Source organism: Centruroides vittatus, unplaced genomic scaffold, assembly GCF_030686945.1.
Source record: "Centruroides vittatus isolate TY-2023 unplaced genomic scaffold, ASM3068694v2 contig_519, whole genome shotgun sequence".
Lineage (NCBI taxonomy): Eukaryota > Metazoa > Arthropoda > Arachnida > Scorpiones > Buthidae > Centruroides > Centruroides vittatus.
In genome coordinates this window covers 1,806-290,163 of record NW_027122304.1, presented here as the reverse complement: position 1 = coordinate 290,163, position 288,358 = coordinate 1,806, and the positions used below count along the sequence as shown (strand labels likewise).

General features: G+C 31.8%; 8 protein-coding genes and 1 long non-coding RNA gene across 15 annotated transcripts; 5 read left to right on the top strand and 4 right to left on the bottom strand.

Annotated features, from left to right (window-relative positions):
• Positions 1-63,648: 63,648 nt before the first annotated feature.
• On the bottom strand, positions 63,649-119,699 carry LOC136978385 (zinc finger protein DPF3-like). 2 transcript variants are annotated; one of them, XM_067274087.1, is made up of 9 exons: positions 119,588-119,699; positions 102,870-103,156; positions 84,753-84,961; positions 84,609-84,678; positions 84,226-84,543; positions 79,082-79,207; positions 78,500-78,612; positions 69,266-69,347; positions 63,649-67,307 (listed from the first exon to the last, which is right to left on the bottom strand). In XM_067274087.1, the coding sequence occupies exons 1-9, from the start codon at positions 119,638-119,640 to the stop codon at positions 67,261-67,263; spliced, it is 1,305 nt and encodes a 434-aa protein (XP_067130188.1). In that variant the 5' UTR covers positions 119,641-119,699; the 3' UTR covers positions 63,649-67,260. The 2 variants fall into 2 exon arrangements, with proteins under 2 accessions (XP_067130188.1, XP_067130189.1); XM_067274088.1 differs by lacking the exon at positions 69,266-69,347.
• Positions 119,700-121,523: 1,824 nt separating this feature from the next.
• Polr2I (RNA polymerase II subunit RpII15) lies at positions 121,524-125,575 on the top strand. Of its 2 annotated transcripts, none has more exons than XM_067274083.1 (6): positions 121,524-121,553; positions 122,894-122,962; positions 123,031-123,085; positions 124,909-124,982; positions 125,049-125,175; positions 125,255-125,575. In XM_067274083.1, exons 2-6 carry the CDS (start codon positions 122,898-122,900, stop codon positions 125,315-125,317), a joined length of 384 nt encoding a protein of 127 aa, XP_067130184.1. In that variant the 5' UTR covers positions 121,524-121,553; positions 122,894-122,897; the 3' UTR covers positions 125,318-125,575. The 2 variants fall into 2 exon arrangements, with proteins under 2 accessions (XP_067130184.1, XP_067130185.1); XM_067274084.1 differs by lacking the exon at positions 121,524-121,553 and adding an exon at positions 121,714-121,737.
• LOC136978381 (ribosome-binding protein 1-like) lies at positions 125,449-143,948 on the bottom strand. Of its 4 annotated transcripts, none has more exons than XM_067274078.1 (20): positions 143,791-143,948; positions 138,703-139,395; positions 137,094-137,218; positions 136,551-136,826; positions 136,043-136,137; positions 135,553-135,958; positions 135,120-135,338; positions 135,001-135,053; positions 134,785-134,896; positions 133,087-133,461; positions 132,928-133,017; positions 132,664-132,855; positions 132,504-132,596; positions 132,351-132,431; positions 132,197-132,271; positions 131,645-131,728; positions 128,712-128,813; positions 128,478-128,642; positions 128,364-128,411; positions 125,449-125,778 (listed from the first exon to the last, which is right to left on the bottom strand). In XM_067274078.1, the coding sequence occupies exons 2-20, from the start codon at positions 139,352-139,354 to the stop codon at positions 125,758-125,760; spliced, it is 3,264 nt and encodes a 1,087-aa protein (XP_067130179.1). In that variant the 5' UTR covers positions 139,355-139,395; positions 143,791-143,948; the 3' UTR covers positions 125,449-125,757. The 4 variants fall into 4 exon arrangements, with proteins under 4 accessions (XP_067130179.1, XP_067130181.1, XP_067130180.1 ...); XM_067274080.1 differs by having other exon boundaries at positions 132,260-132,271; XM_067274079.1 differs by lacking the exon at positions 143,791-143,948 and adding an exon at positions 143,444-143,623.
• A 12,923-nt stretch (positions 143,949-156,871) lies between these two features.
• Positions 156,872-187,479, bottom strand: LOC136978384 (kinesin light chain-like). Its single transcript, XM_067274086.1, is given in 14 exon segments — positions 156,872-158,056; positions 166,983-167,150; positions 167,215-167,323; positions 167,398-167,515; positions 169,467-169,566; positions 169,658-169,732; positions 169,734-169,832; positions 169,908-170,009; positions 170,083-170,170; positions 170,247-170,475; positions 171,099-171,195; positions 171,265-171,489; positions 183,631-183,874; positions 187,339-187,479. Coding segments are annotated over 14 exon segments (1,905 nt in total). The 5' UTR covers positions 187,458-187,479; the 3' UTR covers positions 156,872-157,924.
• A 12,656-nt stretch (positions 187,480-200,135) lies between these two features.
• Positions 200,136-201,222, top strand: LOC136978376 (uncharacterized). Its single transcript, XM_067274074.1, has 2 exons — positions 200,136-200,214; positions 200,294-201,222. The coding sequence occupies exons 1-2, from the start codon at positions 200,154-200,156 to the stop codon at positions 200,878-200,880; spliced, it is 648 nt and encodes a 215-aa protein (XP_067130175.1). The 5' UTR covers positions 200,136-200,153; the 3' UTR covers positions 200,881-201,222.
• Positions 201,223-203,284: 2,062 nt separating this feature from the next.
• LOC136978375 (uncharacterized) lies at positions 203,285-204,921 on the top strand. Its single transcript, XR_010881213.1, has 2 exons — positions 203,285-203,466; positions 204,146-204,921. It is a non-coding gene; the product is annotated as an uncharacterized lncRNA (long non-coding RNA).
• A 5,852-nt stretch (positions 204,922-210,773) lies between these two features.
• LOC136978374 (uncharacterized) lies at positions 210,774-213,499 on the top strand. Its single transcript, XM_067274073.1, has 3 exons — positions 210,774-210,959; positions 212,502-212,688; positions 212,769-213,499. Exons 1-3 carry the CDS (start codon positions 210,810-210,812, stop codon positions 213,422-213,424), a joined length of 993 nt encoding a protein of 330 aa, XP_067130174.1. The 5' UTR covers positions 210,774-210,809; the 3' UTR covers positions 213,425-213,499.
• A 21,391-nt stretch (positions 213,500-234,890) lies between these two features.
• LOC136978372 (uncharacterized) lies at positions 234,891-236,658 on the top strand. Of its 2 annotated transcripts, none has more exons than XM_067274072.1 (5): positions 234,891-235,053; positions 235,118-235,416; positions 235,481-235,615; positions 236,117-236,342; positions 236,410-236,658. In XM_067274072.1, exons 1-5 carry the CDS (start codon positions 235,011-235,013, stop codon positions 236,517-236,519), a joined length of 813 nt encoding a protein of 270 aa, XP_067130173.1. In that variant the 5' UTR covers positions 234,891-235,010; the 3' UTR covers positions 236,520-236,658. The 2 variants fall into 2 exon arrangements, with proteins under 2 accessions (XP_067130173.1, XP_067130172.1); XM_067274071.1 differs by having other exon boundaries at positions 236,407-236,658.
• A 5,288-nt stretch (positions 236,659-241,946) lies between these two features.
• Positions 241,947-249,808, bottom strand: LOC136978370 (patched domain-containing protein 3-like). The gene is made up of 4 exons (XM_067274069.1): positions 249,730-249,808; positions 245,287-246,333; positions 244,894-245,208; positions 241,947-242,842 (listed from the first exon to the last, which is right to left on the bottom strand). Exons 1-4 carry the CDS (start codon positions 249,806-249,808, stop codon positions 241,947-241,949), a joined length of 2,337 nt encoding a protein of 778 aa, XP_067130170.1.
• Between the last annotated feature and the right edge of the window lie 38,550 nt (positions 249,809-288,358).

The following is a 288,358-nucleotide window of genomic DNA, read 5'->3' as shown; positions in this document are numbered from 1 at the left end:
GAGCCCAATAGAAAAATAGGAGCAAGTTTCTTGTAGAAAGTCCCATAAGCCACATGTAGCAAATTTGTTTGAGTCGGCGTGCCATATAAGCATATTTGTCTAAAAATATTTACTCATAGAAAAGTTTTTAATTTTGAATAAATATATTTACATAAATGAAACGAAAATATTTTACTTAGAATAATTATAATAAATGTGAAGAAGTTGATTGAAAAAAGATGTTCAACTGATAGACCGAAAGGCTGATTGAAAAAGACGGGTGAGAAATTAAAACCGTATCATAAATTAAGTGCCAGATGATGTCGCATGAAGTGCCACTTTAAGCACTCGTGCCATAGATACCTGCTGAAGGCAGATTCCATGTATTATGCGTTATTTTACACCATCTGTGCATTTCAACGAACGAGATAATGATGAAAGAGTAATAAAACCATAAGCTTTTTATTTAGTTACGCATCTAAATTATATAAGTGTAGATAATGCAGAATTGTCCCTATTTTTTGTGGAAAGTTTTGACGAAATTGTGCAATTGTGTTTTTGCTACTATTCTGCAATATTTTTATGCTAATAATATGCCATTTTTATTTAAGGATGCACAAATGCAGTATTCATCAATAAAATCATACAGAGAATCGTGCATCAAAATTTTGTTGATGCACATTTAACATTACTAAAGTTGTGTTAACTTTGAATCGAAGATTAAAGTTTCAAACTTTGATTATTAGATGAGATGTAATCCGAATATAGAATAATTCGCTGAATTCACTTCGTCAATATCAAACTTCTCTAATAATTCTTTTGTATATTAACGTAAATCAAATTGCCATATTTTAATTTATGATAGCCGCTTCATTAGAAATGTTTTAAAATTTCTATTGCTAATAACTAGGGCAGTAGTTCTTAAAGTGGGTGTCGCGGCACCTTAGGGTGCCGCAAGTACGCTACAAGGGTGCCGCGAAATTTTTATATAATTAAATTAAAATTACTTAAAACAATGGAATTAAAGTATTAAATTAAATAAATAAGTAAAACAATTATAAAAATTGAATATTGGGTTTTTCTACTAATCTTGTTACGTCGCCACGTGTCTCAGTGACTCGGTAATTCCCGATACGTAAATACTAGAAAAAAAGGAACTAGTTACTAGTTGTCTGTTCTTCTGTTCCTGCAGCGAGTAGAAGTGCAATATAAATGCGTTGAATGCAGTAAGTAGCTGTTTTTATTATTGTTATATGTTCAGACAATAACGAAAAAGCATCATATGAAAGTATTTTTCTTCTTTACAACAAGAAAAAATAAATTATTAAAGGTATCTGGTGATAAAATGAGCTTTCAATTTTTTATGATTTATTAGTGCTAATTGATTCCTTAGTTTTGCTACTAGTAGTGGCGTGCCGTCATTGGAAGCGATGGAAGCGCCGATTCCACCTTCCAATGACCTTCCCTTGTATTTTATAAAATATAAATTTTCATATTTTAACGTACTTTGCATTAATTAAAATTAATATTTTATTATAACCGCATTACGTATCTTTTACAAATTTCTATACTACATGTGAAAAAACGATAAGATTGCTATTGTATATTCGAATAATTCGGTGGCAGAAGGAGTGCCGAAACCGGGTCAGTTTCCAATCTGCCAGATTATATAGGCATTAGCACATGCGGTTTACAGAGCACCAACCTCACCCGGTATAGCTGGTAGAAGCAACACACGCATAAAGCATCTAATTTTATATCCCGGACCGGTTCTGAGCTGTTAGCTGCCTGCCTGCTAGATGTTCGACCGCCCTCGCCCGATTATGTGAATCGTGAGTAGACTAGATCAACGGTGGGCAACCCCCGGCCCGCGGGCCAGCTACGGCTGGCAAAAAGTTTCTATCCGGCCCGCGAGATCTTTAATAAATTATTGAATTGGAAAAATAACTAATTAATAGTTATTTTTCCAATTCTTTGTAATTTTCGAAAACGATAAGAGAAATAAATGTAGTAATTAACTTTTTATTTATTTATTTCATATTTGCAAACTAAAAACATTACAAGTCACAAGAAGGCGTCAATTAACCAGTACGGCCCGCGGAAAAAACGTAAAATTTATTCTAGCCCATGTTATAAAAAAGGTTGCCCACCCTAGACTAGATTTATAACTTAACCCAACCGATAGGAATTTACTGGTATGTTTTTATGATAGTTCTGTATAGTTGACAGGAGTTTTAAAAAACCCATTAAAATATTTGATATATTTATTCCGCGTTTATTCCGCTCTCTCATCGTATATTACTTACGGATTTCAATGTTAAACCGGTGATATTACAATTTAGTATGTCCCATCTGTAAGGGGACGCAGAAAAAACGTGTACAATTCTAGTACAGTGTTAAAAAATTAGCTGTTACTTTGGCAGCATCATTTACAACCAAATTTAATGAATGAGACGTACAATGGTACAAAAAAAGCTTTAGAATTTATTTTCCTTAAATTTACGATTTATGTATCGGTTGTCATAAAAAATTTTTTCCACTTCTTTTCCAAGACTACAGATATTCAAGTACAAAGTAACCGGTTTCGACTTATTTCTATTTAAAAAGCAGTTAAAGAATTAAGCAATTAGGGAATTAGAAACATAAATAAAACCCCGATGAAAGAGCCAAAATTTTACTTAAACAGAAGCTTAACGGAACCAATCTCTTGCCGAGTACAGTGGAGTCTGATCTCTTCGTAATATTAGATGTAATAAAGACAGAAATTTTTCCAGTTCAATGAGAGTGACCGAAAAGTTGTAAATTTTGGAAATTTCCGTGAACACTTGGTCTTAAAACGAATTACTTAGAAAACGAACGACGGACAATCTGTTAAGTTTAACACATTTAGATTTATACAGCTATGGTGAGAAACGTTTAAAATCTACAACAACCCTGTGGCGTCCTTTGAAGATATACTAGTGATGCGACAAAAGAGGCATTTGACATTGACCGGTATCGGCACCCTCGGGATTTGGCACGCACACACCTACCTGGACCGTCTCCGATTCCATTCATTAGCCACTCGTAGGGAGCTATTTCACGTAGTGGATTGTTTTAAGATGTAAAAAGTATGGAATATTTTGTTATTTTTATGTACGTTTTTCACAAAGTTATATTTAATTATAAGTTTCATTAAAAGTATATTCGTACAATTGAAGAATTTTTTGTACTAGGTATGTATATTCATCACACATTTTATTTTACCAAGTAAGTTTTTATTTTATAATTTTAATTTTAGCCCTTATATCGTGGCTAGTGATTCAAAAATTTATTTTAAAAAAGTTTTGGCTCGAGACCATATAATGAAAAAGAAAACATTATTAAAAGAGAAAGACCGATGCCTAAATTAAATATAAATACGTCAACAAAAAATTTCGACATTTTGACGATAAACTTTATGACGAATGGCGATTCTTTCGTAAAATTGAAGCAATTTGGAAATCAAAGCGGAATAGAATTTAACATTGGTAGACAATATAAAATAAATATTGAAAATTATAACAAGATAATTACGATTAATAGATATATCTAAATTAATAGATGTTATATGTTTTTTCTCAAAGCAAGAATTGGTATTTAGAGGGCATAGGAATTTATTGAATGTAATAACGGAGGTAATTATATTGAACTTTCTTATTTATTAAGTACGTCGGATAATCTATTAAAAATACATTTAAAGAAGTATACGGTTTTTACTGGCTTATCGAACAAACGAATACGAACGGGCCCTGACGCGCAATTAATTGATTGCCCCTGCAAGTCGGCTTCTTACAGAAACACAGCTTCCCTATCATCAAATGGCACGGCACGCCACTGGCTACCAGTAACCACTTCTTGATCATTAGAATCTTCACGTTTTTTTTTAATGAAAAAATTATTCATGATATTGAACGACATAATTAACTTCAATATTTTATTATAAAATTACAAGTTAAAATAGTACCCTTTGTTTTGAATGTTTTTGTGTTGTTTGGAAATAAACTTACTTACTCTAAAAAACTTTTATTTTTTTCAAACACTTTTCATCCTTCATATCTTTACTAACCGTAAATAAGCAAAAATAAATAAATAAATAAATAGAATAAATAATAATAATAGGGGTGCCGTAAATTTTGATTAATAATTTCAGTGTGCCACCATACAAAAAAGTTTGAGAAACACTGAACTAGGGTAACGCATTAATGCATTATTGATAACTCAGCAAATACCTGCTGTTATAATTGAATTTACATAAGAAATGTTAATAAGACTGGACATAGTCTGCTATAAATCATAGCATCTTATAGCAGTTTTTGGAATTTCTTCAATATAGTATATAAAAAAATATATTATAAAATTTTAGATTCGGCTTGTCATAGAAAACATATAATAAAATAGAATAATTATTTGTAAAATCTAACATTCAAATATATATATATATATTACTTGATGCTGCAGAGAAACAAGTTACGAACAGTTGACAAATTTGATTTAACAATTTGAAAGAAAATACTGAGTTATTTTATAGAAAAAACCGGATGAATCCATGATCATTAATCGTGGATTTAAGCTTCATCAGAGAAAGAGCTTCTACACATTTCGGAATTTACTGCTTACATGGCACATGAAAATATGTGCCGATTTCTCATGAAAGTTCGTCCGTGGAAATCGCGCGTGTGTAGAATTGCCTTACATATTGATTTCATTTAAATGATTAGACTAGAAATTAATAGTACTGAAGCAAAACACAGTTTACTTGAAACTAGTCTTACTATATTTGGTAAAGAAATTTTTTCGAATCATACTAATATTTATTATGATCATTATCGTCAAGTCATTGCTTTGGGTTTTCAAATTTTACGAAATAAAACTGCTAATAAAAATAAAAATTTTAAAAACCACTTCACAAATTCTATGTTAAAGTGGTTTTCAACTATAGCAGTTCCATTATTAATATATTAAATTTCTACTTTCACTTGTTTTATAAAATCCATAAGTACTTATTTCATCAATCAATAAGCATTACCATTATTCATATTGACAGTTGCAGACAACGAATGATATCCACACATTAAGTAGATTAACATTACGATAATTCATGAAAATGAAATGTCAATTTTCAGCATATTTCTATTGTTAGGCATATCCAATTTATTATATGGGATATCAGAGCACACTCCAGCACTCAGACTGAATTCTGTTAAACAGATTTAACTAAGATATTACTGGGACATCAAGAAGATTTTCTGTCTTCCTTCATCAACAATTACTAGCATCGTATAATTATATTTAATATTCAAAATGAGCTCGAGTCCACGAAAAGTTTGCTTAAACTGTTATGTAAAACCAATACTGAACTTTGCATTAATATTCGGTTTAGAATTTGTAATTCCTTGCAATTGCGAAAAAAAGAATCCAGTTTCCGATATTCGAAAAGTATTGAAAAGATTGTATTTTAATATTATCGAGTTTTTCATGTGGATTCAATTTCTGATGATTACGTGGGAAAATGTGCCGTTTCTAAAACAAACTGCTCTTTGCACTGGAATGTATTCATTAGTAAAAAATTCGTTGAATATAGTGAAAATTGTTATTTTAATCATTGCATTTGTTGTAGCTTCAACAATTAGTTTCATAAAACGCAATAAAATGACTTTACATATTCTGTTGAAAAATGATATTTTTGAAAGTATAATGGCACACAAAGCAGTTAACGTCATTTCTCTCTTGCAATCATTCGGTTTTATTATCATAATCTCTTGCGCAACAATACATAATACTGTCATTTTATATCCGTTATGGCACAATGCAAGACATTATGAATACGAGGCGTTATTCTGCAGCATCAAGAATGCGATATGGATCAATTATATAATTGGAAGTATCGCTTTTATACTACTGTTATATGGGGTATTAATACCTGTGGTGATATTAGAATTCCAACATCTGTCAAAAGAATTGATGTCACTAAGAAGAAAAGAATTCAATCTGGAAGAAAAATTAGAAGATATAATGAATCATCACGAAGAATTGTGGAATTTTATTTCACAAATCAACAATGAAATGAATATTGTGTTTGTCGTTATATACGGTGGTTTAGTATTCGGAACCAGTTTCTGCTATTACATGTACCTGTTTATAGGTATGAATAAAATACTTGAATTCTTCATCTTCTGTTTTATTGTCATGTCGACATATCTCTGTCTTCTTTCTTGTTTACTTGTAAGCGGTTTGGCATTTTCGGTGAGTAAAAGTATAAACTCAATTTAAAATCGAATTTTAAATGATAAACCGTATATGGTCCATTTTAGATGGAAAACACCTTTCAAGATATTCGACAATTTTCGGTTTCCAATTTGCCTCTACAGTCGAAACTGAAAGTAAGTCTATATAATTTCACATAACTGTATATTATACCTTTCATAATATACTTTCCTTAAACAGAAATATTCGACATTTATATATTTCAGATCTTAAATTTCATGAAGCGATTTGGGAAAGTGGCATTGAGAGTAACAATCGGCGGACTTATTTGTGTTAATAAGAGATTTCCAATTAGAGTATTTTCTTTGTTTCATCTGTAGATTTAGAAAGTTTATGACAATCAGCAATCGTTTACGAATAATTTTAATGTTTTTTCAGATGGCGAAGTCATTGCGCTCTGTATACTTCGGATTGCTGAAGCTGAGAGACGTTTCTCACCATTCGAAACAATGTAATGAAGTGTCAATTCAAAATTTTACTGAAATTTTGTAACCGATAACACGTTGTATTGGTCAATGTAGCATTATCACATCTGAAGGAATTGCATAAAGTAATATTCTGATGCCGAAATGTATTTTTCATTCTTTCTATAGAATGTTTCATCACGTTTAATTATTATTAATATTATAGTGCTCTACAATATGTTTTTGTGAAAACTTAACTTTCTTGTCGCAAAAAGGTAATGCCTCTTTCTAAAACAGCCTTTACTTGAAAAAAAAGTACAAAAGATTCTTGAAGTGTAAAATTTCTGTCTTTAATGTAATAAAAATTACATAATTTATCTTCATGTAAGACTTTAAAATGGTCAAATGAAAAAACTTTTAAAACAGCGTCATCGGTAAACTAAAAATTATAGCTGTATATCTGCAGAAAAATTGAATTTTTAAATTGTTTGCTTTGACCAGTTGTAATTTATGACTAGAAATTTAACTGAAACTGAATTCTACATTAATAATAGTGAAGATATGGTCTAGAGACTTTCTATTTAATTTTTCTCCAATAATTTGCACTTAGGTAAAACAAAGTAGCAGTTTATAAAACCGTTTTATATAAATTGCGTATTTTATTGTGTTAGAAAAGAATCTATAGTGTTTTCAAATTCTGCTCATTAAACAAATAGTTTCGCGTCTGTAATCGCATTAAAATTTCTGTGGAAACATTAAACCAGAAGACACATTTGTTCTCCATTCTTCTCCAACCCGGCCTTTCTCATAATGGACATGGGGAAAAATGGCACTCAAAATACTTTCAGTATGAAAATAGTTTAAAATAATTAAAGACAAACTTTAAATATAGTTTGTTGTAATTATACATTCGTGGAAATTGCAATTGTATTAGTACTTTTCCTTCGTGAAGTTGTAAGAAAATGAATTCGACGTAACGAAATTTGTAACATAACGAATTTAATACAATAAATAAAATATTTTAAAAAGTTGTTTTGTAATATGCATTAATTATTCGAATGTTGCTGCATTACTGAAACTTTTTTATAAATGTTTATGTCAATAAAATGAATTTATGTTTAATTTACTTTATAATTCGTGTAATTTTTACATTACTTGGAAACAGATGAATTTCAAACATTAAGAAGTTAGAATCACACATTGGATTTCAAATTTAATTCGTTCCTAAACGTTGCCCGAAAGTCAATTTGTTCTAAAATCGAAACAAATTTTCTCTTAAGAATGAACAGAAAATGGATTAGTTTGTTCCCTACCCTCAGAACAAAACCTGTTTATACCTTTTCTAGATTTATTTCATTATTAAAAATGCCTACAAATGAAATATGATATTATCTTTATCTATTTTATATTCTATATACATTGAAAGTAAAATGTTACGTCACTGCCAACTAAAACCGAAACCGAAATATACAAACAAGTGCTGTAAATAAACTCAACTCTAATCATGAGCCTTTATCAGGATTTTTCCATTATGGTTTCTACCAGGACGCAGTCAGAACGCCTGCTGGAGAGCGATGAGCCTGACGTATCACGTCCTGTCTTTTGCCTCCCAGAACACTCCACAATTCATCAACCCATTCGCTCACGAGAAAATTTTTGGGATACTTCGTTTGTCTGAATTGGATCTTATCTGATTTCCCAGAGCGGGAAAATTCCTCTTCTAGTTTTCGCATGTGTTGGATACTTTTAACAGAAGTTCTTTGGATAGTCAGCTCTGTGATTTTCACTTTTATTTGATTCCGCTTTTTGTGTTCATTAGTTAGTATTAGTGTTCTAGAATCGATTGGCACTTTGACTTTCAATTTTGATTCGGTGATTCTCGTTTTACGAGTGTTTATATTTCGTTAAATTTAACTAATTTTAGTCTCTGCAGTTTGGCTAAGACACTTTTGCGTTTTGCTTCAAATTTAATTCAAGATATCTTGCTCTCTGCTTGTAGAATTAGTATTTGTTGATGTAGACTAGTTTCTTTAGCGAATTAATCTTGGTTTTGCGTTCAAGGCATTAGTAGCTTAGGAGTTTCTTAGCTTAAAATTAAGTTAGATAATTAGTCTTTTATTTTCGTAATTAAGTTAAGTGTTAGTTATTTTCTGTAATTTTTGTCTTAATTGCTAATTTCATTGTAAACAGTTTTATTCTAATTCATGTTTGGAAAAATTGAAGATACCGCATTGCAGTATTATCAATTGTTGCTGACGTGACAGAACCTGTGCAATACTGTTCAAACATTTTGTTATTCGGAATTATTCATTAAAATATTATTAAAAATAAATGCTTCGCTAACCAGGAGAGAACCAGACGTTCGATTCTCCGATTTGAATGAAACCTGGCTTTCACGTAGCCTTAATTAAACACACAGCTCTTCTCCAAGCAATAGGACTCACTTCTGAAACGTGCCTCTAAAAATTGAGTGTTTAGCTTATAAGTCTTTGGATGTTTCATATTTCTGAGCGGCGACAATCGAGTAGATAAAACGCTAGGCATTGGACCTACGTGACGTATGTTCGAATCTGTGCAGTTTTCCTTTATGTGTAACAAAATTATTTTATTATTTTGCCGCATCACTAGCATTATTATTACTGTTATCATTTTTCACATCGGAAACGTTTCACATTTTCTGTTTATCAACAATCAGCCTGTATAAATTTAAATTTTTAAAGTCGTTAAATAAATTTTTTATTTTTTAACGTTTACTTTCACGTATTTTAGTTACAATATGAAATATGTGAAAATAAACGAATAAACTTCAGATTACTGTGAAATCACGTTACGCGTTGTCTTTGTGGATGAAAAGCGTATAGATGAAAATCTGACTTTTGGGTGACACATGTGCAGAGGATTTCACTAAAAGATTTTTTTCGTCTTAGCGATGAGAAATTCACTGAAAATCCAGCTACTAATTTGGTAACACTACATTAACCACAAATGAATATATGAGAGAGCAATATCATCCGTCCGTGTTTCATTTCTTAATGTCGAGAACGGAGTTAGATACAGGAAATCAAAGAACAGCTATGGAAACCTTAAGAGCAGGAGGTTCCGATTATCTGTATACAAACTTCTCATGCATACAGGAAGTCACGTTATTTGAATTTAAAACTTTTCGAGGAACTAATACAAGTTAAATAGACAAACTAATAATGAAACAAATCTCTTAAAGTTTCATTAATACCAGCTTTTTTTATTCCGTTTTTTTTCTTTACAATTGATATATTCCATTTGTTTTAGAACTAAGAATAATCTTTGTTTTTAGTATTTTATTAAGTATACCGATTCCATTGTTTTTAATTATTAAATTGAGATGACCTATTGTTAAAGTAAAATTGTGATATACAGAGTCAAGACAATTCAGTACAAATTTGAGGTGGAGAGCATATATTTTAAATTAAATAAATTAAAAATATGATAAAAATTACAGCCCAGCATTCTAACGATGTCACAGTATATAACTGCTCGTTTGTCTTTAAAAATATTTATGCGTAAAAATGTTTTAGATTTCGAATATTCATCAATAAAATTAGACATGGAGTAATTTTGTTAATGCACATTTACCAGATCAATAGACAATTTAGTCGATAGAGTATAATTCGTTTTGTGAATTACCATAAATCTTACTCTAAAATATCAATATTTTATTGCTTAAAAGCCGCTCCATTAGAAATCTTTTCATGTCATTTATTTCTATTTAATAAGGTAATGCATTATAATTGTTAAAGCAAATTACTGCAATTGCATTCTATCATGTTATATAATATAAGTAAATTTACATAAGAAATGGTAATAAGACTGGAGACAGTCTGCTTCCTTTGCCAATCTTTGGCACTGTTTTAAATTGTATATCAAAAAATATATTATAATTTTAGATTCGGCTTGTCATTCAAACGTTTAATGAAATAGAGTAATTATTCATAATATTAAACAGTGAAATTTTAGTATTGTTTATATTAATGAACAACAGCTAACAGAATGTAGACAGCAGTTGATGAATTAGCACTAACGATTCGAAAGAAAATATTAAGTTATTTTATAAAAAGCAACTGTGAAAAAGTCGATAAATCCATGAACGTTAATTATGTCTTTAATCCTCGTCAACGTTAACAGCACGTAGACGTTTCTACATTAATTTCTTATGTGTTACTCCGAAATATGGCCAGTTTTTCATGAAAGTTCGTTTTTGGAAATCTCACGTATCACGTTTCCTTAATTTTCAATCCAAGCAAAAATTAAAACTAACCTCAGTTCTTTATATTTAATAGAGTAATTTTTTTCGAATATTACTAAGAAATACTATATCAAAATAATAAAGTCATGGGTTCAAGCTTTCAAATTTTATGAAAAAAAATCTGCTAATGGGAATGAGAAATTTTATTTGTATGTTCTATGTTAAGGTTGCTCTTGGAAGCTTCATTATTAATATCTCATAAATTTCTATTTTCACTTGCATTATATAACTCATAATTACTTATTTTATCAACAAACATCCATTACAATTATTCAGGTTAATATTTGCAAGTAACTTTTCATTAAAATAATTCACGGAAATGAAATTCAAATTCACGTCACATTTTCCTTTCTTCGTACTCACTCCAGCACTTCGTGAATTCTGTTGAATAGGCTGCACTGCGTTATTGCTCAGACGTCAATAAGTTTTGCTACGTTTCATCATCGACAATCAGTAGAATCAAATAATAATTTTCAGTGTTGGATATGACGTCGAATTAACAAGACGTTTGCTTAAATTGCTATGTGAAACCAGTACTAAACTTTGCATTAATATTCGGTTTGGAACCTGCAATTCCTTGCAATTGCGAAAGAATGAAACCAGTTTCCAATATTCAAAACGTATTGAAAAGTATAATGGTACACAAAGCAGTTAACGTTATTTCTCTTCTGTTATCATTTAGTCTCATTATCGTGATCTCTTGTATAACAATACTTACTAGTGTTGTTTAGTATCCACTGTGTCTCTAAAGTGGAAACTAAAAGTAAGTTTTTTGTTATTTCGTATAATTTTATATTATACTATTCGTTATATACTATTTTTGTACAGAAATGTATAATATTTGTATATTTCAGCTTTTGAATTTCATTAAACCATTTGGGAAAGTGGCGTTGATAATTTCTATAGGGCGTCTGTACTTCATTAATAAGAGGTTTCCATTCAGAGTATGGTATTTGTTTTATGTATTTTTTTCTATTTAGAAAGTTTATGACAATCAGCAGTATCTTTCAAAAAATGCTAATTTCTTTTTAGACGGCGAAGTCATTGTACTCTGTACTCTCTGGATTGCTGAAGCTGAGATGTTTCTCATCATTCAAAACAATGTAACAAAATGTCTATTATAAATTATACTGACATTTAACTATCGAAAACACATTATGTAATTTTCTACAGCATTATTATATCTGAAGCAATGGTCTAATGTTGCCATAACATATGTTTCGTTTCTTGATGAATGTTGCCACACGTTTAAATGTTATTAAAATATAATGCCCTACAATGTCATTTTGTGAAGACTTGATTTGAGGGTCGCAAAAAACGTGATGCCTCTCATAATATCTATATTATAATTTCTGTAAATGTCGATGACAATAAAATTAAATTTATCTTCTTTCAAATTTTCATTTAGTTTTTCTATTTATTAAAAAAAAAAATTAAATAACTGAAAATTAATATATTTGAAAACGTTACATGACCATTTTTCTTTTTAGTTTTATAAATTGTAAATTTTTAAAACAAGTTTAAAATGTTAAAGGTGGATAAAAGACTTTTATTGTTTAATACGTAATATATAATGAAATAAAAAATTTTACCATTATAAATAGAAAAAAATCACAGGGTGTTTAAAGAATAAATACGAGTCATATGTATAATCAAAACTTGAATAACGCTTCAGAAACTGAATAGTTATTTTCCGAAATACGAATTTCTAAAAAGTCAAGTTTATTGTTAGTTTTTTATTTCTTAAATTCTTTTTAAATTTTGTTACATATGTCATAACAAAGCTCAAATTTTCAAGTTAAATTTTTATGCCAGAAACAATTCTTTCATTACTAATAGAATTTACAAACACTATTGTATGTATTGTATAATTGACGATTCGCCGATTTAAAAAAAAAAATCTGATTCCGCTTCATTTAAAAAGTTAAACTAAATGTAGTATTCTTTCAGATGATATTTATTGATTAATGTTTAAATCAGTGACAGAAGAATTAAGGTTTACGTGAGAAAAGGCTGCATTGTATCATGTATTCAGCGGCATGGTTGATCTGAGCAAATCTTTTTACTTCACATACTTACTTAAATTATCCAGTAAATTAAATTCTGTTGTTGTTTCTATAAGGCAACGCGACGTTTGTCATATCGCCATATTTAGGTGTTATAAAAGTGAAGAAAACACAGAAAATTCCACGATGCCAGCCGGTTGGCAAAGCGCGAACTCTACCCGTAAGTGTTTTTGCCTCTCAACCACTAAGGGGCGTAAATTTTGACATTATAATTTCGTATGGAGTTATTGCGTCGATTCAAGCATTAAATTGTGAGATATCAACCTAGGTTCGTACAGTTAAAGATGTGACTATTCACTTTCCATCACATAAACATTTACCACAAGAAAAATCGTTGAATGGTTTATCAAAGTCATTAAGGAAATGCATTTTGTTAGTAGGTTCATGGTTTGCAATACGTTCATGATGTTTTGTCGGCCAAAAATTCTATAAACAGGCAAAGAAAATTAAATTTATTACATATCAATCAAGATACGACGAAATTTATGATACAGTAAAAGCTGGATATAACGAACCACTATCACTGGAAAGAAGTAGTACGTTATTGCGATTACCCGTTATTACGGACTCGTCCGTTATATCGAGAAATCCGTTACTAAGCAGTCAAATCGCGTTAGAACGGATTTCGATAACTAATTCAGAGAGAATATCTGCGATTAACGAATGTTTTCTCCAGGTCAATGTATTCTTACGTCGTTACAGCGAATCTGTTACCGAGAGTATAAGGGGATTCTACTATACACGGTAATATAATATCGACCTGTGTTCTGTATATTGATATTGAGGACAAAAGTCAATTACATAGTGGAGGTAATTTCAGTTGTAAAGATTTTAAACCAGATTTTTATTAAACTTGTAAAAATAATACAGGCCTATCTGTGCATCAGTAAATCAAAAATATAAATAGGCTATAAATCCTTTCGTTTTTTATGATCCATGGGTTTACTTTACACAACCGATCTAAGACTTGTCCTTCATAGTTAAACGAAACAAAAACTAGACGTTATTTGAAATTGAAGGTCAAGACATTATTAATTAAAAATCAATTTTACATTATGGTATTTCTGTATTTATTTTTTGCAAATGAAGTAAATAAAACCGCGATTAAAAAGTCGGTGATAACAAAACGACAGTGGTCTGCTTGACCTGAAAAATATTTCGTAGTAGTGGGAGTTCGTTACCACAAATGCATTTTCATAAATTGTCCTATAATTTAGATCGGACCGACACCAGCCATCCGAAATAACGCGGAACCGTTATATCGAAGTTCGTACTATCGAACGTTTACTGTACAAGACAAAGGAAAAGTAATAAAACAATCGGAACGAAATAGCAGAAAAATTAATTTACTTGAATTTAACATAAAATAAAACTCTTTATTTCATTTTATATTGTTATGAGTCTGTTTCTATGAGAGATCGATTTTCTCTGAATTTATTTTTTACTTAAAAATCAAAAACTAAAATGATTAAAATAATATTACTTATTAGCATAAAAAATGTTTCCAGAGCGACTATGTCTTTGAAAGTATTTTGTAATTGTTTTTTAAAAGAGATACGCAAAAAAATATTTGATGCAAACGCTTAATTAATTTAATATTTCATCTATAAACATGAGATAACACTTTCCAAAAACATGGTATAAAATTTGTAATCATAAGGTTTTAAAAAAAAATGGTTATGTAATGCCTTTAGATGAATTAATTTTAGATTATTTTACATTTTTAATAATTACACAAATTAAAAAAATAAACTAAAGAACAAGAATGTAGTTTTATTGGCATGAACGTTTACAGAAGTTTTTATCAATGCATCACATTTAATTGATTAATCTGGGTTACAAATAAACAATGGTAACTATTTTATTAATTATATTACATCCTTTAATAAAGAATTATCCACGCTGATAAAATTGTTCATTACTGCACAACCGTTTCACGGAAACACATGTCAATAATCACCTCATGACCAATGCTATTGTGGAGTTCATCTACTGAAGAAACCAGAATTTATTCCTAGCAGTCGGAAAACCCTAAGAAGTTTATAAACAAGCAAGAGAATCAGGCAAGATGTGAAAAAACGATTAAGTGAATTTGGTTTGAATCTGAGTCGAGTTATTTTAGGCTTTAGCGCACACGGGGATTTAATTATTATTATTAAATTTAGTCGAAAAAGAAGAAGAAAATGCTGAAGAAAGTGTTAAAGATTGAGATGAATATAAAACAGTTTTTGATTCTACTCAAGCGTTGATGACAATATTTCACCTATTCATCAATAGGATTTTGGTGATTAAATTTCAAAAGAGAGAAAAATTTGCAAGATATTTAAAAAAATGATAACTAGAAATGATTATGCAACAAGAATTTATTACAGAAAATTTAATAAAAGAACTAAAACTTATTCTCAAAACACGTATAGGGTGAAACAGCACTTATGCAATAATTTCTAGGTTCATAGAACTAAAAATTGCATTTCAAATGCCTTGAGAATTTGTGAAATTGCTTAAGTGATGTTTGAGAACAAATGGAAATCTTTAGATTTTATAAAACTATCATTGTTCAGTGGTTTTATCTTTTCGGCTACAGGTAGGAACCAGATATCTCCATGAAGCGGCTACAAGCAAAAATAAAAATTGCAAATGTTTCTTTGTCCCATAATGGAATAAATCAAAAAAACGAAATTGCATGAAACAAATGGAAAGCAGTCACAAAGTTGGGAAATTTTTATCAGTTTACTAACAATTAAAGCAACAAACGGGCAAACAAAAAGACCCGTTTCTTCTGCTGTCTACTTTCTTTCAGAAATCTCTGATTGACCATTGCAAAAAATATTAAAGGCTCTGTGGTTTTTCCTCTAACGCTAAAGATAAAGAATAAATGTTTTTTCAAACTCATAGCTATTTTTTCTTTGCTAAAATATTATACGTGTCTTTACTCTTAACGACCTTTATAACTGAAAAATGTAACAAAACAATTTTTCCAATTGGTAGGAATCAAAAATTATTGCTAGCGGTGATAAGTAGTTTTGTTCACTGGTTGCCGTTTTAAGTAAGTAACATTTCATTCGAAGAGTGTAAATTCCTTGATATTGCTTGAAAATACAAAGCGTAATTTTTAATGTAGTTTGATAGTGTATAATGTTTAAACGTTTTTACAAAAACGTCAAAACATTATAAACTGTCAAACTATAAAACTTGTGAAATTATCTTCTGTTGCTGAAATGATTAAACGTTTAAGAAACACAAAATTATTTCATGGAACTGACTGATACTGAATCATGCTATCTCAAGCTGTCTTGAATGATGAAATTTCAGTGTAATTTTCAACCGACATTTCACTACAATTCTTTGAATAGTGCGAGACGTCCCTAAGCTTCAAAAATCCGGAGTATACAGAGTTCAATGACTTGGCCATCTGCAATTATAAATAAAGTTGTTTAAAAAATATTGGTGATTAATCATTCTAAATAGTATATAAAACAAACAAACAATAAGCCATACTCTATACGGAAACTTCTTATTAACGTAGAAAAATCCACCTATTGATAATCTCAACGCCACTTTGCCAAATCGCTTCATGAAGTTCAAGATCTGAAAAATAGAAATACTCACCAATTTTGTATAAAGTACTCATTCATTAATAGAATATCATACAATTATATAAATTACCAAAAGACTTACTTTTAATTTCGACTGTAGAGGCAAATTGCATGCCGAAAATTTCCGAATCTCTTGAAAAGTATTTTCCATCTAAAAAACATTAAGTGTAATGTTTATAATTGAAATCTTAACTTAAATTGTGTTTTTATTTGTACTCACCGTAAATGCCAGGCAACTTAGAAGAAAACAACAAACAAAACAGAGCAATGTTGATAGGATAGTTAGTCCGAAAATAATGTATTCGAGTACCTTATTCATTTCTATAAACAGGTACATGTAATAACAGAAACTGGTTCCTGATACAAGACCTCCGTATACAGTGACACTCGGGAAACTGATTTTGTGGTTGAATTGCGATAAAAAAGTCCACAATTCTTCGTAGTGATTCATGAAATCTTTTAGTTTTACTCCAAGACTCAGTTCTCTTGTTGTTAGCGATGCCAATTCTTCTGATAGATTTTGAAATTCTAATATTGACACGACTATATATACCGCATATAAAAGTAGACCAAAAGCGATTACTCCAATTAAACAACTGATCCATAATTGGTATCTGATGCTGCAGAATAACGCTTCGTATTCGAAATGTCTTGTTTGGTGCCATAACGGATATAAAACGAAAACATTTAGTAATGACATGCAACAGATCAAGAACACGACAATGAATGATACTACTAAAGAAGTCAGGTTAACTGCTTTATGGACCCACGCGTTTTGGAAAATATGACTTCTCAATTGAAGGTGTAAACAAGTTTTGTTGCGTTTGACAAAACTAATTGCTAAAGCGCCAATAAGTGCTATAATTAATGTTACAAACTTGACCACTATCAACGAATTTTTGGCTGAGTAATAAGAACCAATGCAAATAGCGGTTCGATTTACAAGCGGTACATTTTGCCACGTTCTCAAGAAAAATTGAAACCATGCCCCAAACTCGATAACGCCAAAATACCATCTTTTCAGTACTTTCCGAACAGTGGAAATCGGTTTTCTGCTTTGGCAACTGCAAGGAATTTCAGGTTCCAAACCGAAGAGCAGTGCACAATTTAGTATTGGTTGAATAAAACAGTTAAAGCAGACTTTTCGTAAATTCGCCATTGTTTTTAGTATTGAATGTATATATCCCTACTAATTGCTTATTAGAAAACATTGCTAAACTACTTCACTTCTCTCTAATATCGTTGTACAACTTATTGAATGCAACTCGTGTCGTATTGTGTTCTATTCAATCACAATGCACAAACGATTAAATTAAAACGCCACTAATTGGGATTTATGAAGGAATATATAGCTTATGTCAATGAATAATTGTGTAAATACAATTTTAATTAAAATCCTGGTAATGCTTTTGATTGGAAAATATAATTAAAAAGAATTAATGATTGTGTACTATACACGTAATTATTCGTTACGTAATGTAAGTGAGAGAAGACATTTATGAGATATTAAAAATGAGTCTGATATAAATCAAAAATGCTTTAAACTGAGAAATGAAAGTGAAATTTCGCTTTCGTAATTTTATTTAAATATCACGAAATTTGAATGTTTTCTTCTCGTGATTACACAGAATTAATAATAAAAAACACCACAAAACTTAGGCGATACGTCACTTTTCTGAACGACCTTCTTTCGAAAACTGATTCATATGAAAATGTTAAACACGTGTATGACACCTGGAATGGGTAAATTTTTCGGATAAATAATGTAAAATCTGGTAAGACACATATAGATTTTATAAGGCATAAAAGTTTCTTAACTATGCGTTCTACAATAAATAAGTACATAATATATAATTCATATACAGCCAAGTATTATATTTAAATAAAAGCGAATAAAATTAAATAAAAACTTCAGGTAACAAATAACTGACACTTGTCTATTTTGGGCATATATCTAGCACTTCTGGAGAGCTCTTTAATTCTTGAGGGTGAGTTTTCTATATTATCTAACATTTAATTTAATCAACGTTTTGCGCTTTTTTAACTCTGTTTTTACACTTATTATACTCTGTTTCATACCGCTAATTTCGTGCATTGGACATCAAGTCCAATCGGGTTTACTTATCTCGATTTTTCATTTGATTATACGATAACCAAAGTGCTTTTTCTTGGAAACCTAACTTTGAATTTGATCCAATATCTTGCTTTGATCAATAATTATCTTTAAGTCTTTTGAAAAAGTACAATATGGAATGTTAAGTTTTTTTATTGCTTGGTAGTAATTTAGACGATTATTATGTACTGTTTCAACTGGATGAACTAAGTTTTGTTCGGTTCATTTTCTTCCATTGACACCAGTTTCCATTTTGTATTGAATAGGCGACTAAAATTAACATGCAATTATTTATTGTGATATCGTTACAATATCAGGTTGCAATTTGTAATAATATTTTTAATTTATTTAATTTAAAACATATGCTCTCCAGTTCAAATTAGTTGTATAATAACTTTTCAGTTATAGCCGTACAAATTGTTGGCCGTCTCTATTAGGTGTTATGTATTTAATCTAATTAATTTTAAAAAGATATAATCTTCAAAACCACACTGAGCTTAAGAAAAGTTGAATGGTTCTCACAGTTCTCACTTATATTTTTTAATAATTTATACAGGGACCACTTGCATTCTTTTATAGTTTTCAGATGATTTTGTTTTACTTCTCGCCTGTATTATTTTATACTTCCCACGCCTTCCATGTTTTTAAATTTGCATTTCCCACTTTTCTTCTTTATATTTAAAATATTTAGCAAAGGGATGCTTAATTTTTGTGGCAACATTTGCTGGCTCCATCTGTCAACATATTTTAATGAAAATTTTTTTTATATTTTTACCTTATAAAATGGCAAAAAGCTTTATTTTAACGGTAGCGATAGATTATAGCTTTATTTTTTTATACTCTTATTATTTTTACAGTGCACTTGTTTTACTTCATCATTCTATTTTATTACATTAACGGTTTTACAGTATACAATGTCACGGTTTTAAATTTTACAGTTTTAACTGTATACTTTTTATGTATATTGTTCGCCTTACAACATACGCCTTACACAAACTTTTTACATCTATGTTTAACAGTTTGTTCTTGTAAATTATTTTCATTTTAACTATTGTTTTAGCAAATAACTGTTAATCAATAATCATCATCCATATTTTTATCGTCGCAATTTCTGTACTTCTCATAATCATGTAAGTTTAAAATCTTTTACATTTTTGTAACATTGCAAAGATTTTATGCTAACTTGTATGCATTATTCCCTAAACAGTTATATCACATAGAGTAGAAAAGGGATTAAATGTCCGAAATGCGTACTTAAGGGAAAAAATGTAATTTTCTAAGGTTGTCCTCTTTCTATTGTTGGTGTAATAAATCTAGCGGAAAAGAAAAGACGTCATAGAGCTCGTATAATTGAACCACATCATTAATACTTTTTTCAGCATTTTCTTCTTCTTTCTCTGTTACATTTTCTGTTTTCTCTGGAAGTTTTTTTAATTACATAAAAAACGCTCACACTTAGGGAAACTCCATGCACAAGATATAATTGATAAAAGAACGTTTTATTTACCAAATTTAATAGTAATAACTGAATCTCCGTGTGCGCTAAAGCCCAAAATAACTCGATTCAGATTTAAACCAAATTCACTGAATCGTTTTTTCACATCTTGCGTGATTTTGTCGCTAGTTACTGAACTTTGAATATTCACTAATCCAAGGGTTGAAAAGTGCGGCTCTTCGCATAGATGTTTACGGCTCTTCGGACATAAACTCCAATTTCACCTCATCTCAAGCAGCCTTAAAACTCCAGTTTATGAGATAGAGCCGCCAAACAAACTTCGACTCGTACGGCATACTTTCTACCACTCTTTAGCCGCGTTGATCAATATGAATCGCATGCGAGTGGTAGCATTTGAAGCATATCTACTTATATAACCCAGCGTCCGTCCGTCCGTCCGACGTCTGTCCATGTAACATTATGCCAAAAAGGCCATTAGAGTCCGTCATGGTCCGTCCGTCAAAGGCCATTAGAGGCGAGCGTCATGTGTCGTATTTCGCACATTTAAATTAACAATATAAATTATTATTTACATTAACAGTATAAATTATTATTATCCATTTGGTCAATAGCCAATAACAATATAAATAATTCAGTATATTTGTAATAGGAATTTATTATTGTCACGGAATGACTGTAACGCTCCCTAGGGAGCATCTTTCAACACAGTTGGTCAGCGATCGTTCAAGCATTTAAGCCTCGATGCGGCTCTCTGGTACTTTTGTTATCCCGTTTCCATGCCAATTTGGCTCTTCTCACTTGACAAACTGCCGACCCTTGCACTAATTAATAAACTTGCCATAAAATCTGCCAGACCCGAAATGTGGCGTCCGATGGTGAGAAACGCTCCGATGTATTAAACGGAGGACCAACAAAAAATTCTTAGGTTTTCCGACTGCTAGGAATAAATTATGGGTTCTTCAGGTCGGTAGATGAACTCATCAACAGCAACGGTCATGAGGTTATCATCATATGTTATCCTGCGACAGATTTGCTTACGGATAATTCAACTGTCGTTTCACGTTGCTCACGCCTCGTAAATAACTGAAGCAAGCGTATTATGTGGATCAAAAAATACTCGATTGTGGAATGTAAAAACTGGAGCCTAGGAAAGAATGGCAACGATACAATCGCAGGAAACCGTAGATATGTGTTGCCGAACGTCATCAAAAGATAGTTGTTTGTACTAGTGTTTCTCGTTTCCCGGCCTTTTGCTTGTACCGGGATTCCGAGATGAAAGTGAACTGTTTCCCGGGATAGAATTAGTTATTTTTGAAATATACAAAATATTTTTAAATCAAATAATATAATTATTTTTTACTTTTTAAATTAATTTAATACGTTCTGCAACCTCCAAAATCATATTAATAATGCTATGTACGATATATATTAAAAATTACCTTTGAATTATGTAGAAATTTTCACAAATAGAAAAAATTTATTGAAGTTTGTTGGAAACTGCTTACACAAAATGCCTTTGAATTGAGTTGAAAATTAAAAAAAAAACAAACTTAGATCAAACTTCTAACTTAAAAAGTAATTTTCTTTTCTAAATAAAACATAATACAAAATATTATTGTAAGTTTTTATAATAAGATTTTTAAAAGCAAACATGGTCAATACTCCAATCACTCGATCTGGTTCTTATTTATCTAATGAAAAGCCTTCACCAAGAATGCCCTTTCCGACTCAATTCAAATGGGTGGAATCGTCTTTAATGCATTCAATGTTATGTGTATTTTCACCTGTAGTCTGGAAGATTTCTAGTTCATTTTCGAATTGTAGTACTACTTTTTCTCTCTAGTATTCTTGATTTGTCTGCCACGGCTGCTTTAATAGAAACATCAAGCTTATAACCCGATAATTCGGCAGTTCGTTTGCCTTTAATAATCAGGTTTATGAAGAAAAACTTCATACTTGCAGACTTCGTACTCGTTTGTATCCTTGCCCAATTTGGACAACCTGGCGTTACGCAGTTATTGAAGCTGCTGGGCATGGTTAAAAATTAAGACAAGATAAGCACAATTATTCCAGATATTACAGGTTCTGACAAGTAAAGAATTTTCAGAGTCCTGCCACAAATAAACTACGTATTGATTATTCTTTATTATTAATGTTTAACTGATCGGCAAAGTTACCATTGAAGCTCTTCGTGCTTCTGATACAGTCAGCGGATCATCTCTTTTGATGTCCGTCTGGAGCGTCCAGAACCCGCTTGCGTACACGTTTGTCCTCACCTAGTTATTGTCCTCGACATCATCTCACGTTCAGGTCAGAACGATCAGGTGATGAGAAATTTGGCAATACGGCCGTCATGCTTCTCTCAGCTCAATGACGCGATCTTCAACTGCAAGATATGTGTGGGTACCGAGGAGGGACGACTAGGTCAGACCTCTGTCTAATTTCGGCTAACAAGTCGGAGGGACTTGCCCATGAGTCAGAGATGGCTTATTTGTCGGTAGGGATCCCGTAGGGATCCCCCTACTTTTTATTCCGGTCGAGTGCAGGAGGGAAGGTGGAGTAGTGGTAAGGCGATAAGCGAATATTCGAGCAAACAAGACACCATTTAACAGGATAACAACGATTTAATGGAAAACAAAATATACGTTATAAACATCTGACATAAAAGGGGTGACATATATAAAGCTATATATCCCTACCACGCGAGGAGAGAGAGAGAGAGCTCACATAAATGGGTTCCATACCTCTTGGACAATCAGTAATTCAAATATGCTGTTCGTCACGATGATCGAATATTCCTTTTTAGGGAAGATTCGGTGGCACTTGAGGCACAAAAGTCAAATATATTCCGTAGGCACAAAGGGTAAGATCGCGACTCGATCTAAATCGGTGATTGACTCCCCAGAGGGGAGGAAGGAAACATCTTATATAGCTTTTTGCTGGGAAAGTTGGTCACGTGCATGTGCTTAGGCCATAGGTGTTCGCGGGAGTGGAAACAATACGGCGAAGTCGGGCGCTAACTATAAAGTTAAGTTGCAAGATGATCTGTACTCAGCGTAAGAACAATGGATAGTTGACAGTTATACGGCCGGGAACGCATATTTTCTCGTCCAGGACCATTTTTAGGCAGGATGTTTGTAATAGGAAGATTTTCGATTCAATATAGAGAACAATTTTATTATAAGTCGTATTATATTCGGATTATATCCGGATATAAGAAAAGGGTAATTATTAATTCGGATATAATTTATTAAAACTTTACATCAAAGGGGATTTCCAGATCTCACAATATGCGTAATCTTTGACTGCGTCAAATAGTTACATCTGGTATTTGGAAACCGTCAAACAACAGACACACTGAAAATTCCGAGCACAGTTTGGATGTGTCTTTTAATAACGTATACAGTTGCAATTTTAAGACATTCTAGCGGCTTGTCTGAAGTACAATCGAACCGGAACTGTGATTATTGATATGTCTTTCCGTGAAACAGCTGTACCGAGTTGTGCAGTAATGAATAATTCTATTAGCGTGGGTAATTCTTTGTTAAAGGGTGTAATATAATTAATATAATAGTTAACGTTGTTTATTTGTAACCTAGATTAATCAATTAAATGTGGTGCATTGATAAAAACTTCTGTAAACGTTCTTAAAATAAAACTACATTCTTGTTTTTTAGTTTATTTTTTTAAATTTGCGTAATTATTAAAAACGTAAAATAATCTAAAATTAATTCATCTAAAGGCATTACATAACCATTTCTTTTTAGAACTTTATGATTACAAAATTTTGTACGATGTTCCTGAAAAACGAAAGTATCATCTCATGTGTAATCTCAATCATCACAGATATATTTGAATTATTAAATTAATTAAGCGTTTACATCAAATATTTTTTTTGTGTATTTCTTAAGTTTGAAAATTGTTTTTCAAAACTACTTTCAAGTCGTTCAGCTTCTTGTGTAGCTAATAAACAATATTATTTTAATAATTTTAGTTCTGGATTTTGAAATGAAATATAAATTGACAGAAAATCGATCGCTCATAGAAACAGATTCATAACACTACGAAAAAATTAAATGTTTCATTTTATGCTAAATTTAAGTCAATTATCTTTTTTTCTATTCGATTCCGACTGTTTTATTACTTTTCCTTTGTCTTGTACAGTAAACGCTCGATAGTACTCGTTTTTTTCGAATGGCAAATGTCGGTCCGGCGAAAATTACAAAAAAAAAAAATTATAAAGCGTTGATAAGGATTAAACAGCTAATTAATGTTCATGGATTTATTGACTTTTTCACAGTTGCTTTTTATAAAATAACTTAATATTTTCTTTCGAATCGTTAGTGCAAATTCATCAACTGCTGTCTACATTCTGTTAGCTGTTGTTCATTAATATAAACAACACTAAAATTTCACTGTTTAATATTATGAATAATTACTCTATTTCACTAAACGTTTGAATGACAAGCCGAATTTAAAATTATAATATATTTTTCGATATACTACTTTAAAACAGTGCCAAAAATTGGCAAAGGAAACAGACTGTCTCCAGTCTTATTACCATTTCTTATGTAAATTTACTTATATTATATAACATGACAGAATGCAATTGCAGTAATTTGCTTTAATAATTATAATGCATTACCTTATTAATTAGAAATAAATGATAAGAGAAATTTCTAATGGAGCGGCTATTAAGCAATGAAATTTTGAAATTTTACAGTAAGATTTGTGGTAATTCACAAAACAAATTATGGTGTATCGACTAAGTTGACTATTAATCTAGTAAATGAGCGTTAATAAAATTAGCCCATGTCTAATTTTATTGATGAATATTTCTGGATGTTTAAAGAAGAATAATTATTTATTATCATAAAAATCTCTCATCAAAGTAGAAAAAAACGATTAAAAATAGCCCAATTTTTTCAAAACTTTCTAGAAGCAATAGTAGGCAATTCTTTTTTTTATCTAAATTTATATAATTCTCTTGGGGTACTAAATGTTTTCATTACTCTTACACTTATACCGCACCGTTCGAAGTCGATTGATGAAATAAGGTAACGCAAAGTATAGGGGCGGAAACCTATGACAAAGTATTACGTCTCTGGACGTAATACTTTGGGGACATAAATGCATATTACAATTTTGATTTGTTACTAGTTGTTTTCAATCGCCCTTTCGATTTACCAGTTGATCATCCTTTTCTTCAGCAACGTCCTTACGTTTACTCTAATTACTCTAAGTAATTACTCTAAGTAGTCCCTACTGTACGTGCAGCGTTATCTAATCCCATCAATTCACTCTAATCAATGCGATATGTGTGGAAGAGTGATACAAACATTTTGTAATGCAATTGGATTTTTTGTAGAAACTTTTGGTTTAAATTCGGCTATTTTCAGGTGTTTCCCTCTATTTCCTGCGAAGTTTTTATAATAATGAATAGTTACCCTTCTTTAAATATGCAGAATTATTCATCAATAACATTAGACAGAAAAATTTTGTTCACGCACATTTACCAGATCGATAGTTAATATAGTCAACTTAGCGTACAGAAGAATTTACTAATAATTCGTTTTGTGAATTACCATAAATCTTACTTCAAAATCACAATATTTTAGTGTTTAATAGCGGCGAATTTCGAAATTTCTGATAAGTTTTATCGCTACTTAATAAGATAATGTATTAGTGAATTGTAATTTTTAGAGCAAATTACTGCGTTTGCATTTTACTATGTTATATAATAATTATAACGTAAGAAATGATAAAAAGGTTGGATACAGTCTGCTTCTTTTGGCCATTTTTGGCAAAGAAATACTTTCTGCTATTTATTAATGGCAGCTTTATTATTAATATCTCATAAATTTCTACTTTCACTTAAATTATATAACATGCAATTGCTTGTTTCATCAACAAGCAACCATTAACATAATTCATATTAACATTTGCCAACAACGAATGATAAACACATTACGTAGCTTTTCATTAGGATAATTCTCATTTCTTTGCATTATGAATATAAGTCTAAATATCAGAGTTCACTCCAGCCTCCGACATTTGCGAAGACATTATGAATTCTGTTCACTGAACTGACCAGAAACATTAAACATTTTATTGGTTTCCTCTCTTTCATCATGAATAGTTACTAGCAAAATAATATTATATTTAGTTTTGAAAATGAGCTCGAATTCTCGAGAAGTTTGCTTAAACTGTTATATAAAACCAATACTAAACTTTCTATTAATCTTCGCTTTGCAACCCGAAATCCCATGCAAATGTCAAAGAAGGAAAAAACCAGTTTCCAGCATTAAAAAATTATTGAAAACTTGGTATTTTAGTATTATCGAGTTTGTAGCATGGATTCAATTTTTCATGATAATGTGGCAAATGATGCCGATTCTAAAGCAATCCGCTCCTTGCATAGGAGCTTATTCAGCAGTGAAAAACTCACAGATGATGCTTAACTTTTGTACATTAATTTTTACATTTGTTGTTGCTTCAACAATTACATTTATCAAATGGAACAAAATTTCTTTTCAGATTTCACTGAGAAATGAGATCTTTCAAAATATAATGGCACATAAGGCAGTCAACATCATTTGTTTACTAGTATCATTCATCGCTATTATCGTCATGTCTTGCGAGACAATGCATAGCAGTGTCGTTATATATCCATTATGGCAGAAAGCTAGACATTTTGAATACGAAGCGTTATTCTGCAGCATCAAGTTTGCAATATGGGTCAATTATACAATTGGAGGTATCGCTTATGTTCTACTATTATGTGCTGCAATCATAGTCGTGTCGATATTAGAATTTCAACACCTGTCAAAAGAGTTAGTGTTACTAAAAAGAAGAAGATTGAATCTGGAATTAGAACTGAAAAATTTCATAAATCATCACGAAGATTTATGGAATTTTATTTCACAATTCAACGATAAAATGAATTCTGTGCTTGTCATTATATACGGAAGTCTTGTATCAGGAACCAGTTTCTGTTATTACATGTACCTGTTTATAGAAGCGGATAAAGTCACGAAAAATATAATTTTTGGATTTATTATTTTGTCAACATTCCTTTGTCTTGTTTGTTGTTTACTTTTCAGCTGTTTGGCATTTTCGGTGAGTATAAATAAAAACATAATTTACAAATATATTTCAATTGTAAGCATTGTATTTGCTGTTTTTCAGATGGAGAACACTTTTCAAGATATTCGGCAATTTTCGGCATGCAATTTGCCACTACAGTCGAAACTGAAAGTAAGAAATTTTCACAATTGACATAATTCTGTATTAATGAAAATCTACTATTTGAAAAAAGAAATGTTTAATATTTTTATATTTTAGATCTTAAATTTCATGAAACGATTTGGGAAAGTGGCATTGAGACTTTCAATAGGTGGTCTTTTCTTCGTTAATAAGAGGTTTCCCTTCAGAGTATGTTTTTTGTTTTACATAATTATGTAGATCTAGGATGCATTTCTAGTAAACAATATGTCATGATCAACGTTAATATCTTTGCAGATGGCGAAGTCCTTGCACTCTGTATACTCCGGATTGCTGAAGCTAAGAGATGTTTCGCATCAATCAGAAAAATGTAATGAAGTATCAATTGGAAACTACACTGAAATATAATTTCCTAGCTTGCACTTTCTAGTTTAAATAGTACTTGAAATGCGTTAGATAATGTTTTACTAATGAAGTGACGATTCGACTGATTTGTCACTTTACACAGACCACATGTTGAGAAATTAGCTTGTACAGAAATGAGACAATGAAAGAAAGTTACTATAGATATTGAGGTTTGGAATTTATATCATTACGTAACTGCTTTAATTTGCACGAATTTAAGAATCGAAATAGAAAAGGAAAAGATTTGAGTTTTAAACTTGGAATGTTTACAGTCACGGTAATTTGTGAGTCGCAGATATCGCCAAACTTGTGGACTGTACACGAACGACAGCGTGTAATATGCAGAGAGTGACACCATACACAAACTCAATCGAGTCAGATCCGACGCATAGTTTTCTATTAAATCATGAAATATTATATCATCGGGTTGCAGAATAATATCTCTGAACAAAATAATTTCGGACATTGTTATTTATGATGTATAACAGCTGATGACTCGTACGATTTGTACTTATGTAAGCGAAAAACAAGATATTCTGGGGTTGTAATCACTCACTGTGAATAATTGACAACTGAAAAACGATTGAAGGCTCGTTTGAAGGCTCTCACTATCTATTGCGTCTTGTAGATGAAATAGTCAGGATATGACGTAGATATCGCGAATCAATTTCGTCATTATGCAATGTTGCAATGGTAGAGGTAGGTTGCGGCTTTTTCATGGTGTAGGTATTTAGCTTTCACATTTTAGGATCACTGACATCAATAAAATACTCTTTAATGGGTACACTAAATGTTGCATATTTCTGGTTTGCACTTGTGTAGCGCAAACAGCTTTTTAAAGAACATCCCAAAAACATTCAATGGAGAAAGGCCCTTGAAATGAAGTTTTAGTCCGTTTACCGCTCAGAGAGTACAAAAAGGCCAGAGACTGATATCTTCAGAAGGATGTCTGTGCTGATTAATACGTGTCCCGGAGGGGCCTCATAGGAAAATCTAGTCCCTTGTGAGGGCTGATAATTTTACGTGTAGTTGTTATGTTTTAGATTTTATTCTGCATGTTATGTTTTACGTAGTACTTAATATTTACCAGTTTTTATACTTGAACAAGAAGAATAATAGTTGTATAGGAATTTTCCAGATTGCGTGTTATAACCGAACCAAAACCTAACCTGTATTCTGGATTAATTAAAGCTACTGAGGAAGAAAGAGCAGCAGTGAGTAATCTAATGATAACAAGGACCAGCAATTTTAACTAGTAATTTTAAGGGGAAGAAGTAAACACTCTATTGGAGTAGGAGACTACTGTCTTTAAGGAGAGCTGACTCCCATTTGGGCGAAAAGGCGGAGGAACCCGGAAAAACTCCAGTCAGCCAGCTGGGAAAAGGCTAACACGGTGATTTTAATGAATGGTTGTAATAACATGGTGCTGGAGATTGCTACGAAATGAGAGAGTAGGGAGTAGAAAAGGGAAAAAACATGCTGGAAGACATGTTATTCCCTTTTCTACTCCCTACTCACTCATAAAAACATGTTCTTTAAAACAAACATTATTACCGGAGTGCCATCTCACAGACCCCACACTTCTATTTTATAATAATTAATTTGTCACACGCAACAAAAACTACGATTACAACTTCAATTTCTGCATTTTAATACTATCTAACAATAGAAAATACTTGTGGATTAAAAAGAATGTGTTTTTTACATTCATTATAATGATCTGATTGGTAATGCCTTAGTATACTATTAGAATGATTTGTAATTTATCATGTACTTATGCTTCTCTCGTCTACTTAAGTCTCATAGATTTCTTTTGTCACATACTTAATAGAAAAAATTAATAAATTATTTTAATTGTACAGTTTTTTAATCTTTTAATTACTTAACCGTTACATAACAGAATCGAATCTACGGCAATGGATTAAATATGTAATCCCCAATGTTTTTACAGTTTGAGATACGAGACTCTAATAACTCTTGTGCTTTTTATTGAAAATTTTTGAAATCCTGCACCTTGGTTTGCATATATCAGAGAAATGTTTTTGAAATTTTCAGAAAAATCGAACCATTTTTTCTAAAGGTATTGCCTTATTCTCCAAATATCTTCTGAAACAATTTGAAGTCTTAAAAGTAATGGTAACAAATAATAGGAACGAAAACAAAAAAAAAATTTAAGAGAATCCAACAACACCGTTGCCAGCTTTCTTTATGTATACTGTACTGTTTGTTTTTCAAATTTCATATTGGTATGCACGAAGAAACCGTTTGCTTTTGGACATTTCCAAAATGTTGAACCTCCAGATCAAGTTATTTTTAAACTTTATCTGGACCGAAGTTTGTATGACTAATGCTTAGAGTCTGGAATCGATACTAAACTATACATTAAGCAAAAATATTGTAGTAGTATATAGATTCTGCATCATTTATATATATCGCCATCTTTTGGCAAAAATAATAAATATATTATATATTATTTAAACTTTTTTCACAGCGAGACAGATAACTGAGAGAATGACGAGCGCGGGTCGCATAACCATTTTGTTCAATACAAAAACCGAATACACAAAAATAAAGGCAACAGTAAAGTTCGGATCGTGTCTTCCGATTTCCGATCTGTCAAAAAGAACACCTTACGACTCCTTGAACTCAGTTTAAGTACGTCTAATTGAAGACTACAAATATAATACACAGCAACATCTCTTCCTTGCTTCTAACAACACAGTCTTAGGCTAGACTTGTTTCTCTTCGTACCAACGGTATATCTAATTTTTAGATCCATTCGCTGATCAATCTAGAGCTTAGCTAAGCTGACCTCCCTACCGGGTCCATCTCTGTTGGCATACCTATTTCGACTTGTCAAGAATGACTCCCCAACCGACCCTTTCCAGAAAACGTGTCCCTAACGAGTGAAAACTCGGCTTAGGTTGTCACTACCCGATAGGTGTTCTTGACAGCAACTACATATTTATATATAATATACACAAAGAATAAAGATAACTTTTTGGTAAATAACTATGTTTGTTATCAAAGAAGACGACATTAGCAATAAGATATGGAACTTAAAAATGTCTATAAAAAATATTTGTTAAATGATTATCCGCGACAGCTTATACGAAAATGGCAACATGATTATATGAATACTAGATATAATGTTAAGGTTAAAAAAATAGATAAAGTGTTCATCGATATACCATACATTAAAAATTTGTATGAAAAATATAAATGTTTATTATATAATTATCCAATAGAACTAATTGGTAAACAATGTAATCGATTTGATAAATTTATTTATTTAATTAATAAAGGAAGCACTATAATAACAGAGAATCCATTGGAAAGCACTGGTGTGGTCTACAAACTACAACGCACATGTCCAGACAGAAAAATTTATGTCGGTGAAACGGGTAGAAAACTTGGTGTACGATTGAAGGAGCATGAGGCGGTGGTACGTCTTAAAAGAACAGAATCTCCATGGTACCAGCTTTGTAATAATAACACGTGTACTATTGACCGTAATAATATAAAGATTATTTATAAAATAGATAATGTATTTGTAAGACGATTTGTAGAACATTATTGTATCTGTAGTTATGCAAATATAATTAATTTGAATACAGGTGTAAGCACTGATGCAGGTTGGGATGTATTTGTTAAATGTAAAAGCACGAACACTGTTGAACAAAGTAAGCACTGAAGAGGCTAATTGTAGCGTAATGCATATAGGAAACCGTTTAATAAAAAAGGTATTGTTGTCTTGAGTTTTTCTGCTTGTGTTTCAACTGCTTCGAAGTCGGAGAAAACTGAGTATTTTAACTCGTTGTTTTAAACATTTTAATTTTCATTTCTAATAACCGATCCCATTGTTTTATTCATTTTAACTTAAAAAGTATATTTATACAATTGTAGGTGTGGCTGAGTGCAGCATTCTGGGTGTAAGACTTTGTGCGGAAGGTGACGGACAGATGTCCTCCACATGCAACACGTTCATTACGTAACAGACTGACAAGGGGCGAAAGCCCGAAACGCGTTTCTGTAAAGTTTATGAAATAAATATGGATGAATTTTGCCAAGTGTCTTTAAATTCACCAAGTTGTGACATCAAACAAAACAAGAAATAGAACACAGGGTTTCAACAAAACTAATATTCCCTATGTAATTTACATATGTAACGTTTCGTGTTGAAACGGTTTAAAGTGAGATATTTCGGTACATCTACTGAACAGTAAAAAGAAAACGTTATTATTCAAGTTATTTTTAACTGTAACAAAAAACAAAAATTCGTAATTATTTAACGTAGCAAAGTCATCGACAGAATTAACTGCTAACAGTGACTGCCCCTGTTATAACACTATGAGTATCCTAATGGCTAAACGAATAAACAAATAAATGTATTAAGTCTTAGCACTAAAATTATATGTACAGTAGAGTACATGTGCGGTCATTTCTAGTTAACTTATATAATAATACTTTAATAAAATTTTTTTTCTAAAATACAAAATATTTTTCTTTAGAAAAGCCGTATACTCGGCCAACACAGGATAAGCTAGGCCGGATGGCCGAGCGGTCAAGGTGGCAGCCTACCGCTCTGGGGGACCGGGATCGAATCCGAACGGGTCGAAAAATCCCCAGGAATTTTTCGGGGGTGGTCCGTTCGGATATGTCGGGCCCCGTCCCTCACCACCCGGTCGCCCCATTGTGGGCCTGGCCGAACCCATAATGGGCCTACTAAAAGAGGCCCTCTTAGTGCCCACAGGGCGGAAAGAGTTAGGAAAAAAAACACAGGATAAGCATGAAAAGTAATTTCTAATCGATTTAATTCACAATTTTTTTATTTTCGGACAAGTCATATTTCTTAACAAAGATAAGACATAACTGTTAATATCTTGTAGAGACTGTCGATCCTTCAACCATTCGCGGTTTCGAAGCAATCAAACAGTTGTAATTAATTCTCCACAAAATATGTTTTGCCACAATTATATGTGTTAATTGCATTAATAAGCAAAAAATTTAAAAACAATTCTACTGCTGTTTTTAAAAGTATCCAATTAAACTAAATATCCAAAGTAAGAGTATATATAAATCTACAAATACGAGTACAGTAGAGCGTTGTTTATCCGAATCAATTGGGGACTGGGGTTGTTCGGATAACCGATTATGTACGAAAAAATATATTAACCTATCTGATGTTAAAATTTTTCTCCCTGTTGCGTGTCGCTTCGTGTTGAATTTTCGTCAATTTTAAGCCTAACGAAAATTTTTATAATAATAATCGAGGCTATTGTATCGTTAAAAATGATTTTATTTATTAATATATTTATATTTAACAAATAATATATGAAAAATATAAAAACAAAAAAATTATACTTTAGAAGTTAATCTAGAATCAAAAACGTTCGAGTCAGCACGACACAGTTCGATTGGAAAGCTTTCGGTTGAACAGCTTTCGGATAAACGACGTGGATAAAATGTGGATTACAATGAGAGTCTTCTTGAGTATTTCAGAAGAATTGTACTTGATAAAGAGGAGTGATTATAACTTAAAACATAAACTGAAAGGCCTGATTTGTAAACATGCGGCTCTGTGGGATGTTGTTGAACAATTGAACAGTAAAATGAATTACCCATTTGTAGAATTCTACTTTACTGTTACATCAGGAACAAGTTTTTCTTATTACATGATTCTATTCTTGCATATGAATGACAAATTTCGATATTTGATTTTAGGAATAGCCTACAGTTATAGCTACATTGACGGCCGGATGGCCGAGCGGTCAAGGTGGCAGCCTACCGCTCTGGGGGACCCGGGATTGAATCCGAACGGGTTGAATAATCCCCAGGAATTTTTCGGGTGGTGGTCCGTTCGGATATGTCGGGCCCCGTCCCTCACCACCCGGTCGCCCCATTGTGGGCCTGGCCGAACCCATAATGTGCCTTCTAAAAGAGGCCCTCTTAGTGCCCACAGGGCGGAAAGAGTTAAAAGAAAAAAAAAGTTATAGCTACAGTTGCCTGTATATTGTATGGTTTTCTGCTGTGCTCATTTACTTTTTTCGTAAGTTTTGAAATATAAATTTAAAGTTTTCATTTAATAAAGTTAGATAAAGTTTTTTACAAGATTAATTTTTATGGTACACGTTTTTGTGTTTGGGATGCATGTCGAATACGCATGAACGTCCATCCCAACTTAGGACAAGTACGTTAAACCGTCATTATTTATATTTAATTTGGTTTGGGACTCGGTGAAATATAACGCTGGGCAACGCCATTACACTTTTCTCATGTATCATTGAAATTACTAAAAATGCAGTGGAACTACACTGATTAAGAGGTTGGGATGTCACAATGAAAAGTTATCCAGTTCAGATTCCATTATTAGAACAAATTCGAAACGCACTATTTTAATCAAACTTTTGAAAATCATACCTGCTGTATTTAGTACCAAAATTTGTTTTACAATCCTAAACAAATCCTTTATGTTAAAACCAAGCCAATACCAGGCCAATACTTATTGTCCAAGTCTGAAAACTCAAATATTAAAATTGCGGTTATGCGGCATTTTCTTCATTAGGATTGAAAAACTTTATCTATGTTACTGAAATTAAACAGTAAATTTAGTGATATAAGAAGTTCGTTAAATTTTAAAGTATTGTTAACATAACAGATGCAGAATTCCTTTTCTTGACATTCGAAGATTTGCCACTGCAAATCTACAGCTCGAACTTAATTTAAACGTAAGTAAATCTTTGCTATATTCCACGAAGTTAAATACAAATAATAATTTTTCTCTTTTCTTTCACAGGGTTACGCATTCCACGGAGAGCGACTGTAATTACGAATGTTTGGTATCTCACAAATCGAAACTAGAATTTACGTTAAGGATATTCGGAATGTAATCCTTCAGTTAACAGTTTGGGAGAAGAGCAGAAAGTAGAGGGATAACGAAGAATCTGAAGGGCACAGAATAGCAGCAATCAGAAAAATGCACACAAATACATTAAACTGAACAGTTGAAGAAAGGACGACGACTTACTGGAATCGGTCGTTCCTGATCATATTCAAAGCAGCAAATACCTGAGAGGTGATTAACACTCGCAGGAAAGATGTCACTGTCGACTCTGAGAAATCGTAAGTTGACGCTTTCTCAGGTCAAAAAGTTGACACACACCAACTTTTGATGATATTTCTTTTCTTTTTCGATTATCACTGATTTAAATCATGCTGTCTCATAAGAGCACTGAGGTCTCGGTGGACTCTGTTATTTCGATGCATTGGTAAAATCGGTGTGCAAAAAAAATGGTAACTTTGATAGAGAAAAACTTCAGAAAAGCACTTCTTCCTTTGTTGGTGAAACTTTTTATGTGAATGGCGAATCAGCAACAAACGGGTCCGAAATTTCGACAAAAAAATCGACATCAAAAGGAGAAAAGACTCATCGCATGTATTGGGCTAGTGTACCATGACAGACAATTTGAAGAATTTAGTAGTTTGGGCAAAATGCGAGATTATCGTTAACACAGTTCGTCCCAATGCTGCTGCATACAAAATTAAAGACCTCGTTCATAAATGGCTACTGGGACAGGTTGCACTTGATTTTGAGTGAAGATTAGGCATTCCGTCATCTCCTGTTTGGCGTATCCTTCGTGGCATCTTGAATTTTTGTTAGTACAAATTGCAATTACTGCATTAGCTGTTTTCGGTAGATAATGCGCTGAGGGAGACATTTGCCACTTGGGCTTTATCAGACATCGCACACGATCCACGGTGGTTGTGTAGTGTATTTTGGACAAATAAAGAACACTTTTCATTGCATGGGAAAGTAAAAGTTTATTGCTGCATACTGTCAATTGTTAATCCACATGCTTTGGTATTATTTAGTTCTAACAATTATTCTAATTTTTTGTAAAATATAAATAAATACTTTACTAGTAAAGTAGTTGATTAGAATGATTGCTTTAAACTTTGAGCGTTACAGCATATAAATAAGTATTATACAGTCGAATCTGTAAAGGACCCTAGATAGACCAGCACTGTAGGTTTACTGGTGAACCTGCAGTGGATCAGATAACCGCCCCAGTCATCTGATCTAACCACTGCAGGAGCTATTTGATCTTCTTTCTTTTTTAATACAAGTACATTTTATGTACTGACATGGCTAAATGTATGTCGTAAATATTTAGTCATCGTAGAATACAGGTACAACTATGCTACATATAACATTTCTTACATTCCCAAAAAGCAGCTTACTTTTCGAACAATTGAGACTAAATTTGAAATTGAAGATAAAGCGAAAATTTTGTTTAAAAATTCTAAAATAAAAATAAAGAAACAAATTCATTTAAAAAAATAATGTAAAGTTGGAGATAATTTAAAAAAGTGATCAAATTATCTTATCAAATTTTTAAAATTATCTCCAACTTTACATTATCTTGGGTTAAAGTCGAATATTGTAAATATTGAAATTGTGATAATACTACGATAAAATATTGCTTTATATTTATTTCGTGCCAATAGAGGAACAAACAATAAGTAAAATGTTAAAAACTTTTAACAAAAGATGATGCCGATTATATTTGGTATTTTTTTAACGTTTATTCTGCTTTACATTCTGTTGAAAAAGTCAGAACGATTCGGTAAACTGTTGTTTGTAATTATTTACGAAGTTTTAATCAAATATGTTATGGAAAAAACTTTCAGTAAGATCAGAAAATGTTGTTTACGAAATTTAAAATTAGAAGTATCTAATGACATTCAACGTTCGCGTGAAGGTCGACTGAGGATTTTGGAAATAGGACCGGGTGGTGGAAGAAACTTTGAATATTTTCCCGAGAAGACTTCATTAATTTGTGTGGAACCGAACGAATTTTACCGAACATTTCTTCAGAATAACATAACGAAATATCCGAATATCCATTTACAAGGTTTGTACTGTTCTGAAGTAGAAGACATGAAAGAAATAAAAGACCAAAGTATCGATGTAGTCGTAGGGTCGTATGTACTTTGCTCGGTGCAAGACGTAGAAAAGTCTTTGAGTGAGATCAAAAGGGTCCTAACTAAAGTAAGTACTTGAGTTTATAATTTAAAATCTTGATAAAATAACCGAGTCGTGCGTTTATTTTTATTTTAGGGAGGGAAATATTATTATATGGAACACGTTTTAGATCCGAAGCCACGGGTTTACTTCTTTCAAAAATTATTGGAACCTTTCTGGAGTCTAATATTTCACCACTGTAAACTTACTCGACGTACAGGAAATTACATCAGGAATGCTGGTTTTAGTCAAGTTGTAGAAGACAGTATAAGAGTGCCCATCTTTTCGTATGTAGTTCAGTATAATATATACGGTATTGCTGTAAAATAATCGTGTTACCTTTTTTACATGTATTATTGCTATATACATGTAGCATGCTTTGTCTAATATTTTAATTAAAGGTATAAAAAATATTTTTATTTCTCTAATAGGAGAAAAGGTTAAAAAAAACTATTGCTACTATTAATGACTGTAAATATTTTAGTTTAATTGATTTCGGACTGTACTCCGGATATCAAGACAATCGAGCAAATGTATTCGGTTATTCGAATTGGGTCCAAGGAGAAATATTCCGAATATTTAGCCAAAAAACATTTTATCGAGTTTCTTCCTGTGAAATTAACTCATTGCTTCTGGTTTACTAAATTACTATTACAATACCAGGAATCGTTAGCGTAAAAATTAAAAATGTCCGTGGATAGGGATAATACAGCAAATATGATAGGTGTCCACTCTGGTCACCATAAACGATTTTTCAATCAAAATCCTACACCTTTTTTGTTCTCGCTCGTGTCGTTCTTTGAACCTTGTTGTCAGTGATGCAGCGGCAACTTCTGGAGAATTCGTTAATTAATTAATTGATAATTTTTCTCTCTGACGCAAAAAGTGTCTGTATATATTGAGAGGTTGTGGCCGAAGTTTTCATCTCTGAAACGTGAACGTCGAACGATGAGCGCCGCTATCCTGTAAGCCTAGAAGTTTGACAACGGAGTTTGGAATCGCGCGACGTTCCAAACGCCATTGTCAAACGTTTAAAATTTGCGTGTAGTGTTATTATTTAGTCCGAAGTGTTATCTAGGATTAACATAGCATCAAAATTATTAAAAAGCTCAAATAAAGTCTCACCGAAATGCACAGATGTTTTAAAATTACATTCACAAAAATATTTTAATCAAAAATTTTTCAAATGTTTTTACGTCATTAAGAATGCTTTTAATCCGTTTGGGGTCGTTCCTACTGGTAAACGATCTTACTGAAGCTTAAAATTGATTAAAAAGAGAAGGTGCTCAGAAGTCGATTCACATAATGTTTCGTTTTTAATATATTCTTTAAAAGTTTATTTATTGCGTATTTGTATTTATGTGAATGCAGGAATAAACTTGGCAACAATTTTTAAGGCGCCGGCCCTGTTGTGGGGCATTTGTTTACTTTCTAAAATTTCCCTTTTGCTTTTCCTCTACTAAAATGTTCGTTCAATATTCTACCCACCTGGACTATGTGTCAGTCTTGAAGTATTCTCGGTAATATGAGAGATAAGATTCACAGCAGCATGGCACTTTACGTTTCACGATAACACTGTTTCATCATAAGATATGAAAACGGATCAACGATGAGGATGAATTGTTAGTACTGTACATTTTGATTTCTGGAATCCAAATAATGTACTTTCTGCCATATTTTCCTTAGTGTGAAACCTTGTATGGACATGACCTGGCATGAAAACATGCAGCGATATAACTAATTCTTTTATTACATTGCCTCGATTGCTGTGTTTTCCACTATCAATTTCGGTGTCGTTTCTTCACAAAATGTTGGCGTATTCCACGCAGTCTTGCTACGCCAATGCCACTTAAATTGACAAACACATCACAACGCTTGTGTTCTAGTCCAGGAATTTGTAACTAATATAAAAAGGCTTCCTGCAGTGCTAAAGATGGCAAAATGATTATGTCTGCATTCAGGCTTAATACCTAGACAAAACTAAAATAATATACATAATGATGAGTGCGCCCCTTTCCGTAACTTTTTCGACTGAAGGAGAAAAAAAGAATAATTTTCAGTGAAACAAAAAATTTGGACAAAAATTGATATCTCGGAAACAAATGGACAGAACTCGATGAAATTTGATAGGTAAGTCGAGAAAAATATACAAATGACGACGATACTCGTATTTTGTCCAAATGACGCGTATGTCTTCAGTTTTCTAATAAAGTGTGAATTGGAATAGAGAGAAGGTGTTCTAATTCCAGTATAATAGACGGCCGGATGGCCGAGCGGTCAAGATGGCAGCCCACCGCTCTGGGGGACCCGGGATCGAATCCGAACGGGTCGAAAATCCCCACGAATTTTTCGGGGGTGGTCCGTTCGGATATGTCGGGCCCTGTCCCTCACCACCCGGTCGCCCCATTGTGGGCCTGGCCGAACCCATAATGGGCCTTCTAAAAGAGGCCCTCTTAGTGCCCACAGGGCGGAAAGAGTTAAAAAAAAATTTCCAGTATAATAAGGTTCTCTTTGTTAAGCCGTTCGTTCTTTCACGTACTTGACGGCGTGCCTCTCTCGAGCCTGACAATATAATTCTATAAAGTAATTGAGTTAATGTTGATTTTGAAATAAATTTGAAGAAAAATATTGTAATGTATGCACGTTTGAATGTATTTTAAATTAACTTTAAAAGAAAATATTCAGAAGATACCTCATTAATGTTGCAAATGTTAATTACTTTGCTGTCGTTCGCGTAAAGTCCACAAGTTCGGCGATATCTGCGACTCACAAATCACCGTGACTGTAATCATGCCAAGTTTAAAACTTGCTTAAATCTTCTTTTCCATTTCGATTCCTAAATTCGTGTAAATTAAAGCAGTTACCCAATGATACAACACACGATCGCAATTACCTACAGTAACTTTTCTTCATTTGTGTCATTTCCGCACAAGTTAATTTCTCAACGTGTGGTCGGTGTAAAGTGGTCAATCAGTTGAATCGTCAATTCAACAGGGTATTGCAAAAATTTCGGAGATACGTCAATTTCACAAATACTTATTACATTGAACGTTTTGGTGTACTATTGAAAACATTTCAAAAAACACTCCTGGATGATATGATGTTTCAATGTGTGAAAAAATCCAGTAAAAAGAAAAACGCTTGATTAATAAAACATTATCTAACGCATTTCACGTGGTACTTAAACTAAATGTGCGAGTTAAGGAATTATATTTCAGTGTAATTTCCAATTGATACTTCATTACATTTTTCTGACTGATCAGAAACATCTCTCAGCTTCAGCAATCCGGAGTATACAGAGTGCAAGGACTTCGCCATCTGCAAAGATATTAACGTTGTTCATCACATATTGTTTACTAGAAAAGCATCCTAGATCTATATAAATATGTAAAACAAAAACCATACTCTAAAGAGAAACCTCTTATTAACGAAAACAAGACCACCTATTGAAAGTCTCAATGCCACTTTCCCAAATCGTTTCATGAAATTTAATGTCTGTTGTTTGCATACATTGATGTAAATTATTGTAATGACTGCTTGTTGATGAAATAAGCACTTATGCATTAAATAATGCAAGTGAAAGTAAAAATTTATGAGATATTAATAATAAAGCTGGCATGAATAAAAAGCAACTTTAACATCGAATTTGTAATGTTTTGACATAAAAATCAAAATTAAATTTTACATTCCCATTGGCAGTTTCATTTCATGAAACGTAAAAGCTCAAATCTACGACTTGTTTAAAATCATGCCGTAATACTTGTTAGTATCGTTCGGAAGAACTTACTTTACTATAATATAAACCATATTGACCAAGTTGACATATTGATTATTGTGTTGGTAATTGAGCGTGAACAAAATTTTCTCACGTCTAATTTTGTTGGTGAATATTTCTGTATATTTTAAAAAGAGTAGTTCTTATTAGCATAAACATCTCTCAGGAAATGTAAATGGAAACACTTAAAAATAGCCGCATTTGAAAACAAATTTTTACAAATAATAGTGGACAATTCTGCATTATCTACACTTATATAACACAATTGCATTTCAAAATGTTTGTGTTACTCTTTCACTCATATCGCAGAGATAAGAGTGGATCGATGAGATTAGATAACGCAGCACATACAATAGGGAATCTGCCTAGGGGTGCGTTCTTTAATAGCGGTCGTTCCGCGTCGCCGCTACTACGGAAGTGCGCTGCTGTTTGTAGGCATTTAGGAACGACGGTGAAAGAAAGAAAGATGGCGGCGCCCGCACTATCGATAGTATGGTGATGGAGGAATCTATAATTCTAAAATATGAGCTTTTAAAGGCAAAAGAAGGATCCCAATTGTAAAATTTAACCATAAAATGGATTATGGATTATTGTTGAAAGAGCATTCAAAATAGCCACGAAAAAAATTAGAATGCCGGCTACCATTCGAAAAAAATTCGAAAAGACACTTACTTCACCGCGTGCACTAACTTGCGCTTTCACAACTTCTAAATTTTCATTCATAAAACCACATAATGGACTCCGATACGAAACTATCTGAGCCATGGAGGACGCCATTTTGCTTTCCACCGTAAATTACTGCTACAAACGGCCGTTTTTGCCGTTCGACGGCGCGCACTCCCACCGGAATTTAGGAACGCGTTCCGCAGGAATTTTTAAACGGATGTCACTCTCGCGGAGTTACGCGGAAGAATAAAAGAACGCACGCAGGAGCACATACATATAGAGAACTTGCGTGAACGTCATCTTACGTGATCAAATCGTCATCGCTCCGCCTCTGTGCCTGCTGTGTTCGTGGAAGTGTAAATAGTTTGACTCGCGTTGAACGTTTATCATATTTAGAAAATGGCAAAACATGCATTTTACGTTTCTGGCTGTTTTATATACATCAGAGGAAAAGTATTGAAACATTTTTACATTTTTGGACTCGGGACCTTGAAACGTCGAGAAGCGTAAAAAAAAAGACCAAAATTCGAAGTTTTATCTGTATGTATGGATGTGTGTGTATGTGTCTGTGTGTAGTAGGTACGATTTCGTTTACTCGATTTAAAGCTTAATGATTTCTATGTCTTTTGCTGAAAATTTCTGAAATTTTTCAGGGAGAATTGTATATTAGAAGAATTGATGCAATTAAATTTTGGTAGTTAAAAGTCGAAGGGATCGTGAAACATGATAGCTCGAGTAGGGTCGAACTTAATGAAGATTTTACTTGTTACTAACATTTCCAATTTTTTTTTTTCTTTTTTATAAAATTCATTTCTACCTCCAAATTAAGCCTTTTGCCACTTTATAACTAAAAATGTAAATAATTTTTTATAACAAAATTTCATAAGTAATATGCCACACACAAATTTGTTTATGTTCAATAATAATAAAATATTTATTTTTTAATTAAGATCTCATAAAAGCCGGAAAGTTACTCAACTCGTTGCTGGATTTTTTACTGTCATTTAACAACTCTTACTACTCAAGACGCCCACTGGTACAGAAGTAAAATTCTATTGTATAGTGGAGTTCATCCGTGCGAAGATGACTCCAATTCGTTTTCAGAGGGTCGTAGTTCAAGGCCGAAGATAAAATATGGTGACACTGTCTCAACCCAATTTTTAACTCAACCACATAAAAGCGTACAAATCACTTAAAGCTCAATTTTGTAACAAGTGGCTGGGCTGATCCAAAGATTTTGGCAAGGACTTCTTCAGGACATACCTTTCCTAGCAAGAGTAATTTAAGTGTATTAAAACAAATTACGACACTTGTTCGTTGTACTGACTAAAAATGTACGTTTTATGATAGTTTTATTGACCATTGCATAACATCACTTTCAAGTGCTGTGTGGTAATTCTTTTTTATTGTCGAATTTGTTTTATTCAGTTTAAAAATTTACATATTTTGTATCTCTTCGTTAGGTGAACCACTCATAGTTTACGCTTCCTCCATTTACAGTTTGGTTACCCTGTCATGTATCAGGTGAGATTATAAAAACGGAAACGTCACAAACATGACGCCGAGCAAAGCGCACATACTTTGCTCTGTGCCATGCAACACACATCCGGGACGCCAATACGTCACATGCAAATTTCCCATATGTAGTTTTGGACACTGGAAAAAATCCCAGAAAACTCAGAGCCTTTGGAGGGAACCCACAACCGGTGTTTAGAGGATTTATCTACTCAACCACTCGTGGGCTCCATGTGTGCTCCATACACCTACTTGTCTGGCAGAAAAAGTAAAGATTGTACGTAATTACGATTTTTCTCACTTTCGAAATACTAATCGTGATACTTCGCAAAACCATTCGGTGAAACCATTCCAACTCATTTGAACCATTTTTCGTACCATTTTCACCAATCTTCGTATTTTTCTACTGCTTGAACAGTCTGCCGATCACGTTTAATAGCCCAAAATAGTGTATCGCAGGACACATACTCGCAACCACCAGCGGAAAGATAATGCTCAATTTTTCAAAAATAAAATTTGGTTAATGTTACCTATGGTTCCAATTAGGCGGTTCGTCTGATTCCAGCAAGGAAACAGAGGGGATGCACGTTCTAACCTAACCTATTCTAATAATTTTGTTGGTAATAATTATGGTAATTTATTAGAATAGGTTAGGTTAGGTTAGAACGTGTGTCCCCACTGTTTCCCTTCTTCTATTTGCTGGAATCAGAGACGAGCCGCCATCTTAGAACCATAGGTAACATTAATTGAAAAGGTTAATGTAAAACAACATAATTCTGGTTTTGGCACCATCATTGATTAAATACAAAGTATTTAAGAATTTGTCGGAACTTGTGTTCAAAATACCGAGTCGAACAAGTGAGAACAGAATTTGCCAACTCTTTGTTTCATGTCGTATGTGGCTAACATTCTTCCTTGTTTTTCACTTCTTATACAGAAATAGTACAGCCAAATTTCCTTATTTAAAAGTTTTCATCTACAGGATTAGGCGGAAGGAGAATGTTTAAAGCTGAAACTCAACTCGACTCAAACATTCAACGTTCACTACTACTCAAACTTCTGTTAACATAAAACTGTATTGTTTTTTGCTTGTGAAGCCTTTGCTTGCTTTCTAAAACATGTCTCAAGTATCCTTTTTCTCTGCTGAAATTTTCGTGCAATGTTCTGCACAGACCCTATTGTATGTGTCAGTCTTGGGGTTCTCGGTAATATGCAAGAATAACTTCACAGAAAAATGGCAACCTATCTTTCATATTAACATAATCATGAGGTATGAACATGGATTAACAATGAGGCCAAACTCGTGGTACATTTTTATAATACTTTTGAATTTAAATATTGAACTTTCTGCCATGTTTTCCGTAGTGTAAAATCGTATATGGATATAATCAGATATGAGAACAGATAGCAGTGTAACCAGTTCTTTTGTTATTGCATTGCTTAAGATTCTATGATCACTTTCCGGTTTCACTCCAGCAAATTAGTATTTTATGCACTCTTCTATACCAATGCCAGGTAATCTGGCGAACACCTCACAACACTTGTGTTCTTGACGAGGAATTTGAAAGAGGCTTCGTATATTGCTGAAAAAGGCAAAATGATTACGTTCACATTTATGGCTAATCATTATACCTATATAGTAAGGTAGGCCTAGACGCAAGCCTACTTTTATAATTCGATAACTACGGTATCTTACAGCCTACCTTGTAATGTAAGTGTTAATCATATTTTATAAATATTTACGTTGTTTTAATTAATAATAACAATGCACGCATTCTCAGTGCCGTAACTAGGCAGGTGCAACAGGTGCACCCACACAGGGTCCACTTGGAAGAGGGGCCCAAAATGCATTGTATTTATTTTATTATTTTTCCAAATCTAATTGATTAAGGGGTCTAAATGCAAATTCTTGCACAGGGCATAGGAATGGCTAGTTACGGCACTGCGCACTCTTATATAATACAGAAATTTTGGTCAGCACTACGTACATTTATTTTCGTAGATAGTTTTTCTGAGTGTTTCTAGATGGCGTTGAGTGCAAATGAAATTACACGTATACGTTGTAATATTTACTGTCAGCCACTTTTTAATTAAATTTATTCTAGTTTACAAAATATATTACAAGATGGCGTATTATTTAACTTATGTAGGAAGTTATTTCAATAGTTTCCATACAAGTATAGAGGATAATTTGCCTGTAAAATTTTTATGAATTACGCATTTAAACTTTATATATATATTTGAACTATTAAAAATATTGTTTACGTAATTATATGTTAATTATTAAATTTAACTAATGCAAGTTGTATAAAAGCCAATATTTATACCATTTTATGTAGGAGAAAGTTGGGCAATGATACTCAGTATTCGGAGTTTTTTTTCTTCTTTTTTTGAGGTGATTTCTTAGAAAATTTTACTTTGGACTCACAAACATACTACAAAGCAGGTTCCTTAGTAAAAGGACAAAGTTAACACTATATGAGACGCTAATTAAACCTGCGAATCTGTATGAATGTGAAACGTGGCCAATGACAAAGCAGGAGGAACTACAACTACAGAGATTTGAATAAAAAATACTAAGGAGAATCTTCAGACCTATAAAAGACCATGATAAATAATGGGATCGTGATCAAGGGAGAACCAATATGAAGGAGATGAACAAACCAGGAGCTGCAGACAACCTACGACGCTCATAATCACACAGGCGATTAAAGCCAGAAGATTGCAGTGGAGAGGCCATGTCGTGAGGCTACCTACAATGGCAACAGCATCACGGGAGCTCCATTATGTGGAGAAAGGGAACAGGCCAAGAGGTCGTGCCAGAAAAAGATGAATAGATGATGGCAGAGGCAGAGGCGGGCTATGGACCGAACGAGATGGAGGAGGATTGTGACTGCGGCTAGGACCCTGCGGCTTATCAAGCTTACCAAGGCCCTGCGGCTAAAGGCCGGCCAAGGCCCATAATGTCAGATGAAGAAGAAGAACAACTGCGGATTACTACATCTTTATTTTAAATTGTAGTTTTAATCATTATGTATATAAACGACATATATTTATCTTCCTACTGCTGCTTTTTGTTCTATATGTAATATACTGTTAGGCTAACGAAAAAGCATCAGAATACAATATGGCGATGTAAGTTAATGACCCTCACGTAAGCTACTTTAATTTACGCTCAACAACCAGTGCCTTTAGGTTATATTTCCTTTAGGTTTCTTCTATTTCAAACAATAACAAATGGTGGAAATCGAGAAGACGTAATAAAAAATTCACAAACTGTAAACAGCTACTCCCGAAAATCACAAACTAGAGGCATTAGAAAACGGAAATCCAAGAAGACCAGACAAAAATACAAAAATTGATCACACAAACTGCAGAGATGTAGAAACAACAAATAATTATAAATGTGACTATTGTCGTATGTAAATCTTTGAGTGAAATTATGAGTGCCAATGCCTAATCATTGAGCGGTAATGCCCGACCATGTCGGGTATTCCCGCTGGATGGATAGCATTGGAAATTGATTAATAAAACTTTTTAAATAGCAAAGTAAATAAAACCAAATTGTAAAGAACACTTCAAACTTATATTTTACTAATAACGTTTTGATGTTTGTATAAATTTGAGTATGTTATTTTGGTTTTCTCTTAGGAGCTGGCCCTTATCCTACCTTCCTTAAACTTAGATTATTAACATGGTAACGTCTTTAAGTTGCAGATGTCAAAAATGGCATCGTAAAATGTTATTTTAATATAAGAAATCACGCATTAGAAAATTAAATATATTATATTATTCGGTCAATAAAGTAAAATTAACACAATTTTCCCACCGTATGACTTATGACCAGATTTTACATCAATTTATGTATCGGTCTCTTGATAATTACGCTCCCAATCACGGAAATTTTTTTAAATTTCATAATACTTTCCTAATTTTTTTTCAAATTACATGTGCCATATGGAAAAATTACAACTGACATGCAAAAATAAACAAATGATTTGCCTCAAATTTTAAACTCTTCCTTATCCGAGTACAAAATTAAACAACAATTCCATCATGGCATTTCCTAAAGAGCCCGAACTGAGCACTCCAAATGTTCTTACTTATTCTCATCGCCCTATCTACTAGAACACGCGCAAAAACCTTTCGTCACTCTTAGATTTATCCCTCTACAATTCTTACTGCCTGCACTGTCACCTTTCCTTTTATACAGCGCAACAATCGTAGTATCTGTCTAATCATTCGACACTCAACCTTTCTCCCAGCATAGACAAAAAAGGTTCGCCAGACATACCATCAACACATCATTAAATTTTAACATATCAACCTCATACACCAATCACATCCACAGTTTTTCAAATTTTTAGCTTGTCAATAGTTATTCTCATAAATTTGAAATGAACAAATAAATATTAATAAGTAACGATACTCGGAAAACTTTTTTTCATTTATTTCTGAAAAATCTTCACAGATAAAACACTTATTATTTTTTGAATAGTTCTGGCCCACCAGTGGCCATGTGGATGAAACAACCAAACACAGGTCGAGGGTTCTGCCTCGCCAACGGAGTGTAGAAGTGGAGTTTTTCGGGTTATTTTCACGTTTGTAACACCTAAATAGGTATAGTTTCCCATAAAAGTCGTCCCAAGAGGCATCCCCTCGGCAGATCAGGTTATGAAAACCAAATAAACGAAAACATAAATCATTCACGGATTTAAGTTATCCAAATATTACAATTTAATCACTTTCTATTTCGATCATTTTACATTTACTTTTCTTCACATTACTTTCACTTTTCATCAGAAAAAACGTTTCAAAGAATCTCGAAAATTTAGTAAATAGTACAAAGGAGCAGCATTGAGCTTTGCTCTTCGTGCAGTGCTTCTATAAAGAAGACAACCTTTGAACTTTGATCTCACTGCCTTTCCTAGTACTTCATGGCAATTTATGGCTCTCTGTAGACTGATCACGTGACCCTAAATAAACCCATCAATACTTACAAACAGGAAATGGTAAACCAAAAGGGCTTTCTAATAGAAGAATAGAAAACACATGTAACAAAACGTAGAGGAGGAAAACGTGACTCTTCGTCACGGCTGTTACTGACTAATCTTTACTTACTAGCAGCTGTTGTAAATCAAATAAAAGAACGATATGAATGTATTCGTTAAAAGTGACGAATCGGTACGTGCGTGTTTAAGGATTACCACAATATACAAAAGAATTGTATACAGGAAATACCTCTCTCTAAGACTGAGAAATTACCTGAATGAAATATATAGAATTTATCCTTCTTTCTCTGTGAATACTTAAAATTTCCAACAGTCAACAAGTTTGATGGCCATTTAAGGGATAATTACGATAACTACGATATTGAAACAACGGAGGAAAAAAATCTAACTCAATTTTTAAATTTGAGAAGAATGCAATCATCAGAAATACCATATAAATGAATATATCTATAAAGGTGGGATTAATAAACGATCAAAATTAGCACAAAGATCAACGCAGAGGTTTGCTAGTGTGGCTATCACTAGTGTTAAACGCATTGCCAAAGTTTCAAACCCTAAACAGATATTACTTAAAACACTATTACAACGATTTCTTTAGAAAATTACTTGAAAACTTCAGCCAAAATCAGTTGAACACGGCTCAAATTTAGGAACTGCAAATTGCAGTATCTATCAATTAATTTGGATACATGCCGCTGTTTGTATATTTAAATAAAAACTTGCAAATTCTTTAAAATATCCAGAAACAAACAAAATAATATTTGAAAAAATTGCATACCCGTTGTAATAACACCCCACAAATAAAGCAAGAGGTGTTCAATTATAGGCGGAATTTAAGAAGGGGAAATTTGCAGATTCTGTTAAGCAACGAAATAACCTGCTGTTATTGTTAGAAATAAAATGAATGTCGAAACAATTCGAACGATTGTTTCTACTTTCTTTCTGCGAGTCATTATGACGACAAAACAAATATTTCATATTATTCTGAAAAAATTTCAATATGTACTCATTTAATTAAGAATTTACCTTCAGGAGTTACATAATATGAAGTAATTAATTGTAATAATAGTTTCGATACTACACAATTAGGAATTTAGCAAATTAAAAATGATTATATTTCCAGAATTAATTGAACTTCAACCGCTATTACTATAATACAGTAAATAGCTGATTAGACTTCATTAGTAATAATAAAAATGGCATCCTTATACTAAAAGGGGCCTACATTTTTCGTTCATTAAGTCTGAATTTCATAACAATTGATGAAATCTTTAAAATTCTATTAAGTTGTGTACGTCACAGTAACTTAAAGAACCCTTTTGTGGGCATCTTTCCAATAGATTGGATTGCAATGTGCGATTGGACGATCGGCTAAGGGAGTCTTTAAGAGGAACTTTGAGGTAAACTGGTTCCTAAGTGTTGGAAGCAGGAAGAAACTCCGGAAAAGTCCACGTGATCAGCCCGTTGGTAGGGCACTAACCAGCTACCAATGTTTTATCCATTCGGCTACTGGTGGGCTAGATCTTTCAAATGAGTTTTAGATGTATGTTTCTATGTTCTTCTGTAAGAATTTCAACAGAACATAAAAACAAACCACTAAACATATTCAAATCATTTTCTCACCAACGAATGTAACTTCGTTAACAATCTTATATATAGGATATTTCAAAATTGTACGGATCAACTCAATGGGATGCTTCTTCATATTCTGAAACACCCATATACTGTAATTCTTTTATGACACTTTAACAGTAATTGTCACTATATTCTATTCTCTTGCATCAATTAAAGGATTATATTACCTATTTACAGATTTGGAAATTGGATTTTTAACCATTTCTAAGTGTAACTAAGTTATTACAATGCCTCTATGTTTGCGTTATTGCAAAATTGTCCATTATATTGTTACTATTTAGATGTTCGATCTTCCTAATTTCATAAAAATAAAACAAAGATGAAGAGCGAGAACACAATCCTTATAAAATTCATTGACATTGAACTTTCCATTGAACCATAACCATTAAAAAAACAAGTCAATAACCTCTACATTAATTATATTCTCATTTTATGAGCGGTTTAAGTGTTAAGCATAAATAATTTTCAGTAGGATTAAAGAAAACTGTAGTCAGGTTACTTTTAATCCAGTCTGATTTCATTCTGAAGTGTTGAAGTCACTTTGCAAAGAGGGGTCTTTCAGTGTTTCGCATCACATAAATTGATTTTATAGAAAGATGATTGGATTCCGAATTTGTTTTAATATTAATTACGTTCAACACACCGTAATTTCATGGCAAAGTGATAATTTTTTAAATTTTAAAGCATCTCATGATAAAATCATACACAAAACCTACGTTCTGGTAAACAGGAACGTTCGAAGAACAATAGTATCAATAGTAAAGTAAAGCGGAAAAACCAACCTTTCAACTTGTTCCTCGATTGCAGGAAATTGTAAAATCATTTTTTAAAATTTATCCTGTAATATAAAGGAGTACAGGAAAGTCACTGTTCCGCTTTGCAAAATATTCAAAAATCATCTAAAAATTGAAAAAATATATAATAAAATGCATATAAAATGAACGAAAAATGATAGTTAATGGTTTAAATTTGAAAACAGCCAAAAAAACTATCCGAAATAGAAGCTGGAGAACCCCGAAAAAGCGCCATATAAAGGTTTGGAGATCCATCGAAATGTTACTTCGTAAAAAAAGGGATTTAGGATCTGAAATAAGGTGTAGAGAATGAATTTTAAAGTACAGTAAAACCCCCACTTTGCCACCACCAATTCGAGCAAAAGTGGCATTTTAGAGGAATTTCACTGTACTTTTAACACATAAATTGGTATTTCAATTTTGTTGAGTTTCTTACTTTGTAAGGATTTCTTTAAAAAATATGAAGGTTTAGACCCATAAGATCCGAATAAACCTATATAATGTGAGTGTTTAGATCTATAAGGACCGGATAAACCTCTATGATATACGTGTTTAGACCCGTAAGAATGTTTAAACTTCTACATAGAGATGAAAACAAAAATAATTAGTTAAATCTTTTTACTCTAGTTAATGAATTTAGGGAAATTCCCTACAAACCGAAAGAAGCACTGCTACAATTTTCTTTGATTTCCTTAGCCACATAACCTACATTTAAATGTAAGAAACACAACTAAAAATATAAGAAATTAAACAAGCAATTTGCTAAATTTCAAAATTCTACCCCTCTGTAATGCTACTAAACCTTAAAAAATAACATTAAGGTCAAAGGTTAATCAACTCTGTCTATTGGTATAAAAAACTATTGTGTTGATAAATCCACAGATGACCATGAGCAATTAGATCATGGAGAATTTTAGAAATTTCAAAAAAAATCAGTTAAAGAAATTCTACTGATTTTTCCTTGACCCCTGAAGTGTATTACCGCTCGAACCATCACTGATTTAGGCAATTTTTTCATTTTTCTTCTAAAAAATCACCCAAAAATTAGGCATAAAATCGTCATTAGCAGCTAGGAAATGCTTTTTATCAATCGAATTTCTTTGATTTTTTTTTTTGAATTTTCTAAAAATACCAGAGAAAAGTCGGTTGGTAAGGGCACTTCCTCGTTCTAAATACTCGACAAGAGCCACGTGTTCAATTAATTAAAACAGTATCGCAGGAAGTTATAAACTAGGATTTATCATCCCACGCGAATGTATAATATATACGTTATGCAACTATATGAAATAATCTATAAAAGAAATCTATTTTTAATACACATAGTCACTATCAGCAGTTGTTTGGTTACTACAAACAGACAAACTGATTAACGATAGTTAAGTGTGACTCACTTAAAATCGAATTGGTATTGACTACTTATCTAAAAACACATGATTAAACGGATGAATGACCCACGCAAATTATGAAATTTTTTAGAAATTTCGAGGTAGGGGTGAGGATTTTTACATTTTGCACGTGGTTAATGATGTAAATAATCAACTTCAGAGGTGTCCCCTCTAAAAAAAAGCCATCGTATTGTTATAAAACACGGCTTTTACGGTGTGTTTTTTGAACATGATACACGCAATTCTATACTTTATGTGGGCGCTTCCATGCACATACACACACAGTGTGTGTGTAACATTGTTGTGTGTTAAACGTCCCTTAAAATTCCAAAAAAAAAAAAAACTTCAAAAACACATTCGTCTGTGTATTTTTGTGTGTTTCAGTTGCTTAATTACTGCTAGTGTTTATATCCATAAAATTTTAATTGCAAATTCGACCTTCTCGTAATCATACCTCACACAAGACCCTCATTTGTGACGTATTCTCTTCACTTTCCGTCATAACAAACTTCTTCGTTACGTTCAGCAGACCGGACAGTTCTAATTGAGCAGAACGTGCTACAACGTAACACAAATTATGACGTCAACACGCTATACTTCTGTAGAGGGCATTTAGGAGAAGAATGCCCAATTGGTGGCAAGCAACTACGCAAGCAAGCCAATGGCAGACCTTGTTTTATACGAAAGTAAGTACGTCATACACTCGTTTACTTAGTTGCTAGCATGGACGCAGCCATTGTGATATATCTACGATAATTATTACGCATTCAAATATTGTTTAATAAGCTGCGTATGTGAGACAGACCCACGAACGTACGTTTTAATTTATTAAAAAAAAAAAAAAATTGAATAGCGTATTTGAGTTCGCATTTATGTGGCTCAAACTCGCTTCTAATACCAAAAAGTAGTGTAAATTAAACGCTTAGAACTCAAGTTTTTTATGTTCTAATGTGTTTTTTGAAGATTCTGCTGCGATTTTCTTACCTTGGGTGTACAAAACAGCACGATTTCCGGTGCTACAACTGCTCCTACTTCTCATTTTCTTGAGAAGTTGATTTAATGTTTCAAAAAACACTAACTTTAACCAATGCTGCGAGCAAATTTCCAACATATCTCATTAAAAAAAAAAATCCTATTTTACAATATAAAATATCGAAATTGGCTTGTATTTCCTTTTATATAATATCTAAAACTATCAAACCGTGCAAACTTCCTTCAGGAAATTCCATCTAAAAAGTCTTTCCTAAAGGAAATTTCACTTAAATTTTGATATTAGAATTCTTAAAAAATTCGATTTTAGCAGCAATTTTTTTTTAGAATTTTACTATCAGCCGTTGTATTACTACAGTAAATCAGTTGTTAACACTAGTAACTCGTCGTTTACGTCAATAACGGCTATTATTTTTGTAAATTTTCCTCCAAAATTAACTAATTAAACATACCAGCATGACCAAGCGTAAGAGGAGTCATGCAAGGTCGTGATGGTACTGTACGTTTAAACAGTGGAACTGACGCAACGACACACGGACGTGCTCTTGTTTTTTCTACAGACGTATTTATTTTATCTTGTGAATTTAGAAATTTACAGCTGAATAAGCACAGGGGTGACGTATACGTCTCATGTAGTGAGGTGAGTTGGTGTTAATTCTATCAGATTTTACGCCACTTGGTGAAATTTTGGAGTGAAATTCGTGCATTTTCTCATCTAAATTTGTGTACTTTTACACAAGTTTTTGCAGTTTTTACAATTTAATCCTCATTTTAGATAAATTTAACCAAATAAATCATTAAATTATTTGTATTTTTACTATAACACTGTATTTCATTGTATGTTTGAGTGTTTTTTTTAAATCGTTTTTACTGGAAATCTAGTGCTTTTTATGCTCAAAATATCAAATTTAATTGTAAAAAACACAACAAAAATCTCAATTATTAGGTCCTAAAACAAAAATAACACACAAAATTCCCAAACAATGACAAAAATAGGACTTAGAAGCAACCCAAATTTGTATAGTTTACACAATAAAAATTTATTTGAATTATATTTAAACACCAAAAAAAATCTCGTGTTTATAAGAATTTGTAAATTATTTACTTAAAAATTCTTATAAAATTTTGCAAGGACTTTCGTAAAGTCCTTGTAACATATTAATTAATGTTTAATTACAGTTTAAAGATCCGGACCTTGCTTGATATCTGGTAATATTTATATAAAAAGTCTTTTTTTCAAAAATATTTATTATTTTAATCTATAAAAAACTAAATTTTAGGCATTTTTCTTTCATAAAATTCACTAAATTTGTCTTTAAAGAGAGAACAAACACCTTAAAATGAGGGAGAAAAAACGAAAGTGGATCAGGAACATCGACTTTCTAAGAAAAAAACTCAAGAAAAATCACTTAATTCTGGAATTTCTCGCCCACAAATTCCTGAAAATACAATCCTACAGGAAATGACAAAAAATTATTTTAAAAAATCGCATTTAAATTAATAACATCTTTCTAAAAAACAAATTAAATTCACGCCTAAAACTACGTGACACGTGAATCAGCATCGTTGTGAAATGGACGATTATTTCAAAATTTGAAAAAACCGTTCCGTTGCTCCGATTGGTTGGCGATTTTCAAATTCGTATTCTTCTTCGCGTGATTGGTCGATTCGAATTTAAATACGAGAACCACGTGGTTTAGGAGGGAATTTTTATCTAAAAAGTTCTAATGAAGTGAATGCGATTTTAATAAATTGAAAGTAGGGAAATTCGTATTATTATTTTTTTAAGTTACGGTGTACAGTTTGCGTCACGATATTACGTAGAATTACGTAACAATTCTTACTACGATAGTACACGTGGTGTAATATTGTTACGTGCGTTATATAACAGCAGATACGTTGTGTGATGTATCGATGATCATTTAAATTCGAATTTTTAAATTTCTTAATAAATTTTAGAGGAGGGAAGCAAGAGTATTGTGTTGCTATGTTATAATACACATTTATGTGTTACGCGAGCGACAGGTAGGCTATACGCTGCAATCAATTGTTTGTTTTTTGAAGGTTATTAATACAATATATCAAGGATATCTTCTTTTGTTTCATAATACAAGGTTAACGATAACGATATCTAACTTTAAACACGTCACAAAAGCTCGATATTTCGGCATCTAACACCTAAGTAACGATATCTTAACAGTATTTAGTTGTTAGATATGAGAAAAATCCCGGCACGTGGCGTCTAAATACACTACTAAAGAAATGTCACACAAGAATAACGCGTGTTGGGTGATTAAATTAGTGAATAGGAGTTAAAATTTACTCAAAAAACATAGATTTATTATATTAATAAATAAAAAAACTAGTACAAAAATAACTTATAGTGCAACAATAAAGCTATTCACCAACATAATACTGCCTCGGTTCATAAATTAGTAGTTTGATGAAGGAACTAGGGGAGTGATTTGCTGTGTTTTTTCCTCGGTGTTTAGCTCGGTACGAACGTAAGGAAGCTGTGACACCATTCCTTGATTCCGTCTTCTTCACGACAACACTTGTTATACACCGAATGATTTTTGGTAAACTTGGCACACCTCTCGCAGAGATCACGTACTTCCAAGTATTGTTTTCCCTTACACTTGTCCATCTTCTTCTTGGGTGCAGACTTAAGATCCGCGATGGGAGAACACGTGAAAATCTCGAGGAATAACACAACTAAGAGGAGATACAGCGTAATGCGTGTCATCTGGAATGAGAAAACACAAGGTTAGTTGTTATAGATTAGGAGGATTTATCAGAGTAAGTTGCGTGTCGTAACACTCACCTTCTATCGTTGTAGCGTGTTGAAGTGTCTGTGTTTGAGACTGGTAGGTTGGTCGTATTTAAGTCGTTTACTACGTGTGACGTCAATTTGCCGCTAGGCAGTCTCATTCACGAGAAAGGGTATACGAAAAATCCCGCACAATTGAAGTAATTGTAGGGATTTTTTTTAGGTCAATTGTCGTTTAAAAGGGTGAAGAGGTGGCGGATCGCGTTTCTAATTGTTCTAGGAACGATCGTTTGTGTATTTTTCACGTTTAAATTACCTGCGAGATTTTTTAAAGGGAAAATCGGGGTGATAATTTGCATATTCGAGCGACCATTTCGTGACATATTCACGCATTTTTATTAAGTTTTCGCGAAATTTTTCGGTATTTTCGTGATGTGTCTTTGTGTTTCTATTGAGTAATTGTTAAAATTAATAACTGAACGCTCTTTTTTTTTTAGTTAATTTTCTTAGAAAATCCAGCCATGTTGCAAAATTATTTGCTAAGATAGTAAACATTTGTTCTTATCTTTGTTATCAGACACCTAAAACTCTTCTCAGCTCTATTTGTTTAATGAGTAATTTTTAAGATTAGTTTTCCTTCGGTAGAAACGGGGCAAACATTCGAACTGAAAGTGTTTTAAGGTTCGTTTGCGCATTAAAAACGCATACTTCACCCATTTCTGATATTGTTTATCAATCCCGAACTTATTTTTTCTAAGAGAAATCACATTAAACAGCCATGAACACAGAGAATAGACAAACAAGAAAGGGGGACACGGCCGAGACACCAAAAGTGATTAAGGTCAAAGACATGTTAAAAATCTGTTTATGCTTCATGCAAAAGCCTATTGCAGATCTGAAACATCACACACTCCATTTAAACAGTGGATTTATCAACATTGTAAATGGATTTTTAATGTGTTTTCTGGTCCAGGTGGGTTAACAACACCCTCAAAATTAACACCCTAATGTTTTCGTGGTATTTTTTTTTTTTTAATTTTGATGATATTCAGCTTGAAGTTTGGAGTGTGCTTAACCCGATCTGAACATTTGAGAACACATTAATACACGAATATTTGGATGGTTGTAAACATTATAATAATCATGTACAAGCATGATGAGCGAGCTTGAATCACTCTAAAATTCATGTTCTTAATCTATTCAAACCTATATTTTCTGTTACTTTCCTTCCTTATTTAAGTGTTCATTTGGGGTTACGGACACACACAATACGATCTGCGATGCGCCTCGAGTCGAAACCATGCGTTGTAGATAATAATAAACATTAAATAACACCCAAATATGCAGATAAAGTGTAGTTCCAGCGCTTACACTCAACACCAAGAACGCTTATTACTCATGAAACTCATTTATCATCCCTTCTTTAGTCATCCTGTCTTGAACTTGGCTGAGTATTTTCGAATATTGAAACAACAGCGAGGGAGAAATCGGGTGACGTAACAGGCGCCAGTAGTATAACTTCCTACAATTAATAAACGATTCGATCATTATTAAAGTTCGATCAGGAACGAACAAAAATAGAGGAAGGGGATCGATTTCGTCATCAAATAACTCAATAAATCCACCCAATTTTGCTAGATTGGGATGGAATTATCAAGTTACGAATGTAGGTTAGACGAAAATTATGCCAGATATTATTTAATACGAGTCGTAACGACCTTAATATGTATACAATCGTCTGCACGAATGCTTAATCTAGCTTAGAAACACAAGAAAAAGGGATAGAATGTGTTACGTATCAACAAAAGAACTTTCGAAGTTTGAAGTTTAATGAACTTCTCGACTTTTAAAGTGAGAGAATTCCGAAATCTGGTGCAATTCCTGGTATATTTAAAGTAATTACAATCGTTTCTGGAAGTTGAGAGACCAGGAAGTGTGTTGCAGGTGTTCTGAAACTGTTATAGATCCAGTTTTCATCATTTGGGGCCTAAAAAATGAAAGTAATTTGCGTAGGGAAAGCATTTTTAACGGATAAATACCATCATTTGCATTTGTTTGACCTCAACAAACCCAGTTTAGATGGAGATTTAAACTTCAAACTAACCCCGAAATCATCATTTTGGACCCCAAATTGTCATGTAAGTGGGTTTGTTTGACCTAAGGTCACATGGTGATTTGGGGGTCAAACTACCTGTATTTTCGTAAATTAAGAATGTTTAACTGCTTCTATACCCTGAATTTTGTACTCTTGCTGTGTTAAAAATTCGTTAACGTACCACATTAGTGAACTGTTGTATTGTCTTTTTCAATATTTTATGGAGCCACTAGACAATTTGTTTACGTCACTGCACGCGTATTTAACTACAATACGTCGCACAAATACGCAAATGTGCATTGTGACGTTGGTAAAACGCTTACAAGTCGATAAATCAAGACGGCGATCGAGCAAAACTTAAATTAGTCACACCTTACTTGAGTTACAAAGTTCATAAATTACATAAGAGAAACGTCCACCCCATCGAAAAATGCTAAATTATGAAACGTCAAAACTGATTCAACTACGGAGAAACGTTTGTAAACCGCCATATTTTAACAAAAAAAAAAAAAAAAAAAAAAGCCTTAATTAACGTCTGAATTCCAAAATTCGCCTTCAAAATTGTGACGCAATACCTACAAACACAAGAACTGTGACGATTGCTATAACTCTTGTTCCAGATATAAGGAATGTACACACACACACTCGGAGGGGTTGAAAGTAGTTGTAATGACGTTTGTCCAATAGCGTTCTTTATTCTAATCGGTCATTTTATACTAAACGTCCTTGTTCTCGTACATTAATTAGTAGTAAGCGATCCCTCATTAGGATTATCTCATTGAGATCGGTTTAGATATTTCTGAATAAAAAAATATCAGGATAAACATAAACTCTAATTATTCCGCTAATAAGTTTTATCTAGGAATTGAAATTCCTTATTATACTATTGACTATCGTTGCTTATTTTGTAATCTATTCTGCCTACTCCTGCGAGGGATTTCACCTGTATCGTCATGAAAGAAATTCTAACCTATTTCTCGGCGGTCACGTAAGAAATTTCACTCCTGTCCGTCTTCGCTTATATATTTTATCTTTACTCTTCCCCATCATATAAAATATTTTGCCCCCAATTATTCCCATTTACGGAGGAAAGTTTTTCTCTGCGCCCATATAAACAAAAACGTTTACTTCGAACCTTCCCATTCTTATAATAAACTTTATCCTTACTGTTCCCGACACAATGTACAGTGAAACCTGTTAATGTGGCCACTGACGGATCCAGCACAAAGTGGTCGCCTTAACAGGTTTCACTGTATTTCATATTTACTCATCATTTCCCCTTAAATAAAGCAACATACTCATCCAGCTAACACACTCCATGCCTCTCAACATCTCATCCTCACTCTATCCCATTCATCTCCACTCACACAAGAAATTTCGCCCCCCCATTTCTCCCCCACTTACGTCCGGCCATTTCATTCCCTACTCTCCTCGCTTCTATAACGTTTGCTCCCTCTTTTTCCCTAACAAATCCACCGCGTATCAGTATTTTCACTCTATCTTCACCGAAAATCTTCACACTTGCCGAAGAATTTCCAAAAAATTCCAGTAAATTAAACATGGTTAGAGGAAGAGGAGAAGGATAAACGATAAGAAGAAAGACACATGCACCTTTGTTATTCTTCTATATAAGGGGATCGAGTAACAGACTGACGTCACGTAACGTTATGCAAATGATTGTAGTAACAGCGAGCGCTTTTCGTGGAACTAATTAATGCAAAAAGAAAAAAAAAATACAATCCGAAAAAGTAAAATATCTTATCAAAACGCCCGATTAAAATGGATTTGCTTCCATTTTTCTGGATTGAAAACTCAAAATAATCTAAATGGTAATTTTTCTTCCAGTTTTTAGACGTAATTTTATGTTTTTAAGTGTATTTTTGGTACAATAAATGCTGCTTAAGTTACCTGTTTGAAGGTCAAAACAATTTATCTTTGTTAAAAGCGCGATCCTAATCTATGCCAGTTGTATTGGTAATTTTACCTTTAGAAAATTTAAACATGACAGAAATATAACAGAAAAAAAAAACAGCAGAAAAGTCTAAAAAATACAACAAAACATGGCCAAAAACTGACAAAAATATCGTCTAAAACTACCAAAAATAAATCCAAAATTATGGCAAAAATCGTTTAAAAAAATAGTGGAAAATTATCATCTAGTAATCAACAAAATACAACTTAAAAAGGGGGACGAAATCATCTAAAAAAACACAGAAGTACATCCAAAAAATCGTAAAAAATTTAAAAATAATACACAAAATTATAATCTAAAAAAGGCAAAAAAAAAATTTCGGAAATAAGTGGTAAAACATCACAGAAAATTTGACAAAAATACAATAAAAAATGAAAAAAAACAGGAAATTATCTCATCATCCAAACATGAATAGTAACTTCTCCACCCTCAAGGTGTAGTGTTGAGAGGAATTCCAGGTGTGTATAATAATTATTCTAATAAATGCTATGTTTAGGCGTAGTTCTTAAACCATTAGTTAAATTAAAACATTATTTTGAACAATTAAGTTATAAAAATTCATTACCTTTACTTAAATATGCATTTGGCATTCCAGGATCATTTAGTACCTCAAATTCATCATAGGATACAGATCATCAACTTCATTTATTAACTTCAGCCTATCATTCCAGGATGAATGTATACCCTATTTTGTGTATCTTAGGATCATTGTAGGATATCATAAGATATAGATCCACCTATCCATTAATCTAGGATAATAGTAAATTTTGATGAAAATGATAAAGAACTCTATGACCTATGAAGCTCAATAGCTCATAGTTTAATAGAACCCAAAGGGCATCATAAAATGGCTTTCAACCTGGTTTTTGCAGTATTCGGGATGTTGCAACAAGCTTCTAGTGATGTTGTGAGTTTTCCTAATATTTAAATTTTTAAAATATTGGCTAAGTTACTAAAAGTTAAATGTGCCGCACACACCAAAGTTAATAGGGTAGAGCATTGGCTTCGACAAAAGAATGGAAAATTGCCGAGTGGTGCAAGAACCGTTGTCGTCTGCCGAATGGCCGTCGTTTGGAATGGAATCTTATGCTGTTTAGCCAGAGAAGAGAACATTTTTAAACATTGCATATCTGTTACATTAAATTACTAAATATACAAAATATTTTCGCACACATCTAAGATGATATTTCTAGGATAAGAAGTGAATGAAGTCCACAATTCATATGTAAACTGCCTTAGGCGAGCCATGGGTTGAATAACTTTGAAACCATTACTCTAGAGAGTGACCTATGGTATATGGTGACACAGATGAATGCAACTTTCTCAAGTTATTTCTAAACATTTAGGTTTCTCAATTCATAAACTGATCTCAAATGGTTCAAAGTCCCCATTCATTAATAAGTGATGTGCAATCATCCAAGGAAATAATCCAAGCATTACTTAGTCTTTGGACCCATTGTCAATAACCAATTATATGAGAATGTAACAAATTGCATCAGTTGCATCAATCCTATTTATGCAACCAAATTTAACTTGAAACGATTTTTATGTTACTATTAATAAAATTTTTATATAAGATGACCTAAAAATCAGTGACCTTTAGTAAAGACTAATTGACAAGCACCCGAAACATGCAAAATAGTTACTTGACTTACGGGGTATTCTGTAATGTTCTTGTATGTCTATTCACATTTTAAGCCCTTTTTTTTAAGTTAGAAGTAAAATTTTAATAATTAGATACCAAAATGTGAAGAGATTTCACGTAAAATTATCGTAATTACATTTTTATGTCATTACTTTCACAGTCAAGAAATAATATGTCAATAACAAGGACGTGGCTTGATCTTTAATTAAGTAAAATTACCAAGAATTGAATTAATGTTATCAAGAGTAGAATTAAATTTTTTTTTACATTCGTCTTTAACTTATTAATGTAACAGAATTTAAATGTTAATTTATAAGACAATGTTTTTAATTTAACATATATTATCTTGGTAGATGTTTAGTATATTATAGACACAACCCATATGTAAATAGACACCCTAAATGTCGGCAAATGAATGAGACAATATGAAAATACACATTACCATATTGGAGAAGGGTCTTCTTCCAATATTCTCCAGTGGCTGGCCAATGGACAAAACATCCACTCTGTCCACTGACGACAGAACTCTTTGTCATACTGCCACAAAAACCCAGAATTAGCTTGCAATACAAGGTATCTGCAAGCTTTCTCGGGCCGGGTGCGACACGAATCCCATTGAACACTCTGGAACCTGCTGGATTGTGCAGGATGATGACATTTACAAAAGCCTGCTTTCCACGGAGAACTTTTGGATTATTTGTATGCCAAGTGGGCCAACATAGAAGAATTCATTAATTCTGTGCCCAACTGGGTTAAAACTTTGTGGTTTTAATATGCATAGGTGGCATTTGTATCACATGGATACTGTGAAATAAAAGAAAGTATCTAAAAATAAGGGTGTCTATTTACTAATGAGTATAAATATATTTATATACAGAAGTTACTAAAGTGTGTAATCAATTTTTCTTGTACAGTAGAACACCAATTACCAAAACTCATCTGGATTAATTGAAATTTTATATAAATTCTATTTCTGCAGTTAATTCTACAACAGTACAAATTTAAGATCAGAATTGGGTAACTGCCGATGACAGGTTCAAAGGTTTAGAGGTACGAAGCTCAGTATTGTATTTGGGTTTTGTTGTTGTAAATTGCTCTAAGTCTCATCAAAGAAAGCAGAGCAATGATATTGGATTAGGTGCTGCCATATACTTGGACTGAATAATTTGTAAATTTTGTTTAACCAAATAGTTACGCCAATAAGAAACTCATTATCCGATGTCTATAAAATGCAAATGATTTCATTAGAAATCATATAGAGTTAGTTTCTAAAAGATAAATTGCAGATATCTGATACTATAATGCACAGTATCTGCAAAAAATTGCTTTGGTAGTAAAAGTTTTCAACTTAATGGTTTTTATGCATTTGGAATACTGTTATAATTGTAGCAAAATATACAGGCAAGTAAAAAAAGTTCCTGAAATTGTAGTATAACACTGCAATGGTTAAGACATACAAAATGCTTACCTATCTAATTACCTTCAAAGTAAAACCCTTAGGCAAATACACACTTGCCCCATTGATCCTGCAATTGCTGATCAATTGACACTATCAGGAGACTTCTGGAATATTTCGAGAGTTCAGCCATTGCATTCGATTTGTTGCCCTCCATGGTTGCAAAATGCAGTTTGGAGGAAACAATGCAACAAGTGTTGGGGAGAGTGGTTACTGCATCATGATAATTCACTGAGTCACTTGTTGTGTAGCAATTCCTCATTAACAAGACTTTCTGTCATTGACCAACAGTGGCGTAGCGTGGGTGTCAGCCGCCCGGGCAGAGGAAAATTTCGCCGCCCCTTTATTTAGGTATTTTTACAAGATATTATTATTTATTGTGAAATTTTGCCGCCCCCTAAAAGTGCCGCCCGGCGCGGGCCGCCCCTGCTACGCTACGCCACTGTTGACCAAACACCTTACTCACTGACTCTTGCTCCAAGTGACTTTTGATTGTTCCCTATACTGAAAATGGGTCTTGAGGAACATGTTTTGTAACTGTGGAGGACATCAGATCAAATCTGAAGGCTGAACTCCCAAATATTCCAAAAGAAGTCCTCTGATGGTGTTTCCAACAATGGCAGAAACAATGAGGAAAGTGTATGCACAGAAGGGTCCTACTTTGAACATGATTAGGTATATATGCCTTTCTGACTACCCATGTATAGCAAGCGTATAATGCTGAAATAATTGATATAAACAGAAATTAACAAGCTTGCAAACTGATAAAAACAAAAGCATTTATCAGTCTGCAAATTATGTAACTTCCTAGCTGAAAGCTACTGCAGCATGCTTTCTGGTTGGGAAACAAGCAGACCTGAGTCATAAAGTGGGCTTACAAAATACTCTGCAAGTGCCATTTTTGAAATAATTTATCCATGCTAATTACATTCGTTAACAAATAACAAGCCCATCAGCCTGCAGGTTATTTAGCTCTCTCACCAGAAAGTTAATTAGCCAATTCAATTCATCTGCTTGGGAAGGAAACTTATCAAGTGTTACACAAGTGCCTACTTTCAAACAGTTCCATTGTATTTTTGATTAATAATAAACACAATATACCATTATGAGGCTAATACAGGTAACATTTTATTTGTACTACAAATCACATTTTGATTACAACCAAAAACAGCATTTCTCTTAATGAATTGTCACAACAAATGGTATTACTAGCTAGAGCACATACTGATAATGGACTAACAGAGCATTGAGCAAATGTCTTGTACTTTTTTATTTATATATATATATATTTCTTTTATTTTTTTTTATAAATTAGCATGTATTGTACATGCCACACAAGAAGAGACAGATTTTCTTAAATTTCTTTGGTGCAAGATGCTAAACTATTCTATCAACATCCAAAATTTTGTTTTCTTTTTATTTACTTTTGTACAATTTATCAACTTTTTTGTTTTTTAATTAATCTTGTCGTCGTTAGCCTCTTTTGTCAAATTTTGAACGATCAAATCCAACAAAATAACAATATTCTATCACACAAACAGAGGAAGATTTTGTGATTCTGTGACAAACGAAATCATCATCTCGACAGACGATCGACCAAACGATCGATTCCTTAAAAAGAAAGAGGGGAAAAGAATCGGACGACCCGATCCGTTAACGATCCCTAACAAAAATAACATAAAACCAGGCCTTTTAGTCCCGCCGGAAGGTCATCTTCCGACACCTCTCTCGCATAAAAACCTTTTCAACAATAAAAACATTTTGGTAGACTGAAAAATTCGTAAAAAAAACCCTTAAAACTCACACGAATTTACGTAACATGACTTAAAAATGCTCAAAAATACAAACCTCCAACTTCATTATCGAACAATTCCTCTTCGTTCCGACAAACAACAACATGCAACAATAATTAATTGGAAGATTAAAAGTCGCAAAGGAAATTCGGAAAGATATACGATATATATATATAAATTTGCCAAGCGGGAAGAGGACTTTGGAAATATAACGAAAAAGCAAAATGCCTCTTCTTGTGTAAGTAGAAATAGCTAGAAATTCTGACTAGTTATAATACTTTTTCTTTATATAGTATACAGAAGAATGTTATGTTTCCGGTGGTCTTAGTCACCTCAAGCAATGATCAAACGTATATAAATGGTCATATGTCATGGTGAGCGCAACGGGTGGACCGAAAAGCCACCCTAAAAAACCAACCCTGAGTTAAAGAATCAGTCATGAGCAACTATACTTTTTTAAAAACTCTAATAATTGAAGAAATAAATAAGATTGGCCCTGCAGCATAAAATACTTAATGAGGTAGCGCCAAACTACATGCAAAAAATATCTTTTTTTTAAATATATATATAATAACACAGTCAACCGTTAATCGGAAATAGAAAGCAAAATGCAAAGATCCAATTCAGGACTAGAGCAATGGCGATAATATGAGGAGAAGTCAGTAATTAGGCTATAGATGGATGCTTACTGGCAAATAAGCAAGAAAAGAATAAAAAGCATTTGTTTTGCAATAAAATCCATATAAATACAAAGCGCTTGTACAACATTCTACTGGTTACCGAAAGCCCACTGTATAAAAATCAATTAATTGCTGTTGCAACCATTGCTCTACGTGCTCCTGAACTCTTCACTGGTTGGAAAATGCCCATCACTCAAGTGTTCTTTTAAAGTCTGAAATATGATAATCGCTCAATATCATAGCCAGAGCGTACAATAACCATTTTAGAACATGTGATGGAGTGATTCCGACAGTAATCAAGAGATTTTCAGACATTACACAGTATTAGAATATCCTGAATATCCAGAGATTGCTCAAAAAATAGGTTCTGTATTAAAAAATCTCTTGCTTATTTCTCGACAAGTATAAGTTTGTAACATAATTACTGACTTCCCCTCGCGAACATCTCTTCCATTTTGCACCAAGCGAAAAATTAATTAATAAAGAATAATTACAAAATAAATTTTGCAAATAACCACACAAACCCACCGACTCACTCGCTCCTTCTTCTGCCTCGATATTTAAAATGATATCTTAGGCACTTGCAATCTTTTTATTATTATTAAATTCAAAGGAAATTCTCAATAAAATTATGTAATAAAAATGGCTATAGGACAATACTAATACAATTACTAATACTAAAAGTTGCAAATGCAACTTGTCCTGAACAATATTATTCAAAAATTTGACAGTATTTTTTTTTATATCTCAGACCTGAGAGAAGTGAAGACTACTGTGATATAACTTTTTTTTTCGTATTAATATCATGCATATTGTATAAGCACCACACAGTACACAACCTAATCTTTATCACCATATCCATCTCCGCGTGCATCTTGTGATTGAAACACTTTATCACTAGAGAAACGAGCTACATCTCTTGATGCGGAAAGGTCCTAGGCATATACGTGTGCCGAAGAATGAGAAAAAACAGGGTCGAATGATATTTTATAATGTGCACAATGCCCAACGTGCTTATCACAACCATAGTTTTGAGAAAAAGATTTTGAAGATATGTTAATAAAATAAAATCCAATCGAATATTTGAATTTTCAAATCAAAATCGTCGGAATGGAGACATTTAAACACGATCTTAGAACTTTTTCTTTGTATTAATGATGAATGAATACGTTCACAGACACACTTCACCCTGAATTCTGAAGGCAAGGAAGATCTTAAGAATATATCAGAAAAGTAGATGATACTTGAGTTTAAAAATGTAAATTTTTTTCCATTATAGACACATGATAGCGTGCATGATTTTCATTCATTCTGCTTTTCAATTAGTCAAAAGCACTCATTACATCAAGAATATACACCAATTTTGGCTACCCTGTTTATCCTCTAACAAATTTGAAATGCAAACGAAATGGGGAAGCAACCTTTGCCCGTCTTTTGCGTAAAACTATTAAATCCTACCTTAATAAAAATCTCGGGAATATCAAAATCGTGTTATTTAAATACTTCCAAATGCTATCTAAAATTTTTTACACAAGTAAAATAATTAAAATACACAAACAAGCTACCAAAAAACTCGATGGCCCCGTAATGGAACACCAGGAACAGCAGTGACCGACATCACTAGGATATAATTCTTGTGCCGGTTTATGGTGTAGGAACATCGACGTACGGCTACGCACAAAATATTCCAAAATTTTAAATATTAAAATACATAATATTCAAAATTTCTCTTTTTCTTTTATGAATAGCCAGTGTTGAAGACTAGATTCGAAACGCAAAAATGAAAATATATATCTTGGACTGTTATTTTACTGAGGTAACATTTGATAATAAAGAATGACATGTGTTTGGATACTTGAATAATCCCCCTAAACGTGTACGAATGCAGCCCATGGGCTACAATTGGCAGCATTGTATAGCAAAGGTCCCTGCAATCCAGAAATTAGAACGGCCAAAATCCGTCCACAACGAAAACGGAGCTTCGTAACCGGAAACGGTTGCCAAAATTAAATTCCGAAACGTACCAAATTTATATAAAAGAAAAAACAAAATGACGTCGGCTTACTTTTTGTACCGTATTCTACACAGAAATCTTCCGAGACATATATATATATATATGCATATATTCAACTAAGAACCAATAACGGAAAAATATTTAAATGAGGTATATCGATTACAAGAGAAACAGGCAGTTTCATATCAGTTGTAACAGTGTCAAAATTGGGTTAGAGGAAATTTCCTGTCACTTTCGACCATATTCTTCAATACAGAGATGACAGCTCCAAGATCCTATTCAAAATAGAAAAAAAAGATTTTATAATAATTATAGACATTTTCAATAAATTTTATGAAATTTTATGTTAGCAAACTGAATGATTAACAAAGTTTTGTGAAGACTTAGACTTAAAAGATTATAAAATTCACATGTACAACTATGAAATGCCTAATTTGCAGGAGTTGTATGATTTGAATCATACAACTCCTGCAAATTAGGCAGACATATGCTTAATTTTATACTGTTAAGATCACTGTTGCACTCCATCTTCATATCCAGATATGTATACATAATTTAGAATATCATACAGCATTTTTTTATGTATGTATTTGGCATGTTCAGAACGGATGTCCTGATCAAAGACCCCATAAAAACTGTGGCCCTCTTAACTACAATGTTGTATTGGTGTGATTTCAGATAAGTGAAGTATAGTTTAAGTATCTACACTTTACTTCCACATATTCACCATACCTATTGATGCATTTATCCTAATGCCATTTGAGGCATACAGCTATACAGTTATACAGTGCATCTACTGTATACAGCTGAAGCATACAGTTATACAGTGCATCCACTGTATAACTGTATGCCTCAGTATCAAACCAAACCTCTGACCTAACCTATTGACACCTTAAACTAAACCTCACACCAAATAACTCTCACTTGGACATCTGAAAAAACACATTTAAGGGAAGTGGTGTCTATTAAACAACAAAGCAGCCAAAATTGTTTGAATGTTGTTTGCAACCAGAGTTTGAAGTGCAATGTATATCTTCTCGCTCGTTCTTGTGAGAAAGTGAAAAACATCCTTCCAACTGTGTGTACGTGTGCTTCAATAATATATACACAAAACTAACATCTGCATTCCCCCTTTTAAATTTTCTTAAGTACCAAAGCACTCCCTCGTCAGAAAAAATTTTGCTGTTGACAAGAGAAGTACTTAAAAAGGGTTTCTTCAAAATGCCTTCATTATTTAAACATGAAAAACATGGAAACTTAATTCATTTAATTTCTGTTAAGCAAGGGTAAAATTGTATATCTGTATGTACTGCTCCAACAAAAAATACTTGGCAGTTACCGCACAGAAAACCTTACATTGCCGCATTCTTATGATTTTGTTAAAAGTTTAAGTGTGTTTTCAGTACCAAACATCAACTAAACAGGAATATTGGCTCTTTGCAATTGCAGATTTAGTAGAGAGTAAACCACCGCATTCTAAATTCAATCATTTGAGCCTCGTTTATATATATTCAAACTTTTACACTCTGAAGCAAAATTTCATAAATATAAATGTTATACAGCTTTTCTTAAGCTAGTTTCCTAGAAATGTAACAAAATCCAGAATACTAATGGATAAATTTACATTATACTAAAGTTTTAATGTTTTCAAAGCATTGTTAGATACTTTTGAATCAAAAACTGAGTCAAAAAACCTTTAACCAAACTTATTTTGAACTAGAATCGACAGCAATGCACTAAATTCTACAGAAACTAGTACAAGAAAGTTTGAATAAAGATTATTTGGTTTTGGTCCTTCAATTTTTGAATCAAAGTCCCCGACGGCAAAACATTGGTGCCAGTATACACAGCAGCACGCCGAACCTGCAATGTCGGCCGCTTAAACACTTACACCAAAAGGCTACTTTCGGACAATCGATAGATTTCTTCATCCCCACTCAAGTACGATTAGCGTAAATGCTCGAGCAGCTGACGATGCGGGTTTGTACGCAATGCCGCTTATACTTGTCTAAAACCCTTCGGAAACATTAAACCTTTAATAAAATACAACTTATCCGTTGTATTTCTGTCCGCTTAACATTTAAATTAACCAGTGCCGTGCTCCGTAATCACTCAGTTTGCTAATTATGTTTAAAAAAAACTTGTACCCAATCTAACAATAAAAAACAGATCATGTAAATACTGAATTAACAGTAGCTATTAAATATTTTTTTTGATTCAAATTCGATCTCACCTTCAGGCGGTTCAGATAACGGCGGATTTAGACAATACATGTGATAACCACGATCACAGTCATCGCAGAAAAGTAGCTGATCCTAAAAACACGTGGATTTAAAAGAATTACCATGAAATTATTTGAAACAGAAAACTAAAAAAAAAAAAATTAACATAAAAAATAAAGAACAGAATTATTAAGAGATATGGAGCTGAACATTAATTCTACTTTGCCAAATTAACTTAAAAAAGAATTAATTTTATATTTGTATACATTTTTTATTTATTTAAATTTTTCGATATTGCCACTCGCTTGCCGACTAACTCTATTATTTTTGTCTTTTAATTTAAAAAAAATAACATTTCTGTTAATTCAGTGCTTTGCTGTTTAATTCAATCTTTACAAGACCGTTAAGAAAATATATTTAGTTCTTATTAACGCATGGGAGATAATCCAAAACGGAATTTTGGCTCCGAGTGCATTAAATTTGATCCGTCTTGTTCTTTAAACTATGTATAATATGGTATGTAACTGTCCTATAAGATGATGTGTTCTCATTTTATTAGAAGGAATAAACTTGAATAGCAACAAATGCAATGTAATGTAGATGAAATTAACGATTTGCTACAAAATATATAAAATTCCACAATAAAAACAGATTATTACCCTGTAAAATACAATAAAAACTATATTAAATATGTCACATTTTAAATTTTACGACAGGACACTGGCAGTTGTCAATGTCCTGTTGTAAAATATGCACATACAATAAACAGGAGTAGAATGTAATGATTTAAATTCTTGTTTCTTTGTTTACACACGTTAATTTTCAAATAAAATATTTATATTATTCATTTTTATCATTTAAACACAAATTAGACATTAAAAATAGACTTTGGTCATTATGCATTAAAACAGCAAATAATACTTTAACCATATGCTTCTGTTAACCTTGAAATTATAAAATAACAAGACTTAATCAAAACACTCAGTTAAATCATAAAGTTTCATTTTACTTTTTATGCCCAAGGTTAGTTTACTTTGGACATAAAAAATTTGGGTAAAAACATGCAAATTTACATGTTTAATAATATCTTAAATATATCAACATTGTAACTGTACTCAGAACTTCATTACCTTCTTCTTAGTTACGTTTCTAACATTCTGTCCTATACATTATACTAACTTACAAATAATTATGTAGCCACTATAGCGTAAGGGTCAGTTTAAACTCCAGAGGCAGCACGGCGCTAAGATGGCAGAGTTCGTGAAGTTCTGTAGCATTCGCCAACCTCCACTCTGCTAGACACTGAACAAAACGCACAGACTTCTGGTCTAGTGACACATTTGATGACAATATCACACTGCACAGACTTAATCGTCAGTCAGAGTTTGACAATAAACTGTATGATCAACCCCAATGACAGGACCAAACACTGCCACTAGACTATAAACTAGCCTTTAATGTATTTTACAAGAATACTTTTAAGCTCAGAATTGTTGCTAAAAACTGTAAATGTACTTATATAATCGTACAATTGTAATTTTGCATTCTCCCTTGGATTTTAATATTTTAAAGTCAAATAGTTAGATAAATATAATTCGTTTGTCTCATATACAACTATTAACTGTAATTTATTTATTGGACTTTTCTTCTTTTAATATATTAAAAAGGAATGTAATGAATGATCATTAAGTTGTATTAACTTCAGGCATTAAACATTGAAGATGGTTCAAGTTACTATATTATTTGTTGGAATGAGTACAGGTACGCACTGGTCAACAATCCGATGACACCAAGTCATCCAGTGACAGCAACTGAATAATTAAGGGGTGTAAAATTTATTCCTTAAGTTTGATTAATAAATTTTCATTTTTTATTTCCTGGGTCAGTTAAAATCGAATAAATACATATTCATAAGTATGAAGGCCAAGTTACACAAAGGGTGTAAACAGCCAACCGACAACCATCACACGTGGCTAAACACACCCATATATGTGCAACTGTACTGTGGAGAATCAGAAAAATTAAATTTTTACAGCCACAAACATGAGGTGGGCCAGTCGGCTTAAAGCATTATCTGACACATACAATATGTGTAATGGTACATGCATTTTAAAATATGGTAGTTCATGGTCTATGCTCCATTAATTGGAAGTGTATATCAAAAATATTAAAAATTTGGAATGGTTAACAGACAAATTATTATGAAAAAGACTAAAAGAAGTGCTTACAAATACTTCCTGAGCAATTACGTTTAAATTACTTTAAAATAAATTACAGGAATTTATTTTCAACAAACTTCACCAGATACATAGATAGAATCTTTTCAAATGTACATGCTTGCAAGCTTTGATAGTTACTTTTGGACAGTGGATGGAGAAGTTCCAATATACATGAGTATGCTTAGTGTAAATGGTTAAGCCTTTGACAATGCAGGTTTGTGCTGCTTATGCTTCATGTAAATCCTGCTTGACGTTCAACAGGTTTCTTCTTGTAGGCTGCTATTACATATTTCAGTTTTTATCTTCCCCGCAGCTAAACTTTAGCTAGAACCATCATAACAATCATTTACATAAATGTTCCAGTGTACGCTTAATGATTGGTAAATAAAAATTCCATCCTCCGGCAGCATCCTATGAGAAAAAGCCTGTTGAAATTTGGTACACTTTTGTCATCAAGGAGCTATTTCCTCACAAATTTACACTTATGCTCTGACAATTTATCTTCTCTATTGTTGTAGAGAAGGTATTTCAGAGCTCTCAATCCATTGGTTGGTCCCATAATATTTAATAATAGTCTGCCCAACCTTTCCACACGAAAGGTCGTGGCACACTTCATTATTAAACTATTGCCTTAGAATTATCTATTACATTTAAAATTGTTAGTAAATATAAATAACACATCACATTCAAAAATGTATATCTGGTATTAAGGAACAAGATAGCTGAATAATATTATGCACTATCCTATGGCGTTCTGTAAATTACATACTGCAGATATGGATGAGTGAAAATGTAGGTAATGGGTATGATGCTTTAGAAGAGTCGGGTGTGTTTACTAGAACATTACATAATGCTAGAGTCATGTTGCATAACCAATCATACTGTTAATGTCACTGTTTTGTATATTATATGTGTAATTCATAAAATAATATAATGTTCAGTACTGCATGCTATGCATGACTCATTAGTACAATTAAGGTAGATGATTGAGGATCTATGTTACATAATTTTGGAGGTAGATACATGCAACAACATTAGAGAGGTGAGACGATAGTTGGAAAGTATAAAAATAGGTTATGTAATTACAACAAAGTGTTCCATTTTTTGTCAATACACTTCTTATAGGGATTTCCACATGGAAATCAGCAGTTCATTATGGAAATGAATACATTTAAACCTTTATTCTGAGCTCTATAATCAATAGTCTTAGAAACTGGACAAATTCATGCACCTAGATTTGCTGCTGGACATACAAACATGTCAATAATTAAGTAAATTTTCCATTACGACCATAAGAAATGTCATCAAATCCATTTAATATTGTGCAGTTAAAACTGTATTCTAATTAATGGATTTAATCTCAATTTACAATACTGAGTCTTTGGGAAAGGAAGTACCTCATTTTCTCACTGTTTATCAGAAACCAATTAGACATCAGTGAAAATTGTGGCATTCAGCACTAGTTGAAATCTTGACTATCCACCACACTGGAATAAATAAATATCTACTTGCCTTAACCTAATAACCAGTGTGTTAATGTTCTATACTTACAAACGTTTTTTGATGCCCCTTCTAGGCTCTTCCTCGGGCATCTACATATAATTTCCGGCATACTGGCTGTTAAAATTCGAACACTATTTGAACAGTGTTTTCAGTGTATTCTATTAATGGCCAGCTTGCAGGAAGTTGTATGTAGATGCCTGAGGAAGAGCCTGGAAGGGGTGTCAAAAACGTTTGCAAGTATACAACATTAACACTGGTTATTAGGTTAAGGCAAGTAGATATCTAGCCTGAAATCAGTTTTTAACTATTTCGGCACAGGAAGGGCTCATAATCCTATCATCCTATGAAAAATTACAATTTTTAACCCCTAGTGTTCTCATTCAAATGTCATTTCCTTTATTGTATACACTTTAAATACTCAGAATAATAATAAAAAACAGACATTTTATTTCAAGTTACTTGCTAAACTCGTAATGGGCTTGCTAAAAAGACCCTCTTAGTGCCCACAGGTCAGAAACGCCTTAATTTCATAAATTGCCATTCAATAGCAATACACATTTCAGGATCATTTATCCCTTTAGTATATGGAATTTTACATTGTTCCTATTTTGACAAGACATCTTAAAAAACTGACAGGAGCAATGTAAAATTCCCTACTGAAGAAAGGTAAATGATACAGAAACTCATCTACAGCTATTAAACGAATATCTGTTTTAATATTTAAATATTAGATGTCCACTATTAATTAGTAAGTATCATTTAATCTATTCAAGTGGTTCTTAATCTTTTCCGCCAACCACTATTTACATTTTTAAAGTACACTCTTACACTCCTATAGAAAACTTAAATTTTCTATTTAAAGGGTTAAGAATCATCCCATTTTCTTGTTTACCTTAGCTTAATTTTAGATACAGCTAAAGTGATTACAAAAGAGAATTTATCTATGCCCACTCATCAAAAAAAAAAAATACGTAATTACACATTTAAATTTGATATTAATTCATTTTATTTCAGATTTTTAATGTTTTTCTCACCTTTATTCATCAAAAATTGAGTCAATATTCTTGCAGAAGTGTTGTGCTCTGAGTTAAGCATCATCGATTTACTTTACTGTTAAACAGGGAGAGGTTATTGCTTGCCACAGGCATTATATACATAAATATTAATGTTAAATGAAACCTTTGTATGTTACTAAACAAGTGAATTTGTCTCGATGATATTGAACAGTGTTTCCTTCCATTATATAAATTATACACATGTAAAATCATGTTACTCTTTAAGGAAGATGTTTCAAAGTTATAATCGTGTGAACATTTTTATATTATGTAATGTAGTGTAATCATCAATAAAGACTACTTTAACATTACCGTTATAAAATCAACACAATTAACAGCGTAATGTACCAATATCGTCTATCGTAAACAAAGAATACTTTGCGGTATTCTTCATCAATGATTTAAATATGTAAAATTCCCATATATTTTGTTGATAAATATACAGAAGATTAGCTCAGAAGACAAAATTTTCGGCAAATTCACAATTTTGGATTATCTTCTATACCATATTACTGTTTCGAGGCATTTTTAATACGTAAAAAATTAATTTGTAATTATAAATATTAATATATAAAATTATGACCGTTCACTTTCTTTTTCTTTTTAAATTATTGAAGTTGGAAAAATTAAGAATAAAATGATTAAATATTGAAATTTTTATAATTAATAAATATATAGACTTAATTTTATGATTAAATAAAGTATACTCCTGATAATTCATGGATAAAAAAAATATATATAAATGTATTAATTAATAGAAATCATTTGGAAACAGTAATTATATGTAAAAAGAAATTTTTATTTATAATATTCAATACATGTTTATAAAAGAAATTTTTTTTTACCATATCAACTATAAAATATGTACACACATTTCAAATATATACAATACGCGATCAAACAAATCGTATAACTAATATAATACAGAAGACATCCAACAAGTTTATCCTTCAAGCCAGCATTTATATTTAACGAAGACTGATTCAATTTGATTATGAAGGAAACATTTAACGTTACATTAAAAATTTCTACGAAAGTAACAAGAATTTTAAGATAAATGAGAGAAGGGGAAAAATGTTTGTACTCAATTCTACATAATCGCCTTTGTACTAAATCTAGATTTTGTAAAGTGGTCGTTGTTTCGACCGAACTGGGCAGTGATTAAAATGCTTTGTGTTGCCGTATTGTAAATGTTACACGATGGATATTGCCTCTTTACATGTTTATCAATGAAGAAATTCAACTAGCGAATTAAATCTCAAAAAATGCAATATACTTTTACCTTATTAAGAAGTTTCAATTATTTGTCATTGACGTTTGTCTCCATATTGTGTGATTTCTAGAATAAAAAATAAACCCAGGATCTTCCAAAATGAATGCTACCATTTTAAATTACTACAATTATGTTAATTATTATGCAAGAAGTATGCAATATACACAATGATAGACTAACCATCAGAGTTTCACCTCCCATTCACATTTGAACATTTTGTCTTCTACTACCTCTAAGAAGCACTGTAAATAATAATAGTGACTACACAAGAAGGCATTTTACGTTCTGTGGTTTGCAAAGTGGGAATTGCTCATTGTCATGCAACCTGAGAAATGTGCAGGCGTCTTAGAATTGTAGCTACCGTGGGAGGAATGACAATGGATATGCTGTAGCAAGCATAGGAAGAACTTGAATATCATTCGGATGCATGCCGTGTGTTGCAACATGCATGCATTGAGAAATTGTAATGGGCAGATGTGAAACTTACAGTTTTCAAATATTTTAATGTACAATATGAGTTGTTGGGTAATAATTAATGTAATTATAATTTAAATGGTAGCAATACTTTTGAAAAATCTTGCAAACACAGCTTAATTTGTTAATATTCTATCAACCAAAGATCATTTATGGCCTGTTTCAGACCATCTTCAGTGTAGTGTTTTCAATTTTGTGAACTAATAATTATTATTATTTAAAGAGTAATGTGTTAAAACGTCTAGATTATCATAGATGTAATTAAATTAATTTAGAGCCAACTTTGTAAATGAAAGTAATTAACTGAGAACATTTGAAGCTGAAGCATCTAAACTTCAAGGATATTAGCATCAAATAAATAAGATTTCTTAATAAGTTAGAGGAATTATTTACTCTTGAAGAGTCGTGGAATGTCAGGAAAAATCTTGAATATAATTGCGTAAATCCTGAATTTCATTATTAAAGATTGCAAAGTCCCAATTCTCCAATTACTTTCTAAAGAAAAAATTTCCTTATTTTAAAGGAAAGTATTTAATTTCATAACACTTGTAAGAGGTGATAAAAATAATATAAACTGCAATAATATAAATTTAACCATTTGCATAAAACAATTTACTACTGTTTATATTATACAGCAGAGCATAATTAGATAGAAATTAGCATATTTGTAACAGAACCTAACAGCTTAATAACAAGTTAGAGCATTACTTGGAATGAAGTAATATGCTTTTTAAGCACTTTTCTCAATAAAGTATTTGCTTTAACATATTTTACATGTTATTTGCATTTACCAAAGATTATCTTTCACTTGTAATAACTAATTATTTACCAAACTGAATTAAAATGGAACTAGCAACAGTAGTTACTTGACCAAAGTAATCAATGCGCCTGTAATGGTGAGTAAAGTGTAAAAAATGCTAACATCCTTGACCCCATGTAAACTGTGTGCCGGAAAATAGCAAATTTACAGGATCGAGAGCATTAGTATTCTTAAACTTCACCCAGTGTTACAGGAGTAATGATTAATTTGGCAATGCTTAATAAATCTGTGCTTCATACTTTAAAAATGTGAAACAAATTGAATAATGCAATGATCGCCCTCCGTAAGTTCCAACAATTCGACCCAAAACATCTTAAATGACAACAATTTGATTTTTTAAATTTCAAAATACACATTAAAACTGTCAAAGAGCAACAGAAGAATTTCTTCAAAAAGATTGAAAAATTCATAAAAATTAAATTAATTATTTCAATTACTATCACCAAAGTTTAATGAATCAACGAACTGAAGTTATATCCTCTGAAACATAATATGTTAACTATTTAAATATTTACATAACAAATATAATTATGTCATTATAACAATGGATGAGAGAAGTTTTAATAATGCAAGACTTCAATTGATGAACTTTTACTTAAATATAGTAAAAAAAGATACCATTTTTAATACCAAACTTCATATTTTTGCGACAAAATCAATACTAAAATCATATTAGTAGAGTCACAATATTATATGATAAATCTGTTATGTGAAATTCATGGCTGTGCTGCCATTATGAAACTCTAATGTGATGAAAAACGTTTAAACTAAACTTGACCAGGGAAAAGATAAGAAGAAACTAGTTTGCATATTATTATTTTAGTATCTAGTGTGCTGGAGATTATGGTGTGTAGTTACTCGACAGGTGTAATCCTGTACATCTAAGGAAAATGCATGTGGACTGCTGGATCCAATTTTTAATTGTAATCCACATCCAGAAAAGGCTGCTTATGATAGTCATTCTGTGATTCTCTGTGATTCTCTAATCTTTTGTAAATAGCACATAGAATTATAAAGAATATAAGTAGTGATATGATAATTTACAGTGGAAAGCTTCCAATTTGATCAATTAATGTCTCCAAAAGTTAAGATGACTCATTAATTCTACTATATTTTCTAAATATTTTAAAGAATGATAGAGTGCAGTAGCATAGAACAGTTTAGTGCAATTGCTCAAAGGAAGAAGAAAAAGGGTAATTCAATAAATCTGAAAATCAGATAAAGAAACCAATTTCTTCATTACACGAAAGCGGAAAATAGACTCAGAAGGCACCTGACAGGCGTTCTGGTTTGATTAAATGCAACAATTAAATCTGCATACATTTCAGTAGCATAAACAAACAACCCAGTCATTTAGACAAGTAGTCAGCAAGTTCTTGGAATGTTACTTACATAAAAAGTATTCAAGACTTCTAATTTATATATCTATCCTCGTAACGGAACAACTGACGCTTTCTAAAACTATTTTTAATAATAAATAAATAAAAAAAAGGACTTAATTATCTTAGAATTCTGTAAATTTCTCTTCGAATGTCTAAAAATCAATATAAAATGTAGTTTTTTAAATGTGAATAATTTAGGAATTCGTTATATTTTATGATATATTTGAAACATTGCCGAACGAGGAGATAAATCAATATTATCTCGTAACAAATATGTCTAGCTTGAAGGATTCAAAATGAACAGGAAAATAAATTAAATTCTCTGAAGCGTGAATATCACAAATTATCAGGAATCTACTGTATTTAAATACGATCTTATTTAAAAAAAATAAATAAAAACTAAAACCAAAAGTTTAAATATGCTCGTCAATATAATAATATAATAATTTCTTTAAATATGCTCATCAGTAACAAAATATAATTTTAAATATTAATAATAGAAGATATAAAACAACATACATCATTATCAGATGTACCACAAATGCCACACGATTTGCATTCAATACACTGCCATCTATACTTCTTCACCGATAAGGTCATATTGGGAGTAAATTGAAGACATGTTGGATGAGCTATAAAGAAATATAATGCAAGAAAAATAAGTTTTGCTGCAAACAATTGATGAAATATCTCTACATAAAGTAGAATTCCGAAGTAACTAATAAATACTGTATACAGCTAAACCGATAAAGAATAAACTATCGGCATCGGTCGACGTAATTATTATGTTTTAAATAGACTAAACTTTATTAATTTTACGTCGGCTTGTAGCTTTTAAATAGGACATGCACTTTATGTGTAATGTTAGTGATTCGAAGATAAAGTGTGGGCGAAACTGTTTCGATACGAAGCTCCTCTTGCCGTGTACACGTGGTTTATCCACGACTGCGATCGATGATAAACACCAATCTTTGAAATTCCATGTTTGTACAAAGTTCTATGCTTAATCGTAATTAATTTTACTTCCGTGGTTTCTTTTCTCGGATTGCTTTTAACCAATTACGAGACGAAAAAATAACTGTTCTCTTTATATAAATTTACCCGAGCGTCCGCAGTCGGAACAAGAAACCAGTTCTTCGGCTTGTCTTGTTTTCTTATTCTCGGTGCTGTCGCCGAGACAAAAATCACAATAAGGACTTGGACTATTTCCTGAGTTTGGTTTCCTTGCTAAAGAAAAAACAAAGATAAGAAAAAATTAGAAACTGCCATATACTTATTTATAGTCCAATTATAAAAATTAATTTTTCATTAAATATTAATTGTCTTATTATTAATAAAAATGCAAACTTAATTAATTAATTTTTCTTTATTAGAATATTCTTTTTCTGCTTGTGGGAGTCTAAATAAAAATTTATACATAAATTCATCTATTTGGTTAAGCACTTTTGAACTTGTTAGCCCTTAATCAAATCCAAGAAAATCATTATCTTTTTATATTCCATTCAAACACTCTACACTTTGGAACATTTAAAACAAAAACAAAACATAACGCACATGTCCTCTTCTACATCAAGATATCAAATCTTTTCTTTTAGCCGTAATCTTCCATTGTTTCTTGCCTCTGTTGCTGTTTCACTATCTGTCTCTGTGCTGCCAACAAATTACTGGTGTCCCTCATTAATTACTTCACTTTTACTCTCTCCTTCTAAATCTATGTTTTTGGTTAACCATAGGTTTTTATTTTTATGAACAGTATTTTTTATCATTTAAAAATTCAAAACAAAATTCTTCATTTCATAGAAATATTATTGGTTTTCAACCTTCAGCTTTTGATACGTTAAGATATGAGAAAGAAAAACCAAACAATTACAACAAAAGAAAAACATAGTAGAAAAAAGATTTGCGTAAGTGCCACAGGAAGAAGTTTGGGAAAACAAATAAAAGAACTGAGAAGTTTTAAGAAAGGGTACAGGGATTACAATGTCAAACATGACCACTTATGGTAAGGAAATGATAGTGGATTTTGACAGCAAAACTTGTGATGTCTGCAAGAACCAGAGGAACCTACATTAACCGAAAAAGTAAAGATTTACAAGGAGAATGCAAAAAATTAACATGAGGGATGCTGGTAATTTGTTGGCAGCACAGAGACAAGTAGCAAAAGAACAATGGAGACAAGAAATGATAATAGATGAGTGTTAAAAAAAAAATCATCTGATATCTTGACATAAGAACATGTGCATTACATATTTTTTGTTTGTTGAAATGTTCCAAATGTAGAATGTTTCAACATAATGGTTTTCTTGGATTCTGAAGATGGGCAAGTGAGTCTAGAAGCAATCAATCAAATAGATAAATTTATGTAGTCATTTTTATTTACACTCCTATAAGCAGAAAAAAGATTGAATTAAGTTATAAAGTTCAATAAAGATTTCTTTATTAGTAAATTTTTCAGAAATAATAAACTAAATAAATAATCTTTTCATAAGTTATAAACTTCTCAATCCCAAATCAATTTTGTAAAACGTATCTATACAAAATTAGTTGAATATATTGGGTTAATCTACAATCTGAAAGTCAATGCAAGAACATCATAATCAAATTTTTAGATATAAATTATCAGTCAATAGTCAATACTATGTAGGGTACATCACTCAATGATGTAAAGAACTGTAACTCAAACTGTAACGAACAATAAGTTGACAATAACCTTTCTGATGTAATAAAGTACCAATTCTAATACCAGTAGAGTCCCACAAACTCAACTTAATGTGGAATTAAAAGATAAGTTTTATGGATGGCAATGGTGTTAGCATAAATAGCGAAATATTTGTAACAGTATTTTATGTGCAAATTCATATATGTATTAACTACACTCCAGTAGTGACTATTTCTATTTGTCATTAAATTTTAATTTAAAACAACATTGGCTACTTTCGAGTTTGTGGCATTTTGCAGTGGCAACTTGGAAAAAGGCTTGTATTATTTTTCAACACTTGGAATTGATGCTATCATCAAGTGTCACCAGTGAATAACAACTTATTTGATCCTAGTGTTTTATGTTATGGATTTAAAAACTAGATTACATGATTTCTTGTTTTTGGACAACACGATGAGTTTTACAGAATGTCAAGTTTCAGTTTGAAGTTGAATTATAGATGCACACTTCTAATAATGGCATGACTTGATTCATGTGAACACCCCATTGGATTATGCTGCTAGCCAGATTGACTATAAACTGGAGGAAGTTCTTGTCAATTCCAGCAACAGCAAACAACCTTGAAACTCTTTGCTGCTACTGAACAATAAACTAGCCTTTATACGTCAGTCTATTTTGTTTTTTGTTGTTAAGTAGAATTATTATTCATTTATTTATTTGACAAGCTATTTTTTTTCAAGTTAAAATACTTAACTTTAAAAACAAGGCAACAAATTGGACTAAAAACATCCATTGATTTGTCCAAAACACATCTAAAATCATTTTAATTAGCATATGTTTGCTGTAGTTTGTGGGCAAAATTTGATGCTACCATAAATGAAAATCTTTTCTAAACATATTTAACCAATAAACTGAAACTATTATTGCCATTTGGAAATTATTAATGGCATGCAACGCTTTTATCTCGTATTAAATTAATTAACTTAGATACACATACACATAAAATACTAGACGACCACTCTGCAACCTGTATAATTATCACACCTTCCTCAAACCTTCAAAATATCATTACTGTGTTCACTGTCCTTGTAAGTAATTGACAGCTGTCTGTTGAAAAAATTACAGAATACAATGGAAAAACTATTGTACCAATAAAAAATTAATATATAGAATAATAATAGTCTACACAACCAACAGATATAATTAGTTCTTAGAAGTGTACGATAAACAAAACATTATAATAAAATTTCCCAAGCAAAAAATGTGGCAAACTTTTAAATTTTATATTACTGTTTTAAATTTTTATCCTGTCCTACCATATAATAGTAAAATTTGGAGAAACAGCATGACATATAAAAGGATGGAACAGCAGACAGAGAGACTATAATATCTTTCATATTAATATAAAAGCTACACACATATATATAAACAGAGTACAGAACAAAGATATTTTTGCATTATGATTATTTTGATTCAATTTTCAGCCAAATCAATCAAGAAATTCTTGAATAAATAATTATTCCAAATTAAAGCATAAATGTGAAAGTATTATTATGATCTTCAAAAATTTATAAATATAATACAAATAAAAGGTCTTCCTAAAGAATGCTACAATTTTAAATTACTGTTTTATATTAATTATTACCCAAGTATGAATTATACACCAATCGATAGAAAAACCATCTGAATTTCATCTACCATCTGCATACAAATGTATTTTTGTTTGTCACCACTAGGAAGTACCATACATAAAAATGGCAACTCTGCAACAGAAAAGGCATTTTGTGCTCCACAAAGTTGAAATCAGTCATTGTTATGCAACAAGAATGTTTTGCTTTACATAGGACCACTTTGAAACTGTCTGTGGAATAATTCATGATTCACAATAATGAGTGATTTCAATTTTGTCAATTAAAGAACATAAACTGCTTTCTCTGTTGCAGAGTCAGCAATTTTTGTTTAGGGCAATTCCTAGAGGTGGAGACAAAGAGACATTTGTATGCAAATGGTAGATAAAACTTGAACATTTACTCTGTTGATTGATGTATGTCACGTATTTCTCCAGTAATGATTAGCATAATTACAATAGTTTAAAATGGTAGCAGTCTTGCAAGACCCTATACCAGGGGTGGGAAACCTTTTTGTTCATGAAGGCCACATTACAATTCATTGTCCCTTATAGAGGCCGCATTGAAATTTTTTTTTTGTCACTTTATCCCTAGGCTTAGGCCGCTAAGTAATTTGAAAGTTATGTAATAAAAGAAAGACAGTCTATATATGCATGTGTGTATTGTAAATTTACATATAATAACTATTAAAAAAATAACGGTCTTAAAAAATATATATCAACATTTACATCACAGGCCGCAGAAGGCCACACTTGTTGACCCAAAAGGCTTCAGGTTCCCCATCCCTGCCCTATACTTTCAGAATCATTATAATTTTTATGTAAAGGAATGTAATAGTAACATCATAAATTGATAAAGCCATATAAGAATAAGCAGTGGTTTATGAACTAGACTGTTTCACAAGTCTTCTTGGTTATTAGAAAACAATAAGCTTTCTTTCCAGAAGTATAAATCCATGCAACTTCACTCGAAACTGACGGAAACCTATTTATGTAAATACCAAACTGTAGATAGAATTCTGTTTATAGAATCACTGATGAAACACTCATTTGCATGAGCTTTAGCCTGAATGTTTGAAAAGCTTTTTCATTCTTTAAACTGTTTGGTGTGAAAAATTCATTCTAATATCTTGTGTTTGAATTGTGCCTGGAAGAGAAGGTTTCTGCAGTAAGATGGCCTTAGAAAGGCAAAAAAATGTTTGAATTTAAAGATTTCAACTGAAGTGCAAGGTTAGACTGTAGTATTAGTATAAATCCAATTAATTTATTATGTACTGTCATATGTATCCTGTTTATTATAAAAAAACATACTTGCAGAAAAAGGCTTGTGTTATACAAAAAAATATTATTTGTTAAACTATACAGAGTGGTAACAAAAGTCTCTCCCATGTTAAATGATGGTAAAAATTTCCTTTCTCTCCAGCCCTTCTATCAAATAGGGCTGAGGTAATCTCATCCACTAATGAAAGTAGGGTAACAATGTCAATTACAAAGTCATAGCATATGAAAAACTACATACTATTTCCTCCTTATACATTCCAAAATACGAAATAAAATTTTGAAAGAAAATGTCAAATATAGCAGCCTCACTGCACACCTCAAAGGGGACATCACTGTCCCCAGTGGTGTGCACTGCATAACACAAATGTAATGCGAGAGCAGCTGATTATGCAGCTAGGTTTATGTTAGCTATGTATGGATATGCAAATGATTGAATTAAATAGAAAATATCAAATGCTTTTAAATAAAACTGCTGACCAAACTGCCATATCACAGCTAACCTAAACCTAACTGCACTTTCAACCACTCCTGCATTGCATTCATGCTATGTAATGATGCACTACTACCTCTTGTATATTTACAGTTCAATAAATTGTTTGAATTTAAAGTGTTGGAAGATAGACTGTCAAAGTATTTAAAGTTTAACTTTTTATAATAAAAATTGATTATTTTACCTACTTGTTATTGGTTCTTCCAATGGTGCAGCCATCCAAGTAAATGCTGAGCTTGTCGGCTGAGCCACAGGATGCAGAGGAACGGCAGGTTGAGGCGGCGGCGGTGGCGGAGGAGGAGGAGGTGGTGGTGGAGGAGGGGGCACTACAGGTATCGGTATTGGAGCAGGAATGGGAGGATGGCCCGTCACGGGTGTCGGATGAATGGGTGGTTTCGGAGGAATATAATTTAATTCTTCTTCGGTGTTGTCTGTAGAATCATTGTTATGACCGTGGGTATAATGATAAGAAAGACCAGGACGTGTTTTGTAACGAGCACCACATACTGTAAGAGTATTTCATAAGTACATTTCTTATCCACTCATATTTTTGTTATTTAAAAGTACTTACTTTCACAACTGTATGGCTTCTCCATATCAGTGTAATCAAATCTGTCGGCTCGTTTACGACCTCTTGTACTCTAAAATGCAAAAATAATCTTACTATGATTCTCAATAAAGCAAAATATTTAAAAATTTTGGAAATGTTTCTTACTCGTACTTTCTTCTTCTTTTTACGGGCATATGTCTCTTCGTATTCTTCCATGTCCGATTCAGGATCTTCCATATCACCTATTTCGGGAATATCTACACCAGTATCTTCAAATTCTTGATACCAAGAATCTTTAGAATCATCCGCTGCCTTCTCTCCTCCTTCTTCTCCTTCTAATCGAGACGAATTTTCCAACATGCTCATCTGGCCTTCTGTTTAGATGAAATTACAAGGAATATTTCATAAATTAGGAAGAACAAGGCATTATTTTAATTAAAACAAACTGAATAGTTAATTTTTTAAAGCATTTTAGTTCACTTAACACACATTAAATTACAGTTTTTATTTACAATTTCTGTCTTTTCTTGTAGTCTATACCTCTACCAGGATGCCAAGCCTCATCATAATAGAAAAAACACACTGCCTATCACAAATACATGAGAGCTGCATCCTTTATTAAAATGCCTTTCAGACAGTGCATCATCTATTTATATTATATATAGTTAGAATACTATAGTTATTACTGTTATATAGTAAATTTCACTATTATTTTACCAGTAATTTATGACTAGGTAAGCAATAATTTAACTGATTAAGCCACACAATCTAGCTAAAATAATAGGGCTACTTTTGGGCCATATTAATTATTAACACGGAGCCTGATAATTTTGGTAATACCTTAGACTACAATACAGTATTGGATTCATGAAATAAAACAACATAACACTCGGGCAAGCTACAAGGCAGAGTACATCCTGAGAGGGGTATCTTTAAGAAACTGGTCCCTGTTTGGGTGGAAAAAAACCTAGAAAATGGTCATGTTTGATGGTTCAGCCATAGTACAATACTATATTTTACTCGTAATGAATGTCCAACTAGCAGGTGTTGCAGAAACGAGTCAATGTTTAAACCAATTCATCCAGCTTTTGAATTATCATTATATAAGCTTTGTTAAATGAGGACATTTTTAAATGTAAAAAGGATGTATTTTCACAATCTTTCAGAAAGATTTATTGAAAAGATAAATTTATAATATAGAACATTGTTACATAGATGTTTGACCATATTTTATAAATAATTCCTGTATTTTCTATAATAAATAGCCATCCAGATTCAAGAAACTCCATCAGCTTTTCACAAATCAACATAAATGTCTGCTTTAATGAAGTCATAAACAATAAATTCCATTTATAACCACCTCCAAATTACCCAATTTCAGGAGAAAATATTACAAAAATGTCCTAGCGAACAAATTTTTAATATTTGTAAGTTACATGGCCAATAGATTATACGTATAACTACATTATTTGTTGCAAATAATACATCAATGCTTGCAATAAATTGCATAGCTTTTGTACCGACTTAAATACTTTAAAGGTCATTTAAGTGTGGTTTTGAAGAAATTTATTTATGTTAATTACATATTTTAGTTATTTTCATATCTGAAGATAAACAGAAATGTTTATAATTTATTCCACTTGCATGTTTAACTCTATAAGGAACATCTGTTTAGGCTTTGTTGCAAGATGTCAAACACATGCAACCTAAAATTTCAAGCTTGTAGTGTCAATATTTATCTAAATACAGTAGAGCATTGATTATCAAAATACTGATCAACCAAAGTATCAGTTAACTGAAAGCGTTCCAGTCGGACTGTGTCGTGATAAATTGAACATTTTTGATACTAGATTAACTTCTAAAGTGTATTTTTTTTGTTTTTTATAGTTTTCGATATATTTACTTTTTTGTACAAAACAAGTAAAATAGCAAGGGCCATATTTGAGACAAGACTCCGAGACTCACTACTAAGTGGGATCACTTTGACACTCACGGCGGGTCTCGTTCTCATTCTCCAAACATCTTTGGTATCACATCATTCAAACCACACTGGCCACAGCCACGACCACGAGGTCAACCACGATGCATTTACGGTGAAATTAACCTATCCAATGTTGAAATTTCTCTCCGTTGCATGACGCCCAGGTTGAATTTTTGTCAATGCGAAAATCTCCCTTGAAAAAAATAATGATGGGTATTGTATCATCCGAAATTATTTTTTTATTTTGCACAATATATATATTGTGCAAAATAAAAAAAAATTTATAAAATATAAATATATACAGTAGAGACTCGTTAATCAGAACCCCAGTAATAGGAATCACCAGTATTCGGAACGATTTTCAGTCGGACTGTGTCATGCTGAATCAAATGTTTTTGATACTAAATTTACTTCTAAAGTATAATTTTCACGTTTTTATATTCTTCAATATATTTGTTTTGTTTGTACAAAATGAAGAAATAATTTTTAACGATACGATAGCCTCGATTATTATTATAAAAATTTTCATTAGGCTTAAAATCGACGAAAATTCAACACAAAGCGACACGCAACAGAGAAAAATTCAACACGAAGCAACACGCAACGGAGAAAAATTTGAACATCGGACAGGTTAATATATTTATTCGTACATAATCGGTAATCAGAACAAATCACTAATCTGAACAACCCCAGTCCCCAATTGATTCCGATTTTCGGTTCTCTACTGTATATATATATAATATGACGTGCCATCTAGTTTCAAAAATGAGATATCTCCAGTCAATCGATCAAGGTTAGCATGTGGCGACCAGAAATATGTGGGGAATAACACGGGACAGGTAAATAGGTTTTTTCAAAGATTCGTTTGCCAAAATTTGATTTCACAATATTCATATTTCCAACTTCTCAACGACCAACACATGTGCAAATCTTGCACTACTGCCTGTTTGTAGAGAGTGTAACCATTTTGACTCGGTTCTTGATCCCCTGACTACCTACAAGTCTGGTTTTTTTATGCGTGCATGATTTGGGCACTCCTTCATAGGAGTGCCAAATCATGCACGCATAAAAAAGCTCTACCAGCTTAGCAGTATGATGTACTCCTTCATACTGCTAAGCTGGTAACATAGCAGGCAGTACAATTTTACAAACAGGACATAGTCTTGTCAATAAAGAAATAATTTTTAACAATACAGTAGCCACAATTATTATTATAAAAATTTTCGTTAGGCTTAACATCGACGAAAATTCAATGCAAAGTGACATGCAACAGAGAAAAATTTCAACATGGGATATATTAATATACTATTATTAGGATATACTAATACACTATATTAATAATGTATTTTTCGTACATAATCGGTTATCTGAAAAATTGATTTTCTGAACAACCCGTCCCCAACTGATTTGGATAATTGATGCTCTACTGTAATTCCATTTTTAATAATGTTCTTTCTGACAGATTGTCCAATTAGAGTCATATAATTATTTCAAATCTTTTATACTTCAACTTATATTTACAAGATTACAATTTATCCTTAGGGTGTGAAGATAAAGGTCATATGTCATATTATAAAACATGGAATTATGTCAACTACTGTAATATCTGTTTTTTGTTGCAAAGTGCTCCATTAAATCTGACAGAATAGAATTTTACCAAAATTCAAAATCAATAAGACTTGACCAAGACACTTGACCCCGTATTTTGTGGTTAAAGTTGGGGGGTGGAAAGAAGAGGGGCTCTTCTCCCCACCCCTCACCTTTAACCACCAAAATTTAATAACATCAATGCCCCTGATGTACAAATATATTATGCTAAATTTCATTTCTTAATCTTTACACGGTCCTGAAAAATTAAACAAAGTACACACAAACATGGAATTGTTTCCCCATCTTTTGAGTTTTTTGGGTAGATAACAGTTTGGAGAAACAAATGTTTCTGCTCTGGTTAATTGGCCACCTTCAAGCATAAAAAAAAAAAATGCTAAGTTAGATGCAGGATAAGAAAGATCGAAGGGTAAACAACTGAGGAGAGCTGTAATATGACATTGACGAGGGCACGAAAGATTACGTCGAAACTGTCAGGTATAAGGAAAGTGTCCAATATTCTTACTGATATACCGTATTTTACGGACTATAAGACGCATTTTTTTCTTCGAAAAATTGCCTCCAAAATTCAGGTGCGTCTTATAGGTATTTTTTTTAAAAATTGCTTGAAAATTAAAGTGCGTCTTATAGTCCATAAAATACGGTATGTTTAAACAACACCCTCATTTCTGTCCGACAGTTTCTCCCTAATCTGTCGCATCATCCATCAAAGTCATACTTCACCTCTTTTTGGTCGATTACTCTACCTTCCTTTCCAATCCTTCCTAAATTTCTTTCTTACATCCTTTTACACTTTAAAATGGCTCAGTGCCAGGATGCTTATAAGACGATACACTAAAAGTAGGTCAAAAGCAGATTTGCTCAAAAGCATCCAGATTTTACCTCAAACGACAGCTTCTGTTTCTTGATATTTGAATGCTCATAAAAGAATAACCTCTAGCATCTTCAGCTGCTATTTTTACTAAAATAATCCACAAAGTTTTGATTTTTTGTTAAATGGTCTTCCATGGTTTGCAAGGAGAATCGAAGAAAAGATGTGCCCATCAACTCATTAGAAAAATAATAAGATATTTGATGTTTTCTTACAGTAATAATTTATTACATTTTCTGACAAAATGCATTAATTAATATCTTCTAAAATAGTTATCTTTACAGTATAAATTTAATATTCTTTTGCCTATCCTTACTGCAAGGTTGCCTTTCATTTCTATTAAAGGGATGAGATAAGAGAAGGGTAGATAGGTTTCATAAAGGAAGGTTTCAACATATGATCTGCCAAGGGGAGCGCCTTCCAGGAAGACTTTCTAAAAGAAACAGGCCTGCTTAAGTGATACATGTGTGAAGAAAACCTGGATAGCCCCTATGCAGCTAACCCATTGATTCAGGCTCAAACCTGCTACTAACTACCAGTATTCAGTGTAATGTTGCCACCAGGCTTGTTTTCACCTGGACAAGCCAGTTTTTAAATCTATGGTCCAGATCAATTATTCATTTGTCTGGTTTTCATAAAAATTGTGAAAGTATGATGAAACAAAATAAATTTACAAAAATATTTGCAAGTATTTTATTGTAACAGTTAAAGACTTTAACTTCACACCCCCACCCAAACTAGGGTAAGAGTGACAGAGAATGTGCTTTTAAAATTCTAACTTGCAAATATCTCTGGCAAATATTAGGTTTGTTCCAACACAAGTCTCTAACTAGTTTAAAACTGGCATGCGCATTGTTCAGTTCTTGACTGTAAAATAATATTGCGCATGCCTTGTACAGTTTTAAATTCAAACCAGTCAGGGACTCCTTTTTTCAACTCTTTCCACCCTGTGGGCACTAAGAGAGCTTCTTTTAGCAAGCCCATTATGGGTTTGGCCAGGCCCATGATGGGGTAACTGGATGGTAAGGGATGGGGCTGATCATATACAGACAGACCACCCCAAAAAATTCCTGGGGATTTATCGACCCATCCAGGTTCAAACCCAGGTCCCCGGAGTGGTAGGCTGACACCTTGACAGCTCAGTCATCCAGCCGTCCTAGTCAGAGACTTGTGTTGGAACAAAGGTATTGTAAAACAAATGTGACCGTTTCGTTTGTTTGTTTTATAAAGTTATGACAACGCAACACTTGGGTGATCTGCCTAGGGGGATGTCTTCTGGGAGGTCTCTTTAAGGGTAACTGGCCCCTATTTAGGCATTACAGACGTGGAGAAAACCCGGAAAACTGCTCATGGCCAGCCCCTCCTGGCGAGGCACGAACCCACGACCGAACTCATGGTGTGTTTAGGGAACGGAACATCTTGGCCATAGGTGGACCCTGACCATTTCAGTTTACAAGTTTATAATTTCTACTTTAATTATTTAATATGGCAACTCAAGAAATTAAAAACCCAAAAAAGAGGAAGCAAACTTGTAAATTTAATAAAGATTGGCTGATACAAAACAAATTTCAAAAATGGTCATGACCTGTTCAAGACAGTGTTGCCACCTTTTCAAAATTGCTGACTGTTCAGGTCAGCAATTTTGAAAATGTGGCAACACTGATTCAGTGGTTTCACCTACTTAAATCAAGAGAAGTCAAAGTAGCTAAACTTACTTATGTCTGTAAAGACAAATGCCAATTACATTACACTAGACTGAATAGATTCCAACTTTCGAATGAAATGTAAATGGAATAAACTGAAATACATTTAAACTCAAATCATTAAATGTAATAGAAAATAGTGTCACCACTGATCTTTAGTGTACATTTAATGTAACTTTCTGGCTGTTTTGTTAATTTCTTCATTGTACACGTGTAAAATAATTACAATGAAATTTATTTTCAGAAAACATTAGGAAAAAGTTTGATCTGATATTTATTCCTAATCTGTGACTTCTGCTTATCATATAAGCACATTACCCTTTACATTATTACTGTAATTATTAATCTTAGCAAATAATGCTGGCCTACGTACATACCTTTAGTTATTGACTCACTATATTGAAGCTTTGCAGTACTATCATTAGCATAATTACGGTAAGTGTGCATTTGAGTGCACACCTGCCATACAGATGAAGAAAAATTCCTTATGGAGTGCATACACTACACAAATAAAGAAGGGGGTTACATGAAAGGAAACCAGTCTCACATTCTTAACATTTCTACCATCTCACATCAAAGGTTGAATACACACAGGTTGAAATTCTGCTCAATTCATCACTGAAATGCAACAAAGTGGATATACACACACTACTCAAAGTGGGCACATGTATGAGTACCAATCCTGCAGTTGTTAATATTTGGACACTAATAAACTAGACTTTGTTGTTATTAACATTAATAGTATCAACTTTTTTAATGATAAATTTATCCTTAATTCAAATAAATTTTTAAACGTCTTTTTTAAATAAAAAAAATACTAACAATATGCAATAAATTCCTATGCAACAGACCCTTCCTAATCTGACCATCAATTATCCAGAAGACCCTTCGGCATATCACCCACGTGTTTTCATTTCCAAGAAAATGTTAGTTGTGTCACACATTCTGTTTCTCTGCTTACTCAGGTTTCATTTCTACATATGGTATTACATTTTGACATGCCTTATTATTTTCCACCTGCTTCCAAAAAGAATCAGTACCAAAAAGTGATAGCTCGAGTCATTCATTGCATTTATGCAGGCTTCAGACTTATACTCTCTTAGTGATCTGGCATTCCTTGCACAGCCCTGCTTAATGCTTCCTTATTCAATAATGCAAATGATCAGTAAAATAGTATTTTTAACAGAACAGACAACCCTGGCAGTGAAGTGTCAGTCGACATCAGAAGTTATTCATCATTATTAATTAACTGAACTAAAATATATTAAGCTAAGCTTAAAACTTTTAAAACAGAGATCGGCTTTGAATTGTTTACCGAAAGGTCGGAGGATAACATGTAATAACATTGTATTACATTCACAAGTGGAAGTAAATGGGCCTGTCGGCTCCTTTCTCTCTTGCTTCGGCCTTACACACAAATAAGACGACGACAGCCTGATGTTGCGACTTCTTAATGTAACAAGAAGTAAAATGATTTTAAAGCCATTTTTAATATCATACAAAAATTTTTGCAGATTATATATAGAAGCCTGTAATCTGCTCCATCAAATTTGACTAATTCCTTGACAACATAGCCTACATGTTATAGGCAGGATATCTAGTAGAAGGAATTGTTAACAGATTTATAATGCTAAGAGGGATGTTATGAAAATAATAATCTGCTACCAAGAAATCTTTGTGAGAAAAGGAAGGCACATTTGACAATTTATAATGAAAATTTCAGTAAAATTAATAAAGTGAAACACTTTAAATATAGAATTTCTAACAGAACAAATATATTTTTTAAGCATACTATGCTTGCCTTTTGAGTGCATTTCACTTCCTCTCCATTAAAACATTTTTAAAAATTTATGCAGAAAAATCTTCTCTAGGAGTAATTTCACTATTCTAATGAAAACTTAATGCTTTAAAAGTACTGTAAACCTTATTTTAAAGGGTATCAACTCTCTATTGCACTCGTAAAGTTAACTAAGGTTAAGGGCATTATACAACCCCAACAAAAAAAGCTCGAGCAGAGCCATTTAGAACAAATAATACCTTGGACAGTACATTAAACGATCTATTCCTAAATGTGTAAATGAGCCGACATGTAATATTTGCATATGTTTTTTTATTAACATTACTGAAGTGTATTTGTTTAATGAAAATGGCACCTGGTAATATTGTAAGCATTGATGTCCGTGAACTAACTATCATCCTCCAAAGACAGTATAAATCCTTAAGAAAAATTGCAAAGGAATTAAAAATTGGTAATTACACACTATGGGTATTGTTTTAAAATATAAAATATACTATGGTTTGTTTAAAAATATAACTAGTAAAATTCATCCAGAAACATCAACTGGAAGGCCAGCAACCATAACAAAGACTGATCACAAGCACCTTCATGAAATAATTAAAAACAATCGAGAGGCATCATTCAATGAATTGGTGAACAAATGAAATAAAGTTACTGGAAAAGAAGTTACAAAAAAACTTTTTGTATCCATCTGCACAAACTTGGCTATAGCTTCTACCAGATAAGAAAATATTATTATTTTTTTACTTAACAATTGTGACAGGTGACATTTCTTAGAAAAAGGCAAAACCACTTCTCACAAAGCACAAATAAAAAATTGATTAAAGTGGGTGAAAGAGCACCAATGCTGGACACAACAACAGTGAAAGCAGGTTGCTTTTAGTGATGAGGCAAAGTTTGAAGTCTGCACTGGAGGCAATAGAAAAAAGTCATTAGAAAGCAAGAGACATTCCATCACAACTATCTACAGTGCACTGTAAAATTTCCAGCAAGTGTTATGGTGTGGGGTTGCATGTCAGCCCAAGGTGTGGGAAATTTACATTTTATCAAGGGATCAGTAAATGCAGCAAAATGTCAACAAATCCTTGAGGAAAACCTATTACCATCATTCGAAAAGTTACAATATCGTAAATATTTTATTTTCCAGGATGGTGCAAGTTAGCATATTTCTAAACCTGGTACCAAGACTTGGCTGGCCCAACATAATATTAACATATTAAAATGGACACTGAGCAGTCCCAACCTTTCCCCCATAGAAAATATGTGGGATAAAATTTAAAAAGCATTGAGAAAATATCCTCAAAGAAGTGTAGATAATTTAAAGCAAAAAATCAAGTAAATTTGAAATGAAATTATTCCAAATTGGCTCTTGTTGATATGATGAATGATCATATGAATGCTGTTATATCAATGCAAGCTAAATATTAATGTACTGTCCGAAGTATTATTTGTCAGAAATGGCTCTGTCTGAGCTTTCTTTTTTTGTCGCACATGCTTTCCTCAATTGTTTTTTAAGTATTATCAACATGAAAATTTTTTATGTAAAATTCTCTGTTATAATAAAAGATTACTAATATAAAATAATTATAAGTGTACAAAATTCTTCTGTTTGATATTATTGTAGGATAAGTTAGAGATGGATTAAAATAACATGCTGTCTGAGATTTTTTTTTGTCGGGTTGTACCTACACATTTAAAATATTTTAAAACTTAGGTACTTGATGATTACATCACCAAAGTGCTGAAGATTTCAGAAGATCCCTAACCTTAAAGTTAAGTAACAAAGAACTTAAGACATAACTCCAGCTTGAAAGAAAATAAGTTATATCAGGTACCATTGTTTACTCTACACAAACCCAGAGACAATAAATTTCATAAATCTTGAACAGGCTGTTGTAATGTGCAGTAGCAAGTAAACTCATCCTTTATGTATTTCAAAGCAGAACATGGGAGAATGTGCACTTTGTCTGAATTCCGCTTGACAGATGCTTTTAAACCCCACAGTAAGCTTCACCTATGGTGCTGCCACTTCCACAAACAAGTATGGGTCTTCTGTCACAGGTATTGGCTCGATCCCTTCCCATTGTTCAAAACACAGGTATCTCTGTGGTTTTTCTTTCTACACACACCATTCTAATGTATTATGCAGTTCTGTTAAACAGAATCTAGTGATCTTATGAATTCTCAATGTCTGTATTGGAAATTTTCAATATACAGATGTTCTATCCCTATTTTGGTGTATTGTAAGTATGTCATTCCATGTTTAAAATGAAAAAGTTTCAACAGATTTCTCACTTTCCGTGCTCCAAGATCATCTCTAGTTGATCAAGTTACTTTATGACCATCCTATATATCAGCTTTTTCAACTAGTAGTCTACTGACAATTTTTAATTTAAAACTTTTTGAAAATTATAATCCAAAAAAACTGTTTGTACCTAATAAAACCCTTGTATTTTACAGTTAATGATAGGCTTCCAGTTATAAGTGAATGAACAAGTGTTTGGATATGTAAATAAATTACACTGACTACCTGTTATAGTCTTGTTTGACTTTCCTGGCTCTTGAACAGGAGGTAAGAAGACAATTAAGAAGTCCAATAATATAATTATATGATTTTAATTCCAATAATTTTCAATTACACTAGGACAAAGAATTTAAATATAACAAAGCTTAAAATTGTGTATAGTGCCATCTGTTACAAAGTTGTATTAAAAAATATCTTTTATATTATTCATTATTATAGAATGGCAAAAGAACTCATAATTTCGAGGATAGAGATGACTTTTTAAAATACAGTAAATGTCAATAAGTAAAATTTTTGTTAAATCCAACTCCAGATGAAACACATGATTCCCTCATCCCCCACCCATGTAACCTTTAATAGCATCAGTGCACATTATACACAAGTTACCAATACAAATTTCATTTCTTAATCTTTACTCTATCCTTAAATTGAAATAGATGCTGACACACACTGCAGAAATACCCCTTTTGGATGTTTTTGGTTCAGGTCTCAAAACAGAGATTTGCAAAAAGCCTGGAGGGTCAAATATGACACGATCGAAATACTTTCCTGTGTTATAACATAACAGCCAGGAAAGTAAAAATAAATTGTGTATATCTATTACATTGTATAAACCACTCTTTTCTTACTAGTCCTACTAGAAAAGTTGAAAAGTCTATAAGTTCACAATACATTTCAGATTAAAAAGAAAACTGGGTGTATATACATAAGAGCAGTGCTCATTTTTAAGTGTTCACTCAAGTCAAACTCAGATAAGATTCTTAGTCTTTACAGTTTTCCCTTAAAAGTTTATCGTAATTTCAGTGTATCTGCCATAAAAATATTTACGTTTAATCTTGGTTATAACAAAATTTTTAAGAATTCCAAAATTAAAAGAAATTGTTCCCTTAAATCTATACTAAACAACTCACTTGAGGCTACACTTATCTGAAGACAGAACCAAAGCCACTCTGAAAATAATACAGTAATAAAACAAGACATGTTTAACTCTCGTGTGATCTTACCAACAAAAATTATTATGTATTTGGAGTATTGGATTAAAAATATTAGGCATTTTACATTGTTATATGAAATTTTGACTATATAAATAAATAACTAAAAATAATATTATTAGATGTAATTAGATTTTAAATTAACATAAGTTTATCTATTATATAGGGTGATTCAAAAATCTGAGACAAACTAAAGAAAGGTCAGGAATACAAAAACAAATCATTTTTAGGAAGATACAGCCACAAATGGCACCCTGAGTTCCTAGAAGTACAGGAAGAATCACACAGAAAGGAATATACATAAGGTACACAACATGTTTATTAAAACACTAACCTTTAGAGGAGAATTAATTGCTGGTTATAGGTAATTATTTTTTATTAAATACATAAGAAGTAAATTATGTTTTTGTTATAGTGATCAGTCTTCATGTCATCTGAAGAGCCTTTTGAAATGAATTACACTCTCTGATACAATGTTCAATACGAATGTATAACTTTTGTACACTGTTTCCAGTCTTGCTCAATCTGTTGTAAAGAAGTCTCTCTAAAAGCTTATACATCACACTCAAGAGTGAGATAGGTCGATAGCTCTCTGGTCTATCATTAGGTTTTCCAGGTTTCGGGATAGCTATGATTTTAGCTTGTTTCATAGCGAAAGGAATAGTACCTTTCTGTAGGATGTCAGTAAAGAAACGAGCCAGCCATTGCTTAGTGTACTTGCCACTATGTAACAGGAATTCAGGATGGACACCATCATTTCCAGGGGCTTTGCCAGCTTTTATTTGTTTAAGGGCAGCAGAGATTTCTTCAGTAACAAAGGGTAGTGAATACGCTGTATCATTTTTACATTTAGCTTTGATGGACGTAAGCTCTTTTTTAATCTTACTGGTGAATTCACGATCTCTAGAAGCTCTAGATATATTTAGTATGTGTCCTGCGATACTATTTGGAGTAATCAAGTTTTCTCTACTTGGTTTGACAGTTGCTCCTCCCAATCTTCTAAGCAGGGACCACGCCTTTCTACTTGACTTTGTAAAGTCCAAATTTTGTACAGTGTTTATCCATCTAAGGTGCCTGGCATTATCTAAGCTATGGAGTAGTTCATCCCCTATCTCAAGGTCACCAGATTCTAGGAACTTCCTATATAGTAATTCACTTTTTTCACTCCATCCTGGGATATAAATCTTGCGGTATCCTCTAGGTATGCATTTTTTGGCTACACTAAACAGTGCTCCAACAAACCTTTTAAAGTTGTTTGATGTAGGTGGGATCCATCCCAAACATTTGTCAAGATCCTCTGAGAACAAAGTCCAGTTAGCCTTGTTAAAATTCCACCTTGCGCGTGGTATACTATTTACTATAGGAATATTAAGTCCAATTCTGATAATTATTGGGCGTGCTGGCTATGCGGGAATTGATTTAAAACTGTGCGTGTAGCTGATAACGGTTGTCTATTTTCATCTGTAGACACAAAGCACAAGTCAGGGTTATATTCACAACCCCATGCGCTGGACCTAAAGGTGCATCGATCTTTAGCATCAAACAGAAGATAAAGATTATTTTCCTCTGCCCATTTAAATACCATGTCACCATTTTTATCAGTGTTGCGATATTTCCAGAGTTCATGGTGGCTGTTGAAGTCTCCCAAATAGACAGCAGGATGAGGTAATTGTGATATGACGTGTTGTGGCCAAGTTGGGGGTTAAGCTGGGGGTTTATAGATATTGCTGATTGTAATTTGGCCAACCTGTATAGTGACCACATGAATGTTATTGTCAGTGGTTGCTTTACAAAACAGGACATCCTCAATGTCACTACGAGCATATGTTGCAGTGCCGTATGTTTTGTGGTAGGTTGAGCCAATTAGTTCAAAACCAGGAATCACACCTCTTGTCTGAAGTTGGTATTCATTCTCAGTATGAGTCTCTTGAATTACAACTATGTCAATTTCATTGTCCTTCAGAATCCTATGTAAGTATTGGCATTTTGCTCGACTAATGCCTTCAATATTAATTTGACATATCTTAATTTGAGGACCAAGGTCTTTGGTGCTATGGCCCTTATAAGGGTCTTTGTAATGAGAAGACATAAGTAGTTTAAATAGTTAAAAAAAAGAAAGAGAGAGACGATGTGTATTGTCCAGGAGATCCTACAGATTATTTGGACGCCAAAAGTTGCTAGCTCATTTAGTTCACGAGTAGACACTATCCAGGGTGCACCACGAGGAGGCGAACTAGCTTTACACCTTCTTACTCTTAGCTCTGATGTATAAGCTTTTAGAGAGACTTCTTTACAACAGATTGAGCAAGACAATTTTTGAGAATATTCCGGTTGAACAGGCTGGCTTTCGACCGAATAGGAGCTGTACGGACCAGGTACTAGCCTTTACTACTTTTGTAGAGGCTGGATATCAAAGGCAATTAAAAACATCTGCAGTATACATCGATCTTACTGCAGCATATGATACTGTCTGGCGGCATGGCTTAATCTATAAGCTGCTCCGAGTGATACCCTGTTTAAAAATGGTTAAAATAATTGATGAGATGTTAAGTAACCGACCCTTTCAAGTTGTCATGGGAAATTCGAGAAGTAGGATAAGAAAACTAAATAATGGCCTACCTCAGGGTTCTGTCCTGGCACCACTGCTCTTTAGTCTTTACATAGCTGATCTGCCTCAAACGAAGGCAAGGAAATTCGGATATGCAGACGATTGGGTGATTGCCACGAGACATAAAGACCTTGCAATTACTGAAAAGATCCTGACAGAGGACTTATCAATCTTAGGACAATATTTTCGCCAGTGGAGACTTCAACTGAGTAAGACAAAAACTGAAGCTACATGCTTTCACCTTAATAACAAGCTGGCAAATGAAGAATTAAAGATTTATTTTGACAATAATTTACTGAAATATAATAAGAACCCGAAATATCTTGGTGTCACTCTGGATAGAACTTTATCCTTTAAAACACATCTGATGAATTTGGCTGCCAAGGTTAATACCAGAAACAACATCCTCCAAAGGTTATGTGGAACCACATGGGGTTCTTCACCGTCCACCTTACGGATCACTGCTCTTGGCTTGGTTTTCTCTGCAGCGGAATACTGTGCACCGGTATGGATAAACAGTACTCACATTAATAAACTGGATGCCCAACTAAACACTACCCTACGTATCATAACAGGTACTCTCAAATCAACTCCTGTCCATTGGTTACCTATTCTGAGCCATATCCCTCCATCTACACTCCGAAGGGATAGCACTCTGCTCAGGGAATATAGGAAAATATTATCTAATCCACAACTCCCGATTCATCAGGATATTGATGACCTCAGCATAAACCGGCTTAAATCAAGACACCCTCCCCTATTAAGAGCTAAATCCCTGCATTCCAATAATTTCAACCTCACTGAATCTTGGAAAAGGCTCTGGGCTGATGTCTCTCCGGTGGACAGCCGACAACTTCCTTGTATCACAAAGCGACCACCTGGATTTGAGTTATCCAGAAATCTTTGGAGTGTGTTAAATCGGATTCGGACCAAACATGGGTTGTGCAGGGACAGTCTTTTTAGGTGGGGAAAAGTTGCATCCCCGCAGTGTGACTGTGGTGCTGAAAGACAGACTATACACCATATCTTGGAAGATTGTCCAGTAAGATCTTTTCCGGGACAACTGAGTGACTTCCTGATTGTGACTGAAAGTGCTTTAAACTATATTTCTAACTTAGATTTACATTTATGATTTGTGTTCTTTCATTTATGATTTGTTCTTTTTTGAATTAGATGTGTAGCCATACGCTAAATAAATAAACTGTTTCCAGTGCATTTCGTAACGAGTTTCGTACAATTTTGAATTGTGAATCTGAAAGCACATAACCATAGTGCTATGCTTATCCATAGTAGATTGAATACTTTTGACCTATGCTATCAATTAGATGTAATGACTGAGTGTGTTTGAATGAAATATGAATAGATGTAAAATAGCAACATGTAGAAGCTCACTGGTGATGCATTTTCTCTTTCTAACAATGAAACCAATGATTCCAATGCCAATCTGAACTATGGTTACCAGGGCAGACAAATCTGAAGAGAACAAAAATTTTACTATGTTATATGTTTTGGTATCATATCTGCTTCAAAAAGTTAAACCATTGCCAAAGAACCTTTATGATAAAACTGTGTCCTCAGTTCAGAGAGGGATTTTCATCAGATAGGCTCTTTGGCAGAATAGAGAAGTATATCAATGCCACAAAAAATTCTGACATCAAATGAGTGTTGCAATATTATTTCCAGACAGTTGTGTACATAGGTATGAGCAAGACTGAAAAGTTTACGATTTCAAGTCTTGCTCGCAATGCACTTAAAAACAACTTTACCATTTACATTCATAGAGCAGATTATACAGAATGTAAGATCACTAGCTAAGAAATATCAGTACATGTTGATGCATTGTACCATTGGAAAGAGAGAGATAACTGTTTTTGAAAAAGGGCAAACACTTCAGAAATTTAGATGCAAAAGTATTGATTGAAATCAGAAAGTCTAATTTCCCGGAAAAAGCCCGAGACCAATGGAAACTGCTTTAATTTTCTGTAGTTGCTGAAGACGCTAGAAGATTCTATGACACTGTATTTGAATTGACAGGTGAAAGTGAAAAGAACTCAGATGTCGAGGTTTATGTTGGTAAACTGTAGGAGTAATGTCTCTGTAGTTTTGCCATTATTTCGGTGGTGCAGTGTAATTAAGTTTATGAGACACCATAAACATATTACATCTATGTTGAATGAGTTACGAGAATGTATCATAAAAAGAACAAGATCATTGCAATAAAATAAGATGGAAAATGTTAATCAACTCCATGCTAATCTACTACAAATCCCAATTATCATCATAATCTAAGCACTATCTTGGTTCATATCACCTGCTGCTGAAAATGCCTCAATGATTGCTGATCACATTTGCTAGGAACTTTCATAATGATACTGGTAGTCATTGATAGCCAATATAGATTATTTCTGTGTTTTTTTGAGACAATCAAACAAAAAAGATTCAGTTAATCCCAAAGTCCCTGGACTGAAAGTATTTTGGGAATAATCACAAATTTATCAAAACCAGAAAGACATAGATTTTATCTTTATTCATCATCAGACATCTGTTAACATTCCCTGCAAATTTCATTGAGCCATTTCTCAGCATCAATTTTTTGACCCCCTGAAAGTGGAATGCAACCATAGAATTCCTCTTCATGCATTAAAAAATTAATTGCTAAGTTTTCTTATATGTTTTTATCAGTTTCAATTATATTAGTTATGGAAAGGAACATTAATCCATACCAATGCTTACCTTGTCAGATCACCTTTATTTTGTTAATGCTATTAACTTATTTCAGGAACTTTCTTCCTCTCTTCAGTATGGCAAGTGGGATATTTTATTCTTCTATTTACCAATACAATTTTAGTTTATTTCTTTATTTACATTTCTCATCCATATTAAATAAAGGAACTGTACACATGAACTGTCTTTTTGAAATATTCAAATGTAGTATATAGCATCCCATGCACATGTTAAAACCCCAAAATGTATATAGGTAAAACAAAAAGATGGGTACTAACATGATTTAAATTGTATTAATAAAATAGAAAACTAATTTATCCAAGGCGCCATACTGAAGAAGAGAAGAAAGTTCTCAAAGTACATGTATGACAATTAAATAAAAATAGTCTGATAAGGCAAGCATTGGTGTGGATTAATGTTCCATCCCTAAATAAATAATTCGCAACATAGAAATTACAATGTGGTTCCAAAGTACAGCTATATCAGCTATCTTGATCAGTTATATCAATTCAGAACAGATTTATCTTAAGTTCAAATTTCTGTTTTTCTATATAATACACTCCAAATAAAGCAATTTTAATGTTTCCTTGTATTTTCTTTGCACATTTATAAAAAGTGTAATTATGTTAAAATTCAAAATTTTAAACTTAAAAAAATATATTTATTTGCTTTAACAGATATAAGTGTGTGTATTTGAATAAGTTCCAACTGAAGAGATCAGCACGGAATAGAACATAAAAAATAGGAGTTGTCAAGATTAATCAGAAGACAGGAAACATTGAAAATTAAACTGCAAAAACTTAGATACAATATTATGAAGCCATAACTATGTTCTCCCTTTCAGTGTAAACACAGCTAGCTCTGTGTGCAATGGAGCAAGGCTAAAGTTATTACAAATGTGATATCCAATCCATACAGACACAGGATTTCCAAAAAGTTACCGTGCGATGTGAAATGTATAATGATATTAAAGTTATACACGTAGTACTGGTTATGAGACCTGTAAAATTGTATGCAATAACCATATGTATAACTTTAATGTCATTACAAGTTTCTCACTGCACAGTAACTTTTTAGACACATTGTATTATCAAACGTCCTATTCAATGTGTTTGATTTTATAAATTGTTCTTTCATGATATTCTTTAATGTAACCTGAGAATTACTACCTGTTAAATGAGTTCAAAATGTTTTGTCTTAATACCATTACATTCATTTATATTTAATTTTAAGAAACCAAATATAAATTAATTCTATAAATTATCATAGACTATAATATTAAAACAATTTAAAAAGCAATAAATCAGAAAAATCATTTAGTATGATGTAAAATATAGCAGATTATTATTTATTAATGAATTCTCGTGATTCCATGTTTCAGAGAATCATTAGAATCTGCTATTCATAGTTGTTTTGGCATGCTATTCTGTTATATATACTTAGTTTTGATGATTTAATATAAAAAATATTAACCTGTTTCGTTCATTTCCACGTCTTTGATTCGACGAGTGAGATAGAAATCGTTCATGAGATACTGCCGTTTTTTCTTCCTCCAACGTCTAGCGGGATATGTATACAGTTGTCCTTCTGTCTGTCCTGGCATTCGTTGCCATTTTTGCATCCATAGAGAACAGTCACTTTGGGCGACACCTGTCTGGGCATCGAGAAAAGGTAGCCTCATCTTTCTCTCCATACATAACCTTGTATTATAACTGGCAGAGTTTTCGGTTGCATCTTTATAGAATGGATCACTTAAAATGCTAAAAGATGGGAAAAAAAACGATTTATTATATTCTAATGAACTTTGATCTACTTGTCTGAAATAATAATGAATTAAATTAATATATTATAAAAATTAATAGGAGTTAACAAGAAGACATTATGTACAGAGAGTGCTGATAAATATTTGTTTTCTTTCACAAATAAGAAGTAAACATCAAATTGTACTTACAGAAGAATAAAAAATAATCAAAACTCTAGCATAAAATGACAATTGAGTGCATTATAAACAGCACTTATAGCAGAGCTGGCCAAATGAAGAATCTAGAGGTCAAGTTTACAATGTCACAGTCAATAGTGTACACTATTCTTAAGAACAAGAAAGCAATAAATGCAGCAAATGTGGATAAAGGTGACAATGTTGACCTCTAGAAGATCACACATTATTGAGGAGATGGAAACACTCCTCCTAAATGAAAAGCAATTGGATGATTATATCATCCTTGAGAGAATTATTTGTGAGAAAGCCAACATAGTGACGTTAAGAAACAGGACATCACCACTCCTTATAAGTACAGTACATGCAATTTTTATTTTATTCTTCAGTATTTACATATTTTATTTAATGTTTTCACATTACATCACTTAAATTTATTATAGATTAATTTACTTCCTTTTATCTAAATGTATATTAATGTTTCTCCTCCATTACTTACTGTAGAAAGTTTATGGATGAAGTTAGAAGACCAGCTGCTAAAAATTTGGTTCATACAAACATACCTATAGTTACAACTGCCTATTAAAGCTACAATTTATGCTTACAGTCTGTGTGTATATCACACTACACAACAGTTAGCAAACTTACAAAAATATTAATTAATATACATATGTATCAAATTTGTAAAAAGAAATTAAATGTTTCCCACAGAGTGGGAGAAAGTAACTATGCAAAATTTGGTAGAAATCAATCAAAGGGTTTGTTTGTTTGTGGGGGTCGAAACTGGGGAAGGAGTGAGGGTCTGTGTTTTAAAGCAGCATATAGGCCTATTTTTGGGTGGATTCAGAAACTGTGAAAAGGATCTATAAGAGGGATATATATTCGGTACTCCAAATTCAAACTTAAGTTCCTTGGAGCAACAGAGCGATGCTTTACAACTTTGACCCACTTGCTATCAACATAGATAAATCAATTGCTTAACACAGACCAGAAATGCCCTATAGTGCAACATTTTTTCAGAAATCTACTTTAAAGAATTAACCTTGAATGATAAAATTTTCTTTCAAAATAAAAAACTGTATATTGGTTGCATCTTAACAAATGTTTAGTTCTTTTGTTTTTAATTATGAGAATTAATTACGCCCATTATAAGTTACGGGTGTGTGCACACTAGTCAGGTGAGTGGGTGAAGGGGTCAGTTTGCAAGAGAAAAAAATCTGCTTCTCTAGATGGAGGCAACATTTTCACCCGTCCAACTCAAACCGACAAAATCACTAACTCATGTACAGTACTGTACCAGGTATTTGAGGGGAATGTTGCCATTTGTGCCCATTTCTCTTATCAGATAGCAGACTCAACTTTAATTTCTCTAGTGCAAAACTATGAAGAATTATATGATTTAAAAAATCTATTTGATAAAAATTGCCAGAACAATTAAATTTTTAAAATTTACAAAATTTAAATATATTAGCAAAGTAGACAATACATGGGTGTTTTCTTTTGCTGTCCTTTTCTTCAAGTGTGTGCAAAAGGACAACAAAAGAAGACACTTATGTACTGTCTACTTTGCTAAATTTATTTAAATTTTGTAAATTTTAAAGAATACTCAACATCTAATCTAATCTAAAGCTTCCAATATTCAGCAGTTCACTACAAATTTAATTATTTATGGATGTTATTCATACTGAAAAGCACGTTTCATCTAAATACTTTCATTCTTTTGCTCTAGATGTCCCTCATTCTGACACTGCAATCCAACTAAGTGCATGCACACTTGAGATTCACCCCACTTTGTCTGTTCTGTCCAATGCATCCATCTGCTCGTGTATGCTTAATCTTTAAAATGTATAATGAAGACTGAATTAAAAACACAGTGAAAAAAATTCCAAAATAATTTTTATATCAAACATTTTGAACATATGATAATCAAATATTCAAATTTTTACATGAAAATCTAGTAAATTTTGTCAAAACACGTGGTTACTTCAATGCCATTAATTTAAAGACAGAATTTGCTTAGAAAATAATGCTGAATATACGAAAATAATGTAATCTACCCAGATTTTTCCTGTTGTTTATATAGTCATATATAAAAATTCACACAACTGCACAGTACTAGATCTGAATAATCAGAATAAACTACCATTTTAACCCAGTAATTAATTATAATTAAAATAAATATATTTGGCTGTACTGTGTCTTCAAGTTTGAGGTTGATCTCTACTTATAAGGAACTACACATTTGCACTTCATTCATCACAGGCTATGACTTTAAAGAAATCAATCTTTAACGTCGATAACATGTTTTCCAAGATGACCACCTTGTCATCGAATAGAAAGCCGAGCTTCGGGCCTAGAACCATAGAAATATTATTGTATGGTTGATAAGACAGCTATAACTTTGGAGTGATGCTCAGTTTTTTATCTTATGAAAATGCGTTGGTCATACTACTGGACACTAGACAGCTGATGGTTTTTGCCATCTAGTATTTTCTATTTAATAAAGTCTATATTCAGTAGGTATTCACAACAATAAATCATTTCTTAAAACAGAAATTAAAGTCAACTAATTACAAATGAGCCATAAAAAGAGAAATATGTCAACAAAAAGCAGAAAGGGATAACTGAAGTATAATTGCAAAAAAACCAAAAAGAAAAAGTGAAGTATATCAACAGAAAGTAAAAGGGACTGAAGGAAAAAACAAGGAAGAAATTTGCATAAAAGTTAAATAACCAAATAGTAAATATCTCCAAAAAGCATTACTTATCCTCCGTTCAACAATATATAAAGTTTCTAATTAGAATTCTTTCAGCATACAGCTTTGACATAACACATTAAAAGTCACAAGAAAATTAAACAAACAGATGGAAAGGATACAGAACTTCCATTTATGGATGATACTAAAGAAGGAAAATGATATTTTACTTAGTTTCTGATGAAAAGAATGAAGAAAAATAATAGAAAAATAGGCACGTTCCAGTATACATCAGTCTTGGGTACAACCAATGCATAGGTAAATAGTTTAGTAAGCTTTTACCAAAAGGTCTCGTAACCTAACAAGATGACAAGCAAACGGCACTATATTGGCATTTTCAGCCTTATTTTGTCAAAGTAACTTGAGTTAATACAGGTGAAAAGTAAAAATGGTGTTAATAATATAACTATGGAGATAACCATATTGCTTCACGAGAGCTCACTGTATCCGCAGCCTAACAAATGCAATGTGCATTAGTCACTAAACTGATGAATTCATTGGTGAATATCAGAATTCATTTTAGTGTTGCAGTTCACAGATGCACCCTTTGATGTTTCAATACATCCAATATTTTATGTATTTAATCTTTTCGTGCTATTGCTGTGTCATATTTTCTGATTATGAGGTTTGTGAGTTATTTTACATTAGTTATACTCTAAACAACTAAATGTTAAATGGTACAAATGATAAAAATCTTTCCTTAAAAAAAGATAAAGCATTTATACAATAATTTTTAATACTATCAGACTTTTTAAAATTTTGCCTTCTTTAGTATCTGTCTGCCGTGCTAGTCCTGTTTTAGAGCTATACACTGATGTCATTAATACCTTCACTCTGTGTCTGTCTAATTAAGATCGTACTGCGGTTACAGACTGCTTAAAATAATCATATTAACATTCTATATAATCAACAAGTTCAAAATAAAGTTCCATCACATTACATTAAAAATTTTAAATCTTAAACCTAAATTCAAGAAATTTATTTATTTAATATAAACATAATAAACTCTTGTTTTTATGACCTTACCAGTTTCTTAAAAACGGACATTAAGCAATTCAGTCATAAACAAATTCTGATTTCTTAAGTATGACAGTATAAATTGTGCTTTCGTTCACACACACTTTATTTGTAGAACGATAGAGAAAACCAATAAAAAACATACAACATTCCATAAATCATAACAGTAAATTTATGCTGGGTAGAACAGAGAACCATAAAACAAGAAGTTATCATCATAAAGTCGTATCTTACACCTAATCTCTCTTTTTCTAGTTAAAAATGTCCGAAAATTATACTAAAAAAGAAAAAGATTTGGAGCATACTTTAACAAGATTAAAATTATAAGCTTTCCGGATTATATCACCACAAAATCAATATTATCGTAAATGACTTTGAAATTTAAATATCAGGTCACATCTATAAATATTGATTTTTAACCTTATTCTACACATTCAAAAAAATAGCATGTCTGTTAAAATATGTAATATGCAAAAATTTACATAGAAAATTACATAATTCAATTAATTTTTGTTTATATAATTTCTTTAAATAGTTTTAAGTAAAGATAAAACTCATTTTCAATCTGGACAGTTCAACCAGTCATTTTAACATACCAGTTTTGCATAGGTTGCGAGATGCAGTTAAGAGAAAAACGATGCAGCAAGTGGAAGAGAGAGTGGTTTCTGCATCACTATAATGCACAGAGTCACTCATTGCTCATTGTACAGCAATTCCTTGCCAACAAGATTTCCCATTGTCATCCCACCACTATATGTGCTGGATCTCACTCCAAGTGACTTTTGACCATTCTCTATGGTAAAAATTGGTCTCAAGGAGATGAATTTTGCAATGTTGGAAAACATTAAATTAAATGTGTTAGCCAAACTCTCAAGTATTCCAAAAGAAGCCTTCCAACAATGGCAGGATCAATGGCACAAAGATATATGTGATAAAGAATCCTGCTTTGAAAGTGATTAGATAACTGTTTCCATATATCCTACCATTACAGTGCTATACCTCAATTCCAGGTACTTTTAACTGTCTGTGCATTAAAGCTATATACCTAGCTGTAATTTTTTCCAATTCTACTCACTAAGAAGCCTTTTTCATACTTATAATACAAGGGGAGTCCGATAGTAAAAGTACAGGCCAAAATTACACTAACATTTATAATTAAAAAAAAATATTTATTACATTCCACAGAAACTGCATACTTTTGTTTATTTCTTGACATAATCGCTGTAAACATTTAGACATTTATCCCAGTGTGACACTAGTTCGAACATCCTTTTACAGTACTGTTGCTTGTCAAGTTGCTCGTAGTAATCCAGAATGGTGTCTTTCAATTCCTCCTGATCCGCAAAGTGTTTCCCTGCCTGAAATTTCTTTAACAGTCTGAATAAATGAAAATTGGAGGGGGCTAAATCTGGACTATACGCCACACATCAAATCAAACCAAACTGTGGTTGGCACAGCAGACTTGGGAGGTCCTGCAACATGCTCCATATAGTCCAAATTTAGACCCCATCAGATTTTCATTTATTCGGACCTTTAAAGAAATTTTTGGCGGGGAAACCATTCGTGGATCAGAGGAATTGAAAGACACCGTTCTGGACTACTTCAAGCAACTTGACAAGCAACAGTACTGTAAAGGGATGTTCGAACTAGTGTCACACTGGGATAGATGTCTCAATGTTTACAGCGATTATGTCAAGAAATAAACAAAAGTATGCAGTTTTAGAAGAATGTATTAAATATTTTTTTAATTATAAATGTTAGTGTAATTTTGGCCTGTACCTTTAATATCAGACTCCTCTCGTAGTATGCCAGTCATGCCCACAACGGCAGCTATTATGATGACAAGATCTCCAGTCACCATCTGCTAATCAGCTAGTTTGTCAAACTGACTTTTTTGGTGGTTGCCAGACTGACAAATTAAAACTGATCAATCAGGAGAAAGCAGCTGTCACATTTTAAAATGACATGAAAAGTACCAACAAAACATCTACAAAGTATAAATACAATCTTAACTCTGTGATAAACATTTCATTTGTACAATGTTGTTTTATGTTGTCATACACAGTTCATTTTATGGCAAAAAAAAAAAAAAAAAATCAACAAAATTAACTTAGCAATGATTGGAATATAAGTTTTCTTATTAGTTACATGAAGTATCAGTCTCTGGTGCTGGACAGATATATCAACAGTTTTGTTCTTTTGCCAGTTTGACTGGCCAGCACTGCGTGCATTTCAGATTGCACTTGTTTTAGATCAGATATGCATTTTAACAGGGAGATGTCTTTCCAGCATGATACATACATATCCTCTAATATGCACTTGGAAAGTTCAGTTTATTAATAATAGTTTTATGTTCTACTATACAAACAGTTAATTGTTTAGTTGTCATTCCTATGTATTACAGGTTTGAATTGTGGGATGCAAGTTCGGTACAGGATACGTATCTGAGCATTAAAAGACACTGAAAGATGTTCTGTCACAGCTAATAACCTCATCAAGTTAAGAGAAGAGATAATTGATAAGATGAACCCGAATTTTTTAAACAAATAAATAAGTATTTCAGATAGATTACTTATATAAGGGATGACTGATGCACAACATATCAATACAGTTATCATTTATCAATTGTAAACAGAACTATAAACAATTGTTTTAATTCTTATTTGCTCACAGGTCCTCCAAGCCATACATTTTCTAAATTGCTTTAACATATCCTTTTAATATCAGAGTCAATAAAACCAGACTAATTGTAAAATCTTCCAATAATTATAGTCTTTTTTACTTATCCTGCTTAATGTTATTAGTATAAGTGAGTCCTAAAATTTATTATGACAAGCAGATTTTACTGTAGCAGTAAATATTTACGAATACAATGTTCAAAGTCTATCAGTTCTTTGAACAAAACTGATTTAATTCACACCAATTGTGTTTACAGCACTTTTATGTTGACAAATATGGTATTGTGTAGAACAGTTCACTTGAATATAAAAAGTTCATATTATATTCTTATTTATTTACGAATATTACGTTTGTAAGAAAATACAGTTTGTTTATTTAGTAATGAATTACAATTATTCATTCCTACATCATATCTGCATATACATCTAGAGAGAGTCATCTACATATGTATTTACTTTACAGTCATAAAAATATCAGATTATTCACAGAAAGTGTTATTCTAAAAATGACTCTAATTCTGACAACATAAACTGCAATACATTTATGCATAAAAATTAGTTTAAGCTTTAAGTAATTCTATTTCTGTGATTCTAAATAATTATCAATTAAATTCTAAACAGTTACTAATAAAAACTCATCTCTAACACCATTATTGAATTTAATTTTCCTTTAATATATGGAATATACAATAATTATACAAATATTTGTTCCCACTTCTAATTGTTTCATAGTGCAAAGATAATTTAGGGCATATTTCATTAAATATTACATTACACACTCTTATTCTGTGCTTCTAGTCTGGGCACAGAATAATTTAAGGTCCTCGAAAGTTATCCAAGCATAATATTGTACAAGCTACTCTTGTTGAACTTTAACTCTTTTAAAGTTATTAATTATATAAAGTTGATGATACAATACTTAATAGTTAAAGACATTTGTTGAAAGCATTATTGTTCTAAAGACTAAAGTTTATCAAAAGTTTTTAATTATTAAAATTATTTTGGGGTGGGTATGCACAATAATATTACTACTCCATAATGTTATTGTACATACCCTCCCCAAAATTATGTAATGCACATCCTCAATCCCCCTTAATTGTACATATATACTGTACATACCTTCAAACTTGTGCTCCAAAATGGGCGAGCAGCACATTGAGTAGAATACTTTGTTTCTATTTAGCAAAAGACCACCAGTAGCTTAATCCCTACATATTTGACAAACACTACTCAATTTAAAGACCATAAAAACATGTAGTACTTCTGTAAACATTCCACATTCTAATTACCAGCATACCCATCCATCCATAATTGTGTTGTGTAATTTACAAACAACCCAATAGATGAAGTAAAAATTTTCCTATACAAGTTCTAAACATTATCAAAGTTTTTAGTTTTAAACTGAGAAAGAAGAAAGGAAAAAAATTTGGCATTGAAATTTCTATTTGATTTTCCAATAAATCAGCCCAATAATGATTTAATATATAAAATAGAAAGTCTGTTAGCTTATTCTTTATACATTTTGAGTTTCAGCAAAAGCAACTAAACTTTTCAGCGACCATCCTCTCAACCATGAGGAGGTCAATGACTATTTTTGGTTGAATAAACTTCAAACTAAATCTTCTACCCTAAGCTGCAATTTTTATATTATATATAAAAACATGCCTTTTCATATGTTTTGTTAGAACTATAAAGAAGTGCTGGAAATGTATGAAAAGGTGTTTTTATATGAATAAACTTCAATGCTGCCTGCAACAAGCCCCTCATCCTAGATGACTAGCAAAATAATAGCATTCAAATAGGAAAATTACTTAATGAAAAGTTTCAGTGAGCACAAAATATAGTTTTTGAGGGTTTTCAAGAATACTAAGTTTAAATATTTGGTTCCTTTTTCATAAAATTTGATTGGGCAGTAGATTACCATTTGATATTTGGCTGTGAATTAGAAAAGACTGTGAATAGTGTGAAGACTGTAAATAGAAAAAATGTTTATGTTTTAAATTATCTTATGCAGGCAAAGCCTATGACTATTTTCTATTGAAAATCAATTCCTGTCTACCCAACCAATGAGATTATCTTTTCACACCATCCAAGTATCACAATCTTAGCAAGTATTGCACTTGGGTTTTCCAGAGAGCTACTGCATAGAATAAAATAGAATGCCAGAATATATTAAAACATCCCAAGCAATCCCAGACACTTTGCTAGTAATATATAAACATTACTAGTTATAACACATAGAAAAATGCAAAACAGTCTCATCTATTTCCTGAATAAAAACTCCCTTATACAATTTGAAAATAGATTTATGAGTTACAGTGCATCAATATAAACTAACATATTCTTATAGTATATAAAACATAGCTCTGCTGTTAAACATCTGACATTGGATTCAATTTTTGCCCATTTTGTACAGATCCAAAAGACATCAACAGCAAGGAATAAAAATCAATAGCTTCATTTAAATTAGCTGTGATGATCCAAATTGGATTTAAACCTGGAACTTTACGGAAGTACAATATCATATTGGATCGCAATCTGGCCAATAAGAAGTTTACACAATGCATATAATCATTACAGCAGTACAAGTTGAATAATTATCTACAATAATTATTAATCTAGATAATTATTCTCTAATAGAATATAATTAGTTTAACTATGTATTTATATAATGAAGAAAAATGGTCATAAAGTTGCTATCATAGCAGTAGGACATGCGGTAAAAGTAAAGAAAAATTCTAAATAGAAATTGCATTTAAACATGCAATTTATACATAAAAATAACATTTAATATTCATAAATTATTTTAATAGACAGAACTGAAAGCATACTAAGCAGAGATTTTAATATACATAATATAAGTACGGTCACAGTTGGGAAAGAACTAATTTTATGATATAAATATATTTATGTTTACCTCATAAACATTTAAAAACGAGCAATAAAGAGTTGAAAATTTAATTTAATAGTTGTAATTATTCATAATGTGATAACAAGATGCAAATAATTGAAAATAAAGTTACAATTATAGTCATTAACATTGAACAGAATGAATCAACATGAGCAACGAACAAGGTATGGTACAATGCCACACCTACACTATAATAAATTATGATGGTTTGAACAAGGTTTGAATTTAGATTTCAATAATGACAGGCTAACAAGTTACTGCGCAGCCATATGGCTAATAAATGATTAATTATATAATTATAGATTTGCAAATGGCTTGAATAATATACATATCAACAAATAATTCTGGATTAAATGCAATAAAACAAACATACTTTTGGCATTTAATTAAGATTTTTGTTTCTCCCCATTCCAATATCAACATTAAAGAACTGTACTGTACATTCATATTTCTTATCTGAATATCTACAGAATCAATTTATTTCTTTATAGATTTGCAAGTGGTGAATCTCTAATAAAGAAACTATCTCTAGTACTACTCGCTAGTTAGCTAGAAAAGCTAAAATAAACGTTAATTATTTTAATTCAGAACTGTCAAAGAGAATTAATGAACATTGTACAAATATCCAGAGGTAATTTCCAAGATGTCTCTTCGTTATCTTTACAAGTTTCAAACAGAAAACAAACTTAAAGACAATTTAAATTGGCAAAACATACAAAACAAGGTCAAAGCTAAATATATAAAAATCAATTTATTAAAAATAAAATTACTATATTTAACAATAAACTGTAGAAATGAAGAAGTACAGCAAATGTAGGAACAAGTAACAAAGTAATTTTTATTAAGAAAGATAATTAAAACACACAAATAAATTATAAAAGTCAAATTTAATAACAGAAGAGCCGAAAATAAAAATAAAAACATACAAAAGTCACTTAAAATTGCAATAAATTCAGATATAAACAAGCCTTCATGCAATATTCAACATTTTATGTACAAATATAAAAATATTAATCGTAAATAATAAATAAAATTCTTTCTTTTAGAGAAATTCAAACCACACAGTAATAATAGATAGAGTCTTAAATAATTTTATGAATTATATAAAAAAAAAAAATAATAAATACATAATAAAAAAAAACAATATAAAAAATTTAAATCTTCCTCCCGATATTTTGATATATTTATATACATCTATTCGCATTATATTGCGAGTTTAGTATTCCGTTCAATCATTTTTATGTCTTCGCATAATATTCAATACTTTAAAAATTACATTAAAAGGAGGAGGAGGAGAAGGGAGGAGGAGGGAAAAAATATCCAATACATTTTTTTGTCATTCATAAGAATGAAATGATAAATGGCATAAAATTCATCATAAAATAAGCATTGCTATAAGAATTGTTGTTTAGTGTACAATAGTGTATTTGTGACAGATGGTATATTGAATAACAAATCAATCTCCATTCCTATTGTGATAGATAGATATTGGATATGTGTTAACCTTGGAAGAGAATGCCGTTCCGATTCTTGCCGAACGTAAAAATACTACAGAAATACGTTAAAAATACAGTTTTCTATTTTTTTCTCTCTTATCTGGCGCAAAGTTAAGTGTATTAGGTTTCGCGCAGAAAATAGTAAATGCACTTAACTACGTTCCGCCTTAATGGACAATAAAGGATAAATGAAAATTTCTGATTAACCGGTCGTTTAAATTGGAATTCATTAGAAATTTAATTTTTCCGATTAAAGTTATTTTTAACGCCGGGTCATTTCTATTTTCGCTACGCCGGATAAAAATATAAAAATGTAATTCATTTCGAATCGCTTTAATTTATAAATTAAAGATATTAAAACTACGTTGCTCCATTTTATTATTTATTATTAAATGCATGAAAATCAAATTTATAAAATCACTAACGTAAACTTTAAACTGGTTTGCATGATTTTTAAATAAATAAATAATTTATCACGCTTAATAAAAATTGAATTAATTTCCAATATTTTAACAGGCATTCAATGCAATTTAATTTAAACAAGTTTGTACTATTCAATCAATTAGTTGTCATAAAATAACACAATGCACGAATGCCAATAAATTATACAAATAAAAACTAATTACGCATTCGGAATACTTGATATTAATTCATACTTCCTATTGTTAAGCGAACTGCAGTTGCCAATTGCAGAATGGACCGGTTTTACGGGGGGGCAAGGTCGATAGTATGTATCCGAATAATTGAATTGGCTTAATTTCAAGCGCAATAAATAGCCTGTAAATAATTAATATTTATGAACGAAATTTAAATAATAAACTTCACTTTATACGTTCGACAATTAACTTTTTTGTCGCCGTAATTGTTCGGACAGAATTAGAAAAGAATGCATCAAAATAAACAACGTTATTTGCTATTTAAATAACATTACATCATCGAAACGCTTTCTTAATAATTTATTCGGACAATAATTCTGAATTTAAATTAAACGAAGTTAAGAAATCGTTTTTGATAAATGGAAACAAAGAATTACAATATTAAAAAATGAAAGAAATTTAACTATTACAAGTAATTAATAAGTAACAATTCTCTAAAGTGTTTTTAATCTAATTTAATGAGATAATTTTATTTATTTTTTAAGAGGAAAAAATATATTTATTTATTACATTTCTGTCACTTAATTAGATAAAAGATCAGCAACAAAAATCAATTTTCTACCAGTAATTTCCTTACAAACATTTAAAAAATAATAATAATAATAATAATAATAATAATAATAAATTTATTTAGAAAACAAAATATATTAAGTCCTCATTTTAATGAAAATAAAAATAATCTGCAGCATTTATGAAAGAAAAAAACATAAATAAATTTATTCGGAAAGACGAACGACAACGAAAAGAAGAATAAAAAGAAAAAAATTAACTGAATTTAAGTATTGATATTTGCAAACTCATTTCATTGATCTCCGGATATTAATATTTAATTGTCAATTCAAATGACAAATATAATTTTTCATTTAAATTCACATAAATTACTTTATTTCTTTTTTTATTAAAATTCTGTAAAATTGATTCAAATTTGATGTATAAAGCATACAATCTGTCGTGCGGAATTTATCCTGTAAAAAGAAATGTTTAATTTAAAAATAATTACCGATAAAAATTCCAAAATGTATATGCGTAAATACATTAAATGTTGTCTTTTTTTTCTTTTAACCTAACAATTTTATTGACAGTATTTTTGATTTAAATAAATTAATTTTCAAATTGTAAATAGAATGTTAATTAAGTCATGAATGTCGTGATACAGATTAATTATTAAATACGATAAAATAATATTTGATAAAATCAATGAAGCAAGGAGAAACGTCAACTATTTTCTGCAATATATAAATATTTCTGCTCGTGTATTTTATATAAAATTATTTGTATATTACAGGTATTTTCTGTAAATTTTTATCCGTAATATTTAATATAATTGACGAGAGAGCAAGAAACATTTCAAAGATTTGCTGTAATAATTTTTCTACTTGTTTATTTAAATAATTTGAATTAATTTTTTAAAAATTCACAAACATGTTGTTTTCATTTAATTTTATTTGTTATTAAAGTGTATAGCATAATATACATTGTACTTTATAATCAATTATCTGATTAAAAAACTTTATATGTAACTTTAAAATGTATATTTTTCATTAATATGCCCATCATCATTTGAATAAAGTCTTTTAGCTCAACCCCTCATTACATTAACAAGCCAGACAACATTTAAAACAATTAAAATGAAATATATCCTAATGGACATTACAGAAAAAAATTCAGTTATAAATCTCTTTCGAGACTATAATTTAACAATTATTTTACATTTTTTCTTTCGGAAAGATGCTCATGGCTAATTAACTAACTAAATTGTAATATATTCGTCTTTTTTTTTGGTTTAAAAAAAATATATAATTTTAATCTATCATCTCAACTACTTATATATTCAATATCAAAACATGAATTAGTATGCATACAAACAGCAAAAAGAAAAAAATTGTAATTAATACACAAACAATACAACATTTCTACACGAAATCGCAATATCTTTCAATTTAAATAATATTTCCATTAAAAAATGATTATTTTTATATAAAAAGTATGATTAAATTCCAGCAAGACGAGTCGACATTCTCATCAAATGGCAATATCAAACATAATTAATTCTACGTTATTTTAATAGGTTGTTATGGTAAATATAGAATATCTTAAATACATTTATCTTCTACATATTTAAATAGTTAGAATTTGAATAAATGATTTTGAATCAAATGTATCATATTACGAAATATGCGATTTTTCCCCCTACGGTATTTTATCATTGAAGTATACAAAATATAATAAAAAATACATAAAATATATGATTTTATTTAATAACATCTTCAAAACACAATCTCTTTACTTCTTTTTTTTTTAATATAAATAAGGATATTTTCTATAGAATTTCTTAAATAAGCAAATAACTTGCAGATAAAATCATAAAGCTCATAAACAATTCATCAGTTGTAGACTTGAAGAATATTTATATTCTTATTCAGGTAAACACTCCATTTACGATAACGTAAGCTAAACGTAAGATTCCGAACCATTCGTTCCAAGAAAATGTGGAATTTTAAACATCGTAATGTGTAAACGAAGAATTTCTCATTAAAGTTAACACAATTAAAATATAAATTATTTTTCTTAAGATTTTAATCGAATAGAATATAATTCTGTACAAAAATGAATAAATAATATTAATATGCAAAGATCTTCAACCTATACGAATTGAAAAGAATGTTTTCCTTGCTATTTTTTATAAATTTTTCAAATAAATAAATAGAAAATATTTGTACAGCGTAAATACTGAATGCATTTTGAAAGTGGTTGCATTTTTTTTATTATTATTTTTTAAATTATTACTAAATATTTAAAATGTGAGTTAGTGTATAAATATATGGATTATATAATTTATATAACATTTAAAAAAAATAAAATTCTCCTATCAAATATTACATTAAACTAATTGAAAATTATGAAAATAAATATCAGAAATTTTTTTTCTTTTCTTTTCGTTTTTTAAAGCAATAAATTTGAATACATTTTCTTTAATTTCACGCATTAAACATCATTAAATTTCTTAAATAAATAAATTATGGTCGATAAAATTTGTTTAATTTTAATAAAAAGATAGATAAATATATATTTATATTTTTTTTTTACAAATAATCTTCCTAACAACAACATTTAACCAAATAAATTAATTTTAAAAATTTAAATAATTTTCATATCTTTATTATTCAAAAAAGCAACTACAAAATTGACTTTTCTTCCTTAATATATTAACAATAGCAGTGAAAAAAAAAAGCAAAATTATTACATTAAAATTAGCTTATGAAAGTAATTTTAAACGTTATTATGTAACAAAATAATATCAGGACATTAGCAATAAATTTTTACATAATTGGCACGTTGTAAATTGATTCTAACGACATAATTCTGCCGATAATTTATTATTTTATTACAAATATTAATTATGACATTTATTGCCGTTAATAACAATAATTTCGAGATTTGAATATTTCATTTTTCATATAATTTCGCTTTAAATATCCGATATACACATCAAAAATATGCAAATAAAGTATACAAAAATTACTTAATAGGACGAGAATTACACGATTTCCAATTAAATTGATTTTAATAATAAACTGTATATTTTTTTTATATGATTTAAAATAAATAATTTTTGCAGTTTCATCAAGAATCATTCCTAAATTCCTATATATACGTAAAACTCGAGCGACGAAACCGTATTAAAATACTTCTATCAAGCTTAATAAACTGGCAATTTTATTAACATAATCATTCATTTTTACACCTTTTTGATTAAAAATCAATCAGATTATAATAATTTTCTTCAAATTTTGCAATTTACTTCGTACTCGCAGTGGAGTACGGATATAGAACGTCAATACAAACAAAAGATACCGAGAAAAATCAAGTTTTACCATTTATTTATTAAGCATTTAAATTTTTAATATCTTCAATTTTTATGCATTTATTCTGGAATGGAAGAGAGGAAAAAAGGCAGACAGACACATCGCATTACTCTTTTTATTTATTTTTTCTTAAAAAAAACAGTAATAAGAAGAGTTAAGAGAGGAAACTACGAGATCTGCACCACAAGACTCACAGATGAAAGTTTTACGCGCCGCATACAAACGGCGAGCGTACGGGGATTTATTAAAGGCAAATTGAACATTGTACAAATGATAAAAAAGCATTGTTTTTCATCAATTCATACCGAACATTTGACGTATTTGTGGAAACATGAACTTAGTACAGCAGAAATTTGTATATTTGTCTATTTATGTGTATATATATTTAAAGGGATGAATGTAAAGGAATTTAATAAAAAAAAGAAATAATAATAATAATAATAATAAAAAGTTGTGGAAGATATAAATTCTTTTATTATTATTTTATTTATTTTTTATGTGAGCAAAAAAAAAGAAATAAATTTATTTATTGAAAGATTTAAAAAAATATAATAACCAAATAATAATAATAATAATAATAAATGGTAATAGACATATTTCGAAATTCAAATTTTCAAAATATCGTTACGTAATATAATCATCGACCAATTAAATGATTCGTTGCAAAAATACGCATAAAATAAAAGAGATTTGTGGTAAACGCAGACGATCTTTTTCCTCCATGTTGTCGTTAAGACTAACAGTAGTCTTAGTTCATCGGACATTTTACTCGACAAAAACTAAACGTATTAAGTTGATTCTTGCAATTTTGAATACCCAGTGTACCACGTAATAAGAAAATCAATAGATGGTTGGAATGACAGGATATAAATTACCTTTGTAGTCGCGCTATGTAGTCGGCCTTAACGGTCAACGTATCCATCGCCATTGATTTCGGATGAGGAGGGAGGGATGCGACTAGCGCCCCCTGGATTTTAAGATGGAAAATGAAAGAAAAAAAAAACAAAAAATATACGAAAAATAAAAATTTAAAAAAGAAAGAATAAAAAAAAAGACAGAAAAAAAATATCGCTCAATAACTCGGAAAAGACTTCTTATTGAAAAGAAATGAGAAAATTAAAAACAAGTGTAACAAATGGCTCAATATAAAAGATGGAAATTGAAGATATAAAATCTCTCTCTCTCTCTCTCTTCGCTCCCCCCGTATTTTTTTTTTAAACTTCATTCATAAATATTAGCCATTTATTATAAAATTTTCTCCTTAGCGAATCGATAAAAAAAACAGAAAACATTAAATATTAAAAGTTCTCTCTCTCTCTCTCTCTCGCTCTTTTACTTTTTTTATTTCTTCTTTCTTTCTATCTTTTTAAAAGTTTCCGTTGAATGGATTTTATTACTTTACCTATATTTATTTTATTATTATTATTATTTATTTTATTCGAAAAATAAATTTGTAAATTGAATTAATGTTTATTTTTATTCAATAAATTATTATTATCATCATTATTATTTATTGATTCTTTTTTAATGAATAAAATATTGTTTAATTTAATTTTTTTTTATTTCCTATTTAATAGATGTCGCTTTTAATTTTGTTTATGTATTTTTAATTAAGCTTTTTAATTATGATTATATTTTTAAAATTAAATTTATTTTAATTATAATTAATGGCTTATCGTAAGGTTGATTTTTGAACGGTGTTAGTGAATTATGTCGTTGTGTATTTTGAGAAATATTAATTTATTTTGAAATTTATCAATTATTTTAATTTATAAATAATTAAAACGTCGATTTTTATAGAAAACTTCTATAAATATTCAAAACTTGCTTGAATCTCGTGGTAAATGCGATATTCATGAATGTTCGAATCCCCGCTTAATGGCAATTTACAAGACGTTGAGGTTTAATGAAAATTAAATTCAAACATTAAATATATAATGATTTTATTAAATTATTTACTTTTATTAAACTCTAAATAAAATTTCACTTATCGGGTTGTAAAATATATAATTTTTGCTGTATTTTATTTAACTCTTCTTCGGGTTTTTGCTGTAATTCGCTTGATTCTTCATGAAAATGCCCGCGTGCCAAGTGGTATTTTTATTTATAATTTGCTAAATAACTTTTAAAAAATAATGCAGAATTAATTCTATTTCGAATTTAATATGAATGTATAGTAAATAACATTTTTATTTCATTATCTGTAATTAAATTTTTAAAAAATATTTATTCTGCGAGATTGTACGCTAACCCTACTTCCTTGCATAAATATATTATTTTGATGATTATTATACAGAATGACATTTTACTTCCTAAAATATCCCGCATTTTAGCAGATTAAAAAAAAACTTTATAAATTATTTATGATTAATGATTTACTCGTAGAAAAGTCATTAAGATGCAATCAGCGTAGTTTCTACTTTATCCACCAGAGGGATACACTTATACCATTGGCGACGTTTATTTTTTATATTATAAACTTAATTTAATCGGAAAATCACTTAAAATTTCACTTAAAATCGTAAATTTTAATTAAAATTTTTGTTATAAAATAATTAATACGGCAATTAGATTATTAAATTAAATAAATATAGTAATCTTTTGCTATGCCATCTGACGGCATTTTATTAATCTAACTATTATTTATTTATTATTATTTTTATTACACGTTTACAGATTTATTTACGAAATTTTAACAAATTAATACTTACACCAATTATATATTTTAAAATATGTATTTATTTTTTTAAGTTTTTCGAATATACATTTACTTTTTTTGCCTCGCCATCTATGATCGCTTTCGGGAATTACTGAGTCGAATTGTGTTGAAATTTCGTAAAGGTATGGTCGAATTTCTCTTAAAATATTGACTTTTATAACGTTTAAATAATTTTAGAAATGTTATATTTAATTTATTTGTTAATCAGTATAAACCACATGTATAATTCTAATGCGATAAACTGATCAATTTCACACACACGTCATTAGTTTTGACCACGTGGTATTTTGCATCCATTCAGGCTTAGTAATATGATCATTTTCTCTCAATTTCTTTATTTTTTTTTCTCAAATTCTGTTGTTTGAGTTTATATTTTGCAACTATGGGCATCTTTTGGAGGAAATCCGCGTGTTATATACCTGAAAATGTAGATATTCATGGCCAAATATCCCAATATGTTCATCACTGAATCAACTCATCACTCAGTGGTAATTAATAAATTGTTGTGTAGCTTGGATCCACACTGTGCACCCAGTTTGGATCACACATGGATCCAGATCATACTTTGTTAAATGGAATTTAAATCTTGACTTATGCTTGTACTTCATTCCTTGTCTTATGCCTTGATCAAGTTGTGATTCAACTTACCTGTAACAAGCAAAATTGAAGCTTATTGTGTTCTGTGATCATGATGAAGAGGAATTTTCCCTTGATCCGAGAAACTTAGGGATTCAAATTATTGGTTTCTACCCCTATACATTAGTTATTTAAGACTGATTTTTATAAATAAAGAAACATGGCAAAAATAGCCTGCGCTATCACTGTGCCTTGTATGACTTCTCGACGACACGGTCTGTGATAGTTGTAACATCTAATTTATTCCATGTGAGTCATTGCCATATTTAGATTATTTGAGGTCCTATACTAGCAGGTCTTAATCTGTAGCTCATTTCATTTATGAAGAAATTTGGCCTTGATTGGTCCTTATTTGGGTGTTAGATGTATGAAGCAAATTTCACATAGCTGATGGTCAGGTATGAACCTAGGACCATGTATTCAGTGATTTTATCATTAATTACTAATTTTGTCAATACAGAAATTTTAATACCCAATGAAATGGGAGGTTCACATTTGACTTGTGTAGTATAAATACTTCAAATGTTTATCTCTTAATTAATCAGTTAAGTAGCAGTTATGGCATTAGGCTATTGCTCTAGGGATGCAGAATTGAATTTGGATGGTCAAAAATACCCCAGGAATCTTTAGTAGTAATCTCCCGGATACATCGTGTCCCATTTCTTGCTATCTGGCCACTCGTGGTGCTGGCAAATCCCACAATGAGTACATTTAAAAACTATTATTTGCAACTCACTCTTAGTATCCATGAGTGAGTTAGCAAATTGAATTAAAACAAAGAAATCAAACCACCTTAATGAATTTTCATATATTTACTTTAACTTAGAAAGATGCCAAGAGCCGTTTTGTCTGAAAATGAACCTGGTTTCGTCGGAATAAAATTCTGTCAGGAATGGTAAACTTTTCTTTTCACTCTTTGCAGTCTTTAAACAATGCTTTTTACTTAATTTAATCTTTCCAAAGCAACAACATGTTGTATCCAAAAGAAGATAAAGAAGTCAAGGTCTTGCTGTATGCGGTAAGTATTAAGTGAAAATCATTTTAAAATTTTACAAAGTTACTTAAACTGAGTAGCTAAAAGGGTCAATTCATTTATAAGGTTGCAGATTAGAATCCACTCATTTATTTTTTTATAACAAAAGTTTGAATTTTCAGGTCAAAATAATTATAGATGGGTATGAACATTTGCACCTACTATCAGAACAGACATGTACATGTGTGTTTATTATTTGGTGCCTTTTAGAAATTTATACCTAAGCTTCCATAAAATTCTTTATTACAAACTTTATTGGTGGCAACCTTAGAACTATGCTAATTACAAGGATGGTATTTTTTCAACCTCCAATGATCCGTAAAAAAAAAAGACAAGTGTAAATAACAAAATGAATTTATTACCAAAAGTTAGATACAAACATGGTTACTTTTTGACATAATCACTGAAGATTGAAGCATTTGTCGTATCTCTGGACGAGCTTTTCCATCCCATCTTCGTAGAATGTTGACACCAATGACTTGAGATGGGCCTTAACATTGTTTTGAAGATCATCATTAGTCTCAAACCTGTCCTCCTAGCCATCTTTTCAGTTCGGGAAAGAGGTGAGTCTTCACAGAATAAAAAGTTCCAAGCTGGGTGGAAGTCTTCACCACCTTTAAACACTCGGCGTATAGTCCCAAGCGACTTCCACCTCTTTCCTGAACTTAAAATGTGACTAGGAGGGCAGATGTTCGAGACTGATGATGATCTTCGAAACAACGTTAAGGCCCATCTCAAGTCATCGGTGGCAACATTCTATGAAGATGGGATGGAAAAGCTCGTCCAGAGATACGACAAGTGTTTCAATCTTCAGTGATTATGTCAAAAAATAACCATGTTTGCATCTAACATTTGGTAATAAATTCATTTTGTTACTTACACATTTTTTATGGACCATTAAAGGGGTTTAGAAAGAAAAGAAATAACTTAATAAACACCATTTACATAAGCTAACAGATGAGGGGCGGCTTGGAATCCATTTTATTTTTATTTTCTCGGAATTGTTAGTGGCTCCTGATGGTTGCATTTGAACTAAAGTTATGTGCTGGAAAGAAGCAAAAGGTACTAATTCAGATATAGTTCCAGCTTTGTCATTTATTCATTTTAATCTAATTCTATAGTAATTAGTAAAGATTTTACTATTCATCAAGGGGGAGTCAGCTGATTAGACAGCATTGCAAATTATACTCTATGTCATGGATATCTTTCTTGTACCATAGGGCAGGGATGGGCAACCTGCGACCCACATTCATATATTTTGCGGCCTGCGACACAAAATGTGAATAAATATATCAATTTCCCAGCTTAAGGAAGTATGAAGCAAAAATTCAAACGTTATTTTTACAACTTATGTATCTGAATAGTTTTTCCCGCAATGAATTTAGTAAAAATTAAAACAAGAAACCGGCTAACAGACACATGGAAACTAATTTAAAACTAGCAGTGACGAATGTTTAACCAAATATTACCAATATATTACGTTTACATCAGTTCCAGAAGCTAAATTAAGTATACCTATGCTAATTTATAATTATATATGAATAAATAATTCTGATTTACCAACATTTTTTTCTCTCTTTCTTTTGTATGTGGCCCACATCAGTTCAAAAGTCTTAAAATGCAGCCCTTACATAGAAAAAGGTTGCTCATCCCTGCCATAGAGGGTCACAAATCTAAATTTATACAAAAACTTATTTTAATGCTATTCTTTATTTGAATCCCATCGTTCCTCTACCCTCCTGCACACTTTGGGTATTGTATCAGTGGTTATTGAGAATCCTTGTTCAAAACATACTTTCTACGTTTAGTGTAGGAATTGCGATTATCAAGAAAGGGCAGACAATAATTGTATTTACGTCAACAAGATCACCCATGAAGTCGAGTGAGTATTTCTCCTATTCAAGTGGTTGAGTAAGTGTCTTGTCTAAAAGTTTTAACACATTTACAGTGAGCTGACTCAGATAGTGTCTGACGTGATTCATGATCCCACCTTGCCCAGAACGGATCAGCATCCCTGTCCGAAGTGTGCACATCGCGAAGCGGTCTTCTTTCAGGCGCAGAGCAGAAGAGCTGAAGTGAGTCTTCTCTTTCCTTCCTTCTGCTCCCCCACTAAAAATCGATAAAATTTATTATTATTATTTTTTTTAATTTCAGGATGAAATGAGACTGTACTATGTTTGTACAAATCCAAATTGTGCACACCGCTGGACAGAGTAGTCTTCTCTGGCATCAAAGTTCTCGTTAATAAGCGTAAGTCTTACGCAAGTTGCTGCGTCTCGGGACTTGATAAAGATCGCGAATGATGCTGTGTCCTCGGTGAAAATAATTTGCAGAAATGAAGCCACTGGTTTCAATTGGACTTTTTTAATCAAGGAATTTAATAGAAAATAATTATTTTAACATAAATCATACAGTCACTTTGAAATATTGGCATGTATAAAAAGAACATAATAAAGCACTTTTCCCCTTCTATTATGCATAAATGTATATTGTTAAAATGATCTAATATTCTGTCGTTAAGCACCACACTGTAGGAACTTCGCCCGACGCGTCTCCGTCCATCCGATCTGGCGGAAGGGTCTGTTTCCTCCACGTGGACGAGATGCACTCTACGTCGTGCGATAAATGCATGGCGGAGCACGTCCTTTCGTCACGGATTACTTCTTGGTCAAAACGTCCTGGAAAGAAAAGTGTCTTGAGCATACGAATAATCTAATCTTAAACTACAGCACCGTACCTAGGAAAGAGAAAGCAATAGGGAAGTTACTTTTCATCACTATGTTGGTATTAACAGACCTTTACAGTAATGAGATTTCATGAGAATACCCAAGAGGTCTGGTTTACCACTTTCAAAAATACCAAAGTTTCGGTATCCAATATTTGCATGTATGCAATCATACCACTCTTTGGAATTATTGTGCAGCAAGATGTCAGAATATGCAACATAAACTTCCCATTACTATTACAGATTGAAATTTCAGTTTTAAAGTCCATTTAACACCAAAGTTCAACAAGGAGTAGATGTCAATGCCAAATAAAACACAGGACTTAACTTCAAATTTAAACTTACCAAAGTGAAAAATCAAGCCCTTAAACAGACCGTCTGAATATTTGGTTCTCACAAAAAGATCATTTAATCCATTACAAGAATTACATAAAAGATAACAGTAGATTGTTATTATATAATTAAATGAACCTGCAGAAACACTTTCTACACATAAGTTGTTTATGTTTAGGTGCATAAATGATCTATTGTCATGTTTTTAATATTGCTCCTGCCAACAATACAGATGTTAATAACTACGGTAGCTCATTATGAGCAAATTAAAAGCATAACAAAATCAGATAATTGTGCACACTAAGTATATCGGATCCTTTATTAGTACCAAACATACTACTAAAGGATCCGATAAAGTTCACACACTGTGGCAAAAGTAGTTTAAACAAACTTATTTGCAACGACCAACACTGCCGTAGCCATGTGGCAAGAACATCTGATTGAAGAAATTCGGCAGAAGATGAAATCTGTCATCGATTTCTTTGTATTAATTTGTGACGATCTGCGGCTAGCAAAAATATTTAAATGACATTCGGCTCTAGCAAAGACTATTCAAATCCTTGTTGGAATATACAAATTTTGATCATTGTGCAGAGGCAAAACTGTCAATTTGTAGCCCATATGGGCAACAAAATTAAAGTATTTTTATAACAAATTATGAAGTTTCTGCATTTCAAGAATCATGTTACTGAAACACTGGCTATTAATTAAAGGAATTATTTCAAAAGATTTGAATCTTCATCTGCAAAGTAAAGATCATATATGAATCAAGAAAAACAAGGTGCAATTATTCCTTCCCCTCTCTGACAGAAGAGCCATTGTAATTGCAGCCTGTAATGGACAATGTTGCCTTATTTTAATTAAAGTTGTAACACATGAAAAAAATATCTTTTAGTGTTTTCCAAAATGTTAAGTGCACCAAATACAACAGGTAAATACTTCACTGCACACAAATGGATTGTGGGAATGTGCAGAAGGTTAGCACAGTTATTAGAAAATATGAAATTCAGTTAAGTCAAATCATTTTTACATCCATACCATGTGCTCAACTGCTCATGTAGCAATGCACTCTGGGTATTGTGCAGTGAAACATTTACCTGTCATATTTGACAACCCATTCCAGAATGCACTAAAAAAAAGGTAATACACATTTTTTTGCATGCTACAACTTTGACAATGTTACCCTATTTTCATTAGGGGCCAAGATCACAACAACCGCTATGATAGAAGGGCTGGAGGAAGGGAGTGTTCTTGCCATTTAACACGTGCCCAACCTTATGCAATCAGAGTAGATAAACATTGGCAATAATGTACTGTACACTATTAATTAATGAAATAATTGGCCAGGGAGACTTTTGTTACCACCCTATGGAATAAATCTTTAATGATTTATTTTCAGTAAAGGTATCATTTTGCAAAGACAAATGGCAGAGAGCAGTGCAGTGGTGTAGCGTGGGTGTCAGCCGCCCGGGGCAGAGGAAAATTTTGCCACCCCCTTATTTAAGTATTATTATTTATTGTGAAGTTTTGCTGCCTCCTTAAAGTGCCGCCCCTGCCGGCCCCACTACGCTACGCCACTGGAGCAGTGTATAGTCCTATAAAAACTAAGCTGGCACACCACAGATCTGACATTCGTCTATTTCCAACTTAGTTCCCTTGGATTACTGTCTCTTTCCAATCCAAAAGGAAGGCATGCAGGCTACAGAAGAATGGTCGGAGGGACAACATTCCAAATTGTCAATTGGACGACAATTTCAGAATGCAACTGTAGGAGGTATGGTACATTAAGACCATGAGAGAATATGTTAAATAATATGTAGTAACCACTCACACGGCATTTATTTGTGTTAGGCAGAAGACTTTCAGGCCTGCAGAAATGTTTCTTAATCAATCTCTTGGAATTCTGTACTATTTTTCCACAGAATAAAGGGTTTTGTGTTTCTTAACAGTTATTTCTTTATGAAACCCATTTTCATTTGTCTACTCCTATGTGACAAATGTACCAATTGCAAAGTCAATCATGCTCTAAAGCATATCAAACAATTTAAATTCCAAGGAATTGGAGGCATAAAAAGTGGCAAAATGTTGCTAATGCACAGTTGGATAACACATCGCATTCTACAGACATCAACAGATAGCATCATGCAGATTTGGAATGCGCTTTAAGATGTCAAGAAAGATAAACATATTAGTACTTATACTTACTTCACTCTCCGCATTCTGGGCTGCACCCGGTCCATTCAGATTCGTATTCTGCAACAGACAACTAGCATCAGAATTTGATCCGCTTCCAAGAGAGAGGGAAAGAAATGCACTCACCTCTAAGCTCCGAAGCTGAGCCTGCAGCTTCTCAACTGTTTCCTGTTCGGCACGCAATGCATCCTGGCCAATTTTAACTAGAGAATTAAGTTTGACCGTCTGAGCAGACAGGTCTTTCGTAATCTTCTTTTCCTTTTCTAATTGGACTTTGATTTGTTGCAATTCCTAACAGAGCAATTCAGTAACTTTAATTTCTTGTTATTATCCTAAACAAAACACAAGACTTTTACTTACTTTTTTAACATTTTCAAAGTTTCCACTCTCTTTCCTTAGTTCTTTGATTTCTTTAGAGTTGGCATCAAAGTCTTCTTTGAATTTTAAGGCACTTCGATTGGCCTGAAAATGGACTTTTTAAAACATTTTTCACTGTATACAACCCACCCCTATCTCTCCCCAGCTTTCTTCACCCAGATTATACCTATGAGTGAACCCGAACTTTCATCATCTTTTAGTTCTGACTGTACACAAAATTATTGTCAAACATCAATATAGCCACATCCTTGTAAAGTGCCAATGTATGAATACTCATGAATTTACATTGCAAATGGTCTTGAAAATGACAAGAACAGAGGCCAAAACAGCATAACATTAATGTTATGCTGTAGTATATTGTGCACAATTTCAGATTCTGGTGGATCTTTTCACATACAGAGCTACAGTGTCATTATGTATGTGCAATTCGTTAATTACCAATACTCAGATAAGCAGTCACTAGGCAATAAACAGTAAATCAGTCTTTGTACTGAAGCAGTAAGCATTGAAATTTAACAGGATATACTAGTTCTGTGCTGTTTACTTCCCAAAAAAATATGCATTTTCAAGACACTAACAAGGTTTCGGCCAAAATTTTCATCTCTAAAACGTGAATGTCGAGCGCCACTTACATGATAGCAGCGCTCGATATACTTCGGCCGCAACCTTGCTATTATTTCAGTATAAACTGTTCAGTCTTAAGATGAATCATGCCAAATTTCTCATCTCATATGCAAACAGTATGTTGATGGTCTCATTTAAAACAAGTTAATACCAACAATGTTTTTACTTTGGTGAATCACTAATTATAGACTGAAACTGCCAAGTGTAAACCTGAGAAAAACTAAATTATAAGCAGAGTCAGATTCAGTTGAACTGCAGTGTCAATGTATACAAGAACAAAGTGTGGGTCACAAAAGTACACAGAAAACACTTCAACTGACATTGGTTATGTGCATGCAGTAACAGCATCTGCACTGAGTATATAATACTGTATATTTTAATAACTAAGTCCAACCCTGGGTTAATAAAGACATGTGTTACAGCTTGGAACCACAACATTATTATTTAAAGTAGAGGAAGGGCCTGTTATATGTAAAAATGTGATGCCCTAACCTGCAGGGTCTAGATTTCTGTATTGATACTGTAAATAAGACTAACAAATAAATTTTTTTGTACATATAGCCTAAATCAATTTTTCTGATATGTTTAGTGCTATAAACATTTACTGTATAATCAGTGATTTATTGTAATTTTTCAGCATACAGTAGATCGCCCCTATAACATAGGTTTGTATAACATGGCTTCCTATAACATGGCAAAAAAAATTGTGATCGGGTTCGTATAACACGCTAAAAAAGACTTCTATAACACGGTAAAATGTCATCGCCGACTCGTGTCGAGACAGGATTGGTCGATTCTGGACCAATAGTGGACGAGCAGCCAAACTATCAGGTCAGTCCATAAGTTCGTGAGCATTTTTATGACCTTGAGAAAAATCTTGTTTTGCTGTTAAAAATGTAAAAAATTATCACATTAGACTGACATTTTTAACAGCAAAACAAGATTTTTCTCAAGGTCATAAAAATGCGCAAGAACTTATGGACTGACCTGATAATTGCCGCTGTCCAGCACCAGGCGTATATACAGAGAGTTTAGGCGGGAAAGTATTGATAAATTTTTTCACAGTATTGATATTGATAAATGCTTTTTTTCACAGTTCTGTGAAAAAAACATTTACAGTATTATTCAACAGCCATAAAAATTATATTTCTATTAATGATGTCTCCGAAGTTCAGTGAATTCTTCGCAGAAAGAGTAACTTATCAGGAAACGCATTTGCCGTTCAATGAGTCGCTCCGTGACAAAAACAAGCTTAGGCAAGGGCGTCTTCGAACAGTGCACACTTGATAAGTAATCCAACAAATTTTTGTTTATAGCATAACTTATATGGATTATTCCCAAAAAATTATATGCGATTTGGAAATGTCGAGTCAAATTATTCTACAATTGATTAATTTTATGGAAGAAAACCCTTCAAACAGCCATAGCCCCTAAACTGCACACATGCCGGGCTGTGATTGGCTCATATATTTAAGGAACTCGTACAACATGAATTCATATAACACAGAACGTATCTACCGTGTTATGGGGGGGTCTACTGTATTAATGTTGAAATCAGTCAAATATATTAATTCATTCAAAAAATTGCAATTTAAGGTTTTCTTATAAAAACCTCCAAGTTTCCAATTCTCCTGCCATGTTCTATTTATGCCACAGAGCAGAGGGACATGATGGCAAGCACAGACCTAAAAATCGATGTATTTTCTTAGCACAATATTGCTGTTGAGAACATATCACACAGGAAACACTTTCAGTGGAAAAAGGTTGTTTATGTGAACGGATGTGCACAGGTTTGTAAACCTGTAATCAATTTGCTGATAAATATGTAATAATAGGACTGAAGAGGGGCGTTAAGCCCAAAATGCATATCCATTCACACCAATAAACCAACCTTTTTCCACTGAAAGTGTTTCCTGTGTGATATGTTCTCAACGGCAACATTGTGCTAAGAAAATACATATAATAGAGAACAACAAGCAACCAAGATCTTAAAATCAATCCTTTAACTGCTTTTACATCCATCAGACAGTTGAAAAATGCAAATACAATGCTAAAACGTAAACCATCAAAGTCTAGATTTCAAGGATCTATCAGACCATATCAGACCACAAGACCTGACATCTGGCAAATTTATTAAAAATATTCTCCAATTGGAAGAATAGTTTTACAATGTCATGCAGACAGACTTTGCATCACTGATTCGTGTTTATGAGAGATGCCAATTAAAAATAACTCCAAACTTAGAGAGAAACTAACATTAATTTGTTACAACACCAATATAATGTACATACCTCTTCTAGTTTCTGTTCAAGTACTTTCCTTTCTGCTTCTTCCGTTTCTAATTTAACTTGTAGTTCTTTGAGTTTGCATTGCATCTAGAAATAAAATGCACCAAATCACAAACCCTTCATTTTCTCTTACACTTTAAGAATGTTAAGGTAAAGCAATAGCAACACACTAAACAGACATATTAAGAAAATTGCTTGATCTTCGCCAGAAGACCGAAGATTTCAAACAGGAGATTTAAAAGGAAGACTAGAGATGCAAAGAATTCACATTTCTTTTGCATTAAGACACTTAGTGTGTTGCCATCGATTGCCAAGGAGTCAAAGTACAGCTCCATTATTTTAACTTAAACATAAATATTGCTCATTTAGGTACATCTGCAATTAATTAAAGTGCATTTCTTAACATGAATCCGTTGCAATTGAGGAAATAAAGCAAATTTGCATGCTTTAAATTAAAAAAGAAAATTCTACACCCAATGCATCGTCTGAAACCCATGCAGTCTCCTCGTTACATCACCATGCCAAGTGCTCTATTGCCAGAATAATTATCTGTACCTCGTTAACAACGGAAGGTAGGATCTTTTCAATGCAATTATACGCAAATCTAACTCCACATACCTCTGATGTTGTCTGTTAAAAAAAAAAAAAATGGAAATTTGCATTTAATGTCAAAAGAATCTCAGATTCAAACTCAAATCATTCCACCCACCTCTTCCAATCCTTGGAATTGCTGAAGGTTCGATTCTAACGTCTTCTTTTCCGAAAGTAATTCTTTGTTTTCTTTACTAACCTAAGAATTGTAGAAAAGGTTTATATTTAATATTGCACTACTTTACTAAAGTGAAGAACGTGCTGTAAATACCTTTTCAAGTTCTTGTTCTTTCAATTTTAGTTTCTTTTTCCACTCCAGTTCTTCGTGTTCAACACTATTTTGTAATTTATTTAATATAGCTTCCTGTAAGAGAATCAACTTAAGTACAAGGACACAGAAAACTGAAGCATGGAAATGTGAAATAACTTACTGTTTCTGCTAGAACAGTCTTGTAGTGTTGCACCGTTTTCTCTTTCTCTTCTTTCACGGCCGTTACCTGACTTCTTAACTCGTCTACCTCCCTTTGGAGACTTTCTGCCACTTTGTCTCCTGTTTGGAGTTGTGTAGTGTTAATTAAATTTGAAGCTTCTCGTTCAAAATGAGAAACCCACACTGAATGTTCCTAGAACAATTAAAATTTTCAGTTAAATTGTTGAGTTTAAAATGAAACTTGACAGATACAACAAGATCTTACTAGCTGCTTGTTGATTTTCACATCGGGAAATATCCTTTGCAACAACTCTCTCTCCCCTTTCTGTTGAGTTTCTATTTTTGAATCAAATTCCTAAAAACAAGGCAGAAACAGCTACATTTGCTGAAATCTGAGATGATAATTCAAGCTCAGACTACTTACCTTACTTAAATCCTTCATCTTGTTATTTACCGTCGTCTGAAACTCTTGAAACCTCTGCTGCAATTCATCTATTTGAGTTAATCTGTTTTCGCTTAGAATGCACTGATCTTTCAGCCTTTGCTCTACCGTCTGTAATGACCGTTCTGCCCTGTCTTTTGCTTCTCTTAATTCCTGTAGAAAATGTTCTTCAGTCTTCCCATTCTGACCAAATTGCCTCTTTATTTCTTCTATCCTCTCCTCCATCCTTTCCACTTCTTTCCGACTTTTGTTTATCTTCTCCTCGGACTCCCTTTTCAACTGCTCTATTTTTGACTCTGCGGTCTTTTCCGCAGTAGAAAGAGCTTCCATTGCCTTCCAGTTCTTTTCTCTCAATTCCTATAAGGAAAGAAATTTTATTAACACCAACACAGAACTTAGATTTTTTAAAATGAGCATATTCTACTGTATTACGTGATATACTTCAAGATTATCATCATTCTCTGATTGTTACGTGTATACTGAGAAGCGTTAAATTTGAGAATATGGGTTATCATTCTTCTAATCAATTAACTAGCAATCAGAAGAAAGCTGTATGATATATTTATGTTGTGAACAGCCACAAACATTTACATGTTGCAGGAAAAGGGATTGATCCGAAGACATACAAACATTCTATTTCTACAAGCAATGTACTGCAATACATCAGCATAAAGACCCATAAAGACCAACGATATGCTCAAATCCAACATAATCAGCCTGTGGCCTAACTTAGTAGTAACTTAGAAGTGGACTGACATTTATCTAACTACAACACATTAAACGATATGCAATGGAGATTATGATGTAACAATATTCTGAATATCACAATAACAATGGCAATATTAAAACTTATATAACAAAGATTAACTCTGAGAGAACATACTCTTGTTAGATCACAGCAGAACTTGGATAGTACATAACCATTTACCCTACCTAAAGTTTGGCATCTCTGGCTGGCTTCAAGTCTAAATAAAAATGAAGGAATGGTGGCAATACAGCCAAATCCAACTGTTTCTTATACAGAGAACAGACATAGCTAGTCATATGCTATACAAGAATAATTAGCTAAAGAAAGAAGTCTCTACAGGAATTTATATTTTGTGTTTTATATAAATTTGTAACAATTTTATAATTGATTTTTTAGAGAATGTCGGTCAGAAACCTGCTGATGAGGACCAAAAGGTCCAAAACTCAAAGATATTGTGTATGTGTTCAGGCAATAAATAAAAAACTGTTTTTTCTGATTTGATTATTTTACTTGCAGAACCAGTTATCCAGTATAATACGTCCTAGTAATAAATTAAGTTCTAGTTGACAATTAAAGCATAAAGTCTCTACAGGGCTTCCGAAAAGTTACTGTGCAAAGAAAGTGTTTAAGTTTTTATTTTAAAAGATTTTATATACTATATTGCAGTTTCTCCTACAGCAAATGCTGAAAATATCCCCAAAGGTCCCAAATCCTGAGGAGCAAAGCTAGGTCCCAAGACCTATCAGACCAGATTCTGTGGGAGATTTTTGAAGACTGCCAATTGTCTAAACTGGAACTTCTGTGCCTGAGCAGTAACTAGTTCTACTGCAAAGTGGAATCGCGGGACATACACAATGCCACACATATAACTTCAATGTTATTACAAATTTCTCGCCGCAAAGTTACTTTTTGGACACACTGTATATACTTACATTATTTTTCTGTTTCTGTACAGATAATTCTTCAGTTAAATTTGTTATAGTTGATTTGTGCTGATTGACTTCGTCCCATAACCTTTCTAAAGCTGCCTCTTTCTCTTCCATTCTAAAATTTAAGTTAAGTTTTCATTAAGATCCAGAAGTTTTTCTCGTACATAAAATGTTCAGACCATTTCAAGTGGCCAAATAACTTTATAAATATATACTTACATTCGTTCGTGCTCGGAAAGCTCTAACATTTTCTTCTGTGAACTCTTATCCACCTAAAGACAATTTAAATTTAATAATAATCCACTTTTAAGTGTTTAGAATGGGATATTATTATATACCTCCTGGCGAACATCTCCATTTTGATGGTAATGAGGTGCCTCTTCTCCTTCTGCTGAGGTTCTCTCACCTACATTTGGAAACTGACTTAGATTCTCATGATCGACCTGGGTCGACATCACCTGATGAATTTCTTCTTCTTGGCTCTTCGTTAATTGCTCAAGTTTATTCTGAAGTTGCTCTAGACGAGATTCAAGTTCTGTTCTCTGCATGCAAGTCTCCTACAATAGAGAAATAATTATTATTATTATTTTTGGATATTGCACAAATATGAAATGCTCAATACAACTGAAAAACTATCAAATAATTCCTCAAGTTTACAAGATTGTACACTGAAATATATTAAAACAAGGAAGGGCATTTTCCATTAAATGCCCAACTCTAAATTACAGTGTATATGTGACTGAAATCTAAGAAAACTAAATGCTAACCTACCTCCAGACTAGCCTGTAACTTTTTAATTTCTTGTTCCCTGTCTTTGACGACACTCTCCATAGCTTGCAACCTGTGCTTTAGCGTGTTATTGTCTGTTTCTAGATCAGAACAGACAGATTTTTTGTCTTTTAATTCCTGACTGATGACGGAACAAGTCTTCTCTATGGATTTTAATTGACTATTTGTACTCGACAACTTCTGTTGCAGGTCCTTGCGCTCGGTCTCGTGCGATGACATAAGTTCACGAATGCGTCCTTCCAGTTCTTTGTTATGTTCTTCCATATCGTCCTTTGACTTCTGTATGAGTTGGATGTCCTTTTCTTTCTTTTCATTTTCTAACTGGAATTCTTCAACTTGTTTTAATTTGGACTGAAGTTTTGCTATTTCTTCAGAATGGCTCTTGTTTCTACATATCAAAAAAATCCCCATTATTAAGTGGTCTGTGCATTCACTATACCAACTTTTGACCTTTTTTACAGATTGTACTCACTCAAATTCCATAGTAGAAAGTGTACTCTCCAAAGTGGACTTTTCTTTCTGTAATTTTGCATTTTCGTTCATGCTTTCTGTTAATTTGGCTTGTAGCTAAAAAGAAAAGTAAATTTTGAGTGGAATTAAGACCATGTTTTAATGCAGCATACTATTATGAACCTAAACATATGCTGTGGTGCATAAAAGCCAATACAAGACATGCCAAAACAATTTGTCTATCAAAACACCCCAAAGAATCATTGCAAGTACATTCATAACACAGTCTAATGTATGTAAAAATGAGTCTACTCTGCAATGATTCTTTGGAATGTTTCTACAATACTGGAATTGAATCATCATTCAAAATTCATGTAACTAAGATGTAAATTCAAAACCTTCCAACTCTACTAGACCAGAAGTGGTGCACCAAAACACTTGGATCAAGTTAGAAATCCATTTTATCAAATGATCCTAGTGTTTAGACACAAAAGTGCCAATATCAGAATTAAGTGTTAAGTGACGAGTACCTGTTGCAGTTTAGTCTGCGTCGACGAGGTTTCCGAAACGTGCTGCTCGTGACTACTTTTCATACGAACTTGCAAGGCCTGGATTTCCTGCTGCAACTGGCTGATCTTTTCGCGCGAGGTCTGTTCAACAGCCGTCAACTTCGACTTCTCCTGGTTCAATTCTTTTCTCAGTTCACGTAATTTACTAGTTGCTGCCTGGGTCTGTTTCTGTTCCACTTCCAGAGCTTGTTCTTTCTCTTGTAGCTGCTTTTTCAGAGTCGTCACTGGATCATTTTTCTGTAAAATCCGATTGAAATTAAATAAATTTAAAGCATTTGGTCCCATTTAATATTAACTTCTCTTGTTATGTCTTTAATATATATTAAAAGTCCTCACATTACTGTAACTTGTAGTATAGTGAATTAAATTATTCAAGGAACATAATGTCGAGTGGACTTTGGCAACTGCAACTTTAGACTTTAATTACAATTCTATGCAATGCTTGAGCACACAACCAAGCATTTTCTTAATAATGCGAAAATTTACAATCAAAAATGGACAAACCTTCGTCCAGCCAGAAGAGTCTCCCTGCTTGTTTAACAAGAAATTGATAAGAGTCTGCACATCTACATCTGTCAGTATGGCATTCTTCATCAGATTCAGCAACTTGGCACCAGATATGAAATCACCTGAAAAATATTAAAAAATTGCAATTTTAGAACAGACATCAGTCTATATAAAAGACATTTATGTAAATGTAAAGCTGTCAATGTCTGTGTATTACACAAACTCTGGACAGCAAAACTTGCCAAAATTACAAGCCGGCATTGTCCCGGTGATGTATTCAGGTCACAGTTTCATAACCCCTTGTTTATTATTCCCGTAAACAAAAAAAATAAATAACAAATTATCTCTGAGATAATCTAGTTTAGAGGAGAATGTAATCATTTGATAAAAATGGCACATCGTCTTAGCATTATCTACTGACACATTCTAAAAAACAACTGTAGACTTTGATCGAACTGAAGAACAGTCAATTATATTAAAAAATGCACAAAAAATCTGATGCATCTCTAAATTTAGACAGTCAACTGCAAGTTTATATACATTTTATCTCGTTTAATTACTAATTACATGCTCTAAGCTGAGCATAAAAGTTCCTTGCTGTTAAAAAACACAGTTTAAAGTCAAAAATTTCTTTATATATGTGAAAATAGCAAAGTTTTGTACAACTCTAAAGCCTTGAGAGGGATTTGCAGACAAATATACCAAATACCTTACTGACGTTAAGGCCACATACAAGCAGAGAATTAAGAGAACAAGCAGCGTTGACAACAGGTTCAACCAATTGCCAATAGTTGTCAAGGTTGTCAGAAGACCGGTGGAACCAGCCATTGATGCCGATCGTCTTAATTTCATCACCTGTGTGCATCAGTTTTTAGCGTATCAAATTAGCAAGGCAATTCAAATGTCCGTCAAAGTTAGCACAGAGTAGCAAAGATTCAATTACACATTTTAACGGCTATTATCTCGACAGAATTCTACACGGAACCAAACAATCCTTTAAATTCTAGCTCTTCTGTGTAGCTTAGTGTGTATACTCTATACTCTTTTCAGAACATTCTTTGGGGTGCACGGAGAAGAAATACTGGATAAAAAATGCACAGACATAGTTAGATATATTATACACTTTTATTGTAACATTAATTTTAGTTATTTCACAAGAATGTAAATAAAATAAGTGTATGATGTGTTGTGATGCTCAGTTTATAGGAATGGCCTAAAAATCATCACACATATATATTTTACTACACATTGAGCTACATTAAAAGAACTGTATCATAGTAAAGAACTGTACAGACGAAATATGAACATATAAAAGTTTACAAAAGGAAATCCTTTAACAATTATGATGACAAGAAGACCGTGATTTAAATAACAAAGCCAATAATGCAGTACTGCTTCGAAGTTTCATAATTAACTCGAGTGATCTCATGGGACAGTTGATTAGAATTTGTCAGTTAACAATCTCATAATTAGCATTGAAATTATAATTAATAAAAACAAATTGATTAACTGTGTAAGATACATTAATTCTCCATTTGCTACAGACACAAACAAGGTGTTTAAAATGATTAAGTTTTTTTTAAGCTGTAAAAAAAAAGTAACTTACCATTTTCAAAATGCTCGACTTTTGCCTTTCTTTTCTTCGAAACACCCGTCGTAACAGGCGTCTCTCTAGCAAATTCCATCTCGGCCGAATGGACCTCTCTCGCAGTTTTGATTTCCCGTCGCTGCGTCTCTTTAACGAAAGTTGGCTCGGATGCCTTTTTGGGCTCTTCTGCAACTTCTCTTGCCACTTCCCCCAACTCGTTCTTTTCCTTTCTGAGGTCAACCTCCTCCAGGGCTTCAGAGATGGACTCTGCAATGGGAACATCATCCTTCTTTGCCAGTATTGGCTTTGGTGCGCTTGCTTTGTGCTTCTTGCTCTTTGGCGGTTTCGTCTCGCCATCCGACTCTGCCGCAAATTCCGGCTCGGGCTTGAATTCCACATGGTCGCAGGAATTGCACTTCTCTAGTACATTCTCCTCCTCTTGATATTTCTCACTGCTCTTCTCTTTCTTCTGCCGAGACCACTTTTTGTACTTTTTGTCTTTTTTGGGCTTCTCGGTCTTACAGAGCACCTCTTCCTGACTGCGTCGCTTCTGTTCTTCTATGGCCTCTTCGAAAGTCTTCTCCTTGATTGCAAACATGGAAATCAGGCACACTACCGCGGCCGATCCAAAGAAAACTCCGACACAAACAAAAGCTGTCTGAACATCCATGCCGCAAAGAATACTGACTGTCTGAACTACAACTTGTGTTACTGGAAAATAAAGAAAACTGCTTTTAATATAGCTTCTCAACATCTCAGCATAGAGTTCATTCAATTTATTAGTTCATAATTAAGAAAATTAAGGGAATTTTCCCTGATTAAGTTAATATTAAGAGAATTGTTTTAACTGTAGAACAGGAATAAATTCAAAAATGTAATACACATTTCGCTGTTCAAGAAGTGGGAAACAGTTTTAATAGACAAAATATGTTTATTTGCAAAAAAGCAATAAACTTTGACCAAGAAAAAATTTGTGATTAACAATCAAATTCCTTTGTTACATAGAAGAAAACTTCACGATTTGCATGTAACTAAACAGACCTACGATGCGTCCTTGAATACAATTATGTTCGACCAAGACACAGCAAGTCCAAATAAAGGCAAAAAAAGCTTATCGACAAACTCATTATGGTGCCTACAAGGAGAATTAATACGTTTCTATTGACGCAAACAGTTTTCCTTCAGCTTTTTATCCTGTAACGTTAGAGTAAGGAAGTAATTATCCGAAATCAAGCATTTTAAGAGGAAAATAAACTTCAATTACTTTAAATTCTCAGGTTTATCTTTCTGAATTCTTCACCATTTAACAAACCAATGAGGTTTACACTGCACAAAGAATAAAGATGTGGCACGTGTACTGCAGTATGATAATACTATTGAGTTCGCACTATCATCCTCTCTAGGACAATATTTGAAGCACCAATAGTCCAGAAGTATAATAAAAACTGCTACAAATACTTGCAAATTGTAATCACCTGAACTAAGCAGATTTTCCAAGAAACTCTTAACTGTATTTCAGTTCTCTTTAGTAAATTGCATCCATACATTTAAATTATCCTTTGACCTATGACCACACGATAGTGCAAAGTCGAACAAGATAACATTCCAAGAACTATTAAATTAACTTTTTTTGCACCCAGCGGATATTGTTACGATTCAGTCTGTAGAAAATCCAGATTATCCCGCAGAAAACTACAAAAATCGGGCACTATTTGGCTTCACAGTTACTTAATTGCTACCAGTCAACATAATACATTTTAATGTGAGGAGAATCAACTGATAGCTGCTTGTGTTGTGTTTATGAAATGTTAAATGTAATTCTTACTACTATCCAAATGAAATTTATTAATAAATAACCATAAATAGATTAAGTAGAAAACAACTTTTAAGATGCATAAATGCTTTATTAATGTTGGAATTAGCCCACAAAAGTAGGTGTAAACTCACTCGAGTGCTGTATTTCATAGTCACATATGGAATTTAAGCTTACAGATCAACTAATTAGAATATAACATGATTAGTAAAAGAAATTAACCAGTTGCTTCTTGTTAACTGCTTCCTATAATAGGCAAATGGTGCTTGTCAACCTATTTAAACTGTAGACAGAGGTTCAGACCAGATACAAGGCATTCAAAGGAAAAATATTAATGTTTTGCATCATACATTGTCATATAGCCTAGTTAGAACCCAAATATTACCATTTTTCCATTAAAATTGTTTATTCTGACCACTCAAGTATAGAGCAACACTAGACTCCATTATAATTACATAAAGCTTTCTTAGTATTAACTTAAACTATTGAAAGATGATAGCTAATATGTTGTCCCATAAAGAAATTAAAGAATTTTCCACCAATAAACAATTACTACATATGTGAGCCTAAGACAGGTTATATAGGAGTTTTGCAGATACTTCTCCTTAAGGTTATATGCAAAATTTACTATTGCAACATTGTTATTTACAAGGCAAGAATGGGTAAAAATGAGAGTAAATTAGTGGCGCAAATGGCTAACGCTACCACACCAAGAGTTGCATGACAGGTAACTTAATTTCTTCTAGGTAAAATTCTGAATTTTGATTGTTCTTTCGAATTAAACTTCTTCCATTTGTGAAGTATTGAATACAGAATCTAATTTAAACGTCTTAAATTAAGCAAACAAAGCAAATGATTCACTGCAAATGAGAAATCAAAATAGAACTTTATTGCTAATTAGTCATCCTTGGCAAAATGTATGTACTAATCTATAAACAAGGAGGATTTATCATCATTTTTTGCATAAAAATAATTCGTTAAGGTAATTTTACAAGTTTTCTTCCGTTTTCATTAAAATTCTGCCTGGAAAGCCTCAAAAATTAGAGAATTTTCAAGTCGGTTCCTCTAAACTCATGCAAGAAAACATGCAACATTATCAAATTTTCGGAAATATTGTAAATTTACCCACATACAAACTGTTAAAGTGTCATTTGGATATGGTACACAAGTGTTAAGTTACAAACAGTAGCTTAGGAATGGAGTAATTTGATAGGAAAAAGCAACTTAAACACACAACAAGTATCTAGTTTACATTAAATTAACAAAATTCAATCCTTTCACACTAAAAATTACCACTACGGAAAGATTTCTGGAGACAAATGCACATTTATCTAGTTAAACACACGCAAATTTGTTGCAACTGCAATGATTAAATTGTTCCGGCCGCTTCCTTTCCTGTCTTTTATCACAAATTTTGCTTTTTCTCTTAAATTTTAATTGGTAAACACATCAAAATTTGACGTACGACTACACTTTTCCATCCGGATTTTTGCACCTTCCGCCAACTCCACACAAGAAAAATTATTGCAATTTCTTACAATCCGGCTTAAAAATAAAGGAACCTTAACGGACTTACAGTCCTAATCAAATAGTTTTCATTAATTTATCCGTTTTTTCAAATGAAAACCTGTAAGAGGAATGTAGAGAAAAGGCAGAAAACCTATAAGGATGGAGGAAAAACTGAATAGCGATAATTATTGTCTTGCTCAATATTGCTAAGAGGAAATCTCGAGTCAAAAACCTCTACGAACAAAACTTTATGCGTCCAATGGATGAAAATTTTTATTGTTTTCCTTCCAGAAAAATGGGAATTTTGACACTTTGTGGCATTCCTGATGCTCTGAATGTTAGTTTGTTAGATTTAGTCCACATTTTTCCTTCGAAAATTGGTATTTTTATTTGTTTTTGGTCCCTTCTGCATGCTTTAGCCCTCTGACAGAAGTAGATTTGCTCCTTCGTGCCATAATATTAGTTTTTATGCTTCAGACAGATGTTAATCTATGGTTTTTTCCTTAAAAAGGATAGAAATCTTTGTTCTCGACACATGTAACAATCAGCTTTACACCTTTACTGAATGCAAACTGATGCTTTTCTCATAAGAAATGCAAGTTTTTGGCACATTTTACACAATTTAGCTTCAATTTTGTACCCATAGCAGGTAAAAATTGCATTTGTGCCCTTAGAAATATGGGAAAATAGGAATTTTGACACATGTCAAGCATTTACGAATGCTCCAACGTTAATTTTATGATTCTAACACGTGCAAATTTGCATCTTTTTCTCAGAAAATGAGACTGACATCGGCTTTATGCTTCTAATATGTACAAATACACATTTTTTCCTTTATAAAATGGAAATTTTGACATATTTTGCAACCTTCTGCATGCTCTACCATTGATTAGACTTCAAACACACGTAAATTTACGGTTTTCCCCAACAAATGAGGATTTTCTCCCCTTCCAAATGCTTTAAAAAGGATCTAAGCTATTTTTTCGGGAACCAAATGACAGCATGCGAGCCGAAAAGCACCAAAGGACCTTCATCGAAGGGAATGAAGCTGGTAGGGAAAAAACATGAAACCAACATTAAAAATTCAAAACTTCACCCCTCCTAACATCAAGTTTAAATCATTTCTGTTTAAATATTGCACAATTCAATTAAATCTGACAACTTTACACATCTGCAAGCAATTTTCTGCACATTACATGCTCCATCGTCTACAGATATTTTCCTAATTACCATCGATTTATTCCTTAATATTTAAGAATAGGGACAAAAATGTTTTCCCTTAACATTATTTAAATAAGAAGAGAAATTAGGGAAATTACCCTCTTTCTAACCGAATGATAAATTGAGCAATAACTTGGATTAAAATGCTAAATTTTATATTATTAATTTTAATTAAAGATATAAAGTTATTTTTACGAGTTAAAAAGTTTTAATTACCGTTTTAAATAAGCGATTTAAATGGAGAAATGAAGGACGTCTGATAGCGAAGGAGGCCATTGACTTTGCCACGTTGACAACTGAACCCGATTGGTAATTATTATAGACGAATAAATAAAATTTCTCTCGAATAATAATCAGAAATTTAAATTCGAAATATTCTATTTTTAATTTTGGACCATTGAAAATTCGATTAAAGTAATTTATAAAACGTGACAATTTTGCCGATTTTAACAAATCCAAACGACCGATTTATAAAAGCATATCGAGTGCGGTCCTTATGTCAATAATTCAAATATTACATTATTACGCAAGCAGAATTAATTTTATAAATTTCTTAAACTTACCGGAAACTTTATTTTATTCTTCTTTGGTGTTTATTAACAACTTTTTAAAGTATCATGATCGATAAAGCTTTCTATTAACATCTGAAAAAGCTGATCTTTCGACTCGATGGTGGTGATCTTCTCGCCTCCTTCCATTGGCTCTTGTCCAGTCACGTGGACCAACATCCGCGTGATGACACCCTCTAATCAAGCGACGAATGGACTAGAAAGTGTGATGTCAGATCACGTGATTGTGCACGTGGCCACTGCCACGTCTGCAAAAGATAGGGAAATTTCGTAACGATGACGTTTATTTAATGCAAATCAACGCTCGTATACTGATTACAATTGTTTAACTTTTAGTTAAAAATAAATTTAAAATAAACAATTTATCTCGTACTACCTCGGAACGTCATTCAAATCGAAATATTCTACTAATTTGTTGACGAATATTCCCGAAATTTCTCTTGTAATAAATCTCACGAATACGTTAAAAATATTCGGAAACGTTGACTAAATGATGAGTTTCGTTTTTAAAATTAATAGAAATTTAATAACCGCCATTAATGCATAAAAATTTTCTTTGAAATACCAAAATTTATCTTTTCCATTAGGGAAATATCCCTGAACATACAAATCCGTCCAGGATGTTGTTATAGATTATAAATTTTAGAAATAATAAACCCTACCGAGAAAAGATACGTATTTTATTTTCTTTGTTACGTTATTTAAATTACAAATTACGTGTTTATAACGTAAAATAAACAGAATTACATCCGCTCACGTGCTCGGAATGGCAATCGTTTATTGGCTGTATTTAAATATGTTAGGTGACGTATGAGAAATGAACCTCACCCTCTGTTCGGCATGAAAGTAAAGAAGGTCGACGAGTTTCAATGAAACTATTGAAAAGTGAAGAAAAAAAAATCAGTAACAGGATGTTAAAATGCTAAAGCTAGTTTTTACTTGTAACTATTTTTTCTCTTTTCTGGAATTTATGGTATTCTGACCGAGTTTGTGGGGGGGGATTTAATTTGACCTTTAAGAGTGATGCCTGCAGCTTTAGGCACATCGTAATAAATAAAATGGACTTTGAATTGATTTATCTTCACATATGGCCATATTTTTAGACACAATTCAAAACTTGGCGCATGTTTCACGTATAGTTTCATGCATTACTCCACAGCTTGCACCTTGTCAGTGTCTATGTAAACAACTCCCTTCTATTCACATCGTGCATCCGGAACGAAAGTGTGAGTCAGAATAAGTTCCTACAAAGGGCCTCCACCTCATAAGTATAACCAGAGATTTATTTTTGACATTTAAGGCCTCTCGTTTACGTCATGAGATTTAAATTAGAAACTCGGTGTTACGTCATTTAAGGCATTTGTTCTATGCATTACTCGGCGAGGCTTTGATGTTTACCCTCCAGTGTTATTGAGCTATAGTTAGATAAGATACCCAACTGTGCCAATTGTGCCTCCTATTGTTAATCAACTTACGCTTGTGTTCTCTCCTATTGTTGAAAGCTTACACGTGTGTACGTAATTAACTTCGTAACACTGCCATATGGTAAGATCTACAGGCTTTATTACACATAGTAGCATCATCACACTGTACTTTTTTAGTGTTCAATACGAGAAAATAAAATTATAAATATTTTTTCTTCTGTAGAACCCCCCATGGAGGAAAAAACAAAAAAATTCTATCAAAGAATGATAATTTTAAAGAAAACTATCACCTCTTCCCTTATAAATACTCGATTTTTCTTGAAATTTCACCTCGATTATCACCTCTTCTTTAATTAATATAAATAAAATGCTATTTCTGAATTAAATTAAACACAAATTATTTAATCTCTAAAAAAAGAAAAAACTTTAGGGAAATTTCTCGTTAAATTTCTTTTATGCTGCTTCTAAACATTTGTGGTTAAGATTGATTTTCGAGGAAGTTATTCGCTACACGAGCTCACTAATTACAGGTTTAGGATTGTTGAAAGGATTAAGAAATCCAAAAATTCGTACCACCCGCTGTAAAACACGTGACGTGTATCATCCTTACACCGAACACGTCTTTTACGTGATTTGTTGTGTTAAGGAGACGATACAAATCGTGAAAGACATACGCGAGGTCTTAAAAAACGAAACCGGAAGTGATTGGATCAAGAATTCCTGTATAAAAACCCTATGAGTTTAACTCGTCACATATGTCCACTACGACCTACACTCATAAACACAATAAAAAACAAAAAAAGAAAGGAAGCAAGTGCTGGGAACGGAGTAAAGCCTTGAAACGTGAAGAATAGCTTGGCTTGATTACTAAATATTCCATAAATTCTATCAGAAAACGCCCTACGAAAGCTTCCTTAAGAGGAAAAAGCTCCAAATTCGATCATAAAATTCCTACAAGAACAATATTTTAAATTAAAAAAGTTCTCCAATTCGAAAGGAAATTTCCTACAAAAATCCCTTAAATAAGAAGTTTCCAAATCCTTTAATAATTTTCTAAATATAGAATAAACATCCCTAATCTGAAAAGTTCTCCAAATTTTACAGAAAATTCCTTACAAAAATCCCCCAAATAAAAAACATTCCCATATTGTAAAGAAAATTCCCTAGGACAATAAAAAAATCCCCGCATCTTAGAGATAATTCCCTAAACTAAAATCCCTTAATTCTGAAAAATCCCCAATTTTTTTTCTCTGTTTCACACGTAAACTTATCGACATCACGAAAATTCTCGTTACACTTATCAAGGTTAAACACGCGCATTTTCTAGAAACTAGGAGAAGTAGAGCATTAGGAAATGGCATAAATTATCCTTGTCTTAAAGTTTCGATCCCATGGCTTAGCGATAAAGATAGAGGAGAAATATTGTGTTACGTATCGCCTTTAGATCGATCCTTTTGTTAACAACCTGGTCACGTGACCTCGTCCACGTTACGGATGAGAGAGCGCGTAGAGAGAAAGTTTTGTATCTAACGGTTCCTCCTCTCATTATTTTTCTATTATGCCTCTTGGTCGTTGGCCTCTCGTATTGATATGCCTTTCTATTAATATACACTTGTACCGATTACCGGCACTTTCTGCAGTGTTCCTTTTTTTTAAATGAGTGTTTCTAGGCCACCGAGCGTGACAAAAAAATGCAAATTTGTTTACATCTTTCGAATGTCTATAAACTGGTTTGCTCTCATTCGTGTACGTGCTTTTTGTTTCGCCATTACTCGTTCTAGCTGTGAAGCAATTCCCTTCTCAGATGAGCCCCTTAAGACGAATTGAGGCTTGAAAAATAAATTATCAATACTTACAGGCGTTTGTAAATGAGGGCCTATCTGTCACCGCAAACTTTAAGGCCCAATTTATGCAGTTCTGTCTACATTGCCCTCTTTGGAGGTCTAGAAAAAGTTAATTATCCACACGGCGAAGAAGCCAAAGCTATAAGGGGCCTTAATATGTTTGGCCCTATTGTAAAGTTTGCTGGAGTGAGTCATATTGGCAAATTTCTCTCCTAATATAGAGCCTCACGCATTCTTCCTCATACGCGTAATTGTGGAAGATTGATAGGGCCTCTGCTTAAACAACAGAATAGTGAACCCAACTGTTCCCTCTCACGAAAAGTTATAATGAGGGTATTTTATCACTTTCATCTAAACGACGAATTTCCAAAAAAAATTATGTTGCTCTACAATAAAAATAAATTGTACAGCCCAACAACCGGAAGTTCTTACATCATTCCCATTGTTAAAAGAGGAAGTGATGCATGCAGCCAAATTCCACGATTTCTCACAACTCCCCCTTCTTCATTCATTCAATCATCGATTGAACCTTCGATCGACACTCCCAATAGGGACTAATACAAAAATCGATATATGACACTAGCAAGCATTAATTTTTGGATACAAAACTGCCCTCGAGGACGTCACGAAACAATGCGTGAGAGGTGGAAGATATCACAGGAATAAAAAAAAACCCCGTTAACACAGAAAAAAATTAACATTGTTTCCAATCTAGTTCCCTTTACAACTTCCAAGAATATCAAGCATTCAGAAAATAATCTGGTTAGAAGATCGTGAGTCACGTATACTTGTTTACCACCCTCCCACTGGAATTAATTTCCCTACACACATTCGAGTTTGCTCGATAACTGTATGTGTGCGCGAGCGCGTGTAGGGGGGAGGGCGATAGCACACGTCACACAACACGATAAGACAGTACAGAACGACCTTGAGCTTCAGGTCAATTATAGCCCGTTCGAGCAATTTTATCGCTTAGATAAGCCGAAATTGACTTATTAATGTGTTTCGTAACACCGGGACAGGGGTTCGAATGCGATTTTTTGAAAGCCTTCTACGGTGTCACGTGTTGCAGAAACGCCCAACGCATGCAGAAGGGTGTAGCTCATCCCCGATCACGGTTTACGACCCCACCTAGCGGGTGTTTTCGGAGAAAAATCTCAAATTTCGGGGGTGAAGATGCTACACGTCTTTTTCTTTTTTCCTGCCAATCTAACAGGCGAACACACAGTAAACATGCCAATACCAAAAACCGGTCAAAGTATGTTGCCACACTGGCGAGGTCTTAAGATTATGACCTTGTCTACTTGCTCTTGCCACACAGACGATGCTGTCTGCTCCATTCTCATGACGTAGGCGTGGAGTGTAAAGGGTTACATGCAGCTGAGTAACCATCTTTAACACCCTTCCACCCATTGCAACGTTTATATTTCAAAAACACACTGTCTAGTCTCGGGTATGCAAACTACACACAAAATTAGGATATTTTATTTATTTTTAAGCAGCTGCAGACTTTTTTTTTTTAAACTAGATGTCACGTTCTGTTAGACTGATGCACTCGGTTGCATCTAACAGCGCGTGAATCCAGCAATATGCATGCACAAACTGTCATCTATGCCCGATTAAGCTTGAACTATCTTAATTAATATCTAACGAATTAAGCTGACTTAACGAACGAAACTTACAATTTTTTTTGCTTTTTTTTTAATTTAAAAAAAATAAAAATAAATTAGCGATCGTTAATTTTGTAAACGAGTTAATTCGCGTTAACAATTCTTAAAGTTTTAATTAAAATTTTACTGTGTTTACGTGTAAAAAAAAAAACAAAAAGGAATTGTCATTTTCCCCACTTCTTTTAAACGTTAAAAATTAACTATTGTGTTTTTTTTTAAATAATCAATCAATTCTCGTTTCGTTTTGTATTTTTAAAAATAAATTAAATCAGATTCCTGCTCATTTGCATTTTTTAAAAAAAGAAATGAGTTTTTAATTGTTAAGAAAAACTGTCAATTTCTAAAAAAACACGTGTTAATAAAAGAAGTTCATACAATTAGAGATTGATTTTTTAATAGTTTTATTAACACGTGTTTTAGAAATTGACAGTTTTTCTTAACAATTAAAAACTGATTTTTTAATACTTATTAAATTGTAAACAAAAATTGTCAATTTCCACAAACACGTGTTAATAAGTTTAAGAATAATTAATTTCATGAATAGAAATGCTTCTAAACATAACAAAATAGTTTCTTAATTAAAAAATACAAGAAAATTAATAAAAATAATAATCTAAAAAAAAGCAAATTTTATAAAAAATATTCTATTTATAAATAATTTTTTAAACAAACATTTATTCTCTTTTATTGTTATTATTTCCACCCAAAAATCTAAATTTTAAATGTAATTACCGACTTAACAGAAACTAAAAGAAAAATCAATTATGAAAAGTTCAGCTTTTCATAAAAAATTTGACTTTTTTGGAATAATACGTTCGAAAAAAAGCCACTAAACATATTTCAGAGGCCTTTAAACCCGCCAGATCCTTGTTATAATCAATACATTCGATATTTAGTCTCTGAGATCATCTTTAAAAATAAAAATACAGTGTTTTTTTGGAAGAATTTATCGGTTAAACAACAGTACAAGGACACTTAAATTGTATTTTTAGATTCAGAAATTTTGTAAGCTTTAATTATATAAGTATTTTTTTTTTTTTTATCAGATAACTGTCAGTGACATTTGTAGTTTTGTCATTGGGAATTCTCCTTCCTGTTGAATAAGATTAAAAGAATTTTTTTTTATCTCGTCCTGTTTCGGGGCCTCACGCGGGTCAAAGGTCAAACGTATATCGACCTTGGTCCAGAAGATGCCTTCTGCATTTAGTAACACGATAACACGCAGCCAACGTCTAGAAGCATTAATAACGGTTTTTGGTTAAGCTCCATGCAGTTCTGGTTTTGCTTTTTTTCTTTCGAATTCCTGTTTTTTTTTGGAACCTGTTTGGAAGGTTTCCAATCATCTAAAAAAATCTGTTGTTATGTATGGGAATTAACTGGCGATAAAACTATCGACACGGTACTTTCACGTGCTTAACTGGTGCAGACGGGATGCCTTTATTCAGCACAACTGTTTTGCAATCTAAAAAATTTGCTTATTCCAAGAAATCGCAATTTTCTTACCATCTTAAATGGTTAATTGCTTTATTAAATATTAAAAAAAAATTATTTTATTATATTTAAATAGCCTTTTCTTAACTAAAAATAGTTTTAAAATTTGTATTTTTTTAAAAAAAAAGTCATTTCTTAGAATTACACTGTTTTTTTTTAAAATTTTTACACTGAAACTGACAAAATTTAATTGTAGTTGTAATTTTAAGAAAAATACAATTCTTTTCGATTTCTTTCTCATTGTTGCATTTTTTAAAAAATTCAATTGTTAAATTGACAAGTTTTGTTTAAATTTTAATTGTCAGTTTCATTCATTTTTTGTTAATTTCATTGGGAAAATCTACAATTAATGTAAATTTTATTAAATTGAATTTTTATGAAAATTCATTGAGGTTTCTTTAAATTACTGTAACACAGTTTAAAAATTACAAAAAAAACTAAATATATTAAAAATTAAGTATATAAAGTGACATTTTATGCCGTTTATTTACTTTAAAAATATTTTGTTTTAAGAGTGATTATAAAAACTCAAATGCATTTTTGTACAATTGCATAAATCAAATAAATGCATGAAGCAGTTTCACATACTGAAAATACAGTTAAATAAATGCATTTTTTGGTGTGTGGAACTGCTTAAAAAATGCAATCAAATAATTGCAATTATTTGATTGCATTTTTTATTTACAAATTCACGTATGTATTTATTCTTAACTAACATGTTTCTGTATTGCCATACAAGCAAGTCTTTGAAAAACCATGCGTGCACAGAACTAAACAAATATTTTCGGGATATTGCAGTCTTTTATTGACATAAAAATGAAATTCGAATGGGTTATTCTATAGCCCAAATGGTATATTTTTCCGAAAAGTGTTTACGGTACGTGCACATATGGCATTTTGAACTGCTTGAAAAGATTTGATTACCATAAATTTATGCAGTGCAAGTTGAAATGAGTGAAAAAAATTGAATGGAAAGTTTGCTTAAAGAACCAGTGACACGGTTACAATTGATCAAAATTTTATTTAAAGTAGACCAAATTATTCTCAATCACAAATCAATTTAAATAAAACCGAGGTTTACATTTGGTATACTGTATATGTATATATATTTGTATACTAATATATATATTTTGATTTCTATAAAGAACATAATTACAAATAAATAACACCATTTTCTTTCAATATCACAACATTTAGGATTTCTCTAACTCTTGACTTTTTCACAATCGACGGCTACGGGAGAAATCAATTTACAAGTGCGTAATTTCCAATTTTTTTCTTTTAAGCTTGCGCATTTTTACTGTCTTACAAGTAAATTATCACATAAACAAATATTCACAGGAAAAATCACATAGGAGATGCTAAAAAAAAGTCTCTTATTTTTGTTATTTCTTGCATGTCGACAGCAACAGCATTTGGAATTGAACGTGTACAAAAAAAACATCAAAAACCGTATATAATTATTTTTACATTTATTGAAAACAGCACCCAGATTTTTAAAATTATATTTGGTATCGACTATCAATTACAGTTGCCGCAGGGGTAGAAAGAGCCACTGTTCGAAATTATTTGGAGTTTTGGATAAGTGGCCAAAAAACAACTAGGGTAATTGCAGCCGAGAATCAATTACCGTGGCCAAAAGTCAACCGAGACAACTGTAGCTACAAATCAATCACTTTGGCCAAAAATTAATAAGGTTTAGTGTGGCCAAGAATCGATTACCACAACCAAGAGTTGTCTGCATTACCCCGGTCAGGAACTGATTATAGTGGTCAAAAATCGACCAGGTTACGCAACTAAAAATCGATCATCGCGACCAAACGATCGACCAGATTATTAAGATCGAGAATTAACTGAACCATAATAGTCGAGAGTCGATTTTCACTCGACCGACATTCAATTTCCCCACGTTGCAGCAAATATAATTGCACAAAATAACTAAGCATTTAGCCTAGAAGTAAGTTAACTCGCCTCTTTGTTTCAATTACTCCAACTTAGATTAAATTAATTTAATTTAAAAAATGTCAAAAATAAAATGTTAACTTTATTACATAACATGAAAGAAAACTTGAAAAATTATTTCTAGGCCAAATCATATAAAATAACAATTATATTATTCTGATGAAGAGAAACATACTAGGAACTGATAAAGAAACTTAATTCTTTATAAAAAAAAAATTAAACAAAAATACAAAAAAAAAAAAAATTAAACACAACTGGAATGTCTCGTTAATCTGTATCTATCCATTAATCTATATAATCCTCAATAGCAATAAGAAAAATTTAAGTACAGACATTAAAGCTCGAAAACAAACTTGACTTTCACAATTCCTTCATAAACTCTGGACTTTCTGCAAACAAGACAATGTATTACATATATTTTAACTTACAAAAGATAGATTTTTTTTTATACTATATTTGACAGTAGAGAGATCGAACTTTTACTATTTTATGCAATTTCTGTAAATAGAATCGAATTAGAATAATCTTTTTTGGTTCTTAGTTTTCGATTGTTTGATGATAAAACAATATTGGGAAAAATAATAATTAAATGTCTCCTATTACGTAGAGATCATATCAGAATAAATCACATTTTTCGATTTGTGTTTTTGTATTTAAGTCTTCGGTACGTCCGAAGGCAACGTCGACTTCCAATGCCACGATTACAATCTGTAACGTAATTTGAAACGTACCGCTTTCTTCTAATGCTACTACGTTTGTTAGTGAGAACTTCTCAGCTGGTCTGAACTTGCTGTTTGTGGACGCATGCTCACCAGATTGCTAGTCTGAAATGGAAGAAAGAAATCCTTAATAATTTTTTAATTCACATTTATAACTTATTTCATTTAAATATATTTTATTGAATAAACTAAATATATCATTATTGCCAGGAAACATATGTTCAACAGATGTACAGAAAAGTTAATAGATGACTGCTCGTGTTAGCTCGCAATAAAATATATTTGATTTTGATATTAAATGCAAAATTATATACAATAAACTTTATAATTTCTGCATTTTAACCTAACAATTTTAATGTTTCTGTATTAACAAATTTATACTGAAGAGGGAGGGGTGTCATTTATGTAGTTTATTTGGATTTTTGAGAAAATTCAATAGGCGATTCATATGACTTTACTCAATTTTTTGGATATATAAAGTGGCCCAAAAGTCTGTTAACTGATATATATCTTGTTTGACTTTTGGGCCATCCTGTATTATGCTAAGATAGCTGAATATAAAAATAGTTTATGTAGGTGTGCAAAAGAAAAACAAGTGCTTTAATATGGTGAAATTTCTATAAAGTGATTATTACAGCCCTTTATGTCAAAATTCTTGATTTTTGTCAAACGCAATCTATCTTCTGTTCACTTATTTTTCAATACTTAACGAATAGGTAAATCTGGAGGATAGATACACCCTTACACTTCGTTTGTGTTGATGTGACAAAACTGGCAAGAACATGCTTACATTTTATTTCTTTTGCTTTGTCTTGAAATGAACTCTTGCCTCATTTTCCGACATTTTACACACAATTTTCCGTGACTTTTGCCTCCCACACTCATTTACATGCTTAATAATAATACAATTTTTGTTTGTTTCAAGCAATTTCTATTATAACCATGTTAGGAAACAATTTCATCTGGCAATTACCTATTCTATTATGACATAATTATTATATTTAACATATAACTAATCTGTGGTTGTATGCCTCACACTTTGATAAAATGTATACCAACAAACTTCTAAGCAACTAGATCATTCAAATTTATGTTTTATGCCTTAAATATATATGTTACAATCACAAACGAAACTCATATAATATTTATAGTTAATGTAGTATAGTATACATAACTTTGAGTAGATGAAAGATACAAAGTTTGGTATCAAAAGTGAAAATCTCAAGAATGTATTAGAAAATAAAGAGCCAAATCAAGAAAAAAAAAATGGTAGTAATCTAGAAAACAATATAATTTAAGTTATTAACAAATATATTTTAATATTTGTTAAGTTGCAACAAACTTTGTTAAAGATTAGTGGAATAAAGTACTATAAATTACACTTGATAATACAGATATTTAAATACACATTCCTCTGTAACTCTTAAAGTGTAAAACTAAATTTTGGGAAGATAAAACCGTATCAATACTTGATAAAATATTTAATATATTTTAAAGTGATTTTTAGTGGTGATGTGAGCATTCCTAGTTACATTTGTGTCTTATCAACAGCATGTAAACAATAAACTAAGATAATTTAATCTGAATTTATTTTAGATAAGATAGCATTTTAGCAACGGAAAGCAAAACAGAATAAAATTTACCATCAACAAAATACAAAACTGATCTTATAGAAAGATAGAAATAATTCATTTAGAATTTATCAAAAGTTATACAACTGATATTATTGTGCAGAACAAGCTACTTCTTTATAAACATAACTAATTGTAAAATATTACCATTTAATAATTAATAAATTAATCAAATGATATTGCCAGCTTCATCAGACTAACTTGGTTAAATAAATACATAGTTATAAAGTAATTTGAACTAAAGACAGACAATTGAGTAACCTACCTTTAATCCAAATTACTTTATATCTATACACTTAATCAGCCAAGTTATGGCTAAATAAATCTGGAATTATTACTTGAATAGTTCATAATTCAGGCTTAATTAATGTCTCATTATTTTTGATGAATCAATGCAGTTTGTTTCATACTTAGGATTCACCTTTACAAAACCTGATGGTGACAGATGTAAACAATTTACATCTGAGATAAGTCAATAGGCTAGTGATTCAACTACTTATCTTACTTAAATCAACAAACATTATAACATGTTTACATTCCTTCTTTCACATGCTACAGTATTAAATATTCTCCAACAAGGCAGCATAATTTGATTATAATCAGAGATCTTTAATCTTAGCTTACCATAAACTTTTCCTATTGAACCTTTCTATCTACTATGATATAGAATCCAAAGTTCTGAGATTGTATCCACACAGGAACATATGTACATACCACACTTGTGATTCTTGATCTATGTTAAGACACAAATCCCCTGCATGGGGAAGGGGTTTCATCCAAATGGGTCATGTAATCACTGTGTTACATATAGGTATTATCAGCAAAATGTAGAGTGCTTGGCATAATCCAGACCTTATCCCCCTGGATTTTGAGCCTCTGGGGACACTTCCAGAAAATTTGCTGTATAAGAAACTGCAATATCATAAGTAAAATTTTGCTTAAACCTTTTCCACAGCATGGTAACTTTTCAGACACCGTGCACCTTGACATATGTGCTAACTGGAATATCCAAGTCATTCCTGTAATAAATGGAGGTTGCCTCCGAGAAGGACATGGGAAAACTGGTCCATAATTAGATGTTAAGACACTTGAATAAAATCTGAAAAACTAGGTGACTCGCCTATTGCTGAGGTGTGAACCTGTGACCAGTTTTCAGTGATGTTATCCATTCGGCTACTAATAGCTCTTAATCAAACTGAAACATGTAATTATATGCAACAAAATTGTTCCTACTGTTGAAAAACAGTGTTACATTTATAAATAAATTGTATTATAAAGTTAATCAGTTACAAAGTTTTGTAACTGATTAACTTTATAATTGTTTACCCTCATTGAACACAATGAAACTTTTCAGAACACTGACATTAAGCATAATAGTACTACAGCCAACAATTTAAAACTGTTGTCAACGTCACCCAGTGTGCAATAAACCTGTATTAAGATGAGATGCACACAGCATTCCAATTTCAAGCATGCAATAGGTGGAGTAAACAAGAAAATTAAAAGTTTGCAGTCTACAGTCATTTGTTCTGATATCAAAAGCACACTAAAATTACAATATCTTATAAATAAAAATAATCTAAATAAACAAAAACCTATGCTTACCTTTCCATCTGAATTAAGCGTGGTCATTGAACTAGCTCGTTTCATTCTTTAAAAAAAATTTTAAACAGTTTAATTTTAGCAGAATATATAGATACAAACATATATATATATTTTTTCTATATATATATATAAAAACATATAAAGAAAATAAAGACAACTTGAAATTTTTCGGTCTTAACCTTGCTGCGAGTTCTTGCATTCGCTCGTAAAACGCCTGGTCTCCATCTCCTCTTCCCTTTAATTTGTGCACCAGCTTGGCGCTGCTGTGACGTATGGACGCTCTTAACTTACTGAAGGAATTGCTCCTCTTCAACTTTCCATTACAACTCTGCTAAACAGATACGAGGGGAAAAACGTGAGAGAACTTTTGCTCGGTATCGACGTTTAATTATATATTTTTGTCTTGTATTTTTTTTAATAAGAAACCACAATAATTTTAAATAAATCTTAAGTGCTTTTATCAATAAATCTTTCTCAATAAATAAAATGTTAAAATTTCTCTTTTACAGACACCTCGCGCACAATTTAAGTCATTTAAAAAGCAAAAAACAAGGTTAGAATTTCTGCATCTTTGACATGATTACAAAAATAATTTATTGGAAATCTTTATTTATAAAAGATATCATCCATTAAAACAACTGAATTATTTTTTAAAAAAAATAAACAAAAATGGCGCGAAGGGAAAGAGAGATACATTAATTAAAAAAATAATAAACAGAGAGACGTATCTTCGAGTTTGAAATCATTTATTTGTCTGTATTAAATTTTACAGATTAGATAACTACAATAACATATCAATAACATTTCACCACAAAATTCTAGATATGTTTCATTTATCACAATGTTTTTCACTTTAATATATATTCATGTATACAGCAACTCTTCTAGTTTTATATTTAATTAGATTTTTTTTCAATCATTACAATAAAAACAGGAGCAACAAGCTACGAGACATGACTCAATTTTGTCAGATGGCGGCATTACACATCCATTAAATACGTAATAGAGACGGCGTCACGTCCGAACCGTCGCCGCTTTCCCTCAACTCTGCGCGGTGACGGAACGCGCTAAAGGTCGTGACCAATCACTACATATTTTAAACTCAACTTTTAATAAATATTTTGTTTACAACCATTTAAAACAATTCGTTTCTTAGTTTACTGCTAATCTAATTGCCACAAAAACCTACCGCTATAAAAAACATTAGAAACAGCAGAACTGACTTAGAAATATAAATACATCTTTTCATTTTTGTTATTATTTTATTGTTATTATTAAACATTGTCTCAAAAATAGTGAACCAACACAATTTCTTTATCATTAACAAGTGATTTAATTGTGTGTGAGTGGGCAACTCTTCAACAGCTTAAAATTAATCAACGATCTTTTTCTGAAGAACTAAAAGCTCTGATATAAATGGATTCAGCTGTTACGGGAGTGTATTTTTGTTTGCTAACTCCGCATTTGTTTCCAGCTTACAAAATATCACAGATTACCGAGGAAATGTGCTGGAAAAAATGCAAATCATCCAGCGTGGCGATTATAAAAATGCGTGCTATGACGTAACTAATCGGCGAAACTCCGCAACAGGGGATGAATGCTCCAGTAACCAATTTTTATTCATATGTTTTTTGTTTTCCCTCTTACTTTGAGCAATTTAAAAAATCAGTAGCAACAATATTAATGGCAGTGCACTATCGATGAAGGATCCCATACCGGACGTCGCCATGAATCACGTGTCCGATTTCCGGTCCGGCCGCGGTGGGCGGCGCGGATCATTCGTTACGAATGGAAACCAAGCACGTGGAATAATTTAGATTTGAGACCTGTTCCGGCCGCACGACCTCCTGACGTCGGGTCGTTGCTCGAATTCGGATTCATGCTGTCGTTTTGCTGCAATGGGATGGTGATCGGCTGCATGGAGACACATAAAATAAAGATGTATGTGACGCGAGTACCTGCTACCAAAAATATTTCAACTAGTCTGATTGCACAGACTTCCCTCCGATTGTCCCCGACAGTTCATTTACTTCACAAACATTCATATTCTTTTTTTTTATTTTCGTACAGAAATTTCATTGCGTGCCCTGAGTGCAATCAATCTAGCTGTGCAAAATTTCTTAAGCAAGTGCAATATAAAAATAAAAAAATAGCATCCAATAAACATATAAAAAGGAAGGAAGATTATTCTTATAAACATCAATAATAAGCAGGTAATCATATCATTTTTATCAGCTAGAAACAACACGATAATATATACATTATTATAAATTATAAAAATAAAAATAAGAATTTCCTCTTTGCTTAGCACAATGTTTTGGCTATTTTAACTAAAGCATAATTTGAAGATCTTGACAAAGTCTGCAAAACAATAAATTTGTGTGTATGGATATTGTATATTTGTATAGAAAATTGTATGTGAATTCTTATCACCTTTATTAGATTTCTAACCTGTGTACAGAACGTATGATAATGAATTGATCCCTATACAACACTTAATGATAGCAACCTGTTAAGGCGAACTTCTAGAAGTGTAACAAGATTCTCCTCACATTTAAAATAAGTTTGTTATAGAGTGAAATCTTTAATAAAACAAAAATTAATTCAAAAATACTATTCTGTGCTTATACTTGTATGTATGAAATGACTATATTTCTCTACTGTAAGTAAAGTGTTTATTTACTGTATTATTTAACCACAAAGCATTAAAGGATGAATTAGGTACTATAAAACGATGCATATAATCTGTAATGTGATAAGGCAATTTAAGCACACTACATTGAAGAATACTGATCGAATACAAAAGAAAATATATTCTTACTGAGTTACACATCAAATACCATATCTATTGTATTAAATAGTATATCTCCTTCAAGGGAAAAAAGATTACAGACAGTGATTATTAATAATCAACCTCTGATAATAAGAGCTCTCTTGTAAACGAGCTGAAAAAAGTTATACACCACAGTCATTTTTAAAATAATTTGTTGCATTCCTTGACAAGTATAACACCAAATTCTTTCTTGAATTAGCAAATAATTTGTTATTAAGCTTTCCAAATGTAGTAGAGTATTGTATACTAATTAGTACATAAGTTATATAGAGAATGATACAAGAGCATGGCTTAAAAGCCAATTAACAGTGATATATTGATATACAGGTATCCATCGTACAACACGGCACTTCTACAACACAGTTTGAAAATTGTAAATATCCCTGTACAACATGGTTTCCAGTTTCACTTTAATACAGTTCGAAAATTTGAGAAATCCTCCTTGAATAAAAAACAAATCAATACCTTTCTTTTATTTCTATTGGTACTATCTCAAATTTGCCCATAGATTTTAGAATATTGAAATTCAATTGGTTTTGTGCTTTTAATGAAAACCAATAGTACAATTTTTTCTTCTTTGTCCTACTTTTCCTATCAAGCAAGTGTCATTGTTGTTGCTTTCAGACTAACTTCAAGATTATCACCATGTTTGTTTTTATACATTAATCTTTGTATTTAGTAAGGTTTACCTAAAAGTGTTTAAATAAACACTTTTAGGTAAACTTTTAGGTAAATGTTATTAAACTTTTTTAGGTAAATGTTAGGTAAATGGCAAGGTAAATAGTTTGGGTAAATGTTTAGGTAAATGGTATTAAACTTTTTTTAACTGCAGCTAAGTAATCATTTGTAAAAACAGCAAATGAAATACAGCAGTATCTCAGTACTCAAACAATTTGGCATTCAAACACACAAATTTTGAAAAATAAATTACTTGGTCCTCAACTGAACAAATTTTCAATTAATAACGTACTTTTACTTTTTATTTTGTCATACATTAAAAATTTTTAAAAGTGAAGACATTGTTGATATTTCTGATCAAGACCAACAAAAAAGCTATGATGATGAAAATAATTTATAAAAAGAAAATGTCCTTGTTTAACTAAAATTAATATTAATGCATAATACAGTACTATTAATTGTGATTGTTAGTTAATTATTGATTGCTTTAATAAGCATACAGTAGCGCCTCACATAACGTAATTAATCCGTTTCAGGTGCACGTCCGTTAAGTGAAAAGTCCCGCATTTTCCCATAGAAATACATGTTAAAACATCTAGTTCGTTCTGCAGCATAAAATAACCGTACTGTACCATAAAAAAAATGAAAATGGAGCAGTCACCAATTATGCCGGGTAGTCAGATATTGTGAGGAGGAGGTGAAGGAACACTTCCTTCACACATTCATACAGACACACACTTTTTACACATTGCAGCGAATCTCTTTTTATTGTTTTTTAATTAATCGGAGTCAGATTCAGGCGAGGCTACCGGGACTTGCAGGGTCAACTCCTCTTGTTCCATCCTTTGTTTTTTGGCAGCTGGCTTCTTGAAAAACATGTCCAAGGTGGTCTGTTTCTTTCTCTTCTTCAACACCTGTTTGTTTTCCAAAATACCTACATCAAGAAGCTATTCTGGAAAGCCAAGAAGGGGAAAATATCTAAAAAAATAGTAGATTGTCAATGGCAATGACAAAATAGTGGAAAAATCATTCTCACTTGATCACAGAAAGGCCGTTTATTGCCTCACGTAATTGCCGAACGGAAAGTCCGTTGCTTGAGTCACGTAATGGCCAAACAGAAAGTTTGTTGTTTGCAGCGTCCGTCATTCAAGGCATACGTTATATGAGGCACCACTGTATTTCTCTTCGTAACCAAAAAGAATAGTATATTTTTGTTAACTTTTGGAATCTAATCCGTATGTTTTGCACTAGTCTTTTGTTTCATATAGCACAAATTCGCATAACATGGCACTTTTCGAAACATAACAACAGTGTTATATGAGAGATACCCATATATATATTTTAAGAACAGTTGTTCTTGATTTAGTTGCTTCAGTAAAATGAACTGAATCAAGCAAAGCTATGCTAGCCATTAGTTAAGTGAGTTAAAAATCACCCTGTAAATTAATTCAATTTTGTAAGTCTCCATTTGAGTATCGTCCATCAATCTCACAAATTAGAAGAATTTATTGCTAATTTAATTTGTGGTAACAGTAATGTTACTTTTAGTTTTACTTTAGCATTGAAATTCACATAACTGTTTATTTAATCAAAATGAAAGTAATTTAAAAGACTGATAAAAGTTTTATCCTGTTCTACAAACATAAATGTGATTCTGATAAGAAAATGTAATTAAAAAGATATGAATGAGGTAACAAATTATTTTAATCTAATTCTTTGAAAGATAAGCAAAATAATATACATGTTTGCTGTCAGATATGGTAAGCTCCAGTTTATTGCTACTTGCTTCACTATCCTTGCTTTTATGCATGTTAAATAAATAATATACATAAATGAATTATTTTTTCAAGTTTTAAATAAAATACGCATAAAATAATGCAGTTTTTGCTAGCCATTTGGCCTGGTATTGAGGGCCAAGAGGTGCTACAAGGTTTGGACTAGTCAAAAATGAAGCATTCTACTCTTCTTCTTTAAAGCCAAACAAATGTAGGAATAAAATCAATAAAACAAAAAACTGAATGTAAGAAACTTCATTATACTAGTTTAGCACCAAGTTTCTTTTAATATAAAGGTTAAATTTCATACTTGTTCTAGATAAGGGACTGACAAAGCTCTGTAGCCCTTAGCCCTTCTGTCTGAATTCGTATGACACCAAGTCTACCAGATACGCGATAGTTAGCATAGCTTTGTCAAACATTAAGTAAAATTGAATTTTTAAGTAAATTATATTTTGTGGCTTTTATACCCATATGAAATGTCTTTACATTAAGGGAAAAAAGTCATTTCATGTAACTAACACTTATCTTAGTTACATGAAAATTATTAAATAAGCGAGCTTTATCCAGATTAAATTGCTATGTAAATGCACCATTCAGTACAGCGAATGATTTCCTGAGCATAAAGCATGAAAAATAGAAGTTTCAGATTTTTAGTTTAATACATGAATACCATTGAAGCAAAAAGCTAAGCGTGGTGAAGCGAAAGCATTATATGCATGTGCAAAGTTTGTAGTGCAGTTAACAAAATCACAATGTAATTTTATGTAATCTACATTTCACAAGCTAGGTGCACATTACATACCTAGCTTGTGTGGCATACAAACCACTATGAAGTGAATATAAAACTGCCATTTTGTCCTCTTTTGGCAAGCATTTCAGAGAAAAAATGTGCTAACTCTCTTCTACTATATAAATCAAATCCAAAATTAAATAAACAACAGAAATTCTTAGTGATTTGAGTGAAATTTTTACAATTTATAAAAGGAAGCGCGGTTCTCCTAATTTTACACCAATTAACAAGTTATGATGCCCTCCCTCCCTTTCTTACAGTTCTTATAAATGGATATATAATCTACAAATATTTTTATTGTTGGAATGTGTACTTTTCTTTCCTTTTTGACATACACAAATGAGTAAAGGTCAATACGCAGTTATAATTATAAATAAATTGACAATTTAACTATGATAAGACCTTCCAAACAGTAAAATTCTCCAATAATATAAGACTAACTGATGAGGATTTGAGATTCAAAGCACACATTTCTCTACATCTAGAGTATTGGCAAAGATCATACATAAATTTCAGTACTGATAAACAGCCTTTACGGAAACTGAAGTTTAATATCTTAACTACTTTCAATTTGTTGAGAAAATAATTATAGAAAATATCTAAAGCAAAATCATTGGAAGACTGCATTAAAGCTTAATATTTTCGTAATTAAATCTCTGACAAATTTAAGTAGTTTCAATTAACTTCTTTAAAAAGTCCAATTTCATTGAAAAATATGGTTTATTCTTTGAACTGTTTCATAAAACATTTACCTGCCATTGGGATAATTAGTTTGCTTATGATGGTGAATTTCACATTCTTATCTGCAATACATGATATTGGTAACTAGATAAAGTAATCTTGATTTGATAACAATGCATGCATATGCATATCCAAGATATTACATTTTAAAATTTGTTTTAGTCATATTTTCTAACCATATTTGTAGAATAAACTTAATAATATTGCCAACAAAGAAAACTGATGGTTTTTTTTATCTTTGAACAGGCAAATTTATCAGTTATTGGTCAATTAGAGAGATTAATCTTTGATGTTTAACAAATCAATTGTGTCAATAATGTAGTAATTTTATTAAATAGTAGAAAAGTGACAATTCTGTCACCTTGTTGCAAAAGTCTTCAAAAATTAGCAATTTTTATTACTTTTAACCTAATTATTTTTTTAAAATATCAACAATTTAATGGGAGACAGCTAATAAATGCCTCTGGATCACAAAAAGGTTTACTATCACATCTCTAGATTAAGCCCGAGTGTTCTCTCAGAAATTAAACTATAACTGTTGAATTTTCGAAAATTTGTTTTTAGTAACAAATAAAATTAATAGCAGTAACAAATGCTAATTTTATAGAAAAATTTTTTAAATAAGTTTTTGAGATGTGGCATATTACTACTGTTTCTCTGCTACTGCATCTGTACAGAATGACCCAAATGACAGTTAACCAGAGCATATTTTTATCACTGATTAAAGATTTTCTTTTTTCTAGCTTGTCTGCTTCACATACTTTTGTAATTTTTAATTTATTTTTCAGACAAATTAACTCATTTATTGTATGAACTAAATTTACAAGATTATTAGTTTTTATGCGAATAAATTGATAAGTTTTTAAAATAAATTATTTTGTTAAACCTAGAAACCAACTAGACTTATTCACAATGGAAAGTTTTTCTCTATTTTAGAAGAGCTGTGTTCTATGAAAGCTATAAACTATGAATATGCATATTCCTAATTATGAACTCTGCTGCTATTTAATGATATGTAATACCACTTTAAAACTATTAATTTATTATATTTACCAATTAATATAATTTTAGTGCTTGTCCAAGTGTCTGTCTGAAGAGAATTATATTTGTATACACCTCAACATTAACACAGAAATAAAAAAAAAAAAAATAAGTTAATTTTTAAAGTAATTAAATCTTCAAACCTACTTTGATAGGGGTTGGTTATTTATGCAGTTTCTAAATTATAGAATAAAAAAATTTGAAAAATGTATTTACAAGGATGCAAAAGAGCTTCAAAAACTTTTATCATCTCAATAAATAACTTCTAAAATAAAATATCATCATCAAACAGTCTGTCAGTAAATTTTACATAAAACTTAATGTATTTAAATTTCAAGCATTTCAGATTATTATTATCGACATACTATTGGCATCAAAATCATTAGAATATTTATCTTTTTCATGTTGTTGATGCTAGAAACCAACTAGACTTATTCACAATGGAAAGTTTTTCTCTCTTTTAGAAGAGCAATGTTCTATGAAAGCTATAACCTGAAAGCACTTGACAATTTCAAAGCAATTTTTCATTTTCGAATGATCATTTTTCGCATATAGTATCACCCATCCCACCCAGACTGGCATTTTATGTCACCTTAAAAGAACACATTTGTCATTACAGGGTATTCTGAGAAATACATCATAGAGTGTACTTAGACAAACCTATATAGTGTAGTCTATTACTTATATAAACTAACTGTAACACAACATTCAGTATTTATGTGGCTAACATATCTGAACTTTAAAAAGATACAGATGGCTAGGAATTTTTCAGCTCTATTATAATCTTACGGACATCCATCATAAAGTAGAATGTCATTAAGTGGTGCATGCCAGTATTTGTTATGTTCCAAATATTTTATACATAGTTTTTGATAATTAATTTTATAATTAAGAAACAAAATGTTGACAAATGTAATGAAATAATAACTAATTATTTTCCTAAACATTTAGGGAAATATGCAAGAAAACATATTTAATGGCTGTTATGAAAATTTAAAATTTACAAACTCTATTTTAGTTTAAAAAATAGGCACAATGATATTCACACAGTAAAATTATTTTACATAATTTAAAAAATAATATTCTGTAATTAAAATAAATACTGCATACAAGAAAGAACGAGCAGCTTCTGAGTGATTTTGTTGGAATAAATTGAGAGAACTAGAAAAGTGAAATTCTCACAATTTAGAAAACTAATAATAATTCAAGATAATGGTATAAAAAGAAAGCGTGACATCTAGCCCACATTACTATACAATGTTAAAAATATAAAAAAAACGTTTTGTGCAAAGAGTAATTCAAGAAATTAATTTCTCTCACTCTACAAAATGCATAGTTTGTTAATCAAGTTATTACATTTTCAAGAATTAAAATTCAAGTTTTACAACAATATTTATATAAAGTTAAAGTAATAAGTTGCAAATTTCTTAAACATCCTTTATATAACAGCAATGATTACTTGTCATTGCTCCTCTTTTCAAAAAAAAAATTTAATGTTAGTAAATGTAAATGATGGCAATTTCTCTCGTGCTGTGGATTATACCTGTAATTTATGACAATAATACTATACCATAATATTTTTCATACTTCATATAACTGATTTAGTGAAGCTTATTCTTGTTATAAATTTTATGTTCCACAAATTATATTAAACTAACTTTTCAGTCCTACAAGCAATCTCTAAGTGTTTAATGTATGTAGTTCTAGTTTGTTGTATTTGTTGTAGTTAATGATCTCATAGATCTGGATGAGATCATTAACTATAACAAAATAACCATACAGAAATTCAAATAATAAAATAAACTTTATATCTAAGACTTGGATGTTAAATGCCAGTTAAAATCTAAGCAATTAAGACTGAGAGAGCTACATAGGAAGAAATAACTGTTGACTGAGGAAATAAATTAATTTTTACTAACAGATTAAAGATAAACTGTACAGAAAATTCAAATAAGATCAATTGAACGAATAGTCTTTGGTGGATCAACTTAAAAATTAAAAAAGAAAAAGTGTTTGGAATCTTTAAAATAATAAAATTATTATTCTTGAAAAATTCTTATGAACTGTTTTATCTCATTTAATGTACTGTTTAAGCAATGACACATTTTAAAACTGTATCATTTCAAGAAAAGTTCTGATAATTTATATAAAATTATCGAAAGAGTTATAATGTGGAATTTAGTGCTTTTAGTAATATTTAGTGACTTAAGACAGTTCTAGATTTACATACATAATCATTCAAAGTAACAAAACTTGTATTCAAGTGTAATTTTTGTAGTTTAAAATGTAAACAAGATGCACTTCAATTTTATTAGACACTAATAAAAGTGATAAGAACTTCTTAAAACATATATATAAATATATATTTGTTTTGTGTGAAGAATGTTGTTAGAATTTTTTAGATGTTAGTAAATTGCAATACAATTTCAACATCATGCATTAAAGTTATAAATTTCACTATGTATAGATGCATGCGTCGCATTAATTAATAGTTAAATAAAGCAAAAAGAAGTTGTCATTTTAGCAAATTAAATTAAATATTCAGCTACATTGCAAACTGTATTAAAATAAATGTAATAGCTATTATTTTTCCACATACAGTTAATACCTAGCTTTGTGAATAAAGAAAGTTGAGATACTTTTCTCTTATTGAATGTGTTACTAGAGCATTCAACCAGAATGTTTAATTCTTCATTTAGAATGAAAAAAACTAAGTTATTTTAGTATATAACTTATAGCTGACTTAGATTAATTGCAAAATTAGTATACATGTACGTATATATTTTGAAATTTGTTACACTGAAATATTTATCTGATGCATTTATATATCATGCATAAAGTTATCCTGATGTATCATATGAAGGGATGTTTTTAACCTCGCTGTATGTCGGACTAGAAAGGAAAATGATGAAATAGCCAACAGGATGTTTTGATTTCTGTCAATAAAATAGCTACTGTAATCTAAATGAGTTTACTTACCTCATCTAAACCTTCACTTATTCGATCGTACGTCATGCTGTCTAGTGATTCTCTGGAACCTCGACGGCTGCTGTCCCTGGACATTCTTCTTTTGTCTTTCTGCATTATACTAAGTTCTGCTAAGTTTAAGGAGTGAGGAGACTTGGCTTGTCTCGCTGAATCTATTGCCTTTATAAATATTTAATTTTAATATGCAAAGTTAACTCGTTAACTGATAATTGGCTATGCTTACCTCTTTTCGTGCCCTTAACGCACAGTCTTCTAAAGTATCAGCTGCTTCATACTTCCCCTGTCTCCTGTACAGTGCGCCTAAGTTTTTTAATGTGGTAGCTACTGTGGGGCTAGGAATAAAGAAAATTGAAGATTTTAATGTTGGAAACACTTTTTTGGAATCAAGAAAAGTCACTAAATGTACCTATCAACTTTAGCTGCTTTGTGCCAGCCACCATATTCTATGTAAGGTTCGCACACTTTTGATTTGTTCTTATTATCTTCTCTCTCTTCGGCTAATTGCCAAATTGGTTTGTTTTCACCTGAAATAATTCATACATTTCTCACCAGTATGCAATAATTTCATTTTCTAAGACAGAAATTTAATATATTTTTCATACATAGCTACATACTTTCAAGGAGATCAACAACAAAGATTATATAAGATAGAAAATGCACTATTTCTTTAGAACTCACTTACTTGCACTTTAACTAATTGTTGAATGGAATATATCAAAATTTGATAAACTTATATTAAAATCATTTAAATAAGTTTCAGATAGCAAATATATTATTTTATGGAAATGTCAAGAGAGAATACTTTACACCTCTGAAAACAACCAAGGAATTTGAACTGTCTGAGATATACATATGAATGACAGCCAATTCTTGCATAATTAATATATAATATTTCACATGTAAATAGAAAATATTTAAGCTTGAAAAGCAAAACACATTATTCATTTAACTGAAACAATAACAAAAATGTAATTCTTCACTTAACCTATATCTGTAAATATGGTTACAGGGTTACAGAGGAAACAGCTATCAAACAATTCAAATGGTATAAATGCAGTGCTGAGTTGTGTTGTTGGGACCTTAACATAACTGTAGATTATGTCCATAAGAGTAAAAAAGTCAAAGGAGCTGATAATCTCCATATAACTCTGATCACATTCTCAATTGTTGGTGTAATGGTTTTTCTTGTGTTTTATGAACTGTAAGCCATCTCTAGTAAAGTGGAAAGTGGTTGATTTTTAGCATTGTTTCAAGAAACAGTTCCAGATTTTTACAATTTTAAATTTACCTCATTTTTGATGGTCTTCAGAATTCCAGACAGGATGCTTTCAGGGGGCTATATCTCACAAAGGGTCACATGTAGACCATTGGTTACTTTGACTTTTTTATTCCTATGGATATGGTCTTCAACTCTGATAAGGTTCCAACTGCCTCATTCAGAGCTGCATTTGTACCTTTCAAAATGTTACCTGTACACTTCTAGTCAGCAAGAGGTAAGCATAGAAAGAAATAAACAACAGATCAAACACAATTAACTGAATCACAACTTTATAAAATTGAAAAAAGTGACAATTTGTAGAAATGCACATGATTAAAATTATTGTAAGATGTTCCTTAATCTCATTCTATTGTCCTAATTCTTCATTCTGGGGATGACACAAATGAGAGAACAACTCCTTCAAGGATTTCTCAACCTTTTATTCACCCCTCTTCTTTTTTTTGTTAATATAATCAATAATAATAATGTATAAATAAATAAATCTGGACAGTTAGTATTAATCCACACACCATTTTCATAGAAAAGCTCTATTTACAGTGATTAAATTTACATCCCAAACTGTCATAAACACAACCCACCAAACTAATAACTTTTAATAAATAATTTGCATAATTTCCTTTGATTGCTCTGATATGTTCCTTTCAATCAAAACAATCAAAGAAAATATGCAAACTCAGCAGTTGCCAAGAAGTGAGAGAGTGAATGAAGGATGTGAAATTAATTTAAATACAATAAAAATAAAGAAAAAAGAAAGAAATGGATTTAAAAAACAATTATTTGAACATATTTAAAGAAGAAGTAACAGTGGAAAATATTACAGAAAAAGTAAATAGGTATATAATTCAAACAGAAAAAATAACCGATCTAGATCAGCGTGTTTTAAAAACACTGTTATGATCTTTTTTATGAATACTTTATGTCTGTATTGGTGTTATATTAATATTAGACAATAAAGGAGCTTTTTAAAAATTGTTATAGAATAATGTAAACTTGTTGAAGAGGGGCTTTCATATCTGAAACACACAGGTGTACAGGTGAAAATAAAGATATTTTGTTTTGACTTTTGACTAAGATCTCCTCTATTTGCTAATCAGAAACTACACAAGTATAATAAGTCCTATTAATAAACAAGATCCAAGTAGACAAAGATACACACAGAAATTTATAAGAGTAAGGACAAAGGTAAAAAGAATTACCATCAATACTTCCAAATTCTCTTTCATGTGCTCTCGTTAAAACCTGTTTGTAAAGAATTTCTGCTTCTTTGTATTTACCCTGCTTTAGATATGCCGAGGCCTATATTAAAAGAAAGTAAAGATCATTCATGCATTTTTGACATTTTAAAATACACATATTTGATAATTTATGAATTGAATATAAGCATTACCAAATTATTTTTAGTTTTAGCAACATTTGGATCGTCAGGACCCAATTTCTTTTCATAAATTTCTAATGCACGCTGTATAATAGTGTTCTACTTCTTCATATTTTGCTTGGTTCTGACAGAGTAATGCTAAATTATTTAACTGCTTGGCAACATCAGGATGATCTTTACCTAGTACCTATACAAATTTTATAAAATAAACTATTATACATCCATTGAAAAACTTTAAAAATTTACTTTCAGAATTATGTACCCGTTCCCTGATTTCCAAAGCTCGTTTACATAATGGTTCGGCATCTTTGTACTTTCCTCTCTTTCCGTATAAGACTGCTAAATTATTTAAAGTTGCAGCAACCTGTAAACGAGCAAATTTGAGATAAATTTGTTCTTTGAATCATCAACAAAGATTATGTAATAAAATAGCATACTGCAGGATGATTTTCACCCAATGTCTTTTCTCTAATTGCAAGAGCATCATTTAACAAATTTGCAGCTTCTTTGTACTTGTTCTGGTCTCTAAATATACAAAAACAAAATAAATTCGTTAATAACAAAAAAAATTTTGTAACAGTTACTTGGCAATTCTGAATACCTGTAAACGAGAGCCAAAATATTGAGCATAGTTGCGACGTCAGGATGGTCGTGACCGCTAGTTTTTTCTAAATCTTCCAATGCCTGTTTGCATAGGGGTACGGCTACTTCATAACGTCCTTGTGAAGCATACTGAATGACAAGATTGTGTAAGGTACGAAGACGAGCAGGAATCTCATAACCAGCAGTTACTGAAGCTGTCATCTGACCAGAAGGCATGGGTGACAAGGCTGCAAGGTAAGTTAAAAAATAAACAATAATTCACATATCACTGGTAAAGTGAATACATTACAATAATACTTAAATGTATGAATAATATATTAAATGTATAATAATTAATAACTACTGTAATTGTCACATGAAAGATAATATTTATAATTCAACTGTATCAATTGTATTGAACAGGAAGAGTAAGAATACAAAAAATAATAATGCAGAGATGCAGAGAAGTACTACAGGCCAAGTTCTTAGCAAATAAAAATGTGCCAATTTCTTCAATCTCTGGACAGTAAGGACCTTCACTGCACCGTATCTAGAGAATCTTCCAGTGATTGTGGCTAGTAATTTAGGGGAGAAATTGATGGCAACTAAGTAATAACATCATTTAAGAAGAAAAAATATTTATATAAATTAATTCAATGTATCTGATCTAGTTTATAGAAAATTTCCATGCTTTTTAAAAATCAGATTTATATTTGTTATATTTGTTGTTAAATTATATAGTTTTATTGTGTATTTTTTGAAAGGTGTTTATGTTCTGGTACTTTTGATCATCCTCATCAGAAATTAGATGATCTACTTTGACTCAAGTCAAACTTTTTAATTCTGTACTAGTTAACTTTAATTAACATACCGTCATGTTGTACACCATCTTCATCTTCAGGAAAGCCAAGATCAAGAGGTGTTTCACTTTCTGATTTATTTTCGGATGAATTTTCTTCTCCACTTTGCTAAAATTAACAGAGAAATTTAAATGAATTTCCTTTGTTCCAATGTAAGAATGCAATAAACAAACTCACCATTTCATTGCTATCATATTTCTTTAGAGTATTCATAAATTCAAGTTGCTTCTTTTCTTCTTCTAACTGAGCCACTGCTTGCTCGGATGTTTGTAATTTCTGTTGCGTGTTTGCCAGTTCATCTCTCAGCCATGCATTTTCTTGACAGAGACGTCGAACCTGAGCTCTTAACTTTTGCTTTTCTGCTTCCACTGTTTGTAAATGACTAGCAAGAGTCATCATAACCTATTAAAATAAATAAGGTTGAATTAAAATTAATTAATTATCTTTCTACATTTCTAATGTGACAGTATTAAAGTACCGTTTATACTAGTTTGCTACATCAGTGGTTATCACTACCGCAGCATCAATGCAAAGTGGTGTGTCGATGTGTTAATGCACACTAGCATGCTACAAAGTTCTCCCAGAATGCTCCAAAATTTCAAAAACTGATTTTAAAATGCTAATTATCTCTCTACTTTTTATTATTTGTATGTGTAAAAATTTCAGTAAAAAATTTTCTTCCTTATCGCAGGCCCCCATAAACTGCTGTAAAAAATCATTGCCTCTATGCAATCACACCCAAGTTTTATTTATTGTCACATGATTGCATGCACAAGGCTGATCAAAAATGATGACCATCATCACCAAAAATAAAATTGTAGAGAAATTACAAAATTGTTGCATGAGATTGATGGCAACTAAGTAGCAAGGTTGTAGTGACTTGCAGACATAGTGGTCTGCAAGTCACTACAACCTTGAACTTGTCTTTCCAATCAATAGCGATAGCGTGGGGAACTACAACCTTCAACAATTTAAAAGTTTTTGTGGCTTTATTTCATCCTCAAAAATTACAATAAATTCATTTTCTGGTCTTTCTGAGAAACATCCCAGCCCTCCCATCATTTATTTCCAACTAAACTCATTTCACCTTAGCCCACACTATTGCAAAGTTTGAAGAGGTCCTTATAGAAACCAGAACAAGGACATTGTTCTGTAAATTACCAAATCTTCAAGTCTGAATACCGGTATTAAATAAGTACTCACTTTAGGGTGAGAATTGGTTCCACTAAACGTTCCATCCAACAAAGGCTCAAGGAGCACAGATATGATATAAACTATGCTCGTTACACCACCGCCTTATCCACCTACGCCACCGATCCAGAGATTCACGCGGACCTATCCAATGCCAGATTGATAAATACAGTCTTTGCTTACTTTATTTCTTTAATTTTAATTATACAGTGAAATGTTTAATTGTAAAACAAGAAATATCCAGTTATACTCGGGATTGGAATATGTATTTACAGTAAGTTTTAAAATTGTATTTTATTGCTAAGAAATTTTAAGTTATACAGAAACTTATTTGTTTTGTTATTGTTACTTTTTAGTGTTTGGTAGTAATACTGCTGATGAGGGGCATGCTAGCCCGAAACACATATAATATGTGTACAGAAATTATTACTACAGGTGATATAATAAAGAAATTTTGTTCTTTCCTGAACTAACTCTCATTACTGTGCCAATCTTTAAACACCAGTATAAAGTCCTATTAATAAGTAAAGTCCAAGTTGACAATTAACAATAATAATAAAATCCTATAACCCATTGCCTTTCTGCCATTTTTACACCATACAAATGCATGAGTTGTCCAAAAATTGAGGACTATCTGTACTTGAAAGCTAACTGTATAACACGGAAGGAAATTCCAACTGTAGTAAAACATACAATCTATTTTTAAATTGAAAATGCTCAAGAATGTTTTGTTTGATTGAAGAGAAAATTTATTAAAATTATCTAATTTATTAAAAATAAAGTTGATTAGTTTCAAAGAAATGTAACTGTACTTTATCACTTGAAGATGAATTTAGGAATCTGAAAGTACTTCCAAACTAAGGTTTGTTCTTCTACTTTGCCTCCAATAAAGCAGTTTTTCTCATGTTGTTTGCTGTTTTAAGCATTAATGAGTTATTTCTATCAATGTAACAATCAATAATAAAAATTCAGGATGAAATACAAGTATTTATTCTGGTTTTATTATATTGTTAACTTTTAATTATTTACTAAATACATATTTTTTATAAAATAATATTTCTTAAGTGTTATTAAACATTTTTTAACTGTAATGTTTAAATAAACTTTACTAAATGCAAATATTAATCTATAAAAAGAAAACACAGTGACATTCTTAAGGGCTAAAGTCCGAAAGCAATGACAATGACACCTGATTGATAGGAAAGTTAAGACAAGAAAAAAAGAATTGCACTATCAGTTATCATTAAAGTAAATCTGACAAAAAGTCCAAAATAATTGTTAAATTTCAATATTCTAAAATCTGTAGGCAAATTTGAAACATGTGTGCTTACTTGAATAATAAAAAAATTATTAAATAATGAATTTTACACTTAAAAATTGTGAAATTTTGTACAAAAGTTTTCTAAAACCATATTAGAGCAATACCATGTTGTGCAAGAAATACCTGTATTTATAAAGAAAAAGTCTTTATTGCATTATGATTAAATTTGTTTCTTTGTCTATTTATCAATTCAATTCCTTTATGAAACCATGTGAAAGCCTATTTTCTAACCTGATCACTTTCAGTTAAAACAAATAACAGCTTATAAGTTATTTGTATTCTGCAAATGAAAACTTCGTACAAATTTTGTCTTCACTTTTGTTATTTTCACCTGACATTCTGTTGTGTTAATACTATATGTAAGGTTCCCACTTCCATTTAACTTGTGACTGTCAAGTGCAAATCAATTTATGTTTATTAGTTTTTGTACCGAGAGGACACTTAACTGTAGTAGATGCCTATGAAATAAATGTTAGTTCAGAAGTGTTAAAAACTGTCTTGTTCTACCTCAATTGTTTAGTGCATTTTCCAGTCATTAACAGAGTGACTTGTTAATACAGTGACCTCTGGCCCGAGTGGTGGACCATTCCGCGATTCTTTGCTTAACTTTTCTAACATGCCTTTTTGAAATGTGTCATGTCAAGAGTACCATTTTCAATTATTGTTTCTATATACTTTCTGTTTGTGTATTAGCAATTTTGAAAGAGAAGATTCTCTCTGAATTACCTAAATGATTTATTGTTCCTTTTATTATCTAAACTAGCTCTTTTGACAAATCTAATAAATGACTTGACTGTTCCAGAAATAAACTAACTCTTACAAATCTTAAGCTACTCAAAATATGAACAACATTTGACTAAATGCACTATTGAGTTTAACACATTAATGTCCTCCTGTAAGACATTCTAACTAAATGTGAAAACTTTTTTCTAATCTAGACAGCATATCGGAAGATTTATGGTATGTTTTTACTTTAACCTTGTCTATTTTTATGCTATGACTTTGACAAAATCGATAATATTCTGATCAAATTCTCTTCTGAACATGGTGCTTTTTAATGTAAGTTGCTTTCAGGTCATCAGAGAAGACAAATAAGACAGATGTTTGCTATTACAAAGAGACAAATAGATGGCATTTCTTAGAAAATAAACTCTAAAAAAAATATGCAAGAGAAACTTTGTTAATGTTAGGTAAACTACAGCAACATTGTCATGAAGGTAAGAATATAAATACAAAAGAAAAATTCTTTTACAACACAGATATCAGGTTTAAATTACTGTAAGCTATTTAATAAATATATGAAGAGAGGATTTACTTACAGACATTAAAAGTATAATAGATATACTTTTTATGGGTTAACTTTTTACATTTACTCCACCATTTCTTGCTTTATTGGAATTTTTAATAGCATATTCAAGCTAACTGGCTCGTCATCAAAAATACATCTACAGGTAAAACTGCATTTTTATCAACTAGAATAATATAGGTACAAATAGGTAGGTTTATTGCATTATGATTAAATTTGTTTCTTTGTCTACTTATCAATTCAATTCCTTTATGAAACCATGTGAAAGCCTGTTTTCTAACCTGATCACTTTCAGTTAAAACAAGTAACAGCTTATAAGTTATTTGTATTCTGCAATTGAAAGACTTTTAAATTTAAATCAGGTATGAAAGTACTTTGAAATTGATGCTAATACAGTTAGACACTCCAATAAAAACAAAAAATAGTGAATTTGAAAATTATAAAAGAGACATTTGGTTTGTTTGCTTGTATTTAATTGCCAATTAAAATTAAGTAGAAGAAATAATATTTTGATCTATTCTGTGACTTATATATCATGTATACACAATATACATGATATACAAGTACTGTATACAATACTGTACACAATATGAAGTATACAACAAAATAAGATATTATATTTTAATATTTATGGCAGATAAATCTGCTAGTTATTAATACAGTACACTAGTACACTCTTACTAACCTGGCATCACAATTATCTGGCATACATTCCAGTAAGATTGACTATGCACTTCCATTTCCATGAAGATGTTAGTCATGTAACATATCCAGTTTTTTTTCCTGTCTATTCAGATTTCATCTCTGTGTACAATATTGCATATCATCTTGTTTCTTTATTTCCCTCCTACCCCCAAAAAGAATCAGCAACTGATGGATGACGGATCATTGCCATTCACTGCCTTTTAACCTAGACACTCAGTAATTCGGCATCCCTCTGTGCAATTGCTATTCTATTATTCGCATGAATGATGAATAATGACACAATTTTCCAAAACCATGAATCCCATCTAACAGAGATGTACTTTGAGGGTCTCCAGGTTATCAAATTGAGTTTCAAACCAAACTTTGAATATAGAAGAGTATGTTTGTTTTATTTCAACAGGGATATATACCTATAAGCTTTCACTAATAAGTAACATTTTCATAAAATATATCAGTAGTTAATACAAATTCATAATTATATAGATTATGCTTAATACTGTTAATTCAATGATAAATAAAAGACATAATATTGAGGAAAATCGAACAAAATTCTGAGTTTGGATCTGGAAAAATTGATTAATGCATTCAACAACATTGATCATTTGTAGAAAAATCTAACATAAATTCCATTCAACTGCAGTAAAAAGTTCGCAAAGTAACATTTAAACAAAAATAAGTTTCAAAATGTATTTGGTACTAACCAGAACTTGAAAATTATCTCAAAATATTTATTTAAATCTTTAAAAAGAATTTAACATTTTATTTAAATCTGCATTTCAAATTCCAGACAATGTTATTGATTTTTTAAGTTGGAGACATTGTGGCACCTCGCAATTACATCTGACATATTTGCTTTGTGACGTCGCAAAAATTCAAAAATCCATTCTATTCTGTAAATTAGCCAATCGATAATAAGTACCAGATAGAAAATTCCACAAATGAGATTAGTCTGCTGCATAATAAATGAACAATTTGTCGTTTTTTTTTTATACGGAAAATTTAGATAAATTTAAAATATCTTTTCATTTACTTATATATTAAATGATACAATTAACAAGGATTCATCCTGTTTCTATGAACTACATCTGAGTTAAATCACTATAAATGATTAAGATAATTTATTTTTTCAGAATCAGTTTATAATCAGTTTTGCTATAAAATACAAGAGAAATAGCAATTTCTGTGTACGAAGTTTACGATTATGCTCCTTACATTGAATAAATTAATAATTAAATAAATATATATGGAATGATAAAGAAATATACTTCCAAATTCACACTATCCATTAAGTTTGTTGTCAATAAAATATCTAAATCACTGTTTCATTTATGTCACCTTAGATGAGTTTCCTCGTCCAAAGGTTACAAATTCAAAAGAACATGAATAACATGTAAAGTTAAGTTGTTAACTTTACATGAAGAACAGGAAAGGTACAGAACTTCTAACTTCAAGCTTCTAAAAATTTATTATGATGTTAATTAAATGACGAGAAAAATAAATTAATTTTAACTATATAATGAATAATTATCTGGGTGGAAAATTTAATCACAGACATTTCATAATTGAAAAAATAATTATAACAGCACCATCTGGCAGACTGAATTCACTTTTTTGTCTAATTTTTCAAAAGAATCAGTAAAAATATCCAAATATTCAACCTTAGTTTTCTAGACAACTGAACTGTACATTACTCAGATACACCATTTTATTGTGAAAATTTTTTTAAAACACAGTAGAGCATCAATTATCCGACTCAATTGGGGGACTGGAGTTGGTCGGATAACTGAAAAAACGGATGACCGAAAAGCATGAAAAAATACATTATTAGTATATTAGTATATCCCATGTAATTAGAATATCGCTATTAATCTACTTTGCGTTGAATTATCATCGATGTTAAGCCTAACTATTTTTTTAAAAAATGATAATTGTCGCTATTGTATCATTGAAAATTATTTCTTTATTTTGCACAAAATAAATACTGGCCTCCCTTTCATGGTCGAGCCAGTGTTACCAGCTAAAATATGCAAAAATTTAACAAGCATAATATTAAAGTAGCCAAGACATAGCTAAATATTGTAGCACCACATCACTAGCTGACATTTGAATTCGCCGACTAGAACGCGGTTGGTTAACTGATGTGACGGTTGATCGGGGGTCGGATAATCGATGCTCTACTGTAATATTTATTATAATATAATCACATTGTGATAAGTTCATTTTCACAGTGCAAATCAAGAAAATCTTCCACTTTATGTGCAAAATATATTAAGTGCATTCAGTGTTGAGCATTATAAATAAAATTCTATAAATACTCTCACATGTTTTTGAGATCTATTATGCAATTAAAAACAGAGAAGTAACAACCTATCATCTCTTTATTATTATTTTGATATATAACTTGGTCCTACTTTCCTATGTTGTGTATTTCTGAATAAAGGAATGCTTTTTTTCTTTTTTTGTCTTCCTTAAAACTTTACTAAAGTTAAGTTTTGGTCAAAGAGCAGCAATCAACATCGACAACGACAACTCTGTTAGATAGAAACAATGACAAGACCTATTTGAGTCACAGAAGAGGCCAATCAGGAAAAATCAACAAATGGATGCAAGATGTCATTTCCCAAACTAAAATCTGCTCTGCTCTAAAATCTTAAATTAGTCCTGTTAGAACTAGCAGTATGTTTAGTTTAGTACTTAGTGAAGGCCCACCAGTGGCCAAGTAGATAAAACTGCCAAACACTAATAGTTTGTCTTGGGTTCATGCCTGGCCAACGAACTGGCCACATGAAGTTTTCTGGATTTTCTTCACCTTTTAACCCCTATGTAGGGGCCAGTTATCCTCCTGAGAGGCATCATCCTTTAGCAGATTATTATCCATGTGTTGTATTGCCATATCCCATTAAACCAACCAACTAATCCTCAGTAAACTAAAAGCAAGAAGAAAAGAACTAGTAAAACTGAAAAGATCTTCATCCCAAGGACAAAATTAACAAGGTAAAAGGATCAATGGATGATCCTTTCATGAGAAAACCAGGGTGTTTAAAAAGCTTCTATCACATACAGCTCTGGATTGTTATAATTCAAGAATCATAGTATGAAAATTATCACAAAAGTAACATTTTTTGACAAGAGGACAGATAAATATTATGTTATAATCTAAATTTCAAGTTTACAGTTGAAAATCAAATGAAGTAGTCAAATTTACTGATAAATGAAATAAATTTAAGCTTAATTTCAATCATAGTTAGTAAAATTACAATGTCAAAATTTTTTCTGATTGCCATCTTATTATTATACAAAGTGGCAAAGTACATTTCCTGGAAAAGAAATTCAGTTTACCATAGCAAAGTTAACTGAACTGAAATCAGAGTTCAACTTACTCTAGCTTATTTATTGATTATTTTCCAGAAATTAGGTTGTAAACACAGAAGTGTACTTTATACATACAAAGTTGTTTTTCATTAAATTATCAGCTAACAGCACAATTCGGTACACAAGATCAGAAATGAGTCTCAATACCACAATACAAAGGATTATTATTGAATATTCACACATAAACCATCTGAGTTTAAGACTCATTGAACTTGCGTACAACAGATTCTTTTACTACATAAGAAATACTAACAATAAAAATAATACGATATAAAAATAATCAGTAGAATAATTTTCTTGTCATTTTATTTTCCCACAAATTATTTTCAAAATTCAATCAAACAATCAAAATTTTTTATACCTTTAATCCTTTTTCCAATTTACTTCCAAATTTTTCCATTATCTTTTAATTTTATTTTATTTTATGAATCAATAAATCAATTATTAGATAAATCTAAAATAAATCAAATAAAAATTTATCACCAGAAAATTCAATTTCAGTTAGAAATTTAGTTAGAATGAAAGACAATTTGAGTTAGTCCAAAGCATTTTTAATGGAACTTTCCTAAGAGAATTTTACAGAAAACAGCTTTATACTGAGAAAATTCAGAACAAGATTAAGTATTTCTCCAACAGAAAGATGTATGTCAAAGGAGTTGCAAATACAAATTTCACTCTACAGGTTCAAACAAAGATATCGAAATACTTCAAATTAAATGCTTGCCTTAGCATTTGCATTATTGAATTACTCTATTGATTTTCCAAAGTCAGAAATTTCTTAAGTACACGCTAAAATGCAGTTAAGTATTGCAGTCACCACTTCTCTGATATGATTACAATTGTCAAGAGATGTCTCGGAAATTGAGTATAATCAGAGAGCAGAGAATTTATTTTGTGTTCAGCCATTTTACGTCTAACTAGTTGCAAAAAATTATTTTAATTTCCTTTATTTTAATCAAAATTATTCTTTTTATTATATTAAATTTAAAAAAAAGATAAAAGCTGATTTGTTATGAAGTTAATAATGATTACTATCATTTTTAATATCATTATTTATTATTATTCAGCATTATGTAAAAAATATGCTGAAGACTAATACAAAAATCACAAGATATTTTCATTATAATCTTTTATTGAAGTATGTAAAAATATTTCACTATGAATTAATGTTTTCCTATTGTATTCCCTATATTGCCTAAGTGACATAATTATATTCTATTCCTAAGTAATAAGATAATTAATTGGGCTGAAATCTGAAAAAATTGTAGACCTATAAATTCCCACTGTCGTCTGTCATTCCTTAATCTCAAGAGGAGAATTAAATAGATGAAATCCAAGACCAGATATGGAAATCTTAAAGGCAGGAGGCTCCAATTAATTACACAAGAACTTCCCATACAAACTGGAAGTCACATTATTTCAATTCAAAAATTTTCACCTGAAAGGAGTTAGATAGATGATTGACACGACTCTATTGTTAAAGAAAAAGTATGATGTACAGGGGCAAGCCACTACTAATTTGAGCAAAAGACAATATATTTCAAGTTAAATAAACTTAAAATATGATTAAAAATTGCAACCCAGACAATGTCACAATAAATAATTGCTTGTTTTTTAAAAATTATTTACTTCAAGGTTTTGCACAATCATCAGTTACCTATTATTTTACATAAAGTACAATCATACAACACTATTACTCTGAAATTTGTATGAATTTACATAAAATAAGATGCTAAATTAAAGTTTAAGCAAAATTTAAAGTTCTTGATCACAGTTTGATCATCCTTTGCTTGTTTGTAAAATGATCATCCACAGCAGAGTTAGAAAAATATAACTTAGAACACAAACTTCCTCACATTTATAGGAACTGTGTGATGTTTTGTACACTCAAACCTGTTTTTGTGTGGTCTATTTTTGTGCAAATTTTTATTTGTGTGATTTGTTTTGTGTGCGGTATATGAATTTCAATCAAGTTGGTATACTGCACAAAAATAATTGCACAAAACACATTGCACGTATAAAAAATCGCACAAAAACAGGTTTGGGTGTAATAAAAATTTAATGTAAAGAATATTAAGAGACTGACCCTTTATTATCAAACTGTACATGGAATCAGTCAATGTAAAATACTTTTGTCTGCTTTGTTACTGCATATATTAACAAATTTGATAATCTGGTGACCAAGTATTTTAAAATGTTCCCAACTCCTCCGAATGCAATTCTTATTCTCGATTTGAACATGGATGTTTATGATTATAAGATTTTCATGAAGATTGTTCTTTGGAGTGCTCCAAAACTTTCATTCCTAATGTGGTTAATATATCACTGCCCAACAACCACTGTGTAGTCAAAATGACAAAATAATAAGCAAAATTCTAGTCATTCTTTCTTTTTTAAAACAGATTTTCATACCCAGAACTTAAAATATTATTTCAAATTTTTATACATTTTATACATAAAATTCTGTAATGGATATAGTCTAAATCTGTGTTTCAAACTTTGTGTTCATAACCAGTACTTCTTCATTCCAATCACTTAAAGATTTTCGAGAAATTAAATAAACAGAATTATAAAATGAAGAAAATAGAGTCCGAATGCATTTATTTGGTTCTAATCATTTTGAAAGAAAATGGGTTTATCAGCCATCTACAAGTAATTTCCTGGGTAAATTTCAACCCTCATTCCACAGTTTGACAAAAGTTATAAAATAATATACCTTTAAAACATTACTAAAACCCGTTTTTATTAAATTTAATATATAAAATTATTAACAGCACTAGTCTAAAGTAAATTTGCTTCATGAATAAAAGTAATTTAGAATTTTGGGAATTTTAATGACAAGAATAACCTCACAACATAGATTTTTCATAAATAAGTTATGATACAAGAGAAAGTTTACAAAACAACTGTGATTCATGCATGTCAGACAATAGAAACAGTAGTAATAATTTTCTGCTTGAGTGACAGCTCCTTGAATATACATTCCTATTCATCCTTTATTTTTTGAAAATCTTTTAAGCAAGTATATTTAATAACATACTACCTTACATACCTTACATATCTAAATTAATTTTAAAATCTGAAAAATTATTATAAAATGTATGACATTGTAAAAACATTGTATGCATTTCTAAAATATTTCCTTCACTAATTGTTTGAACAATATAATGAATTTTAGAGTGTTATATACAAGTTCCATACATCATATGACATTCTGAATTAAAACTTCACTTATTAAATAGTAAAATTACTCCTCCTGCTTTCAATATGTATCTAATCAACACATACTTTGGTCCCAAATTACTTTATCGATCACCTAAATCTAATTAATTCGAATCATAATTCTTCTCTTATGATACGCATTAATAATAATGTCAAGTTTACAAATTACAACAGATTTAGTTGGGAATCTGTCTTACGCAAATTGCTTTTGCCGTTAAAAATTTGCGCAAATCGATTGTAATTTGCTGTCGGCAACCTTACAGCAAAAACTAAAGATAAAAATGAAAAAACGTAGTTTAAAAACAAACTCATCTATTCACGGAACAACACATCTATTGATTTTCTGAAGATAAATGGCATTTTCGGCACTCTTATACATGATTGAAGAGGACGTAAATTATTTTTAGTATTGGTCCGCCCTTTTAAAAAATGGTCAGAAGGAAAATGTTTTCCTCGCTCTTTATTGATTTTTAAATATTCGACAAAAAACTGAAAGCTTGGAAACAGATGACAAACCAAAAAATAAAATGATTATTATGCATTTTAATTTTTTTTATGAAAGGAAATTTGATAGCAATAAAAGAAAAATATTAGTGAAAAAACTATTTAGATAACAAATGTAATTAACTAAGAAAAATAGAACAACCTGCAACATTGCCATCGGCTATTTCACAGTTATTGATTTTGGCATTTAGACTTGGTGGCTCCACCATTTGCACATCATTTTGACTTTATACATTAAAGAATACTGTGGGCATCTTTAAGCAAACAGATTTAGTAATGACTTCATTTTCAGATTACTATCTGTAATAAATGGTTCTACGTCGGTATATTTTTTCCCTTTTAACTTTGATAACCTACTTAACTGTAAGGTAGCTTGTATTGATATAAAATAAACTATAAATTAAAGATATTTAACCATTCATTCTTATATATAAAAGCAAAAATTAAACACAATTTTCTGTAATGTGACCTAAAAATCCCACCTACATAATACAGTATATATATGGCTAATTATTAATGATGCTTCGATGGTCAAATGAACTTTACTTCTGTTTATTTTAAACAGGAAAAACTGATTACATAAGTAATTACTGTAATTAAATATATATAAACATCCATCACAATATATTGGCAAATAAAAAAGCAATTAAATAAAAAAAAACTAATTGTCAACATAAGCATTTTACTTCAACTTCATAACATCAAATACAAAATTATATTATAATTTTATAATTTCAATATAAAACTTTCTTCCAATTAACTACCCAAAAAATTCAATTTTCCTCTTAAATAACTTATAATCTTGTAGGCAATTAGATTTGAAAAGACATTATTAAAAACCCCCAAAAAACTGATGGAAAAACATTAATTACATTCCAAAATATATTTAAATTTAGACAAAATTAATTTAAGAAGTACTCACTTGTGCTTCTCCTAAACTAAGTTCTATTGATTCCAAATTCTTTCTGACTAGAGATGCTTTTTCTTCCATTAAATTTCCCTCCCCTTTCTCTTGTTGTACTGCTTTCAACGAAGACATTAATCCATTTAAAATGGAATTATGTTCATTCCTGAGAGCTTCCAAACCCTGTATTACAGTTTTTGCATTGGTAATAATTTCTTCCTGAGTCATTTGCGTCATCTTGCCTATAGATTCAATCTTCTTTCTGTAAATAAAAGTTAATCTATTCCATAAAAAAATATTAAGATAAAATGTCGTAAATTTAAACAAACATTGGTTTAATCCTGACGTTTGTTAAAGGTTAATCTGATAATATTATTTAAGCATCCGTTTTTATAGCAATGTGTATTTTTTTTTTTTTTTTTTATCAGCTACAACATAAAAGATAGGGCATAAACAATCTAGTCATGCAGTACGGGTGAAATAAATCTGATTTACAAACACAGTAATGCACTTTACTTACATCCTATATGCCTTGATTGCTTGTGACATGCCTGTAAAAAAACTGTAACGCTATCCACCATAGAGAAATCGGTTTACCAAGCTTTCTACAACATATCCAACGTCATACTCCAAAATCGCGAATCTGTAGCGTTAAATGAGTCAAAGTGATGATAAATAAACTATGAGAACCCATTACAGTTTGTGTAGAAGTCGGTTATTAAGACACCGCATTGCAGAAACGTCATAGGCATTCGGAGATGGCGAACTACAAGTGCGATCTGATGTATTGATCATGGGATTTTCTGCGGCGCACGCATCGTTTCCGTTGATATAATAATAAAAAAAAGGACAAATAATGTAAATCCTGATCCAGAACCACTGTATTATACTTTTAAATCGTATTCTGAAGGCAATTTTCTCGCCTTCTTGGCAAAAAAAGCACGCCAAAACGTGTCAAAATCACTAACCTTTACGTAAAAGACTCGATTATGTAGAAGCTAATTTTGTTTACATTTTTCCGACATTTCTCTTCGCATTATATTAATAACAACAACAATAATTCCATCTCCTTTCTAAAGATTCCAGTTATACAACTAGAGTGCATGAGTCATCGTTGTAAATGCAGCGATGAACAACAACGGTTAAATTGCTAGCATATGATAAGAAATAATTTCACGCTTAAATATTACAAAAAAAAAATTGTTTTAAATATTTATTAAAGTACGTTCACATCGAAAATTTGCGCATAAAATAATCATCAAAAAGGTATTTCTGCGAAAACATTCTAAGAAAAAAATCGATATATTTTGTTGCGACTTATTAGTAGGAGTTCTAGCAATAATACATGCGATGTAATAGAGAATAATCGACGTATTTTAAACAATAACAATTAATGTATCACAGTTCGATTAATCTCGACGAATTTATTAATTAAAAGCGGCCAAAAATAATCGATTTGAATCAGTTTCAACCATAAAAAATGACGCAAAAAAGAAAATAATAATAGAAACTGATAAGTTAATCTTTTTCCTTAATCATTCACACATTAATAGTTTATTTATTTAAAAAAAATCCAGAGTTACGTAAATTTCCCGGAGAAACGTTAACATTTTGTGTGGCGCCATTTGTTATTAGATTTTATTTTAAAAACCTTTTATATTAATTATTATAAAATGGCAAAGGCTTAATTTCGAGAGTAGAGACGAGTTTTATATATATAAATAAAAGGTTGTAACTGCTAATAACGAGTAAAATTTCATTAAGTTCGACTACACTCTAGATATGACACATACCCTATCTATTCCACCCCCTACCTCCGCACCCTTTGACCTATATAACCATCAAAACTTAATAGCATCGATGCCCAATAATACGCAAACCTCTCTGCAAAATTTCGGAAATTTTCTACAAGAGACACAGGAGTTATTAAGCTTCAAAGAGGATGAACAAAATCGTGCTCCATAAACATTAACATGCATACACACAAACTTTAGAAAAAACCCATTTTTTCGCATTTCTCGACGTTTCAAGGTCATGAGTCCATAAAATGTAAAAATCTTTAGGGGTCATTTATTGACAGATCAACATACTTTCCCTATATTATGTATAACAACAGGAAAAGTAAAATTATACACACTGTATACTGTACAGTATTGTTTACTTTCCATTATATAATAATAAAAAATGATAGTCATCATCGTGAGAACTGTCAAGCTTGGTGGCCTGTTACAGTAAAATAATAAATAATATACCATATATATATATATAATAAAATCAATAAAATAAAACAATTCATTAATTATAACTTATTTCAACAGTATTATTATTTCGTCTCGATAATAAATTACAATAGAAGAGGAAGCGTTTAATTACTTTGTTTAAATAACAAAATTAAACTTTTAAAAATATAAACTTTAATATCAATTCGCTTAATTTATAATTATTCGAAAGAGAGTTGAGTAATTTAATTATTAAACGAGTTTCAACAGCATATTTATTGTAAACAAACGAGAGGAAATTTAATAATAATAATAATAATAATTTACGTTTAGAACCAATTAATTCGAATTAAATACAACCCTTGTTAACATTTTAATAATGCGTTATATATAGACAAAACTATTTTAAACAATATCATCATAAAATAATCAAACGATTTAGACAATTCTTAAAATAAAATTCGATATTTGTTTTAAAAATAACATAAATAAACCAATTTCGTGTTATTTCAATTATTAAAAACGAAAATAAACTGTATTAATAATAATTAGAAGAAAATTAAGCAATTAACAGCGAGATCGAGGCCGAAGTTTTAAACGCGAAAACGTGTACGTCGGACGTTCAGCGACGCTTTCCTGTAAGCCTAGTTGTTTGACAATGGCGTTTGGAATGTCGAGCATGATTCCACTGACTTTCCAAATGCCATTGTCAAACTTTTAGGCTTACAGGAAAGCGTCGCTGAACGTCCGACGTACACGTTTTCGCGTTTAAAACTTCGGCCTCAACCTCGCTAATAATGAATTTATCGTTAAACTGCGAGAAATTATTCTATTTCAAGAAACACGTAGCAAAAAGTGCATGGTGATTACTTTATTATTAATTAATCGATTTCAATAATGTACTAAAAACAATTATCAATTTATTTCAAGTAACACGTGCCAAAAAGCGAAGCGATTACATTTTTAAAAAATTAATCGGTTACAATAACCAATAAAAATAAACGATTTGACAATAAATATTCTATTTCAATTATTACGTAATAATCGATTCTAATAATATTGAGATAATTAGTAAATTTCAACAATGAAATTTATATAGAAATATATCGAAAGGGAATATAATAAATAATTATTTCCATTCTTTTCGACCCGTGTTTCCTGAAATAGAATAATTTTCAATAAAAGAAAAAGAATCAAAAACTGTTCTCTTCACAAAAGCACGTGTCAAAAAATAGAGGGAAATTAATTAATTTCAGTAATGAAAACAATGTCTATCAAAATACACGCGATTTTTTTTAAATAAAGAGAAGTAAGGACGAAAGAGAATGATTTTCAATTAGAAATACTAGTAAAGGTTATCATACTTAGCTGTTTATCCGTAAGGTATTAATGAATCTCGACACGTAAACGTAAATTAAGACGAGTACGTAAAGCAGAATTGAATTAACGCACTGCAAAAACCAAGGTTTCTCGAGATCTAAAGAAAAATGTTATCTACAAAAATTACCTTTCGTCTAAATCAACACTAGATAATCGATACAACCAAACTGGGGCTATCTTTGTGTATTCTGTGTTTCCATTTTCCTCTGGTATTGGTTCTAACGATGGTTTTGTGTTGGATACCATATTCTAGTTTATACATTAGTTATGTTTAGTGTGATCCACTTTTATATACCAACTGTTATTACTCATAGCTAACAAAAAAACTATATAAATAGATATCAGGACTAGTCATCCGCTGGATATAAAACAAAAAGAAATTGATTATGGATTTGTGTTAAATAATAACTTTTTTTTTTAATCATCCAAATCTTTTATATTTGGGCATATGTCGATAGCATATAAACTGATTAATTATTATACGATATATTAATAAGTTATCTGTAAATATAGCTGGGTATAAACATATAAATAAAACTGAACGAATTAATTTGAATAGTAAAAATATAAGACTATAAAAATCTTACAGTTTCGGTTGGCAAAATCAATTAGAGGTGTCTCGAGTTTCTATGGCAACTGATCCAAAAACAGATATTTGCTTATTACACAGTGTGCGGAAGATAAGAATTTTATCAACTCTAATAAGTAATTCTATAAATAATACCTTTATAACATTGATGAAACTTCTATTATGTAAATATTTCTAAATAATTTAAAATTTTAAAGTATATTGGATGAAATTCAAATCACTCATATGCTTATGTATATAAATTAGTTCTGTACTAAAAATATAATTCAAATATCTCTAGGTTCATGTATTTTAAGAACATTATAGTCTATATTTTGCACTTACATCAAACATTATAAATATTTAGAAACTATTTGAAGTTGCTTAAAAAATCATTAAATTACTTAATTCTTTACATTATTAACAACTGGATTGGTGTTAATAAACTTATGCATTTAAATAATAATAAAAAGCAATTGAAAATAAAGTATTGAATAATATGTATTTATTAAATATGTATTATAATCATTAGATTATCTTGTATGCTGACTGAAAATTTGTTTACATAAGCTCATTTTAAGTAGTTTTCATTTACTTTAAAAGTATATTTTTCATTATAGCTTTTTACATTATTACAAACTGGCTGTCATCTTCATATCTCATTATTTTAATAGAGAATACTTAATGATATGGCTATAAAATACTGCAGAATATGTTTTTAATATATATTTTCTACTTCTTTAGGTAAAGAAATAATAATTTAAACAACATTACCATTTGAAATTTGACAGTATATACCAGGGATGGCCAAACCTTGTCATATATGGAGCAATATATCACTTATCAAAAATATGAAAAGTTGCATTCTCTATTATAACAATATTATATATATAAAGTGTAGGTTTTTAAGAATAAATTGTATAAGTAGGCCATATGTGAGCCACATTAAGGATCTAGGATGGCCAAATAGTTGCTCACAAGCTGCAGTTTGACCAACATGAGCATAAACACTAAAAGATTCAGTAAAACCAGATATTTTAACATTAAAATTAAGTGAAACTGTTTTATTCTCCTTCAGATTACAAGAATTTGTTAAATATTTCTTTGTTTTATGAAACACAGAACTCTAAATGAACACCTAATGACATTATTTCAAATTAGCAAATTAGAACAAAATTAACAATTTAACAGCCTTACTTTAATAAGTGAGATAACATTAATTCTTAAATAACTACCAAATTAAAAGAATTCATCAGAAGAAACATTAAGTAGAGTACATGAAACATTCCATTAAAACATGCTTTATATTCTTAAATTCAAGAACCACAACTTTAGACTACAAAACACATTAACTTTTAATTTTCTTTTAATAATGTTTCATATTTCAGAATTTTTAACTCTTCAATTTCTAGATTTTAATTGTTAAATGTCTTTTAAATGTTGCATAAATCTTTTGTTTTTAAATTAAATAATTTTCAAACAAGTGCCCGAACTGAAATTAAGTGAACAAAAATAGTTTCTTCTACCTTCTATTCTTTGTTTTTGTTTAGTTTAAACAGCATATTTACAAATGTCCTTTAATTTTAAATCAAAAACTTATATTAAAAAAATGTTTAAAGTAAAATTGTATTAATCATATATTCATTATAAACTGGAACTATCCATGTATTTTTTACTCCCAATGGATCTCAGTCCCGCATTTTCTTTTAATTAACTACAGTAAATTTATGCAAACAAAACTTTTAATTAACAACAAAAACAATTTTCCTTTTCATTTATAATAAGTCTGTTTTTAGTAGGACCTCGGGAGTGGTGTCGGAATTGCCTAGATCCTTACTTCATCCTTGAATTCCCTTAAGAACAATGCACACCTTTTCTCTTTAAAGGATGGATTTCAACTCATACTGAATGTTTTCACACATTCTACGAGTATGTTCTAAACCAGTGGTTCCCAACCAGTGTTCCGTAAGCACCTCCCAAGTGTTCCGCAGATTTAGTCGCAAATCGGAAAGTGTACAATCGTATTCGAGCCGCCAAATATCAAAAAATTAAAATCATAAAATTTTCATAAACTTAAATATATATGTACTGTATGACTCTATACTTATGGAGTGTACTACTGTTTCGAATAAAATAAAGGCAATGATAAAAACTGAATGAAATATGTAAAAAACATCAGGCACAAGTTTCCCATTAAAGTTATTTAGGTATATTTTTTCCTGTCTTAGAATTGGCGTTAATAATATGAGTAGAGATTTTGAATTATAACTGCTCAATTCTAATAAAATAACTGATGACAAGCTTATGTATTTCATATTAACTTAAGTAAGTGTTCCGCTAAAGAAAATTGCTCACAAAAGTGTTCCGCATCCTAGAAAAGGTTGGGAACCACTGTTCTAAACACATGCTTCTGTTTCTTTATTTTCAAATGCTAAATATGTTCTAAAATATACAATTTGAATTTAATGTGAAATAAGATATTCTAAATTTATTTTTTTTAAATAGCTTATTAGGATTAAACTGTATGGTCCTCACACTATTACATTATTTTATAAATCAATACTTTGTAATTACAGTTGTTTAAATGGTACAATTTGAAATAATACCTATTAATAACTTAGATTTTGCAGACGCAGAAAACCCTCAAATGGACCAGTTGACAATAACAGAATATGGAGACAAAACAGGAATAACTCTAAGCAGATGTAAAAACTCATAAGATGACAAACAGGAAGAATCTCTAATTGTTTAAAATATGACCTATGAATATTTATCTTGACTTAATAATTGCTAGGATTCATTATTAGGCTACAGTTTGAAAAAATTGTAGACCTATAAATTCCTACTGTCGTCTGCCTGTCTTTCCTTAATCTCAAAAAGGGAGTTAGATAGATGAAATCCGAGACTAGATATGGAAACCTTAGGAGCAGGAAGCCCTGATTAACTATATATGAACTCCTGGTTAAAACCAGAAGTCATGTTATTTCAATTCAAAAATTTTCCCCTGAAAGTAGTTAATAGTTGACTGGCATGACTCTATTATTAAAGGAAAAGTATGATGTACAGGGGCAAGCCACTGAGCTGGAGAAAACTTGCAGCCCAGCATTGTGGACATCACAATAAATAATTGCTAGTTTTGTATATACAAGTTTTACAGAAATTCAAACTTTACTTTTGTTTTCACAAAATTTTCTATGGAGGTTCTTGTCATGTGTTGAGCATATCTGTAATACTTAAAAATGCTAAAAAAAAAATCACTGAAGATGGGTTAAACATAAATATACATATTAGAAATACAGGATCTTCCAAAAAAGAATACAATTTCTTAACATGTGCACCTCATATCACACAGCATGCATCCAACCAATACTGAAATTCTTCCCTGCACTTGCTACAGACTATTGATTGGCATACATCAAATAAGTCTCTGGTAATAATTATAGTAACATAAAATGGTAGCATTCATTTTGGTAGATCCTGTTATGATAATTCATTTTACCAATCCACAACAAATGCAGAATATAAATGTCTAATTAATTAATTCAACAACCTTGTAAAGATGGATCATTTACATTTTTTTCTGCACATTTAATTTCATATATTAAAAAAAATAACTTCGAGAAATTTCCAAATTAATACTTTATACTTTAATAACATTTAATAATAATCAATTTTTATTATTTTATAAATTTAATTTATAATTATTTTTATGAATAATTTGGCAAATTGCATTTCTAAATCTTCAACAGAGTTTCAAAAATCAACTCTCTGTCATACCTAATGAGTGCCATTCCTAATATATAACATTTAAATTATCTGGTGGAATTAATGTTCTATATGCAAATTAACTTTAAAATTTATGCCTTATTACTTGCCATGTTAGGAATTCTCAAATCAATAAATCCAAATGAATAAATATAGCTTCTAAAATTACATCTAAAATTGTCTTTTTAATTACAAATTTGTCAAATTCAAATGCAAAGTCTTTGTAGTACTTCAACTGGAACCATTATCTGCAGAACTAAAACTTGCAACACAGACTTATAAGAATATATGTTAACAAGATAAATTATCTGCACAGTTGTTTATCAAGACGTACCTTGCCGCTAACATAAATACTTGATAATTTTTCATCGATCAACTTTAACATCATTAAAAAAAAATAAAATAAAATATTTAATGAATTTATTCTGTATTTACTTATAAAACTATACATTTTTGATTTTAGATATTGATTATAAATTATAGAAATGCCTTTTGCCAACTTTAAATGTCCTTCACAGTAAAAGGTCATTTTTTTCCCCCATCATAATTTTAAAATAGCCAGTTCAGTTTGGATGAAAATCAATAATGAGTGATGAAAACTAGCATCTAATTTCTAATTCAACTCAATTATTTATTTATGATAAATATGTACAACAAACTTTTTATTCAATGTAATGTCAACATTTTAACTGACTTTTGGACACCTTGTCAATGTTTTGGATCATGCATGAGCTTCTTTTAAGTTTAATTTTTATATTAATTAGTGAGTAAGAGACATCATTGTGTTAAGACCACCTGACAAACATAATTAGATCCATTACGGGAAGGCCAGATCCACAATGGACTCACATAACCACAGTAGAGACAGAAAATGAAGCACCAACCTATATTACACATGATAAATCATGGAATTTTAAATTAGATTGAAATATAGATCGTTCAAGATAGTAGACTATGCAGCTAATTTGTGAACCTATTACATCTACTAGTGTTACTATATGTTACTAGTGTTACCTGTCTTTATTTGGTAAGGACAGTCCTTACTTCAGTCACAGTACATAAAACATCTTTCGTAGCAATAAAATGGATAGGAAAAACAAAATTTAAAATATGTTGCAGATAACACTGATTTCTTAATCAAATCATAAAAAAAAAGCTTATGAAAAGAGCTTTCCTGGAAAGTAGCATAAGGAATTCATTGAAAACTTTTTGTCTGTGGTGCATTAAATGAGAGACTGCACTTCGTTATAACCCCCATGTACACATTATTGTCATTGAAAACCGAAAAGGTGGCAACTCCCAATATCTACTAAAACTAAAATTAATAATTATGCTACATATCAAATGTGGGAAATCAGAAAAAAAAACTTAAAATTGGTCAAATTTCTGGCCTAATATAATACAAATGAAACTCAAACTATAGCGTAATTTGCATTCAGCAACTAAATACAAAAAAAATTTGACTTCCTACAGCACATTTGAATCAATACAATCTGAAATTATAATACTACTATTACTAAGATACTTATATTATTCCATCTAACATAGGATTAAAAATATATTTACAAAGTTAAGGTTGTAGACATTAAAATTTCATATTCCTAAATCATCGAATTTACAAAAAGGTTTATTTTCTTCCAAAATTATAATAATAAAAAATCAAATTTTATTACTTTTTTTATTGTATGAAATTTGCATTAAATCAATTCATCTACAAATGTATTTAGAATAAATTATCTTTCTTTAAATTTGAAAAAAAAAAATATTATTTTGTATTCAAACTCCTTAACAAGTACGAAAAGTAATCATAAATTTTATGGGCTAAATTAGCCGTAACAACATTAAATACAAAAAATTAAGGAAAATACAATAATAATAATGAAATTTTATTATATTTCAGAGGGTCTTTAAGCAAATTTTTTTACAAATAATTTTATTATTACAAATTTTATTTGTTATCTTTTTCCTTAAAGCTAAATAATATTTATGCTTAATACAATTTAATAATAAAAAAAATTACAATGACAATACCTAAATTTTATTATTAATTTAATATTACTATTTAAAAGAATTTATGAGTAAATTTTCAACATTTTCAACTGCTTTAATCAGTCTTTCAGTTCGGAAGCAGAACTCTTTTCCTGCAGACTTGAATATGGCTGGTTAACAGTGTCAAAAATATTAGTTCTTTAAATAAATTCACTGCTTTAAAAGATTTACTGTTAACATTGTTCTAACTAGTTTTTTTCTTGCTAAAATCTAATTTAATTCTGAATGAATAATAAATTTTAATAGTATAAATGCATGATTGGGACCTTAACAGAACTGTAGATGAAGCCTGTAGGAGTAAAAAGTCGAAGGAATAGACGATCTACAAAAGATCCTTCACAAAACATAGCCATCAAATATTGGGCCTATCTAGAATTTTGGACTCTCAAAAATGGGGTAAAATTTAAAAGTGAAAAAATCTGGAATTTTCTCTCAAAACGATACTAAAAATCAACTGTTTTCCATTTCACTAGAGATAGCTAAAAGCTTAAAATATAAGAAATGCCACTGCAGCGACTACTTCCAGAGCACAATCAAAATCATGCTGTGTGCTCGATAAGCCTAACATATGTTTAATAGGCAGACTTCAGAGAAGGCTATATTTTACGAAGGGTCACGTGAAGATCAATTGTTCCTTTGAGTTTTTTTACTCTTATGGGCATGGCCTACACGTCTGATAAGGTCCATACCTTCTTATTCACAGCTGCATTTTTACCATTCTATCAATATATGAATGACTCAAGCATAATAATCATAGAATTTTGTAATTTAAACTAATTAGTATTTTATAAATTAAAGTTCCTTCCTCATTGAAAAACCTTTAGTTCAAAAATACTTCTATTAAGAAAAATTTGATACATAAAAAATTGATAAATAAATCTAAAAAACTATGTTCAAAAAAGATTTTTATTATAAATATTTAAACACAAGATAAACAGTTTTTCGTTTTGTTGACTTAAATTCAAACCTATTGAATTATTAAATATTTCATTAATTTTATGTAGTGAAAAGCTGAAAACTCTGCTTTTATGATGATAAATAGCATAATAAACATGAATTTTATTTTTGTAACTCGTCTCACATCTGCCTTTGCTTAAAACGTAGTTTGCACATTTCAATTATAAATGTCTTACTACCAAAAAAAGAAAAAAAAAGAGGAAGAAAACAAGGCAGGAATTAGATGCTTTATGTGCTGTTTAAACAAAAAAAAAAAAAGGAAATAATAACTGATGTCAGCTGTTGAACCATCAATTGTAACAACATAATAAAAGGTTATGGTTTTTTTATATTCATGGATGTATTAATTTAAATATAGCTCAACTTTCAACTGTTGCAAGTGTTTACAGTAACATTGGTATAGAAAAAGTACAGATAAAATATTTTTATTCGATTATAGCTATTTATTTAATCACTCTTAAAGAAAACAAATAAAAAATTTACTTGGCTGAAATTACTCAAAATAAATTTAAATGTTAATTAGAACTTCATTAATAAAAAAATATCTTTAAACATGAACAATTGCTAGAAGAAAATAGATTAAATATTAAACTAGAATAATTTAATTAAACTGAATTTTCTCAAGATATTGATTAGTTTATATATAAAATTCTAATTAGTTGCAATTTAAATTTCATAATTTATTTCAGTTTATAAATTAAATAAGCATGTTGGAAACAAGAAACATACCAAACTCAATTTTTTAAAATTTTAAGAAGTATATATGGTATCTTATATTAATCTTTCTAAATTTTGGTTTAGTTATGGAAAAACTGTCTTTTAAAGGTATAAATGCAGCTCTGAATGAAATAGTTGGGACCATATCACAGTTGCAGACTATGCCAATAAGAGTAAAATAGTCAAATGAACCAATGGTCTACAAGATATAGTGGTTTAGTATATAGATACTCTCCAAAAATAGTCAGTGCAATGGCATTTCTCATGTTTTATAAGCCTTTAGATATTTCTAGTAAAGTGGCAAACAGTTGATTTTCAGCATTATTTTGAGAAATACTTCTTCACTTTTAAATTTTACCCAATTTGTGAGGGTCTTGTAAATTCCAGATAGATCAATTTTTCCTTTAACTCTTCTTTTACTCCTATGGGAATGAGGTACAGTCCTAAGGCTACCTCAGAGCTACCTTCAGAGCTACATTTCTACCCTTATGAATGATGTTAATAATAAGCCTATACAGAATGAAAAATATAGTAGTTAATTAAACAAGTATAATAATTAGAAATTATCAATTAATGGATTACTTGATAGCTTCGAATGTCAAATATAAAATAATTAATAAACTATCAGTTACTTCTACTGAGAGTAAAATAGGCAACAACTGTAAATTTAAATCAGTGAAAATGTAAATGTATATTATAAATTATTTTCTTTGTGTGTTTATGGATTAAATTCCCTTATGAAAATTACAAAAACAATTAGAAATCTTTAAAAATAATAATCATGACTACAATTAAATTCTGATTTGCTATTTTATTTAAATGCTTTCAATCGTTTTCTTGATATTCTTAAAAATGCATTTTAGAATATCAATTACATTACATATAGTTAAACGCTCTTTATTCCCATAATTATTACAAATTAAATATTGAGATTACATTAAATATTAATATGATAATGTGTGTCACTATACAATAACAATGGCTGTAATAAATTTAACCTAATTTTGCTAGTTAGATGGCCGAGATAGTGCAGGTGCTACCCACCATTCTGAAAGACCTGAATATATCAGGTCCAATTCCTCACTACTGGTTGACCCTACTATGAGTCAGATTCACTTAAAATATGCAAAATGAGAGTTGCTATATAGTATATGTATATGCTATAGTATGCTGATGCACTGCACAAACAAATTAATCATTGAGAAATGGTTTAAGATATGACACAGAAAATAATAAATTTTTATACCTATTAAAAAGTCCAGAATATTTTTTAGATGCAGACTTAGGTTTTATCATATTTCTGCATGACAAATGATGGATACATGCAAAAATTCGATCAATACAACATAAAATATTTCCTGCAAATTCCTACCATTTATGGGATAGGGAACTTTTGATTTATAGCTGAATTAATTACTTGCACTAATCATTTTCCATTTTAAGTTTTGGAGATTGACATGTTTAATCATACTGTCCAACTATAGCTTCATTTGCATAATTTCATAGTAAGATTTGAATAATGAATAAATATTCCTCTAAGTTAATGTTTTAGGATTTATTCCTGTATTTATGAATATAACTAATTTTCTATGTGAATGTTGGTAGAGACACAAATTAAATCAGAATATTTTCTGTAAGCATGTATACTATGCAAATCAGCAATGTATAAAAGACTACTGCAAGCTAATTTTCAGTTCTGTTGGTCAGTGTGTAGCTGTTGAATTGTAAATTATTGGTGCTAACTAAGAATTTTTCTTCTACTAGATTATTTCCCTGAATAAGGTTAAGTATTTAAGATTTTGAAAAATTGTAATTTGTGTTTTTAGTATTAACTAATTTTATAATTATAATAAATAAGTTAATACTGTAATACTTTTGTTTTGTAGTCAAGAAGGCTAGTACTTACATTTTTAGTTTAATAATTGATAAAGTTATTCTGTTTTAACAAAACAAGCCTTCTTGCATCGAAGTTTATTAAGTTTAACCTTCATTATTCAAATCTTAGTTTGAAATTATTCAAGTGAAACTCTAGTTGAAAAGTGATGAGATAAGAATTGACATTTAATGTAACTAAATCCCCAAAACTTGATTTTCCAGTTCAGTTTGTTTCAATGTAACTAACTAAAATATAACTTATAAATCAAACATTCTCTTGCTACCTCGCTCAATAAGCTTAGCTCTCACATAATAATTGTGATATTAAGTAATTTTCTTACAATACAACTCAACAGAATTGTACATTTTATACAAATCTACAAATGTTTTTTTTTAAATAAGAGCTATAAATGCTAAAAATAGACAATTGACTTTGCTTGATTGATCAGCAGACGTAAGGCACTGGCACATTACGCCCATTTGCCCAGCCAAAACTTTACCCATTAAAAGCGAGCCCAAACTTTAATGTTATCGGTAAGTACAGAAGACTAACAGCAAACAGTACTCTAATCCATGGTTCCCAGTTATAAGTTTAAATCCAATCCGCATCCATCACACATGGATTCATGCCATTATACTACTCTCTACTGTCATTTGCATCATACTACATGATAGGATTAACACGCAAATGGTCAAAAGGATCTCGTTTACAGTAGCCAGTCGGTCAAACGAGCAAAGTTTGGTGGAAAAAAGGAACACTTCGTCACCTAACAAAGCAATCAAACGGTCACCAAAAGGCCACAAACAGTTTTCTTTATATACAAGTTTGCGCGCCAACACAAGCCTAGCTATGCAGATGCAGACTAGAATCAGATCCACAGTCAGAGGTTAACAACTCACTACACAGCCAGTAATTGAACTCCACAAAGCTTCTACATTTTTGTTTTATTTATTAACTAGATTCCAAAGAAACCAAATAGAGTTGATTTAAGTATATTACATATAGGTTTAAACGTGGAAGAATGTAAATTATGTATTAAATGAGTAATTTTAAATCAAGTAATGCAGTAAATACAAAGTCTAAAGTGCAGTTTTGTTTGTTTAAGAGTGATTTTAATGATTAAAACATAAATAGAAGGTGTTTGACATCATTTATAGTTAAAAATAACACAACTTACTTAAATGAGTTAAGAAGCGAATCGAATTAATAATAAATAAATCTTCTTTTCTTTAATAAAAGACTTTGAAAGGCCGGCTTCTTCGCTAGGCCTAAAATTAAGCCTATGGATTATTTGTGTTTATCATCTCTTCGATCATCCGCATTCGTTTCCAACAATTGTCAATCGAATCTCGACGATGTTTTGTAACTTAACTTGAATTTATTAAAACCAGTTAATCGCAATACTTTTACTCGATGACGCTTTTAGTTTACTTTCTCGTCGGACGTATTTCACATCAATCGTCTGCCGTCTGACGTCATTGTTCGCTTGGAAAATTATGAAGAAAAAATATATATATTTTTTCGTTTATTAATATATTGTTATTCTTATTTTATTAACTTTAATAAGTTTTAAAAAATATGAATATAGTTTGTGGAAGAAACAAAAATAATTTAACATTTTATATTTATTTACATTTTTTCTTTTTCTTTCTTCTTGTGATCATAGGTGGCGAAGAAAAACGAAGCATTTTGGAAAATTATTAAATCGTGCGCCATCTGTTGACGAGTGAAAAAATATTACGAATATTTTATTATTTTTTTTATTTAAGTTTAACATCATTCATGTACTGTGAATCAACTTAAGAATTAATTTCGTTTCCTTATATAATAACTTAAACACAAAAATATATGATTTTTTAAAAATATGTTTAATTTAAAAATAACTTGTGTAATCAAATTTACATAATGGCTGATTGGCCGAGCGGTTAATGCGGTGGCTTATCGCTCGAGTTCCAGACAAGATCCTCGGCGGTGTTCACAGGATACCCCTCTGGAAACCTGGCTACCCTATTGTGTGGGTCTGGCCGAAACCATAATAAATGACTTTTTAAAGATTTAGACATTATTTCTTCTAAGAAAAACTCACTTCTACTGATAGATCTGGGAGTGGAACGAAATCGATACGTGGGCAATCTTCTGACTGGCTGCTTTTTGGAGGACTTTTTAGGGCAAACTGGGTTCTGTTTAGGTGTTACAAATGTGTAGAAAACTCGGAAACGCTACGTAACCAGTCCGTTGGCGAAACGCGAACCCACGACTAGTGTTCAATTGCTTTATCCACTCGGACACTGATGGGCCAAAATACTCTGATACCACCTTTCCCGGTTCATCGGGTTATGACAGCTATTACATATCGTAGCATTTGAGATGTTATTCACAGAATATTTGTGAATGTTTGTATCTAACTTACGAGGAATTTCGTCGTCACTTCAGTATGACGTTGATTCATGTATACTAAGTCATATGCAGTAGCGGATTATGTTCCTTTCGCGCCTTAGACGCAAATTTTTACAATTTTTTTTAATGTATTAAAAAAAAAGATAATAAAATGCTTAATAAACTTTTTAACTCTAAATGCATGTGTAGAAGAAAGAATTGAATAAATTGTACGTTTTAACCTTTGGATACCCGTTTTAACCGTAAAGATATCGTTTATTGCATATTTAATGGTCTCTGAGACCTCTTATTTAGTTCTCTAACACAAATATGAACTTCTTAAGTTTATTTTATAATTAATGAGACGTGTTGCAACTTCCTAGAATGACACTTAATCTGGTTGACTTTCGTCTTTTAGATATGTTCACGTAATAGGTGAAATACAGGTAAAAACCAAGTGAACAGGTCAATAAGTAACAGAACAAAGGTAATTTTGAAGGAAGATGCAACTGTTTAGATTAGATTATATGTTTTTTTGTAGAGGAAGTATCTATCTCTGTTCCTCTTCCTAAGGATATCCCTTTCAATTGCTGTTTTCTTTTCAATCTTTACGGATAAAAACACTGTTTGAAAAATGGAAACTTTAAAAAGCTCTTACTTTTTATTTTTTCTGCTTGCAAGTACAGTTTTTTCAGGTAAAAAATATTTTTATAAGTTCTAGCTAATTATAGATTGTCAGGATAAGCTTTCCAGACCACGTTCCTTTAATTCTAGATACTGTTAAAGAAGCTAACGAATATATCGATCTACTGTTGGGAAATCTAAGAAACGATCCCGTAATCGCCAAAAAAGTGGAACCAATTCACGTTCCTAATGTAAGAGAGAGCACATTCGAAGGTAGAAACATATACATCAAAGGATTATCAAATCTTTACAGATTAGAGGACAGTCAATTTGAAGCCAAAGGGGATAAAGTGTACGTGACTTCTAAACTGAGAGTGGCTAAAATTAAATTTAATATGAAATACAAAGTTAAAAAACCCTTTTTACCTATCTGGATCAGTGGTAAAGCGGAAGGGAAGATTGACGACGTAAGAGTTCGCTGTGTTGTCGGAGTATCTTCGCTTGACGGAACAGGAAAAGTGGAAGAATTTAAAGTAATACATTTTGGTGGATTTAAAGTTACTAAAGTCAGAGGTGCCACAATAGCTTTCAATTGGTTATTGACTATTATAACAAATTCCATGTTTAATCACTCCAAAGGGATGGTGATCGAAGGAATTGAAAATGGCGTATCAAACCTGCTTCAAGAAAAACTGAATGAAGTGAAGATAACATCGAGAAAATTAAAATCCAGATAGGTTATAAGTCTGTGTGGGACTATAAATATATCTAAATTATATATATTTTTGATTTTTCATGAGAATCTATAGTTATACTTTAATATAATGTAATTTACTCGTGTAATAAAATCGAGAACTTTGTTAAGTTTAATTAAATTTTGCTCAAGAAATAAATGTAAGCAGGACATGAATCTTATAAACTTAGTTTTAAATTTACTTTAGTAAATTATTTTAGCTTTATTTAATTGGATTAACGTTGTAAACATCTTGAAACCTACATTATAGTAACTGAAAATGTGGTAAAATGTGGGTCTGTAGTTAAAAATATGGTAAAATAAAGATGGAAATTCGAATTCTTAACATTAAAATAGAGTGATTCGAAAATCTACATACATAACAGAATTGTGATGCATCTTTTCAGGTGCCTTATAGGCACAAAATTGCGTTTGCCATGAATGGGTGCCAGCTTTACAATACTATAAATAAACTCCAAAATATGTGTAAACGAAACTTCATTAACATATGGTGATATCAAAACAATAGACTTGGGGCATGTCTTCTCAGGAGTTTCATATCACTGCTCGTTACTAATATTTTGTTCTACTTATATATGCACGATTCCTCCGAAGAAGTTGAGCCAGAGGCCTGAAAAATACTTAAAATAGCCCGAGTGTGAACATATATTTGTATATAAGCTCTGATGCTCCATAACATTGATAACAGATCTCTGAAACGAAAGATCCAATGCTCCTTACAAAAAACATAATTGAAAACAAGAGGCTGAAGCAGACATAAAGACAGGTGAGAAAATTTAATGAAATATAATGACATTCCACCGTTAAATACAATTATAATGTTAATAAATTAAGTAATGATTCATTAGTCTTTAAACGGCGATAATAGAGTTATAAAAACTGTTACAGCGTTATATTACTTTTATTGTGCAGTGATCAAATAGACTGCTGATTGAAATTTATGGCCCTGTACTACAAAATTTCATTTCTTAGAATTATGTTTTACTAAGACAATAATGTTTTCTAATTCATTCTATTGAGAAGTAAACTGGGTCACCCAAATAAGTAATGTCTTTTCTTATTGAAATTCTATGTAGGTTAGTAGACACGGGATATCCTGTTGATTGTATCACTGTTTTCCTGCACTTTCTCCAGGCGGTATGGATATGAGTCGCACATCATCTAAAAATAAGCATAAAAACTAAATATTGAGCATTAAATACTTCGAAAATTACTCTAAAATATTAATAATTTTGAAAATTGAACTCACATCTTTAAAAATTAATTTGCTAAATTTAATTAATGCTTTTCATGTAAATTGTTTTTAATGTAATTTGACTTTCCCGGCAGTTATGTATACAAACAAGAGAACAAGAGAAAGTAGTAGAATTGTTAAATTTGACCCTCTGAATTTTTTGGAAATTTTCACATTTTGAGACCTCCTGAACCCAAAAATGTCAAAAAAAAAAACGTAAAAAAAATTGTGGATCTCGGTGTGTGTCTGTGTGTGTTGGCATCTATTTCGCTTAATATCTCAGGATGGAGTAAAGATTAATAACTGAAATTTGGCATGATAGCTTGTGTATAAAGAGCATTGATGCAATTAACAAACAACAAAGTTTTTGACTTCTAGACTATTCTTCAAATATATAAGAAACTAACGAACGATACTTCTCCATTGTCTCATGCAACTTTGTCGTATGTTGGAAACGAGGAATGTTCCTTGTTTTCGAGGCCATGTTAGCTCCAATTGCAACCACTTCCACCTTATGGAAGCGCTAATTCGATGTTAAATCTTAGTTTGAAGCTTCTTGCTTAAGGTATGATGCCATTTTTATAGCTTGTGCCAGTATTATTTCATCGATGTCTTATCAGTATACTTCCTCCGAATAATAACGATATCTACACCATTTTTATTACACGCGTTCCTTTCAATATTGCTTATTTAATGCACAGATATTCATTTTCTAGGATAACTGCAATTTATTTTATCATCAACCGCTCTCTGTTCATTAACAGGAAATGGTCTATTCAAGATACACCGTTTGACTTCCTCAATGGTAGCCAGGCAAGTTTCTCGATTTCGTCCTGCCATTTTTTATGGGTTACGAAGTTAAATATAAAGTTACCATAGAAACTTACGTTTCGTATGTTTCTATGGTAGCTTTACATTTAACTTCTTATGATGTGAATATAGTATTGTTTAACTTCGTATGGTCTGAATATTTTAATTGTAAATATAATTTTAAGTTCTAAATAAATTCATTTATACTTTTTAAAGACAACGTAAAAGGAGAGTTGTTATATTTTTGCAAAGCAATTTCACAACAATTCCACCGGATATACCCGGTAGATTTATTGTGAAATTAAAAATTCCTTAAATAGAATTTGCTCGTCTTAGTTTTATATCGATTTTGTTCTTTCTTTTCTTCTAACTTCCTCTGCTTAGAGCAACTATAAATAAGGGAAAAACCACATTGTTTCCAATCTTCTGTCATAAGGAAGACGCTTTAACATTCGAGGATGAAGCTCTTTCTTACTAAAATTTCGTATTTTATTCCCTTCTTACTATCAATTACAGCATTTTCATGTAAGCATTTTTGTTTTGTTGTATTTAATCGAGGTTAATTTGCCATAGTATTTTAAGTCACGGGATATCTGAGTAATATCAATTTTAACTGTGGTTACAATATGTTTCAGACATGTTCTTCTTTATTGTAAATTTTAAAAGTATTGGTAATAAACATTTGAGTTATTGATTAGTTAACGTGAGGTAGCAGTAACGCAGACATAGGAATGAAAAATTAAATATGCCTTATCTAAACATCAAGGTTAAGGACAAAAAAGTACGTACAGAACAGTATACGTACAGAACAGTAGGTTCCACCTATTGGTGTATAGTACCACTTGAAATTGTATAGAATTATAGAATTGAATTGTATTACAGGGATAAGGAAGCGCCACACTTGGGCGATGCCATGCTCCCTTTCCAGATTTTCCCCTGCCAAGGGCCTTTTGGAAGACTTTCTCTGGGATACTAATCTCAATTTAATTGTAGGATACGTGAAGTAAACCCGAAAACTTCACGTGGCCAGCCTGTTGGCAAGACGTGATTTCGCGATCGCATATATCAGTGTTAATTGGTGGCCATAAACTCCAGGAGAAATATATTTCTAAGTTATTTATTCTAGAAAAGATTTTTAAAAGTAGCTTCTTGCAATCTGATAGATATTTCTCTTAAATTTACACTTAAAAAATGATTTCTTTAGTTGCAGAAAACAATATCGACAGAGCAAATAGAAATATGGATAAGCTGTTGGAAGAACTGGCATTCGATCCTCTGATTACGTATAAATTGGAACCCCTTCATGTTGCTGATATTCAAGACGGATATTTTGAAGGAAGAAACATATATTTTCGAGGATTATCGGATCTCTACAGATTAAACAATACCATAATTAAACCAAGACTGAATAAAACATATATCTTTTATAAACTGGAAGCGTCTAATATTCGATTTAATATGAACTTCAGACTGAAGGTACCACTAACACCAGTTCTGATCCATGGTAAGTCGGAAGGAAATTTGGATCATGTAAAAATAAACCTCATAATTAAAATTTCACCGCAAGAGCAATTGATAAAAATGTATGAATTTAAAATAACACATTACGGTAACTTCAAAGTTACGCGATTCTCGGGAGTAACAATTTTTTTCAATTGGGCATTTAGGATTATAGCCGACAAAATGTTGAAGTGCTCTAAAGATGCGGTTAGAAAAGGTTTAGAAAATGGCGTATCAAAAATACTCGAAGAACACATAAAAGAAAATAAAAATGAGTTTTTGTCTGCAATTTTATAGATTTGAATCCTTTGTTAAAAAAGGTAAAGTAAATCCGAATACATTTATAATATCCGCATGTTAACCTTTGTTAATGCTTGATTGCATACAACTTTATATTAATGTTACCAGTAAATAGAGTAATTTGTTATTGAAACCGCTTAATTTTGTATTTCAAATAAATAAAGTGCACATAAAAATGAATATATTCAGTTATGTTTTAAATACTTATTTACTTTCGGGCTAATACAGAAGATTCTCGCTTTACGACCGTTTGACATCCGTTATAAAGGTTTAAAGCGAAGATCTACTGCTAAATTTCCTGTAAGTGGCAGACAAATACAGCCCATCTTCGATGTAACGTTCTTCAATGTATCGGACTTCTAATATTCTGGAGTTAAGTCGAATAATAATTGTAAAAATCACACTATATTGCGAAAATAATTTAAGAACTTATACAGTAAGATGTCCGCCTCCGATTTTATGTAAAGCTGTTAATAATTCTGTATTTGATTTGGGGATAGCTACCTACTTGATGGTAAATTTTTTAAGTATTTCAAAATCTGAAACCGGAAACGGAAACCAAAAAGGCGCCAAAACATAATGTATATCGTAACGAATGAGGCCCTCTGTTATTTCCTCGAATTAATAATACAACGTGCCGTAAGATAGCCTAGCGAGTTGGATGAAAACAAATTAGAGTATCTTAGAATTACTTTAGTTACATGACTTTAATTAGGTAAGATTAAGTATCATGCGCTATTATATTTATTTTCGTTTTAAAGTAACAAAATTGATTGCTTTAGTATCAAGGGGTGCTACAACACCAAAAGCATCTCCCTGGATATGCCCCTGGTTAGTAGCAAATGCCCAATACATTGAGAGGTCCTGCTAATATGTTCTGTTCTAATGTAGCAGTTCTAAACGTCTGAAAAAATAATAATAAATAATATATAATGAATGTATGGAGAATTTATTCTTGAGGATAGTCCTTATGTAACAATAAAGTACCAAAAGAAACGTATACCACAGAACATGGATACGCTAATTAAAAAGAAATTAAGTAAATAGTTCTGTAACCCACAAAAGGAAAGCTGCTGACGGCCTAAATCACTGGTGATGGCAAGTACTGATTGTCCACAAACTAGTGCTTGGCTGTGAACGGTTTATTACTAGGCCACGACGAGATTTCATTAAAATTTCTTAATTTTATACATCGCGTTAATAAAATATGCTTTTACATATGCCAACATAAACCTGTTCTAGGATTTATGTTGGTATATATATATATATATATTATTATTATGTTTTATGTCGTAATGCTAAAGTTCCAATATTTTATTTCAATTTAGGCCTATTCGTTTAATTTATTTCTCTGCCAATTGTCAACATTGATCTTTCCGCCATTTTTTATGAAGCGGTACGTTGTGACGGTTGTTGTAATGAAACTTCTTCCTCAATATTGTTTTGGTTAATGTGAGCTTTGGTATACAAAAATGGCGGCACTTCCGGCCGCCATCTTGTTTGCACACGCAAATGTGCAAACAAGATGGCGACCACGACAATAACATAAACGCGCTTATATTTAATCTTTTTTAAAACTAAGACATTTTTAAAACGTAAATTTGCTACTTACTTTTTCCCCTGCTTTTGGTTTCTTTTCCTACTCTTGGACCAGAAACGAAAAATAAAAAAGTCGTCATACTACCTATAAATTCAATCGATGCATGGACAAAGTGAATTGCGAGATTCTATACATACTGTACATCAGTGGTTCGAACAAAATTCGTCTGTATTGTACATAAATTTTACTCTTCTTAAGAACTGCAGTCTTACAATTCACATCTCTCGACTTTTCATCTACGATAGGCAGCGTCTCCATAGAGGTTGGCACCTGCGATCCACGGCCACCTAGCCTTCCATGTGTCGTTCACGTTGTCTTTCGTATCGGAAATCACTATTACATATCCTTGGTTATGACAAATTTAACACGTTTAACACACCTTTGCACACTTTAAATCACGTTTAAACACATTTAACTCACATTTACACACTATAAACGCACATTTAAACCACATTTAAACACATTTAGCTCACATTTAACACATTTACATACTTTAAACGCAAATTTAAACCACACGTAAACCCTTTACAAAACTTTTACCTCGCTTACACAATATTAACGCACCTTTAATACACTTTTATGACATTTTACACGCATTAAACATATTAATGACACGTTTATCATGTTAATTACCATTGACAAACTTTCCTCCTCGATAACTTTAGACTTCGAGTAAATTGTACAAACTTTGAAAAAAACACAGACACTTTTAAAAAATTAACAACGTACATAATCCGTCTACATCGTAACCAAAATTCAAAATTCACATTATTTCTCACGTTTCCTGAATGGAATTTTTTGATGGATATTTGCATACGAAGGCATCATTACTATCAGCGCCATCTACATTTCTAAAAACACTTGCCATCGAGGTTACCAGAAGCGCCGCCATTTTGTATACCTAGGCTCACCTTAACCATTGTTTTTTGTGTTTACTTCTCGTTTTCCAGCTTCTTGTGACTCATCCAACAATCTACCCTTTTAATATAAAGTACTGTACTTCGGAAGGCAATAACAACAGCTTTGTCTCCTTAAAGGAATTAAATGTTGAAATTCAGTATATGCGAAGATGTGGTTACGACGATGCCAGTGTGATGAGTCGGTGCTATAGAAGGTTCGAAATTGTTCTACAGGAAACCTTACACATAACTTGGTTTGTCTGATTCTTGTACTGTCCCGGCAATACGTACACTGTTGGAACCAGTAAGAAAAGGACTTTTTTTATTTTGTAAGTCTGAAAGAACACATATTTCAATGAAGTGTTCAATTCGTGCCAAACATGTAAACACGTTCAAATCCAATAAGCTTTCAACACGATTTGCAGAATGTCAAGATTCTGTTTTCTGATTTATCGAATTATACTACTGTCAGTGGCTTAGCCAAAATTTTGAAAATATGGGTGTTGCTCAAGGCAAATTCAGAAAGGTTGCAAAGGCACCTGCTGCCTGTCGTTTATCAGAAAATATTACTCAATTACCGACACTTTAGAATGATTGTAGTCACCTAACGTTTCACATATCATACAGTTTCATTATTGCATTCTTCAAGACCATTCTTCTGGAACTTTTCAGATCATGTCTATCCAGTCTTCTGCTTTGTTCTTCATTTCACTTTACCTTATACCTTGAAGGAATTCACTTAAAGGGTTTCTTCCGCCTCTTTGGAGACGTCTTCTCTTGAAATTGCCGGATTGAACTCTAGCTTTAAGCTTGTCTTTATCGTTATGCCATTATCAAATTATTTTGGAATCAACATTGTATTTATGCCAGCTGCCATTTTTTCATTATTTTTCTCAGAAACCACGGCTATCAATTGAGATATAACTTCGTAGACATGAACTTTATGACTAAAAGCAGTGATTATTACTAAATGTCGAAACTACAACAAATATTTTTAGAAAATTCCTGTAGAAGACAGCTATTTTCATATGACATTGCATTCTTGATACGAGAATAACATGAAATTCTCACGACAAATTTGATGTTACACATTTTTCATGAGAATTTTGTAAAATTGGAAATTTTTCCGGAAAAGTATTGTCGTCAACATTGCATTTTGAAAGCGTTTCATTTCAGATCTTGGCAATGTTGATGGCGTAAAATTCTCCAAAATGAAGCAAATTTTATATTTCAAACTTTGTAATTTTCGAGGAATTACAGTAATCAAGTGGAATTTAATATATGCCTAACCGTTGCATAATTAGAGAATTCTGCAATGTATCAATTTAGTAACTATTCATAAATATTTTTTATATTTTTGTTTATACTTACTATATAACATGAGTAACAGTTTCATCACAAATTTATAATGATTAATTATAGTATACAATATAGCATGTTATATATATTAATTTAATTAGTTATGTTATAATGGAAATTTAGAAATAAAATAGTTATTAACAGGACCAATAATTAAGAATGAATACTAATTTAATTATTGATTATGATTAAACTTACACTAAAGTTGCAGAATGTACTTGACTTTCGTGATTGTATGCTTTTGTATACCGTAATTACATTTATTTTACAGGAATGTGTGTAAAAAAATTAGTACAAAATTAAGTAGTTCAATTATTCAGAAGTAGCGTGTGAGTAGATATTTTTTTGTGTATTTTAATAACTTTTACGGTGCTGTGGATACTAATAGGACTTTTTTCAAGTCCATCGTGGTTTAATTATGCCATGTCCACAATAGGCCCTCTGTGTGATGATGGACAGGCCTGACGTAGCTGGGACTAATCGTCCCCGAAAAATTCCGGAGTTTTTCGGTAAACTGATATTTTAAAACCAACCAGTTGGTGATTTTCATTGTTAAACATATATAGACTTTACCACATTTGTTGAATCAGTGAAATAATTTATTTTAGGAATAACGTGAATAAGCGAGTAATTAATTTGTGTACTGTCCATATTCCGCTTTTTTCATGTGTAGATTCAGACAAAATAACAGTTCGAGACATTTCTATTACATTTAATATATTAATTAATAATTAATCTGTACTTTTCGAATGTACAGATTGGCATAAAACTCAATTGAATAGTGAAGTATACAAATTTTACACAAATATTGTTTAGTTCAGATTTCCATTAATACTTGCACCAAGAAAAGAAAGCTATGTTAAACCGGTCCAAGTTCACTCTACTCTGTGTGCTATCGATCCACATAATTGCTTAATTTAAAAAACTGAGTGGAACAAATTAACAGGCTCACCAGTGGCCAAGCGGTTCAGTTCCCTGAACACTGGGATTGTGGGTTTGCGCCTCGCCAGGACGGGCTGAATACGTGGAGTTTTCCGAGTTTTCTCTACGTCTGTAACGCCTGAATAGGGGCCAGTTAGCCTTAAAAAGATCTCCCGGAAGGCATACCCTCTTAAGCAGATCGCCCAAGTGTTGTTTTGCCGTAAACAAATAAACAATATAAGTATATAAAAAACAACGTTTAACAAATTACTTTGCTTTTCGTTTATTCTTCCGTCGTTCGCTACCAGTTGACCAGTCCACATTTCCACAAATACGAAGGCGACCTTTCTTTATAGGCTACTGCCGACGTAACAAAATGTAAAATAGGTAAAACGTCCTCTGGAGCTATCGCCACTTTCCGTAAAAATTACAATTTAAATAAATATAAAATACACATGGCCGACGGTAATACATTGTATAAGTATATAAAAAACAACGTTTAACAAATTACTTTGCTTTTCGTTTATTCTTCCGTCGTTCGCTACCAGTTGACCAGTCCACATTTCCACAAATACGAAGGCGACCTTTCGGCAGTAGCCTATAAAGAAAGGTCGCCTTCGTATTTGTGGAAATGTGGACTGGTCAACTGATAGCGAACGACGGAAGAATAAACGAAAAGCAAAGTAATTTGTTAAACGTTGTTTTTTATATACTTATACAATGTATTACCGTCGGCCATGTGTATTTTATATTTATTTAAATAAACAATACACAAGGTTCACTTCAAATAAAAGATTACCAATAACCGACTGGATAGAACCACTGAACAATGATAATTGGTTGTTAGTTCGCGCCTCATCAATGATCGTCACGTGAAATTTTCCAGGTTTTCTTTTCGTTTAACACCTGAATAGAAACCATTTTCTGTTAAAAGCCCTCCCGGGAGGCATCTAACCTTGGCGGATCGCTTACGTCTTGAATTGTCTTGTTTTATCGGAGTAAACCGACAGAACAAATTTCAAATACAGTAGTTGTTATTTATAGAATAAAAAAACATCCATCAATATGAAATTATTTATTGTTAAAATTCGCAGAATTTCTTACATGTGTAATATAGTAATTCGCACTTCGATCTATAATATGAAATTAGCAATTTCCGGCAAAAGTAATATATTGAATATTTAATTTAAGTTTTCAATGAGTAATATTCAGTCATTGAAACGAAAACAGACATGGAAGTGCATGCCGATATTGAAGAGACATCTACCGCTCATCAAAACCTTGCCGAAATGACAGTTATGAATTATGAATACTTAATACTACATATATTAGGATTTTTAGATAATCAGAATTTGAAGAGGGCCATGGGCGTATGTCGATTATGGAGAAAAGTGGCAAAATGGATTTTTTATAGAAATAGAATACTCTTCGACGTCAAAGTAAGCATATGTTAAAAACTTATAAAGTAATATCGCTAATTTTTTCTAGGTGTCTATTTAACTTCCTGTTAAACTATTCCGAGTAATTAATCTCATTAATTTTATAAATATTTTATCGTATTCTGATCTGAAAGCATCATTAAGTATACATTTCATGCGTGCTACGAAGTAACAAGCAGTAAGTAAGCAAACCAAATGGCTATTAGTTTGATTAAATGCTTATTTTATATATTCTAAATTTAAGAACAGCTACAATTTTCACAAATTGTAGCTAATAAATTCTCATTAACGCATGTATGTCTGTTTTTAATATCGAAAACAGAGTTAGAACGATTAAACTCGAGACCAGAAGTGGAAAGCCTAATGGCAAGAAGTCCCAATTAACTATATACGAACTTCCGGTTTTGACCGGAAGTAACGTTATTTTAATTCAAAAATTTTCTCCATTGATTTTTCCCACTGAAATCCTTGTATATTGGAGGTATGCTTTCACACGGATGTTAGTGGTGCTTGTCTGTGATAAGTAGACACGAATCCTCGTTTGGCTTGGATTTTTCACAAAGGCCATCAAGTGGTATCCATTACCTGTTAGTGGTAAATATGAGTCGGTTGTATACGCGACTGATGGCGCCACTCAGTGGTGTGACCAAGTGGGCAGTCTAAAAGTAACCTTAACATAACGGGCAAGTTTGATTAACGGTTAAAATCAACGAATGTTTTTACTGCGACTTAGTCAACTTAATTTCTATGAGAAGCCAAGCGTATTTCTTTTTTCGCAAAAGTATTAAAGCGATGAAGTAAAAATCTGTTGCATTTGAAGACTTCTAACATACAGAACACTATTTTGGCTGTGTAAAGTAGCCTTAACACAGCCGGATAAGCTATGTTAATAATATTTTATCCGGTTGTATTAAAACCGTTTACTAACCAATGCACTCTTTGAAACGAGTTTCCACATATGCCTTTGGCAGAAAGGCTTTTCTGAAAGGCCACTCGATCAGTTTCCATTTGATTGGATGTTGCAAAGCAACAGGTGGGCGATCCGCCAAGGAGAAATAATTCCTGGGGAAGGCATTTTTTTCGGAAATTGCCCGTTTAGGTGTTAAAAATGTCTGAAAAAATTTTCGTGATCAGCCTCTCGATGGGGCGCTAATCACCCGTGTTTAATAATTTTATGCACTCCCGCATCGACAAACAATTTTTTTGTATCTTTGAGCTTGTCGTCAATCTGCTGAAGTCCACAGATTCTTATCAAAGTAATAGTTTTCAATGCATAAGATATGAGAGATTACAAAGGAAAAAAAAACTAATGACCAGTTACTTATTGTGACATTGTCAGCATAAGTATAGGTCTGCAATTTTCAAATCGTAGCCCAATTATATTGAAGTATAGTTATCAGGCTATTAAAGATAGAATAATTTATCAATGTACAGTATATATGCGCTTTTAAGATGAGTGAAGATAAAGTTCAGGGTCTTCGTGAAATCTTAAATGCCAAATTCGAGAGGATAATAAATTTTAATGTTTGTTCCTATTTATAGATATTGCCACGCTTGATAATGCAATTTATTGCTTTTCATTCACCTTCCTGTTTGTTTCACTACGTTAAAGAAGAAAAAGAAAACCGAAACTTTATTGTGGGTTTCGATAATAGTTGGAGTGTTGATTGCCATCTATGCGACAAAAAACTACACGATCCACTCAAGTTCGGAATTAATAAACTATACAGTAAGTATTGTGCAATGTTTTATGAAAAAAAATAATAATTTTAATGTCAAATTCTAAATTACTTTGCTTTGTTGCTAAAGAAAAATCGGAAGAGGAATTTTCCAAGGATCTATTTTACGTTTGGATTGCATTTTTTCCGTCTTTCCCAGGCGTGAACATGAACAGATTTACTTTTTCGTCAGTGGAAATTCAAGAAATGTTAGAGCCGAGTAAGACGAACTTTTCAAAACTTACGAAAATTCCAGATGAAGAAACAAAATGTGTTTTATGGTTCTTGGATGGCAAAATAGACCACCGACTGTTAAATGTTACACCAAAATGCGCGTTAGCAGGTCTAGCTAATCTTCAAGACGTCAAGAAACGTCACGAAAACTACAGATGCATAGTGTTTTCAGGAAGGCGAATTAAAGCTATGTCAATAAAACTACCCAGAAGTGAAGATAAACTGAGAGAAATATTTACTTCTCTGGGACACTTCGTTGCTTACAAATCTATAGCGTTTTATTTTAGCCAAAAGTCAGTAAATCACGATGCAGAAAACAATAGCGCATTCTCTTTATTTACAAAAATGTACCCGAATGTACCTATATTACCATTCAATAGCGAATGTTTTTTCGGTGTTCAACATTTTCCACGAATTGCAGAGAATCAGCTAACTATACGTGAAAGTTCATTTCGAAAAGGTACAAATCTATTTGCAGTGTTAATTTTACTTTGGTTTCGATTAAGTAAATAAGCTACTTGTATGAAATGCTTCGTACTATTAAATGAACTTTAATAGTTTACTTAATTAAGTAAAAATTAAGGAAAATAGCATAATTGAAAGTATAATTCAATGAAACAACAAGCAGGGTGTTTATAACTGAAAACCGTCTCTAGAAAGAACTATCGGGTAGATCTTAAAAATGTTTGGCACATATACTGTCCTGAGCAGTTTTGATTTACAAAAAAGATACATGCAGAAGAGATTTCCACATTTGGCAAAAAATTTCTCGAGAGAAATCATCTGTAGGCCTACTACTAATCTGTGTGATGCTAAAGCATTGTTTTAACACTGTAATGTCAAATGACTTATAATACTACACAAAAAGCGTATTTTATTACGGTAGTTCTGTACAAGATCTCTTCATATACATGGACCTGACATAGTGGCTCATTAAGAATTGACTCTTTGTTTTCTTGAGCATTTTCCTTAGAAAATATAGAGGGAGACCCATTAATAATCGGAAGGATAGTATTGTGAAAACACGACTTTCTTTCATGATTTTAAGAAGCACCAGTTTCATAACCCACGATGTATATATAATTCTTAAGAACTTACAATGGAAACCATCTGTTACCAAAATATTAGGTGGAAATTTTATTCAGGCTTTAAAATAATGTACAGAAATAAAAATATTATCAAAACTTTGACTATCAATTTTAGCGAATTAAATTCGGTAAAAGTACGATAAACATAAAAGTAAAATTGTGTCTTAAAGTAATTTGAAATTTTATAATTTGGTAGAAGACATTTGGAGGTAGTCAAAGTTATATTCTTCTTCCAACAATAGACTATCACCGTGGCCTCTGTAAGTAATTGTAATTTATATTAAAATAATTGATAAATTTAAATAAAGAAAAAAATATGTCAATCCAAAATTATATCAGTCAAACCCGTTTTTATGCGGTGGATAGGGACCGCATAAAAAAACGCATAAAAAATCGCACGAAACTTCACGAATGGCTGTAAAAAATAGTTTTCGCAACACAATTAAAAAATATTTATTTTTATGCGGTCAACAGGGACCGCACAAAAAAAGTCTCACATAGAAAATAACTCAAAACCGTACGAAATAGAATTTATTGACAACAGATGTCAGCACTTGACTGCATCGTCTGGTCTATCGTCTGTTTTACATATTTTTGTCCAGGTGGTGTTTTGTTGACTTAAAAAATAAATTATTTCATTTTTCACATATTCATTCAATAATATTACTATAATAAGTTCATTTATGCTATAATAAGTTTATTTAGCTATAATAAGTCAACGTGAGACATGACAAATCGCACGAGACTAGTCGCCAACTATACCGCACAAAAAAAATCGCATAAAAAATCGCACAAATAAAAAACCGCACAAAAAAGACCGCATAAAAACAGGTTTGACTGTATTTCTATTTAAAAATTACTAAAACATCGCGCATCTTTGTCGTATCGCGATAGAATTGAAGACGAGCCGAAAAAAAGAAGCAATCCTTGCACTTGTTAGACATAGACAAAGCGATCTCTGTACAGTAAGTAACAGTCTCTGTAACGATCTCTGTAACAGTCGCGGTCAGGTGAACTTTACACTTGCCGCCACGAAAGAGGCATCTTTGCACTCCCGATTACGGGAGAGGCTATCCTCGTAGCCTGTCGGTCATAGGAAAAACGGTCCTTGTACTGGCCGGCACACAGAAATGATCCTTGCCTTAAGAGGCACACAAAGAGATGATTTAAGAACAAAGCAATCGATGGCAATTTCCGCCAGTGGCAATGTGGATAAAATCACTGAAAACTTGTTGTGACTTCGCTCCTGGCAAACGGGTTGGCTACGTGGAGTTTTCTAGGTTTTATTCATGTTGGTAACACTTAAATAGGGGACCAGTTTCTTATAAAAGATAATGTATCTTGACAGGTAATCCTTGTCAGGCAAATTATCTCATGTGTCGCGTTGCCGTATACGAATAAAACCAAAACTAAAAGCAATCCATACCAATTGCTTTGTTCTTGTGCTCTGTTCGTTTTTGCGTCTATCTTTTGGTAGGTACACGCAATGCTGTTTGTTATTTGATCCCTAAATTCTATTTGGCGTGCTCGAAAAGCATGGCCATTGTCACATTATATTGATAACGAAATTACGAATCCTTGTTTTCTACATTTATATTCATTTCATTTCTACATTTTTATCGCAAACAATGGAAAATGGCTAAGTTTAATCGAAATCTATCTAACAAATTTTGAGAACACAATTCTGTAATCCACATCCCTAACGCTTCGCTCCAGATATGTTTTGATTGTAAAACTTCGATTTAGAGTCACCACTTGTTTGGCTATGAAATTGACACTAAATTAAAATAGCTCCAACATTAAAAATTATATGTATGTTTGTAATGAGGTTCATACGCAAGTTTGACGTTCAGAATGAAAGAGACGTGATTTGATGATAACAATATTGTTTACACTGAAGGCTTCTCTCTTTTAATCACTTTATTGAAATTTTTGTAAAAGTTTAGCGAGATTGTTTGTTGTTTCAGTTTTAGAAATTATGTCAAACTGATGTGTGATTTGTAAGTAATCGTGAAGAAAATGCTATTTCTTCAGCAAAACTTTTCCCCATGAATTATAAGTTTTATTAGCGAGGTTGTGGCCGAAGTTTTCAACGCGAAAACGTGTACGTCGGACGTTCAGCGCCTCTTTCCTAGAAAGTTTAACAATGCTAAGCCTAGAAGTTTAAGAATGGCGTTTGGAAAATCAGTGGAATCATGCACGACATTCAAAAGGCCATTGCCAAACTTTTAGGCTTACAGGAAAGCGGCGCTGAACGTCCGACGTACACGTTTTCGCGTTGAAAACTTCGGCCTCAACCTCGCTATTTTTACTTTTACGGCTGTTTTGTATACATAACAATGGAAAATATTGAAATCATGTCAAATTTGATCCTCCGGACTTTTCGCAATTCTCCATGTTTTGAGATTTCCTGAACTCAAATAAGTCGAAAAACACGGGTTAAATTCCGTGTGTGTGTGTTTTGGCATGTATTTTGTAAATATCTCAGAATGGCGTAATGATTAAAAAATGACATTTGGCATGGTAGCTTCTATACAAGGAGCATAATATTAAATTTTGGCTGTTAAAGATTAAGGGGTGGGGTGATATGGGAGTGACGTGTGATTTATCTCGAGAGAAATCGGACTTAACGAAGATTTTATCCGTTATTGAAATTTACATATTTTTAAAAACTCATTTCTTCCTTCAAAATTAAACCTATCGCTTTTCTAAAATAATTAATAATATATAATTTATTTTAAATAAAACTGATAATAGATTGCGCCACACACTATTTATTTTAATATTTAAACTTGATATCAAATCAAGTTTGACGCTAAACAAGAATACAGCGAAGCAAACTTCTCGGCCTTTTGCCAAACATCAAGGTGCAGGTTTTGTGTACCTGTAAGGTGACTGATTCCTGGGATCTAAAGCGTGGGAAGCATTCGGCGCCCTGCCTTTGGCCGAGGCTTGTTGGCCGCGTGCTCAGACCCAGCTTGGTTTTTGGGCTAAGTCATTATGGCTATGTTTTTGGGATGTGTCCGCTGCCACCACTGCAGCTAGTGCTGGGAGAGGCGTTCGCTGATATCTGCTCTCTGGTTGGGTGTATCTGCATGGTGGCGGGCACGAACCGCAGACTAGGTTGACTTGCCAGCCCGGTCTGTGTTAAAATATGGAGGGTCCCTCAAATTTTAACACATCAGTAATAAAGTCTGGACGCATGCTTGAGTTTGAAGGTTTGAGTCATGTAGTTTGATGATAACAGTGTCGTTTGTAATTCTGTAATTCGCTAAGATTTCGATTTAGATATTTAATGGGTGCCTTGTATTTCATGCATAATTTGCTGTTTTTTTGAAAAAAAGGAAAATGCTTATAATAAAAAATATCAAAGTCCATATCGGCTACATTTTACGAGTATCTTATATACCAATAATATAAGCTTTATAATATTGCTTAATTATATGACCCACCAGAAATACAGAATAATCAAATAAACTTTATCGATTGCTAAAAATTTTAATAATTAAAATAAAAAAATTAAAACTAGTTGCGTAACTTTCCCGCCAATTTAAAGATTTTAAAACTTTTATATTATTAATCATACTATAGTATTAAGAAATGATGGCGGTAATCTAACTTAAAACGTAGCTTGCATTAAACAATAAAAAAACTAAATTAAATAATTAAGAATTCTTACTTTATTGGGTAGACTTTATGAGACGGCAGTTGTTTAAATAGCCTTAGGCAGACATTCAACCAATATATAATCACTGCTAGTTGATTATGTAGAATTACATGCTTTACATTCTTCTCTTTTCTTACTCCTTAAAATATAACAATAAATATTTAAGAAAAATGTTAATCAAGTAATACTATATATTAAAGTAATATGCATTGTTGGTATAAGTCTAGTGTAATTGATGTTTTTCTGACTGTCACCACATGGCAGATGAGGATATATACAAATATATGCAGGATAAATTTTTATCTTTAAATGTACGATAGCCATTCTGGCTATTTTAAATATTTGAAGTAGTCAGGATAAGACAATTCAATGCACGGGCAATTTACCAACGAGGGAATTCTTTCAGAGAGGACATTCCATGGAAAACTATTCCTCTTTAAACGTTAGACATGTGAAGAAAATTTAAAAAATTTCATGTGGCTAGTCTGTTGGTTAAGCGCAAACTCGCGACTAACTACCGAGTTCTTTGGTTTTATGTATTTAGTCACTGGTGACAGTTGGAAAAAGACATAAAATACATAAATGATACATAAAAATACTATCAACGTATATACATTAACTGTTTTCTTACCTTTGAAAAGTATTAAGGACGTTTCAATTTCTGGATCAAATTCTTTCTCCAGTAAAATTTGCCGAAAAAGTCTACAGAGTTCTAAGATTTGTAAAAGTAAATATTGTAGAGGTGCAGATCGACATTGATAGGGATCGAAGAAAAAAGTATCAAACTTGATCATATCGTGAGTATTGTAGGAATCTTTTACAATATGCATGACGACACCTCTTTCAACAACGGTTTTTATCCCGATAGCCTGGAATATTGTTTAAAAAACGTTTAATGCGAGTATGTGCAGCTGAAAGAATATTGACAGATATAAACTATTGTTACCTTTAATATTTCAGAATAAAAAATACTCGTGTCGAGTGTATCGATGAATCTTTCTGTATATTTTTTAAAAATTCTCAAGAAAGAACGAATTTCAACTAATGCCTCGAAAGTTGTCGGCTCCTTAAAAAATTTTAATTTCAAAAAACATTCAAATTAGTAAAAGAACAAAGCTCGCTTTTTCAAAACACTAAACATTTATTCGCATTTCAGATACAGTCAAATCTTGATATAGCGCCTTCTTAATTAATAATATCGTTGTAATATTTCTGGATGGCCAAGGCAAGATATGTTCTGATGGATTATTATTTACAAGTTGGCGCTATACAAGGGTTTTTCCAACTTTAGCTTTTTCTGCGCTATGAGCACAACGTGGGCCGTTATCCGTACCCATCGTGGTTTGCCAGTCTCTCAATAGGGCCCGAAAAATCCAAAAAATCCGTCCACGACAAACCCTGAAATTCGATCTCGTATCCCTCAGAGTAAAACCTAAATTTCAGGGTTTTTCGTGGACGGATTTTCTCGATTTTTCGGGCCCCATTGTAAGACTGGCAAACCACGACGGATATGGATAACGGCCCACTTTGTGCTCATAGAGAAAAGATAGCTAAAAGTGGAAAAACTCTAGTATAGCGTTAGTTTGTGAATGTTATTTCGTAGGAATGTATGATTTAAATAGAGAACTCCAGTTTCTGAAAATTATATTTTTACACACTAAAGACGACAATGAGTTTACCAAATTACATGACTCTCAAATTCTGAAACTTAAATTTGTGTCTAGACCTCATTATTATATAAATTCTCATTGTTTGAGGCTTTTGATTTTAGCCAATACTCGAATTAGTGTTAATTTTAAATGCGGATAGACTGGCGCTAATCGAATTTTGACTGAATCGTTTCGCATATAATACAGTAGAGAACCGAAAATCGGAATCAATTGGGGACTGGGGTTGTTCAAATTAGTGATTTGTTCCGATTACCGATTATGTACGAATAAATATATTAACCTGTCCGATGTTCAAATTTTTCTCCGTTGCGTGTCGCTTCGTGTTGAATTTTCGCGATTTTAAGCCTAACGAAAATTTTTATAATAATAATCGAGGCTATTGTATCGTTAAAAATTATTTCTGCATTTTGTACAAACAAAATAAATATATTGAAGAATATAAAAACATGAAAATTATACTTTAGAAGTAAATCTAGTATCAAGAACGTTAAATTAAGCACGACACAGTCTGACTGAAAATCGTTCGGATAACCGGCGATTCCGATTACCGGGGTTCCGATTAACGAGTCTCTACTGTAATGACGTATTTTATAAGCTAAATATTTTACCAATCTTGGAGTCAGCCTAGAACAGTAAAATCACTAATTCAGGGCATGTTTCTTGCTTTCTTTTACACAGTTTGTTTGTTTTATTAAGTCTTTTTAAGGGTAACTGAACCCTATTCAGTGGAGAAAATCCGGAAAACTCCACGTGGCCAGCCTGCCTTGGCGAGGCGCGAACCCACAACCGAACTCTTAGTGTTTAGGGAACAGAACCGCTTGGCCACTGGTAGGCAGTTTTTTTTTGTTTTTAAACAGTAGAACTCCGTTAAAATATTTTTCACGGGATCAATTGAAAAAAACTTGTTAACAGGTATGAAAATAATATAGCCTTTCTTTCAATAATTTAGGTATTGAGAGCGTTTCTCACAACTTGCTGTTTGTTTCAACATGGATGCCAGGTAATCATGCAAAAAATTGTAAAATCCACGCTTAACATAGTCCAATGTTGCGCATGTAATGAGTGAGGTTGTCAATTTTTGGTGCAGAACCCCTTTTTATAAAATGACAGGAGATGATAAATTGACATCAGAAATGCACAGATATTCTTTTTTGTATAGTAGGACACCAAGAAAATTGCACCCAAATGCACTCAAACCATAATCCTGCTGAAGAATTTAAAGTGATTGAAAATTCACCATAACATCTTCAGCAGGATTATGGTTTGAGGATTATCATACTATGTTAAGATTATATCACTGTCGACCTCGATACGTAATAAGTGCACAGCCGCACCTCTTCATTTGAATTTCCGTCCAATGGTTTTGGATACCATTTGTCGAAACAAGGTCCAATTCTCAAAATACTAGCTTATTTTCGGACAATTCAGGATTATCGGATACTTTTTAGTGTTGGATAAAAGAACATTTTGAATTATACGATTAAAGAACTTCTGTAGTATTTCAATTATTTCTATCATAATCATTTTTAAGACTTAATTCTTTCTTAATTCTAAAATAGAATTTTTATAATTATAAAAAGATATAAGAGAAAAAATGAACGAATAGAGTCATAAGAAATAGTTACCGCAGTTGGTGCTCTAATTATATATTCTGTCACATCTTTCATGTACCATCCATTTGAATGGTTTCCAAATCTGATCGGTTTGAGTCCTCGCATAAAACACCTTTTCAAATGACAATATTCGCAATTACTTATACTAGTGAATAGAAAATTGCATCTTCCATTGTACGCACATATGTACTCTTTTCTTGTCCGGATACTGTGGATGAAAAACCTCAAGCAACATCTACAGGCATGACTACCATAATAATCGTTCCATGACGGGCCGAAACATACTCTACATTTGGAATTTATCACCGAACCTGTAAGTATAGATAAATTACATAATTGTAAGTACTCACAAAGAATATAAATTAGGAATTCGAGAAGTAAATATTTATTACATTTGTGAAAAACCGAATAAGAAAGAACAGATGAAGAAAAAAACACATTGAAAAACGAAGAATTGGATTAATGGAAATAGGTTATGCAATACAAAGACTATCTGTGAAGAAAATTTTTACGAAATTTTGTTTCTTATCTAGGTGTTAGACACGTAAATAGAACCTAGAAAACTTCACACGAATTGCTTTCTGGCAATGCGTTTAGCAATCCAAGTTTACAACCCATGATAGGTGTTTAGGGGTTTATCTACCCAGCCACTGGTGGACCGAAAAATAAATTAAAAGGCTCGTAAAATATTTTGTACTGAACGAATTTCTAAAATAGATTCTGTGCAAAAGGTATGGATGCATTTTTTGACATTTGTATAAATGTCATAAAATGCATCCTTGACCTGTTCTCCACTGTTCTTAAGGAGATTTATCACGTTACCCTTTACATGCTAATATATTACTCATAATGTTTAAACAACGTGAAGAAAGAAAAAGTAACTTAGTTTAAAATGTAATAAGTACTAAAGAAATAGAGCAGGATATTTTAAGTGAATTATTTTAAATTGTTAGTTAATTAACTAAAGCTTTCCAACAAGCTCACTTCTGAAATAAAGTTTAAATAAGCTCCTTATAGCTAAATTGCATGAATTTATGAATACTCAAAAAGAGAATTTAACACATTACTTCAGAATTATCTAAATCAAAGTTTTAAATTTTAAATTGCACAAATGGACATGAAAGCTTGAAGTACTTCGATTTTAAACGTTTCATTATATACTCACAAGAAATTATTTCAGAAGCTTGATCTCTTTGGAAAAAGGCCGATTGACAGACGTTACCACAGCTCAAAAAGTTTGAAATAAGATGAAGTCTGCTTGTACAGAGCAGTTCATTCAGAAATAAGATGCAGAGTCACAAAAGTTTTGCCATTTTTGCGACTTAGCACGTGGTATCTGAATGCAATACTTAAGGAAAACGATTCTTTGTAGAAAATTATATATAAAAATATATGGTAGCAAAAATGGATTATGAGACCTCCGGCTGTTGTAAGATTTCATGCTTGAAGAAGACGGTCATCTTGATTTCAATTGTACAAATATAGGATAAACCTATTGAAATTTCTCGTGGGTAAAATTTACACCGAAAAAATCTGTCTATAAATACAGTGGACCCCCGATACACCGCGCATGTCAGGCGGGAAACAACACCCGCGTTATAAGGTGAACCGCGTTATACCGAGCGGCGCGGTGTAACGCGGTTCACCTCTTTATTTTAGCAATAATGTCAAGCTTTTTTTTCACACTGTAAGCTTTTCTTTTACTCATCATGCATGCAATAATTAAACACTATTCAAAATACATGCAGAAACTCAATACATACACAATTACTCAATACGCAGTAACAATAAAATGCGCTACTCACTAACGCCGCACGGACCTGTATAGACGTGTTTGAGCTTATCGCGTCGCGAACATCGCCCACGCTATAATCGAGTGCGCGATATAGTGAGGAGCGCTATAACGAGGGCCAACTGTAGTATATTCTGCTAAAATTATACGATTTACTGTAATTTGCATGTTAACAGTTAAACAGATGCTTTAATCAAATAGCATTAAGAGCTTTACGTACCAAGAAATAAAGGCGTAATAAAGCGAATAGTATCAAGGGCCTTAATAAAGCAAAGAACCAGTCTCATAGAGTTCGTTGTTGAAGAAAATGTTTTCTTTATAACAAATTATACTCTAGTGCAGAGGTTGGAAGTTTGCTATTTTAATATAAAATATGTTTATTCCCCAACTACGACATACTGTAAAGTACGTGTTAGTGATGTGAAGGAAAACAAATAAAAATTTAAAGTATAATTAACAGCTTTAAATAAGTTAGAACAGGGGTGAGCAACCTTTTTACTCAACGGGCCAATTTAAATTTTAAAATTTTTTGGCGGACCGCACATAAAGTAACACTTATTAATAATTTACAAAACTTTATTTATAATAAACATTAGAATAAAAAATACAAAATTTAAAAAAAGTAAAGATTTCATATACAAATTTTAATGCAAAATAAAAACAAACAAGAAAAGAACAGAAAAACGAATTTACTTGAAATTTTAATGAGAAATTTGGCACTGTTTTTTCGATACAAGCTGATCAATATCAGCCGGAATTGATGAGGTAGCGTACACGTACGCAGTTTTCTAATCGTGCATCACTCAGTCTTGATCGGTGGTCATTTTTGATTAATTTCATGGTTGAAAATAATTGTTCGCAAACATACGTACTTCCGAACAGAGACATCATTTGCTTTGCATTTTTTGTCAAAAGCGGAAATTTCTCAGGGCTCACAAAAAATTTATAAAAATTTTCGATGTTTACTGAGAAAAGTACATTTTTTAAATCGGTATTATTCTGCATGTCAATCACTTCCATTTGAAAGTCTTCGGGAACTGTATCCACATCGATATTAAATGGCGAGGAAAACATTTTCATGGAAACCGCTGTCTTCTCAGCTTTGAACATTTGGAATCGTAATTGAAATTCGTTGATTAAAATGTCTATATATTGTGCGTATTTTTGAGAAGTAGTAACGTTTTCTTTTTCTAAATGTGGAAAGTGAGACACATTATTCTGCAAAAGATGCTGTTTCCACAATTTTAATTTGCGCTCAAAGCCCTGAATTTTATCATACAAATTGTGAATAAACTGTCCTTTGCCTTGAAGTTCCACATTAAGATCATTGAGATGCTGAGTCATGTCGATAAGAAACCCAAAATCGCACATCCATTCTTTATTACCGAAATGAGGAAAGGCATATCCCTTCATATCCAAGAACAATTGTATTTCGCTTTTTAAGTTGTATACTCTTTTTAGCATTGCACCTCTACTAAGCCAACGTACTTCGGTATTAAAAACCACGTCGCCATATTCAGATTCTAAACCTTTCAGGAATTCTTTAAATTCACGGTGATTTAACGCGCGCGACTTTATAAAATTGATTAGTTTAATTATTGGTACTGTGACATTTGGCAAACTCAATCTTTTCGCACACAAATTTTCCTGGTGAATTATGCAGTGGTTAACGAATATTTCCCTTCCTGTAACCTTCTTAATGTCTTGAAATAGCCTTCCCGATACTCCTACCTCCATGCTTGACATTGCTCGTGCTCCATCTGTCCATATACCAATAATCTCTTCTAATGAAATTGAAAAATTTTCCAACACAGACTTTAGTTCATCGTACAGGTCTTTGCCGGTTGTAGTCCCTTGCATTGGATTCAGTAAACACAATTCTTCGGTAATATTAAATTTAGTGTTAATACCACGTAAAAATATAGCCAGTTGTGCTATATCGCTAATATCGCAACTCTCATCAAGTGCCAAAGAACACTATTCGAATTTTGCAATGCGTTCACGAAGCGTTGTTGCTATGTTCTCGGACAAGTCTTCAATTCTTCTTGCAATGGTGAATCTTGATAAACTAATGTTTGAAATAATATTTATTTTATCAGGAAATGCTATTTCTGCAACAGCAGACAGACATTCTTTTATCATCTCTCCATCCGCAAAGGGTTTCATTTTTTTTGCCAGTATTTGACTGACAACAAAACTAGCCTTTACTGCCGTATTTGATAAAATAGCTTAATTTTTAAAAATAGCCTGTTGCTTTTCTAAGTTTTTCTCCATTTGATTAAACTTATCTATCCGGAGTTGTTCTGTTAAGTTTTTATATTGTTGTTCATGTTTTGTATCGTAATGCCTTTTTATGTTATATTCTTTTAATGTCGACACAGTCTCTGAGCATATTAAGCATACAGCTTTATCTTTGACGAAAGTGAAAAAATAATCAAATTTCCACTTTTCTTGGAAATGCCTGTGCTCATCCGCAACCTTCCGTTTTTTTGTTTGCTTTTCCGACATGCTATTATGGATTAAAAATTTGAAAGTTAAAAAAATTTATAGGAAAACTTAATTTTGAATAAAAAAAACTCTAATATTAACTTTTTGACAATAATATTGCACTCACGCCTTTCAAGAAACACAAGAATTGCTAAAATTGCTAGTTAACAGCTTATCAGTCTGACTGATTGTGTGACAGAAGCAAACAGAAGCAAGCACAGACGCGGCGCGTTTGTATTGCATGTTTGAACAAGTCGCCGACAAGTGAGTAACTCGTCACAAAAAATTGTTTCGGTTTAGTATGTACTACCATTTTATTATAATTAATTTTATAACAATATATTGATGGGAGAAAGTAGATAAATAAATTCAATTTTAGAAATGCTTGGCGGGCCGCAATAAATTCAATTTTAGAAATGCTTGGCGGGCCGCAAGCGGCCCGCGGGCCGCGTGTTGCTCATCCCTGAGTTAGAAGATTTAACTAGGTCATAATATAAAAGTATAAACATGTACATTATATACAAATCATTTTGCAATAGTAAATAAAATATAGGGCGATGTATGAGTCGCATACATCTGGAAGGATGGAGTATATGCGAGCATTTCATCAGACATATTAATGTACGTTTATATAATGCCCACATTTTAATAGACATTTACTTAAACAGAACACCCAACTACTTTTCCTACTTTTTATGTTGAATTACTTTAAAGCCGTTTTTAATCCTGGACATTAATGTGCAGCATAATTGCCAGTTTTAATAGAAAAAACTTCTATATATTGTAGTTAAAATAGCGATAATTATTATAAAGAGTATGTTTTAAGTTAATTTTCTAAATTAGGAATTAAACTAAATGAAAATACTTACTTAATTTAGGTCTGAGTTCTTCGATCTGATCGATAGTGGCCATTATTAACTAAATAACACGAACGGTTATGAACTGACAAAGAAATGAAAGAACACGCTTACCATCTGTTTCTTTTATGTATACCTGCTGACTCACATTACAATATTTAGGCCTAATGTTGTATTAGTAATTAAGTTAACTGAAAAAAATATGACACAGAACCTCACAATAATTATATTTTTTACCAATGCTTATAAACATTACTCAACGTTTTCTTTATTCTGAATAGTAAGATTGCATTGTCATGGTTTATGTCATATCACAAATCATTTTAAGATAACTTGCTGTGTAAATTTCAAGTAAATTTCTCATTGTTTTCAGAACTTTTTGTGACAAACGTAATTAAAAATTGTGTATTTGTTCTTATGACATCCTTTTGGCTCTCTATTTATTATTTATATAAAAAATAAACCAGCAACGAGTTTCCCGGCGAGGTACACAGTTTTACTTGTGTCATCTGTTGTAATATTTTTAACTATTATAAAGTGCCAAAAACCTTCATTTTAAGGGTAGGGATGAGCTTTATAAAAGAACTGTAAATACTAATAACGAGTAAAATCGTCATTAAGTCCGATTCTACTAGAGATACACGACCGCCATTATCTCCACACCGCTTCGACCTTTAACCACCAAAATTTAACGGCATCAATCTCTCTAATAAACAGAAATTTTGGAAAAAAAGCACAGTAGTTATTACGTTCAGAGTAAAGAAAATCGCGCAACACACACACACATTCATACATACAGAAATTACTTCCGAATTTTTTTGCATTTCTCGACGTTCCTAGGCGTCCGAAGTCCCAAAAATGTAAAAATCTTTTGGGGTCATTTTTTGACCGATTGACATTCTTTCCCTCTATTATATATGACAGTCGGGAAAGTAATACTGTACTTGAAATGAGAGTTTCTCATTTCGTGGTCTCTTGCTTATCCCGGGATAAAATTAATCATTTTTAAGATATATCATTTGATTTCAAGATAATTTGTATAATTATTTTTCATTTTTAATGTAATTTAATACGTTTGCAACATCCAAAATCATATTAATAATGTTATATAAAATGTCTATTAAAAATTACCTTTGAATTACGTAGAAATTTTCACAAATAAAAGAGTTTGTTAAAGTTTGCTGGAAACCGCATACAAGAAAAGAATTTTCAGAGTCGTGCCACAAATAAGCTACGTATTGATTACTGATTATTTGTGACATGCCATAACGAGCAAAAATTTAAAAACAAGTATAAATAGGTTTAAAATTAATAAATACAAATGTATTTTGACAGTTTATGAGTTAATTATACTTTCTATTTGTAAAATTTCCTCAACCTTAACACAAAATAACAAAAAAGGGAATTTTTAAGAAATTTGCGGGATTTCCCGGGATGAGAAGAATTTCCCGGGTTAAAAAGACAACCGGGATCCCGTTTGAGAATAAAATACTTATAAAAAGTGATTCTTGAAAGATAGAAATACTTGAAGTTACGCAGTTCATACTCGATATAATTATTCTAATTCTAAATTCTAATTCTAAATTTTAATTCTAAATAATTATAGTTTATGTGGTTTTATTGAGGTGGCTACTAAGACACTTATTGACTAAAAAGTTACGCATCCGGATCAAATTGTCCAATTACTGCAAACCATGACATGACGTTTCTGAAAGACCCACCTGTGATTGAGTGCATAAAACCACCGGTACATGGTCGCGTGTTCGGTCTCGCCGACGGGCTGGTTGCATAGAGTTTTCCGGAATTTTTCACGTTTTTAACACCTAAATAGGGGTCAGTTTCCTATAAAAGCCCCCCGGGAGGAGTTTTCTCCTCGGCAGATCGCCCGTGTGTTGCGCTGTCATATACGAATAAAAATGAACCAAACAGTTTCTTGATTTTTCGATTTTTAATTTCCCGCCATTGAGCACTTCCCGATAAATAATTGAATTTAGCAATTGCTTTAGTTTTATTTTGAAAACTATTTGTAAACAGAAATATATACTCTACACGCACAGGATGGGCATAACCTATTCCTTATTCAGAGCACTTTGTTACTGTAACCAACAAGTAAATTGACGCCAAAATTTGTATACAGACTATGCAAAGCATGCGGAAAAGAATATTGGAAAATAAATTTAGTTCAAAACTTCTGCTGAGAAACCGTATATGCCAAATATGCCATAAGCGGAAAGTTTCTCACAAAGGTATATATGGTTTTGAATATGGTTTCTCCCAGAAATGTTGCAACTTTGGCACACTTAAGTAATCATATTATTGAATATATGAATGGATTAATCCAGTGATGAGTGGAGAGTAGTCGCGGTCAGCTGAAGAACATACAGTTCATCGACTTCAAATTTTACACCAGAACAATGGACACACATTCCAGCAAGATTCCTTACCTATGTAAGCAGCTTCTGCAAAACGCATGTCCCTCGTAGAACAACTCGTTTAGTTGTATTCTTGTTCTTTTCTTGTATTTTCCTGTAAGGTGCCTCCTAGCGAAGGTTTTAACTAATTTTATTTTTTTTTGCAAAATCCTTTTCTTGCAAACTCCGTATGCAAATTTTGGTGTCGATCCGTTTAAAGACACAGTGTTCTGAATAGGTAAATATAATTATGGCCATCCTGCACATAGAATAGTTAGCTTCTTACGGAAGAAGTAGAAATGGCGGTAAATAGATAAATCTTCATAAAAGTTTTAAACAAGCGGGCGAAGCTGTAAACCATAAGTATAAAATCGTAATCTGTTAAGAATTTTCAAACCACTTGCAGAAAATGAGTCTCTGAGATGTTTGTCTCTGATATATTATGTCCTGTTTCTTAAGAGCCTGACGTAAGGTACGGGGCCAAAGTAAACTTCCATAATCGGGGCTACATAAACTCGTAATTCTCCCGGAAAGCCTTGTTAGTATTCCGAGGGCAGAAAAGGTAAAAGATTCTTTTTAGTGCATAACTTTTTATCTTAACTTTTATCAATGAGTTCACATGTGGTTCTAATATGTACAGTACATATTAGTTTAATAAAGTATTTTTCAATTGAAAACTTTAGTGTGATAAGTCCTTAAAATTTATAGCAAATTATACATAGCTATTAATAAGATGAAAATAGATTTAATTACATATAAATTAATTATCATCAAATAAATATATTAAAAAATTAGGGAAAATGATTTTAAATTAAATACAATTACTCACAGTTTCATGACAGTTTTAATTTTATTAAAATTTCAATTAAAAAATTATAAAAGTGTTCAAAAAATACTATAAAACAACTTTCCATTATCTATATATATAATCGAGACGAGTTGATGATAATAATAATAATAATAATAATAATAATAATATTTAGGATTCCAACAGGCCAAACTAACAGAACATACACAAATAAAGCAAAGATTAATTAAAGAATACCAAAGTAGGTTAAATGCTATTCTCAGAACACAATTAAATGCAAAACACACAGTTAAAGCAATAAACACATATGTCATCCCAGTACTCACATATTCTTTTGGAGTTATACATTGGACTCACACAGATCTTGAGCAACTCCAAAGGAAAACAAGAACTACACTTACTAAGCATAAACAACATCATCCTAAATCTGCTATAGAAAGACTAACCCTTCCACGTAAAGATGGCGGACGTGGCCTGATTGAAATAGTTAACCTTCACTACAAACAAATACAGTCGCTGCGAGAGTTTTTCTACAAAAAACAAGAAACATCACAATTACATAAAGCAGTAACTCTAGCAGACTCGAATAACACACCATTAAACTTACACTCACATCATATGGACACAACACAACATATAAAAAGCATAGACACCATTAAGCAATCATGGGCTCGAAAGGCACTCCATGGCAGGCATCCTTACGATCTGGCCCAGGATTTTGTTGACAAAACTGCGTCAAACAGCTGGTTAGCTCGGGGATGCCTCTTTGGGGAGACGGAAGGATTCATGATTGCCATACAGGATCAGGTCATAAATACTAAAAACTACAGAAAACACATACTCAAAGATGCAACACTCACAAATGACACATGCAGAAAATGTCACATCATGCCAGAAACTATACAACACATCACCTCTGGTTGCAAGCTCTTGGCACAGACAGATTATTTACACAGACATAACCAAGTAGCAAATATAATACACCAAGAGCTTGCAAAGAAACACAAATTAGTAGACATCCACGAACCATACTACAAATACATTCCACAGACAGTATTGGAAAACAACACGCACAAAATGTACTACGACAGAGCCATAATCACAGATAAAACAATTTACCACAACAGACCAGACATCACACTCATTGACAAACACAATAAAATCACATACATTATAGACATATCCATTCCAAACACTCACAATATACAAAACGCATGCACTGAAAAAATTAGCAAGTACACAGAACTCGCCCAGGAAATAAGGCGTCTGTGGAGGATGGATAGGGTGCTTATTGTACCTGTTGTTCTCTCCTCTACAGGTGTCATACCACACACACTACACAAAAGCCTGGGCACATTAGAATTGAATAGAAACACATACATCACACTACAGAAGGCCATTATATTGAATACATGTCATATTGTGAGAAAATTCCTGAATACAGACACACACACTGATACATTTCTTTAATTTCTGTTTTGGTTACTATGCCTTGACTTTGGTCCGGCATAGTACACAGCCACCGGTGTTAACCGAGTATATCTCACTTAACCCAACATAATAATAATAATAATAATAATCAGTGCAGAGCCCACACGGTTAGGAGTTGAAAGTTGAAATTTGGTACACAGTTAGGGTACTTCACGAAAACGCACACTAAGAAGGGATTTTTCGAAATTCCTCCCCACGGGGGAGAGGGACGGGATTAAATCTTCTACATACATTATCGAGACGTGTCCAAACGGTGAGGAGTTAAAAGTTGAAATTTGGTACACAGGTAGGGTACGTCACGAGGACGCACACTGAGAAGGGATTTTTTGAAATTTCTTCCCACGAAGCGAGGGACAGGATTAAGGCTTAACACTTTCATCAACAATGGAAGTGTTAAGAGAAAGCGACGTGCAAGACGCAGATGCAGTTTTTTTCGCTTTTGCGGGAAATCGAACATATTTTTAGACCCATCTAAAAATTCTCTAATTAGTCTGGAAACAGGGGTCCCAATTCTTGCATTCTGTGAAAAAGGGTAAGGTTGACTATAACGTAATAATCTTAATTTTCGCTAAAACGGTTAGGCGTTGAGAGTTGAAATTCGGTACACAGGGTACCAAATTTAAGTACCAAAGTGTTAAGTACCAATGGAAAGTGTTAAATAACAATGGAGAACAAGAGAAAGCGACGTGCAAGACTTACGGGCGCTGGAGGAAAAAAAAGAAAAAGAGTAATATGTTAGAACATATTCGATTTTCAAATTTAAACAGATTAGTTCGGTTTTTCTCGACTTTTCTTCTTTAGAACATTCGATGAAAATCGAACGATATAATCAGAACACGTCGTGAAAATCGAACAATATTAGAATATTCGATTTTCAAATTCGACCTTTCTTTAGAAATATTTAGTTTATTGATGAAATTATTTTTTTTCTTCTGTGACTATAACGTAATAATCTTAATCTTCGCTATCGTTACTTTTGCCCGAGCAACACCGGGCATACCTGCTAGTTAAGTATAAAAAAGAAATATGGATAATACTAGAAATTGATTTAAAAGTGACGGTAAGTGATAATAAGCTAAGTAAGCTGACCAATAGCGTAATCCATTTCATATGAAATGAAGTATGCTATTGGTTACATAACTGCTTATCATCTAGACCAGTGATTCTTAACAGGGGGGCCGCGGCCCCTGGGAGTCCATAAGAAGTTTGCCGGGGGCCGCCAAATTATGCAAAATTTCCTTCAGAATATCATAAAAAGAAAATCGATGCATAACCGAAAATCGTATTGAAAAGTGAAATAAGAAAGATAAAGTTTTCCTATTTAGTTTTTCTTATTTCTTCCTACAAACAACTTTGTTAGTACAGAAGAAATAATTGCAAATATGCTACTTACACCGCAGTATTTACTTCTTTATTCCAAAGTAATTCTAAGAAACTATTAATGCTTGGAATTTTAAAAATAATTAGGAAAAATAGTAGGCTTAATAATAACCTTTGAAAATTTAAATATTTTTGCAAAAGGAATGCAAAATCTTTACAAGTTGTGGGTGTTTTAGTTTCAGTTTAGTTTTAGAATCGACTTTGGATCGAATAATAGTGCATTTCTTTCTTATATTGTGTGTTTAGATTTAATTATTTATAATTAACCCATAGAAAGAGCAAAAAACAGAAAGGAACGTTAGAAAAATTTTTTAATGTAAGTAATCGCGGACCGGGACCTTCAAAAAGAAAATATAGTAAAGAAAATACTAGTGAAAGTTCTGGATGATGATACAGTGAAAAATTCAACGGCAAAAACCGAGCCCTAAAACTAAAAAGTATAAAATTAAGTAACATTAAAGTTAGAAAATACGATCGTGATTATATCAAATATGGGTTCGCAAGCATAGAAGTCCAAGAAATTACAAGGAAGTTCAAGGGAATTGCATGCGTCATTTGCGGCGCAGTTCTCTCCAATGAAGCAATGAAACCAAATAGATTGTTGAGGCATTTAAATTTTAAGCACGAACAATATAAAAACAAAACGCAGGATTTTTTATAAGAAAAAAAGACGAATTAAAAAATCAAAAGACGCTCATAAATGTGACAACTACTAAAAATAAAGAATTATTAAAAGCTTCATTTATTGCAGCTCTTCACGTTGCTAAAGCAAAAAAACCATTTACAACAGCCGAAGAATTATTAAAACTTGCCATGTTTAATATTTGTAAAGAACTATTTAAACCATTTTGTCAAACAAAATTATTTAAATAGATTATGAAATAATAAAGTTATGAATTACATTTATTATATAAAAAAATAAAGCAACAATAAAAAATCAATTTATTCTAGATAATTTAACAAATATAAATTATTATTAAAAAAATGGGAATCACAAAAAAATTATGAAGTATTTGGTGGGTTGCGAGTATAAAAAGGTTAAGAACCACTGATCTAGACCAGTGTTTCTCAAACTGTTTGGTCCGTGACCCCCTTTTTGCACTTTAAAATTTCAAAGAACCCCGAAAAATGAGTATGTGTAGAAAAACATCCCGGAAGGAGGAGGTTAATTTAAATTCAGGTGGAATTAATTTCTTTTGTTTAATTAAATCCAGTGGTCCCAAACCCTATGCCCGCGGGCACCATGGCGCCCGCCAATCGTTTTACGTGTGCCCGCCACTGTGCGACAACGATAAAAATAAAAATATTTCGGTTTTCGATAAAATGCTATGTTAAAAGTTTTTTTCACTTTGAATGATTAACCATTCAAAAGTAGAAATGGTGTCCAACACAGATGAAAGCAGAAAGCGAAATGCGACCGATCTCTTTTTTCCCTCCGCCAAATCTGCACCAATTACAATTTCCCATACCTGAAATGAAGTGAATCGGTCCGTTCTGAATACCATAAAATCAAAGTAGGGAAACGTGTAGGGCCCGTAACTTGGAGTGACCTAGAAATTTCAGCAGTCTGTTAACTAAAAAAAAAAAAGGTCAACAGCCATCCGTGTGTCAGAAGTAATCTCCGCCACGATATCTCTCGCACCATCTAGAAATATTCCTGGGTGACACCACGATATCCGCACCGGGTGTCACCCATGCTAATGTCACATTATATAAGATTTGTTTAGAAGCAACTTATTTAAATGGGGCCCCAATTTAAATTTTGTCCAGGGCCCGCTAGAGCTTAATCCGGCGCTGTTTAACTATGTCCAAATATAAATTCACCTTGAAAAAATAAATGGTGCCCGTCGTCCAGCCGGTATTCTAGAATGTGCTCTTAGGTACAAAAAAATTTGGGGACCCCTTAAATTTAATCTATTCCATGTTGAAATTTCTCTCTATTGCGTGTCGCTTTGCGTTGAATTTTCGTCAATGTTAAGACTAACGAAATTTTTGTAAAAATTATTTTTCATAAACAAAATAAATATATTGAAAAATATAAAACAAAAAAAAATTATATTTCGGAAGTTAATCTAGTCTCAAAACGTTCCGATTCAGCACAACACAGTCCTCAGAAAAACAAGAAAAACTTACCACTCACGATGGGAAAAAATATCTCGTTCAAATACTGGAGCATCCTTAAGTACCCTCTCATGGTCGAGCCAGTGCTGCCAGCTAAAAATGCATATAAACTAAAATAATATCGGAGTAGCCCAAGACATAGCCAAATATTGCAACGCCACAGCAGTAGCGGAAATTTGAATTTGACGACAGAAACGCTTTCGGTTGATCGGTTTTCGGATAAACGACGCTCTACTGTATTTCTAACTCGACTTGCCTACAGACGCAACGCTGCTAGCCAACACCGTTCCAAATGACAACGTTGTTCTATTACAGTTTAGGCGGAGAGTGGAACTCGGGGGATCCCCAATAGCGCACAAATTTATGAATATTATATTTAGGCTCGTATTTAAATATTTATATTGTTTTTATTATTTATATGTGAAATTTATTTAAGTAAAAATTATTTTATATATTTTTTATTTCTATTATTTGTAAACGTGAATCCATAGTAAATTTATAAAATATTTGTAAAAAAATTGATCTGGCATCAATTTTTCAGCGACCCCCCAACTATTTTTTGCGACCCCCACTTTGAGAATCATTGATCTAGACGCCCCCTATATTAAAATTTGTAAGAGTTATAAACAATTATGCAAATGAGCTACATTTACGATTCGAAATTGGGAAAGAGTTCGTGTTATTTACATTTATTGATAAATTAACATTATATTAATGACTACCGTTGAACAGATTCAAGCATTGAAGTTTAGTACAGGTAAAACATTGATTATTTTAAACAAATTTCGTAAAATATTTCACGAAATTTTACTTTTTTGCAGATTTGTTCGGAGTTAAATGTGTTATTTGCGATTTTCCACAAGGGTGGAACGATTATTATGGCAATGTTACTTGTAAAGTTTGCATAAAGTTCTTCTTACATTTTGTCATTTCTAGAAAAGTGTCATCGTGTCCGCGTAGTGGAGATTGTTTTAGGTTTCAATCTGGAATATGGGACTGCGTACACTGCATAATGGTACAGATGTATTTATTTGGATTAAAAGCTTCAAGAGTTGGAATAGTTGGTAAGAGTTGCTACATGAAACAAAATGAATGTAATTTGCATAAAGTGGACACAATGGTAAGAATTTCGATTAAAATGAGTATTTTATTTTAATTAAATTGAAGAGTTTTCTCTGTATTAGGTTCCAATAAGTGAGGAATGTAGGAAAGAAGTGAAATACTTTAGAATGCTATATCAGAGAAAGATGATGATTTGTACAAATTGGTTATATAACCATCCACTTCCTCGTGCTATTCGGAAACAAAAAAGAGAAAGGGTAATTATTTTATATTATTAAATCATTAAAATAAGTGACAATATGCACGTGCTAACAGCTTTCATTCCTTGTTATATGTTGCATTGTTCGAGGCATGATAACGATTTTAAAAATACAAAAGTTAATATTATTTCAAAAGTTTTGTATTAATTAAAACCATTCAACACAGGTTGATGGTCTTGTGTTTGAGCCTGGATTAGATTGATAGAATAAAGCAATGACACTTAAGATCTACCAGGGAGTGCCCCCAAGAGGATTTTCTGAAGGGAACTGGTACCTATTTAGGTGACACGTAAAGGAAACCCCTGGAAACTCCATGCTATCAGTTCGTTGGTTTTGCGAGAGAAGTTTTCAAGGTTTTCTTCATATTCAGATGCTAGTTTCTCATAGAAAATATTTCTGGGAGGCGTCTTCTAGGCGGATTGGGCTTTCATTGCTTTATCCATCCATTCATCAGAATTTAGTTTAAATTGTGAAATTTAATAATTTATCTTTATATAGCCGAAGATTATAAAGAAGTTAGTTATTTTAGAACTAGTATCCAATTCGTTGCACGCGCACGATGTCCTCATGCTCGGTTCCTCTTACTGTGATCCTTTTAAAATAAGAACTAGAGAATTACAGCAGTTGTATATACATATTTTGAAAATAACTAGAAAATTTAAAGATATCTTTCCGAATCAATACACAATTGACTTTAACACGAAGCAATTATTAATATATGGAGGTAAGTACAAAAAGTATTTTAAATATAGTTAAAAGATTTGTTATAAGTGTTTTTTTTTTCTTAGCAGAACAACAACAAAGTGACATTTCCGATCTTCGTGATAAATTAATAACAGCGGTTAGACTTTATAATGTATTTGACAAAGTGTATCGATATCTACCTCCCATTCCCGAATAGGATATTAAGTTTAAAGTTATGTTTAAAACTTATTTTCTTACTGATTCGTTAAATTGTGTTTATATGTAAATACTTACGAATGTTCTTGTACCTTCTAACATTTTGTTCTGATTGTGATTGTAGTTTCGTTACAGTAATCGAATAAAAGATATTTAAGGTTCAGTAGTTTGTGTGTTTCTATTTATTTTTGAGTAATTACAAGTAGAAGTTGGTTAATCCAGCGTCTACAAAACTCCATCAGTGTAACAGTGGATAATAAACCTGACACCTGAACACTGGTAATTGAGAATTGTCTCGTTCGGCCGCATGAAATTTTCTGGGTTTCTTTCACGTTTCGAGCACCTAAATAGGGTTCAATTTTCTGTAAAGTTCGATGGAAGACACTCCCTTCACAGATAGTCGAAGTATTGCTTTATCTTTTTCCATCAATCTACAGTCTACGGCAGCGATCTCAACCTTCATAGCTCCGTGACCCCCAAATAGTAACTATAAATAAAATTAATATCTCGCGACCCCCCACCGAAAGGGTAACAGTAAGCCTTACTATTATTAATTGAATTTGGTTAATGTTACCAATGGTTCCAAAATGGCTGCTCGTCTCTGATTCCAGCAAATAGAAGAAAGGAAAAAGTGGGGACGCACGTTCTAACGGTTTAAAACGTGCGTCCCCACTTTTTCCTTTCTATTTGCTAGAATCAGAGACGAGCCGCCATTCTTAGAACCATAGGTAACATTAACCTTGAATTTTGACTGTAATTATAAATATAAATTTTTTTAAATACAGCGCTAAAAACTAAATACAGGAATCGTCTTTTATCACTCGAAAACAATTTGCTTTCGTGTGCTTCTAACGTAGGTCCACGTATGAAAAAAATTTTTAAATGAAAAACATGCAACCATCACATTAATTTCTTTTCTTTACATGTGTACTTATTGTAAGTAAAATGTTTATAATAATGATTTTTTCTCATAAAATGATTTCATTATTGTTTCGCGATCCCCAGGTTGAGAAAACGCTGCTCTACAGGAACAGGATGAGGTCAGATTACGGAATGCTTTTGTATTTTCCCAAAACTTTACATGTTACTTGAGATCCTAACGTTACGGCTATTTCTGTACATTTCGTACAAGTAAACGTTGCTGTATTGGCTGAAAATTAATCAATCGATCAATCACAATGGGGTTGTGAGCAGTTTTGTACATTCCCAGTTATCTCTTTTATTATAGGAAGTGCACGGACGCATCTGGATTAGCGAAATACTAGCATGCCCGTTATTATCCAGAAATTTGGTAATATCGGTAACTGTTTAAAGTTTATCAGATTAATGCATTTATACAGTACAGCATATGCCATGTATATATTGTACTGTACAATATGCATGTAATGTATAGAGCAGGGGTGGCGAACCTATAGCACACGTACCCAAAGCGGCACGTAAGGAGAAATCATCTGGCAATTAACTTATGATTTCGATTTATCATCTATTTCAATCATCCTTTCTATTTATCACCTGATCACCCTTTTTCGATCAGCTTTTTTACATTTATTCTAATTAAACTGTTTTTGTTAATTTTAATCTCATTATTCGAAGTCTAAAACTTTGGCACGCATAAACATTTTTAATGCTAAATATACTTACTATATGGCACGCGGGCTCAAATGTTTGCCATCCCTGGTATACAATCAACAAGTGTTAGATGGTGAATCGGGTTACAGAGTAAACGCGTTTACTTACTGATAGTTCCACGTAGATATATCGTATTAGTTGAAAACCATGCATGTTGTATATGTCGTTTACTTAAATATATGAAAATAAATATAAAATAGATTGATTAAATCGAATGTTTTTTACCGAATTGAATTTTTTATAACTACTATAAGCTCGAAAATCTTAAGATCAGCGAACGACTTTTATTTTATTTATTTATTATTATTATTATTATTTTTTATTTTTCTGTACATAATACTGTGGAAGCTTGAATAATATGTCCAACCTGTAATCATTCGAAAATAATAAAGCAGACTCTGATAACAACGTTCACTATCTGTCTCATTTTTATGGGACAGTAGTGAACCGAATTCATTTGTCCTGCTTCAGTCCTCGAAGATGGGAAGAGAATAAGCCATTATTTATTGTGACATCGTCACGTCAAGCTGCAATTTTTAATCATGTTTATAATTTATTTAATTTAAAATATATGCACTTCCACTTCAAATTAGTAGTGTTTTACTTCTGTACATTATACTTTTCCGTTAGAAATCGATTTTTTCAAATTTTTTTATCGAGAAACATTACTTTTTCTACTTTGTTGTTTTGTTTGATATGATAAAAAACATCAATTCAGACAGTTTTCTTTAATAAATTTTATTTTCTCATTCACAGCTTCCAAAACTTTTTCCGCCATGATTTACTTTGGTATACAATACTACACAATATATGCAATATAGAAACGATGTAAAATTGATAGTCATAATGAAAAACATTTAGTAGTATACTTTGCTTAATACTACATTTATAATTATTCGTAATTACTTTAATAATATATTTGTCTAACAGAAACTAGTAGAAAAGGTAACAATATTTATAAGCTTTTAGCGCTCTCAGACAAGAAAGAAATTACGATCCGATCCGAAACTCTTCTCTGTTACAATAATTGATATCGATTGAAATTTAATGACTCAATATGTTCAATTAGTTCTGTACAGCACTTATATATTAATGAATAAACTTTCAAACTATTTCTTCAAAGTGAATCTCACAGAAATAATTGATAGTATTTGATTTCGTGATATTATAGTAATCAGGTGACACATAGTCGTTCAGAATAAAAAAGAATTTTCGATGGCTGCTATCCTATGGCGAACTTGACTTTCTGTTTTACCAAAAGTCATGTGTATATTAATGACATCGTCATTCCAGAAGAGTGTAATCGACTTATTACAGAAACCCATTGATCGAAAGAGCTGAACAGGAAGGAACAAGCACATACTTTACAAGAGAAGAAACCAAATTTACCGTTAGGTGGGTATGAAAGATGCACTTGTACATAAAGTTAATACAAACTGGAATTTAGATTATAATAATCTTCACATCTTTGATTCATTTTTCAAATCATAATTCTCAAGACACAACAATAAGAACTCGAACAGTAAAGAAGAAATTTACATGACATATTTCCAAACACCCTGTTCGATAAAAGTTCTTATATATAGATTGAACTAGTCTCAAAGTTGTTCCTGCAAACACCTAATTTACTTATTTCAAACTTGGGAAAAAAAGATCTTCATTCATATCGCTTGCTTTATATTATGACAATTTTCTGCTTTTACTTTAAGGCAATCTAAGGATTACCGGTTTAACGGCTTCTTTCACTGGACTTCACCAGTTTTTGATGAATATGCATTGTCTCGGATAGTATTGATAAGTGATACGGAAAAAACAAAATTTTCAGTATTAATTAAAGCTGGCAATAGAAAAACAATACCAAATAACATGTTTGCTCGAGCCGTTGTTGAGACCGTTGCTACGTATAGTTAATATGCTGGTTTGTTGTAACTTTCTTACTAAACGGCAATACCGTTTCGAATGCGGAATTCAAAGGGAAAAACGAAGCAATTAAATTTGTTATAACTTTTAACGAGTATTTATTATTTTTCTTCATTTAATTGGCAGAATTGTTTTTTGTTAGTAAATTAATTCGTAAGTTTGGACCGTATGTGAATATACGGATTAAACAGTACTGGTAAGGCTAAGAACTGGTTTTATCTACTTCTGTGTTGAAGAATTTTTGAAAACCGTTTTTCGATTTAAAAAAAAAAGCATTATTGATGCCATCTGCAGGAGATGAAAAAGAGCTTAAGAAAGTAAGAAATTTCTTCATTTCAGATTAACTGAGAAATTGATATAAAGTGTAGATTTTTTGATGCCTTCAGACAATGTGAGAAAAAGTCCTTCGATTTAAATTTGATTAATTTCTGTTAAACTATACTACGATATAAAATACTATAGTATTATTAGTAATTGCCCTCACCATTATTATTGTTAGTACAATTGTAATTTTAATGTTGACAATAGTACACGATATCACTGGTACAATTAGTAATTCGTGATGCGTCGAGTGAGAGATCACGACACGCAACCCAGCACCTCTGAAAGAGATAAAACTGTGATGCTAGAATGACTCACTAATCTACTACAGTATATTTCTACTCTCGCTTTGTTATGTTTTGCCTTATATCTTTATCCAAATCTATCACAATGCCCTCCTTTTACCTGTAACTAAATCTAATGGGTTCTCCACTCTAGTTACGTATCATACTAAGCATATTTTGTTTTATATAATCTATTGTATTATATTATCATTTCAGCGCATTCTCATTTCTCCTAATATGATTGCATTTTTGTCAAAAGATCCGTAGAAATTATTGCATTAAACAAAGTTGAATGGTGAAAAGCTTTCATTCGCACTGGTAGTGGGACGGGGTAAAGAGTATAATCTAATTACTAATTGATATTTACAAATTTTTACCGAGTGGTTAAAGAATTATTCTAAATATTTTAGAGAATTCTTTAGATTTGATTTTAGAGATGTTTTATTTATTAATGAATAAATCAAATGTCCTTACTCTTTTACATTTCTGTGTATATATTGTCTGCTTCAACCTTATTTATTAATAGGACTTGTTATATCCTCTCTTCCCAGATTCTACACCAGTATAATAAGTCCTATTAATAAAAACGGTCCGAGTAGACAATATATACAGAGTAATGTAAGTTGTCTTCATTGTTGCTAAACTTTGGGCACACATCTACATACACAGAGGGTGTAAGTAGATATATTCATGTCATTTTTTAGTGTTAGGATAGAGAACTTTTATACTGTTAAATTATAATAGTTATCATCACATCAGAAATCGTTAATATATAAACTACTTCAGCAGAAATTAAACAGGAATAACGGAGAATGGAAAATGTTTCATTATTATTTTAAAACAAAGTAATACTCCGATAAATTTAACTGATATGTTTTTCGAACGTTATTGTGATGTTCTCGTAATTTGAAAATTAGAAAAGAATGGCAACACACGAAGATTACGATTCCCTGATTAACAAAAACCTGTTTTTATCTTCTCGCATATAGCGTAAATGACAGAAAGAATAACAGGAATAAAGAATAAGGCATGAAAAGCCGTCTCCAGAGCAACAAGAATCACAATTTTCGCAAATGTGGAAAGAAAATATACATTAGAATATAAAATCAATATTCCTAATCCTGTAGTCAAAGATCCTTGAAGTATTGGAAAGCCTATACGATACAGAGAATCTTTTAATTTTTCGTTTGGTGTCTTGCGTTGTGACATGACATAAGCATACGAAATATGAGCAGGATAATTCACGCTGAATCCCACACACAGAATCAGACTCATCAATGATATAATATCCAACTTGAATTCCATAAACACATGTAACCTAAAGTTTCTATCATTAAAGAAACCACAGAAATTGCAACAATAATTGCCACTACTAAATTTGGTACAAACAATAGAAAGACCGCTGTTATTAGTATTGCAGTAATCCAAAACAATTGATAAACCATTTGTCCAATGATGATCCCTTGTTCGATTAGACTTGACTTAATGCAATGCACCAGTACAGGAACGTCAGACTCGTCAGCAATTTTCAATAAATCTCTTAATACGTCTCTTTCTATGTCCGATGAATTTACATTTTTTCCCATAACAAAAAATCTACTGTATAAGATGTCAGTTTTGTTGCTGTTAAAGACGACGTCATTAGACAGTGACTTGGCTGCTCTGATGTTGAAGAATACGTTTCGAAGTCCGTCGATAAAGTCTTGCTTGTTTGTCATATTGTAACCTTGTAATGAAAATTTTGCTACGGGACTTTTCTGAAATTCTTTGTAGAATTTCAGCCAAGACACAGTGAATTCTTTATCAGCAATGTTGGGATGATTTTGGAATTTTTCCAACAGAGTGTCTAACGATTTTTGAACTTTAATATCTGAATAATCCAACGTTTTATTAATTATTATGTGATAGGGATACGAATGACGCTTGAAGTACTTTAAATTAATTCTGTAGCCTTCTGTAACTAAAGAATCTTTTGCGAATAACTTTTCATACTTAATGCCGTGTTGGATATAAAATGTACCCCAAATTGCAAGTGACAAATTAATGATGTAAATTATAATAATACTTATCTTCACCAGTGGATTGGAAATTATTTTTCCCAACGAATCTCTAAAAAGTGCCATAGTATATTCCTCTTGTTCAGTGTCATTATTTTCCTCATCACTTCGTTCTGAAATGATAAAAATATTATTTATATATGAAAGAAAATACACCGAAAAATTAGTAGTTTTACAGAAATATGCAGAAAATAGAGCCGCTAGAAAAATGAAAAGTAGAAAATATGACATACTTGAAAATGCATTAGTTATATGTATTACGCAAGTAAATGCAAGGAATATCACTGTCACATATGTAATAAGAAAGCAAGCAGAAATATTTGGTTAACAGACAAATATAAACAATTCTAATTACAGAAATGGGTGGCTGCATCGTTTTAAACAGCGTCATAACTTAACACAGAGAAAAAAACACGGTGAAAGTGCTAAAGTTAACTTGAATGTTGTAGAAGATGAAAGAAATAGTCTGTCGACAATAATACAGTATGATATATAAGATGTGTATAACATACATTAAACTGCTTTATTTTCCGATTACATGATAAAACGATTGGTCGTGCAGCTGTCAAAAGCTGCAATAAAAATAAAAATAGAATCACAATTACCTTCTGTTGTAATTAAGAAGGTGGTAACAAGAAAACTGAAACTGTTATTAAAATTCTCAAAGCTTGATTGTTTTAAAAATTTCGATGCTTCTATTTATTGCCACTTCAAGTACAATAAAAAGGAATAGATGACAAGACCTACTTTTCCAAGAATTCGTTGAAGATTTTAATAAGGATAAGATAAAACTCTTATCGTATCATTTGCATTGCAGTTTCATATCCATATCATTGCAGTTTTTTCTTATCGTAAGAGGATACTGCAATGTCCTGCTATTAATTAATGTCTTATGATTCATACTAAGAGAGTCCTGCTATAATTCATAAGACAACCAATCCGAGCAATGTGTAAATACAATTTTTTTCCCAGCAAATTGCACGGGAATTCTACAACCACTTGACACTGGCTTAATAAAAGGTTTTAAATCTAAGTACAAACGTCATGAAGTAAGGAAAATTATCGAATGTATCAATGATGAAATTCCTATTAAGATGTCCTGAAATCTGCTATGCAGGTAATTGAAAATCGTGGAATGTAGTCACATCCAAGACAATAAACAATTCCTGGCTACACACTGGCTTATTCAAAGAAAGGCACAAATTGACTCGCATTATAATAAGTGTTCGAATGTTAGGTAGTGATCTCAGGTATAATTCAAACACAACTTTCACAATCTAACTTGCTGCTGAACAATTAATTGAAATCGACCGCAATAAGAATAATTTTGAGGAGTTAACGTCATAAGAAATACTTAATTTTGCAAAAAATAAGATAGTGAATTGCAGGAAGAGAACGAAGACGACCACGATGACTGACAAAGAAAATCCTTTAGAAACTGCGAAAGCGCAGGCTTGTTTAGAGAATATTCGGCGTTTTCTAAAGGTAAACGTATCCAGTAAGAATTATCTGATGCATATCGACTCATTGGATTCATTTATCTCTATAACTTGAGAAAAGGATATGTAGTTCAAACTATTTCGGGTAGGTTTTTCGATAAGAGAAAAATAGTGAATGTAATAAGAATAAAAAGAAGAAGCGATAGTTATTCTTAATGTTATCCAGACACTCCTATTTACATGCTGTTTTCGATAAACCGCCACCCTCACTTTTCTATAATGACGGGAAAACCAATGGTAACAGTTTAAAGGAAATTTGACTGTATATGTCGTTGAAATTTTTTCATGTTTCTGCGGATACGTTATCATTTCTGTCGTATCAACATTGCTGACGGTCGTGTTCACGGAGTAATATTTTACAGAGCTGGCCTCAGCCTTAATTAACATCACTTTTACGTCATTTAGAAGAAACGGATTGAGATGAACATATTGCAGCCACAACACATTTATATGCAGCCGAATTAATGCACGATTAAATATAAGTTTTACACTAGCTGCATTCTTATAATATAATAAAAAATGTTATAATCATTAACATTTGATACGTACTCAAGATACAAAAAAATATAAATAAATCAAATTTGTGGAAAGTACGTACAACATCGACTTTACACCTATAAACTAAAATAATTGAATTCGGAAATTATAAATAAATTTCAATTTACCGCATCTAATAAATTTTCCAAAACGTAAATTCCTTTCTTCTTTATATCCACTCAACGCCAAACATCCTCCGAAAAACGATATCTGATATACAAAATTGAAGATTATGCAAGTTGCAGTGTAATAACTGAAGATTCGAATGAAAGGAAATGGAGCCATCATTCCGATGCAGTATGAAATGAAATTAGTGAGTGAAGTTAAAGTAATTGAAACTCCTGCTTCAGAATAAGTTACTTCCATGCGTTTCTCAACCGTAAGTTTGGGATCAGTGATCCTCCAACATCCTATTAATACGAAAGCATCGTCAATCTCGGTCACTGAAATACATATACAATTCTTATTTAATGTGTTAACAATAGTCTAATAGTACGTTTTAAGGAACAGTGATTACTTACCAAGCACTAAAAATGGAATGGTGACATTCCAGTAAGTACTTTCTACACCCGATGCTGCCATCAATCCAAAAGACGACGCGACAGCCAAACCAGCATTAATCACACTGGCTAATCCGAGAAGAGGTTTACTTCTCGCCCAGCTGTTGCTGGTGTTGAGAAGTATGGAAAGTACAATCATAATTGCGACCAAACCTCCTATTTTGGGTTTCGTTTTATGAAATTCTTTTCGAAATCCTTGCTCTATGGCTAAAAGAGAATGCGGAACGACTTTAATATATTCGAAGTGATATTTTTGAATGGTGTCATAGACATGAGCCGACCAATTTGTAAACAATTTGCTTTTTACTTCATTTTTATCATCGGTTAGATATAGTAGTTGAACGGCACTTACTTTTTCTACGAAGTTGTGAATATCCACGGTAACACCCCCTAAATTTATAAAGTAAGCTTTAAACGTGAAAGATAACAAATCTATATCCACGGGATACTTCAGCTTCTTTCTCTTTTGAACTATAGAATCAATTCCCACTTCCGATATCACCTCGACAATAGGATTATAGAAGCATTTTTTGTGCATTAAAGTGCAGAGGTCTGCATATTTGATTAACTTCCCCTTGTTTTCTACTGTTATATTTTTCGTGATCTCATCGATCAGTTTCACTTCTGACAGAATATTTTTGTCAAACATGTTTCCTCCATCTTTTTTCATCAAATACAATACAAGAGCATTTGGTACATCGAGCATTTTTATCTGTTCGGTGAATTGAGACGAATTATATGAAAATGTATTTTGTATGAATTTTTTATTGGTGTACAGTTTTCCTTTATCCGGAGTAATTATGTCTTTAAATGTTTTGCTGGGTGGTAGTGTTGTGATAAATATAGAAAGAGTCATGGACAGAATTATAGGTAAAAGAATAAAGTAATAAGGATGCCGTCCGACCGTTTTTCCCAAGTTTTTGAAAATACGACTAAGGAATGTTCTTACGCAGTCGAGTTTCATTTTGCAGTTTCGATGTGTCTTCGGACGATGATGAACGCGGTTATCTAGAAAAAAAAATGAATATAAATATATTTAATATTTCCTTTTACATTACGTCTTTTCTCAAGTTAAAAGTTTATCTAAAGATAAGTATGGAATGTTCGTCTATTTGTTCGTCTCCTTGGAAAATAAGAGAAAAGTAAACCCCACAAACCCTTCGAGGATGGGCTCTCAAATGGTTTTGCTGAAGTGGCAAGAAAAGATGCAACACACTGTCTAATAAAAAAATTCAGCAACCAGTTTTGTAACTTTCCCGCTGGTAAGAAAATTTATTTATAAAATAACTTTTAAGCTATATAACAATACTATTAATAAAAAGAAATGTCATGACGATGAAATAGATTTTTAATTGACGAAGTCACATTATGAAAAAATGATCGAGCTTTTCGATTATTTTCTCAATTTTTTGCATAAAGTTATTTTATATAAAATTGTAATGAAACACCATGGACTGAAAATACAATTTGCAGACAGATACACAAAAAACAAAATTCTATTACAAGCCTGCCTGGCAGAGAAGAATAGAAACACAAATAAATGACATTAGACAGCAATTAGGCAGGCTCGACACAATACACTAAAAACAACATAACACCCAAATTAAGGAAACAGCTCAAAAACATTTTCAAGAAAATAAAAACACACACAAAACATGAACATCACAACACACGCATTACAGAATACATTGATACACTAAAACAAAAACTTGCTGCCAAAGCACGTAGACTCAAACGATACAAAACATGTACACTACGAAAACAACAAAATAAATTATTTACAAACAATAAAAAACTCTTTTACAGACAAATTAATAACAAAGCAAACACTGATACACAGCACAGTGGCACACCAACAGAAAGAAGAACTCACAACATATTGGTCTTCTCTTTGGTCCAGTGCTGTCACGCACAATGCTGATGCAGGCTGGATCAAGGAAGGAGAACAGAAACTTGCACAACATACCAACTATGCCCTGTGTGAAATAAACATACATGATTTCCAATACACTGTTAACAGAACACACAACTGGAAGACACCTGGTGTAGACAACATTCACAATTTCTGGTACAAAAAGTTTACAATCACTGCACCAGAACTAGCTAAACATCTAACACACATCATCATCAATCCACAAGACATGCCAAATTTTCTTACTCAGGGCATCACCTACATGAAACCTAAAAACAAACAATACCACAGACCCCACACAATACAGACCAATTACATGTCTTCCAACACTCTACAAATTATTGACATCCTGTATTGCAAACAAAATATACAAACATGTTGAAGAACACGACATTCTAACAGAACAACAAAAAGGTTGTCGTTAGAAACCACAGGGGATGCAAAGAACAGTTACTCATAGATTCAGTCATTCTACGGCAAGCACACAGACAACACAGAAACATACACATGGCATATATAGACTACAGAAAAGCATTCGACAGTGTTCCACACAGTTGGCTGCTACATATTCTACACATGTACAAAATACATCCATCACTCATTGCATTCTTTCAAAAACACTATGCAGCACTGGAGAACAAACACTACATCTCAGGGTTCATAACACTTCCATACAAAACAAACCAAATTTTTATTAGGCGAGGAATTTTTCAAGGAGATTCCTTGAGTCCTCTCTGGTTCTGCTTAGCCCTGAATCCATTATCCAACATGTTTAAACAACACGCAATATGGTTACAATATCAGACACAAAAAAACAACACAGTTTACACTGTCACATCTCATGTACATGGATGACATAAAACTTTATGCATCCACACAAAAACAACTTCATCAACTCCTACAAATCACACATTCATACACCAAGGACATACAAATGGAAATTTGGCCTAGATAAATGCAAAACACTTCACATAGAAAAAGGAATCCTGAAGAAAGAAGATTTTGCACTTGGAAATGGAGACATTATTGAATCCATGGAAGAGGGCGAGTTCTACAAGTATTTAGGATTCCAACAGGCCAAACTAACAGAACATGCACAAATAAAGCAAAGATTAATTAAAGAATACCAAAGTAAATTAAATGCTATTCTCAGAACAGAGTTAAATGCAAAACACACAATTAAAGCAATAAACACATATGTCCATCCCAGTACTCACATATTCTTTTGGAGTTATACATTGGACTCACACAGATCTTGAGCAACTCCAAAGGAAAACAAGAACAACACTTACTAAGCATAAACAACATCATCCTAAATCCGCCACAGAAAGATTAACCCTTCCACGTAAAGATGGCGGACGTGGCCTGATTGACATAGTTAACCTTCACTACAAACAAATACAGTCACTGCGAGAAGTTTTTTCTACAAAAAACAAGAAACATCACAATTACATAAAGCAGTAACTCTAGCAGACTCAAATAACACACCATTAAACTTACACTCACATCATATGGACACAACACAACATATAAAAAGCATAGACACCATTAAGCAATCGTGGGCTCGAAAGGCACTCCATGGCAGGCATCCTTATGATCTGGCCCAGGATTTTGTTGACAAAACTGCGTCAAACAGCTGGTTAGCTCGGGGATGCCTCTTTGGGGAGACGGAAGGATTCATGATTGCCATACAGGATCAGGTCATAAATACTAAAAACTACAGAAAACACATACTCAAAGATGCAACACTCACAAATGACACATGCAGAAAATGTCACATCATGTCAGAAACTATACAACACATCACTTCTGGTTGCAAGCTCTTGGCACAGACAGATTATTTACACAGACATAATCAAGTAGCAAAATATAATACACCAAGAGCTTGCAAAGAAACACAAATTAGTAGACATCCACGAACCATACTACACAATACATTCCACAGACAGTATTGGAAAACAACACGCACAAAATGTACTACGACAGAGCCATAATCACAGATAAAACAATTTACCACAACAGACCAGACATCACACTCATTGACAAACACAATAAAATCACATACATTATAGACATATCCATTCCAAACACTCACAATATACAAAACGCATGCACTGAAAAAATTAGCAAGTACACAGAACTCGCCCAGGAAATAAGGCATCTGTGGAGGATGGATAGGGTGCTTATTGTACCTGTTGTTCTCTCTTCTACAGGTGTCATACCACAACACACTACACAAAAGCCTGGGCACATTAGAATTGAATAGAAACACATACATCACACTACAGAAGGCCACTATATTGAATACATGTCATATTGTGAGAAAATTCCTGAATACAGACACACACACTGATACACTTCTTTAATTTCTGTTTTGGTTACTATGCCTTGACTTTGGCCCGGCATAGTACACAGCCACCGGTGTTAACCGAGTAAATCTCATTTAACCCAACATAATAATAAAAATAAAATTTTTGTAAGTCTTAATAAACCTGTCATGGAAGTAATAGCGAGATTGAGGCCGAAGTTTTCATCTCTAAAACGGGAACGTCGAACGACCAGCGCCGCCATCTTGTAAGCGGCGCTCGACGATCGACGTTCACGTTTTTAAGATGAGAACTTCAGGCACGCAACCTAGCTAGTAACAGATAGAAAAAATTATTTTCAGATAATTAAAATCAAAAGTAGAGATAACACAATTCTTAAGTGAAGAAAAAAGTTATAAAAACTAGGAACTTAACTAAAAGTTTAGAAAAGGACTCCAATATAAATTATTTAAAAATCGACTGGAAAAGGAATTACTAAACTTTATAAAGAAGAAAAATAATATAATAGAGAATGAGAAAAGTAAGATCTTACACATTAATATTAACATTCTAGTTTTAAAATTAAGAAGCAAAACACATAAAATAGAAGATAAAGTGAGACCTTTAATAGATGAGCAAACTTAAATTGTTTTAGAAACGCACTTTAAAAATTAATGTATTAAATAAACTGGAATATTCGAAATTTAGCATACAAAGTACAGATATGTTAATAAACAAATTATGTAAGATATTAATAACAAGTTGTGACAATGAGCGAAGCTCACCCTATAATTCCGCGTTAAGGGACCGAAGAGTCGACTTCGCGTCGGCGATGATTAAGCGGTCAGGGATGATACCACTGTGTCTTTGAGCACACACACAGAAGAAACCTCGATGGCCGTTAAGCTTGTTTTTACGCTAGTGGTCGCGCGTGTGTAGGTACTGGGGCTCGGGATGCGGAAAGGATTGAGAAACAACCGGCGGAAGAAGTGCACTTAACTACCAGATTAACTAACATTAATAAATATCCGTTTATTAGATAAGTGAATTACATCCATGTACAAGAGTTCATTAGGCTTTATTAGGATTTGTAGCTAGTTTTACAAGGATCTCTACCCAGAAGATATTATCATTAATATCGCTGATCCCTTACCGCGAGAGAGCGAGTTTACAATTGTTCGCGGGTAGATAAACACCTTGCCAAATTTGAGGAGGTTGATTATTTTGTCGAATCGGTGTTTCAGAGAAGTGTTCGTTCATAATCAGGATCGATCGATGAGTCGAACTGGAACCTTAATAGCAGTCGAGTAGGATTGAAGGGATAACTTGTTAGGATCAGCAGGATGGGCGATGTATCTCAGAAGAGCGATGAACTTTGGAAACGAAGGAACTCTCCGTGACGGACGATGTCCCTATGTCTTTATCGGACATGTTTTTTATTTGGGGGTCCATTCCTCTTTCTTCTCCTGCCCATTTTTCGTAATGTTTATTTCTCCGTCCAATAGTGATTTCTGTTGTTAGGTTCCTGGTGATACATTCGACGTGTAACCTGAGAAAGGAAGTGACTCCAGCGAAAGACATGATCGTGTCCTTTGACAATTAAATTATTTTTTCGCTGGGATCATTTTACCATTTTACCAAATAAATTTTAAAAAAATTTAATTTTTCACCCGCAAATCTTTCGTCAAGTTCGAGCTCTCACAATGTTCAATGTATCCATCAATAACAAAAGAAATGAAGCATTAAAAATAGAAAAAATAAATGAATGAAAAATATAATTAGTGAAATTTGTATTTAAAAATAACTATTTCTAGATGGTGTAAAGGAGTTTTATACGCAAACAGATGGAACTAGTAATAGGTCCGAAACTAGCCAAAAATAGTTATGAAACCAATTGACGAAAAAGGAAATAAAATTAAAGGTACCATTCATTATTCTTGTTGTGTATAATAATTAAAAATATAGAAATATTAAAGAAAAGAAATAAAGAATCACATGAAATTTTAACTGGAAAAAGATTAATAAACCAATAAATTATTCAAATATATAACTATAAAAGAAAAGATAGTTTACTTTTAAAACATATAAGAAGGAATGTAATATGGGAAAAGTTATAAGTTATTATTTATATTGTCCTAATTATATTTAAGAAACTAATTTTATATCAGAACTTAAGAAAATTTATTGCCATACAACTTTAAACCTAGACATATAAAACGATGTTAAAAATACTTATAGAAAATATTTGTTTAATGATTATCCTTAAAACATTTCAGGAGAAATATGTAAAAAATAAAAAATTGGATAAAGACAAGTTTCATAAATTTTCGTACATTAAAGGACTGTTTGAATAACAAAGAGAAAATGTTAAACAAGTAGGACGTCAATTAGTATCAATATTAACCAAACACCTAAAATTTACAGATAGAAAAAAGCATAAACTAAATAAAGAAGAAAAAGTAAATTAAAGTGTAATTGTAATAATAATACAGGAGAAACAGGCAGACAATTTTAGAGTAGAGTCAAAAATATTTAAGTGTTAAGACTACACCACCTTGATCACCTTGGATAGAAAATCAACAAAAAATGTGAATGTTTAATAGATCAAGATAATATCAAAATAATAAGGAAAATAAATTAAAAAAAAACTTTTTTCTGTTATAGAATATTAAAAAACTAGAAAAACGTAAATTTATTAAATTTATTTGTAAAATAGGGCTGGCGGAAATACAGTAAAAACACGTAAACAGATTTTTTTTTAAATTAAATTTAATTACAGGATAAATGTGAAACCTGAATGGTGTACAAAAAATACGTTTTTTTAATTTTTAGTTTTTTAAAAATATTTAATTTTGTAGGCTAAACTTTGTTCTATGAATGTACTAATGAGGATGGGAAGTTCGAAACGCAAATAGGAGAAAATAAATAAAGTAACAAACAGTAGCAGCCGATTGCAAAGATAGAGTTTACGTTAAACCACGTTTAACAGCAGAACGGCCTGTAGACGTTGGCTGGCTGAACCGTGGTTTAAAATGCGTTGCAAAGACGACGAGCGTCTATTTCTGAATGCCCTCTAAAGGAACTTCGGCCAAACATTGAATTTTACTTTCTTCGCTATTACTTCCCTGTTTTAGGAGTCGTTCGGCCAATCGGGATATTCGTATGTGACGTCAGAAAAAATTGCCAGTTATATTAAGAAAGTCTCCGAAAATAAAATCTTAAGACTGTCAACAACCATTTTGTTCGGCAATTAATGACAATACTTTTTTATTTCGATATTTAATTTCGTCGACAATACGGTTTAAAATACGAACAAATCCATATTTAGAAAATTTAAACCGAATTCGAAATTCGTTTTCGGAATAGACTTTTAAGGAATTATTTCGACATCGTCTCTCTTCGTAACTGTCGAAAATGTAATGGTAATAATAGAATATTTAAAATTATTCATTTTTTATTTCTATAAAAAGATTTCGGTAATTATTAAAATTGTCTGGTTTGTCTAACAGAACGTTCTGACTAGGTGATTAACTCCAATGACTCCGAAATGCATTAACGTTTAATAACCGACTATACTCGAATTGTAAATAAATGCATCCGATTTAAATTAATTGTATTTTTAAGTCTTCACCCATTTGAATATCGGAATTGGAACATTTAAAACAAATTTAAAATATTTAATTTTGTTATTTTTGCTTCAAGCAATTAATTAATGAATAATTTTGTCGATTCGTACTGTTTGCAACATTTATCGAAGGATTCATATCCATTTTTATCTAAACATTTCCTCCAACAAAACTACCACTCCAATTAAAAAGTCCTCTAAACCTGTTGTCGAGTGAGTCTAAAAAGTAGGTCAAATAACTTGTTTCTAATCGCTGTCTACATTGTGGCAAGCTTGAAACGCTGTCTCTGCAATGTAATTTAGTGGTTTAAAATTTTTTAAATACCGGTTTATTGTTTTTAGCATTCCACCTTGGATGAAGAATCGGGAAAGTACAAGAGATAATTAAGAATTTTATCAAAATTTTATCAAATTTTATATATTTTTAATGTAAGTTTAGGAACGTATATTATACTTTTGTCCACTTCGGACGTTTTTGTGTACTAGGACTTGTTATACCGAGGGAAGAGAAACAAACAATAACCAATTAAAATATATTTACTGTAATAAGAGTACATTCCAGTAAAAATATTTTTATTGTTTCAAGTGTACAACGTCGGCATAGTATGCCGACTTTGTACACTTAAAACAAGCAACTGTCACTGCTTTGAACTACCTTGAAGTATCGATCATGAAAAAAACTTTGTTGATAACCTGCCTCACTATTTTCGATGTTATTAGTAAATGAGGTGAGCAAATAAATTTGTAAATTAAACTATTTTGTAGATTTAATCCTTTCTGCATTCACTTACTGGTCGATTTAATATATTTGTGGTGCTTAAAAATTAGTTAGATTTATTTTTAACAATTTCTGCTGTTTGCTGCGATACAGGAAACGATGAGTTTTGACAAATTGTGATTCATAAATTCTGAACAATTCTGAAAGGTGCTACATCATACGTGTAATTTCTAACTTTCGTATAGTAAATTTGCAGCGGTTCTATACTTTCGTGGAGCACCTTTTACTCTACTGTACATAACGAAAGCGATTTAATTAGGAAAACGTGATAGGTTATCAATAGCATTTGTTTGACGTTAGGCGTTGAAAGTTCATTTTAGTATTATTTTATGCTTCGAAATGATTATAGTTAACAAACTTATGTATTAACAGAGAACAAATGTTATTAACAGCATAGATGTACATTTTCTCGTATAAACATTTAAATAATAAAGTTTAACATTAATTACGATGTTCCAGTTCTATAGCTGATTTATAGTACATTTTCAGGCTGCACGGTATTCACTTTTATATTAAAATCGCGAAATATAATGTCGAGTCATTATGTGAGATTCTGAATATTTTGAGATAAAATATTGTAGAAATTAATAGAAAATCTTTTAAAATTAAATGTAATAATTCGAAATTTTTATCAAAGCTACAAATCAAAGAGAACAAGCAACAAATGTTTTCTGTGTTGACAGTCAGTTCCGAGAGAGATTTTTATTTCCCACGACTAAAAGGCTGACTAAACCAGAAAGACTCATCGTGACACCCAGGCCGATGATCTTAATTCTTAATCTCTATTGGAGGAGAAAAATAGTATAAATATAGGATTCGCGCCAGACTCCGCGCACAGCACATTATTGTTTTTTCCATAATGTAAACCTAGTGCCGTACTTCTTCAGATTGAACTTCTGTCCAGAGTACCGAAATGTTATCAATCACATTATACAGTAAATGAAATAATATATTAGATTTGTAAACTCTCTCTCGATCTCACAGTTAGGGATTTAAGTTTAAGGTTGAATTATAGTTAGATTCTAATCAGTTAGTCCACTTGTATTCTTGTTGTTTATTAATAAAAGTATTTGTTAGTTGTTAATTGGACTTGACTCTAGTTCTCTCAACGGACTCCTGTCGACTTACCTATGCACTTTCCACTCGCTTAAAACTTTAGCCCTCTTTTTTAATAATATTTTAAACGCGTGATAGGGCGCGAATTTCATCCTTATCTGGTGTCAGCATCCTGTCGTTGATCGGGATCACACGATCTTGATCATCGTAATACCGTTCATAGAAGAAGGCCATCCTAGAACCATCGATGTCGAATCTTACCGATTTCGTGCCGAGTTAACCCGGTCTCCTGGGGCCCTTAGTTCTCGAGTTTTCTCGTGTTGTTCTCGAACTGACGTCATTCAACTCACTCGTGTTACTATTATGACTCACATAATCGGTAGTCTCGAGTTAGACCCGTCGAGCGAACTCGAAAATCGAAAGGAAATACGTTCATATCCCACTTGGTTACGTATGTCGTTAAGCATGATGCGATTATTTACGATGCATCTGGGTTTGCGACTATAATGATTCGACAAATCAAAACTGTAACAAGTTGTAAACAAATACACGTTTATAAGTTATAACAAATTAGTTTGCACGTGTTGCAGTTACTTTTGTGTTATAGCAATAAAGAAAACAAACGACCTGCAATGCTTTATTTTAAAAAAATCAGTGACGAGCAGAAAGAAATATTAGTCACATACATTGAAAACAACGAGAAAATGAACCGTGAAAAATTTGACAACGAGTTTACTAGTAAAAAACAATTAGATATGTGGAAAAAATTAGTTCAAAAATTAATGCGTGCTTTGGAGGCAAAAAAATCCGTCGTAGAATGGAAAAAAGTAAGTATTTTAATTTAATCCTTTCTTCACTTTTCTTCCTTGATCTGTTTCTTAAATTGTTCAACGAACTTAACCTCTTAACAGTGGAACAGTCGGACTCGGCTCTACCAGTTAGTTGTGGAGATAAACCGTGGGAATTTTTTTAAGAATTTTCCCACGCGTTTTTCTCGTTTCCGTTTAGGAAAAAAAATTTTTAAACAGTTACGTCTTGTAAAGAAAAAATCGTTCTTTATTGTCACATAATTTTTTTATATATGAATTTTTTTCGCGGTAATTTTTTGCTAAAATTTTTTTTTTCAAATTTATATTAAATTCTTTTTTGATTTTCCATCCGATACGATTTTTTCAAAACTTTTGAATTTATTTTCAATTTTATAAAATTTTTTAAAGTTTTAGGCATTTAAGTAATGACGATTTTTTCCAACCTGCGAATCAAATTCAAGAAAATGTAATTGACAGTTAACGAATTTCATCCACAACAATAGAAGACGTAAAGGTTGTTATGACTACAACTGGCGGCCTTTCCCCCCAGACTGAAATGTGGGTGAAGGTCGTCTCGTGTTCTACTTTCTGTAGAAGTGACGTAATCATTGTAAATAAAAGAAAATTTCAGTATATCGTTTATTTAAAATTTTAAAATTCCTTGTTCAAATTTACGCCGAAATATTAAAGCGAATTAAAATATTAGCATTTTGTAAATAAACTTACTTGACATATAATAAATTTAAATAAATTAATCTTTAAGAAACAACAAAACAATAAAAAAATGTAGAAATATTTTTATATTCATCTTCACATTTATAACATATGTTATCGTCATTGACCGATATTTAATTTTAAAAACAATTTTCACAATTGGCATGCATCAGAAAAAGAAAGCATAACTTCCCTAAAACACACTTCATTGAGAAGGTCCGCTTCACTCTGAAAAAGCCGACAGTTTTATGTCAGAAATCCAATGTGTGACCTACTTTCTCTAACGTAGTAAAACAAAGTAAGTTGCAGTACAACAATACACATAAACACAAATAAATTAGTAGCCCAATAATACATACTTTCATGTAAATCCATATGTTATATCCAAAAGTCAGTTTTCCCAAATTGTCGAAAAATAAATTATTTTCAACTTTTCTTTCTGAATTTAGAACTAATTCACAGTAAACTTTATGCCTTAAAATATCCATTGCAATCAACGCAAAATGTATGAATCCACGTAATAAAAAATTATCGCAGTGAACTTCGAAAAAACGAGAAACACAGAATTATTAAACCGCACTTTACGAAATCTGGCGCGAACTGTCGTATACAATAAACAAAACGAAAATGCTCTTGTCCAATGTCATCAGGTGACAAAAAGTTTCTAAATAAACGCTAAAAGTTTTAAAGAATTCTTTCACAAAAACCGATGAATTTAATTAATACACAATAACTAAATCTGTTTAATAAAGGTTAATAATTTTCCATTATAATTATGCAAATTAGATATAAAAAAGATCATCGCGCAAATTCTCCCGCGAACCATGGATGACTCTTACGTCATCTGGATTGAAGTTTCCTGCAAAATACTGAAAATTTTTATATAATTATTTTACTAATTCAGCCAAATTTAAATAATATAAAATGTCTAGATCTGTTTAATAAAGATTAGTAATGTACTATCATTAATATGCAAATTAGATATGACAAAGATCACTGTGGAAAAATTCCCGCCAAGATAAAAATAGCTTTCGGTCACGTGATCACCAAGAAATACGCCTTAAATTTAATGTTTGTGTACAAATTAATACATTTTAACTAATGTCATCGTTTAAAATTTAATGTTTCTGTAAAAATTAGTAAATTGTAACAAATTTCATCAAAGACAACAGAATAATTTTCAGCTTATAAAAACTCTACAATAAATGATTATTTCTTCGAAAGACGTCGATATGCACGAATAAATAATAAATATACAATAATGCTTTTATCCATTTTAAGTGGATATTGTAAAAATTAAGCTATTTAATTTGTTTGGCTTTTATAATTTAGTTTCCGAATATTTTACTGTGAAATTCCATTTAGTAAACAGAAACAAAGACAAGCTATTAATTATAAACAGGACAATAGAATAATTTTTACGTAAATTGAGTGAAAATACAGAAAAAAACGAATTATATCAAAGATGGGAGAAACAAGCTTACATCCCCAGAACAGAGCTTATAATTCGTTGTTATTTTCAGCCTGTTTCTACTTCGACTGTTTTTTGTTGGTAAAAAGTTAATGTTTTAAGATGTTCTTAGTGAAGAAACATAAAAGTATCGAAATATAATATTCACACACACAAAAATATTCATGTATGTCGACATTAGAAATTTGAAATGAATTATAGAATGTCCTGGATAGAGATATCGTGTGATTGTCTGTTTCTTCTGTCTTATTTTGTTTTTCTACGTGAAAATAAGATATCTTTTATAACTATTGATAATATAAACATTTTGTTTCTTTATATATTACCTTCAATTACAGCTGCAAACTTTAACACATGGAGCATGTGAGAAAGTATTATTGTATAGATTATTACATTTTTATGAATACACCTGAGACTCGTGACAATATAGGCCTATATTAACCTACTTTAAGTGTCAATATTTTATTTAGAATCATTTTAAACGTTATTATTACATCAAATTATGAAATGGAATGTTCCAAGTATAGGAGTAAGAGGGAGGGAAAAGAAGCCATGCGTGGGGAAAAAATGAGTTTTTATCTAAATTATAATAAAATTTACTTATATTTACGAGAAATATCGATAATTTTCTTCTGGAGAAATGTATCTTGATAAAATTAATTATCTATATGAATGAAACTTTCAATAATACATTAGTTACAATGACTGACGTTCCTTTCTTACCCTTTCTGTAGTATGTCTTATTATTAAACATAGTTTTCTAGATTATAGCATAATAATGTGTAAAAAAAGGAAAATTCTGTTAATTTGTAAACGCAGATACTATCACATAACAAGCATACTGTATCCTCTCTATATTTAAAGTCAGTTATTCGCGATTGAATTTTTCTAAATAAGCCTGTTTAATCCGTAATTTATTTGACAGAAAGAAATTGTTTATGGCCGTATTTCATTTATATAATGTTTTTCTCGTGATATTATTTCTAATATCGGAAAAAAATATACATTTCTAATATGGACATACATCAATATTTTTAATTCTGAATATTATATTTCGATACTTTTATCTTTCTTCACTAACAACAAAGTACTTTTATTTTAAAAAAATAAGTTTTTACCAACAGAAAACAGTCAAAGTAGGAACAGGCTGAAAATGACAACAAATTATAAGCTCTGTTCTGGGGATGTAAGCTTGTTTGTCCCCATCTTTGATATAATTCGTTTTTTTCTGTATTTTCACTCAATTTACGTAAAAATTATTCTATTGTCCTGTTTATAACTAATAGCTTGTCTTTGTTTCTGTTTACTAAATGGAATTTCACAGTAAAATATTCGGAAACTAAATTATAAAAGCCAAACAAATTAAATAGCTTAATGTTTACAATATCCACTTAAAATGGATAAAAGCATTATTGTATATTTATTATTTATTCGTGCATATCGACGTCTTTCGAAGAAATAATCATTTATTGTAGAGTTTTTATAAGCTGAAAATTATTCTGTTATCTGTGATGAAATTTGTTACAATTTACTAATTTTTACAGAAACATTAAATTTTAAACGATGACATTAGTTAAAATGTATTAATTTGTACACAAACATTAAATTTAAGGCGTATTTCTTGGTGATCACGTGACCGAAAGCTATTTTTATCTTGGCGAGAATTTTTCCACAGTGATCTTTGTCATATCTAATTTGCATATTAATGATAGTACATTACTAATCTTTATTAAACAGATTTAGACATTTTATATTATTTAAATTTGGCTGAATTAGTAAAATAATTATATAAAAATTTTCAGTATTTTGCAGGAAACTTCAATCCAGATGACGTAAGAGTCATCCATGGTTTGCGGGAGAATTTGCGCGATGATCTTTTTTATATCTAATTTGCATAATTATAATGGAAAATTATTAACCTTTATTAAACAGATTTAGTTATTGTGTATTAATTAAATTCATCGGTTTTTGTGAAAGAATTCTTTAAAACTTTTAGCGTTTATTTAGAAACTTTTTGTCACCTGATGACATTGGACAAGAGCATTTTCGTTTTGTTTATTGTATACGACAGTTCGCGCCAGATTTCGTAAAGTGCGGTTTTATAATTCTGTGTTTCTCGTTTTTTCGAAGTTTACTGCGATAATTTTTTATTACGTGGATTCATACAATTTGCGTTGATTGCAATGGTGTCGGGGTGGAATTGTGTAAACACGATTCCCGCCCTTCCCTTATTACGCCGGTAACGATCATCGTTCCAAGAAGACGGTGGAGGGAGGGACTGACCACATGTGAACGGGAAAACACCGGGTGGTCGTCCGACACGTGGCCGACATGTGTGTACGAAAAGGAGAGAGGGACGCAGGTGGTGAAGGGGGATCATCTGGTTTCGTGATTCGGGACAGTTCGTCTCGTTACGCCGTTCGGACAGGAGTTCGCCCACGATACGCCATCCGGACGGTTGGCGGGAGAAGTTTCTAAGATCGTTTGGACCCGAGCGGAGCCTTCAAGCAACGGAATATTTGCAAGGTGTCTTCCCGACGGACCTGCAACGGGTTTTCCAACAGGACACACAGAACTTCATCAAGTATTATTGGCGCACCGTGTCGGTCGTCAATAGTGAACACATCGGACGTTTTTGTGAACTTTACTGACGTTATTTTGAACTTTACTAATGGATATTTTAAGGCATAAAGTTTACTGTGAATTAGTTCTAAATTCAGAAAGAAAAGTTGAAAATAATTTATTTTTCGACAATTTGGGAGAACTGATCTTTGTTTGGATGTAAATGAAGGCATGTAAATTTATTTGTGCATATAATTATTTAGTTCTAATTTCGAAACATTTATGGCATTTAGTGTTTATAAGCGTGTTATTTAGACATGTCTACCAATTTAGTGCTAAAACGTAGAACTACGTCAAAGAAGAATACAAACTTTAATTAGCAAGTAGTATCTTTATTAGAAAACTTATTTGTTGGTAGATTTTTTTACATTTAAAGTGTAATTAGATGAAACTAAATGGATGTGAACATAGAAAGTTGAATATGGCAAGAGTAATAGATAAAACTATTATTACATATTACTCGATCAGAAAAATTTATACTTGAAGAATTTTGTTTTGATAATTATTGCCTAGGGTTTATGTCGAAAATATTTTTCAGTTATATTTGTAATTACAGTTAATTCGAATAGTAATGGCGCTTAAATATTTATAGAATTAATTGAAGTTTTCGAATTTTGTTTTGAGGAAACTGAGGAAGGCAAGAGTATCTACAGTTGTATAATGAACTGAATTAAAGTAAATTAGGTGACTTTGTATGTTTCGATGTAGTTTTTTATAATATTACGATATACGAACTTTCGATTTTGTAAATTGTATTATACCAAAAAATAAAGTTTTTCGTTATTCTCCTACTTAATGATGTATTTATAATGTTTCTGAACTAAACAATACTTGTTAAATTGAAATCCGAGCATTACAAATTACTATGAATATTAGAGAAGACCGTTTTACTATAAACTGCTACGTTTTACTACAGCTTACTCCAATGTTGATTCTACGAAAAGTAGGTGAGACAAGGACCGTTAGACTAATGACGTAGGCTGTTTACTTTTTCCGGTCGCATCGGTGCATTCCCGATAGCGTTATTTACAGAAGTCACACCTACTTTTTTCTGACGCGAGCCAATTAGGAATATTAATTTTTTTAACCAATCAGATGACGGCGGGAGATTAAAATTCGATTTATGTCGATAGATGGCCGTCTAAAATTTCATATTTATTTTAATTTTCTTTCTTTTATTGTAATTTTTCGAGAACTAAAGGATATTCCAAAACAAAGTTGGAGAACCCAACTACTCGTGAAAATTCTACGACTTCACGAAATGGTCCAGGTATTTTATAAGAATTTTTTAACGGCTATTTCCGTTACTCATTACTGCCACTCGATCGCCTTGGACGGCTATTTCCGTCCCTCACTGTTAAGAGGTTAATTAAGAAAAACAAGCTTATTAGTTGTTGTTGAATCCTTCTAGTTTCATTAAAAAGTATATCGTTCGATGTACCGTATTTTTCGGACTCTAAGACGCTAGGGACTATAAGACGCACCTTAATTTTTAAGCAATTTAAAAAAAAATACCTGTAAGACGCTATGGACTATAAGACGCACCTGAATTTTGGAGGCAATTTTTCGAAGAAAAAAGTGCGTCTTATAGTCCGTAAAATACGGTATTTTCAAATTCTGTTGATGGCATAATCTGCTGTAACTGGTCTTATGAGTGCAATATATCACCATCCTAATAAAATAGAATCAAACTTACTTATATATATGCTAGCAATAATTCATTCAGAATAAAAAATACTACTACACAATACTCTTAATATACAGTCAAACCTGTTTTTATGCGGTGGATAGGGACCGCATAAAAAAACGCATAAAAAAATCGCACGAAACTTCACGAGTGGCTATAAAAAATAGTTTTCGCAACACAATTAAAAAATATATTTTTATGCGGTTAATAGGGACCGCATAAAAAAAGTCTCTAGAAAATAACTCAAAACCGCACGAAATAGAATTTATTGACAACAGATGTCAGCACTTGACTGCATCGTCTCGTCTATCGTCTGTTTTACATATTTTTGTCCAGGTGGTGTTTTGTTGACTTAAAAAATAAATTATTTCATTTTTCGCATATTCATGCAATAATATTACTATAATAAGTTCATTTACGCTATAATAAGTTTATTTAGCTATAATAAGTCAACGTGAGACATGACAAATCGCACGAGACTAGTCGCCAACTATACCGCACATAAAAAATCGCATAAATAAAAAATCGCACAAAAAAAACTGCATAAAAACAGGTTTGACTGTAAAATTAAAGATAACATTAAGATTTTAATTCTAAAAGATTTAATTCTTTTACTAAAATTAACAATGTTTACAATTTATAGTGACATACAATGTATGCAGTTTTTACTCATGCAATTATTACTAGAGGAAGATATTTTAAATACGTAAATTGTAATATCATTTAAACTTAATAATTGATTATTTACCACATTCATATATCTGTATTGTATTATAATAATTTACACTTACTCTAGTTTGAACACTTACTTAATGCCGATCTTCTAGTCTGTTCTTTCAGTGTCGGTCGAACTGTATATATTAAATTTTATGCCACTTCCTTGAAAAGCCTAAATAATCTTCTAAAATGTTCTTTGTGAAGATCAAAAGCATCTAATCGTGATCAAAAAATTCGTTGCCTTCTCAAACAACGTCTTTCGACTCTTTCTAACTCTTCGATAGCGATAAGAATTGCGTATCTGTCAGCCATTTTCACTTTCGTGTAGCGATCTCACATGCGCGACTCAACGTGAGTAGCAACTCACATGGTGAGATGGTAAAGCACGTGACTAATAACTCGAGACTACCGATTTGACGTCAGAGTGTGAGATGGTACCACGTGACAAGTTCAACACGTTGGAAGTTGTAACACGAAAAACTCGAGACTAAGGGCCCTGGTATCGCCCCGTGACCCTCGGCTTATCTCACAATTATAAATTAATACGTGTGTAATGCACAAACCCTTACTATGTGCATCCATTAATGTATAATGACAATTATTGATTTTATAGCAGGGGATAGGATATAATGGAAGAACTTCCAGGAAAACAAACACAAAACACCTTTTCTGTTGCCGAGAAATGCATTTAATTCAAAAAACAAATAATTAACAATATGTTTTTTAAACTAAATACATTTTTCGGCAACAGAAAAGGTGTTTTGTGTCTGTTTATTGGTTTTCTGAGTACTTTCTGATACTGAATTTCCAGGCGTTTATAAACTGATCCAGTTAGCGTTCTAATTACAATTCTATTCTGCTTACTATAACAAACTGGTTTGTTACTTATCTTTAATATCGACTCCGAGTAATAAGTAGATATTGGACAATCCTTTACAATTTTACGCGTACGATGCGAAAAAAACCTTAAATTTTTTATTTAACAAATCGTATTATAATTTGAAAGGTAAACTATTTTTTTCGTACGAAAGTTCTGAAGCAATTTATTCTTAATTATGTTAAGAACATGTGTTGATAGACGTGTAAAGGAAATAAAAAATAAAAAAAATAATGAACCAAACTATTTTTATTAAAATTAATATTAACATTTTTTAGTATATAATTATTAATATAGTTTTAAAAACCGTCTTAATTGGGTAAAATGTGAAATCAAATTGATTTTGAAGTGATCCCATGGTTACAAGTCATCTGGATTATTCAAATTGTACTAAAAAATATATTTTTTATTTCAGCTGTTAAATATTTTCGAATTAATATTTAATGTGTAAAAAGTATAAACTTTTTTTTATTACGTTATGGTATTATTAGTTTAATTGATAGACATCACTTGTCACGTGTTTAATTTGTAATGGCTTATCTTAAGTCCACACTATAAGTACTGTATATTTTCTAATTCTATTTCGAACTAATCTGATCAATTATTTTATAAGTTTTAAAAATATTTTAATTTTTATCAAATCTTTAATTGGTTGCAGAGCCACGCAATTTCAGAATCGATTACTTAACGTCGCGCGTTGTGTATCACTTCGACAAAACATCGATTTAGTGTATTTTTTAATTGAAAAGTTACAGATTGCTTTTATGCAATTTGGAATATTAATCACAATAAACAAACGTTTTATCGGAGTCTTCTTAGAACACTGCTACTCTGTTCAGATTTTTTTTTTTTTTTTGCATGAAAATATCAAAATGTATACCAACAGTATATTTCAAAAAGCAAAATAATCGAAGATTGAATAATTACGACTGTAATTTGTTTATATTCATACGACGTACAGCTAAATCTCTGATACTTTTTTGTTTAAGGCAGCGCGACACGTGAGCGATCTGCCGACGTGAGCGATCTGCCGACAGAATGACAAAATGTTGTCTTCTAAGAAAAACCCTAGTTAGGTGAAAAAAAAACAGTCGGAAAACGTCACCCGGACTGCCCATTGGTTAGGTGCGAACCCACGACCAGTTACCACTGTTCAGTGGTTTAAGCCACTATGCTACTGGTGGGGTCTAGCCAAGGACGACTCCAGCCAATGGGCCGAAGGGCAAGATGATGTAAATTGATAGAGGATATGAATTGTATGTAAGTAAAATAGAAACGATTTATAAAGTTTTAATCATTTACTATGTACCGGAAAAGAAATATCTAAATTAAAACATTTTTTTTTAAAACTTCCCTTCTTGGCGACGCCCTTGGGTCTAGCTACTTCGATATTCCCTCTCCCACTATTTTTCTGTAATTTATGTTGCGTGCTTAATTTTCTATTTTTTAGGAAATTCATTTATGCTATGCTAAAACCAGTTCTCAACTTACTACAGCGAACTTTATTATAAATCAGTTGCTGTTGTCTAAATCAGTGATTCTTAACAGGAGGGCCGCGGCTCCCTAGGGGTCCATGAGAAGTTTGCCGGGGACTGCCAAATTGTGCAAAATTTCCTTTAGAATATAATAAACAGAAAATTGATGTATAACCGAATATCGTATTGAAAAGTGAAATAAGAAAGATAAAGTTTTCCTATTTAGTTTTTTTAATTTATTTTTTATTTCTACCTACATACAACTTTGTTAGTACAGAAGAAATAAATGCAAATATGCTACTTACACCGCAGTATTTACTTTTTTTATTTCAAAGTAATTCTAAAAAACTATTAATGCATGGTATTTTAAAAATAATTAGGAAATATAGTAGGCTTTGAAAATTTAAATATTTTTGCAAAAGATATGCAAAATCTTTACGACAAGTTGTGGGTGTTTTAGTTTAGTTTTAGCATCGACATGTTTCTTATTTTATTTTTTGTTAAAATTTATGAGTTTTCATGTTTAATTGTAAAGTTTGAATGTTATTTGAATAGATAATGAAATAGTAAAGTTATGATTTACATTTATTATATAAAAAATAAAGAAATAGTAAAAAAATCAATTTATTATAGATAATTTAACCAATATAAATTATTATTAAAAAAATGGGGGTCACAAAAAATTATGAAATATTTGGTGGGCCGCGAGTATAAAAAGGTTAAGAACCACTGTTATTGAAGACGGCCGTCACAGAGAGGGGAGATAGAATGCCTTCCGGGAAGACTTTTATGGGAAGCTGGCCCCTATTCAGGCGTCATCTGCAAGGAGAAAACCCGGAAAACTCCAAGCTGCCAGCCTGTTTGATCGAAGTGCGAACCCACGACCGAACTCCCAATGTTTGAGGTCTGGTCTCCGCTGCTATGAGCGGAGACAGAGTCCACTCGGCCACTGGTGGGCGAATAAGGCCCCTGGTGTTTCCCTTGACTCTTGAGACTCGAATTAGAACAGATCCCTGATTCAAATTAATTAATTTTAATTAATTAATTAATATTATTATTAATAAAAATAATTAATTAATTAAAATTAATTTGTGATAAATACAAATTTGCTAAGTTACTATTGGTCTTGGTTTTTCCGATTGATCTTGCGTTAACTTTTTTCCGCGTGTAATTTTTTTTTCGATCTAAATTATTAGTGTTTTTAAATTTAACTGTACTTTATAACTGTAGTTGCATTAATTTCTTGCAAAGTTTATCATTTCGACGTTACAAAATCTTAAGATACAGTTGAATTTATGATTAGCGAGGTTGAGCCCAACGTTTTCAACGCGAAAACGTGTACGTCGGACGTTCAACGCCGCCTTCCTGTAAGCGTAAAAGTTTGACAATGGCGTTTGGAACGTCAATGGGTGGAATCATGCTCGACGTTCCAAACGCCATTGTCAAACTTTTACGCTTACAGGAAGGCGGCATTGAACGTCCGACGTCCACTTTTCGCATTTAAAACTTCGGCCTCAACATCGCTATTATTTTCTTGTCCCTTCTATTGAACTTCTATCAGTCGTCTAAAAACCAACATGGCGGATGAGCATATCTGGGTTATCTAGCACCTTAGTTCATACACAGTTAAACGGGACTTCTTGTCCCTATGCTTTTCATATCCCGTTTCTGCTGACTAATACATTCTTCAGATTAAAGAAAGACAGCCAGACGAATGACAGTGGGTTTTATAAGTCTAAAAAATGCCCACTGTTTAAATAATATAATACAAAGACGAATATAAATATTTCTAAACACGAAAAACACTGCAGTTCTACTGAAGTACATGATTATAAATATTAATTTGTTAAAGAATAATTAATAATTATTTAATTCGGATTGTAATTTGGGAGGGTGGCAATAATTCACCCCTAATTACTGAGATAAAATATAGTTATTACATACACGATAATATGCACAGAATACACACTTAAAATTAATATTTATTAATTAAACTAATAATAGGTTAAAGCAAAACTTTGCATTTATTCAGTGAAATCTAAATAATACATAATTTTAAAAATGTAGCATTTCTGCTACACTAAAAACTGAAGTTGTTTCGGAGTCATTTCGATGACCTTCAAGTATAATTACATGCGGTTTTTTCTGTTGTTTATTAAGCTATGTAGGAGATATTCATAAGTACTAAGTGATTGAGTGAGACGTAAACAATGTACTTTGTATTTGATTAATTAGTTATTATTATAAAAGTCATACTTGAAAAAAAATGATTTAAGAGTATAAACCAACCCGAAATGCATTTGTAATCCAATTTTTCAAAATAAAGATGTTCCGAACCGAAATGCTGTGAGATAGTCTACCGAACAAGTTTTTGGATTAAAGAGACGTTTTTTATATAAGAATATATATTTTAAATTAAATAAATTAAAAATATGATTAATAATTGAAGCTCAGCATTCTAACGATATCACAATAAATAGTTTCTCGCTTATTTTTATTTTATTATTTTATTATTATAGTAAAAGTACTTTTTTAATGCATCATTAACACATTTTACGTTGACATTTTAATAAATTTTCTATTTGCGCGCCTCGAACAATAATTTGATAATGTACTGAAAGTTTTTAATTTTAAAAACGTAAACCTGAAATATAAACAATGATTAATAAATAGTGTCCAGTGTTGAAAAATTTCCGTGATTTAAAAGTAAATTAAAAAACAACATTTGGAACTAATTAAAACATTTCTTTTATATTTTTATTTCCTTTAAACGACGTGGTATTATTTAGACCAGTGGTTCTTAACCTTTCTATACTCGCAGCCAACGAAATATTTCATAATTTTTTGTGACCCCCATTTTTTTAATAATAATTTATATTTGTTAAATTATCTATAATAAATTGATTTTTTATTATTCGCTTTATTTTTTTATATAATAAATCATAACTTTATTATTATTATCTATTTAAATAACATTCAAACTTCACAATTAAACATGAAAACACATGAATTTTTAACAAAAAATAAAATAAGAAACATGTCGATGCTAAAACTAAACTAAAACACCCACAACTTGTCGTAAAGATTTTGCATATCTTTTGCAAAAATATTTAAATTTTCAAAGCCTACTATTTTTCCTAATTATTTTTAAAATACCAAGCATTAATAGTTTTTAGAATTACTTTGAAATGAAAGAAGTAAATACTGCGGTGTAAGTAGCATATTTGCATTTATTTCTTCTGTACTAACAAAGTTGTATGTAGGAAAAAATAAAAAGTAAGTTTAAAAAAACTACAATAGAGCATCGATTATCCGACTAAATTGGAAACTGGGGTTGGTCGGATATCTGAAAAAACGGATAATCGAAAAGTATGAAAAAATACATTATTAGTATAGTATATTAGTATATCCCATGTAATTAGTATATTATATATCGCTATTAACCTACTTCACGTTGAATTTTCATCGATTTTAAGCCTAACAACTTTTTAAAAAATAATAATCGTCGCTATTGTATCGTTAAAAATTTTTTTTTATTTTGCACAAAATAAATACAGTACTGTACTGTATATTGAAAAATATAAAACAAAAATATATATATTCAAGTTACATATTTTACATAAAATAGGCTTATACATTAGAAAAAGAAGTCCAAAATTTTCTTTTGCTTCACAGCTGACACACTTTTTTTTTGCCGCTAAATCTCGCACACGTTTTAAAAACAGCAATTGGATAGCGTCGTTAAATAAAATTAAGCCTCGTTTAAATGCTGGCCTCCCTTTTACAATCGAGCCAGTGTTGCAAACTAAAACACGCAAAAATTTAACAAAAATAATATTAAAGTAGCCAAGACAGCGAAATATTGTACCGCCGCATCACTAGCGGACATTTGAATTTGCCGACTAGAACGCGGTCGGTTAACCGATGTGACGGTTGATCGGGGTTCGGATAACCGATGCTCTACTGTGGTTATGAAAATACGTATGTAAAGATAATGTATGAAGACGACCATATAGCAACCATTCTCAGCTACAACTGGCAGGAAATATGCAATCTGGCCAATAATAATTGTGTATTTATGTTTAGAGGGAAACTATTTATTGTATTTTCCAAGGTCATATGATTTATTACCCTTCTATAAATGAAATAATAATGACGCTTTTCCTATCTATTTTCCCTAAGCAATTAATATTGATTTACTAACAAATTTTTGCAAAAAAAGAAGAAAAGTTTTTTCTGTTTCTAACCAATGTTTTTCTTGAATTTTATATATTTTCAATATGGGCGAATTCGAATCCAGCAGCATTTTTCGTCTAATAACCACCAGCTTTCAGGGAAGTGTGGTTAATCAAGGAAAACATTTTCTGTTCGAAATATCGTATTTCGAACAGATAATGATGTGGACTTCAATGTACTATTAAGTGCATTCGTATGTTGCTTCTAGAACTTCAGGATAAATCTAATGTGAGATAAGATGGGGGCTATTGGGAGTTACCCTAGTAACCACTTAATCGGCACGGGTTGTTAAAACCCAACCACGGAGTCGTTTGGATGGCTAAATTTCGACTGGGAAAGTCGCGTGGAGTAAGTCGACATGCGTCGTTAGATAGTCAGGAGACAGGTTAAACAAATAAACAAAGCATTTATTAAAATCTAAGGTTAACAAGGTCTACAAGGCTACACTCGGTTAAATGCGATTAACAACTAAATTTATATATAAGAGGGCAGCTCTTAACTAAGCCTATTCTCGAGCGAGAGAGAGTTCACAATACTCTAACAAAAATACTTCTATGAGGAAACGAACGGTATGCGTCGAATGGTTCGTAGGAATCGTAGTTATAATCGAACACAAAAATATAATCCATAATGAAATTAATCTAAAATTCTATACTCAGAACTGCAATTTTATTTTATTAATGATAAGTCTTTGTAATGATGCATTTTCTATTTTCTTCTTACAATTTGCGTGTTATCGCTTAATTTATTTTCTAATTTTCAAAAATTTAATCACGCCATGCCAAACCACTTTTTAGTCTGCCTGCTTTGCCTGCTATCACTACAAATAAATTGCTATTTTGCAAATAATATTTTATTATTTTATATAATTAAACAAAATAGAAAATAATTTGTTAATTTTTTCACTTCACGTGATTATTTTTAACATGGCGTTATAGTTCCCTAATTATTATTTAAATTATTTGTCAAAAAGTTTTAAGTAATAATTCACAGGGGACAGCGTTAAAAATATTATCTTAAATGAGTCGCTCTTTCTTAAATTGTTACTTTATACAATAATAAACTGCAATTTAGAAATGCAACTTGTTTCACTGAAAATCGCTAAAAGAAATCGAGAACTGGTTTGGCACAGCGTGGCAGTAGAAATAATTTGAATTTACGCAAGCAAAACACATAGCATTATAACAAGATACGGGACAAAAATTTTAGAAAATAATTAACTTTATTGGCAGATTTCCTTCTCGTTATATTATAGAAAGTTTTCACGAATATTATATACAAAATTCGATACTCATAAAAATTAATATCGTGCTGCATAAATAATATCTTGAGTCATCATTTTTGCGATGTAATACGAAAATGAAAATAATACTTTTTAAACACGAATGGTCGAAATTGCTCTGTTACCAAAACTTTCAAATTATACAAAATACTCATAGCAAAAAATATATTGTATATCAGTGTTAAGATAACAGTAAATACAAGGAATCCTGCTTTCACGTATACAGAATTACCCGAAAACTGCACCGATTGAAAGCGCTTATCTTTGAATTTGGCTTTAATACAGCTTTAGTCTTCTGCGTTGCTTTGTTTTCCATTATATGGATTTGGACTATGACGTTATTTCTTTTGTTTCTGTTTTAATAACATAAACTGGATATGATGGCGCATGCTATATTAAAAATTGTTTCTTGTAGTTATTTTACATTTTAAGGTTGTATTTGGCTTAATTCCAGAAAACTGGAAAATTTAAAAAAAAACTGGTCTGCTCCTGTCAGAAGCTTGTTTGATATTACACTCTGTGATGAATTTTAATAAAACGCCATACATAAATTCTGGTTTTTATTTTGATTATTAAGCTCTTCTTTTCATTTTTATTTATATTTCACATCGGATAATACCTTTTAACGATACGTACAAATGCACAATTCCTAGTGTATAGATCTTTAGTAAAACTACAATAGTTGTATAAATATATAGAAAATCCTTTAGTTAGTTAATTGTAGATAAATAATCAAAAGTGGTATTAGTAAAATTTACGAAATTATATAAACTATGTTTATTATTAACAACAGAGATGAAAAATTGAATTGTTTGCAATGGACAACAAGGTGATTTGTAATAACTGCTCACACTAATAACAAAACGTATTGGACGACATCATTAATTACATAAGTTTACTTATTGTTTTTGAATCTTATCGCCTATGAGGGGGCGCTCTAATCGTCGATGTGGCTGGTGACTTTTTATCTGAAGTAATTCAAATAAAATATTATTTTAGTATAAGTTTATATTTAATTATTTGTACTAAAATGATTAATCTCAAGATGATTTTATTGTTATTGATGATTGTCGGAATCGAACAGAATCCTGGTGCATTACAGAAAATTCCATCAAAACGGGGCAGACCACCCATACACCGTTCTACCATACACTAATTACCTAGCGAAGCTAGGAAGACTGGCAAGCTAATAGAACGGAAAGGTTGACTGAACCGACAATCGCGTCGCCAAGCGGACGCCGCATGAAAACTACCGCTACGAATGCGGCGTATTAGAACTACGATAATGGTTCGTAAGCAAAACGATGCCGGATTTATTCATATTGTATATTATTTAAATACTATGAAGTTTTAATGTATTTGCAGTTCTCAAATAAACTGAAAACTTGTAAAAAGAACTTGTGAATAACATACTTGTCTTAAAAAAAAAAAATGTTTTACTTAATACTGTACAGGTTATACAAAACAAGTGCAAAAATATTTTAAAACTTAAATATATTAGAATGATAGGCAGATTCTTTTCTTTATTACGATTATGTTATGACATTTAATTAACAAAGCAAATGCAAAACTTTACAAAGTTTAGAGTAATTGGAACTGGTAGAAATTGAAGTGACCTTTGTTGTAGTAGATACTGTCTGATTTAGAAATTTTGTAGCATAATATAAACGCATTCGTATACACAATTTTACCAGTAAATCTTGAAAGTCTTTGCAGATGTTTATTTTCATAGAAAAGTTGTTTTGTTCTATTATCCTTAAAATGTGACACAATTCCTTTCTTACGCATATTCGCATTAAACTCTTGCACAAAAGTAGTTTCACAATGTGACATCAACTGTAAGACTTCATCGCGAAGTGAAATTAAACTTCCAAATTAAACTTCTCCTTTTTCATACGTATATGATTTAAAATGGGTAAATATCTGATGAGAAGAAGACAGCACAGGGTTTTGTGAACCTGTTAAACAAAAGCTACACAAGTGAATCTTGTAAGCTTTTCTCAAAACACACCCTGTAATGTATGATAAAACACATTTCTCAGGTAAATCTTCGTCTTGAGAAGAAGCTGGCAACAGCAAGGAATTGTTACATTGTATTACTCCAATATTTGCAGAAAGTTCCGGAGCTTCTAAATTAATAGATAGAGTAACAGTTTCTGAATTTATAGGGATATCCAGGTTTTCTGAGTTCACAGGGGATTCCTCAGCTTCTACTTTAAAAGAACATTCTTTAAACTAAGGGAGAATTTGCTCAGTTGTTTATTGTGCAAGTTTTGGTTTCTTTGGCAAATCAGAACGAGGTTTCGGTGATTTTCTTTTTCCAGTCAGTAATTTTGGAGAGTTTGGTATATTGAAAATTGTTGGGACTGCATTCCAAACTAATTTCTTCTTTTCCGAGTTCATAAATTGGGTTTTTTCAAAATGCTCAGCACAAAGATAATTATCTTTATATAGCACTTCTACTGTTTTATTTAGAAAATCTAGGCGTCGAGTATTTTGGACCCAAAAGCGGCATCTGAAAAATAAATAAAATGGAGCTGCATATGAATAGATAGTATGACACTTGTAATTAATTGCAGGCAATTTAGAAGATACAGTGGCGTAGCGTAGTGGGGGCGGCAGGGGCGGCACTTTTAGGGGACGGCATTTTTTAACAATAAATAATAATGATATCTTGTAAAAATTTGAACCATTTCATTTCATATTTTTGTCGCACCTACAATTCGGACCGATTGAAATGAGCACAGAATTTTTCTTTACTTATTCTGTGACGAAAATGGGGAATCCCCTTTCTTTAAATGAATGTATAATAATGACATCTTGCTCGTTGTAGCGACTGACAACACCGTCTGTACTGACTTGTAGGGATTCCCCGTATTTTATTTAAGGAGGCGAAATTTTAAGGGGGCGGCGAAATTTTCTTCCGCCCCGGGCGGCTGACACTCACGCTACGCCACTGAGAAGATATACTGGTTTCTTCCTACGAGTACAGTACTTTAAGCCTGGTTAAACTTTACCAAAATAGCCCAAGGTCGCGTTTCCGTACTGTTCGTGCTCCCGACGGACTCAGGCCGACGATTAATAAACGTCACTTGTTATTGATTCACGGCAATTCTTGAACAAAAGAAAAAAAGGAAACGTCTACTAAAAAATGTAATTAACCTAACCTAACCTAACCGAAGCGCCTAAGCGGCCGGATGGCCGAGCGGTCAAGGTGGCAGCCTACCGCTGTGGGGGACTAGGGATCGTATCTGAACGGGTCGAAAAATCCCCAGGAATTTTTCGGGGGGTGGTCTATTCGGATATGTCCAGCATTGTCCCCCACCACCCGATCGCCCCATTGTGGGCCTGGCCGAACCCATAATGGGCCTACTAAAAGAGGCCCTCTGAGTGCCCACAGGGCGAAAAGAGTTAAAAAAAACCGAAGCGCCGACATTGGGACTACCTAAGTAAACTTAAACCTTAAGCCTAACGGCATTCATGAACAAAAACATGATCTTACCGGTTTTTTTCTTTAGGAAATCTAAAGAAGGACAGATGATGTTACTTCCCTCAAGCGTTTGAGAAACAGTTGAACAATAATTAACTCCTGCAGTCTTCCAAGACCTTGAATTCATTTTCTACTTCTACCACACGTATTCACAGCATAGACGAAGTTAAATTGTAGTAGTTTTCACGCGGCGGTCACAGAGTGGTGCAAGCAGCAAGTATCTGCATAAGCGTTAATTCGCAGAACAAGTGCGCGCATACAACTTGCCAGTCTTGCTAATTAGTCTATGGTTCTACCAGTGCCGTAACTAGGGCGGTGCCCAGGCACAGGGCGTAGACCCTGGGGGGCGTAGAAATGACCTGGACCAAGTTTTATATCATAGTTTTGGGGCGTAGTTACAGAAGCTCGCACCGGGCGCATTAAAGACTAGTTACGACGCCGGGTTCTACTCAGCTAGCCAATAATGCTAAATCTTCGGATAATGAAAAAATTTTATTTTTATCTATACGGAAGCAAGAAAAACTGATTCACCAACTTCGCAAGGTTAAGAATTTATTTCAAATTCTTCGTTTGAAAATCTAAATACCGAAACTTTGGACACCGCGACTACAGCTCTATGGTCAAAAACTGTTGATTTAATTACTGCAATTAACGAGAAATTAGAACATTAATTTGAATACATTCAAAACGAAATTACTAATATTCATAATGAAATTGCCGAATTTAAAAAACAACTTTATCTAGGTAACAAAAGAAACGAAAAAGTACATCTGGAATAAACTAAACTCCGGATTGACAAAGAGCATTTGCAATTTAAGATTGACTTACTCAATAATATACTAAATGATAATAAACTAATGATTTATGATTATTCCAAATCATTTAATGAGAATCATAAGGACGTGTTAAATTTATTGAATCACTCTTTAAATATACGTTGTATTTTGGATGAAAATATAAAATTTATATATAATATTCCCAATGATAAAATTAACATTAAATGTGTTATTTTAAAATTCAATCAACTAAGAAATAATATAATTTAATCCTTTAACAAATTAAAACAAAGTTATTTGTTAGGTGACTGGCAAAAATTAAACTTAACAGATTTGGTTAAAAATTCTCGTATCAGACGAAAATTGTTACTGCCCTATTAGAGTGACTTAAAAAAAACGTGGCATTCAGGGTAAATTACGTGATGATTATTTACTTGTAAAACAACAAAAAATTATTTATTGTTTCATACAAAAACAAGTAGTCCGTGCGGATGATTTTTTAAAATTTTCTCTCTAAAATATCTAGAGGAATCAGTTTTACCACTCAAATCAAATAAACTAATTAGCCAAAACCAAAACTCCGATAAAACTCAACTAAAAATAGTTAACTAGAAATAGTTTATAACATGATTAAAAAATACCAATGTAAAAATTAAATTATTTCCTGGTCAAATTTGAGTTCTTTAAAAGTTATTCGCCATAAAACAACGCGATTATAAGCGAATAAGCATGCGCTGTGGCTGTGGCTCTGCAACCAATAAAAAATTTCATTAAAGTTAAAATATGTTTAAAGTTTATAAAATAATTGATTAGATCAGTCCGAAATAGAATTAGAAAGCATACAGTACTTTTACTGTGGACTTTGTGATAATTTTTATTTGGTTCTCGAATTTAATCATATTTTTATGAATAAAATCCAGCAACAAGTTGGGTAACTTTCCCAGCACCATTTGATGGCGCCATCTTCTATCATATCTTATTTTGAAAAACTTTTTATATTTTTAACTATTATAAAATTGAAAAACGCTTAATTTTGAAAGTAAAAATGAATTTTATAAAAAAGATTGTAAATGCTAATAACGAGTAAAATCGTCATTAAGTCCAACCTACTGAAGATACAGAAGTCCATCCCTGCACGAGCAAAACGCATTAATCATTTTTCATTGGTCATTAAGCTAAAAAATAATATATGACCATTAAGTTAATACATTTATGTTGATTCTTTTATCACTTCATTCTTTGCCCTGTGTTCATGACAGAAAATCTTGCATGTACTGTACTTTCTTCTTTTGCAATAAACATTAAAGAAATTTTTAAAAATTTTGCATTGATATTTTTCTTTTAAACGTAAAACATACATTTTTATAAAAATGTATCAATATAAATACATTTTTATAAAATTAAAATGTAATTATAAAATGATGTAAAGCGATGGAATATAGATGATTAACTTTCCTTTGGACAACTTATACTAGAATTTGTTAGCTAGATTTATGTACGGTAAAGAGCATTTGTAAAATATATTTACTAAAAGCTGTATATTTTTGAATATTTTGAGTATCATTATGAAAACGGTCTACTTATTTTAAATTATCCCTGCTGTAACGAATTTTCTACAAAAAAATCATTTTCAAAAGTGACAGGAAATAAAATTATTTCTTAAAACTACTGTATGTTAATTGCACTTATACACGTGTTTGTATACTACATTTTTCAAATTTCTTCCGCAAGAAGACTCTTTACCAGACGCTTCGAAAAATAGCCAGAGGTCGCTTTATCCGAGGAATAAAGCCAATAGACTAACACAGGCATGGCTAACATATGGCCCGCTTAATGAATTTACGCGGCCCGCGATTAATCTTTCAATATTAACTGCTTAACTTCCAATAATTGGTTGAATGAATTCGCGATACTTCTTTATTTTTAAAAAAATTCCGTTGTAGATTTACAACTTTTGTACTTGTCTGTGTGATAGTGTCAGAATAAAACAATGATAAATTTAAAATATTAATATTTATGTATGTTAGACAGTAATTCAAGATATACAGGTGATATTCAATTTAACTTAGTAATTCGTGTGCTTTGCTAGAAATATAATACTAATATATTTAAACATTTATTTACTTAAATAAATCGTTTTTGTATTTAACATATTTTAATTTTAATATTTCGTTTAGCCCGTGAAAAAATTCTTCTTTCCAATTCGGCCCGGGGGCAAAAACTCTTGGCCACGCCTAGGCTAACACCTGTAGATGAACTGATAATAAGAAGAATTTTTAAGTGAAATGAAAAATATAAATAACAACTGATATGTCAGAAACGAATGGATGAAATTTGAAAGCAGATGAAGTCGATACAGTAGAAAACCGAAAATCGAAATCAATTGGGAACTGGGGTTGTTCAGATTAGTGATTTGTTCCGATTACCGATTATGTACGAATAAATATATTAACCTGTCCGATGTTCAAATTTTTCTCCGTTGCGTGTCGCTTCGTGTTGAATTTTCGTCGATTTTAAGCCCAACGAAAATTTTTATGATAATAATCGAGGCTATCGTATCGTTAAAAATTATTTCTGCATTTTGTACAAACAAAATAAATATATTGAAGAATATAAAAACATGAAAATTATACTTTAGAAGTAAATTTAGTATCAAAAACGTTCGATTCGGCACGACACAGTCTGACTGAAAATCGTTCCGAATACCGGCGATTCCTATTACCGGGGTTTTGATTAACGAGTCTCTACTGTACTCATAATTTGTCCGGATGACGCGTCCATTGTTAGTTTTTTTAATAAAATGTGAATCGGGATAGAAAAGTGTTCTAATTCCAGTATAGTAATATTTGCTTTGTTAAGCAATTCTTTCGTTCCTTCGATCGCTCGCTTACTTGACGGCTTGCCTCTACCTAGCTTTATGGTATTTCTAGAGTTTGGTATAAAAGTACAATATATCTGACAGAAAAGTAACTTAAAAGAAATATATATTTTAATGTCAAGTATAACATTAGTGTAATCCCAATTAAAAAAAAAGAAAAAACTATTGCATTCCATTTTTGCTATGTAGGAGCCTGGCCATTGTCACACTATATCGATAACGAAATTGTGGATCCTTGATTTCTACATTTACATTTATTTCATTTTTATATTTTTCATCGCAAATAATGGAAAATAGCAAAGTTTAATCGAAATCTATCAAACAAATTTTGAGAACACAATTATGTAATCCACTTAGAAGAGGCTTCCCTAATGCTTCGCTCCAGATATGTTTAAATTGTAAAACTTCGATTTAGAGTCACCACTTGTTTGCCTATGAAATTGACACTAAATTAAAATAGCTCCAACATCAAAAATTATATGCATGTCTGTAATAAGGTTTATACGCAAGTTTGACATTCAGAATGAAAGAGACGTAATTTGATGATAACAATATTGTTTACACTGAAGGCTTTTCTCTTTTAATCACTTTATTAAAATTTCTGTAAGAGTTCAGCGAGATTGTTCTTTTATTTTTAAAAATTATGTCAAACTGATGAGTGATTTGTAAGTAATTGTGAAGGAAATGCTATTTCTTCAGCGAAACTTTTCCCCGTGAATTATAACTTTTATTTTTACTTTTACGGCTGTTTTGTATACATAATGAAAAGTATTGGAATCGTGTCAAATTTGATCCTCCGAACTTTTTGCAATTCTCAATGTTTTGAGATTTCCTGAACCCAAATAAGTCGAAAAAACACGGATTAAATTCCGTGTGTGTGTTTTGGCATGTATTTTGTGTAATATCTCAGAATGGCGGCGTAATGGTTAAGAAATTACATTTGGCATGGTAGCTTGTATATAAGCGGCATAATATTAAATTTTGGCTGTTAAAAATTAAGGTAGAAAAGTGATATGAGAGTGTCGTGTCATTTATCTCGACAGGAATCGGACTTAATGAAGATTCTATCCGTTATAGACATTTACAATACTCTTAAAAACTCATTTCCTTCCTCAAAATTAAACTTATCGCTTTTGTAAAATAATTAATAATATATAATTTATTTTAAATAAAATCTGATAACAGATTGCGCTACACACTATTTATTTTAATATTTAAACGTGATATCAAATCAAGTTTGACGCTAATGTAGGTGCTGGGAGGCGGACGAAGTCTCGTTCCTCCTTTTTTCGGCTAACAGGTCTGTTAGACCTGCCCACGTCAAGATGGCGGTTCGAATTAGTTACGCGAGTGGATGAAGTATATGAGTTCGACGGTAGAGCGGCAGATGATATTATTCGGATAAAAGACATTACAACAGATAATAATAACAACAACGATTTATTAAGGATAACGTGATGATTACAAAAGAGGCGAGCGACGGTCGCCTGAGTTTGGATCCGCAAAAAAAGAGTTTAGACGACTTTAAGTCATACCTCGTGATCCAGGTCGGTCCGAAGACGGGTCAAAGTAGTCTTTCGGTCGGTTTCCTTTGGACTTCGGCGTGCACACACCCTGTCTCCCTGACCCTACGTAATCGCCCCTTTTTTCCTCTTTCCTTGCCCTTTTATCGTCCCGGTCACGTGTCCAGTTTCACCAACCAGCATTTTTTGCCGGTTGTTCCTTCTGATTCAAATTTGTTCCTTTGGATTCATATCCTTTTTCCTTCTGATTCATATCTTTTTCGTGGGAACCACGCGAAAAAAGGATATACCATTACCGGCTTAACCTCTTAACAGTGGAACAGTCAGACTCGGCTCTACCAGTTAGTTGTGGAGATAAACCGTGGGAATTTTTTTAAGAATTTTCCCACGCGTTTTTCTCGTTTCCGTTTAGGAAAAAAAATTTTTAAACAGTTACGTCTTGTAAAGAAAAAATCGTTCTTTATTGTCACATAATTTTTTTATATATGAATTTTTTTCGCGGTAATTTTTTGCTAAAATTTTTTTTTCAAATTTATATTAAATTCTTTTTTGATTTTCCATCCGATACGATTTTTTCAAAACTTTTGAATTTATTTTCAATTTTATAAAATTTTTTAAAGTTTTAGGCATTTAAGTAATGACGATTTTTTCCAACCTGCGAATCAAATTCAAGAAAATGTAATTGACAGTTAACGAATTTCATCCACAACAATAGAAGACGTAAAGGTTGTTATGACTACAACTGGCGGCCTTTCCCCCCAGACTGAAATGTGGGTGAAGGTCGTCTCGTGTTCTACTTTCTGTAGAAGTGACGTAATCATTGTAAATAAAAGAAAATTTCAGTATATCGTTTATTTAAAATTTTAAAATTCCTTGTTCAAATTTACGCCGAAATATTAAAGCGAATTAAAATATTAGCATTTTGTAAATAAACTTACTTGACATATAATAAATTTAAATAAATTAATCTTTAAGAAACAACAAAACAATAAAAAAATGTAGAAATATTTTTATATTCATCTTCACATTTATAACATATGTTATCGTCATTGACCGATATTTAATTTTAAAAACAATTTTCACAATTGGCATGCATCAGAAAAAGAAAGCATAACTTCCCTAAAACACACTTCATTGAGAAGGTCCGCTTCACTCTGAAAAAGCCGACAGTTTTATGTCAGAAATCCAATGTGTGACCTACTTTCTCTAACGTAGTAAAACAAAGTAAGTTGCAGTACAACAATACACATAAACACAAATAAATTAGTAGCCCAATAATACATACTTTCATGTAAATCCATATGTTATATCCAAAAGTCAGTTTTCCCAAATTGTCGAAAAATAAATTATTTTCAACTTTTCTTTCTGAATTTAGAACTAATTCACAGTAAACTTTATGCCTTAAAATATCCATTGCAATCAACGCAAAATGTATGAATCCACGTAATAAAAAATTATCGCAGTGAACTTCGAAAAAACGAGAAACACAGAATTATTAAACCGCACTTTACGAAATCTGGCGCGAACTGTCGTATACAATAAACAAAACGAAAATGCTCTTGTCCAATGTCATCAGGTGACAAAAAGTTTCTAAATAAACGCTAAAAGTTTTAAAGAATTCTTTCACAAAAACCGATGAATTTAATTAATACACAATAACTAAATCTGTTTAATAAAGGTTAATAATTTTCCATTATAATTATGCAAATTAGATATAAAAAAGATCATCGCGCAAATTCTCCCGCGAACCATGGATGACTCTTACGTCATCTGGATTGAAGTTTCCTGCAAAATACTGAAAATTTTTATATAATTATTTTACTAATCCAGCCAAATTTAAATAATATAAAATGTCTAGATCTGTTTAATAAAGATTATCACAAATATTATTACAAATATGCAAATTAGATATGAGATAGATCACTAGGAAATCTCCGCCAAGATAAAAATAGCTTTCGGTCACGTGTTCACCAAGAAATATGTTTAAAATTTAATTTTTCAGCTTACATAAACTGTACAATAAATGAGTATTTCTTCGAAAGAAGTCGATATACACGAATAAATAATAATTATTTAATAATGCTTTTATCCATTTTAAATTGATATTGTAAAAATTAAGCCATTTAATCTGTGTGGCTTTTATAATTTAGAGTTTCCGAGTATTTTACTATGAAATTCAATTTAGCAAACAGACACAAAGTTAGGTTATTAAGTATAAACAGCACAATACAATAATTTATACGTAAGTTTAGTGTAAATACAGAAAAAAATCGAATTATATCAAAGATGGGGACAAACAAGCTTACATCCCCAGAACAGAGCTTATAATTTGTTGTTATTTTCAGCCTGTTTCTACTTCGACTGTTTTTTGTTGGTAAAAAGTTAATGTTTTAAGATGTTCTTAGTGAAGAAACATAAAAGTATCGAAATATAATATTCACACACACAAAAATATTCATGTATGTCGACATTAGAAATTTGAAATCAATTATAGAATGTCCTGGATAGAGATATCGTGTGATTGTCTGTTTCTTCTGTCTTATTTTGTTTTTCTACGTGAAAATAAGATATCTTTTATAACTATTGATAATATAAACATTTTGTTTTTTTATATATTACTTTCAATTACAGCTGCAAACTTTAACACATGGAGCATGTGAGAAAGTATTATTGTATAGATTATTACATTTTTATGAATACACCTGAGACTCGTGACAATATAGGCCTTTTTTTTTATTTTTTTTGTACTCTTTCCGCCGCAGTTGGCACTAAGAGGGCCTCTTATGCAAACCCATTATGGAGTTCGGCTGAGGGATGGTTGAGGGACGAGGACCGACATATCCGGACGGACCATCCCCCGAAAAATTCCTGGGGATTTCTCGAACCCGTCCGGATTTGATCCCGGCGTCCCTCGGAGCGGCAGGCTTGTATACCTTATGACACTCTTACGAATACACCTGAGACTCGTGACAATATAGGCCTATATTAACCTACTTTAAGTGTCAATATTTTATTTAGAATCATTTTAAACGTTATTATTACATCAAATTATGAAATGGAATGTTCCAAGTATAGGAGTAAGAGGGAGGGGAAAGAAGCCATGCGTGGGGAAAAAATGAGTTTTTATCTAAATTATAATAAAATTTACTTATATTTACGAGAAATATCGATAATTTTCTTCTGGAGAAATGTATCTTGATAAAATTAATTATCTATATGAATGAAACTTTCAATAATACATTAGATACAATGACTGACGTTCCTTTCTTACCCTTTTTGTAGTATGTCTTATTATTAAACATAGTTTCCTAGATTATAATGTGTAAAAAAAAATGGAAAATTCTGTTAATTTGTAAACGCAGATACTATCACATAACAAGCATACTGTAACCTCTCTATATTTAAAGTCAGTTATTCGCGATTGAATTTTTCTAAATAAACCTGTTTAATCCGTAATTTATTTGACAGAAAGAAATTGTTTATGGCCGTATTTCATTTATATAATGTTTTTCTCGTGATATTATTTCTAATATCGGAAAAAAATATACATTTCTAATATGGACATACATCAATATTTTTAATTCTGAATATTATATTTCGATACTTTTATCTTTCTTCACTAACAACAAAGTACTTTTATTTTAAAAAAATAAGTTTTTACCAACAGAAAACAGCAAAGTAGGAACAGGCTGAAATATGACAACAAATTATAAGCTCTGTTCTGGGATGTAAGCTTGTTTGTCCCATCTTTGATATAATTCGTTTTTTTCTGTATTTTCACTCAATTTACGTAAAAATTATTCTATTGTCCTGTTTATAACTAATAGCTTGTCTTTGTTTCTGTTTACTAAATGGAATTTCACAGTAAAATATTCGGAAACTAAATTATAAAAGCCAAACAAATTAAATAGCTTAATGTTTACAATATCCACTTAAAATGGATAAAAGCATTATTGCATATTTATTATTTATTCGTGCATATCGACGTCTTTCGAAGAAATAATCATTTATTGTAGAGTTTTTATAAGCTGAAAATTATTCTGTTGTCTTTGATGAAATTTGTTACAATTTACTAATTTTTACAGAAACATTAAATTTTAAACGATGACATTAGTTAAAATGTATTAATTTGTACACAAACATTAAATTTAAGGCGTATTTCTTGGTGATCACGTGACCGAAAGCTATTTTATCTTGGCGGGAATTTTTCCACAGTGATCTTTGTCATATCTAATTTGCATATTAATGATAGTACATTACTAATCTTTATTAAACAGATCTAGACATTTTATATTATTTAAATTTGGCTGGATTAGTAAAATAATTATATAAAAATTTTCAGTATTTTGCAGGAAACTTCAATCCAGATGACGTAAGAGTCATCCATGGTTCGCGGGAGAATTTGCGCGATGATCTTTTTTATATCTAATTTGCATAATTATAATGGAAAATTATTAACCTTTATTAAACAGATTTAGTTATTGTGTATTAATTAAATTCATCGGTTTTTGTGAAAGAATTCTTTAAAACTTTTAGCGTTTATTTAGAAACTTTTTGTCACCTGATGACATTGGACAAGAGCATTTTCGTTTTGTTTATTGTATACGACAGTTCGCGCCAGATTTCGTAAAGTGCGGTTTAATAATTCTGTGTTTCTCGTTTTTTCGAAGTTCACTGCGATAATTTTTTATTACGTGGATTCATACATTTTGCGTTGATTGCAATGGATATTTTAAGGCATAAAGTTTACTGTGAATTAGTTCTAAATTCAGAAAGAAAAGTTGAAAATAATTTATTTTTCGACAATTTGGGAAAACTGACTTTTGGATATAACATATGGATTTACATGAAAGTATGTATTATTGGGCTACTAATTTATTTATGTTTATGTGTATTGTTGTACTGCAACTTACTTTGTTTCACTACGTTAGAGAAAGTAGGTCACACATTGGATTTCTGACATAAAACTGTCGGCTTTCTCAGAGTGAAGCGGACCTTCTCAATGAAGTGTGTTTTAGGGAAGTTATGCTTTCTTTTTCTGATGCATGCCAATTGTGAAAATTGTTTTTAAAATTAAATATCGGTCAATGACGATAACATATGTTATAAATGTGAAGATGAATATAAAAATATTTCTACATTTTTTTATTGTTTTGTTGTTTCTTAAAGATTAATTTATTTAAATTTATTATATGTCAAGTAAGTTTATTTACAAAATGCTAATATTTTAATTCGCTTTAATATTTCGGCGTAAATTTGAACAAGGAATTTTAAAATTTTAAATAAACGATATACTGAAATTTTCTTTTATTTACAATGATTACGTCACTTCTACAGAAAGTAGAACACGAGACGACCTTCACCCACATTTCAGTCTGGGGGGAAAGGCCGCCAGTTGTAGTCATAACAACCTTTACGTCTTCTATTGTTGTGGATGAAATTCGTTAACTGTCAATTACATTTTCTTGAATTTGATTCGCAGGTTGGAAAAAATCGTCATTACTTAAATGCCTAAAACTTTAAAAAATTTTATAAAATTGAAAATAAATTCAAAAGTTTTGAAAAAATCGTATCGGATGGAAAATCAAAAAAGAATTTAATATAAATTTGAAAAAAAAAATTTAGCAAAAAATTACCGCGAAAAAAATTCATATATAAAAAAATTATGTGATAATAAAGAACGATTTTTTCTTTACAAGTCGTAACTGTTTAAAAATTTTTTTTCCTAAACGGAAACGAGAAAAACGCGTGGGAAAATTCTTAAAAAAATTCCCACGGTTTATCTCCACAACTAACTGGTAGAGCCGAGACCGACTGTTCCACTGTTAAGAGGTTAAGAAGTTTGAACAAAAGGACGTTGAGTTAGTTGTGCTATATCGCTCCGAGGAGTTTCCTGGACGGGTGTGTCACTTCCCAGAAGCAGGTTAGCTTCTCATTCTTAGTCTAATTCCCATCAGGGGATAACGGTCGCTTGTCGCGGGACGCGACTACGATTTCGGCTTGGTTGCGGCATTACCCATTGCTGTTTGGGTTCTGATTCCCCGCTCTCGGTGTCTTTCTTTTCTCCTTCTGGTTCTGGTTGGGAAGCTTCACTTTCAAACTTGGATTCTGCGATTTCGCGTTCCCTTTCTGGTTCTGTTTCATTGCTGGGATTAGATTGCTCTTCTGTTAGTGAAGGGAGTATGGTCGTTAATGCGTCTTCGAAAGGTGATGCAACTGGTGGCTGGATGATTGTGTTCGTGTTATCCAGTTGTATTTGGGGTCGCTTAGTCTTTTGATGCGCAGCGGTCCTTCTTCTCGCGCTCTGGATTTGTACTTCACGTTTCTCCTTCCCTTCGGGTGGAGGTATTCGTTCTTCTTGGGAGATGTCTGACAGGATTTTCTCTTTTCTTGCGGGTCTTATGCCGCTTTCTCTCTCTGCGCGGCCGTCTAGGTGTGCAAAAATGTATTGTTTTCTCATTTGGTAAGATGACTTGATCATTGAGCAAGATCTAAAATGAACTGTGCGGTTTCGATGAGGTCTTGGCCCAAGATTCCTTCACATGGGTTGTAACCTTGGCTCGTATGATGGCACATGGCATGACATATTTCTTTCCCCGTAATTTAAATGTAGGTGTTGCTGAGCCTATAGCGGTAATTGGCTCCTTTAAGCCGATTCTTAATTTCTGTTGGCGCCCGACTTTTATGGGAACTTTCCCTTTCAATTTATTTGCTAAATCGTTTGATATGAGCGTACGTTCTGCGCTAATATTAACTTGCATTTTTACTGGAATATTGTTAATATAAACTAATATGATAGGTTCGTGCCTTGAGATAGTTTTAGTTATTCCTATCCTGCCTTTCCACCTCGTCTCATGTTCATCGGACGAATCTGTTTGGCGTGGAGAAAGGTTCCTACTCGATTCGGTATAGTGTCGCTTTTGCTTAGATACAGGATAAGGGGATCTAGTAGAGTAATTATATCGAGGTCGCTGATCTTGGATGCTTCGAATAATACCTGTCCATCCGTTTCGATTTTCTTCCATAGGTTGAGAGCTATTTTGATCATTTCGCTTTCGCGTCTCCCTGGAGATTCATTTCGTTGATGCGTAGGAGAAGCTTTACTATTAGTATTTCTGCAATCGCGGAGGTTTCGGTTCCTATACGTTTGATCATTTGGTCGGTCGGGTCTATGGCTAGTATTAACTGGGTGGTATCCTTTTCGCTGGAAGGTGGGTTATTATGATTCCCTCGATTATTTTGCCTTCCCGGAGGGGTTCTAGCATTTCCTTTCGGTGAGGTTCGGGTTAATCTTTCCACTCTGGCGGTAAGTTACTGCATAGCTGACATTAAGTTGGGCTATCTTGTCCTGTGAGGGGAAGTCTATCACACGCTCGCTGTCCCGGACTGTTCGCAATATTCCTTGAAGATGGGAGGTGAGCTGTTCGATCGTTTCCTCACTGATCGCTGCTTTAAGAGCCTCATCAAAGGTCTCAGCCTCACAACTCATTACTCTTCTGCGGATCCGTATATCGATCCTGTTAAAGAATTGCGTTTTTAACCGTTCGTCTAACTCCTTCCTTTGAATGCGCTGAATAATAGCAGCTTCCGCAACGTCTGCTCCGGGCTCTGGCGTAATCTCGATTTCCATGGCGAGCGCTTGTAGCCAGACAGCATACGCTTGTACGTCCTCATCCTGCCTTTGTACGCAGGTATAAAATCTACTAAGCCTAAATGAATAAGATTCCCGTTCGAACCGCGGGATCATTGAGCGCTTGAATTCGTGAAAGACGTCGACCTCTTTGATTCGTCGGTCTTTCCGGACGAATTTCCGAGCTATACCGGTAAGTTTGAGCTTGGCTACGGCCAGCATTTGAGCCTTTGTCCATGACACGACTTTCGTTACGTTTGCTAAAGAGTCGAAAAAATCCGTGACTCTGATGCCTCCCGTTTTTCCGGAAAATACGGGCAGTAGTGGAATGATTCCGCCCAACCTTTCTAGAGTGAGGGGATTTGAATTTGGATTTGGGTGAGCTTGTCCTGCCGCGGGTCGCGGATTGCCCTCCATTCTTCCTAATAGGTTCGATTAGATTGGAACTACCTCCGATACTATTCCTAGTCTTTCTACCTATGATCTAGGTCCCTACTTTGACTGAAATGGTCCTTTTTATTCGAATATGGTCCTATCCGCTCTATTGATATTTCAAAAGAGTCGAACCCCACTCCTCACACCAATTTGTGGGTGCCAGGAGGCAGACGAAGTCTCGTTCCGACTTTTTTCGGCTAACAGGTCCGTTAGACCTGTCCATGTCAAGATGGCGGTTCGGATGAGTTACGCGTTACGCGTTACGCGAGTGGAGGAAGTATATGGGTTCGACACTAGAGCGGCAGATGATAATATTCAAATAAAAGACATTACAACAGATAATAACAACAACAACGATTTATTAAAGATAACGTGATGATTACAAAAGAGGCACGCAACGATCGCCTGAGTTTGGATTCTGCAAAGGGAGAGTTTAGACGACTTTGGGTCATACCTCGTGATCCGGGTCGGTCCGAAGACGGGTCAAAGTAGTCTTTCAGTCGGTTTCCTTTGGACTTCGGCGTGCACACACCCTGTCTCCCTGACGCTATGTAATCGCCCTCCCTTTTTCCTCTTTCGTCGCCCTTTTATCGTTCCGGTCATGTGTCCAGTTTCACCAACCAGCATTTTTCGCGCGGTTATTCCTTCTGATTCAGATTTGTTCCTTTGGATTCATATCCTTTTTCCTTCTGATTCATATCTTTTTCGTGGGAACCACGCGAAAAAAGGATATA

Excerpts from the sequence above, each read along its gene's own strand:
- LOC136978385 (XM_067274087.1), bottom strand. The coding sequence starts at position 119,640 with ATGGCGATGGATACGTTGACCGTTAAGGCCGACTACATAGCGCGACTA. Across the intron at positions 103,157-119,587 it reads TACATAGCGCGACTACAAAG|CATTTTAAGTGATCCATTCT; the intron begins GTAATTTATATC and ends CCCATCTTTTAG. Across the intron at positions 84,544-84,608 it reads GAAGCCATACAGTTGTGAAA|TATGTGGTGCTCGTTACAAA; the intron begins GTAAGTACTTTT and ends ATACTCTTACAG.
- LOC136978376 (XM_067274074.1), top strand. The coding sequence starts at position 200,154 with ATGGAAACTTTAAAAAGCTCTTACTTTTTATTTTTTCTGCTTGCAAGT. Across the intron at positions 200,215-200,293 it reads TGCAAGTACAGTTTTTTCAG|ATACTGTTAAAGAAGCTAAC; the intron begins GTAAAAAATATT and ends CTTTAATTCTAG.
- LOC136978374 (XM_067274073.1), top strand. The coding sequence starts at position 210,810 with ATGACAGTTATGAATTATGAATACTTAATACTACATATATTAGGATTT. Across the intron at positions 210,960-212,501 it reads GAATACTCTTCGACGTCAAA|ATATTGCCACGCTTGATAAT; the intron begins GTAAGCATATGT and ends TCCTATTTATAG. Across the intron at positions 212,689-212,768 it reads CGGAATTAATAAACTATACA|AAAAATCGGAAGAGGAATTT; the intron begins GTAAGTATTGTG and ends TTGTTGCTAAAG.
- LOC136978372 (XM_067274071.1), top strand. The coding sequence starts at position 235,011 with ATGACTACCGTTGAACAGATTCAAGCATTGAAGTTTAGTACAG. Across the intron at positions 235,417-235,480 it reads TGCATAAAGTGGACACAATG|GTTCCAATAAGTGAGGAATG; the intron begins GTAAGAATTTCG and ends TCTCTGTATTAG. Across the intron at positions 235,616-236,116 it reads GGAAACAAAAAAGAGAAAGG|CCGAAGATTATAAAGAAGTT; the intron begins GTAATTATTTTA and ends ATCTTTATATAG.
- Polr2I (XM_067274083.1), top strand. The coding sequence starts at position 122,898 with ATGCCAAGAGCCGTTTTGTCTGAAAATGAACCTGGTTTCGTCGGAATA. Across the intron at positions 124,983-125,048 it reads AAGATCACCCATGAAGTCGA|TGAGCTGACTCAGATAGTGT; the intron begins GTGAGTATTTCT and ends ACACATTTACAG. Across the intron at positions 125,176-125,254 it reads CGCAGAGCAGAAGAGCTGAA|GATGAAATGAGACTGTACTA; the intron begins GTGAGTCTTCTC and ends TTTTAATTTCAG.
- LOC136978381 (XM_067274078.1), bottom strand. The coding sequence starts at position 139,354 with ATGGATGTTCAGACAGCTTTTGTTTGTGTCGGAGTTTTCTTTGGATCG. Across the intron at positions 136,138-136,550 it reads CGCAGACTAAACTGCAACAG|CTACAAGCCAAATTAACAGA; the intron begins GTACTCGTCACT and ends TTTTCTTTTTAG. Across the intron at positions 131,729-132,196 it reads TACCTTCCGTTGTTAACGAG|ATGCAATGCAAACTCAAAGA; the intron begins GTACAGATAATT and ends TTTTATTTCTAG.
- LOC136978370 (XM_067274069.1), bottom strand. The coding sequence starts at position 249,808 with ATGGCGGCGCTGGTCGTTCGACGTTCCCGTTTTAGAGATGAAAACTTC. Across the intron at positions 246,334-249,729 it reads CGCTATTACTTCCATGACAG|ATAACCGCGTTCATCATCGT; the intron begins GTTTATTAAGAC and ends TTTTTTTTCTAG. Across the intron at positions 242,843-244,893 it reads TGGAAAATTTATTAGATGCG|AACGAAGTGATGAGGAAAAT; the intron begins GTAAATTGAAAT and ends TTATCATTTCAG.